Consider the following 279,843-nt stretch of genomic DNA (forward strand, 5'->3'; position numbering starts at 1 on the left):
GGAACGAAGCTGGTAAAAACGACAAAGGGATCATGAAGATTCCCATATAGCGCGATATAGTTCAAACGGGGGCAACAATGATATCATGATACCGTACGATATCGGGCGATATTTTTCCAATGGACTAAAAATCACGGTCGTGTGGTGATAATTTTTCCAACTCTAAAAATCGCGATATTACAATACAATACGAACAAGAGATGTTGATTTCACTACAATCGGTTGCGATAGATCGCTCCGCAGTGTAATCCGTTTCCAGTCGTATCATGATACAACGTTAAAGGGCAAAAACGCTTTTCCGAGGATTTTTGAACGTTTTTGCACTCCGGAAAATCTGGACCGCCATTTGTGTGTCCCCTCGGCAGTGGTGCTTTGGTTGAACGTGCATCATGATCATTTGGGGGACAAAGCACTTATTATTTCCGTTAGGAAGAGCAAAAGAATACCAGCCGCCATTTTTTTTTTCTAACCAGCCATCTTAATGCTCTTCTTTTTTTCCTCTCTTCTCTCTGCCTCATCTCCTTCTGTGACCCCCCAAATCAATCCCCCTCGTATTGCCATCTCTTATTGCCCCGGCCCAACCCCGCCACCCCCCTCCATAGACCAGGAACGTCTTTCATATCGGTGCTAGCAAACGGCTTGGACGGCTAACATGCTAACTGCTAACGTCACTTGAATCCATTTGGGTTTTGGTGTATTTTTCCGAATGATTGGATTCCTACACGAATGTCACAATGCGGGAACGATGCTAAAAACTCAACCGCGGTCTCGGTTGGGTAACAACGAACTTTTCGAGCCGTAAAATCCGACATCATGAGCAGTGAAGCCACGATTTGCTCTGCCATGCTGTGTTCCACTTCAGTGTTATGCTCATTGAGGCTTGCTTGCGTCTATCTGCGGGTGTGAAGCAGAACTCGGGATTGTTGTTTTTGTGTGAGCTGGATTTTAGTATCGGGTCCGGTACCTCTTGAAGAGTCCAATGTGAGCACCCATATAGCGCGTTTGCTTGGCTTCTGAGCAGCTTGGGGCTGCGTACGCTTTTAAAAAGAGTGCGCTCACAAAGCAAGTACAATTAAACCCAGACGGGCGCATATGTTTTCTCCATTAAAGTGTGCGTGTGCCTGTGTGTGTGTGTGTGTGTGGGTGGACTGCAGATAGGGAACTTCATTAATACTAGTCGTTAATAAGCCTCGAGGACGAACACACACACACACACACATGCTCATGCGCGCGCAGGCACAGCGAAATGAGACAGCGAATGGCTGCAATGTCTCCTCTCTGCCCCGTTCGGGTGCGTTCATCCACGCGCTTTGCATCGGCGTGCTTTTGTTGCATTTAAGCTACCGCAATGGAAAGAGGAGATTTGGACGGACAAGGACAAGTGGAAAAAAAATAAATAAATTAAAAAAAAATTAAAAATTGGTCACTTTTTAAAAATTGTTAATTTAGCAGTAACGCAGCCAAATTATGATGAGGTCGAGATTTTTTCTCCTAATAAAATATTTTAAAAAAATCTTTACATTGTATTTTCAAAATGGGAAGAAAACAATATCTTTTTTTCCCCCCCTTTTAATTTTTTGCATTTTTTTTGTATTTAAGTATTTGTCTTTTCAACATGCAACAGGTATGCACCACAAAGTAAGTTTTTACATTTTCAAAATGGAAAAAAAAACATTTAATGCTCTCTCTCTCTCTCTCTAAAAAAAAATTGTATATATATATATTCATTCATTCATTCATTCATCTTCGGAGCCGCTTGATCCTCACTAGGGTCGCGGGGGGTGCTGGAGCCTATCCCAGCCGTCTCCGGGCAGTAGGCGGGGGACACCCTGAACCGGTTGCTAGCCAATCGCAGGGCACACAGAGACGAACAACCATTCGCACTCACACTCACACCTAGGGACAATTTAGAGTGTTCAATCAGCCTGCCACGCATGTTTTTTGGAATGTGGGAGGAAACCGGAGCACCCGGAGAAAAGCCACGCAAGCCCGGGGAGAACATGCAAACTCCACACAGGGAGGCCAGAGCTGGAATCGAACCTGGTACCTCTGCACTGTGAAGCCCACGTGCTAACCACTGGACTACCGGGCCGCGTATATATATATATATATATATATATATATATACATACAATTTTTATTGTTATATAATTGTATATAATATATAAACAATAACAATTGTTATTAATATATACACACACACACATTCAAAAAACAAGATATCTTTTAAGATATTTTCTTGTTGTCTTTTTTCCCTTTTTTTAAAACGACTGCTCACTTTGTCATGACAAAAACACGGAGCAACGTCATCGCCATGTCGATGATGTTCCAAGTGAACCATTTCTAAATTTGAAAAATGCGAGAAAAGAGTAAAATAATGAATTTCATATCGGTATTGATAAAGCTCATTTCCAAAATGTCATTTTCATCCACGTGCGCAAACGACGTGACCGACTGGACATTTGCCAATAACTTGGGTGTTGAAAATGCCATTTTGCTACCCAGTCGGGAGAAAGACAAAATGGTCGCGTCTTTGTCTTTGTGTGTCATTTTCGTCACACGCATGCCCACGCGCAGCACACACACACACACACACTCTGCTCTTGATTTAAACGGCCATCCGAGGGGGTCACGCCGGGTTTTTCGTGTTGTCATGGCGACAGATGCTACGCAAGATGCCGGTTTCCATGACGCCCAGCGACGGCCTGCTTTCCTTCGAGTGTGCTTTGACGCCGGCGGTCCAATTGTCCAAACGCGTGTCCGCCGAGAGTGTGAAAAACAACGTGACGCATTTGGGCCTAAAGTAGCGTGAAAACACGCCGGCGTTTCTGGACGGTATTTCAAATTCGGGTTTCGAGACATGATTAGGGTTTCAATTTGGGGGTTTCGAAGGACATTGTCGAGAAGGGGTTAGGGGTTCGCGACACAGTTTTAATTGTTTCATAATTGAAACTTGGGTTTCAATTCAGGATTTCCATTTTGGTTTTCAAGACAAGAGTGCGGGTGTGAAGTTGGGGTTTCAAGATAGAGTTACGGTTTCAAGTTTGGGTGTCAAATTAGGATTAGGAAGTTTGAGATTCCATTTCGGGGGTTTCGAAGGACATTGTCGAGAACGTTTTAGGGGTTCGCGACACAGTTTTAATTGTTTCATAATTGAAACTTGGGTTTCAATTCAGGATTTCCATTTTGGTTTTCAAGACAGAGTGCGGGTGTGAAGTGGGGTTTCAAGATAGAGTTACGGTTTCAAAGTTTGGGTGTCAAATTAGGATTAGGAAGTTTGAGATTCCATTTCGGGGGTTTTCATTGTTAAGGTTTTCAAGATAAGGTTCTCGTTTTGAGGTCAGGTTTCAAATGCGGTTGAAAAGTCAAAGTTCGGTTTCAAATGGGAGATAACTCGAGAGGTTTAAAAGGAGCGTTTGAAGGCAAAGTTAAGGTTTTTATTCAAATTTGTGTTGAACACTGGGTTAGACTTTCAATTTAGGGTTGGTTCGGGTTTCTGTCTGACTGATTTGGGTTTGAAGCCAATGTCAGGGTTTCAAGACAGGGTTAGAGTTTCTTGGATGGGTCTAAAATTAGGGTGCTAAGTCAACGTTAGGGTTTCAATTCAGGATTGCGGTTAGGATTTTGTGACGGGGTTAGGTTTGGAGACTTGGATTAGGGTAGCAAATGATGTTTGTATCGTTGGTGAGCGTTCTGATGAAGGGTTGAATCTATAAAATTGCCTTTCAAGCTTTGAATTAAGGTTTGGAGTGAGGTGTCGCTTTTGGTGTGCACTTGAACCTGGAACTTCAATTATTTAAAACCCGAACCCAAGTTTGAAAGCCAAAGACTTTGAAACCTTTTATCGGCAACACTTTCAAACGGTTGGGTCAACAATTATCCAAATTGGGACTGACATAAGTTTTTGGGTTATTCACGATCCCCAAATTGCATACTCACAAAACAAGAAAACCACCCCAAATGATGTCGTTTTGTGGTTTATTTTGTGGTCACATCAATTGTTGAGTCAGCCAATTTGGGTTATTTTTCACCCAACTGTTTTTTTGAGTCAATGCTTGATTCTGTAAATCAGGCTTCAAATCCGAACAGGAAACCATACGGCACACCTTTAAAACGGCTGGGCCAAGGGGGGAAAATGGGTCAAAAAATGGACCGACCCACAAAAATTCTTTGACTTCTTTTGACAAAAAAAAATAAAGACCAGAATGTTGGGTCATATTAGCCTAATTAGCAGGTGGCTCCATTAAAAAAAACAAAAAAAACCCGACCCCCCCTCAAATTGTGTTATTTTTGATGCAGCGTTTTTTTCAGCCCCCCCCCCCCCCGGTCTGGTGTCTGCTTAATCCCAGTCATTATTCACGCATTCCCACATATTGTGCTGCCCCCCCCTCCCATGCGCACACACACACACACACACCACGCCCCCCCACCCCCTCCTTCATCGGCACAACCTCCTTTCCCCACGAGGCCAGCGCGTCGGGATGGGGTCGCCGCTTTCGGGCCAACTAATTGGCCGCTTGGCATGGCAGAAGACTTTTCATTTATTAGGACGGGGCGCTAATTGGAAGTCTTCGGGACGCGCCGAGGGGGGGGTGGCGGGGGGAAGATGATTAAAAAAGAAAGAGAGGAAAAGAAGAACCAAGGCGAGATTTGACTCTCCAAAGGCCAGCGGCTTGTTATTCCGGCCAATTAGTTAAGCGTCACCTGTTGAATACGCCAGACTACAAGCGCGCAACTTTTGACCAAATCGCCTAACTTAGTCGTTGCCTCGAGTTCAAAATAGGATTCCAAGCCCGGGTTCTGGTTTCAAAATAGGGTTGCGGATTGGGAGTATCTTAAAATAACCTCGAGAATGTCCCGGAAAGCAGTGAAGGGAAGCCAGAAGTGGGCTTACGTGCTCCCCTCTTACAAAAAGGCGAGCAGCAGCGTTTTGGAGCAACTGGAGACGCTTAGTGGAGGTCACACGATTTGGTGAGAATTTGAAAAAAGAAGAACCGAAACGAGGGATTATTTGAGCTTGGCTGTGTGTTTGTTGAAAATGTTCATCCCGCTCTTGACGCCCGCTTCTTGCAGCAAAGCCAATCAAGAATTTGATTGGCTTTGATTTTTTTTGTTGTTTTTTTTTGTTGTTTTTATGTTCAAAGATAGAGATTTTGAGCCTTGAGTGAATCTAACGTTTGTGTACTTGGACTAAGGGTTGCGTACGCGCCTCTGTGTTGTCAAGGTCCATCGTTGCGGATGTCACTCCCGGATGCTCCTCATGCGCTCGCCATCAAAAAAAAAAAAATTTTTTTTTTCTTTTTCTTTTTCTTTTTCTTTTTTTCTCCCCTCCAAGCCGCTTTTTGCATTTTTCATGTCCGTCTCCGATTGGCCGTCGTTTAAGCGAAGCTCCCGTCGTCTCTGCTGACTGGAAGTGACCTGATTGTGGAAATCCGGTTCGTCTACTGTCGCTGGCTATTTGTTGCACATCACTAAAGCGCTCAGAGCATTCATTAAAGAGGCCCCCGCCCCCCCCCCCCCCCCCGCATTTTTCTTGCTCTTATTTCTTTTGGTTTTTTTTGTGGTTTTTTTTTTTTGGGTGGATCCAAGCGCAAGCAGACAGATGGTCGCGGGTGAAAGTGTCGATCCGCATCTCAGGGTAGCTAACTTGCAGCTTTTAGTTCATGTTTTTTTTTTAAGGACCAGGGTGGGGGAGGGCGTGGGGGGGCTTTTCTTTTCCATCTGCTCCAACAAAGTAACACATCACGTTGTCGTCCAGATGTGGGCAAGAAGAAAGAAAATCTTCATCCTGACTTTGCCTCCACCATCCGTGTGGGGGGGGAGTCTCGCTTTTTTATTTGTATTTTGGCTTTCTATTCCGTGATGTCATACCTGAATAAACGGGAGCAGACATCTTGAAAGTTTGAAGTCTTCAGAACGTTCCGTGCAAGGCGACGCTTAAGTTTGTCTTGTTTTTGATCAAAGATGCAACAATCTAAGGCAGTGGTGTCAAACCCAAGGCCCGGGGGCTCTTATCCGGCCCCCACGTCATTTTATGCGGCCCATGGAAGCATATCATATGCGCTCAACTTTTATGATCATTGCTAAAATCTGTGCCCAAATGTCAAATTGTCATGGAGAAGAATGCAAGGAAAGACGCAACTCCGAAGTGACCCGCGACAAAAAATGAATTTGACACCCCGAATCTCAGCAATGTTCGTTTTTTACATTTTTTTTAAAAAATGCGTGATTCTAAAACAAAGTTATTTGTGGTTGAACAAGAACCAAATTGTCATTGTTTCCCTTTTATGGATCGTCCATTGGCTGACCCCGCCCATCTCTGACATATTGACCCTTTTCCGATCAAGCTCCCATGAACGATCTGCGCCGATTGTTGGCTAGCCGTCCGCGTTGACGTAACAAGCGCTCGCGTGATTGTACAGAAGGAAAGCGCTCATGAAAAAAAATACCGTTTCTTCTCATTTGAATTTGAACAAAACAAACAAATCCGCCGTTGGTTTGGTTCTCTCTCTCTCTCTTATCGCCTTCCTATTTTTATATTTCTCAGCCAACGATCTCGCCTTTTCACACGAAGGCTCCTTTGATCCGCCGGGTCGCTGACAAGCAGCCAGCTGCGCCCCCTGCGCGCTTTCTCTTTCAGGCCTCCCACAGGTTAGCTTTTAATGAAGTGACCGTTTGATGCCGGCTGCCGCGGAATCAAACCAAATAAGGGACATCACGAACTGCCGTCGTAACGCCCCCCACCCCCCCCCCCCCACCCCCGCGCGCGCGCGTGTTTGCTGGATGTCCTTTAACGCCGTCAAACGTCGTTAAAATCGGCACGACCTCCCCCCCAGGCAAGTTTTTCTTGAACATCACAGTTGTCAATCAGGATTTTTGGATGTCATCGTTGCACATCGGGCCGTTTCCTTTCGTACGCGCGAGTCCGTTTCGTCTGCCACAGCCGTGCGTCCTCATCTGGACTCGGACTGGACTTTTTTGTTGTCTCGGACTCGCACGTGATTTTTTTTTTTTCCCCCCCTGAAAAATAACATCCTCCTTTAAAAAGAAATGTGACCTCAACTTTTGTTTTTCAGATGACCAAAATAGCCACCTGATCGGTTAATTTGACTAATTAATTAGATTAACTCATCGATTAATCGGGGACACAAAAACGTGCCGCGGCGAGGCGTTTGGCGTTCGTTCGTGAGATTTCAGCGTTTCATCGCCGCTGTCGTTTCGTCGCCGCTGTCGTGTTGCTGTTCTTGGCCTGGCCAGCAGGTGGCAGCCTGAGCGGACTTTCTGGCCGCACACCTGCTGCCAATCTTTCAATGATGGAAATGTGTATTTAAGGACCCCCAATGCGTCCGCTGGTTGTCGGCGTCTTGTTCGTTATTGTTTATGTCTTGTTGCTTCCGTGCTCACGGACGCTTTGCGATAGATCTCGTCGTTTTCGCTTTTGAACTCTCTCGTTGTGTAAGGATGGCTTTGTTTTGTGATTTTTGGCTTTTTTTGCGCGTAGTTGATACGTTGTTTTTCCTTTGTTGTTTTCTTGTTGTTCTTGTTTTCCTCCCTTGCGTTTTGTGCAAGCGCTTTTTGTTCTTTGTTTTTGTCCTCCCTGGTCCTTGTTTTGACCGGCGCTCTTTGAATTTTTGTACATGAAAACTTTTTTTTTTGCTTGTCTGGAGTCGACCCATATGGGATCCAAAATTTGATTTGGCGAGTCCGAATCGTGACGGCTGCTCTTTGCTGTTTTTTTCTCAGGCTGATACCGATTCTGACAAAATTCCTAAAACCGAGGAGTCGGCCGATTATTTAAAAATGTAGAATTAAAGGAAAAGTTTTTGGACAATTTTACAACACAATTTATCACTAGATCACTAGACCCACGAAAACTCTCAAGACATCATGCCTGAAAAACAAAAAACGGCAAGTCGGCCATTTTGCTTTAAATTTCAGAATCATTTTGGCCATTTTTTATTTTCCAAACTCAGAGATTTTGTCCAATCGCTACCAAATTTGAACCACGTGTAACAGATTCCGAATGCTGTATCGCAAACATTTTCAGTTGTCGTCCTTGTGTTTTGGCGCAACATGGCAGTCAGGCTTTGATGTTTTACCGTAAAAATCCTGTTCCGTCTGCATGGAACCAAGCGACCAATCCGCGCTAACACGCGACCCCCATCGGTTCTTTTTTTTTTTTTTTTTGTGATGAATCATCACGACGTGACTCTTTCTCAGCCCGTCACCTCAGCTTACCCTCGGCTAGCGTGTGAAACGCTCAGCTAACGAGTCCGTGTTGGAGCACCAGTTGAAGGAGAAAAAAACTCGTGAGTCACCGCGTTTTATTGGACGGGCCTTTGTTAAACTGTCATCGTTGACATTCGGGCCACCAAAAAAAAATCGAATCCAATCGGATCGGCTGTCTTGTTAACTCCTCAATGAGTTTGACGTACGACTCCCCGCAGTGTTCAATTGGCGCCGCACGCGGGAGGGAGCCGAGTTTGAGCGTCGGGTGGCAGCCCGGTTTTGTCATGATTCTCTTTCTGTTTGGATTAGATTTGATTTTGTGTCATAGTTTAGGGTTGCGGTTGTTCTGTTTGTGACCAACAGGTGGCACTGGAGGGCTTCTCCTCCGGCCTCGCACCTGTTGGTCATTAGCTTTCTCCTTGGCGTCGGATCGTTGCGCTGCTCTTGTGGGTTTTTCGTTTGTTTATTACTTTTGAGTCATTTGGGCTTTTCAGGACTTTTGTGTTTTTGATTTAGTTTTTGATTTAGTTTTGCCCGTGCAAGTGTTTGTGTTCATACGTTTTGTTCGGTAGCGGTGGCTTTTTAGTAAAGGTCCTCTACCATCACGCTGCATTGTCATGCTGGGCTGGATTTTGCGCAAAATGATAATCAAGGAGCTCAGTGGGCTGGTTTCCATCTGTAAATCACACACACACACACACACACACACACACACACCAGTAAAAAGTAAGTTTAAAAAAAAAAATATTGTCAACAATTGTATCTTCGTTCCAATGTGGTGCCGCCCTCAAATTTTGTGAGTTTGACAGTTACCAAGCCAGTTGGAAAACCTCGACCACCTTTCCTTGTCAGTTTGGACGCGTCCAACCCCTAAATTTGACCGAACGTCGTGTGATCGGCGGCCATCTTGGGGAATGGCTGGGGAAGTGTTTAAAATTTTTTTTTTATATTTGTGACGGCGATTTTGAAGTGCGATGATGTCGTCAGCGCCCCACATTGTCCACCAGCAGTGAAAAATATTTCGTAATCGTTGCGACTTATCCTGTTAATACCATCGTAATGATTTTTTTCTGTCACTCCCTCAAAGTAATGGAACCGAGTACGATTGATTACATTTTGATTACTTTTCAAAAAAAAAAAAATTTGGAATCAGTGCTCGCAAGTGCCGATTGACCATTTGCCGACGGTGTGGCTTTTTAAAAAACGTTTTAAATTGGACAACAACGCGCCGATAGGTGGCGCAATAACGTCTATCTTCTTAGAGTTGAAATAGGTTCAAGTTTTGTTTTTTTTTCTTTTTTTTATATCAGACGATGGTCTTTTTTTTTTCTTCTGACATATTTCGGCTGTCACTTCAGCCTTCGCGCGTCGGGAAACTTTCAAAATAAGGCTCGAAGGAGCATGCCGCTCGGTGCCCCGAGGTTATTTTTTTTTCAAATGCCCCCCTTCCCCAAGCACCTGGCAAACAACTCTTGATTTTTTTTTTCTTTTTTTTTTTTTTTTTTTTTGGAATCACCCGAGAGGTCAGACAGTAGTCGTTAGACTACTTGATTGTCCAAGGTCGCTTCCGGCGCCCGCTTCCAAGTCAACAATTGCAAGTTTGTGATCAAGACTTTGAAAAGGGGACAAAAGGGGAGGGAGGCGGGGGGAGGGCGGGGGGGGGGGGGGGGTTAATTGGGGATCTCGTCGGAACACCAAAGTTGGTCTGAGGACAAAGCCCATATTTGGACGCTCCGAGCACGGCTTAATTAGGGGAATGTATACAAGGCGCCGTCCGTCATTAGCTTAACGGCGTTCTGGAAGGGAGGACGACTCGCAGGCCGGGCGGCGGGCCAGGGGGGGGGGGGGGGCCGTCGTAAAGATGCTGGCGCTAACAAGCCGGGATAAATAAACCCATCGAGCGCCGGCTTGACATCACGGGGCGATATGGCGCTGCAAAAAAAAGAAAAAAAAAAGCGAGCAAAATGTGTCCTGATTTTTATTCGATTTTTTTTTTTTTTTTCTGCTTTGTGCCGCAGCCGTCGCTGACATCCTGGCCGGCGTGGACGCGAGCTTCTGTTATCGTCCGCCAGGTAGGATCCCGCTTTTTGTCACTTCACAGTGTTCCGAGTTTTTGATGTTTTGTCGCCTCAAATGTCGCGTTTTTGCTGACTTTTTTTTCTTCCCCATTTTCCTTGATGTTCCATGTTTTTTCTCTTTTCGGCTAGTCGAGCTGCTCCGCTTTTTGATAAGTGCAATTGAATGCGTTGCACTGAGCCAGATCAAATCCTCCAAAGAGGAACTTGAATATTCTTCCGATGAGCAAAATAAATGTCTCTGAGTTTGTCTGCCATAGAAGGTCGAGTGAGCTAAATTCATTGTCATTTTACCTTTTTATGGATTTTTATTTTTATTTTTTTCCCCCCGACGTATATGCTAGCAATCCGAGCGGGCCCGCGGAGGACTAGCGCGCAATTCATTTCCCTCCCGCCGAAACGCACGAGCAAAGCGAGCCTTCGTTAGCGCAATTAAGCGGCGGCGAGCTAAGGCGGGTAAACATTGACTGCTGCTATTCAAGCGCAAAGCTATCAAACTCCCACAAGAGGCTCGCTAAACACTCGCTGGGTATTGTGTGTGTGTGTGTGTGTGTGTTGCTAATATCCGCTGAATGTTGAATCCGGGCACTCACCCGGATAATTACGGCGATGCAAAATGGATGACATTAGCAATCATCGTCATCCTCTTAGATGATGGGGGGGGGAGGGGATGGGGGGGGGGGTGCCTGTTTGACAGATGTGTCAGGTATCGTCTTTGTGGAAATGATCCCTCGCAGCGGTTAAAAATAAATACAAACAAAAATAAAGTTTGTCATTTGACAAGCAATTTCGACGTTAATCCAACGCAAGCCCAGTTTTACATTTTGCAGTTTGTGTCCTGAGTCCGAGTTTGTGTTGCTCTTCACCTTGAATGGTTTTATGCTGCGTTCATTTTGCCTTTTGTGGTTCTTGCATGTTTTTTTTGTTTTTTGTTTTTTAATACCGTATTTTCAGCACTAAAAGGCGCCTTCCAATTTCTTCCAAGCTCACAGCGCGCCTTAAAATCCGATGCGCCTTGTAGATGGTCATTACGGTAATATTTCAACCCCCAAAATGCTGACAGCGCAGAGTTCAAACTTCAGGCGTTCGGTTTCGCGGTTGAACACGGAAATAGAGCAGCAATAGAGTTCAACGTTAGAACTTGCTGTGTCGCTGCTTTATTAAAACACGTTTTACCGATATCTGAGCGGCCATCTAGTGGTGGCATTGTGCATTGCGTCTTATAATGCCCAATGTATTAAAAAAAAAAGTCTAATAATAATCATAATACATTTTATTTATAAGCGCCTTTCAAGACACCCAAGGACACTTTACAATAACAAAAAAAACACAAAAATGGATGTATTTCATGTTTCTGTGGATTTCTGTTCACATTGTGCCGTTTATTTGCACTGTTTCGCACTTTTTAATGTTTTGCTGCTTCAAGTTATTCGTCTTTCGCGATTTGATTTTCGGGCATTTTTTGTTAGTTTTCAGTCACCTTTTATGTTTTTTAATTATTATTATTTTTTTAATTTCTCTATTTTATTTTCTTTACACGGTTCCAGCTGGGTTTCATGTTACAAACTGCCGTTATTCTTTTGTCATGAGGTTTCTCATTTTGTGCGCTCCCATTTTTGTGGGTTCACTCTTGAACCGCTGTAGAGGTTTTTTTTTTTTTAGTGAAGCGCTTTCGCTGGTTTGTGGCGCCATTCAACGTCTTTTTCAGGAGCTCAGCTCAATGGGGCGTCTTCGCTAAGTGGCTTCAACTTTTCACACGAGCAGATGTAGCTTGTCTTTCCCTGTCGAAGCGCCCCCCCCCCCTCCTCCCCCGTGTTGGTCAAATTCAAGATGTTTGAAGCGCGCTTGACTACAGCCGTTGCCGCGTGCAACAAATTGGCAGGAAAAACGGCCGAGTTGGTTTCGAGCGCGGTCGAGTGACGGCTGAGCTAACGGCGGGGATAGATGGCGCTAAAGCGGGAGATTAGCGAGACGGAGACGGCGGGAGGGGGCAGCAAAGGCGAGAGATCGCAGAGCCGTGAAAGATACGATACACTGAGGACGACTTGAAAGCCAGCCCAGAATAAACATGAGAGATTTCCAGAGGCGGAGTGGGACACGTTTGAAATAAAAAATACAATCCCCGGAAAAAGCTGCTAGAAAGTGACGTTTTGTCGTTTCCTCCGTTTGCATTTTTTCCCTTTTTTTTTTTGGTCTTTGAACATCTCATCATTTCAAAATGATAGTTTGATAACGATAATAATGCTTTTAGCGAGGTAACATTGCATCACTCAATCGAAGAAGAAAAAAATTGGAGGATTAATTTTTATTTTATTTTATTTTTAGCCAAACAACCGGTTGTGTCGAAAGAGCGAAAATGCAAACTTGGATTAGCCATATTCGATGTCTGCTTCCTCATGGATGTTTCCTCTTTGAAAAGTGAAGCTGGATAGCATGCTAACGTGCTCTCATTTACGACTCTCTCATATCAGATTTAATTTGTTCGTTTCAAGCTCGACAAAGTGATGAAAAGCTAACGTGCTAGTGGAAAAATCCCGATAAAGCGCATGAAAATGCTAACGCGCCAGGCAAAAAGCCCAACAAGTGCATCATCAAATGCTAACATTTCAGAAATTGGTTCCAACAGTCGCGCTGACATCTCGGGTGATGCGATTCCCTCTTTTGAAAGCCAAACAAAGGGACGCAAAAATGCCACCAAATTGTTGCGGAAGCACAACGCGAAATGCTAACATTGTAAACGCGCAAATAAGGCTAAGGACTCGTACGCTCGTAAGTCGATAACGAGGCTAAATAAAATGAGTGAATAAAATGCTAACACGTTGTCGTATGAGATGCACTGTGTCTCGGGGGCGGGGGGCGCGGGGAGGGGGGTCTCGGGGGGATTACCGCGTCCAGGGGAGTGGCGCGTCGCTTCCTCGGCGAGCCGCGGCGCTCTAATGGGATCCCGCAAGGAGCGCTGCCGACTGCTCCATTTTTTTTTAATGACTCGCCCACATCAAAGATGGCCACTGCCCCAAAACTGCCTCTTTTCATCCTCTTCTTCCTCAACAGGAGGAAAAGTCCTTTTGAGTAACGCCTCACTTCATCGCTCACGTCCGCCTGTAAGTTTTGAAAAGTGGATTTTATTTGATTTTATTTTTTAAACTCACTCCAGGTATGCGCACGGCATTTGGGCTGGCGAACGCTTCTAATTAAAGTCGTCAATTGGTCGGTGAATAGTTGCAACATTCCATAGAAAGAGTTGTCGTTTGGAAAAACAAAACAAAACGCTGTTTTATTCTGAAAATATTTTTTTTTGTGGCCTTTTGGCTCGCCGACAGCCCCTCTCTGCCGTTCTAAGCCAATTAGCGCGCCGTTAACGACGCTATTGAGCACGGAAGACGCACGAGGTTCCGATCCGGCGGCATGTCGCGCTCGCCGGTGATGAGTCAGATGCCGGGGGAAAAGGAAAGGTCGCGACGCTTTTGGGCCATCGGCGCTTGATGGATTGAAGTCGTTTTCGTTCGACGCATCGCCGCTTCGGCTTTGAACGCCAGGCGGCCTTCAAGAAAAAAAAAATGAAACCACTCAAAGCTGTTTTCACCTAGCAACCTGAAATTTGGCGGACTCTGGCAAAAAGTCGGCCATTTTGGCGGCCTTTCAAAAGAGACACTTTTCTCAGGAAGACGCCTCCAGGCGAGTTTATTGTCCGTCCGCCAAATTTGAACCACCTAGCCAAATGGGAACGTCGCTAAAATCACTTCAGATCTGGTCTTGGCGTGCGTGTGGGTGACAAAATGTGACCACTCGCAATATAACCACAAGGTCAGAGCTCAACAAAACGATTTTCCGTTTTCATCCTTCATATAATGCATCGTGGCGCTTCATCTTTTCGCGGCGTCGTCGTTGCGGAGCGAGACGGAGAGAGAGCTCCTTCGGAGTAGAACGTCTTTGCTGCGTATCTTTTCTTGACTTGACTGTACCATTAGCGCTTGAGAAAATGGATAAAAACCAGTTGAGAGAGAGAGAGAGTTCCGTAGCGCTCCGGGATAATTGCCACCGCGGGCTGTCTCTCTCTGCGGACCGAAACAAACTGTTAGTCCGTCGATTGATTTTTCTGGGGGGGGGGGGGAACAAAGCCTTCTGTCCAACCTTGCGGCACGAAAGAAGGTTCTCGAGCCAGAGTGGGACATTTTGGATTGCGCAATCGTTCAAATAAAACACACGTGCTCGTTATGGACTATAATGTTGGATTATATGTGATGAAAAATGTTTTTTTTTTTTCATTATGAAAAGTAAACGATTAAACAAGAATATTTATCCAATATATATACATATGACAAATATGACAACTATTAGGAAAAACAAAATGTACGTTTTTTTTTTTTTTTAATCAGGCATAACAGGTATATTAGGTGTCAGGGAATTGATATGACATCAATAAAAAGGGGAAAATATTTTGTGAAAAATATTAAATATTCATTAAATATTATATTAATATTAAATATTAATTATTAATTAAATATCATTTGGAAATGATATTTAAAACGGCTAAAAAAAAGGAAAAAAGAGAGAATCACCATAAAACTAATTACGAGCCCCAAAAGAACGAAAGATATCAGGGTGGGCGGGGGAGGAATAACATTCTGACAATAAAAATAATAATAAATAATAATAATAATAATAAATAATAATAATAATAGTAATAAATAATAATTTTTAAAAAAGAAAAAAATCTCAGTCAAAAAAAAAAAAAACCCACAAATATGATCCGACAAATCTTAAATATTAGGGAGGTGAAAAGTAGGGCCTCTGGATTTGAAGACGCGACTTCATTTCAAGATGTCAACTTTGACCCGTCGTCCTCATTTTGGACGCAATCTGGTCTTTTGCACAGAGGGGGGGTCGTCAATCTCCTGCCAGTCAATTGTGAATCAATGGCCGCTCATTTCCTGGTCATTTCTGGGCTTCGATAGTCTCCACTTGTTGCGACGGGTCACTATGTGGCCGCTGATTACTGCCGTGGCGGGGAACAATTATCGGTTAGAAACAAACAAACAAACCCAACAAAATCGGCAGAAGCATAATTACAGAGAGCCGAAATAAAGCCCCGCAGGGGGGTGCGCTCTTGGAGTCGGTAACCAAATCGATACATTCCATTTCGGGGATCGATGTGCGTTGACGACGCGTCTCTTGAGGCTGACGGAGGCGTGGCGGCGCGCTTCCGCAAAGCGCAACGTTGAAGAGCCTCGCTTCAGCCTGACAAAGTAATTACATTGAGAGTGGTATGGGAGGGGGCGGGGGGCGGGGGGGGGGAGAAATATGGTAGGATTAAAAAAAAAAATTGTACTACACAAGAGTATCGACAAAATAAAAATACTAAATAAAAATAAAATAAATAAAATTCTGAATGGAAATGGGCAATGATACAAAATGCTACACATAAAGAAATAAAACACAAAAATGGGAAATGATTAAAAATGTAAATACTTTTTCGATTTATTGTTTTCATCTATTTTTCGGTTTTGTCCAATATTTTAAGTGTCATAGTTTTTTTTTTTTTTTTAGTTTTTGTCACAATATGTTTTACCACCTTTTGCATGAAGAAAATGATTTTTTTTGCCAATGTTTGTGTGTTTTCCTCACCATTTATTTTGTTCGATCGTTGAGTTGTAATCGTTGTAGATTTTTGTTAAACGCTCATGTTTTGGTCATTTTTTTTTTAAACGCCAAAATAACTATTTCTATTAAATCTCGGTTCGTGGATTCGATTTCACAATTTTCTTTTTTTTGTGTGTGTAGAAAATGCACAAATTTGAATATAAAATAAAAAAATAAAATAAAATAACAATTATTTTAAATTATTATTATAAAAAAATTAATATATATATATATATATATACATATATATATATATATATATATATATAAACAAATTTGTTTATTTTATTTTTTAAAGTTAAAAAATGGTCACAGATGGTTTCCACCAATTTCCCTTCCATTTTTTTTTGAACAGTTGAAAACTCATGTTGAATCTTGATCAGCATTTTTTTAAGCTTTATTGGGAGGAGTGGGTTTTGGGCGGGTATGGGTGGCGGGGGGGTGATTGCTCCCTACCCATTGCTAATAACATTTTTTTTTGTGTTTTGTTTTCCATGCTTGTCATGGAATATTTTTGAATTTGTGAAATATTTGCTGCATGCTTTGCACGAGGCAAATGAAGAAATAATACTTTCTAAAAATCCGGTCGAGATACAAGCGACATCCTCCTGCGAATCGCTTTGATTCACGGGAGGTTGATTGGGCGCAGGCAATCAACGGTGAGCTTTGACAGACGACGTGCAAACGAGCCGTTGACGGCAAAGTGCAAGGTGAGGAGACTATTTTTAGCCCGCCGCTGTTGTTTATCCAGCTGCTAGCGGAAGCGCCAAACCTGCCGCCCGCATTCTCGGGGTTGGCCGGCCGTGACCGGACGAGCCGTCTCGTGGCTTCTCCGACACTCCGAGGTTTTATCTCGACTGCGAGGCGAAGAAAGACGTGCTCAGCCAGCTAACAGCCCAGGAAAGGGGCTGTTAGCTGGCTAGCGGTTAGCGACGTGACCTTGCGTGTCAGGGTCGCGCGTGTGTGTGTGCGCTAACAGACGCTACCCGCCGTGACCAGAGTTGACTTGCTGTCATTTTTCTTTTTCTCATCAGCAAGGTTAATGAAGCTCAACCTCAACGAAGTAACGACGCAGTCACGCGACAAGACGGCTTTATTCAAAGAGCGCATTTCATACGCGGGGTAACTCAATGTGCTTCGCATAATTAAACTAGGTCACGTTAAAAGTATCCACGAACAAAATGATTTCCAGTGAAATAAAAAGTAGCTTCCAAAAATGACTAAAATGTAGCGTGCGGCCTAACAGCTAAATGCTGCGTTACCGTGTTTGCTTGGAACTCTGTGCTCCAAGAACCGACTCAAATCGCAAGAGCTCAGAGCCCGTCACGTTCTGTTAGCGTCAAAAACAGGATTAGAGGATACGGCGATGAGTCTTGAACTAAAACTAGGCCCAATCTGCGAAATAGCGGGACCGTAAATCCACGCTGGAGAGAGATTTACCTGACGAATGAATATGTCGATGTGACACGCCCCTTCTAAGATGGCCGCCTACGACGCGGCTAAGCTAGCGTTTGTGCGTCCCGTCGCATTTGTCTCTCACGTCCGCACGGCTACCGCGTCGACGCGTCAGTTCACTGTCCCCCCCCCACACCCCCCCCCCCCAACGCTTTTTCATCTGAATGCTCCATTGTCACGCCGCGCGTCATAAATCATAAGCGACAACCAAAATGTCAGCGACAAAAAGCAATAGAGTCGCGAGCGGCCATCCGATCCCGACGTCCGATTGAAATGTTCTTAAACGCGGCGGGCCGGATCCCGAATTATGACGGCGTTGACCGACGTCCCATGGCTTAAAAAGAAGGAACGTTTTGATGATGTGAAGAAAAATATGATTTATGACCGGACGCCTCCTGCCGTGAAATACGACGCAGGTTTCCTGGAGGGGATTTCGCAATAAAAGGAAAATAACAAAACAGTTGGATGACAAACACCAAAAGCTCAAGTCCAATTTTGTGGCAACATTTTTTTTTCATGCCACGCCTATTAGATGTCATTTGTGTGTTTTCCTGCAAAAAAACCCCACAAAATTTTAAATGTCGATCATGCTCAAGGTCAAGATGAAGCTCTTGGGATTGACTTTTCCATAAGGACCCCTGTCAAATTTTCCAAAGGACCAAACTCCATCATGTAGCCCCACCTGAACTGACCCCCCCCCCCCCCCCCCGCGCCCCCACCCCTGCCTTTTATTTGCTTGACTTCTGATAAATTTCCTCATTGCAGAGCGACGGGTCGTTCTTCACGGCGCCCGCCGCCGGCGTAAAATGACACTTTTTTTTATTTTTCGGCTTGTCCTTTTATAATGAGAAAGATAACGACTAAAAGGCGGCGAAATTGCCTTGAAAACGGCCTCGGGGGCCCTCACGACTGAAGCCCCTCTGACTGCTAATGCCGTTATAGCCTCTCGGAAGTGAACCACATGCTGCTTCATCGATTGACCGAACATTTGCGGAGGGATCCGATTCATTGATGGAGACCTCAAAATGTTCTTGCAATTTGGCATCGCATTTGTTTGCTCGTCGGTGACTTCCTGGTTCATGGAGACGGCGGAAGGTGTCGTCTTTGTTTTTTATTTAGCTGGATGGAACGTACCATTTTTATTTCAGGCCTTTATGTAGCTCCGGAGAAATTTGTTTTGCCATCGGTGTAAAAGCGAAGCCACCTACCAAAAGTGGGGGAGGGGGGGTGGTGGGAAACACTTTTCTCTATTTGGTTGTTTGCTTGACGTTTACTACCTGGTTCATCGCGAAGACAAATAGTTGGAAGATTCCGGAGCAGGGGTTAGCAACGGCTACTGTCCTTGATTGTGTGAAGGGCTACCAAATTGATACACATCTGAAATAACATTTGGACAACTTACATTGAATAATAATATTAGATTAGATTAGATTAGATTAGAGAGCTACGATAGCTAGCTAGCTAGCTAGCTAAATGGCTAGCGATAGAATGTATAATACTGCCCGTGTTTACATTTTTAAATCAGAATTTCTACCAGCAAATCACAACCCTAGCACTAGCGGGCGACTGGTGTGGTCCTCACGGGCTACCTGTTGCCCACGGGCTCTACGTTGGAGACCCCTGCTTTAGAGGTTTTTGACGGCGGACTGTACCGTTCTTATTTCTGGCTTCAACTCACCCGCCCCTCCACCAATTTATGACTATTACCAACACTGTTAACCACTACTACAGCGGCGTGAAAACGTATTTGCTGTATGTTTGCGATCCAGAGGCCGCTGGTGTTGTTCGTACTCGTGCGAAGGCAAACGGCGTGTTCGTCCGCCGGCCGTCGTTCGCCACGTTGCCTGCGCCAATGCAAAGATTTTGCCGCAGGATTGTTTTTATTTTTTATTTTTTGCTTTCTATATGCGAGTGATAGAGCAGGAGGTGAAAACGACACAGTCTATTTTTAGCTCTCACGCAGATGTGATCAAAACGGCGTGGTCAGTGCGCAGACACACACACACACACACACACACACACACACACACACACACACACACGTATAGAGCAGCTGGTAGTTGACAGGTCTGAAGTGGTTGCGGCTCATTAGGTAAGGTTGCAGATTGGTTGCTATTTTTGGACCCGGCAACACGGTTGCGTTTGAAGCGTCTCCAGCGAGCCGCGCTAACGAGATGCTCGGCGGAAGTGGGGGGGGGGGGGTGCGTTGCCCGACGCGCACTGTCCGTTTGTTCCGCAGGTTGGGAACGTTGCGTCGGAACGTTGACGTCGACAACGGTACGAAACCTGGACTGTTTTCCGACACCGCTGCCCCCGTGACGAGTCCTCGTTGACGACTTCTACTGACGACGAGCTAGCGCGACTCCTACTACTGCGCTACGACTACCAGATTTACTTTCGTAGTTTGTGAAAATTAATCAAACAACTAAAACTGAAGAATAAAAAACGAAAATAGAAAAGTAAAAATGAAAACGTTTTTTTAGAAAAAAAACAAACTCAACCTGCGTCTTAGCTAGCCGCGCTATAATGCGCTAACTTGTCTTTTGTTTTGCTCATATGCTAGCTTCAGGGTTCATTTCAAATGTCGTCATTTCGCTACTTCATTTCTGGCGCTACAGAAGGAAAGTAGGTCAGTCGTTCGACAAATTCTTTACGTATTGGGGGGGGGGGGCAACCGAAATCCAATACTAAAAATGGTCCAGAGACAATATTTTTATGAACAAGTTTGAGTATCAATTATTGACACGGCCGAAATGGGCGACAAATGAACGAAAATTTAAATTAAAATGGTCAAGCTAACAGCTGCTCGCATTAATGGGGGGCGGAGGAGGGGGGGGGGCAAACATTTTTGTTGTGATGACTTTTGCAAGTGGAAATTTTGCTCGCTCTCTTCGAGTGTTGCCGCTCTGATTTCGCAAGCGCTTGAGTCAGCGGGCCGCCGGAGCGAAGTCTGTCCCCCCCCCCCCCCTCCTTCAGTGACTCACTTTGGCGCTCGAGTGCTCTTAACGCCGCACCGCCATTGTTGGACGTGTCACTTTGCCGTCTCGCGGGCTTTTGTTCCTCCTCCGGCTCGGGGCGGGGGATTTTCTGTCAAATCTGTCCAGCGCTTGAATGTCGACGGCGTCAATCACGCCGCTCACTCGTTCACTTCAAGCCTGCCTGCCTGCCCGTCTGTCTTCTTTTTGTTGGCCGCAACAAAATAAATAAAAATGGTGTCCGACGTGTCGGATGCGCTGAACGTAAATCGTCCGCTGATGAAAAATAGTCCGACAAGAGTGATTTGAGCAGCTTCATTTGGACAAAAACTATGCAATGCTGCCCTCTTGTGGCATCTTGGTTTTAAGGAACTATGTTGGAGTGAGTTTAATTTCCACAAAACTAGTGCTTTGCCGCCAGCTTGATGTCAGTTGTTTGAAATGGTGCTTTGACGCAATCTGATGGCATGGCGTCGTCAAGGATCTTTGATTTTCATTTAAATGAAAATCCACCATCTTGTTGCGTCTTGGTTTGAAGGAACAATGTAGGCGTGGTTTGAGGAGTTTGATTTAGACCAAAATAGTGCTTTGCCACCAACTCGGGGCCTCTTGATGTCAAGGGACTACATTGAAGTAAATTGAGGAGCTTTATTAGACAAAGTTTTACGTATGCTTTACTGCCATGTTGTGGAATTTAGTTGTGAGGGAATTTTTAGACAACGAGAGTGATTTGACGCCACCTTGTGGCATCTTGGCATCAAGGCACCATGATGAAGTAAATAGAGGATTTTTATTTTGACAAAAAAATAAAAATATTTTTTTTTTTTGGTGGGAAAGGAGCTTTGATGAAGTGAGTTGCACTTTTTGTATGTATAGGTGTGTCAAATGTATTCATTCATTTTTTTTGGGGGGGGGGGGAGATTCCAAAATATGTACATCTCGCGCACCTGCGCTGGCATGTACCAAATACTTTATTTTTGGGTTGAATGTTATTTTTTTGTAAAGGGAATTCTCTGAACCGTTTGAATTTTGTGGAAATATCACAAAACGATTTCATTTTCAATGTCACGCACCCACCTGGGAGTGCACCAAAATTACATTTTGGGGGGTTATTAATTTACTTTTACAGAGAAAATGGTGAGCTCCCACCTTATTTTGCCAAAATACCAGATAACCAATACGTTTTTTTTTATGCTGTCCACCCCACCAAATTTGTCATTTTTTTTGCGGTTAAAAATGCGTAAATAAAATAATTAAAAAAAAATTTTATGCTGTGTAAAAATACTGTGTAAAATAAACATTTTACACAGGACATTGTTAGCCGTAACCTTACTTTGTGCGCCACGCCATTTTTCCTGTTGCACCCCCCCGGGGTTCACCAATTTCTGTGTGTCTTGTTTATAGATTTGATTGTACACACAACATTGTGAGCTGTAAACATAATTTGTGAACATTCCGGGAAAACCGTGACATTTTTACTGTTCTGTTGCGCACCCCTCGGGGGCCCACCAAATACGAAATTTTTGGGTCGACAGAGTATATCGTGACCCGTAACTTTATTGAGTGAAAACATCAGATGACCAATAATTTTTTGTTGTTGCCAACTCCTGCTGGTGCAGCAAATTTCTGCCATGTGGACCGAAAACTCTCCTTTGCCGCCTCCGCTATTTGCCTTGCTGGATGTGTTTGCATGAAAATTGGCAGACGAGAACAGTTCGGCCAGCCAGCTTTGCGACCGGGCAGCCGTCCTTTCGTTCCATCTTGGCACGTGCGAGTGGCCCCCGCGGCCATGCGTCGGCCTACTTAGCCAACGGACGCCGCCGCGCTCCGGCGCATACCCCCCCACCCCACCACCCCCCCGCGGTATTTCGACTTTGCATTGTTTAGACAAGGAGTCAGGCGGAAAAAGGACCACCGTTGACTTTGTGAACGCGCCTCTGGTCTTCTTGTAGGGTGAGCAGATGCTTCTCAGGGTGCATGACAGCTGCGCTTCGGCAAGTGAGCCGCACGTCGCGCTCCTGCGGGAATTCCGAAGATTTGCTCCTTTGCCGTCCTTGGCGCCGCTTGGCTACCTCGAGGTTGAGGCGTTGCGATCGGTGTGTTAGCAGCGCGATCCCGCTGCGATACTTGCTAAATATATATTTTTTGCAAATAAGCCAAAATGAAAATGGGACTTTTTAATGGTTTTATTCAAGACGGAGGAAGATATCGGCGTTTGATTGGCAAAATTCTCGCCGACAGATATGGATTAAGATTATTTTTTTGGAGTTCGGTGCATTTCTGAAATTTGGCTGTCAATCATTTTGAAAGCAGATTAATCCGATTAATCAGATTAATCAGCCGAGTTATAATTAAGTAAATCAATTATTCCGTAATTTTTTCAGGATTTAACTTCAACTCTTTTATATCACTTCTCTGAATTGTTCGGTTATTTTTTGTTATTTTTCTTTCAATTAATATTTGCCTTTGCGTTCATATTTTAATTGAGCCATTTTACATTTCTGTTCACTTGCTCGTATTTTTTTTTTTTTTTTGGTGGTGTTTTTTTTTTCACATGCGGCATAACAGAGAGCAATTAAAATGATAATTAAAAAAAAAAATTCTGACGTCAGCAAGGATGTTCACAAAACTCAAGACACCTTGCAAAAGCAAATTCCCGCTAATGCTGCGGCCATTTTAACTCCTTTTGCCGCTCGATAGCCGCAGGTGTCAGCCAGTCGACGACTCGCAGAAAACGGACGACTCCACTCGGCAGATCAGATCAGATCCTCATCGGTCTAATTGCCGACAATAAAAGCGGCGGCTTTTTCGATGGGGGGGGGGGCCGCAGGGAACGACCCCATTGCGCCTGCTGCTCGTGATACGCGTGCTTCGTAGCAATCCCGCTTCACTTTTTTAAAAATTAAATATATCTATCTATGAACTCCTCCAGGGAAATTAAAAGCAAAGGGAACATACGACTCCGTCTCGCCTCTTTGCGAGGACCGGAATCGGCGAAAGATGTTGCCACGGCAACCGTGCTCGATAGCATCGCGGGGACCGCCAATGAGCGTGGCGCAACGAATAGCTTTGGATGTTGACATTCAAACCGCGTCATCTGCCGCGCGATCCAATCGGCCGCTTACTCAATCCAACAAGTCGGACGACCGGCAGGTGGCTGAGATGAAATGAGCCCGAGCGAATTGTGTCAAGAGTGCAAAAAAAATTAAAATCGGAGCTGGCGAGCAGATTTCCGACAAAGGAATCGGCATCGGACGTGTTTTTGGTCAAGCAATCTTAAGATGAAAGATTTTGACTTGAAAATTTGCGCCGATGTGAATTCTTGGATAAATGTGACTTTTTAAAAATGATCAATTGCCTTCTCGTGTTCTCGCCTGCACATTGAGTACACAATCGCACGTTCTAAAACTAACCAAAATGCGTTCAAATTTTGGGGGTTTATTTACTTCACCCCAAAACTTGGGTCAAATGTATCAATCTTAGCACAACCCCCAAAATTTGGTTGTTTCGTCGTGTATTTGTTCAATGAAGAACCCAAAAGGTTATTGCATACGGCAAAAGGGAGAGGATCACCCCCCCCCCCCCCCAACGCCCCCACTTTGGAATTCATCCATTTATTTATTGATTCATTCGTGGCCAATAACTCCAAAAGTTTTGGACGCGATCCGGGTTATTTTTGAGAGTGCATCTCAGCCGTCACGTACCGCAACAGTTTTGGGTCCTTCAAAATCACGCGTATTCTTCAAAATGAGCAATGGACACAGGAAGTGCCGCTGATGCGTATTTTGGCACACCTGCCGGCACCTAATTGGTCCCACTCAAGTTTTGCTGTTTTTTTTTACTTTTTTGAAGACAGTGTCCGAAATTATTATTTATTTGTAATTATATATTTATAATTTATTATTAGGCGGCCCGGTAGTCCAGTGGTTAGCACGTGGGCTTCACAGTGCAGAGGTACCGGGTTCGATTCCAGCTCCGGCCTCCCTGTGTGGAGTTTGCATGTTCTCCCCGGGCCTGCGTGGGTTTTCTCCGGGTGCTCTGGTTTCCTCCCACATTCCCAAAACATGCGTGGCAGGCTGATTGGACGCTCTAAATTGTCCCTAGGTGTGAGTGTGAGTGCGAATGGTTGTTTGTCTCTGTGTGCCCTGCGATTGGCCAGCAAGCGGTTCAGGGTGTCCCCCGCCTACTGCCCGAAGATAGCTGGGATAGGGGCCAGCACCCCCCGCGACCCTAGTGAGGATCAAGCGGTTAGGAAGATGAATGAATGAATGAATGAATAATTTATTATTATTATTATTTAAATTATTTTTATTGAAAGTGTAAGTCAGCCTCATTTGGATTTTTTGTTATTTTTTGGGTGTACTCTACCTGTTGCCTTGGGCGTCATGTTCACCATCACTCCGCAGCAAGATGAAACGTTTCACAGGAACAACTCGGCCCTTCATTCACGTGTGTGTGTGCGCTTACGTATGTTTGTGCGTGAGAAACTCTGCGCGTGTGTGTGTGTGTGAAGGGAAACGGGCAAAACAAACTGTTTCTTTCAGATAAAAAAAATGTTGCATTGCGGCGCGTCAACTTGCAAGTCTGTCACTTTTTTTGTTGGAGTGACCATTGCCAAATGGTCAAAGTAAACATCAAATTAAGTGAATTAACCTTGCAAAACGGGCATATTTCAATCAAAGAAACTGTAGCATAGCCCACTTTGAGGTCCTAGTACCACTTTAACACCCCCCTCGGACCCCCCCCCCCCGCCCCCCCCCCCCACCGCCACCACCACGCAAGCGTCTTTGATCTTCTTTTCTATATTCTGCTTGATTTGACAGCAAAGTATTCGGACTTTGCGTTTCCTCCTATTGGGAGATAAAAAAATGGGTCTCGTTGAGCTAATGAGCGTTCGGGATGGCTATCGAGACTCTTGAGAAGGGATCGAACGCGGCCCCACTTGAAAGCCCTCGGCCTTCTGTTCCGGAGGAGGCGAGCGCTACTTTGATGTCGTCCGATGGGAGATGACGACACGACGCGCAAACAAAAGACGGAAATCGTCTTGCTTCCCTCGCCGGTGAAGGTTGAGCGCGGCTCGCCGACGGGAGGAAGCTTCGGTCGGCGAGTAGGCCTCGCTCAACGAATCCGATCGAAAATAATAGATCGAAAATAATAATAATAAAAATTATAAAAGTCTAATATACATTTTATTAGTTAAAAAAAAATTCATACATGTTCTTTTTTTTAGTTACAGTGTGATTAATTGATTTTTATTTCAATATTTCCAAACCAAAATTTTGTGGTACAGTATATTTCCATGTTTATTGAATATATGTATATTTTTTTTAATCAAACCAATTTTCACATGTTTTCAATTGTCCCACACTGAAATATGAAAATGTTTTCGTTTTCTTTTTGCGCGTTTATCTACTCTATTTAGAGCTCAGATTTATTTGAAATTTTATTTTCCGTCGTTGCAAATCTTCATCCCCTCACACGTGTTAAGCCGAGTCGTCTTGAGCGACGTCCATTTTCTTCATGTGACCATTTTGTTTTGGAACAACAACAAAAAATTCAATTAAAAAAAAAAAATGAGCGTTCATATTCTGATCTGGTACGGATGAAATTTGGATTCTCCTCCTTCCTTCTTCCGCCGGCCTTGTTTAAAGATTAAAGCCGAGTTCATTCCTCGGCTCCTCGTCATCATCCCCCCTTCGTTCTCATTTCCATGCAAAGGTCAACCTCAAAAAGGAATTCAAAGCCCGCCGGTGGTGCGCGGCGTAATTAAAACCGATAAATTAAGGCTGTGACCCCGCCCGGCTCCTCCGCATCGCCTTTGCGCTCCTTCTCGCTCGTTTGATCGCCGCCGCGATCGGCGTCCTACGGAGAGAGATGTCTCCGCCCCCCCTGCGAGGGCCCCGCTACCTACCACTTGCTTACACCCCACCCCCCACGACTCCCCCTCACCCCCACCCCACCCCAGCTTTTTGGTGGCATTTTTTTGTTCATCAATTTTTTTTTTGTGGCCAAATCTTGACCTGAGTCAAAAATTCAATCCAGATCTTTCCGGACAACGCAACCTCTCGGGAGAGGGAACAATATTTGCAGACTTGACGTTGCGAAACGTTGATTTTGTTTGTTTTGTCAGCGTGAACACAAACGGACGCACGGTATGATGACCCGTTTGATCCGCTCACGTCGGCTGGTGACAACAGCGGGAAGCCGTTTGAGTCGTAGCCCGTTTGTGCGAGTTGCGCGCCGTCCTCTCCTTCAAAAAGCCGCCACGCTGCACCTCCAAATCCAATTTCGTGCTGCTTTCTTGCCTCTTTTTCTTTTTTTTTTTCTGCTTTCAAGCCTCCCCGGAGTGTTCCTCGCGCTCGCTTACAGCTTGTGTCTGCTTTGCTTCCAGCAGAGCGGTTGGAAGGAAGTGGGAACGCGGCGGAGTTCTTATATGGGATCTCCTGGGATTGGCTACCTGATCAATTGAAGAGATTCTCGGTCTCGGTAATAAAGAGAAAACAAAAAGTAGTTGGTGAAAGGAAAAAGAAAAAATCCCACACAAGTTGTGTCAATGTGATTTGATGTTTCAAAAGCACTAATCACAAGTTTGCCCGGAAATCACGGCATGATGCTGATCGGACGTTCAGTAAATGTATTGTCGCGCGCATTTTGTCTTTTGGATTTGCTTGAAAGAGGCTCGTAGGGGACGATGGGGCCGTTCTGTTTGTGTTGCTGGAAAAAAACAAAAAATGGTGATGTGGACCAAACACAACGATGGGGACGTTGTATCGGTCTGTCGTGGTGAAGGAGGAGCTGGGCCAAAGGGCGAAGCTCTCAATTTACCGGTCGATCTACGTCCCAACCCTCACCTATGGTCACGAGCTACGGGTCGTGACCGAAAGAACGAGATCCCGGATACAAGCGGCCGAAATGAGTTTTCTCCGCAGGGTGTCCGGGCTCTCCCTTAGAGATAAGGTGAGAAGCTCGGTCATCCGGGAGGGGCTCCGAGTCGAGCCGCTTCTCCTCCACATCGAGAGGAGCCAGATGAGGTGGCTTGGGCATCTGATTCGGATGCCTCCTGAGCGCCTCCCCGGTGAGGTGTTCCGGGCATGTCCCACCGGGAGGAGACCCCGAGGAAGACCCAGGACACGCTGGAGAGACTATGTCACCCAGCTTGCCTGGGAACGCCTCGGGATCCCCCGGGGAGAGCTGGAAGAAGTAGCTAGGGAGAGGGAAGTCTGGGCTTCCCTACCTAAAGCTGTTGCCCCCGCGACCCGGCCCCGGATAAGCGGTAGATGATGGATGGATGGATGGACCAAACACAAACAAGCACTTTGAAACTGTCTTTTGTCACATCTCGGCTGGATTACCGTCATGCTCTCAGTCAGCCAATCCTCCATCAAGGCTCTCCAGTTGGTCCATAACGCCGCCGCTCGCCTCTTGACTGGTGCTCGTAAGAGGGAGCACATCACCCCCGACTCTGTCCTCCCTTCACTGGCTCCACCTTACCTCTCGGACGTGATTTAAAATTTTTTTTTTTAGTTTGACTGTTTTTGTACTTTCGACTGTCTTCGTTATAAATCGATTGTTTTATTGTTTCGCGCTATACGAATTGTTTTTGCTCCATGGATAGCACTTTGAATACAGCGCTGGTTGTTTTCAAGTGCTCTCGAAATACACTTGAGCTGAGGAAACCCAAGTATATTAATTCCCTCCCTCGATCTGAATCTCTCCATCTATCGACTTTCATCTTTACCTTCGTATCATGCGGCCGTCTAGCGAATGAAGTGACGAGCACGTCTCAACAAAGGCCAAACACGTTTTTCTTTTGTCGGCGGACCAGGGTCAGCCACTTTGGGGAACTTGTCATTTGCTTGAGCGAGAGGGAGACAGCCAAAAACCCTGACAACTTTTAATTAAAGCACTGCCGTGACAGACGGTAATTAAACACAAAGAGAGAGGCTCATTTCCAGAAGAAATAAGATTGCTGTCAAAATAAAAGCGCTGATAATAAAAGACCGGCGGAGGGGGGGAGCGACGCAAAAGGTGTCAGGTTGCGATTTGGCGACAAGCCGTCTCATAAGTTGGATTCAATCGATGCCAGAGGGATGCCAAGGCGAGCATCCGCGATAAAAAACAAAAAACAAAAAACAAACGTGGAACAGGACAGTCGGCATCATTAGGACAGAACGGATCTGATGTCAAAAGGAAACTAATGAGCGTCATGTCGAGCCAGTCAGTCAACAAGGGAGCGCTTAATGGACTCATCGTTCACGGCGGCCAGGCGGAATAAATGTCATTGTTGGCATATCGGGGAGGGCGAGGGGGGGGGGGGCGAAAATAACAACTCCAGACGTCACTCGCACACCCATCGCCGCCGCCCCCCCCCCCCCCCCCCCCCCGCACGCTTGACAGTCGATTGTTCCATTCTGTCATCGCGACATGCGACTGATCCACTGATGACGAGGTGCAACCAGGGTTGCGCTCAAATGTTTGATTTGATTCTTGGCAAGCCTGTCGCATTTGTAGATGAGGGACCCCCCCCCCACCCCTCCCAACCCCTCCCTGGAAAAAAAATGAAGCTGATCTCTACACTGAATCATCTGTTGTGTCTGATGCCTCCTCCAAATCGATTCGCTAGCTGTTGAATCGTCTGAGTCCGCCAGGGTCCTTGTTGTCTATCGCCTACTCGATTCAGTGAACCCAGTCATCGGAACCTGCCAGGTTTCGATTCCGAGTCTTCACCGTTTCCGTTGTATCCGTGGCCTCGAGTCGCTCTCCCGATTGAGCCGAACCGCCCGAGCTTCCTCGCGAGTCTGCTAACTCAAGTCCGTCACCCAGCTGGTTGTGTTTACGGTGCGATTGCTGATTTGAGTGTCTCCAGTCAGTTCAATTTGAATCAATCGCTCGCTTCAAAAGGAATAATCCAAAATCTGAAGTGAGTCGGACATACTCGAGCCAGTCACACGATTCAGCTTTACTGTGACTCTGAGGATGTGGTGACTGGAGTTGCGAGGGTCCATTGATTCATTTGAACTGGCGAACTGATTTAAAGATTTACCGGAAAGGCTACAGATTGACATGATCGTTCCCTGACTCCAGCGAGGGGAGTCTGCCATATTTCTAATCATTCAGCCCAACTGAGTCATTTACTAAGTTAAGTCCGAGGTGAGCCCAGGAACTCAAGTCACCTGACCGATTTCACTGAATCATGAGTCGGATTATTTGATTCACTGACTTGATTAGCAGACCGATTGCCGCGTCGGGGAACTGACTCCGATATGCTAACTCACTGCAGACACTGCTGATTTGGCTCCTCAGGCGAACCCTTCGTTCAATTAAAAAATATGAAAATTGAATTCTGCCAGCGAGTCACAAAAGCAAATCGTCTGAGCCAGCTTTGTTTTCACTTTCACTCGAGTCTGATATTTGGAGTGCAACCGTTGATTTGAGTCACTCTCCCAAATCAAGGGACTTTGGGTTTTCCAAGGAGAATGAACATTTGAATCCTGAACTTGGGTCCGACCAGTTCAAGTGGACATTCGGTCCTTATTTTACGGCAAAGTCCCAGTTTTGGGGAGGCCGTCGTCCTGGACCACCTGTGTCGGAGGATTGCGGGGGGTGGGGGTTGGATAGAAACATCCACAGAAGGTATCAATAAATATGAGAGAAGATCGAGTGTCTGTCATTCTGTTTCTGGAGTGTTTGTAAGAGCTCCGCCTTCATCTCGTCCTGCCGTCGTTCAACTTGGCTGCGGGAGGCAATCTAAACGAGTAAAAGAGTCTCATCATATTTTTACGGCGGATTAGCAGCTAATCTGCGGCTAATCCCCGCGAGGAAGGTAAACAGCTGAATGTCAACAAGCGTCCTGTTAAAACATGCAAATTACAAGGAGCTTCCTCTGTTTGCCATTTAGCCTCTCCTCCCCGTTTGAGAATATGGGGGGCGGGGGGGGGGGGGGGGGGGGGTTGAGGTTTGAGTTTTACCTCAAGGGTTCTTGGCTCACCAGGATACCCCCCACCACCCCCACACACTCCCTCCCCCCCACTCCACTTGTCGCTTGAGACGGTTCCAGAACTCAAAAGACTTCTCAGGTCTCTCGAAGGCTCTCTGGCAACCTCGGATCAAAATCCACCACGGACAAACGGTTTACAGCACCCTTCAGGTTTTTTTATTGTCTGGTTGAAATTGATCTGTTTTGTGAGTGGCGGGCACAAGCGGAGGAATGTGTGGTGTGCGGTACCGCCAAGCGCCGGCTCTTTTGCATAAAATGTCCGATTTGAATGTCATGTTTTCTGTGTTGCTGTAGACTGGCTGCCGATTCTCTGGGTTGGTCGGAACACGGCCCGCTCCGGGGCCATGAGTAGCAGCTGGTGGGAGCGTCTTCAGAACCTTTGCATGTGGAACACCTAAAATGGGAACGATGCTGGAAGCTTAAATCGTTGCAGAGACCAGCCCGTCCTTTTCTCGCGCCTCATCTCGGCCCTTTTGAGATCCTCCAACCTCCGTCTTTTTTTTTTCTTCCATCCCAACAATGGCTCTCCTTTATCTCCTGCTCCTCCCCGCGTTACTGTTCCTGCGACTGCCTACGGTGGTCAGCGGAGACTGCTGGCTCATCGAGGGGGACAAAGGCTACGTTTGGCTAGCGATCTGCAGTCAGAACCAGCCCCCGTACGAAACCATTCCCCAGCACATCAACAGTACGGTCAGTGGCGCTTTCTACTTTTACGACCGCTTCCAATCTGATTTTCTTTGAGTTTGTTACTATTCTTTGGGTAAGAGTTCTGTCGGAACGCCGCCAAGTAGTAATAGAATTTAATGATGGGTCACTGCAAAATCTCCTTCTTTTGTTGAAATGGGGACCTATGTGTGTACTCGGCCGAGGTCTTGCCTGATCGAGGTTCGAGGCTACTCGCTACTGGGATCTTTTTCTTGACTGACGAACAAATTCGGGACTACCCGTGCGCTTGGCCCAAATCACCTGGAAGAGGCTCCAACGCAAGCATGATTTGACCAAATTAAATATTGACTCACTCGAGCTTGTAAAAACTCTGAACGTTAGATCCCGTTCAGTGTATCAAGTCGAATTTGTGGTCCGGGCTGGGTTCAAGGGATTAAGTCTTAAGTTAAACCCTTGAAAGATACTCAAGCCCCATAAAGAGGTTCATGGACCCCCCTGATTTCAAAGTCACTGTAGGTCATTGGTTCCTGAAAATGTTCTCAAACATATTTGGCTCACAAATGATTTGATGGGATGTGCCGTCCAGGTTCACGACCTGAGACTGAACGAGAACAAGCTGAAGGCTGTGCTCCTCACCTCCATGTACCGCTTCACCAACCTGACCGACCTCAACCTCACCAAAAACGAGATCAGCTACATCGAGGACGGGGCCTTTGCCGGACAGGCGAACCTTCAGGTGTTGTCCTTAGTGCTCGTCTCTCTTGTGCGGTTGTCGTAAAGAGTGTGTGAGACTTGGGTCTCGTGTTTCTCTCAGGTTCTGCAGCTGGGTTACAACAAGCTGACCAACCTGACGGAGGGCATGCTGCGAGGTCTGGGTCGGATGCAGTGCCTCTTCCTTCAGCACAACCTCATTGAGGTCATCGCCACCAATGCCTTCTGGGAGAGCCCCAGCCTCAGTAGCCTGGATCTGTCATCCAACAAGCTGGCCCGCCTGGACCCGTCCACCTTCACCGTCCTCAACCGGCTGCAGGTGTGCGAGCTGGCCGGGAATCCTTTCCACTGCGGCTGCGAGCTCTACAGCTTCCTTACCTGGCTGGAAGCCTTCAACAATGTCACGCACACTTACGACCGCCTGCAGTGCGAGACCCCCCGCGAGCTCAACGGTTACCCACTCCTGGGCCCCTCGCCCGGACACGGGAGGAATGCCAGGGTCCTCCTTTCCACCAGGTGTCAAGACGGCGTGATCATTCCGGGAATCTCATCGACCGGGTCGGAACTGGACGGCTCCGGCATGGGTTTGGACAACCCGGACCCTGGCCCGTATCACCGGCCCAGCTTTTCGTCCACGCCCGATCCGACCTACAACCATCAGATTTCCATGAAGCTCCAGACCGTGTCGCTCTTCGGCGCCTCCGTGGCGGTGCAAATCCCACGGCCCTACAGCAAGATGTACGTCCTGTCGCAGTACAACCGCACCTTCGTGGCGGACATCATGCCCCTGAAGAACAAAAGGGAGGTGGTGACGCTGGATAAACTGCGACCGCACACCAACTACACCTACTGCGTCGCCTCGGTTGGAAAATCCCAGCGCTACAACCACACTTGCTTGTCCTTCACCACGCGGGCTGTGGGACCGGCGGACCCCCGCAGCAACCCATCCACCACCACGCACTATATCATGACCATACTGGGCTGTCTCTTCGGTATGGTCATCGTACTGGGCTGTGTCTACTATTGCCTCCGACGGCGACGCATCCAGGAGGAGAAGGAGAAAGCTTTGAGCGTGACCAAAACCATTCTGGAGATGAGGTATGGGAGCTCTCTGTTCGAAGCTTAGGGTCCGAGCCCGAAAGTGGCTCGCGGTTTGGTTATCGGCACCATCGTCACTTTTCGTCGTTTAAATTGGCCGCGTACGTTTGTGTAAGACGAGTTACTGAGTGAAGACATTTCACGATCAGTTTTCCAAATTCCAAATCCAAACCATCATTAATGTAGGCGAGAAGGCCTGAAGACCCAAAATCGGGTGCTCCAAAAACGTTTGAGTTGACATTGTCATGAAGGTCATTCACTTTCACTTGATTGGTGTACCGGCAATCCATCATCTTGAAATGGGACATTGTCTCCCCTTCCCTCAGGTACGGCCCAGAAGCGGCAGCGGCAGTGGCCAACGACCCAGCCGCCATGCAGCGCCTCCAGGACCAGGCCCACCACCAGCATCACCACGGAGGGGCGGCGGGCAGCAAGCTGCCCCCGTCGGCCTCCTCCAGCACCGGCATGCTCCACGGCTCGGCCAACACCACTTCCTCCCGCCTCTCCAGTTTACCGCAGGTGGAGAAGATGGCCAGCGCCTTTTCCGAGGCCATGGGCACCAAGGGGAGCTACATGGACGTGAGGACTGCCGGAGGGACCGGGGAGGCCCGAGACGGGGAGACGGTAGCGCTGGGCGCGGGCGGGGAGCTGGTTTTGGATATGCGAGGCGCTGGAGCCGAACACGGCGCGGACGTTGCGGAGGATTCGGATGATGACGGCCGTGGCTCGGCCTCCGAGATCTCCACCATCGCCAAGGAGGTGGACAAGGTCAACCAGATCATCAACAACTGCATTGACGCCCTCAAACTGGATGCCTCCGTTAACGCCGCGGAGAACGCAAATGCCCCACAGCAACCTCCGGTTTGCATGGCGCCCCACGCGCGCAATCTCCTGCCCATCGCTTCAGGAGATCAAGTCCTGGCCTCTTCCCCGAAGGTGCACCCCAAGTCCCATCCTCAAGCTCAAGCCACTCCACACCCTCAAGCTCATCCTCCGCTACAGCAGAAGCCTCTTCCTCCCTCCATGGCCCCAGTGCCCCTGGTGGTGCCCCTGTCGGAACGACCGGGTATAAGCGGCGGGGGGTTTCTCTCCCCTCCCTACCGCGACCCGCCCCCGGCCAATGCGGTGCGACCCCTTCAGAGGCAGTTGAGCGCCGACACCGCCGTCTCCAAGAACCGTTGCGGAGTCCCCGCCGCCAGCGGAGCGGTCAAGGGCGGCCGGTTGTTCGGCGTGGATGTTCCCGAGAAGCGCGGCGAGCCTCCAAAATACCCGTCGGAAAAAAGCAGCCCGGTGCATGGCGGGGTAGGGGGCTGCAACGGAATGGGGAGCGTCAACGGGGGCGGCGGTGTGAACATGAATGGCGGTGGCGTGGCATGTAGTAATGGTAGTGGAAGTCGAGGTGGGGCATCTGGTCTTGGTCCTGGTCTGCAGCAGCAGCAGCAGCAGCAGCACCACCACCACCACCTGGAGGTTCAGCCGGATTACCACAGCTCGGAACACCGCCATTCCTTCCCCGCGCTGTACTACGAGGGTGGCAGCGAGTCGCCTTCGCCGGCCCAGAAGGCTACCTTCCTCAAACCGCGAGGGCGCTCCAAGAGGGGGGATGCTACGGCCGCCTACTCGCAGCTGTCACCCGCCCGCCACCACCACCACCACCACTACAACTCGGGCTACTCCTCCAGTCCCGAGTATTCGTCGGAGAGCACACTGCGGATCTGGGAGCGATTTCGCCCGTATAAGAAGAACCCCCGCGAGGAGGCGTCCTACATCGCGGCGGGCCACGCCCTGCGCAAGAAGGTGCAGTTCGCCAAGGACGAGGACCTTCATGACATTTTAGACTACTGGAAGGGCGTTTCCGCGCAGCAGAAGCTGTAAGCAGACTCGAACGGTATCAAAGGAAGGTCCCGACGGCCGACTCGTGTGGGTGATCATGTAGCAGGACGCGTTTCCTCTCAGTCCCCCCTTTGGAGGGAAGGTTCGGAGTGTACATTTTCCCTCGAGAATGTTTTGATGTGAATTCCACTGCCTCCCGCTTGGCACTTTGGTCCTCGCAGGTGCCCAACGCTGATGAGCTAAGTCAGGGGTCCGTTTCGGGGCCGCTAGGACTGTGAAAACCATCTAAAATGTCGACACACCTTATCATATGCCAATGATCCCCCGCATATTCGGCCTTGGACTTTTTTCAGCTTTTGGGGCGGGGACGGGACCTGTTCTCCGTTACGCCCCAAAGCACCCGCCGAGCCGCAATTTTTAGCCCAAAAGAAAAGGCCAACCTGAGACAACGTTATTCAACCCACATTATTGGAGCACCTCGAGTCCTGCAGCGGATCTGGTTCTCGTGTTTGACACCTTGCGGCTCAACAAATGTGTTTAAGAAAATGCTTCATTTCTTTCTTTCGAACCAACTACCTCATTACCAGGCGGGACGGCTATCGCTAGGACAGCGGCCGCCCTCCGCTCGGCTTAAGGCGGCGTTCTCGTTCTCGCTTCCCCCTCTTAATTCCATCAAACCGCCCAAGAATCGTTCCGCTGCGCCGCCAAAACCCGCTCCTCCTACACGGGCGCCATTTAACCAGATAATGAGCGAGTGGGATGAGGAATTAGCCGTGTTTGTTCGGAGAAGACTCGCTCGCTCTTGTGCGGCGGCAAAGGCGGCAAAAGAACAGCAGGCGAGCTTTATCGGGCTAATTGTTCTCGCTAAGCAATTAGGGCGCGTATCGATCTGCGAAACCGACCCGACTGCATGTGTTGGTCATGTCGGCACCACGGACGTTTGCGTGTTTGCGTGTGTGTGTGTGAGCTGCTCTGCATACTGCCGGCAAGCCGTCATCAAAATGATTCATTCGTGAGGTCAAGCCCCGCCCACCAAAATGGATTTTCCCAATCATATGGCCGACTCCCAATTCAGGGTCAACGAGGAGTTCTTGGGGCTTTTTCTTCGATCCTGCTTTGATAGAATTTTTTTTGTGGCTTCTTTATGTCAGGTTTTTGTTCATTAATTTGGAAAACCCTCTGAAAGATCGTCAACCATTGCGCCCACATTAGGTGGCGCAGGCCTCAAAAACCCCCAAAATCTGTCTTGAGTCAACCTTTTTCTAATTGGGACTCCTTCTTGGGTATTCGCCAAAATAAAAGCCCTCCAAGTGGGCCGTGCGCTCTTCAGATTTCGTCATTCGTCCTTTGACGATTGGTATCTTTGCCCAAGTTAGCTCTACTTACGGTTAAATCAGAATTTATTTATTTTTATTTATTTTTTAATCCTCAAAATTGTTACAGCACGCTTGACCTGCACGTTGGGCAAAATCTTAATTCTCGAAGACACAAATCTGAGCTTTGCTTCAATCCTGCCACTTTGGGCAAATTTCCTACCGAGTAGGAGTTGGATCAAGCTTTGGCGTTTGCCCCAAAATGGCCGACTCCAGGTTCAGTTTTGGAGATTTGAGACTTTTTCGAGCCTTCTGTCATAATAGTAGCGGCCACCAAATTTTGGGTCGATTGGTGAAACTCAAAATTCACAAACAACGCAAAAACCTGCTGCGGACCAAAGTGCTCCCAGGGATGCTTTGATTGTCATTTTGGCTTTCGGGGGGATGGTCACGTTTATTTATTTATTCAAAATAAAATCTTATTCGATAAATGTGTGAAGCACGAGCTGCTGATGATAGGTTGCGTTCAGAAAGTAACACAAGCGGAGCGCGCTCCGCCTCCCGCACTACACGAGGACGACAAAACGTCCCGCTTGGGTCTAACCCTATTTTTCTTTTTACTTGAAAATGACTTACCTTTAGCAGGAAATGCTGGAAATTGGTGAATGTTTTGTACCCGATGGTTGGCCGGCGAGTCCTCGCTGGTGTTGACACGGCAGCCCTCCCCCCCCCTAGCCCCTGACACCACCTCTTATCTAGAGCCCCCCCCCCCAGCCCTCCCGACCCCCCGTTATGCCTCCCGATAGCCACGGCCAAAGTCGGCCTCACCTTCCAGCAAACGCGGCCGCTCGTTTATCAAGCCGTGACAGACGACGTGTAGCGTCGCCATCCGATCGGAGGCAGACCTCCTCCGAGGCCGACCACCCGGGGGGGCGGGTGGGGGGGTTGTCGTAAATGTGATTATCTGGGAAATGCCCACCATTTTGGAATATGCCGGAAAAATGCCTTATCTCGGGTGTGATGGGTAAATTCCCCGGCCTTTTTTGACCGAATGCAACCCAAATCAGCCTGCCACCCCATTGATTTTCAAACACGGGTCAGTATGACCCACCACCTAATCAGTGTTAATCGCGGAAAGAGAAGAAAAAAAACAAACGGTGAAGACTCTGGTTGACGTTGCTGATTTATGCCCGTTACTTTATTGTAATGTCAAATTAATCCTTGAAATGTTTGTACATTTCACCCGCCGTTGTAATTAGCGTGCGCGGCCGACGTCGTCATTAGCGCGCGAGGTTAGACGTGATTAACTGGGATTGAAATTAACGATGCCGCTTTCTCTCGCCCGAGCCCATTAGATGTCCTTGCCGCTCCGGGCCAGTGGACCTCCAAGGCCTTCTTTTGACTTGATGATGACACGCTTTCAGGCACCCGGAGTGGGCGTGGGGGGGGTGCGGGGGGGGGACCTTGATGCGTTAACCCTCAATTCTGCTCGACGCCACGCGTCAAATGAAAATAGATGAGTGTGACCGGACGCGGCTGTTTGCGCCACTGGTGCCGAGGAATGGACTCGCTGTGTTCGTTGTCCCTTAATCTGTCACCCACTCCCTAGCATTGATCTTTCCACGCTAATCTAGCGAGCCCGCTAGCATTTTCCCGGCTCCCGTCAAAGGCATCGTCACAAGGCCGTCGGATCGATTCCCAGATGGGGGTGGGACTTTTGTCAAGAGAGGCGGAATATTCTCCCGCTCCCGCTTTTGGCCTTTTGCGCCATAACGGCAATCAAATTAGCATTGAGATTAGCAACCGCAGGCTACACATAAATGGAGCCTCCTTCACGAGGGAGGACGCGGCGGTGCGTTTTACCTGCGCGCGCCGCCCCGCCAAGGCATTTTTATGGATTCATTTTTTTGGTCTCGACGTAAGATTAGCGCGGTGACTTCCTAAAGCGCCGTGTCGCGACACTCTGAACGGCGGGGAGGAAGTCGTTTTTATTTAAAGCGATCCTCTTCACGTTTAACGGCGTCGCTCTATAACATTTCACGGCGTGCTGAAACAAAACACTGTTCGATTTTTATTTCGTGGCCGCGATAAAGATCACAGTCGTATTTTAGGATTCGGTGGAGGTGCACCAGAATGGCCCCCCGCCCCCCCAAAATAAAATAAAACCCTTGCTGATGGTGAAGTGAAACTTTGATGTTGGCAGGAACAATTACGGACGTTTAAAAGAAAACAAACTGTTAGCAACTGGCTATTCTGTAGCTGATGACCGATCGGTGAGTTTAGAAAACCCGCCAAGCGATCGCTCGTCTGATCAAAATCTGTGAAAAATGACTTGTTTGTTTGCCGTATTGGGACAAGCCGCTCCCACGAATAGCCCAAATTTTTGGTGTAATTTACGGCCATTGAAATGGGAAGAAATCATTAACCCCCCCTAGCACCCCCCCCCCAAAAAAAAACAACAAGAGTGGCATTTTGTCTCAAATTGAAGAGCAAATGCAGATTTAGTCAGAAAAGTCTTTTCAGTTTTTTTTTCCCAGGAAAGTGCAGTATCGATAGCTCGTCTCTTTTTTCGGGCGTGAAGTGCAACGGCAACTGAACGGCGGGAAGAATCGCGCGCTCTTCATTCTTTGCGCCAATTTGCCGCATTGGCTTCATTTCGCATTCGAAGAAAATTCAAAATGGAGGCTTGACGGCATTTCAGTTGAAAGCGAACCCGCTTGCGGTGATGAAGGATGATCACAGGACAGCGCTGGTGAAAAGATGCTCGCTTTCAATCTTTTCCTCGCGGCACAGTGCAAACGTTTGAGAACGTTTGTGGGCGTTTAGGAAAGGCGGCGTGTAGACGAGTCTTTTGCTCGTCTGCATGCCAACTTGAATCTTTTCTTTTTAGGAAAGCAAAACTTCAAGAGGTCGTCTTCTTTTCGGGGAACCTCGAGTCCTTATTATTTTCATTGAAAACTTTTTCTGAGGTGTCCCCTGGGCCCAGGAAAAAATGTATATAATTTAAAACACCGATTAGCGCAAATGGAATCACACTGATTGAAAATATAAATCACCACGAGTGCCGCGGCCGCGACCAATGCCCCCCCAACCCCCCAACCGCACCCGCCCCCACCACCCCATCCCGGGAGTGCTGTTGTGGCGGACCCTCCGCGGCTCCTCCGGAACCATCGGCGAGGACTCGTGGCCGCGTCGTTTTAATTGAAGCGCCGGCCGGCTCTACTGTGAAACGCTGACTTGATTTTTTGTTGTTGTTGTTGTTGTTTTGCGGCCGTAAAATATTGACGCAAGATGGCTGACGGCCCGGAAAGATGAACCCTTCCTCTTTTTTTTTTTTCTTCAACTTGACCCTTTTCAGGTTTTAACGGATCGCGAGAAACCCCGACGACTGAGAGACGATGGGACTGAGGCGATCTGATTGGTATCGCCATGACAACGGGGGTCACTTTCTGTTGTAAACATGTAAATTATCACGTGCCCTGCGGCGTTAATGGGGGGGGGGGGGGCGAGAGTCCCACTTTGAAAAGGAGGCTTTGGGAAAATCGACTTTGAGCTTTGGCCGACAAGAGTCTGTCCCGGCTTTTTTGGAGGGGGTGGGCATGGGGGGGGGGGTGTCTGTTGGAAGATTTGATGGGGATTTTATTTTATTTTTTTTCCAGGCCCAATTCCGATTCCAAAATCATATCGCTAATGTTCCCGGTCCATACTTTCGTATTTGTAGTGGACCAAAGTTGGCGCAAAATTGAATATTTTGAAGCCTTGATTGTGCCACGTGGATTTTTTTGAAGGGCCTCCTCTGATCTGGACCGGCAGACTCCATCATCAAGAAGCACAGATTTTGTGTCACCCCCCCAAAAAAAATGTTCGTCGACACCACGTTGCTCTCTGATCTTGAACCGGTCGATGGTTTGTTGATTAGCTTCATTTCCGACTCACGACAAAAAAATAAATCCAAGCTAGGCTAATTTGGGGGCATATTTGCGGGAAAAAACCCAATTTTTTTGTTGTTTTTTTAATCGTTATTAGTTAACGACATCGGAAATAAGATTAAGACTAATATTTAGTTACTGACTTCAAAAGTAGCTCCTTCTGACTGGTCATCGGTTCGAGACCAAAGAAGCCAACGAGCTCCTCAATGTGCCATCCGATGAAGTCTGCCTGTCCGGAAAGATCTTAAGCGAGATGCTCTTCGCCTGACGCTGGCCCGTAGCCCCGCCCTCTCCAAAGGAGACGATCGCTATTTGGTTCGTCTGCTGCCGAGAACGATTGACCGAGGATTCAATTTTGTGCCGAAATGACGGTAAAATCCGCAAACGACACCGGACGAGTTTGCACCGGAGTTCAACTGTGATTAAAAACAAGCGTTTGTGCTGGACTCGATTCCAGTTGCGCTGTAATAACGCGACGGCGACGGCGAGGTGTGACATCACACGCGAGTGCGGCGCATTCACACCTGCCGACGTCAAACACGGACTGCGTATTTCTATTCACGTTTACAGACACTTAGGGTCCGAAAAGTGCCAAAACGGGGGAGTTTAGCCGAGGCGGCGTGGAGCCAAACGTCTGTAGAAATCAATTTAGGAAAGAATTTATTTGTTTGACCCCATTGTTTATTATTTTAATTTTTTTTACCTTCAACTCGTGGCCCCTCTCTGACAGACGCCCAACGCTGACAAATGATTTTTGTCCGTCTGTTACCTCCGGATGCTTGTTGGTTTATGACTTTCAAAACGCGCTCCGAGATGCTCGGTCTTGAGTTCAGGACCTTAATGTCGCTTGTACGTCAAGAGTCCGTTTTCAGGTCGCTGTCCGTCAATGTTCTTTGGCTTTTTAACTCAAAGTAGCTTCTAACAATCCCTGCGATTGGTTTGAGACCTTAGAAAGGAGCATCTCACGCACGGACTTGGGTTTCGGACGATGAGAACTCGCTCGTTGTTCGAAGACCACCCAAAACTTGCTTCTCCGGCCGTGGCCATCGGTTTTCAGGTCTTAGAAACTAGCCCCAGAACCGACGGGCTTTGGTTTATGACCCTCACAACGATCTTCCTCCGACAAAGCTCAACCAGCTCCTGTTCTCCAAGACCTTTGGTTTTAAAACCTGGTAAATGAGCTTTTTGTGGATGGTCTTTTACATCCGACGCTCATTGGTTGAAAACCCGGTCCGGTTTTTTTATGGCAGACGATATCGATGGTCTGATGAGTCGAGAACCCGGCTTGTCATCGCTAGCCTTTGGTTTTATGACAAGAGAAAGTAGCTCGGACCTCACTGGTCCATCTTTCACGACGGTCGACTTTGGTCTTTGCCACGAACGGGGCCCAGAGGATCAAGATCTCTCAGCCGCCATTGTTGCAGAAACTGTGACTTGTTGACACGCGGGCTCTTTTGCTTTGAAGTCGATGTCGTCGGACCGATGCGAGACGCGTGGCAATTGATAGCGCACGCGTTGCGCATCTCGAGGGGTTGAAAATTGCCGACTTGGGCTGCGCAATTTGGCTGGGGCGGCGCGACGACTGAAGGGGAGCCGATTAATTAATCTGTCCTTCAGTATGGAGGGCTTTTCAATCCCGCTACACACACACGCACACACACACACACTTAGACGCACACAAACGAAGATGTAATTGCACGTTGACACTTTTGAACGCAAACGCAATCATCCCAGTGACGGCGATGCCCACGTCGTGTTTCACGAGACCGTGTCGCGACACACGTACGCCCATCGAAGATCCTCCGCTCTGATCTGGTGGAGCACGTGAAGCTGCCTTGTGTAATTCCGTCACAGGTTGGATGGTCCTCAGTTCTTTGTTTTCAAGACATGGAGGTTTTGGATGTTGGTCTTTGGTTTATGATTCTGCAGCAACGGTCAGGGTTCTAAGACTTTGGAAAGTAGCTTCTTGTTCATGGTCCGTGGTTTAAAACCACCGAGACTGGCTCTGGTGAGCTCAGTGGTTCATCATTGGTTGAGGCTACCGCAGAAACTTGCCGCTGTAACCTCACAAACGAGGTTTTGATCGCCGCTCTTGTTTATCATGATGAAAAAATATTTCTCTTCGGACACCGGTCTTTGGTTTCAAGACATTAGAAACCACGAGCTGTGGTCGAGTACCAGCGGCCGAAACGGGTTCCCTCCGCAGATCTCCCTTTGAGATAGGGTGAGAAGCTCAATCATCCGGGAGGGACTCGGTGTCGAGCCATTTCTCCTCCACGTCGAGAGCGGCCGGATGAGGTGGCTCGGGTATCTGATTAGCATGCCTCCCTGGTGAGGTGTTCCGGGCGTGTCCCAACGGCAAGAGGCCCCGGGACCACCAAGGAACCACCGGCGAGACCACGTCTCCCAGCTCGGCTGGGAATGCCTTGGGATTCCCTGGGACCAGCTGGAAGAAGTGGCTGGGGAGAGGAAAGCCTGGGCTTTCCTGCTAAAGCTGCTGCCTCCGCCACCCAATCCTGGATAATTTCTCGCCGTTTCTTATTTTCGTTGTCATTTCACAGACTTGATGGAAGACACTTTTGGAATGCCTCGATGCAATCGCACGCGCGCACTCCCGCCGCGGCGGCAGCAGATCGATTGATTCCAGGCAGTGGCAGTTTCGATTGATAACAGGCAGTGACAGCAGTCGCCCGAGGCGACGGTGATGAAGAGTCAAGGTTGGTAGATAAGCAGATAAGAACGTAAGATCTCATTAATTGCCTCTTGCGCTGGGCCCAGAAGAGTCCAGCATGGCGGATATTGCTGCAGGAGGTTTTGGGGCTTCAGTGGTATAACTATCATCAAAGTCCCCCCACCTCTCGAGCCCTGCCCCATAGCCTGCTCTGGTCCCTCCATGCCACACTGACACTGACTTACTTGAAGTGAGTCGGGTGCGGGTTTCTGGGACGGCGTCGAATGCTTGCTAGCTCAAATAAACCTCCATCAAGGCGGGAGGGGTCGGTCCTTGAGGAAAGTCACGTCCACTCAAGTGGTTTACGAGTTGACAAGCTACCTTGATGAAAATTCAGCCCCCAAAGCGAGTTTTCCCCGAGCAATATGAAATTTCGTTTGACATGTCTGTCGTGAGTAAGACCCCACCAAAAAAAAAATGGCTGAAAACACACAGAAAGTCTGCCATTTGGCTTTGGAACAGTCGTTGAGGGGCCGTTTTGTCAAAACTTTGCCAGACTCTTACCAAAACAAAACACCCCAGACAGGTCGGCAACTCTAAATTGTGAATATTATACTGTCGATATATCTTTTTCGACATCTTTATCCATCACGATGAGGTGCCCCAAAAAGTCTCAAGAAGGCTCGCCTTAAAAACGACCCAGAAAGAACGTCGGCCATTTTGGGTTCCAAGTCGCCATTTGAAGGGCTTTTCAGCTGAGGGTCCTTCAAAGACCGACTCCTCATCCAAATTCTGCTGAAGTTGCTCCCAAATTCAAACGACATCTTCACTTAGCCCAAACGCTAACCCCCCACCACCCCGAAGAGCCACCCTTTCATCTCAAAACGATTCACTCTCAAAGTCATCCCGCTGGCTTTGAGATTCCGGCTGTCCGGTCGGGGCGAGCTCGTCGCATCGCCGCCATCTTAATAAGCGAGCTTTATTACTAATGACTACCGCAATCTCTCTATGAATTGCTAATCCACTTATCTGCTCATCGACCAGGCGCCCGCACGTTCCACGCCTAAGCCTAATGAGTTGGTTTTCGACGCGCGTGAAACGCGCAGCTGTCGCCAAGACGACGCTCCCCGGCGGCCTATTTTCTCACGCCGGCTCGAGCGATCGCCGTCGTCCTAATGAACCGCGGATTCATGTTTGGAAATGTCATTTCTAGAATATAGCAGCTTGTTTCCTGTTTTAAGAAATATATTTTTCCCTCCAAAAATGAGATTCTAACAAGGGTTAGGGTTAGAAAATGGCGGATTTTGTTTTGCCCTCTAAAAATGTTAGCATTTTTCCTAATACGGTATTCTTGTAAGAATTTTTCTTCTTCCAGTCGCTATTTTTTTTTCTTTTCCGACTCAAATTATGAAGTCATTCTCACAAAAATTTGGGAGTAATTTTTGGAAGTCGACTGGACTTTTTAAAAGCCAATATGGGCAAAACGCGGTCAATTCCTGAACTGTACGTCGTCTGCTAGCTTGAGCCGTGTTAGCTCGGACGCTAACGGTCGGTGATTTTATGGCCTTTGTGTCAGCACAAGCACAACAGGCTTGAGTTTGGGATTTTTTTCTTTTCTTTTTTCCTTCATGAGGATGAATGGTTGTTACATACGGTGGCATTACATTAACGACACGTGTGTTTGCTTTAATGGCCTCTAATTCAGATAAATTGTATGTATAGTCGTTATGTGGATGCCATTAATGGATTATATTGTCACGTGCACGACTAATCTACTAATGTGCACATTAAAACGACGCGCCGGGGCAGGAGAGAAAAGCGCCACCCGAGCAAAGCGTTGCTGTTTGTCTTCACTTGAATCCTTATCACGCACAGGACTAAAAAAATAATAATAATTCACAACGATATCATGTTGACAAGTTAATGTTGTCAATACGATTATACGCATTTTTCCGAATTGACATTATTTTTGTCATTTCATTTTACACCTTCATCAACCCTACAAAATTCCCGAGAGCACGCGGCACACTTCGTACGCTAACGTTAGCCGCGCGCGACGTGACCAGGTGCCATCTTTAGTTTTGTTGAGCGTAGAGCCGCAACAATTGGCTTTAATGAAAGACTCTTTTGACTTGACTTGTTGTTAGCGGCATGAGTTTCGCTAGCTATCGTTGCGAGCTTCGGTCGCTAGCTTCGGTCGCTAGCTTCGGTCGCTAGGCGTAATTTATAAGCTACCATCGCTAGCTACCATCGCTAACGTCCGTTGCCGGCTCTCCTCCGTCAGATCAGAGTGGGGCCACGACGACATGCTCATGGGCGGCTAACTTAGCTTGGTTTTCTACAGAAGTTTGGCTAGCCGCCTCCACTTGAAATCTGTGAATTTTGTACAAAAAGGAAATGTAGGAAGATATTTGTTGTTGTGGTTGTTTTTTTTTTTACCTGAGCCTGATGTGTAGCTCTCTGTGTTTGTTGGGCAGAGGGTGGCGGGAAATGTGGCGTTCATTTTTCTGTACGCAGCCGGGGATTGTGCAATGGCCAATTGTAATTATTATTATTATTATTATTATTATTATTATGCAGCGAATTAGCGCTGGAGACCTGAAATAAAGTGTTATATTTGCATGATTTCCTGTATTTTCACCAAACAAATCTAAATATATCTATATTCAGTAAATATATCTCTAAATACATACAGTATATAGAGTACTGTATATGGTTGTGTATTCTGAGTGGTAATGTACCTCACATCAATAACATACTGTGACTTTCTTCTGTCGATAAAAAGATGCCATTTTTTTCTAAAGTCTTTTTGTAAACATCTGGAGTGCCGTGTGCAATGTTTCTCCGCCGCCGCCGGCACAATCGAGTCGAGAGCCCGCATCGGACTCCCGCCCACTGGCTTTTTGGATGCACGCCGGTGGAGCTCGGAATTCTGAAATTCAATAACAAGTCGGTAAGAACCGCGCATCAAAACTAAAATCGGACTTTTCAGTCCTGAAAAGAATTCGGGGGGGGGGGGGGGGGGATTTTTGTTTTGTTTGTTTTTCTCCAAATGGATTTTTGTGATCTGGGCCACCCACACACACACACACACACACATTTTTCTTTGAGGGGGGGGCACATTTTTGCATTGGGTGCTCTGTGGGTTGCCAATGGGGGTTGAGCCCGCAGCATCCATCTGCAACGCAATCATTTGACTCCCCGTGACCTTTCCATTTCCCCGGTCGCGGCCCTCTCACTCGGCATCCCCCGCTAGTGCCTCGCAGTCGGCGTTTTGTTTAATGAGTCTGCCTCCTGTTTTAGCCTCTCACTGTCTCTCTCTGACGTATTTTTTATTTTATTTTAAGCCGCAGCTTGTTTCGGGCAGTTGTTTTATCAGAGTGAGGGTCTGACAATGAGTATGCAGGCCGTGCACTGCCCCCCCCCCCACCACCACCACCACAACAGCAGCTGCCGCTCACCCCTTGTGTGAACAACTTATGCCAACGTCCTCCTCCCCTGAGAATATTGGATATATCTCACAGGTTTTTATGAAATATTGATGGAGGAATATTTTTTTTCCAAGGAGGGGTCCTGCTCTCACTTGCCACAATTGGCGTGGAATGAAAGGCCATTACATAAGGCGTTCGTTCATTAATTATGCCATTCAATAAATCATTTTTTAAAAAATCAGTATGCAGTACTAAATAATTTAAAGTCCACTCCAAGACAAATTCCTTGAATTCCATGAGATGATGATGTTAAATTGCTGGAAATAACTAAAATAGATTTAATCCTAATTAATACTGAAATTAAATCATATTCTTTAAAAAAATTGAAAATCAAGTCAATGAATTAGTAATTGAATTAACCCCCCCGCAATCCATTGCTCATTTGAAACCCAAATTCTGTCATTTGAAAAACTACAGTATCTTGGGTTTAAAAAAAAAAAATCCAAACTTCAAACCCGAGTTTCGGCCGTGACGAGAACGCCTTCTCAGTCTCTTCCGAATTCCGATTTTCCGTATGTTCAACATTTGCTTACCAATCAAGAAGTTGCTTTTGGTTTTTAAGTAAAAAAGTTTTGCATTCGGCTTTTCAAACAGAGTCAGGGTTTCCAATTGGGGTTTTGAGTCCGGATTAGGGTTTCAAGGTCAGGCTACCAGGTCAGGCTAATTACCACAGACAAACTCCTTGTGTGTGTGTGTGTGTGTGTGTTCATGTGTCTTTTTCATTTCTTTGTCAAGCAGAAAGGGTGGTCCTCGCTATGTTGGCCTTTTTACTCGGTCCTCACTGTGCCACAAGTGCAGGAATGTGTGTGTGTGTGTGTGTGTGTGTGTGTGTGTGTGAACGTTGTTGGGCAGTAAAACTGATTGTGTAGTTTGATGAATGAATGCCGGGACCGAAGGAGGGCCAGCATTATGACTGCTGCCGCTAGCGCACAAGCCCGTTAGCCAAGGCGCTAACCCACACATACAGGCGACGCGTCCCGTGCGTGATTAAAAAAAAAAATTTTTAAAAAAAGAAGGAAACAACGGCGCTGGGAATCGACAAGGACAACAACACGGAGGTGAAATGTTTCTTAGGTGCCTCAAAAAAGTGTCCGGCTATCGCTTTAAGGATTAACGGCAGCGACTTTTGTCTCTTGTCTCGACGTAAGCCTCTTAAGGAAAACCCCCTGCGGGCCGCCGGGCGCTGAGAACGTCGCTTTAGCCGCATTCTCTGCCCGCTAATTAGAGGCCATTAAGGAAAGGGAGACGGCACCAAGTCCGAACGGTTCAAAGATTCCGGAGGACCTTCAAGATTGGAAAAAAAAATAAAATCCAAATCATAATCTCCTCTGCGACATGTTCTTCATGTTTGCTTTCATCTGCCAAAAGCGAATCCGAATGATACATACAAGAAGTATCATTCATCGAGGTCAAGTCGATCTGAGACAATTTTACCGGGAGGCATCTTCAACCAATCCACATCGACACCCACAAAAATACGGAGGCCAAGTACCCGCTGAAACTCACGCTGAGAAGGCACCCCACCGAGCGATGCCACAAACATCAACTATTCCATAACATGTCACCTCGATTAGTAGTTCGCAGGGCACCGAGCTCCTCACACGGAGAGGTGATCCTGATCCACAACAATTACGGGAGGCAACAGGGCACAGTTAAAGCCCCGCACGGTTTTATAAACGAGGCACTCAGCGCGTTCTCGTGTTGTCGAGCCCGCGGCTCTGTGCAGAGCTCATCCATTTTTCAGGCTTGAACAACCCAAGTTGTGTCTCGTAAATATTTCACGGCTCTCTTGGTGGCGTAATAATAATAATACATTTTATTTATGAGCGTCTTTCAAGACACTCTAGGAAACTTTATAACCAAAACTAAACGAGGTGTGACGGTGTGGGGCGCAATATTTGCCACCAAAAACTAAACGTGAATAACTTTTAAATAGTTTCCACTGAATTTGGTTTACCTGAATTGAAGGTCAGTGGCTCGGATAAGGGATGGATTTGTATATTTTTCTCTGAATCATATTAAATAACTCAATCTGAATTGTCCAATCTGAATTTGAAACGATAGACTTTTTTTCTATGAAAATGTATTTGATCCTCACTGAAAAAGGCATTTTTAGCCGAAAAAAAACCTACGATGTATAGTAAGCCGTTTTTAGCTGAAAAAAAACGACCATGTATAGTAAGGCATTTTTAGCCGAAAAAAAACGACCATGTATAGTAAGGCATTTTTTCCCGAAAAAAAGACCATGTATAGTAAGGCATTTTTGGCCCCAAAATAACGACCAAATATAGTAAGGCGTTTTTAGCCGAAAAAAAACCAGACGATATATAGTATGGCGTTTTTAGCCGGAAAAAACGACCATGTATAGTAAGGCGTTTTTGACCGAAAAAAACTACCATATACAGTAAGGCGTTTTTAGCCGAAAAAAACGACCATGTATAGTAAGGCATTTTTGGCCGAAAAAAAAAACGACCACGTATAGTAAGGCGTTTTTGACCGAAAAAAACGACCATATACAGTAAGGCGTTTTTAGCCGAAAAAAACGACCATGTGTATAGTAAGGCGTGTACATTGTCGTTTCTTTCGGCCAAAAATGCCTTACTATACATAGTCGTTTTTTTCGGCTAAAAATGCCTTACTATACATTATCGTTTTTTTCGGCCAAAAATGCCTTACTTTACATGGTCTTTTTTTTCGGCCAAAAACGCCTTACTATACATTATCGTTTTTTTCGGCCAAAAATGCCTTACTTTACATGGTCTTTTTTTTCGGCCAAAAACGCCTTAATATACATGGTCATTATTTTGGGGCCAAAAGGCCTTACTATACATGGTCGTTTTTTGGGGCTAAAACGTCTTACTATACATGGTCGTTTTTTTTCCGGCCAAAAACGCCTTACTATACATGGTCGTTTTTTTCGCCTAAAAATGCCTTACTATACATGGTCGTTTTTTTCGGCCAAAAACACCTTACTATACATCGTCGGTTTTTTTCCGCTAAAAATGCCTTTCTATACATGGTTGTTTTTTTCGGCTAAAAACGCCTTACGATACTAAAAACTACTTCAATAAGCCTTACTTATCATGTTGGTCAAACAAAGAAGTGATATGGTTGCAACCTCTGGGGATTGAACACCCAACTGCTAGTTTGGGAAATCTTTTCTCCACCCCTCAGCCACACCACGACATAAGCTCTTGCATGTTTTGTGTTTTCTTCAATAAAGCTGCAACTTAAAGAAAAATGTGACCCTGTTGCAAATACTGGGAATCGAACACCCAACCACTGGATTTGGGACTTCAGCTTTCTACCACTGAGCTAAGCCACCATAATGACCCTTTGGGTTGTTTTGTGTTTTTCCTCAAATAAGTTGTATATGGTGGTTAAAGAGAAGACAGTGTTGCAACAAACAAGGATTGATCACTCAACCTCTGGTGTGGCACGCCATCATTCTACCACTGAGCCAAAGAACCACATTGAGCAGTCGAGTACTGTTTTTTTATTAGTCATGGTTGTGTCTTTTGGCTATAAATGGTCGGGGTTTTTGGGGCTAAAAACGCCTTACTCCACATGGTCGTTTTTTTTCAGCCAAAAACGCCTTACTATACATGGCCGTTTTTTTTTCGGCTAAAAATGCCTTACTATACATGGCCGTTTTTTTCGGCTAAAAATGCCTTACTATACATGGTCGTTTTTTTCCCGGCTAAAAACGCCTTACTATACATGGTCGTTTTTTCCGGCTAAAAACGCCTTACTATACATGGTCGTTTTTTTCAGCTAAAAACGCCTTACTATACTAAAAACGTTAGAAATTGTCGTCGCGGGCGCCCGACTAGCAGCTACATGAGCTGTGCTAATTGGAGCTAACTTAGCATAACCGCCGTGCCTCCGTAAAATGTTGGTAAAATGCGCCCGGCTAGCACACTCGCGGCCGGCCTGGTGATCATCGACAACGTGATTCTATGGGTGAGCATGTCGCCCTGGATGGGGGGGATGGTTGTCTATCTATCTGGAAGCGTTTGCTGTAAAAGTGCCCAACAAACGGACTCCAGAACGCCCCCTGTTGACTAATCGGCGCTACGACCCACCGCCGTGACACGCGTTGGCGGGCTTGCTAACGCGCTAATGCCGTGATTAGCTCTCTGTGAGTTCATTAACTTTACGAGCGGATGGCACGGCGACAGGAAATAAACGTGGCTTACGAGTCAATTGTGGGTGCAAGCTGCCGCTTTATTTTTATTTTTTTTCTGTTCCAACAATGAGCCACCTGCTCCTCTTTAAGTCGGATGCTAGCAAGACACATGAGTACATGTGTGTGTGTGTATACCGCTCGCAATCAAAAGCTAATTGACAACACGGTGAAAGAACGTCGCCTTTGGATGTTGGCTCGGGCGCTAATGCTAATGCTAACGCTGCGTCATTGCGACCCAATCCTCAAAATCCCTTCGGTATATTTGAGAAGCGGGTTGCCCCCTGGTGGCCATTCCCAACCACGCAGGCAGGAAAAAAAAAACAGGCAAAAGCTAACCAACACGAACAAGCTCGTTTTTTGTCTTCTTTTGTGCTAAAGCCCATTTGGCCTCGTCGTCGTTCGCGTTTGAACGAGTCCCCGGAGCCACATTTGTTTGAAGCGTTAATTTGTGAGCCGGCAAAAAAATGCCTTTCAGGAGCAACGACGGGCGACTTCAAAACAGCCGTCCTCCACTGCGCGGGGAGCAATTGTTCCAATTACGCCACCTTTTGTCTTTTGCCGCGAGGATGTCAGGCTGTCGCCAGGGAGACGCTCGCACCGTTGGTGATGGGGTGGGATGAGAAAAAAATGACATCATCCTCAAATAAATGACCATTTTGAAGGCTTTCAAAAATTTTTCACATTTTTGCTTGGGAGTGCGAAGACGGAAAAGTTGAAAAATTCATCCCCTTAAACCAATTTTAGCGAGCCACATCAAATTTGGGAGGCGTGCCGATCATGACTAGACCCACCAAAAAATGTACAAAAAAATAGGAGCTCATTTTGACCAATTTTCCAGGGGTCCTTTTCAGACTTCAGATTTTGATGATTACAAAACTCAAATATTTAAAGTGTTTTGTTTTGTTCTTTGTGTGTTCACTATTTGATTGGTTTTTTTTTTTTGTCTTTGTCGAACACTGCATTCGTGGCCAAAATGAAGCGATTAAATCGAACTCATTTGGTTGTCCGCTCAACTTGACATCTCGCCATTAGACAAAAAAGTGAGAGGATGCGACGGTCGGATTGTTTCGATGCCGACAAGCTGCCGTGGCGAGTGGCTGAGATTTCCATTTCGATGTGCCGCGAGTCGTCTCAGCGCGTCGCCTGTAAACGCGTGCGACCCCGCTGGCGGCTGGCGTGTGGTCAGCGCCGCTTTAATGACCTCGCCGCGCGGAGGCAAAGCATCGCCGCGGTGTGTGCTTGTGTGTTGATGGACCACAACGCGCCTAACATTCGCTCAAGGACCCGAGCATCCAAACGCGCCCAAGGTTTGGCAGTTGAGTGCTTATAGCTCAGAAATTGTCATTCGATGCTTAGCCACTGTCGCTTGGATTTTTAATCGCGATCATGTTTTTCATGTTATCCTACGATTACTTTTTGGCAGTGAAAAATGAGACCGTATTGTTTTACACGGTGACACTTTTTGCTGTTTTGCTTATTTTTAGTCAACCTTTATTAACGCTGACCTACATTTATAGATGTATAGCATCTCTTTCTGGTTTCACATTATAACACTGTACTATAATTACAAGTAATTACATATTGTGTAATTACTGTGTAATATACTGTAATTACTATATAACTGTATAATTACAGTTACGATGATACAGTATATAAGTGTTGTAAGACGCACTTTGAAGATGACACCGTAATGCCATAAGTGCATACGTATTGTACGGCGCCCGCTGCCGAACATTTGGCGCTCAAGTTACTAGACTGAAACGACAGCCCGTCACAGTTGCCGTTCCGAGAGATCATTTTTTTGAATAAATCAGGCTCACTCAAGTGTGTTGTTTTATCTGACAAAATCACAACGGTGTGGTTCTGATGTCACTTTTTTCTCTTGAAACCAAAATCTAGAGAGGAAAATAGCGTCCGGTAGAATAAGTATAAAATGTTGATATTTTTTGTTGTTGTTACCGTAACCCTCGTAGTCCACCGTTTGCGATAAATGCAAAATTATGTCTTTGAATCAAAGGCAAAGTCGGAAAAACACGAGAGAGCTGAAACGTATGGGGGGGTTCTAAAATGGCCTAAATTTCATGACGTCACCAGCTGATAATTCTCAGGCATTGCAGCAATAATAAAAAAGGTTTTGATACCTTAATCTTCACAATTTACATATTTTGCACCATAGAGACCCATTATAATTCATATTTTTGAATACATCGTAAACCGAATGTGTAAACATGCATTTCACGCGATTTTTACGTCAATCGCTTTGTTTTCGCTTGGACAGACGTTTGTGCATGCCACATTGTTGGGTTGAGGTCATTCCAATTTTGCAACTTTAGGTGGCGCCAGAGGATCGCAAATGAGTTTGCCTTTTTGCAGGAGGCTTCAAACCAATGCATTTTTTTTCCCTTTTGCAAAAAATAAAATAAAAAATCCCAAAGAACTAATAAAAACTATATATGTATGGATAGCACAGATGCCTCTGAACATTTTGAGTGTTTGAAAAAAAAAAGGAATGTTTGTATAACACAAAATACATCATTACAAAAATTGTAAAACGCGTAACTTAGAGGTTAAAAATGTCTTTGACCACATTATCTCGATCGCTGCGGCCCTAAATTTAATGCTCATTTGTTGCAGTTTAAAACGTTAACGTCAAGTTCACAGTTGCGCGTCGTAATTCCAACAAGACAATCTTGAAGGTGTTGACAAGAGAGTTGACTTTCTTGTTTACTTTTGCCCGATTGATAACCGTTATTATTTTTCCACGGTGTTCAGCGGCGGACTAATGAGGCTGGAAATTGCTTCTACCTTTTAATGAGACACCCTCGCTGCGGCGCGTCGAACCTGGAGGTGGGGTGGAGGTCCAGCGGGTGGGTGGGGTTGGGGGGGGGGGGAATAAAAACTAATCGCTTCATTTAAAACGGACCAAACAGGCAGCAGCTTCAGCAGCATATGTAGCCAGAAGTGAGTTGTCGTCAAACGGCAACTCATTACCGGTCCAAATTTAGCGGCTAAGCGACACGACGCTGAAATAAGCGGATGAGATCGAGCGCCTCGCTTCGTCGCAGTAAGTTGAGTAAAGTAAATACTCAATAATAAGTTGAGTAAAGCATCCCAAACATTAAGTTCGATTCTCGTCCGTTTACATTTGGTCGACTGAACGTTCAATACAATAGAATACATGTTGATTTATATAGCGCTTTTGCTATAGCGCCAGCTGCGTGTAGCTGTTGGGAAAACTTTTTTTGGCCAACCCCCCCCCCCCCCCCCTTACGTTCTTTGATTTTTACGACAGGACTTTAAAAGCTCAAATTATACCCAAAGAGCACGTTTTCATTGACGATTCCGATGCGTCTTGGATGTATTTACAGAATGCGCACGGCCTTGAACGCTCAAAACGATCTTTGATGCTTCTGAAAACACATACGTTGGGGGGGGGGGGGGGCACTGAACCAACGTGCGTCTTTGATGCTAAAAAAAAAAAACATCCAGTGGCTTCATTTCACAGTCTGACGGTCGTCTCCCGTTTTCGACAAACTGCTTTTTTGGCCCTTCAATCATTTTCCCCCCCCCCCAATGGTTCCTTCTCGTTTCTCTAATTGGTCTTCAGCGTCCACCCACCAGCTGTCAGGAGGGGGCCACGTCGCGCCGCTCCGAGCCAGCCAATTACCGTCCGAGCGCGGCCCTCCGTGCCCCCCACCCCTCCTCAGACAGCCGGCGCATCCGCGGGGAGCGCCCCTCGGCCCCCGCCCGCTGACGGACCAGGTCAAACGCTGCCCCCACCATTTGACCTCCCCTTAACGGATTTGACAAACAGGCGGAGACCAGGAGGGTCTTCAGGGGGAGGCCGGAGGAAGATGTAGTGGGGGGTGGGGGGGGGCGGCTTCGCCTGACTGAAACAAACAACAAAAGTGTGAGTGGCGACTAATGAAAAACATTAAAGGTCGGGCACGGCGCGGACGCCCAAATTTGAGGCTGGGGAAACGAGACGTGCCACTAAAGAGGCCTCGCAAATATGATCGGCATCGGCTTCAGGGGGGGGGGGGCCTTACCTCATCGCCATCAAAAACACCCGCAAGGGGAATCTCGACTCACAAGCTGAATTCATTCTACACATTCGCTTGATTGAGGAACACAAAATATTCCACAAATTGTTTTTGATGTTTAAAAAAAACAACAACAACAATTTTGTTGGTTCTTTGATGAAGTTATTTAGCTTAGTTGAAGTCACCAAATTTCTCCTGATGTTTTGAGGAATACTGTATATCCATCTAGTTCATTAAGGTGTCGAAAATGTTTTGGAAATAAAATTAGGGGTTATGAAAAAAAAACAACAACAAAAAAAACAAGGCGATTTTTTGTTCGGTTTATTGATTGTGCCTGTTTTTTTGCATTTTTTTTTAAACAAAACAGCATGAGGTTCGATAAAAAAAAAAAAATTGAATAAAATTTTTTTGTGGTTAGAAAAATGCATGTTAAATCCGATCACGACTCCAAATAAGCCTTTTTATGTTTTTGAAATCGATAAATCTTCTCACTGAGAGCATTTGGATTTGTTCGACACGAGGCGGCGGGCGTCCGATCGCACGCAGGAAGTCGTTCCGTTGCCGTGGAGAGAGAGGAAGGAAATTCCTGCGAGCGGGAATCCGTCCGGTTCAACAAAAACGCAATTAGGATATGAAACTCGCAACCCGCCGACACAATCATATTTGAGGTGCCCCCCGCGGACGCACGCCGGCCTCGGCCTCGCTCGTCATAATTAACATTTCAATGAGGTTTGCTTCCCCGAATTATTCCGGAAAGGTGGTCTCTCTCTTCTAATATGTTTCTCCAAAGAATTGCCAAATGACTTCCAAAATGATCTTTGTAGCCTGGCTGACCTTTGCAACTCAAAATTAGCATCAAACTTTATGTCATTATGACATCGGAACGGCGTCGCTAAGGAAACACACTTTGCCCGACTGTCTGCTACACCCGATTCCGACTGGACGAATTTCACACGGCGGGGGGGGGGGGGGGCTAATAAAAGAATTTGGGGGATCTTTGACTTTTTCAAAACTGCACACGTGCACATCGGGCTCATTCAAGTCTTCCGGACTCAAAACTGATGACGAAAAACTTTTCGGCTCCTTTATTTCGCAAAGTTCTCTTTCAGGTTGACGAAAAATGTTCGGTGTGCTCAAGTCTCGAGAATGTCGATTAAAAATGTCAATCGTTCAATTCTTTGATGCGGTCATTGAAGAATCCAAAACTGTTCGTAGAACTGTTTGCGAAAGGCCAACGTTTTTGATGTCCGGTGTTTAAGTGTTGGCTGCTCTGAGTCACGCACTGCTCCCCTGTCATGTGGTGTTCCACAGGGCTCAATTCTGGGGCCCCTGCTGTTCTCGCTCTATCTGCTCTGACTTAAGAAAACGTACTGTAGGTTCTTTGAAGTTTGATGTTGATGAAAACGTAAGCGAAGATCGTGACCGATTGTTCCGTTTTTACTTTGTACTTTCCGTCCGTTGAGGAATCAAAATTGTTGACGAAAAACAGTTCGGGATGAAAATGGGACGATTCGTCAGCGTTTACGAAAAGACACTTTGGGTTTCGAAAGTGTTTACAAAAGAGCATTCGTTCCCTTTGTTGACTACGCAACCGCGTCTTTGCGGTTTAAAATCATGCAAGTTTACGCTAGGGCGGCCCGGTAGTCCAGTGGTTAGCACGTGGGCTTCACAGTGCAGAGGTACCGGGTTCGATTCCAGCTCCGGCCTCCCGGTGTGGAGTTTGCATGTTCTCCCTGGGCCTGCGTGGGTTTTCTCCGGGTGCTCCGGTTTCCTCCCACATTCCAAAAAAAACATGCGTGGCAGGCTGATTGAACACTCCAAATTGTCCCTAGGTGTGAGTGTGAGTGCGAATGGTTGGTCGTTTCTGTGTGCCCTGCGATTGGCTGCCAACCGATTCAGGGTGTCCCCCGCCTACTGCCCGAAGACAGCTGGGATAGGCTCCAGCACCCCCCGCGACCCTAGTGAGGATCAAGCGGCTCGGAAGATGAATGAATGAATGAAAGTTTACGCTATGCAATTTGGCCTTCGCTAGCTACCGTAATTTTTTTATTTTTTTAAATTCCGAGTCAATCCTGCCTTAAATTACGGCATGACAGGAAAAAAAAGGGTGAACGATGTTTCTCGTGGGTGGCTGTAAAAGGGCCCCAAAGTCAAAAAATCCATCGAAGAAAAACCCATTCCGTGTGATCTCGACCGTCACTTTTACTCAGCGACTTCATTTTAATGAGGACCGTCGAGGCTTTTTCCACGCAAGAACCAAAGAATCGACGAGCTTGAATTCAAAGAGGCCGATGAAATACGTATCGACGTACGCAACCAGACGATGCTATGAGAAGCGACACGCTAACGAGAAGTGTTGAGGCCTGAGAGGGAATATTTGCAGCTTTCATCTGCGAAGACTAACGACGCCGTGTTTGCGCTAAAGATCGAACGAAGCACGAGCTCACGCTAAAATAATAATAGATCGCCTGCCGTTCGGTTCATTTTTGGATTCACGTTCACGTTATGCTACACGTCATTTCTCTCCAAAATAAGTGACCAAGAGATTATGTTATTTTTTCTTTTTTTTTCTTCAACGTCCGTGACTCCCAAGCTTTTCGAGTGCGTCTTGGTTCACATGGAAGAAGAACAAGCAGCTGCCTTCAAGGTGTGCTTATTTATTGATCTGGAATCTACCTCTGGCAAAATGGCTGCCAGAGTATCCTTTTGTCAGCAAACTATTTATTTATTTTGGGAGGGGGCGTGGGGGGGGGGAGGTACCAACATGATGAATCCAAAGCGCCCCGTCAGCACTTTCTTGCCAGCTACACTAAAGAACCGGCGTGTGTCTGCACTTTCAGACACACAAACATCTTTGATTACTTGCCAATAACTGAACAAGTCCAGCAATTTATGGACCGATTCAATTTGACTCAATGCAATCATGATCATCATAATGCAAATAAGACCCCCCCCCACCACCACATTAGCTAAAAGGTCACAATCCTATTAGGTCTTTAGCAACACAAAATACATGTGCTTTTCATACTAACATATATATGTATATAGCACTTTTTAATATTTTTTTAAATATATTTTTAAATATATTTTTTAATATATATTTTTTTATATAGCCGCTTTTTTCCTGCACAATTTGTGGAAATCAAATCAGGCCCACGTGTGGCTTCTTGCTCTTCTCCAACGGCGCTGAATGCCTTACGCTGCAATGCCACCTGCTGGCCGAAAGAGACAACTGACCCATCCCTTCCCTCTCCAATTAAAAAAAAAAAATTTTTTTTAACACTTTGGCAATTGCTCATGCGCCACACTCTTCGCTCATCAGGGGAAATCAAAGTATTTTAAACTGTGAATATTTCAAATAATGCAAACAAGCGAGGACAAAAATCAAGTCTTCTAATTGGAGCGGCTATTATTACCATCGAGCCTATTTTGATTTGGAATTTTTTTTGCCGAGAGCCAAATTCAATTATGCATGAGAATCTTTATTTATTAAGACATTCATTTTGTGCTCCGCCAGGTTTCATCTGCCCTTTTTTTTTTTCCCTGTTTACCTTCGAGGCGGCTGATTAATTGTCGCATAATTTTGGCTCGGCTCGTTAAGAACGTGGAGCGAGTTTGTGCGGGACTTTGGCGGCGGGGACAAACTTTTTCGATGAGATGGGGTGGGGGAATTGCAATTATTGTCTTGGAACAGTGCGCAAATGGGGGAGTGCTGGGGAGTAACTAATTACATTTTATAAAATGTAATCTGATTACAAAAGTCGATGTAATTGGAGTCCACGTGTAATGCGTGATGTGAAAATTTTGAAGACGCACTGCATTAAGTCACTCGGTGTTTTTCCACATCTTGTTCACAGAATTCAACAAACGTTTTTTTTTTTTTTTTGAATGATTTTTCATATTTTTTCATGATTAAAAAAGTAAAAAGCGGCGGTGGGTTTAGTTGGGCAATAAAAGACTTTTTTTCGACATGAAACATCCAAAGGGGCCTGTTGCTGAATTCATCCTGGAGCAACAAATCTCATCTGTCATAATTGTGTTTTTGTTTGCGAGCGTACGGGGGGGGCCGCAAAATCCACCCGAAAATCAACTTGGAAGATGATTACGTGACACGGCCTCAATATGATCAACGCCCTAAAAACAAATGACAAACAGCGACCAGTGAGTCACGGCTTCCGTTGTTTCTATCCGCAGTTTCGTTTATTCAAGAAGGGTTTCGACAACACCAACTGCGGCCATTTTGTTTAAATGCGACCATTTGTACATTAAAAACGCAGTTTGAAAAATGGAACAACAACCCTTTTCTTTCTATTTTTTTGCAACTTTATCAGGGACGAACAAAGAACACAAGACAGATTGCGCAATCTTTGAGAGGGAAAAAAACTGCTCAGCTTATTTAAAAAAAAAAAAGTGTGGACCGGCGCGCTGGGGACCGATAAGTACATCACGATAAAAGGATTTCATCCCGCTCAATTTCCTGATTGTTAGCAAAAGCATTTTCTATTGATATCGATCACTACGGGAAAGAAAAAAAATCCCATTTGTGGACTGTTAATGGTTGTGAAAAACTTTGTCCAAAACTAGCGATTGGGTGCATGCTTCCAAGTAGCATAAGTGGCCAGCAGAAACAACTTTGCCGGCGATTTCTCGCATCGTGTTGCATTTACTTTCCGCGTCTTGCTACGCTGTTGGTGTGCGCCTGCGTGTCGAACGTGCAGAAGAACCTGAGCGCTGGCGTCTACACGAGGCCCGCCGCCGTTGTCGAGGGGCCCGCCGGTGACGCCGCCGCCCCCGCCGCCGCCACGTTGGCGCCTCCTTTCGCTTGGTGCCGCTGGCCGCCTCGCCGCCGCCCTCCGCCTCCTGATTTGAGCTGCCGACAGTAAAAGAAACGCACTCGTGACATCATCCGGGGGTCGGGGGGAGGGCGATTAATTGACAAATAACTCATCGATTAATTGACAAATAACTGATCGATTAATTGACAAATAACCCATCGATTAATTGACAAATAACCAATCGATTAATTGCCAAATAACTCATCGATTAATTGACAAATAACTCATCGATTAATTGACAAATAACTCATCGATTAATTGACAAATAACCCATCGATTAATTGACAAATAACCAACCGATTAATTGCCAAATAACCAATCAATTAATTGACAAATAACTCATCGATTAATTGACAAATAACTCATCGATTAATTGACAAATAACTGATCGATTAATTGACAAGTAACTCATCGATTAATTGACAAATAACCAATCGATTAATTGACAAATAACTAATCGATTAATTGACAAATAACTCATCGATTAATTGACAAATAACTCATCGATTAATTGACAAATAACTAATCGATTAATTGACAAATAACTCATCGATTAATTGACAAATAACTCATCGATTAATTGACAAATAACTAATTGATTAATTGACAAATAACTCATCGATTAATTGACAAATAACCAATCGATTAACTGACAAATAACTAATCGATTAATTGACAAATAACTCATCGATTAATTGACAAATAACTAATTGATTAATTGACAAATAACTCATCGATTAATTGACAAATAACTAATCGATCAATTGACAAATAACTCATCGATTAATTGACAAATAACTAATCGATTAATTAAACAAGCACATTTTCGACAACTTTTAGGGACCTCGCTAAACTAAAAATATAATAAGAATAATAATATTCCTAACAATAATTGCTGATGGATAGCGAACGTACACTTACAGGAAGCGAGGCGGCATTGGGACTGGGCGGTGGCATTTCCTCTGAGCCATCCTTGAACATTTTTTTGCCGGCTAGCATCTTGGCCTGCTGCGCCTTGGCCGCCTGCGTGTTGACCGACTGCACCAGCTGTAAACAGCATTTTTTTTTTCCCCTTTTTTTTTTCTCGTCAGCGTTATCGAGCGCGACCGCCGCGCCGGCTAACCTTGGTGATGGTGCCCACGGCTTTGGTGCGGCCCTCGCGGAATACCAGCTTGTGGTCGCGGCGCAAGTACTCGGGCGTCTTGATGAAGCGGAAGTGGACGGCCGCCTTGTCGCCCGTCCGCAGGCAGTCCTTGCTCATGGTCAGGATGGTCGCCGTCTGACGGATGCTGCCGCAGTGGACTGACGGCCGGCGGGGTAAGCGAGAAAAAAAAAATTGGAGTGTGATTCCAGAAGCGGCGGCTTGGCAGTGGCGACAAAAGATGGAGAACGTTTTCAGCGGGGAGTCCTGAAGCGATGGCAAAGGACGTTTGATTTAAGAGGCGGCGGTAAAACGGCAGTGGCAAAGACGGAGAAAATTGACATTGTGCTTCCGTAAATGCTGGCAAAATGGCGGCATGCAAAGAATAATTGGTGCAGTGCTGAAATAACTTCGGGATTTCTTTTTTTTTCTTTTTTTCGGAGTTTAGTTTAATTAGTATATATCTTTTTTTTTTTTTATACAAGTTATTAAAATAACGACACCTCAAACAAATCCCGCAATGTATGAAACTAATTGAAAGAGACCAAAACAAACTTCTCATATAATCGCAGTTTGTTTTGGTCAATTCTTTTTCACATTTAGTTTCAAGTGAGTCCTCATTTTTAAACGCACTCAGTTTTATTTTTAGTTTTGCTTGTTTTCATCAACTCTAATAACCTTGGTGTGATTCCAGAAGCGTCAGCAAAAACGGAAGACGATTTTGGCGTGAGAAAGATGAGCGGCGTTTTTAGCCCGATTCCGGAAGCAGCAAAAAAAAAAAAAAAAAAGGTGAAGAAAAAAAAAAACATTCACCGCGAAATTTTGAACGAAATTTCAAAAAGCGACGGCGTCCGAGTCGATGGGGGCTCACCCATGGCCTGGTATCGCGGCGATATGGTGGTGGGGTGGTGCAGCACCAGGATCTCCGCCTCAAACTCCCAAGCGGCCTGCGGCATCAGCTTGGGGGAGACCAACACCATGCCTTTCCGTATCGACGAGCGCTTGATCTAAATGGCGACCGAGAGGCGTGAAAGTGGAACGAGAAAGGGCTGGCCTTGCCCCCCCCCCTAACTCCCCCACCCCCTCCCCGGTCACCTTTTTGAGCGAAAAGGACGCAGTCTGGCCGCCGCGCACCTCCTTGACGGGCATCCTCTTGCGGTGGATGGACTTGACGGCGATGGGGATGAAGGCGCCAAGCGGGTCGGGACCCAGGAGGAGCGTGTCGTTGAGGCGGATCACGCCGCGTAACGTGGTGCCCGACACCACCGTGCCCACACCCTGCCGACAGAAATGTAAAAATTGTATGGTTTGTTGGGGGGGGGGGGTGTTCGGGCACCCACCGGTACGGAATACGTGTCATCGATTTGGAACTCGGCGGGCTCGTCGTCGTTGAAGGCGGTCCTGGACGAGAGCAGGTTGAGGAACATCTTCAGGAGGTCCATGTTCTGGCCCGTCACGTTGGAGATCTGGAAGATGGGACACATCCTGCCAAGGTGGGGGGGAGGGGGGGCAAGTTCAAGACAACAGCGGCCCGGGTGAAACCAAAATGGCGGCGCCGGCTCACCGCTCCGAGCTGAAGTTGGACGCCGTGACGATGACGTCGTCCTTGTTCTGGACCAAGACGGGAATCTTCCTGCAGCCGGGGGACTTCAAAAGCCGCTGGAGCAGTTTGAGGGTTTCTGGAGGCAAGACGCAAAAAAATGATTCAAAAACGGGGGGAAAAAAAAAACTGCACGGCAAGACGTACCTTGCAGGATGTTGGCGGGACACATGTCTATCTTGGTGACCACCACAAAGACGGGCACGTTTAACGCCAGCGCCAGGCCAAGGTGCTCTTTGGTCATGCCGACGATGCCGGCGTTGCTGCCCACCTGCGGGAAAATCCACGAGTGCTTTCTTTGAATAGTTTCAGCTTCAAGGGGCCACATTTGCCCAAAACCAAAATGGACAAATGACTCACGGATGAGCTTGCGTACTTGTTTTTTTTTTTTTTTTTAAAGAAAGGAAAATTAATTCAGAGAAAAAAAACATTAAAATGGTTGAAAAGCTTACCTAAAATATTCACTAGAAAAAAACGCAGTAACTTATTCCATACATTTACTTTCAAAAAATCACCCAATTTTTCCATTTAAAAAAAAGACATATTTTATTGTAAAAAGTGTCGATTTTTGTGCCAATATTTTTCGATTTTATTGACTACAATGAATCCATTTCCAAATGATTTCATACGTTAGTTCAGTGAATGGTTGGATGGAAATACATTAGAGCTGTCAAACGATTAAAATTCATTCATTCATTCATCTTCCGAGCCGCTTGATCCTCACTTGGGTCGCGGGGGGGTGCTGGAGCCTATCCCAGCTGTCTCCGGGCAGTAGGCGGGGGACACCCTGAACCGGTTGGCAGCCAATCGCAGGGCACACAGAAGCGAACAACCATTCGCACTCACACTCACACCTCGGGACAATTTAGAGTGTTCAATCAGCCTGCCACGCATGTTTTTGGAATGTGGGAGGAAACCGGAGCACCCGGAGAAAACCCACGCAGGCCCGGGGAGAACATGCAAACTCCACACAGGGAGGCCGGAGCTGGAATCGAACCCGGTACCTCTGCACTGTGAAGCCCACGTGCTAACCACTGGACTACCGGGCCGCCTAACGATTAAAATATTTAATCTAATTAAAAATGCAACTGTCATAATTAACTCAAATGAACTAAAAAAATTAATCGTGATTACTCACACATTTTTTTTATCGTTTCTGAATTTCCTTTTACATTTGTTGTCCGATTTTTCCCCCATTTTAATGCTCTCATCCACTTGGAATCATGAATCAGTTTTCTATGTGCCAAATGAACATTTTCAACTTTCTCAACATTTAAAAAATATTTGGCTTTGTTTTTTTTTCCTGCCCCATTTTCATGGAAATAATGTGTTGAATGTTTCAATGCAATTTAAACGATTCTACGTGGAAAAAAGGCAAAATCAGTGCAAGAAATAAACGTAAAATCCCAATTCCAGACTCGTAAATTCTCAGCGGGCCGGATTACGGAAGCAAGTGGGCCCGCCGGGCCGTACTGGGGGTGGGGGGGCACGAGCGCAGCCTCACCATGAGCATGCAAAAGTCGGGTAGGTGTCCGGTCATGCCGAACACCGTGGTCTTCAGGTACTTCTCGTGGCCCGCCAAGTCGATGAAGGTGATCACCTTGGAGGACTTCTCGCAGATCTTGGTCCAGTCCAGGCTTCCGCCGTGGCTGTCGGGCTTGTTGACCACCTGGGGGGAAAGGAGACGGCGCGCGGTGACTTTGTGCGGGGCCCGGAACGTTACCAGGGCGCTGCGTGGACCGCACCTGGCCCTCGTGGTCGAAACCCAGGATGTCGTTGCCCACGCTGCTGGTGCGGCCGCTCTCCATCTCGTGCTTGTGCCTGAAGAGCTTTTGGCGCGCGAATCCACGGCCGTTGTCCAGCTCGCCGTGGGTCAGGACGCCCAGCAGCGTGCTCTTGCCGGCATCCACGTTGCCCACCACCGCCACCCTGCGACCCCAGGAAGCGCAAATCAAGTCGATTGCGCACAAAAGAGGGAAAGGCCAACTTCCACCCGACGGCATGGCGTCAGGCTAAAGCCCACCTGACTTCCAGGAAGTCCTGCTCACCCACGCGGCGGCGGATGAGGTAGTCGAAGATCTTGCCGCCCACCTCTGTGCGCTCCCTCAGCGGGATGAGGTCGGCCTCCACCTGCTCGCACAGCGATTGCACCGTGGCCACCGACGCTTCCATGTCCCTGTCGCTCAGGCCGTGGTCGCCGCCATCTGAAAATAAATCAAATCAAATTTAAAAAAATCATCAATCAAGTCACATTTGATCCTGTACGACATTCTTACCCGAGCCCATTCCAACCACAAAGATGGTCTCGCCGCAGCCCTCGTCAAGCCGCGCCCGGAGATGTCGCTGCAGCGCGTCGTATTGTTCACCCGTCGGACTCACCAAGACCATCTGGAAAGTACAAATAGGGGAAAACGATGCAGATACGTCGGCTGCAAAAAAAAAAAAAAATAGATAAAAATTCAAACGTACTTGGAATCAACTAGTAGTGTTGGAGAAGAAAAGTTGTACTATTATAAAAATCTATATAATTTTTTGAAGACAATGTTCAAATGAATCCATTTCACAGAGAGTTCAAGATCGATCTAGATCACATTTATACATAAATACAGCATCAGATTAAAAAATATGAAGATGCCCGTCTTTCTGTTGCAGGCGTCTCACTTTATATTGTACTTATTTAAGTCATTCAATACATTTTTTGTGAGTAATATCGTACGCGGCAGGTCAGGATGACCAAAAATAATAATAATAATAAATAGTAAAAATGCATGAAACGTGTATGTATATAAGAATGCATTTTACAAATCAATTCATAACTTTTTTTTAAAAAAGTAGATGGTATCAAGGGAGGCGGACCTTGTTGCTTAAATCCAAAACTTCGGCGGATTCACCATCGGTGCCCTCGCCGTCCTCCAAGCTTTCTCCCTCGCATGCGTCGTCGTCGTCGGCAGCGGCGCAGAAGCCCCGATCCGGGGCGAACATACAAGCGGGCACAGTGCATTCGGCGGCGGCTATCGTTGCTGCTCCCGTCGTCACGGACGACGCCATGATATGTCTGTCACAAAAAAAAATAATTATAATGCTAATAAGAACCTTTAGCCTTTAGCCGGTACTCGGCTAAATACTTGGTCAAGTTCAGTTCAGGTTAGCCAGCGAGCTAACGTTACACACAAACATATAGACACATTCTTTCAACAAGTTCAACCTTTTTTAAATGGCCTCAGAACATGTCAGCTGCCTAAATCACACTGATCGGTGTCCAAACAGTTGATGAATCGACTTTTAAGTTACATTAAGCGACTCTCTTATTGAACAGAGGAATATTAATTTAAAAAAACAACACTGGTCGCTACCTGTTTTAGCTCTAACTTGTTGCTTGTTTATTAGCTTGAGGTGATATTCTGTGAGTTGGCTCGAAGGCACGCCTATAGTAAAATACGCGCACATTATTGGCTGAAATATCTTTACGGGACGCCCACTGCACTGAGGTCCAACCAATGAGATGAGCCAACTGGTACGTGACGAAAAAGGAAACTGATGACAGACTTTCACTCTCGCAAGTGTGCTTGACAGAAGACAAATATATTCATCTAGCGATAATATTATTGTTAGTAGTAATAATAATAATAAGAAGAAGAATGAAATGAAACTAAAAAACTAAACGCCAATCACAAAATGCACATGGGAAACGGGACATTGGGTGACGCCCACCATATTTGAGGTTCGGCCAATGAAGTGTCTGGCTTTGTCCGTGACGTCAGCGACAGATTCATTTTTCATGACAAAAAAGGACAATCCGAAATAAAATATTTTGTAATCTTTATATATATATATTTTAAAGTAATTAATAACAGCTCATTTTGCCTGATCTTGAAACGGTTATTCTTGCTGACATATTTAGCCTGCCGATGTATTTCATTGACTCAAACCCAATAGTGTATGTATTGTAAGCATATTTTTACTGACATTTTTTTCCCCCCATAGTAGGTGTCGTTGGCATGGAAATGTTTTACTATCCTGCCCCTTCCTGTCCCCATCACCTCCCCCACCTCCTCTTCCCGCTTCACCTGTGTTATATAAAGGTCAGGACCAGTCATTGGAGTCTCTTGTCACTCGAGGCACGACCCGCTCAAGACCCAAGCCAAGATGGTAAGTAGTCCACTAATATTCATTTCTCATTGTTATTTCCTCCAAAAGTTCATCTTGATTTTAAAGTCAAAACAAATTACTTTTCCATTTCAGCGGCTCTGGTTAAGGTAGTAAATGTTAATTTGTCACTGCTGGCGCTAATCTGAACGGTTCTTTAATCGTGTAAATCGTTTTTCATACTGTGGATAGTCTCAAGTATTGAAATGACAAGAAACAGGAAAAGCTCATTGGAATGAATTGTAATTACTCTCAAGCAGACGACTGCTCTTATGTAGTAAATGATAAACTGGCGCCTCTTTATACGGTACAGTATAGCAAATCGTATGTGTGGGTGTGGGGCAGGATGTGCGCGAGATAGCATTTGACTTTTATTAATGATGTAAAAAGCACAACTTAAGCAATCAATCTATCACGTATATAAATAAATCATTTTTACTTTTCATAAGCATGGAAAGATTCTGTAAGTAATTTGCATAATATCGACAAATATGTACGTGGAGTACGGATGGTTTATGGTGAGGTGTGGTGAGGTGTGTCTTTATGGTGTTCAAACAGACGCTTCCTGTTGCCAGAGATGATTATGCTGTGTGTCACCTGGTTGATCATCAACACTGACGATAAGAACGTCTGGCGTAATCATTAGCGGATGGTAGAGTCGTATTGTTTCACCGAACAGGCAGCCATTTTGTCAACTCATAAGAATACCGTATATGTCTATGATGTATGATACCATATGAAAAAATACACACCATCAATCCATCCGTTTGTCTTTGTCCATCGCAGAAAGTCCAGAACATGACCTTCAAGGAGGGGCAGGAGTTCAAGATCCGTATCAAGCCCAAAGATGACTGCAGCAGGTCAGTCGCTCACCAATGTACCCTCTCGATTTTGTTTTTCACGGTGACGACACGTCAACCGATCGCAGATTCTCCATCAATATTGGCCACGACTCGGAGAACATCGCGCTGCACTTCAACCCTCGCTTTGACGACAGCGTCGTCGTCTGCAACTCCATGTCTGGAGGCTGCTGGGGCGAAGAGCACCGCGACGGAAACTTCTGCTTCTCTCGTGGCGAGGAGAGCAAGGTATGACCCCCCCCCCCCCCCACCACCACCACCTTCTCCCCCCCAGCAGTTCTTCAACTCTCAAAATATGTCGAAATGTAAACACCGGCAGATATTTCTAGAAATAAAGTGTTTCATATTGATACGTATACACCATAGGTATTGTCAGTGTCTTAACGGTGATCATTAATTATTCATAAAAACATGGTATGTAACAAAAAGTTCATTTCAGCAAAACGTTTCTTTCAAGTGTGTGTCAAAGGGGAGCCCTTCGTACTGGTCACTGGCCAAGAAGTAGCTCTCTGTTACGAAAAGCTTGGCGACCTCGCCTTAGACTGAACGAATTAGCATGGTGCGAATGCTAACAGTTAGCGACTAGCGTCTCATCTTATTTTAATCATAAGTGAAGGAAGGAAGCAAAATCTGAGCTCTTTAAGATAAGATATCCTTTATTCGTCCCACAATGGGGAAATTTACAGCCTCCAGCGGCAAGAATGTATGTAGAAAGAAGAAAGGAGAAAGAGAAAAAAAAAACAACAAACTTGTCGGAGGCTTGCTTCGCTAACATGGCATTAGCTAACAGCAACGACGGCGGCGCACACTTTTCATTTTAGTTGCTGGGCAGAAAGAAGTCAAATGTTCTCATATTTTTTACTCGAGCAACTTTTTTTGGTTTTGTTTCACAAGCATTAAGCTGCTGAACTGCGCTTGTAATGAAGGGTTTAAAGACACTCTGTGTAATTGTTTTATTTGTCTTAAAAGCCATTCCCAAGACGAGGCCTGTGAGTGGATCAGGTCTTCGGTACCGCCGCTATGCTAGGTCATCAGCTACATAATCACGCGGCGCTTTATTGGGCCATAAAAAAAAGCCTTTTTAAAAGATACAGGGGCTCTGGCTTAACATTTCAAAGTCCAGTAACCGCTCCCCCCCCCCCCGTCTTCCAGTTCTACATCAACTTCAACCACGAGGAGTTCTTCATCAAGCTGCCCGACGGCTCCATGATGAGCTTCCCCAACCGACTGGGCGACGTCAAGTACCAATACTTCCACGTGGGCGGCGACGCCAAGATCGTCGGCATCAAGATCAAGTAGAGATCGGCCTCATCTGTCGAGCGACGGTCGCTTCAACGTTAGCAAACCTGTTCGTGACTCCTCATCATCCATCCGGGCTCTCCTAGAAGCGCTTGGAATGATCTTTTTTCACCTTGGAGTGATCTTGTCATGACAAAAAAAAAAAAAAGAAGCCTCGAGAAGGAGCTGGAAAACAGCCTGCTTCGATGGTCAACGGGTTTGCGAATAAATAGGATGAAAATGTGAAATGTCTCGTTTTGTGCGCACACACACACACACACACAATTTTCCACAGTTATCATTCCAGGAGATAACACACATACAAACAAAAAAGGGAAAAAGTTGGAAAAATTAGCTGAATGTTTTAAATGGGGGTGGGGGGGAACTTTGGAATGTCTTGAGGGGTCCACACTACAGTATACACACACACACACACACACACACACACACATGAAATAACTGCAACTTAAAAATTTAAACATAAAGGTTTACATTACCTTCTATTACATTCCAAATGGGATTAATATTATATATACCCGGTAGTCCAGTGGTTAGCACGTCGGCTTCACAGTGCAGAGGTACCGGGTTCGATTCCAGCTCCGGCCTCCCTGTGTGGAGTTTGCATGTTCTCCCCGGGGTCTGCGTGGGTTTTCTCCGGGTGCTCCGGTTTCCTCCCACGTTCCAAAAACATGCGTGGCAGGCTGATTGAACACTCGAAATTGTCCCTAGGTGTGAGTGTGAGCGTGAATGGTTGTTCGTCTCTGTGTGCCCTGCGATTGGCTGGCAACCGATTCAGGGTGTCCCCCGCCTACTGCCCGGAGACAGCTGGGATCGGCTCCAGCACCCACCGCGACCCTAGTGAGGATCAAGCGGTTCGGAAGATGAATGAATGAATGAATATATATATAATGTTCAATATGTAGCTAAGTGTCGGTTTTGTGCCTGGTTTGGCCATTTTGGGCTAATTTTAGGGGGGGGGGGTATTTGGTTTCAGAAGTCAATTGCGTGTATGTGACATAAAACCAAGACCAAACCACAAAAAAAATCCAATGGGCCTGTGAGATAATTAGCAGCAGGACTCTGAAGAGTGGGAAGAGGCCGAGGAATGTAACATTGCGTGACTACATTTTCAAAAAGAAGAACGTGTGCCTTGGCCATGTGTGAAAGCTAAAAATAAGAGCAAATATACATGATCATAAAAAGTACCCAAGTATCAATAAATGATCACTGGGTACCACTTTGCGTTGATCGTAAGAGGTCTATCCCTGGTTTCGGAAAGGTCTTTAATGTGATGACGGGCAAATGAATGGATGATGTTTTGATATAAAATGATTCCTAAGTGGGTCAGAAAGATTTTAAAATATTCACGTTCAGGTAAAAATCCACCGTTTTCCCCCCTGACCCCTGAATAAGGGAAGGGAAATCACTTTCACCTTAAGCCGAAGCCTTCGGTCAAGACTTGCCGGTCTATGAGAGCCGAGAGGGCGAGCTTCCCGTCGTCTCCATTCTGCTTGCCAAGGTGGACTGGCCTTTCTGGGCCAGGTAGTCCTTGTAGTTGTTGGTCAGCAGAGTGTAGAGGAAAGGATTGATGCAGCTGTTGCCGTACGTCAGACAGGTGACAAAAAAGTTGACGTAATTGTGAGTGGCCGCGGACAGAGCCTTGAGGGACTCCGGTGTGAAGAGCTGGGTCAGCTGCCACCCCCAGAAGGGCAGGAAACAGGCCCAGTAGGCCACCACGATGCTAAAGATCATAACCGCCACACGCTGTTTGAGTCCTCGCCGTCGGGCCGAGCGGGGCCGTCCTCCCGCACGGGCCTGGCTGGCCCAGTAGCGTCGAGCGAGGCCCGCATAGAGCGACACCATGATCAGACCCGGGATCAGAACGCCGGTCAGGAACAGGATCCCCACGTAGGCCTTGAAAGCCTCCGGGGTCCACGTCGGGAAGCACATGCGCTTCACCACGCCGGCCGGAGACGGTTTGTTGTACCTGAGTTGGATCATGACCATCATGGGCAGAGTCAGCACAAAGGCGGTGGCCCAGATGGCGGCCGCCGCCATCTTGCGGCGGCGCGGGGACGAGTTGCGGGCGCTCGCGGGCCGCGCCACGGCGCGGTAGCGCTCCGAGCTCATGGCCACCAGGATGAAGACGCTGGCGTGCATGGTGAGCAGGTCCAGACTGAGTAGCACCCGACAGCCGGCGTCCCCGAAGAGCCAGTCGTGGGCCAAGTAGGTGCACACCACGAAGGGGATGGTGGACAGGTAGAGCAGGTCCGCCAGGGCCAGGTTGGCTACGTAGATGTAGACGGAGCCCTTGCGGCGCGGCGCCGCCGCGCGCGTGACGGCTAGCGTGTACGCGTTGCCCGCCGTGCCCAGGAGCCACATGGCCGTCAGGGTGGCGCCCAGCACGCACGTCAGCCACAGGCCGCCCGCGTCATCCGAGGAGCCTCCCGTGGTGTTAGAGGCATTGGAGTCCATGTAGTTCATTGAGGGGGGGGGGGGGTCACTGTCGGCAATCCGACGGCATCTTCCGAGACTCCCAATTATTTTGACAGCAATGCCGTGAAGAAATTGTGAAGCTCCTGTACATGAAGGAAAAACTGGTTAATACTTTCTGGGGAAAAAAAGCCGCAAAAAAATGGTCATGCTGTCAACCATCGTTTTTTTTTAATACTTTGGCAAGAAAAAAAAAAATCTGGAATCTTAGCTTTACATTCTGACAGAAACACAGTCAAAAGCTGGAAAGAAGAGAGCGAAATTTGACCCCCCCCCCCAAAAAAAAGACAAACCTTGTCCGGCGGGTCCCGAGAGAAGCAAGAGGAGTCACGTCAGGTCGGTGGCTTCCATCCGTGCCGATATTCCGAATGGATGCCGACTTCCCGGAGGACTTGTCAGTTCATTGGAGGCGTTGCAGCTCTCCCTTCTGTTGTCTTTTTTGTCAGTCAAGTGTTAAAGCGCCACCCCCCCTCCCAAACCGCCCACCCGAAAACCTCCGCCTCACAAGCGCCGGTGGGAACTTTTGGACGCTCTCAATCCCTGTTTGAACATCCGATTGAGTTGAGTATTCGAGGAATGTTGGATGTATTGTTTGAAAAGGATGGGACACAGAAGGACAGCGACTAAAAAAAAAATAATAATAATAAAAAAAAAATGAAGGCGACAAACTTTTTATTCAGTAAAAATCATTTTGCGTGTTAAAAAAAAAAGAGTAAGAGGTAGGGAAGCAGATTGCATTTATTTGGATACATTTGTCTGAGTAATTTACTTGGAACTTTATTTTTTTTAATAGTTTTTTAAGTTCCTGTGTTTCTTTCAGTTATATGGATTTTTTTTCGCATGTTTGATTTGAGGGGGTTCTGTCATTGACAAAAAAAAATGGAGAAAAATACCCCCTAAAAGAGAAACAAAAATCTGTCAAAAGAAAACGATTCCAGAAAATAGAAAATAAATCGGAAAAACATATTTGTAAACCTGAAAAAAAATGTACTCTGAAAAACATTTTTTAAAAACAAAGCCCCGGCAAATTACTCTGACAGAAACATTTTCTTAAATGCAATGGAAGTGTAAGCCTCCCAAAATATATTAAAGAAAAGAAAATACAATCGGAGAGACTTATCATGATTTAGGATATAAAAAGAGCCACTGAGTGGCGCTGTTGGATTGTTGAACGCTTGAGAAGATGGCCCACTCGTTGCCTGTTATTTTCAGTCCTGGTTTTTTGAACGCTTGATTGGGGGCCAAACCCCCCCCCCCCCCCCCCCCCCCAAAAAAAAAATCCTGTTGGCAATCTGTTGCTGGGTCAATGTCTGTGCTTGAACAAAGCCTCCACTGGAAACAAAAAACACACAAGTTGCATGAATAGACTTCTAGTTGTTGCATTTGACATTTTGACAGAAAATGTTTTTCTTGATTTTTCCATTTTACTTTTTTTTTTTGTGGTCAATTTTAGAGAATTAATTTTTTTAAAAATCTGAATATTGCTTGAATACTACAAAAACTGAAAATGGTGGAATTTCCTAAGTAAAAAAAAAAACGTTAGAAATGTGTCTGAATTTTGTAATTTTGAGTGAACTCTACCTATAATTTCAGGAGACAGTTTCAGTGTGAAGATAGATAGATAGATAGATAGATAGATAGATAGATAGATAGATAGATAGATAGATAGATAGATAGATAGATAGATAGATAGATAGATCTGTTATTGTCATAGTAACAAACTGTACTTATTATTAGCTTAGCATAGATAGATCGCTAGATAGCTAGCGAGTTAGCTAGCGAGTTAGCTAGCGAGCTAGCTAGCGAGCTAGATAGCTAGATAGCTAGATAGATAGATAGATTAAAAAAAGGTAGATGGAAAGAAATTTGTTGCAGTTTCGCCCTGTCGACAAATTGTATGCGAGCGACGTTTGTCTTGCGTTGCGAAGATTCAAGCGAGTGAGCCCACTGAGCCTCTCACTTAAGCTCCGCTCGTCGCTTTTAGTTTCTGTCTGGAGCAAACTGCTTCTTCCTTGACTTAATCGAACAAAAACGATACCAGGGTGGATGTGCAACCCCGAAAGACGGCACAGGCTTCTTTTGATCAAATGGCTTCAGGTAGCGGTGTGGGTAGCCAGACGTTATTTTATTTTATTTTAATAAGTTTGAGTTAGGCTGTGCTGCTGTTGGGGTAAAAAAAATAAAATAAAATAAATAAAAAATACCACGCCGAGGTCTTACTGGTGTACTCCTGCGGTGACATCTGCGCGTTCATGACGTCGTTGAAAAGCTTGAGCCAGTCGAGCTGCTCGGCCTCCGTCTCGCACGTGAACAGGAAGCAGCGGTCGGGCGTGACAATGGTGATGCCGTGCTGCCACGCGCCGTTGCAGTAGGTGCCGGCGGGCAGGCCGGCCGAGGCGCTGTAGTGCTCCTTGCTGCCCAGGAACACCTCGCCCTTGGCGAAGGCGTCCTGCAAAAGGAGAAAAAAAAATGGTTCGGAGACAAATGGCCTTGCTTAAGAGAGAGAGAGAGGAAAAAGGGGCATTTTCACCAAGCATTTTGAGTCGAAAATGTTGTTTTAAAATGGCCATCGAGTTGGAGTTCATTCGATTGTGTCATTTTGTCAACTTTTTTTGTTTTTGTGAATATTTGTTTTTTGGGAGACTGTTTAATTTTTGTATTAAAAAATATTTGTGTAATTATTTTGTCTGAGTTTAAGATTAAATATTTTTTTTTTTCCGGAAATAATTTGTGAGAAAATTGCATGTTGACTAGAATTAGTTTACAACAAACTTGCAACAAAAAATTGACCATTGTGCCAGAATTCTTTTTAATTACGAGTAAAATGAACAAATGATGCAACATTGTTTGTTCTTTTTTTCTCAAATATTTGCACATTTATTAAAATCTGAGAATTTATGACCAAAAAATGAAATTTGTTAGAACTGTGCCATATGGTGATAACTGGCACCAAAAAAAACCCCAAAATCACATTTTGTTGGATGTGTGTGTGACACATTTTGAAATCGCAATTTTTTTTTGTTGTGAAATGTGAAATTTTGTTGAAAGAACGATCATATTACACCAATAAAGCTATAAACAAAGAAAAAAGAATCCCTACCAGCGGGTCCTTGTAGTACATGAGTCGTCTCTGGTCCAAAGTGAACCAACGTTTCTTGAAGCCTTCTGTTTGCTAGCAAAAACACAACCAAAAACAAAACAGTAAATTGTTACCAGTGCTGCAGTCACGTGAGCGAGATTTTTGCCCAAACTTGAATGACTGACGTCTTTCAGATGGAAAGACGGACGGGGGGGAAATCCGAGTCCGAGTTAAGTGGCGGTTCGGGTTTCCGAAAAGGCTCAATGTTGTGAAAAGAGGCATTGTTAGCATTCGTGTCTCGGGTTGGCGTTGTTTGTTCCGGTACGAGACTCAATCATTTCGTATGGAAATTGTGAACGGCAATTTGGTGGACTATGGACGTGGCTTTTGGTTCATTTGACTGGAATAAAACGCAACGTCAACAAAATAATCTCAAGGTAAGCTAATTCCAATAGAACCTTTCAAAATAATAGACGTCAGGGGTGTCCAAACTTTTTCATTTGAGGGCCCGATACGTGAAAAAAACTGGAAGGATGAAAGGGCCCCTTTAAAATCCCGTTTCAGCATTCAGACCCCCCCCCCCAAAAAAAGAACAAACTGCACTAAGGCGATGATCATTCATGCGACGTCTACATAAATCAGCCAGCGAGCACAAAGCGGGCCTGTGACATATTTTGCGTTATGCTTATTTTACATTCTTTATTCCAGTTTTTATTTTTGATGATTATTTTTTTTTTAATTTGTGTGTTGTGTCATATGTTGTTGAATTGCATTGTTCTTGCGTCTTTTCGCCGGACCTACCCGGGGACCCGTCTTCTCCATGTAGCCCTCTTTCAGGAAGTTACGGGTGAGTTTCGGAACCAGCTGAGACCAACAAACAAACACGCAACAGTCAACAGTTAATTAAAAAAAAAAAAAAAAACAAGAAAATAACGTTTTTTAAATCCCCAAACTTAGACATTGTCCCACGCCCGTGTTGAGATTTCACGGTCAATTTTAAGTCAACTATCTGTCCAATTGCGTGACAATTGGCGGAAGCTTCCAGTGGGGGGCGCTATGGAGCGTACTGACCTCTGCATCGGTGGCTCCGGGAAAGGCCACCTTCATGTAGTGAAGCTGGACGGCTCGGATGGAATTAAACCAGTCGACGATCTCCTGCGGGGGGACAAGGCAAAGAATCGGGCCGGGACCAAGGTACGGACCCCTCGGCGACCCGCGCGTTTGCGGTAGCGTCACTCCGAGGCGGACCTTGCCGCTGTCGTGGTAAAGGAAGATGTTGCGGGTGCTGTAATCTTTGAGGTACGTAATCTGCAGGCCGTTGGGATGTCCGATTTTGTCGGGCTGGAAGGTGGCGTTGATGCTGTCCACCTTGATCAGCGCTTTGGGCTCCTTGGCCTGCAGGGGGCGGAAAATACAAAATCTTGGGAAGTTTATGTGCATCTCTTTTCTAAGCCGCGCCCTACCAAAAAAAAAAATATTATTGGGAAAATGGATAGTCTTGAACGTTTCTTGGATACTGTTGACTTTGTCCTGGAGAAAATTTGGCAAGCTGTCCAGCAATGAGGCATGGAGACTGTTGACATGGTCGACAGTCCCTGAGCCAATCAGGATGCAGAACACAAATGGTTAAAAAAAAAAAAAGACAAAAAATGCACGGAAAAAAAAAGGTGTGAAAAATGAACTGTTATAGTGAGGGATTACTGTATTAAATAAATCTTGTGGCCATTCTGCAGGAATTAAAAAAAAAATTTGTAGAATAAAAATACTAAAGAACGTGGAAAATTGCAGATTTTTTTTTCATTAAAAAAACTGAGTGTAACAGTCAAATATTATCTATTATTAATCCTTTTGGAGAAAAAAATGAAGGATTTTATTTTCAGTTGAAGGATTTTTTTAAAATCATGGGAAATAATTAATTTAACAGCAATGTCGCATTTTTTGTGTGTGTGTGTGTGTGTGTGTGTGTGTGTGTGTGTGTGTGTGTGTGTGTGTGTGTGTGTGTGTGTGTGTGTGTGTGTGTGTGTGTGTGTGTGTGTGTGTGTGTGTGTGTGTGTGTGTGTGTGTGTGTGTGTGTGTGTGTGTGTGTGTGTGTGTGTGTGTGTGTGTGTGTGTGTGTGTGTGTGTGTGTGTGTGTGTGTGTGTGTGTGTGTGTGTGTGTGTGTGTGTGTGTGTGTGTGTGTGTGTGTGTGTGTGTGTGTGTGTGTGTGTGTGTGTGTGTGTGTGTGTGTGTGTGTGTGTGTGTGTGTGTGTGTGTGTGTGTGTGTGTGTGTGTGTGTGTGTGTGTGTGTGTGTGTGTGTGTGTGTGTGTGTGTGTGTGTGTGTGTGTGTGTGTGTGTGTGTGTGTGTGTGTGTGTGTGTGTGTGTGTGTGTGTGTGTGTGTGTGTGTGTGTGTGTGTGTGTGTGTGTGTGTGTGTGTGTGTGTGTGTGTGTGTGTGTGTGTGTGTGTGTGTGTGTGTGTGTGTGTGTGTGTGTGTGTGTGTGTGTGTGTGTGTGTGTGTGTGTGTGTGTGTGTGTGTGTGTGTGTGTGTGTGGCAAGGGCGTTTTGCTCACATCATGTTTGGTGAAGTACTTGAGCGTGCCCTCCCGCTCAGAGAGGACGAATCGCCTGCTGAGGAAGAGGCCGTTGTCGCGGCCCCTTTTCATCAAAGTGCCGTCCCTGATGGCTGCGGGGCAAAGGTCAAGTTTAGCGTTGGTGACGTTTGCAGATTTTCAGAATGAAGGCTACATGATGAAAAATTAAAAGTAGTTTAAAAAAGAGAGAGAAATTATCCATAAAATCACTACTTAAAAAAAACATGATTAAAAAAGTCCTTAAAAAAAAATTCTTGTTCAAAAAATAAATTCCAACAAAATCGTTCTCCTTTCAAAATAAATGCAACACTACCCCCAAAAGGTTTTTCAACAATTACAAAGTAGTACTGTTTGGAAAAAAAAAAACATTTATCAACAACAACAAAACAATCAGAAGATGTGCTGCATTGAGAAAACAAACATTACATAATTCTTAACCCGTTTTTATTACAGGATATAATCAAAGCGCTACTTAAAAAAAAATTAAAAAACCCTAAAGTGCCAACATTTTTCTTTACTCTGGCTTTGAATCAGAATGCGTGTGTCTCCACTTGCCTTGCTCGTACGTAAACTTGTTGGCCGATTCGGTGAATTCCTTGCGCTCGTACTTTGCTCGAATCCACTGCTCCTTCAGCACCCTAACAAACAACACAAAGGATTGAACAATCTGCGTGAGAGCAGCAGGCTGCTACGCTAGCTCCTTCGAAATCGCCCTTGTCACTGACAACATTTGCGACGCGTAATATTGGCCACCTAGCCAAGACACATAAACTCGATCGAACGTTCGGATTCTTAGTCATGATCAATAGACATGAAAGGCCTTGAACAAGTTTAAATGTTGAATTAGCATGCTAGCTTCCAAGCTAACTTTGGCTTCCGACTCAACAATTGTTGAAAACCTTTGGTTCTCACTGGCAGTCTTTGTGTGACGGCTTGTAATAGTAGACGGGAACGGCGGCCTCGTATTTGTTCTTCATCCACTCGTTTCCGTTCTCCGCCATGAACTGACAACAAAAAAAAAAAAAAAATAATAATTAAAAATTTAAAATAGAACACAAAAAAGAAAAAAAGAAATGGCGAAAACTCAGTGGTGCTACCTGGACCTCGTGGTCCTCCCAATGGGAAAGACTCAGCGACTTGACCTTGCTGATGTCGGGAATGTTCCGGTGAATGCCGGAACAGGCCAAGCAGATGAACACCCCCAATGAGGTCGAACCCCAGTCGGGATCTGTGCTACCACAACAGGAAGTTCACTCACAGAAGAGGCAACTTTTCAAGACGGCAAATGGCGGGGAAATCCAACAGCTTCGTACAATTTGTATATTAAGACAAACTAATGGCCGATTATGTAAAAATAATTTGAAAAAGGTGTGGTGGGAGGGTGGAGGGGTGGCGTGGGGGGGAATTAATGTTCCAACCTTTAGCCTTCATTGAATTGATTTGCCTTTTTCTTATCTGGCAAACATTCTTATCTCGGAAGAAGATGCAGGCCGCATTCCTTAAAGGAGACGGAACCAGACGACAAGAACACAAAAATGAAAGACTTTCAAAATAAAAAGAAAAGCCAAAGCATAGAGTCATTTTGTTCATATGTTTACATGACAGTGGTGCAAAAACATTGTTTTTTGGGGGGGGTGTTTTCGTTTTTTTGTTATTTTTCGTTAACTCAAATGCTTCGCTGGCGCCTTTTGCAAATAAAACCTTTTAATAAGGTGGTTGTAAAAAAGTACATTGCTTATTTTTGGGGTGTCTTGCTCCTAAAATCGTCTACATTGGCCAAGCGATCATCGTCATAGGGCATGCTTCTGGGTAAATTTCGGGTAAAAAAAAAACCCAAACTTTTTTTTTTGTATTTAGTATTTGACTGTCTCCCTTTCGATACCTCCTTGAAGACACATTTGAAGGAAAAGCGCAGCTTCCTTGGCATGCCAGCACAGACGAGCGGAGCGGGCCGAGGGCGTGTGCAGCATGTCACGACTTGCACTACATTTCAAATCCTTCCACGTCGCATAAGCCCAAAAATCTTTTCACTCCCGATGACATTCCCCGCGAAAAAAAAATAAAATTTAAAAAGTCACGCGCGCACACACCCATTGACAGAAAACTAACGTAAATGCCCTTCTCACCTGCTGCTCCACAGTCCGCACAGGTGTCATTTCCAGCCCTCTGCAGCATTTCCCGGAGTGCACGAGTGGACATGGACATGGTGGACAGATCCAATTCTCTTCTTCTAACGAGCAGATGCAGAGGAATAAATTATAATGGTCGGTGTTGGGGGTCTTCCAAGGTCTATCTCCTCCTGGCACGCCAGAAGTGCGCCTCAGACTGGATAAACACAGGGGTGAAGTCCTCATAAGGGGAGCGCGTCCATCCTGGAGAGACACAGTGCGTAAATTCCACCAGTGACTCAGTGTGCGTGTGTGTGTGTGTGTAACCCGATACTGTACAAGGAAGTCCATTGCAAAGGGCGGCGCGGACTGTTTTTTTTTCCCCTTCTGCATGATTGCGCAAAAAGCCACTGCGCATCTCGCACCTGAGGACCTTAAAAAAAAGGGGGGGAAGGGAGGGCGGGCCACACTTTGGTTTGAGGAGCGGCTTAGGTGAGTAGAAGTGTTCGAGCTCATGGCGGAGAACAACCCGAGTTGGACTCGACGAGTGGCGGGGCAAGGAGTGCCTATTGAAAGAAAAAAAAAACAATAAGACAAAGAAATGAAATGTATGAGGTGCACAAGTAAAGGGCATAGTTCTGAGGTCTCCCCAAACCACCTAAAAAATAAAATACAAAATCCAGATTGGGGAGGTGCGGCGTCCTAATTAAGATCCGGACCAAAGTCCCCCTTAGGAGGGCAACAGTCTGAGCAGGCATCGGTATTTTTCTCTGTTGCTGTAAAAAAAAAAATCCATGCATTAAAATCATCCAATAGAAAAACGAATTAATCATATATGATATCATGATTAACCCAACACCCTCTTGGGCGGGCAATAATGTGATCTATCTATCACAAAATAAATTTATATTATTATTATATATATTTAACTTTATTAAATACCAAATGATTCTGATTGTTGGCTTATATAAAGTATAAAAATCGACAGCATAAAACTATCCTCAAAAGTACCCTAAAAATGAAGTCAGGCTAAGCTAAGCCACTCACAATTATGTAATATCCACTTTGGCCAAAAGGAGGAAACAGTGTATCACGTTTGGAATTCGAGCGTGTTGCCGTGGCGGGTTTCAAGAAAAGAATTCATCACCGTCGTCCCATTATTAATGAAGAGACATTGGAATAAGGAGGAAAGTTTTACATCATCAACAACAAGAACAACACGCCATTGCGACTCCAGAATGAAAGACGCACAGAAAGAAGCAAGACACCTCGTCGAAAATTGCCAAAACAAACGAACCCTTGTAAGAAGACCAAAATTAAAAGAGACAACGCAGGGAAGACAGCGTGTATTGTAAAAACAGAAAACAAATGACAAATGACAAACACGCATTTACATCTAAAACGGGAACCAACAATTTGAGAAAAAACAAACAAACCTGAAAAAGTACCCGGCGCACAAAGATGACGTCGAAAGACCAATCTCTCATGGTCTCCTCAGGGTTTTAAAAAGACTAAAAGACATAAAAAGTATTATTTTCCTATTGTTTTGATTTAAAATACATTTTTTAATTTATGGAGTTATTATTTTTATTTCTTTCCATTAATGTTTTTTTAAAAAATATATTTCCCATCAACGAAATCTAAATACTGTAACTGCAATTTATCATTAGATTGAGGCAGCAGGCAGTTGGATCAAAGACTAAAACCAAACCTGTCATTCCTTTCTCAGATCAGAGTTTTTCAAAACATAATTATGAATTCAATTAAGAAAAAAAATGTTTTTAATGAGCTGTCACAGCGTCTCTCCACACTAAGGAAACGACATGATTATTGCCCCCCCCCCCCCCCCCGTCCCCCCAGCCCTCCCCTCTCTCGTTCGGTTGTCAGCGAAGGCTGGTGAAAAACTTCTGATGTCAGCCGTTATTAAATGAAGAGTGTGAATAAATTGGTGCCGCCGAGATATCCTTCCCTCTAGATTATCCACCTTCACCCTGAGAGGCGGAACGATTATCTGTTTTTTTTTAAATTTATTTATTCCCCCCCCCCCCCCTCCACACACACACACACACACTGTTTATGTAACGTGGAGGGCAAACGACTGGTTGTTACCCTTGGTGGAGGGGGTGATGAGTGGGTGAGTTTGAAAGCCGATAGCATACTTTTGTACTTATAAATATGGATACAGTCAATTGCATGTATGGCTAACATGTAGTAGGCATATAGTGTGGGTGTTTCTCTCTGTCTCTCATATCTATCTATCTATCTATCTATCTATCTATCTATCTATCTATCTATCTATCTATCTATCTATCTATCTATCTATCTATCTATCTATCTATAAAGAGATGGATTACTGTCATGCGCTTTACTTTGGAGTCAGTCACTCCTCCATGAAGCGTCTCCAGTTGGTCCAGAATGCTGCTGCTCAATTCTTTACTGGTGCTCGTAAGAGGGAGCACATCACCCCTTCTCTGGCATCCCCTCACTGGCTCATTTGAGACTTCTTTGCGGAGTCGACGCACGGTCAAAAGAGGGGGGGGGGGGGGCAAAACCCTCCAAGGTGGAAGGAAAGGCATTGGGATTCGGGGAGGAAAATGACCTTATGACCACTTTACCCAATTTGAAGAGAGCTTGACACATGGTCAATGCGGCCGGATGGGCATATGAAGTTTTTTGTTGGGGGGGGTATAAGCATTGGAGATGGATGGCAGTCATGATTTGATCAAAGGCGTTGAGGGAGGAGATCATCATTCAGAGTGATTGACTTTGACGGGCAATTGTCAGCAAGCTTTGGGCCTGCCTCACCGTGACAAACACGATGTGATGTGGAGCAGGCGGGGGGGCGTTGTCAAAACAATCGGCGTTGGGGGCATGAAGGCAGCTGAGCGAGGGGATGATACTCCAGGCAGTCATGCAGTTACCGCAGCAGCATGTGACTTGATGTTCAGCGTGACGAGAGGAGGTCAAAAGTTAGAGAGCGAACTGATAGTTTTTTCAACGTATGATCTCACAATATACATCAATAACCACGCCCAAAGTTATACCACAAAAAAAAAGATAATATCAATAGGAATGACACCCCCCCCCCCCAAAAAAAATCTACTTCTGCAATTGGCTACTGCTCAAAGACAGCTGGTAGAGGCTCCAGCACACTCGTGACCCTCGCAAGGACAAGCGGCTCTGACAATGGACGGATGGACAAGATCAACCGACAGGCATCACTTTGTGTCGGCGTAAAAATCAGGATTGAAGAGGCTTGACATTCATTCATCTTCTAGAAACCTTTTCTTCTGCGGTCCATATTTGTCGTCCGGTGTCAAACAAAACCGCGTGCCACCATGAGGCGGTTGCCAACGGAATTGCACCCGAAAATAAACATGAAGCAGACCGAAAGAGAATGCAAATGCATGTTGGTGACGTGACTTATTTAGAAACATGAAACAAATGTCATTGGATGCTTGAAGCCAAGGGTGGCTGTATCGATGTGGCCATTTTTGGGGGGAAAAACTCCAAATGACACCAAGTCCCACACGTTCGCTTGAGTGGGAATGAAGGACACGGAAGCAGAGCTCACATATGGAGAGGCGTGCGCCGGCATCATCAAGCAGGCTTTAAAGAGAACGCGGGCGTGTCGGAAAGGCGGCTTGTCGTTCCTTCCAGTCCGCTGGCCAACAACGTCAATTCGATTGTGTTGGAGAGCGTTGAAATTCAAACCGATACTCGCTTGCACAGAGAAAAATGCCAAAAAAAAAAAAAAGAAGGAAAACAATGTCCATGTTGTCGGGCCATCACGTGTGTGATTATATTATTGAAGTGTTACTGAGTAGCTAAAATTCCAGAAACTGAAAAAGTAACACGTGCCGGAGAGCGACGTTATAGTTGGTTATCGAAAACTTATGAGGAAAAAAAAAAAAGCACACTGAAGAAACCGTTTTTGTTCACGAAATTAAATGAAAAAGAAGGAAAAAAAGGAAGTTTAACAAACGAAAAAAATTGACTTTTTTAAAACTTTTTTTAAAAAACTATCAATAACAACTGATCGAGACTGGGCTGGCCTGCGAATAGCAAAAATAGGCTTGGAATTGAAATTTGACGTCCATTTAAATGTATTTCTAAAAAATGAAGTCATTTTTCTTCTCCACAGTATAGGTTTGAATATAGGAATTTTATATATATATATATACAAATAAATAAATATAAATATATAAATAATATTAATTAATTAACATTAATTAATATAAATATATAAATAAACAAATAATATATATATAAATATATATAAAAATATATATACAAATATATAAAATCTTTTTAAATAATTTTAATTTACAGATCCTTGCGTTCACTAAGTACTCCATATATTATAGAAAAAAAAAACTAATACTAAAACTAAGAAATGAACAAATCAGATCTAAAAACTAAATGAAACTAAGTGAATGTTATATACAAAAAAGAAGAAAAAAAGTCATAACGTTTAAAAAAAAATGACGGTCACGCCGATTCAGCAAATTTCTGGACATTTAAGCGGCGATGATGATGATGTCACGGCACGGACGCGGTCTGACGCGGACAAACGCTAATTGGCGGCCGAGGTCTTTCCCGTCTGTTTCTTCTCGCCACGTCGCCTTTCCCCTTCGACCCGTCGAGCATCTGCTTCGTTAGCGGTCGACATCTGCCGCCAGCGGCTGGCCAGCGAGTCGGGACTGCTGCCCGATTTTCATGCCATTCCTCCATCGCATCGTTAAAATTGAATCGGGCTGACTTTGCGTTTTGGGGACTTGATAAATTGTGAGAAAGTGCGGGCCTTGATTTGAGCCTCCTTGCACCTCGTCGTGCCTCGTTGTTCCACATCAGCGCTCGAGCGTTACGACGCACTTGACGGGGGAGGCTGGGACGCTAATTACACGGCCCCGCCCCTTTAGATTGCACCGTGCATATTAAGCGGCTTTCTCTGCGGCACACCACTCAACTGTGTTGGCTTGTAAACACACACTGATTAATCATAATTTTAAAATTAATCATGATTAATCGGCTTCACTCGGTTTCTTGGACCGATGAAGAAGTTTGAAGAGTAGGAGTGGGACGACTTCTTTTCGAAAGCCGTACTGAGTTTGCACGACCTCGACAAGAACTGCTTGAGCGGCGGCCGCCCAGAACTACGAGACCGATTGCCGATGTGGGGGTGGAGGGAGGGGGGGGGGGGTGGAAGTACGGCTCGGAGACAGTCGGCTGCTGAAAAGCTGGTTTTATATAACACCAGAGTGACATTCAGGAAAATGGAAACAGAAGCGTCACATGCAATTTGGAGGGGGGGCGGGGGGTGGAGGCGAGGAGGTCTGCTGAGACTGGCGGATACACGGCACATGGAACACAACAGCATCCTTTCTGCGACCTTTCGATCCCGCGGGGATTTGTATTCTACGACATAAATATAGTCTGCTCAATTCTCACACGTCTATCTGTACAGCTACTAAAACATATTGCATATCTCCAAGGGTGTGTGTGTGGGGGGGGCAGGACGATAAGTGTATTTAATACTCACGACCTCTACGAGGGAGGCCGATGATCAAGTCTCGGCTGGTCATGCATACGCGGGCGTGTGTTCCCCCCCCCCCCCCGGCCGAGTTCTACACAAACGGCTCCTCGCAAGAAACGTTCGGCCGGAAGGCAAAACAACCAGTGAGACAAATCGAAAATCGTTCATTTTTGCTTTCTTGCTACATTGTCGCCAGACCTGAGTCAGATCAGGGATTGTAAAACCAAAACCGAGAGGTCCGTTTCAGCATGGGAGTGGATAGCTTTCACGTAAAGGTCTTTATCCCCGCTAATATGTACCTTTTAGAACGCAAAAGAGACTTTGCAGAAGGTCCGCCATTGTGGCGTGGAACCAGTCAAACGACGGCCGACAGGGGGCGCCACAGTCAACGAGGAAGGATGCTCTACCCGCAGTTCGAAAAGCCACGTTGGGGCGTCAACAGTATTTGGCGCACGCCGGCACTCTCTTCATCGCGTATTTTTAGCCCTTTTCGTTGGGGGGTTCGTGCACAGCCAAGGAGCCCGCATGGATCTTTTATCTAGTCGTCCATGTTCAGGCCCTACCAGATCCAAAGTCCCGGTCCCACTGAGCAGCAGCGTGGTACGGTTGCAAATGCAGTCATTTGGGTTTTTGTGGTCCAGAGTCTCAATTTAACCCCGGCGACAAAAAATCATTGACACGCCGTGGTCCAAAATCGGGCTACTGAACCGAGAACTGACAGGCACTTGCCTATTGCTGATCCCAAAGCACTTTTCCTGGTTCATTTCAGACGAGGCGACGACACGGAAGACCTGTTTCGACCAAGCAGCAATACAGATATTTCGGTTTGCGTTTATTTTGGTTTTCAATTTTCAGATTCCGAACCCAACCGTGAAGGTTGTGAAAGGCGCTGAGTGGGGGGACTAGGGGGGGTCACTTTCAGACCCCACAAAAACACAGAAAATCAGTTTTTGCACAAAGCAGCAAGAAGGATTTTGGTTCATTTGGATTCATTTTGGGGATCCGTTTGCTAAAGTCTCCACCAAGCCGCGTAGGAAAACAAAAGTTCGGACATGATTGATACGTACCACTTTTCGTGGTTCATTTTCAGACCGGACAAACTCCAAATTCCAGTTTCCACTAAGCGGCGGCACGGTTGGGTTGGGTACGGTATGCGTGGATTTTGGGGTTTGCGTGACCCAAAGTCTCTACACTGTCCACAGTCTCTACCTAACCACGAAGCGAGTCACACACACTGACAGATTACTGGTCTGGACAACCTTTAGGGCTTCAGTTTCAACCCGACTGAAAACGTGTTTCCACCAAGCAGTCGGTCCAAAAGTCGGAGACTCTAAACCGCGAAGGAAGTCAAACGGGCCTTCTGTCGTCCACGGTCAAGGGGGTCTTGTTTACCCTCCGAAACTACCAATCGGACCACTCCGCTTGGTGGAAATGCGTCTTCGGAGGACAGACGGCAGACAAGATCACGGAAAACTACCTGGCAATGTCCCGTACCCGACAGAACCCATCTGGCGCGATAATCCGAGCCGGCCGGCGCCGGTTCCAGCTACTCCGGTCAATGGCAGATTCCAAAGCATCGCCTTCCGGAGTCCAAATCCCCTTAGTCCCGAACTCCTTACCTGTCATCCCAGAATCGTGAAAAGCGGGATGCTCTCGAGACGACCGATCCCGAGCAGCCGCGCCACAGAGAACAGACGGTTCAAAGACGAGAGGGGGCAGGACATCGCAGAACGAGTCGGAAGAGTTCTCGGCGCGGTGAAAAAGTTTCATCTGTTCTTCCGGGAGTTTGCGTCTCTTTCCCGGCCGCTCTTTGCGTTGCTTTGCTGACAGGTCAGCGAGAGGCCGTTCAGAGTGTCGGAAAGACTCTTCTCTCCCAGGTCTTCGTCGGGGGGCTCGCCGGAGTCCTGGCGGGAGAGGCCGGGGCTCCTCTGGAGGTGGGAAGTACAGTCGTGGGTCTTTGGGCTCGGGGGCTCGTACCAGACCGGAGTGAGGTTTGACGGGTGACGCTGGGGATCCAGATGGCGAGGTGGCGAGATGCTGAAGCTGAGGCTTGCTTCTGGCGCCACCTGCGGGCTACCATCGGGGGTGCCAGCGGCCGACGACGCCGACGAGCCACTCTGCGGCATACGGAGAAAGAGTTTACTTTGGAATCCGGACCTCTGTTTTATAATTAAAGATCCATCAACGGATTTGTTCCATTCCGTTCTGGATCTTGGTCTACCCCGGCAGAGAGTTTTATTTCTTAACGTTTTTCAGATCATTGGTCACGTGGCGTGATGTATTCCGCCGTTGACGTGAATCAGATGTCCGCCACACGCGGACATCGATGCAAACAGCGGGTGACTTATCAAGCTGTGATCGTTTCAACGCTTATACGATCTTGAGGTTACGAGTACTTTCAGAGAAGTTCTGCCATCGCAAAGGGGCTCTGCGAAGACGCCGCCATTACAAAGCGCACGCGGACGTCACTACGCGTCGAAATCATCCCGTCTGCTCGGCCAACTTTCATGGAAATTCTCAAATTTCTAAAATTTCTTTAAATTCAAAAATTTAAAGAAAGTGGTATTTTTCATCTGATCTTCATTTGTTCGGTACCTTACGCAATTTTCGCTTCACGAACTACTTTCAATTGAAGATTGTGGTGTCAGCGGTGTGGGGATCGGTGCAAAAAACAAACAAAAGCCGACAGCCAGGGGGTGGGGAGAAAGGAGCTTTCGACAACAAAGAAGAAAGCCCGCGAGAGACGAAACGAGATTAAGGAAAATAAATAAATAAATAAATAAATAAAAAACAAGTTAACCGCAGAGGAGAATGCGAACACGAGTGGCAGCCGAGAACGACGGCAGCCGACAAAGCTGAGCGGCAGCCATGCTAATTAGCTCGGCGCCGCCGAGCGCCGCCGGATCACAGAGGCACTGAGCTTTACAAAGCCGCCAGGTAGGGAGAGGGAAGGATGGGTCGCCATGGATACACAAGAAGTAAAAAAAAAAAAAAAAAAAAGACTCTTTGTTCTTGTTTCACGCACACGCCAACGGAGGGAAGCCAGGCAATGTGGATACAGCTAGCTTGGATCAAGTCTGGCAAATGTTAATCAAAATTTAAGCTAAGATAGGATCGGAGGTGCGCTACGCGGAAATAACGGCTCTAAACCACCACGGCAGACTTCCTGCGTCTATTTAGAAATGGCTTCTGGAGACATTTTTGGTGGGTCTACCGAGCCAATTTCACGCTGATGAGGGAAAATGGCTTCGGGGGCAGACCTATTTCAGAAGTGGCCACCGGGGGCAAACTTTCACTTTGTCACCTTAGTCCTCACTGCATACTAATAACCAACACAATTTCGAGTCAGATGTTTAGGTAGGATATTGGGTTTAAAATTTAGTGGCACTCACACAAAATAGCTAGGAGGAGCTCGTCTTTGACGTGCCCCTAAAAAAAAAAATATACGATATTTCTCAAAAATTCAAATAGCGGTAGCAGACTTCGTTAAGGAACTTTTTGGTGTGCCTCCCAATGATAGAAATGAACACCAAATTTCAAATTGCAGAGGGAACTTGGTCTAAGCAGCAGATATTTTTTTAACAATGGGGCAGGGTGGGGGGGGGGGCATATAAAATGGCAGACTTCTGTGTCCTTTATGGCACAGCTTCTTGAGACTTTGCTTTGTCGCTTTCCTAATGAAGACATGACCACCAAATTTGGTGTTTTTGGAGGCAGAGCTTTTCTCAAAACATGGGCGGTAAAAATCACACCAAAATGGCAGCCGTCTTTTATGGCACGGCTTCTTGTGTCCTAATGAAGACATGACCACCAAATTTGGTGTCTTTGGAGGCAGAACTTTTCTCAAAATCACACCAAAATGGCCGCCGTCTTTTTGAGACTTTTTTGCGGCTCTCCTACATCCGGTACCGCTCCTTTTTTTGGTGGTTGCTGACTGAAACTTTGGGGGCTGAATTGAAACCCAAAAAAGCCAGCAGGCATGAACGAGTCAGTTCCACCCGGGACTCCGGCCAAGTGTAAATTCTCACCTGGATAAACACGTGCTGCAAAACTTTGTGAAATTTTGACCCCGGAAAATGCCTCTTAAGCATCCATGTTGTCTCCAAATAGTTTGACAAATTGATGCAGATGGCAGCTCCTCATCCATCCATCCATCCATCCATCCGTGAACACTCTGGTCAATCCATTCATCCGGTCTTAATACCCGCGAGTGCGGCGCCCCGTTGTTGGCTCCGGGTGAGCGGAGGGTCGCCCAGGAGGCCGGCCGGGACGGAGGCCCGTCTGCGGGGTTGGCGGCGGGATGAAAGAAGTCAGCTGGGAGGTGGAAGAGCGGCGAAGACCTCGGGCCTCCATCCAGGCGCTCATCTGCGAAACACAATCGATCGCATTTTTCCCTTTAGCGGTTTTAACGTTTGCCGTTCCGAATTTTGTTCCGTTTCTCAATTTTGGTGGTCGACGTTTGGCCGTTTCAGGTTTTTCCATTTCGCGTTTGGTGGGTTCACTTTTTTTTGCAATTTGGTGGTTTTGGCGTTGCACATTTTTTGGGTAGTTTTATCATTTTGGCATTTGACAGATACCTGCGCAACGCGTCGGGCTTTGAGGACGCACGCCGGCCTCAAAGAGCTGGCGGAGCGCCTCCTGGTTTTCTTCTCCTCTGGAAGCAGCTGAACGAGGGAGCCCCTCGTATTGCCCCTCGGTGGGCAACTCACCTGAACTGTGGGAGTCGCCGCTGCTGCCGCCCTGCAGGAGAGAAAAGCACATGACGATGGAGACCACCGCTTCATGCCTGCGTGGCGCATGGTGTCTACTTGGTTTCCTCCGATCAGCATCTGCTCGCCGGCGTGTTCGTCCAGGCTCAGATCATCGGGCAGCGCCGGCGACGACGATTTGTCCGACAGCTGCTCCGACATCAGCGAGGTCCGCTCCACCTCCGCCAGACGGACCTGAGACCCCCCGACGGAGTCAGTCCCCAAAACCCCTCAATACGTGCGTGTGTGTGTGTGTGTGTGTGTGTGTGTGTACCTCCCGCGCGTGTCCGTCACAGTCCTTACAAACGGGGGAGTAATGATGGAAGACTGAGCCGGACAGGTTGTCAATCATGTCACCTTCCATTGAGTCTTTGATAAGCAGAGACACGCTATCCAGCCACTGGCTCTCCTGGAACACAGAAAAAACAAAATTTTCTTTGGTGGCCCTGGATTGGGTGTGTGGGGGGGGTCAGAGCAGGAACTCAAATCGGTTAAACTCGTGTGATGGATCCACAAATCGAACATTTTCACCTGAGCAGGAGAATAAAGTCGACATCTGTGGTTGGCGCGTGCCTCCTGAGGAACCTCAACAGCGCCCTCTTTTGGCGGAGCCATCAAAGCGCCGCTCCGAACCCCGACGGCGCCCGCCGCCGCCGCCCCCGCGGCCACACCCACGCCGGTCGCCATGGCCCCGACGCCTCCCATCACGCAGCACAGGCCGCTCTGGGCCAACTCCAGCTCAATCTCGGCATCCATCTCGGCGTCCTCCTGCGCTTCCTTGTTGGAGTCGTCCAGGTGCTTCATGAGAACGGCGACCACCACGTTAATGAGGACAAACTGAGCCGTCAACACGAAGGACACAAAGTACAACGGCGAGATGAACTGGAGGCCCGCGTGGCAGCCGTAGTCGCCGCCCGCGCGCCCCGGAGGGCACTCGCGGAGGGTGTCCTGGGGACGCAGAAAAGAGCGCGGCGGCAATTAATTCAGCGAAAGAGTCGACCGCGTCGGCTTTCGTAGGATAATGCTGACCTTCATGATTCCGTTCCAGTTGTCGCCCGTGGAGACCTGGAAGAGCGTGAGGAACGCCATTCCAAAATTCTCAAAGGTGGCGTGACGGCTCATGCCCTCGCATGGATAGTCAAAGTTGCACACTGATGAATTTTGGCGGAGTCGGGGGGGGGGGGGGGGGGGGGGGGGCGGCGGGGGGGGGGGGTACACACAAAAAAAAACATTCTTTGACTATTGCAGAGCCACCGCGAAGAAGAGCGGGCTAGCTCTAATGACCAAAAAAAAACGGAATTAGCCCACTCTGGCTCAATTTGTATTGAAGTATTCGCAACACCAGCAGGGGGCGTGGCAACTTCTTACCCAGCTCTCCAAAGAGCTCCACACCAAGAGCGGCGTAGATGAAGAAGAGCAGCATGAAGAGCAGGCCGAGATTTCCCACCTGACGCATAAAAATCAGATTTGGTGTTGAAAATTGTAATTTCCCTTTAACCCCCCCCCCCCCCCCAAAAAAAACTCCACATTTTGAGAACAAAAGTTGTTTTTTTCCCAGGAAAAGTTTCAACATCCAATTTTCTGTCTTACCAGCCAGGAGAAAAGTAAGATTTGTGTACTTGCGCATATGACAAATGGACATCTTGAATCTACTTCCCTAGCTAGACCCTGGTGAGAATATTTCTTGAGAGCCAACAATTTTGCCGGGGTTTGTCGCCTTCAAAAGTGTAATAAAATAATAATAATAAAATAAAACAATGTGTGTGATGTGTGTGTGTGTGTGTGTGTCCTGACCTGAGGCAGAGCTTGAACGACAGTGTCCAGTAAAGCTCTCATCCCAGTTGCCATTTTAAGCAACTTCAAGACTGCAAAGAAAGAACACACACACACACACACACACACACACAGAAAAACTAAGTGGAAGATCAAAGACAGGAGTGATAAAGAGCAACCGGGAAAGGAGCGAGAGATTACAAGTGATCAATAGATGGACACTCTCCAATTCCCGCAGGTCCAATTTCCAAAAGCTACCGATGGTTGGCGGGAAGGAAAACATTCAAAGCCTCCTGGGAGACGGGCCAGAGTTGAAAAGTATCTGGTGAAAACATTGTTGTTTTTTTTTTTTTTTTTTTTTACAACTCCAAAGATGTTATTTCATCTCTGTTTGTGGAAAAAAAAATTAGCTTTGCGCGCTAATCAGCTCTGTTTGCCTGCTTGACGTGGTTGTTTACATTTGACTGAATTTCAATCATAAAGAACAGCAATTGAATAAATTACTTTCATAATATTAACAACTCCTCGAAAAAATATACGATTGACATTTTCTACTCATCCAATGTTCCTCTAATACTCGTTCCGGGTAAGCGGGACATTTAGCATCACCTAACTTTTCTTTTTAATATAAACAACAAAAAAAAAAACAGGATCGGTTGTTCGGCGAAGGAGCTAACGTGCTAACACGATCCCCCGCAGACCCAAACAGACGCTAAACATTAGCGCGGGTGATAAAACCGCGAGCTGGTGCAACTAGCCATCAGACCGCCACCGAGGCTCGCTGGTTAATTACCGCCAGCTGCCACTGGATGAGCTCGTGGCGGCCGCGGGCCCGGTTCTGCGCTCATTGCCAAAGGTCGCGGGGGGGGGGGGGGGGGATGGGTCGATAAAGCGCGATTGCCGTAATTAGCTTTTATCTCGGTGCCACTTACACAGCTAGCTAGCAACGAGCTTTGGCGGACTGCTAGTGCAGCTAAATATGATAAAAGGCTCCCTCCTAAGTCACTAATCACAACGGCGAATAAGACACACTTCGGACAAGTATCGCTCTCATGAAGGGGATGATGAGGAAAGATGGAGAAGCCATGCTGATTGCTAAGCTAAGCTAAGCGTTGTAGCTCTGCGACAAAAAGTGCTACAGTGTTGTTGTTGTTGTTGTTGTTTGTTTTTTTACATGTACACTTTATTCATTCTTTAAAACTCTCAGACAACGTGCCTCCTTGCTCTTCCGCGTTCGGCTGGAGAGGCGTTCAAAGACAGCCTCCAAAATAAGCCATATTTGGAAAGTGTCCCCGGGATCAAGGAGAGATCCGGCTCTCCGTTTAGCAGCAATTTAGAGTCAGCCAATTTGAAATCGGTGGCACCGTTTTCGTTTCAATATCGCTGCGCCGTAAACAATTACGGGCAACGTATCTCTTCCGTCCCCGTGAAGGTCGGTCAGGAGTATGCTAGGCTAAAGCTAGGTTACAACTTGCACTGAGACGTCCTTCTGAGGCAATTTGGGATTTGCATAGACCTTTTCTTTGCATACTTCCAGGTCCCTTTGCTCAGATGCCGTGAAAAAAGCAAGAAAAAAGGAGAATTTGAAGAGGTTCGGCTCAGTTTTCGTGGGTCGGGGGGGGGCAGGGTTCATTTGGACCCTGACACCACGAGTGAAGTGCGCGTACCTCTGGCTATCCTGAGCACCCTCATGATCCTGATGATGGTCGGGTTGATGGGTAGCGAGGCGTTGATCTCAATCTCCTCCAAGGTGATGCCCATCACAGACAGCAACACAATGGCCAGGTCCAACTGGTTCCACCTGCGTACACGCGCACGCCCGTCATCGTCGGCAGAAGTCGCAGCGAGTGAATTGCGATTGTCATCAAGGTTGGAGGCTGAGGAGCGCTCTCTATTATGTTCATTCCCAATGAATATTAATGCTAACTTCAGGAATCATTTGCATGATTCTCCCACCGCAGGCATCGCACCTGCGGGCCGATCCCCCCCCCCCCCCCCCCCCCATCTCATGAATATTTTACGTCGGAGGCCGTCGTTTCCGTTCAGGACCTCGGACCTTTTACCGACTTGTCAATTTACTTCTTCCTCCAAAGAGATTACGTTTAAAAGGGGTTCGGGGGAAGTTATCCAAAATATGGCCCCAGGGCCATTTGCGGCCCGTCATCCATGTTTCAGTGGCCAGCAGCGTATATTAAAACTGACATTTGACACGGCCCGCAAGGCTAGTTACCATAAATAAATACCAAAGTAGCACATTTTCTCTGACGAATAAGGATAATTCAATAAATAATTTTCGAAGCGGAAATTGTTTCCGAATTGTTTTCAAAAATGGTCTGCTGACTCCAGTTTGCTCTTGTTTTGCTTCTCAAGGTGGAGATGGGATTCAGCGACTGTTCAATGCGGGGGGGGGGGGGGGGGTGGATCTAGTCTAGTGAGATTCAGGGCCGTTGGCCACCCTCAAATCTTGGAAAATCGGAGACAATTTGCCTTATCGGCTTTCACTGAAAGCTGCTGTGACACCGTTTTCCAACGCGACTAGAAAATGTCGACAATTTAGCGTCGCTTTCTTGACTGATTTTATAGCGTGTTTCATGATTTCAAGTTGAAGACTTTTCAAGTGGCTCTTGCATCCTTGCATTTTCATGAATGCGGCCTTCATACGAAAAAGTAGTCTACTTAATCCTTCTTTTGCGATTAAAAAAAAATTATTTCCTGCTTGGGAAATAATGGTCGTGCCCTCTGTTATTGGGACTCCTGTGTAAAATGTCATAATTGAATTACCTATGGATTTTTTTTTCTGGTCTTATAATATGTAAAAAAAAAACCTATATACTGTATATATATATTCTAAGCTAATAAACACATCATCTCCAGGGGTGCCAAAAATTCTGGAAGGCACCGTATAGAGAAAGATGCCATTAACAGGCAGCGTGAAAGGGCCTGCGTGAGCAAAGCACGCCCCAATCAGCCAGAGATGAGGTGTAGCATCGAGCGAGAAGTGAAAAAGCAATAAAAAAAAAAAACGGCCTTTCTTTCGGAGAAACGCAATTCCCTGCTAAATCATGAAATGGAGTAAAGGTTTCCTCTGACAAGATGTTATCCCCGGCGAGGAGCAAAAGTAGTGCAGACACGTGATGTAAACACCCTCAAATCCAGAAAACTCACATACACCAGTAGAAAACAGGACACGAATGCCCCCCCCTCAAAAAATTTTTTTTTTGTCACAGATGGATACAAAGGGGAGCAGACAAGGAAGTAAAAAAGCTTCCCTGGGTGCGTCCACCTTTCTAAAAATGGAGCAGCAGATGGAATAATAAATATTTCCTCAGTGGGAACTGCCGAAGTAATATACAGCGGCAGCTGCTCCTCGCGGCGGCTGCGCTGGACGTAAGGAGACTCTGCTGATATTGATATCTATTCAATTGTATTTTTATTTTATTTTTTTGGACCTGCACAGCTTTAGCGTGGGTGTCAAAATATATATTATTCCTGGACAAAAAAAAAAAAAAAAAATCAGTTCCCTGGACTGAAGAAGACATTTTTGGCTCAAATAGATTCTTCACACAAGGACAAACGTGGCCTTTAACCATCCATCTCTGAATATGAAAAACAAATGCAAAATTATGAAAGCAGCGAGCACCCCCTCAAAAGTCAGGGGGGGTGGGGGGGTGAGGATTAGAGGTTTTTTTTTTGCTTTTCATCAGCGTGTTCTGCCCACACTCAATGACGAAGGCAAAAAAATCGACGCAATCTTGTGGTGCCAGGTTCAAATTTTATAAAAGAAAATGGTGGGCATTTTGTTTCTTTTCCGGAATGAGTTTCTGAGACTTTTTTTGGAGTATGAAAACATAACATGACAACTGTCTTTCAATTTTGATGGTCATTTTTGTTTTCTTCATTATTTTATGGCAAGTCGTCAAACTTCTGCCCACACTCGCACTGACTGAATCTCAAATTCTTCCGCATTTAGCATCCTCCATCTGTTTAGTATAATCGTGATGAAAATTTGATCGCAGTCAAAAAATATTTGAGGACCCTGGCAATATTTCGGAAATGGCTGCCCCAAACAAAAACTGTATTCCAGGGGGTATTTTTGGTTGGTTTTTTTTTGGTGGGGGGAGGTGCGGTGGGGGTCTGCCCATAACAGACAATATTTAAATTCAAATCTCAAATTTGTGAAACCAGCTTTGTCAGATGAATTTTTCTCAAACAATCTAGGACAAGTTTGTCATTGAACTCCCTCTGAAAAAGAGCATTTCCTGTGTTTTTTTTCTACTTCTTGAAACTATTTTTGTGGGACTGCCTATGATAAACTAGCCAATCAAATTTCATGACGCTCTGCGAAACTGGCTTTGCGCGCAGAATTTTTCTTCAGACGATTTAGGACAAGTTTGTCTCTGAAAGACGTCTCCAAACGAGCAAGAAATTTTCTTTGGTTTTTTTCCAGATTTTTAAATTTTTTTTGTGGGTCTACTCAAGTGAGTTTTCCCAACATTCTGGCCCTCTTCTCATACCTGTCCTTGAAGAAACGGCTGCCCCAAACAAAAATTGTATTCTGGTGTTTGTTTGTTTTTTTTTTGGGGGGGGGGGGGTTAGGGGGGGCTGCCCATAACAGACAATATTTAAATTCAAATCTCAAATTTGTGAAACCAGCTTTGTCGGATGAATTTTTCTCAAACAATCTAGGACAAGTTTGTCTATTGAACTACCTCTGAAAAAGAGCATTTCCTGTGTTTTTTTTCTACTTCTTGAAACTATTTTTGTGGGACTGCCTATGATAAACTAGCCAATCAAATTTCATGACGCTCTGTGAAACTGGCTTTGTGCGCAGAATTTTTCTTCAGACGATTTAGGACAAGTTTGTCTCCGAAAGACGTCTGCAAACGAGCAAGCAATTTCCTTTGGTTTTTTTCCAGATTTTTAATTTTTTTTTGTGGGTCTACTCAAGTGAGTTTCCCCAACATTCTGGCCCTCTTCTCATACCTGTCCTTGAAGAAACGGCTGCCCCAAACAAAAATTGTATTCTGGTGTTTGTTTGTTTGTTTTTGGGGGGGGGGGGGTGATGGGGGGCTGCCCATAACAGACAATATTTAAATTAAAATATCAAATTTGTGAAACCAGCTTTGTCGGATGAATTTTTCTCAAACAATCTAGGACAAGTTTGTCTTTGAACTCCCTCTGAAAAAGAGCATTTCCTGTGTTTTTTTTCTACTTCTTGAAACTATTTTTGTGGGACCGCTTATGATAAACTAGCCAATCAAATTTCATGAAACTGGCTTTGTGCGCAGAATTTTACTTCAGACGATTTGGGACAAGTTTGTCTCCGAAAGACGTCTCCAAACGAGCAAGAAATTTTCTTTGATTTTTTTCTTTTGATTTTTTTTAATTTTTTTTGTGGGTCTACTCAAGTGAGTTTTCCCAACATTCTGGCCCTCTTCTCATACCTGTCCTTGAAGAAACGGCGAAACCCAAAGGCCACCATCTTCAGAGTCGCTTCGATGACAAAGGTGGACGTAAAGAAGTAGTTGCAATACTTTAGCGCCGTCTCTAGAGACTAAAACATAACAATCCAAATAACGAAAAGGATATAACATCATTTGAAAATGCGTGACATCGTGCGTATGTGATCTCTCACCGGAGGCTGGCTGTAATGCTCGAGTGACATGGTGATAACGTTGATGCAGATGATGAAGGTGATGACCAAGTCCAGGTAGTGGCTGGTGCACAAGGTGTGGATGGCCAGTCGCGCCGGGCCGTAGGAGGCGTAGTAAGGAAGCTTCTGGGCCTCTTAGCAATCAGACCACAAAAATCCTCATATTTGTGTGTGTTTGTTGACTTTAAAACCACGGGAAAATGGGCACGCTAGTCGCGTAGCATTTAGCTTTTTTTTTTGCCCCCCGCCCCCTGTGATTTCTTACTTCGCCTCTTCTTCTCCATGCGTCGCTGGCGCTTCTCCTCGCGCCGCCGGGCCTCCTCCACCTCCTGGTGTTGCCGACACTTGTGGAAGTTCTCCACCACCACGCCCACAAACATGTTGAGCACAAAGAAGCTGACGATGAGCAGGAACGAGATGAAGTAGAGAAGCATCCACGGGTTGTTGTTGATCGCCGGCTGGAAGTAGGGGGACAATCACGAGTGGGTGAACATGGTTAAGCTACGTATGCTAGCCTCGGCTAGGCTAGCTATCAGCCAACTTCTGTTTACAGTCGTTTGACAGTTTAGAATGTTCATGACTGTTATGAAACTCGAACCCGAAACCTTAACGCGAGCGCTAATCGTAGCTGCCAATGTTATCCCACACAATAGTTAGTCAATAGTTGGCACTAATATAAACCGCTAAACATGAGCAAGCACTAACACACTGTAACATTAGCGCAGCTATTAGCATCGATTGCTAACTCCCTCCCTTCCCCCACATTAAAAAACCTTTTTAAAATCCCAAACATTTTTTAATGATGTAATAAATCATATCAGGTGTTCCTCCTAATGTGTGAGTTTTCTTTTAAGTATGCTGTATAATAACCTATCCCACATTTCCTCTTTTTAAAAGTCAGATCACTGTCTGGCTTCTACAGAAGTGTCGGCCAATTATTTAAAGCCAAGCAGCCAGCTCAGCACCCCCCCCCCCCCAAAAAAAAATCTGTATAAATATAGAAATTACGAGTATATAATACATCCAGAAAATTGGAAAAGGAGCAGGTCCAAATTATTCCTCGCCGCCATTACCAAAAAACAATTGCGGCTCAAGTGTCACAAAAAAAGCAGCGGCTGTGGGAATTGTGTGAGAAATAGCTGAAAGCTAAATTAGGATTAGTCTCTCTTCTTTTTTTTTTTTTTTTTTCCCCCCCTTCCCTGTGGCAGCCTGATGGAATCATCCGGAAGACAGGAGAAAATCTCCCTGTAGTCGATTGCTTAATGGCCTTGAAATGAAAGCAAGTGCCAGGGAAAAATCTGTTCACATCAGCTGACTTTTTACACATCGAGCGTATGCGCCTGCGGGCAAAAAAAAACGAAACAAACAAACAAACAAAACAAAAAACAGTCGACACTTGAGTTGAGGACACAAAAAATAAAAAAATAAATAAAGTTGCATGTTATACTCTCGAGCCTGAACAAACTGAAAGAGCTTTATAAACATTGACTTGTTTACAGGGTTCATTCAATCCCTTTTCTGACACCAAACGATGTGAGTCTGGTTACGATTGTCTTCTTGATTTCATTCAATGTTTAATTTGTCGTTCTTTCTTGTTATTTTCATTGTCTTCCTTTTGAAGTGCTCTACAGATCAAATGGATTATTATGATAATCTTCTAAATCGGACTTCTGACATCACACAGGGCATATACGGATCCCGTCCTATTTTGCTATGTTTGGATGGTTAAGACTTTCGGATCCCACTTCTGATGCTAAATGTGCTAGCTGGTATTACAAACACCCGGGAGTGTCAAAATCCCACTTCTGACACCAACTCATTCCATTGACTGAAATTCTCATATCGCTCAATAAAATAATTGTGAAATTTCCCGCCAAGTCCCACAAAACTGACGTCCTGATTGTCAATCCTCTGAATCCCGCTTCGTCCTCCAAATAATGGAGAAAAAATGGTTGCATAGTGGGGGGGTGGAAAAAATATATACGTGCAGCCAAGTGCCTGGTTGGTCACATCGAGCGTGCGCTACCTGCTGGTCGATGCCCACCGCATCCAGTCCGTGATACATGATGTTCACCCAGCCGTCTTTGGAGGCCAGCACAAACAAGGACATCAGAGCCTTTGGGAGGTTCCGTAAAAAAACAAAAAAAAACATATTAGGCTGAAGAAGTACTCAAGAAATGTCTTCCGGGGGGCGCTTGGTTACCTGACCGAGATTGTCAAAGTTATATTTGTGATGCACCCATCGGTAGTTGGCGGCCAAGCAGTCGGACTTGTTGGTGACGTTCTTCACGTCCAGCCCGGCGCAGTAGTAGAACTTGCCTTTGAACAGCTGCGGCGCGCACACCAAAGTACAGTATCGATATTTTTTTCTGAAGGGCTTCCATAATTAGCACGCGATGCTAATTAGCCGCGCACATGAAACGAGTGTTGACAGGGAGAGTTTGTTGACAGCCTGCTTTTCCCTCGTGAAGAAAATTGCCATTCACGAGTGGAGCTTGATGGCAACGCTGAGAATAATCGGAGGCTTTTGGCAGATGCCGCAGAAAACACTGACCCCAACTCCATCTCCAAAGCCTACCACCAAATTTTTAACTTTACCTGAACGCCGAGGATACCAAAGATGATGAAGAAGGCACAGCAGATGAGGACAATATTGCCGATGGGCTTGAGGGAGGTGATGAGGGTCTCCACCACCAGTTTCAGACCCGGAGCTCTGCTGATGACCCTGCCAGAACAAGAAAACCTTTGGTGAAAGACAGACACCCGGGAGGTTGTAGTCCCCCCCAGGACGCCCGGAACTAACCTGAGGGGTCGTAATGTCCGCAAGAGCCTGAGAACGCGGAGAACGCCGAGGATTTTGGCGCCACCCGCCATGGACACCACGATGTCGATGAGCGAGACAAAGACCAGGAAGCCGTCCAGAATGTTCCAGCTGCTCCGCAGGTAGGCCGTCTCGCCCAGGTACAGGCCCATGGACACCACCTGCAGAGATGAAGACCACGCAGTGAGCACGGGGGTTTAGCCGCTCCGATGTTTTGGGGGTTTTTGGGGTTTTTTTTTGTTGCTCCTCGATGATGGATGGATGCGGAGCAGCTCACCAGCTTACCTCCTTCATGTGCAACACGTTTGGGTAAGGTGGTTTGTGGAGACGGGTTGTAAGATTCCAAATCTTCACAGATTGCCTAGCCTTCAAGTATAGCAAATTCAGATTTTTTTGTGGGAATTTATTTCGCCTCCATCTGTGAAAATCCAGGAGGAATCGAAAGGGCAGACGTTTGGTGTCTTGAACTTGTTCGACTGCCGCATGCTAATTTACATACTCGTTTACGTTCGTTCATCACCTATTTTTTCCTCGCCATTTTGATTCGGAGACATTCATTCATTCATTCATCTTCCGAGCCGCTTGATCCTCACTAGGGTCGCGGGGGATGCCGGAGCCCATCCCAGCTGTCTCCGGGCAGTAGGCGGGGGACACCCTGAATCGGTTGCCAGCCAATCGCAGGGCACACAGAGACAAACAACCAACCATGCTCACACTCACACCGAGGGACAATTTAGAGTGTTCAATCAGCCTGCATATTTTTGGAATGTGGGAGGAAACCGGAGCACCCGGAGAAAACCCACGCAGGCCCGGGAAGAACATGCAAACTCCACACAGGGAGGCCGGAGCTGGAATCGAACCCGGTACCTCTGCACTGTGAAGCCGACGTGCTAACCACTGGACTACCGGGCCGCCTATTTTTATTTATTTTTTTTGTATTCTCCTGGGTGGGCCAAAATCAGTTTTTCCACATCTGACTTCCTAACCTGGAGCAAACCGGCGGAAAGTGTCGCCACCGCAACTAAAGAAAAACTCAGAAAAGGCCAAACCATGACTTGGAACACAAGCGCACGCATCTGAAAATATGCCCAGTAGTGCTGAACAGAAAACAAGTTTTTTTATTTTTATCCATCCATCCATCGTCTACCGCTTATCCGGGGCCGGGTCGCGGGGGCAACAGCTTTAGCAGGGAAGCCCAGTCCTCCCTCTCCCTAGCTACTTCGTCCAGCTCTCCCCGGGGTGGGTGACATAGTCTCTCCAGCGTGTCCTGGGTCTTCCTCGGGGTCTCCTCCCGGTGGGACATGCCCGGAACACCTCACCGGGGAGGCGTTCAGGAGGCATCCGAATCAGATGCCCAAGCCACCTCATCTGGCTCTTCTCGATGTGGAGGAGAAGCGGCTCGACTCTGAGCCCCTCCCGGATGACTGAGCTTCTCACCTTATCTCTAAGGGAGAGCCCGGACACCCTCCGGAGAAAACTCATTTCAGCCGCTTGTATCCGGGATCTCGTTCTTTCGGTCACGACCCATAGCTCGTGACCATAGGTGAGGGTTGGGACGTAGATCGACCGGTAAATTGAGAGCTTCGCCCTTAATAGGAATAGCAATCAAGTTGGCTAAATTAGCTGCTGTGCCCTGAAATCTTAGTGACAACTTTTCCACAGCGCTAACTTTGCTAAACAAAAACTCAAGTAGTTGTGCCTCGTAGTATTCCATCTATTTATCGGGGCGTCGTATTCATTTGGCTAATCACCAACTGAGTTTTTTTTTGTTTTGTTTTTGGGGCTGAGCCTCCAACCCTGTCGCCGGTGCTCTATTATGGCGCACCTGGAGAATGGGATGTGGTGGCAACTTGTTGGCTGTGAAGCCTGCTCTCTACAGCACAGGTACGCTGCATGTTGTTCCGGAGGCAGCGACAAAAAAGCGCAAAGTCTTCTTTTCAAGCTGGCTTTCTTCCCGAGCTCATTCAGGTCTTGTGACAAATCCATCAACATTTAGCTCACGCGACAAAAGGGGGAGGAATAAGAATATCCTGGGAGAGGAATGCGGGCTTCCCGGCGGGCGGGATGAAGACTGACAGGGGAAAACGTTCAGGGGAGGTGGAGGGGGCGGGGGGGCAGGTTGGAAGATAAAGGCGCTTGTGAGATATTTCGGAGGGGCGTGCGCCACTTGACACCTGCCAACGTTTGCTTGCTAAAAAAAATTGCCACGCGGGAACACGACGGCGCTGCCTACTTTCTCCAGGGGAAACAAAGGGAATTGCGGAAAAGGACGAGTCATTCTGTCAGGAGGCGTTTCAAGGAAATGGCAGCCAAACTTTTATTTATTTAAAAAAAAAAAAAATTATGTGATTTCCATGTTGGATGGCAGGCGCAGCAACCACATGCTCTCAAACACCGAATGTGTATCGTGACAAGAGCTCGGTCCACGGACACATTTTTGTCTTGTAGACGTGTGAAAACTTTTCACACTTCCCTCCAGCAGCTTTTTTTTTTGTTTTTTCCTCCGAGTGACGCGCAAAGAAAACGGCAGGAGACCTTCCTTGAATTCATCTCGAGGAATTTCTCTCTTCTAAGGGGAGGTGAACGCGGTCCCGCCGTTTCTAATTAGAAGTCCGCGTACAAGGTCGCACACATCAGTTGGCAGTTGGTGTGTGTGTGTGTGTTTGTACAAACATGAGCTTAGCTTAGCTGGACCAGATGTTGAAGCCGATGCGGTGGACCCAAGCTTGACTAAATAGGTAGGAAAAAAAATGGATAGATAGGTCTGAAGACGGCAGAATGGTAAAAAAGCTGGTTGGTAGGTAGAATGAATAAAAAAAAAAACGCAAAGTCAGATCGGCTGGTAGGAACACAGGAAATATAAATAAGTAGAATGCACGAATAGGTTCCATAGCCCAGAAACGTGCCCGGTAGGTTTATTGAAGACTTGAAACCGTCCCCTGACGTGAATGTGAGTCATTTATTGATTGATTGATTTTTTTGTCAATTTGTGCCGGTGATTGACAGGCCACCAGGTGAGGGGTGGGTCTACCCAGCCTCTCGTCCAATGACACGTTGGGATAGGCGCCAGTATGCCCGCGGCCCTCGTCAGATGCCGTTAAGAGACCGGATGGACAGGCATCTTGTAAAAAAATATATTTAAAAAAATATATGATATAAATTTTAAAAAATCTGAAAAAAAATAAAATAAATACTTGAGCAAACCTCGACCTCTCTTGTAAGCTAACAACAGCGTCTCGCCTCCTTGCCTTGCAAAAATGGCGGCGGCGTTGAAACAGAGCAACCTCAATGGGGAAAATCTGAGATGCGAAAAATCACGCGCAGGGAAATATTAATCAAAAACAAATTTTTAAGAACCTGGTAGAAACATGTTGAAGTCATCTCCCACGATGATGAACATCTTACTGCTAGCATCTTTGCTAATTGGATGAAAAATGGATAATGGGCGTCGGCTTGGGAGATGAAAAGATTGGTTGCATAGATGGGAGGCCAACCCGTACCGGGAGGAGCTTAAGTCCTCTGCTGAACTTGATTATCTCGCTCACTAATGGCCGGGCGTCGAGGAGAAAGGAGGAAAAAGACAGGAGACGGACCAGGAGGGGGGTTCTTCCTTACCTTGAGGGTCATCTCGGCCACAAAGATGGCAGTAAAGACATAGTTGGAAATGGTGAGGAGAAGCCTTTCCTGGAACACAGGATGGAAAAATAGGGATGTGGGTAGCTAGGTAGGAAAGATAAGTAGCGAGGACAGAGACACACGGAAAGGAAACGTAGGGTCGCGTGTGATTGGACTAGCTAGGGTACTGTTTAGCTAGCTAGGTCCATACAGTCATTTTAAAGATTTTTTTTCATCCAGCCACGGCTAAAAACAGAAGCATAGTGATGAGTGCATATGTTGAGAGAAATTAAAAACTTATTGAGGATTTCAGTGGATAGCCACGTATGTCATGCCTTTTAACTTCATGAGGGCACCCGTGAGTGGTATCGGCATCATTTGGGAATACTCGATAGCTTGGAACAAGGCCAGTATCGGTCGGATGCACTCGCCAAAACCAGCATTTCTTTCAATGCGGTGTAGATCACAACAGATCGACGTCCAGCTTGTGAGCGCATAACATTGCCTCGACCCCCCACGCCCCCCTCCCTCGCACCCCCAAACCTGCTACAGGCGTCATAAAGTAACAGCCGATAGTAGCAAATCATGTTACCAGGCTGCCTTGGAGAATCCTGGGCCTCTCCAGAGCCACCGTGATGCAATTGAGGAAGATGAAAACCAGGACCACGTAGTCAAAGAGCTTGTGAGCAATGATGGACTGGCAGAGGGCCCGGAACCTGGCGGGGGGGGGGGGGGGGGGGAAACACAGGAGACCGTGTAAGATTTGTTCTTTTAATAACGTCAAAGAAGGCATCCGGGGCAACATTCGAATTGTGCGATCTACTGGAATGCGAGGACGGGGGCAGTATGCTGGGCATATTTTTTTTTTTTGCATCGCCCGTCAGCAGCTGCGTCTCAAAAGATGCTTTCATTTGCTTTCAAACTTGTCCGCGGGAGGTCTTCCATTTCATGTTCCCAAGCAAAAGAGTTAATTAGGCTGAAAAAAAAGACAATTAACGCCTCACAACTGACATTCAATGGTCTGAAAAAGGCCACAGATACCTGCCCCCCCCCCACAAAAATATTTTTTTCAACACTGCCAAATTTTCTTGGCAAAGTATTTGTATTGCTTGACATCAGAATTGCGTTGCTGGTAAATGTGCAGTGATGTCATTTAGCGCTAGGTATCAAATTAGCATGGCACGTCATAAATGGAGGAAATGATATGGCGGCTCGCATATTCTCGCATCAAAATTGGATGTTGTTGGGTTGCATGAATAACGCAAAAACGATACAGTGCCATCCGGTCCAAACCGTGGCTGCTCCGGCAAGAGGCAAGAACCACAAAAAGCACTTTTGGTCTCATGGCGGATTCCTTCCCGAGGGCGAACCGCAGTGCAGGTGTGTTGCGAGATAGCAAGAGAGAGAGAGCGAGAGCGCCCACGCCTGTCAGGCCAGCCCTGGGTGACTTGGAAGCACTTTGAATAAAGTCAATCCCACATTGTGGTGCTGCCCCCCCCCCTTTCCCCCCACCCGTGACAATTTACATCTGTCTAATATGCATGTTAAGCAGCTTGCCTGGGCTACGGCAATCGTAATGTCGTCGAATGGGAATTCTCAAAGGCTGCAATTCGGAGCAGTGAATAATACGTACTTTTTCTCCCCCCCCCCAAATTGGGGGGTAGTATTATAAACGTGCAGCGCAGTGGTCGACTGGGTAGCACGTCAACCTCAAAACAGCGCAGAGGTCTCGGGTTCGATTCCGGCTCCTGTGTGGGCTGTTTCCATGTTCTGCCTGTGGCTGCGTGGCTTTTCTCCGGGTACTCCGGTTTCCTCCCACATTCCGAAAACACGCATGGCAGGTTGAATTGCGAGTGCCAAAGGTTGTTTGTCTACGCTAACGCTTTTTTTCTTTCTACGGCGCCCGCTGCCAGCGTTGCGCGTGAGCCACCCACGCTGTCGGACGTTTCCGATGCAGTTCATTAAGACGTCAATGAAATTCTCAAAACGTGCCGTTTTAGACGACAAAATCACTGCTTGTGACGTCACTTCAGTACTTCGCTTGGTAGGTTGATGACAAGCCTTCCACGGCAACACTCTGACAGCCTGAGCTGACGTCCCCCCCCCCCCCCGAAGTCGCTTCATGTGTTTGCTGTAACGCTTCTCATGTAAGCACGACAACTGACAGACATGCTGAAAAACGCTGCAAATATTACAAACACACACGGCTTGACAGATGGCACCTGCCAGCAAGCCAAAACACAGCTCAGTTCCCCCCCCCCCCCCAGCTTTGCTTAAGTGGCCATCACGCCATTCCTTCGGGGGTGGGGAGGGGCGGGGTGGGGCGTTCAAAACAACAAAAATGCAGACTGTGGAGGCGAACAAATTCTTCAGACGGCGCACCGGAGGGCTTTCGACGAGCCGTTTGCGCGGGCGGGAGAGAGCGCCACCTTGCTTATTGTCGAGATCAAGTCGCTTTTCAAAGGCCTGCGTTCCTCCGTTCAGTTTCAACACGTCTGAAAAAAGTGTATTCACTATTTTTTCCCCCAAAATTAATTATTAATGTAATTAATTAATCGATTGATTAATTAATCAATTAATTAATTAACTGATTAATTAATTACTTTCCAACGAATGATCCAATGATCATTCATGTGCTTTAACGGCTTACAAATTGCATTTTATTTTCAAGTCGATGGCCAAAAGTACTCGATCAACAGCGCACCCACGTGCCGATTTGTACGTACTAGAGAGACCAAAAAAATACATAAAAACACCCCAAAAAAAGAGCTCAACGATCACAGAAAGTAAGAGCCAAAGGCTCACTGACTTGTTGTGCGGGGAGAAGAGGTAGACGGACCAGTCCTCTCGGCTCTCGCACCAGTCGGGCTTGTACACCTCAATCATTTTCTGCACGCGGAAACAAACGCTCTGCGTAGAAGAGAAAGAAGAACAAGAATGGTAGAGTGCTTCCAGTTAAAAAAAAAGACTTTGTGAAGAGATGTGGAGAGTACTAGAGGTGGATTAATGATCTAATACACTCGAAGTGGCCTGAGGAGGTTTACAGTATTTTCACCATGACGGGGCCGACTTCCTTGTGCTGTACGAAAGTAGGGGTAAACTACTTTAGTTTACCCCTACTACTGTAGTAGGGGTAAACCCTAGTAGTAGGGTTTCAAGCCCGGACGGATCAAGGTTTCAAGTCGCAGGTTCAAACAAGTGTTACGGATTGAAAATTGGGTTTTTGAGAATTGGGTAGAGTTGTAAACAAGGTGAAGGGTTTCAAACAACGCATACATTTCAATGATGGGCTCAGGTTTCAAAGAAATATTCGGGTTTCGAGCATAGATTGAAAATTCATATTCGGGTTTCAAATCAGGTTTGAAGTTTCAAGGTGGTGGGGTTACATTTTGAATTAGGGTTCACGTTCCTTCTTTGAGTTTTGGTTTCAAGACTTGTTTAGGGTTTGAAACAAGGGGGTTGGGGGGTTAAAAGTAGGACTCAAGACTTGGTTAGGGTTTTGAATGAATATTAGGGTTCCAAGCCTGACTGAGGGTTTCATGCCAAGGTTCCATGGCAGTAAGAAATTCAGTTTAGGATTTTGAAATAGGGTTGAAAGCCAGCGATTGGGATTTAAGTTTTTAGTCTGGGTTGTGGTACCTACATAGTCCGACTCTTCATCCAGGTCTGCCCGCTCCTTGCGAGCGTTAACTTGCGGAAAAACATCAACCATCAGTCGGCCGTGGAGTCCCGGGGCCTTGCCATTGCAGTCCCGGTGGTCCGTCCCGACGCCGCTCCCCGAGCCGGAAGCCCCCGCGACCGACCCCCTGCTCCTCTTCCCAGAGTCCACTTTGGCGCCGACGGGGGGCCCCGCTGCCCGGAAAAGCTCCGGGAGCTCCAGCGATAGGGCCCGGCGGTCCCTCCCGGAGAGCAGGAGCCCGGCTGCGGGAGGACCGTGAGGGTTTGGAGGACGGTGGGGCTGCGGGGGCCGGGAGAGGAGGGACTCCTGCTCGGCAGGTTGAGGGGTGCGGCTGCTGTGTACGCGGAGGCTACCGCCCACCGGAGGGGCCCCGCCGAAGCCGTAGTTCCTGCGGCCCAGGCTGTTGGAGCTGGACCTTGAAATGAAGTGAGAATCAACGGGGAGGGGGGGGGCTATTGACGGCATGATCTTTTACTAAGCTTTTCATTTGCGCTGGCAATCATGAGGTAGTTCTCACATGAATCATGGAAAACGGTCCAGCTAATTGTTGTTTCTTACCTGCGGCCCCAAGCGGAATGAGGGTGGAACGGGCGCCCCCAGTTGTGGTAGTTGGAACTGCGGCCATGTCGCTAAAAGAGGACACAGCATCGCGTTGAAATTCCACACTGGTCGAGATAAGTCAAGATTTTACCATGCCGCGTTTACACTGCTACCGAATGCGCAATCCAGATCAGATCCGGATCAGATCCGGATCAAGTTTTTCTTAGACGTTAAACGGTGATGAAAGTTCACACTGGTCTAGATTTTAAAATACGGCCTTCACACTGCTTCCGAATGTGCAACTTTTCTTCGACATGAAAGCCTTATAGACATGATTTCTAATCGGATCGGAAATCATTTCAACCACAGGAAAAGGAACGTTGCACGTTTTTCTCTTTCTTTGGCTTTGGACTCGACAGTTTCTATTCTTTTCCTGAGCAAGGGCTCTTCAGCAGGCTTGTGTCGATGTTATGTGCCTACGGTCATGCTACCGCATGGCCACGCTTTGCTGTGCCTGTGCCTGCTGGGACCCGGGTCCTCCGAAAGGAACCTCAGATCAGACACCACTGCTGACATGGGCGCTTTCAAGTTCTGGAATCTTTTGAATATTTTTTTTTTTCCTTCCCAGGTGAAGTGTGTCACTCCGTGGTCATCAGAGAAGATTTCCAATACTCAGCAGGTAATTTGCCAGGAAATGAGGCCTGCTATCGCGGGTCAATTATTTCCGAATAAAGAAGGAAAATACCAAGTTGCCGTTTTAAATGAGGTTGCCCTCGGCGCTGCGCCTTTGAAAATGCAAAAAGCCCTGCAAGTGGCATCCCCCTATTTTATGTTTTTCTTCGGAAGACACGGCAGGCCGTGTTTGTCTCGGCGTGTCTAATCCTCTCAGCATGATGGACCTAATTATACGTTTTAGCCTTCGCCAAGACGCGATCCTGAGCCGCCACCGTACGGCGGAAGGAGCAAATAATGCCGTGTCGCTGTCGCTATGGAAACATTAACCAAGTGTGCCACAAGGGAAGTTAAGTCCCGTGCGTGTCAAAGTGCGCTTTAGGCCCCGGCAAATTGCTGTCAGGATAATTTGTTCCACACTCTACGCCACGGGCCACAGGCGACGGACTCATACGACGACGAAAACTCGGATGGTTTGCTTTGTAATTTCTCGCTGGAAAAGTTTCATATTTTTAGTCATCGGCAAACGTTTCTTTGTTTTTTATGCGCGGAAATGTCATGACGTCATCTTTCAGAGACGTTTCCATGAAATGAGGAGATCGAGGAGTGTTGCCTCATATCCAGCAAAATATTTCTACCTCCTCCCGCATCACTACTCTGTCAATATGAGATGATGACGTGAGCCGCTACATGCGGGACCATATTTATTTTTGTTATTTTTTATTTTTATTTTTTTTGGTGCACCTCAGTCGACATCGTGTTTTGTGCGGGGGGGGCGTGGCACATTTTTTTTGTAGTGTTTGTTTCTATCGATGAGACTTAGTCATTGTTTTTCTCCGTCTCTTGGAGGGGTTGTGTCTGCTTTGTTGCACCCTCTTCTAGTTGTATTATTTTCTGTTCTATTCCGCACACATAATTGCACCCCCCCCCCACCCCCCGCCCCCACCACCACAAGACTCGACATTTTGCCTTGCATTCATCCGTTAGAGCTAATGACAACTGTGTCAAATTCCCAATTACATATTTGTTGTGATTATCCCGCGACCCCCCCGAGTGGATGTCAACAGCATCGGGAGCGTTTCAGCCTAATTAGCATCACGTGCGATCCAATCTTACTCGACTTTACGTGACGGGCGTGGCCTCACGCATCACCAATCAGTGTCTGACCTTCAGGCGGGCACAGAACCGAAGCTAAACGAGGTTGCGCCGCGTGTGTCGCGACGCGGCTGCGTTCCCACCAGTCCCAGTCGAGTGTCAGGTGAAGTTTAATTAACGACGAGCGGCTGCTTCTCTCCAAACTGACTCTCGGATTTTAATCGTCCATAATTCACCGGCAAAGTCCGGGCTTTCGGTGGATTTGGTGGCCTATGTTTTAGTTGAACTGGAAATCACTTTGGGACAAAAGGCAGTAGAGAGGTCATTTTAACTTGTCCCTTTGTGTTTTTAGAATTTATCTTGGCACCACCCCTTCGGTGATTGTGGATTTTGTGCCCCCCCCCTCCCCCCCGATTGAGGACTTTCCATTCAAATGTGATTAAAAACCAAACACAACTTTTTTGGAACAGAAGCAGTACCTTAGGAATCAACTCGAGCATCCCAAAAAGTATCATGAGAACTGATGTAAACGACTGTGCTAGCTTAAACGCGCTCCATGTTGTGTCACGTAATGGCCGGATGAATTTACCAGCGAGAGGGAACGTCTCTCCCAGCTCCCCCTGCCCCCGCCGCTAATCACGCTGCTGTTTCGGGACTCGCCGGTGAAGCTCCGCCTCTTGGAAGAGTTCGAACCCCCTCGGGAACCTGCGAGGGCGCCCAGCTCCAGGTGGCCATTGGGCGTCAAGGTGCAGATCCTGGGATCTGGAGGGGGGGGGGCGAAAAAAAAAACGTTCTTGGACGTTCTGAGTATTTCGTTTTGTTTTACGGTGACGAAGGCGTAAAAACAAAGGGTGTCGAATTCTGTGTGAATGCTTTTTGCCATTCACACCAAGAACGAAAACCTCACCTGACAACCGTATGGAGTCGTGCTTCTCGCTCTCGTCAAAGTTGGAGGAGGAGCGGTCGTCGTCGGAGTACGAGCGATTGGCGTCGCCCTGGTCAACACATGAGGAAGCCAAGAGAGGAGAGTTGCTGGCTACGCGGGGGGGTTTCTGACCATCAGGGCGCACTAACCGTGAAGCCGCCTCACCTCTGCCTGAAAGCCTTCCACCAAGATGGCCACCAGCAGGTTGAAGAGGACGTAATTCCCGAAGGTCATCAGGGCCACAAAGTAGAGGGCGGCCAGCGGCGACGTGGCCGCCATGCCGTTGTACAAGACCACATTCCAGTCCTCCTGAGTCAGGATCTACAACAAGTGTCTGCTAACTCGCTCGCTAACTCGCATGGATTTTGGATGCTAGCTTACACGCACTCACAAACACGTTTACTCGACAACAAAGTCACGGTCATCCATTCGCTCGCCCGCTGACCCACTTAGGAAATCACTCATTGGCTCATTCATGAAATCACTCACTGGGTAAGTTCCAGTCCTCCTGAGTCAGGATCTACAACAAGTGTCTGCTAACTCGCTCGCTAACTCGCATGGATTTTGGATGCTAGCTTACACGCACTCACAAACACGTTTACTCAACAACAAAATCACGGTCATCCATTCGCTCATCCGCTGACCCACTTAGGAACTCACTCGTTGGCTCATTCATGTAATCACTCACTGGGTAAGTTCCAGTCCTCCTGAGTCAGGATCTACAAAAAGTGTCTGCTAACTCGCTCGCTAACTCGCATGGATTTTGGATGCTAGCTTACACGCACTCACAAACACGTTTACTCGACAACAAAGTCACGGTCATCCATTCGCTCACCCGCTGACCCACTTAGGAACTCACTCGTTGGCTCATTCATGAAATCACTCACTGGGTAAGTCATTCATTCATTCATTCACTCATTCAGTTATTCCCACAGTCGCTAACCAGCTGACTCATTCACTCACTCATTATGTGTCAACCAACCAACCAAAAGACAAAATCATTCTATCACTCACTCACTCACTCACTCACTCACTCACTCACTCACTCACTCACTCACTCACTCACTCACTCACTCACTCATTGCCTAACCAAGTCTTGCATTCAGCCACTCATGGCCCCGATTGTTTCACACTGAGGCGTGTTTGCTGTTGGTGTCGCTAACGAAGCGACCCCCCCAGCGAACAGCCGGGGGCGACCGTCGTACCTGGAAGACGGTGACGATGGCCCACAGCAGTGAGTCAAAGTTCTTCCTGTCCGGCACCGTGTCCCCGGTCTCCGTCTTCAGGCTAAACTTGCAGCCAAAGATGTGCATTCCCAGAATACTAAAGCACAAAAAGAGCGGCGTTCATCAAGACACCGTCCTCTCCCCTGTGCGGTTTCTCGTCGGGCCCTCGGGCCGCCGCCGCCGCCGCCGCCCGGCTGCTCTCCCCTTGTCGCCCTTGGAGTGTCTGCTCGATAAAGCGCGACGCACGGCCTCCAGTGTCTGCTGCCGCTTTGGTTGCATCCGACGCTAATTGTCGGCCACGGTGATCCCGCAGGGCCGCCTTGGCGGCGAGTTAAAAACAGAAACACTCCACACATAATAGCGGCTGGCAGAAAACACTTGAAATGGTGAGGGGGGGAGCGCGTCTGTTGGTGTTTGGCGGGCGAGAGACGAACATGCACTTGAACGACCAAAGTATTGACGAGCCCATTTCACACAATTGGAGCAACTTAACAATCGAAGGCCCCGAAACCAAAACGGAAGGCCGCTTCATAACCAACCAACTCACCAACTAACCTCCATTAATCCATCCATCCATCCTCTAATCGGCTTTATCATTTATTTAAGGGTCACGGGTGTGGTGAAGCCTCTCCCAACTATCTTTGGGCGGTAGGTGGGGGACACCCTGAACCGGTTGCCAGACGATCTTCCATGAGTCTTCCATGAACTGACGTACGGACTGACTGACTTACCAAATCATGTGTTTTTATGATAACCATGTGAGCTCACTCACTCACTCACTCACTCACTCACTCACTCACTCACTCACTCGCTCGCTCGCTCGCTCACTCACTCACTCACTCAGCGGCTGACTCGTTGCGTAAATACAGTCGAGTATAGACTACATGTTGCATCCGGAGCCCTCTGACTTCTGCCTAGCAACAAGTGATCCACGTTCAGGGCTCCCCCCCCCCCAAACTCAGAGAATGCAATTGAAGTGCCGTACCTGAAGATGAAAATGAAGAGCATGAGCAACATGCAGAAGGTGGCCACGTTGTCCATGGTCTTCATGAGGACCACCAGCTGTCTCCTCAGGGCCGGCATGAACCTGACAAGCTTGAGGACGCGCAGGAGACGGAAGGTCCGCAGCACCGACAGCCCGCCGTCGGACTGGCCCACGATCTCGCATACGCTGAGGGTGCAAAGCGGAGGACGGAGAAAAAATTTAAAAAAAGTCTAGACATCATCTCGATTGCAATTCTTGCGACGAGCAGACAATTGAAGGTGGAGTAATTTTTGCGGTATTTTTTGAGGGAAGGATTTCAGATGGGGCACCGACTGAGGCGGGCCGGGCAAAATGTGGAGACAGGCCGTATCTGGCCCGCAGGCCGTAGGTTGTGCCAAAAAGTGAGCGCGTTTAGTGTCCCTGAAACCGGGGATGGGGGGTGGGGGGGCGGGGGGTATCCCGAACCTTTGAAATCCGCAAAGCAAAGGCGCTTCGCATGGACATTCGAGGCAGGTGCTGCTCTTCTTCTTCCCCGTTTATCCGGTGGTCATCAAAGGCTCCGCCTCCTTCATTGTGAGAGAATAGCGCGGCCACAATGGCGCTTACGTACGCATTAGCGAGCACACTGAGGATGGGTAGGGGGGGGGGCAAATTGAAGAGAAAGCGGCCATACAGAAGCACCGAAGGGTGTGCGGCGGCACGGCGGCCTCATTTGATCTCGCCGAGCTTTTGCGGGGGGGGCTTTCATGTCTTTGATGGCGGCCGCCCACCGAATGAATGGCGGCAAACAGTAAATGCATGAGAAGCACCTGAAGCCTGACAAAAGACCAAAAGGGGTGTTTTGACGCTCTGGCATTCAAACAGTTGACAAGCAGGTGGAGCTCAGGCAGCCCAAAAAAAAACAAAAAAACGAAAACAGATGCAAGCCTTTTACCGCTTCCCGCGTCGGCGCTTCAGAATGTTTGTCTTGGTCTGATTTCAAATGAAGGTTTCAAGCAAAGATGAGCGTTTGGTCATCTAAGATCTTGATACACCAAAAAAGATTTGGTCATTTGGCTTCAAACCCTAATTTGAAAAGCAAAGGCCTATTCATTCGTTCAAAACCATAACCCCGAGTCGACACGCTGAAGCCATAAAGAAATCAATCATCAATCAATCAATCAATCAATCAATAAAACTCATAAAACTGAAAGCCTCACTCTAGTTTCAGTCCATAAGTCTGGCTTGAAAGCTTAACTAGAAATCCGAAACTCCAAGCCCTAATTTTCAACCTCACCCTGACTCGAAACCTCAATTTGATATCGTAACACTGGCGTCAAACCACAATTTGAAATTTTACCGCTGCTTTGAAAGCCTGATTTGAATGTAAAATCCGGGCTTGAAATGCTCGTTTGAAGCCCTAACCACGTCTCAACCCCAACTCCATTTTTTTTTCAAACCCTAACCCGGCCTTGAAACCTCAAAACTTTTCAGCCACAAACATTTTCTTAGAACCTTGACTTTGCCTTGTCCCGCTGACCAGAAACCCAAACCTTGGTTTTAAAACCCTAATTTGACACTCGTTTCAAACTCCGATGCAAAGCGGCAACTGTTGTTTCACACCCTAACGTGAAATCGTCAAGCTCGTTTCAAACCTTACGTCTTGCGATCTTCATTCGAAGCCTCGTTTGAAACCCAATGATTGACTCCAAGCCTTACCGACACCCAAACCATCATTTCAAACCCTAACCCGGCCTTGAAAACTCAAAACTAGTCTTTTCAGCCACAAAAATTTTCTTAGAACCTTGACTTTGCCTTGTCAGACCAGAAACCCAAACCTTGGTTTAAAACCCTAATTTGACACTCGTTTCAAAACTCCGATGCAAAGCGGCAACTGTTGTTTCACATCCTAACATGAAATCGTCAAGCTCGTTTCAAACCTTACGGCTTGCGATCTTCATTCGAAGCCTCGTTTGAAACCCGATGATTGACTCCAAGCCTTACCCGACACCCCAACCCATCATTTCAAAACCCTAACCCTGTCTTACTGCGAAGACCTTACCTGATGATGACGATGACGCCGTCAAAGACGTTGTAGGGGTTCCTCAGGTAGTCGAAGGAGCCGAAGGCGGTGAGCTTGAGGATCATCTCCAGGGAGAACATGCTGGTGAACACGATGTTGCAGATCTCCAGAACGTTGGTCAGCTCCTCGGGCTGAGCGGGACAAACAAAAGAAAATCCGTTTCATGGCGGATTTCAAAAGTCGCGACGGGTGTACGTTTTCGATTTGATGTGGCGGGGGGCGGGGCTATGGTGCTTGAAACTCGAACCGCTTTTCAAACCCTAACCTGAAAACCTCATCTGGACTTTTAAACCTGATCGGAGACCATCACCCTACCTTGATGCCTTATAATTGGGAATAAAAACAAAATCAAAATTAGCATTTCAGGTTATTTTGGGATGTGGCGACTTTCTCGCGATGCGCATCAATGTGTGTTTGCTGACATTTGCCCACACGCAAATTCCACCACGGCCATCGGTGAGGTTTCATCGCAAGCGCCGCCGCATTTGCATTGCCGCCCGCGACGGCGCTAATAAGAGCTTCTAGCGACGCTAGCCCACCCGGTTTGGCCATCGGATTTGCGTGACGGACTCATTAGGGGCAGACCTGGGCATCGGATCTCAAGACCTGGCTGGTGCTGAACGATAACGAGCACAGTGACGTGAGGGGGGGAACGAGGGAGAGGTTGGACACGGCAAAGGGGGGGGGGGTTCATTGATTTTTCTTTGTTACAGCTGCCGCTGTTGTGAAAGCACTATATAAATCAGCTTGTATTGTATTGTATTGTATTCTTTTTGGAGACGTAGGCTTTGGCCACAAAAACAGCAAATAGCTGAGTTTTTTTTCAGGATGGCGGATTTCTTCCCCATGACAATAAAACAGCAAATAGGTGAGTTTGTCCGCCGTTATTCGATCAGACCTCGAGCCACATGTCGCTTCGCTGACTTCAAAGGCAAATGCGCAGTCGAAGCGCGCCGCGAGCTCGTCACGCCGCCTTGTCCGTTCTTCGGCTCGGCTGAAGAAGACGAAACGCGACTCGGAGGACGCAACGGTTACGACAGGCAAGCGAATCGCAGGTTCGGAGCGCAGAAAAAAAAAAATTGCGAGGGCGGGAGGCAAATCCCGGGGGGGAGCGCTTGGCACACATAAGCGTGACAGTTACACCGACTTCTTCCAGAATGTCATCACTGTTTTTAATATTGAGCCCAAAAAAGACAGGTCGCATATTTTAACTCGGCCATTTTGGGGGGGGGGGGGGGTGCTTGGGGGGGGTTCAGAAAATTCATGGCTCACCCTGGAAATATGAGTCTGAGAACAATCTCATGTGAAACGTACAGCTTTGTTATGTCCCCCCACCATACGGTGTTGTATGAGGCGGTCATACATGTAACAACAAAAAAACGTCAATTATGATGCGGCCTATGACCAAAAAAACAAAACAAAAAAAAAACAAAAGAGTTTGCCGCCCCTGCTCTGAATTGTCCCGAGGTGTGTTTTGGAGCGCGAATGCTCGTTTGTTTCTGCTCGGCCTACAATTTGCTAGCAACGAAATTTGAAATTTGAATTTTAAATTTGAGTGAGTGAATTGCGTCATCAATGAAGTGCACGATTGCATCCAAAGTGAATTTGCAAGCCAATCTGACAAGCGACGAGACGGTGCTTCGGTCTCCACGGCGACGCAGATCGAGACTGCGATTCCTCCAGTTCAAAAGGCGCCCGATGCCAAGTTTGGGAGCGACAGCAGCCCACTCGATGTCTTCCCCATTAGACGGCGGGGTGGGGGGGTGGGGGGGGCGCTGCTGCGCGATCGTCGCACTATTTTTAGCCGCCTCAGAGATGAGAGACGGGAGCGAGGCGGGGGGGGGGGGGGGGCACCAACCGGCGTGGATCGAGCGCGGCAGATGTCGATGGAAAGACAAAAGCGGGCAAAAGGAAATGGGGGGGGGGGGGAGAAATCACAAAAGTCACAGCGGCGGAAGCAATTGAAAGGGTGAGCCGCGTGAGGACGGTGAACACAAGTCCGATTGGCGTGCATCATTTCTATTGTGGTGTTTATTGTGCGAGGTGACGGCGATTCTGGAAAAAGTGTCCAAGGAGTGCGACGGGACAGAAATAAACACAACCGGGACACGCAAGAGAGGATGGTCAGCTTGTGATAAAAAATTTTTTTTAAAAAAAAGTTGCTGTTGGCTGATGCTAATTTCAATTTTTTAGCTACCGGTAGTTATCTTGTGGGTGAAGCAAGGCAGCATATTTCATACACGTCAGAGTTCCAAAAATGCGGGATTTGTACTTTGATTTTGTACGCAAGCGGATCACCGCCGCACCAAGATCAGAACGAGTTTTTGCCAAATATCAAAATCCGCATTCAAAAAAAAAAATCATAATATTAATATAATGTATAATGTATATAAAATAATATAATTCATAATATCTATATGTGGCGGCCCGGTAGTCCAGTGGTTAGCACGCCGGCTTCACAGTGCAGAGGTACCGGGTTCGATTCCAGTTCCGGCCTCCCTGTGTGGAGTTTGCATGTTTTCCCCGGGCCTGCGTGGGTTTTCTCCGGGTGCTCCGGTTTCCTCCCACATTCCAAAAACATGCGTGGCAGGCTGATTGGACGCTCTAAATTGTCCCTAGGTGTGAGTGTGAGCGTGGATGGTTGTTCGTCTCTGTGTGCCCTGCGATTGGCTGGCAACCGATTCAGGGTGTCCCCCGCCTACTGCCCGAAGACAGCTGGGATAGGCTCCAGCACCCCCCGCGACCCTAGTGAGGATCGAGCGGCTCGGAAGATGAATGAATGAATGAATATCTATATGTGGCCCAATCATAACCCCAAAAACTAACCCCAAAACCGACCCCAACCTGACCACAAAACCGAAAACCCTGTCCCTCACCTCAAACTTAACCCGAGCTAAGACTAAAATCCAAGCGTTAGCCCGACTGTTACTCCTCGTAACGTGCCAATCAAAAAGTCAACGTTGCGTCTCGGACAAAATGTCCCGTAAAAGCGTTCGTATCCGAAAAACCGACTCCAGCGAGCGTACTTAAAGTGTGTCAGTAGGCCAGGAGGATGGAAGAAGACGGCGAGGTAGTGAAAAAGAAAAGTGTGGCACACGCTTCGGAAATCAAAGAGAATTCATGAATGGGGAAACGGATGCCGGCGAGCGCTGCAATAAGCGGCAACGGGGGGAAAGCCAAGGTGTGTTGCGGCTCCATCGCGAAGGCCCCGGCAGCGGAATCGTCCCCATTTTATAGTTTTTGGTGGCCACACACGCGCAAAAAAGTCACGTCCAAAAATAGACAGAAAACACAATTCTGATGTTGAGATGTGCGGCAGACTTTCACCTTTGCTTTGAGAATATTTATAAAAATCACGGGGGGGTGGTGGGGGGGGAAGTAGCTTTAAAAAGATCAAAGTTCTGCATTTTTACAGATTTTTTTGCTGTAAAAAAAGTTTTTTTTTTTGTTTTAAATGAAGCAGAGATGTCTCTTACCTGCTGGTGATGCTCGATGCCCATACTGATGGTGTTGATGAGGATGGCCATCATGATGCCTCTGTTGAAGTATTTGCTCTCCACGATGGCCCACAGCTTCATCCGGGTGTCGTGCCACAGGCCCCCGCAGCGCTCGCCGCAGTCCTCCAAGCCCCGCCGCCGCCGCCGCCGTCCCGCCACTTCCGCCTTGTCCGAGTCGCCGCCCCCGCCGCCGTCTGCGGCGTCCCCCTCGTCGCGGAGCGCCGGAGGAGCTCGCTCGGCTTTGTTATGATGGCGGCGGGGTGGGCCTGACGATTGACGCGATGCGTCAGAAATGACATTTTAAGAAAAATAAAAAAATTGAAATCCTCCCCCCAGTACGCCCCCCAAAAAATTCCCCAAATGCATAAGCAATCAGAAATGGAACCATTTTCATTGAATTGTATCACATTTGATCTAAAAAAAAAATTTTCCTCATAATACAGGTATGTGACTTTTTCTCCCCGCCCTCCACAAAAATACTTAATAAAATAATATACTGGATATATTCGACTTATTTCCTTTTTTTTTTTAAATCTCAATTTTCCCTCAAAATGTATGAAAATTTCCCAAATATATATGCTGTATAAATACAGTATATGTAGGGTATTATTTTAAATAGATTATTTCTAGGAAATGTAAAAAAATTAATGTCTTAAAATGAAACCCTGTACGAAAAGCGAAACCAGGCTCTTTTAAAAAAATATATTATTTTTTATTTTTATTATATTTTATATATTATTATTATTGATTGAACACGTCTGTTCACAACGCTACCTGAGGAAGCGTCACTTCCTCGTGTAAGGAAGGCGAGAGGAGTCAAGTGGTGCATTCAAGTGCGCTCAGTTTTTTCGAGAACGGAAATTCGGTCGTCATCCGAGGCATTAAAAAAAAAAATTGACATTTTGGGTGGAAAACCGAATTGGTTGAGAACCGAAACGTTCAAAAACCGAGGTTTGACTGTATATGAAAATCGAAAATCCCATGTTGCGGCACTGACCGGGTGGCAAAGGGGCGGGGCCGTCCCGCCCTCCCCGGCCGTTGGCCTTGCGCTCCCCGGCGTCGGCCGCTCGCCGGCCCCTGCCGACGCCGCGGAATCCCCGTGGCTTGCCGCGCAGGGCGTTGAAGAGGGCCAGGCTCTGCCGGCGAGCCTTGCGGATGACGTGGCACAGGAGCTGGAAGAGTTCCTCGTAGCAGTCGCCGGGCTCGCTGGCCAGCGTGGACGAGGACGAGCGGCGCGCCCGCTGCTCCTGCATCAGTTGGTGCTCGCGCTGCTTGGTCTCCGAGAACTGCGTGGCGATCACCACCAGGCACAGGTTGATCATGAAGAACGAGCCCACCTTGGAGAGTGACGCAGGACAGACTAAAAGTCCGCACGCCCTGAAAGTTACGACTTTTTGTATTTTTTCTATCTAGGCACGTGCACACGTAAAAATAGAAAATAGAAAATAGAAAATAGAGAAAATAGAGAAAATAGAAAAAATAGAAACATTGAAAAAATTGAAAAAATTGAACAAAATAGAAAAAATTTGAAAAAATTGAACAAAATAGAAAAAATTGAAAAAATTGAAAAAATAGAAAAATAGAAAAAATTGAAAAAAATTGAACAAAAATAGAAAATTCGAAAAAATTGAAAAATAGAAAAATTGAAAAAATTGAAAAAATAGGAAAAAAATAGAAAAAATAGAAAAAATTGAACAAAATTGGACAAAAATAGAAAATTCGAAAAAATAGAGAAATAGAAAAAAATGAAAAAATTGAACAAAATAGAAAAATTTGAAAAAATTGAAAAATAGAAAAAATAGAAAAATAGAAAAAAATGAAAAACATTGAACAAAAATAGAAAATTCGAAAAAATAGAAAAATAGAAAAAATAGAAATAATAGAAAAAAACACATTTTTTTCCCTGCTGCCCTTCTTCTTTGACTACATCATAAACGTGTCTCATTTTAACAGAAAAGTCTCCCAATAATAGGTGTTGATCGTGATGAAAATAAAAAGGCTTCCCTGAGAAATCAATACAAATCCCCAAATGCAATCAAGCTTATGATGCGGGCGCGCTAAGCTAATGCTAAAAATCGCATTTATTGTCTTCCGGTGCTCGCCTGGCCCCCTGGAGAGCGATGTCATGCATATGATGCGTCACGGTGACGGGCCGCTGGGACCCGCCGACCGGCTTTGGCGAGTCAATGGAGACAAAGGGAAAGCCGCGTAAGGAAGTGGCCGTCGTTTGAACTCACGATAATGAGCAGGATGAAGTAGATGAAGTTGTAGAAGGAATGCGCATCCATCACGTAGTACATAATCTCCACCCAGCCCTCCAGCGTGATCACCTGCACACACACACACACACACACACACATGTCAACACACCTGAGCGCTCGACACGCCAATCCCCCCCCCCCAGCGCGCCGCTACCTGGAAGATGACGATCCAGGCGTAGGCGATGTTGTCAAAGTTGATGGCTCCCTTGTGCGGGTTGCTGAATCCGGTGTGACATCTGGTGTAGTACTGGTTCCAGTTGACGCACAGGCCCGAGGTGGCGGCGGCGACGCTGCCGTTGGGCGGGGGCTCGGCGCCGAGGCCCAGCGAGCGGCGGTAGAGCACGTCGGCCTTGTCCAGGCAGCACGCGCGACCCCCCTCGCGCCTGGACGGCACGTCCCCACACGACATGATGCCGTTGTCCATGGGCAGGGAACAGATGAACGGACGCTCGTCGTCCTCGTCGGCCATGTAGTAGGGACGCGGCAGGCGGATGCCCGTCGTCCTGAGAGAAAGTGGCCCCCCCCCCATTTCAACCTCTCATAATATTAAAACGAGCGCACCCATATTTGCTGCATGATGAAATAGTTTGCATCCCTTCTGACTGACGAGATTCTGACACAAACTACACACACACACACACACTCACAGCGTGAAGTTCTCCTCAGGGTAGCAACGGTTCCTCAGAAGCCCCGCCCACAACTGCACGCCGATGATGCCGAAGATGAAGAAGACAAAAAAGCAGAGCAGCAGCACGTTCCCCAGCATCGGCAGTGTGTCCAACAGCAAATTGACCAGGATGCGCATGCCTACAAAACATGAATATCCTCATTAGACCCACCCCAAAAAATTTTTTTTTAAACACTCAAGAAGCCAAAGGACGCTGGAGATCTGCCATTTCGGTGAACGAAAACCAATCTTCGGTCATTTTGGCCTTTTGTGTTGATATCCTAGGGAGAGTTTTGCGCTCGCTTTCATGAATTCAGACCACCCAAAGCCAGTTTCACTTAATAATATGAAATTTGGTGGTCATGAGTTTGACCAGCAAAAAAGACACAGGAAGTCTGCTATTTGGCCATTTTAGGCCGACTCGCCAACCTCCAAAAATGTTTGCCTTGTTGTTTGGTAGGCTTATTCGTCATGAATGCAACCAAAAAAAGCTCTCAAGAAAGCAAACATGGAAAGACAGCAGGGAAAATCTGCCATTTTTTTTAAATGTGAACATTTTGGGCTTACTTGCCAGCATTACCACCAAAATGTAGGCTTGGTAGCACCCCCCTCACCCCCCTAGACATTTAGAAAATTCAGCCTCTGAAGCCTGTTTCACTTATCACCATAAACCTTGGTAGACTTGTCCATCATGAACAGACCCACAAAAAACAGTCTCAAGAAACAGATGGAGAAAATCTGCCATTTTGGTTGAAAGCCATCAGTCTAATTTCATTTTGGACAATTTTCCAGAGATCAAAGACAAACCCATCATAGAGGGTTTTGTTTTTTTGTTGTTGTTTTTTTTTGTCCAATCGCATTTGAATTGGCACCACGTGGAATAAATAGACAGATTGACACCGAAATTGTGAAACATGAGCGTTTGTCACTTGCGTGCGGATGGCGCACAAAGGCAAAGATTAGCCGAATCTTTTGCTCTGACCTTTTCATACAAGTGCTGTTATCATAATGATTTGATCAATCTCTAATCTCCCGGCTAACTGTGATCCCGCGGTCCATTACTTTGTGTCTGAGATCCTCCAGAGAACCAAAGCGGCTTCCGTGCGCACGCTAATCGGCTACAGTTAGCATTTCGCTGACTAATCGCAGCGCTAATGGACGCAGAGCGGCTACTCGGAGATAAATGATGAAAGAGCGTTTGGTCATGAAGAGGCAAAAGAGCCCTTGAATGCAATATTTCAATCATTTACGTTTGAAAAATGGCTGAGGGACGTAGCCGCCTTCTCGCCGCGATTTCAAATGACTACGCAACAAGCGATACGGTACAATTTATGAATGTGGGTTCAAATTTTATCCGTCGTTTCATCCAAACAAAAAAAAATCAAAATAAGATCATCGTTCAGAAATGAATCAAACAAACGTGTTGAAGCCCTCGTGTGAAATGAGATGAAACCTATTACAAACCCGAGTGTTATTCAAATCAACTCATTTGAATAAACCAAAGGGGCAAAGTAGCTCAGAAGCGGGAAAAACGACAACGGGACGCTCATATGCTTCCTCCCCGGGGGCGATTATGGCTAACGTAGTAAACGGGTCCAACTGCATTTAAACCGCAGCCGCTGGGAACCGACTTCCATTAGGGTCCCCGCGAGGCACGTTATTCTTAATCCCGGAGTGTTAGGTGTTTATTGCGACTCTGCCAGTGGTCCGGCCGCCGCGGAAAAAAACGCTGACACTGAATTATCCCCGAGACAAGAATCCGTGCTAAATTGCCCAAAATAAATGAGAGCATCATTTTTGCTGCCAGATAAAACAAAGTTAGTTAGGATTTTTTGCAGATGAAAGCACTATTGCCTATGTTAAATTTTAGCTAGCATGCTAATGCTAGCTAAGATAGCCTGTCCAAAGGTGAATATTCAGATAAGCTCATTACAGGGAATACCAGGTCAGGAAAAACGTGGTCCGAAACGTGAAAATGTCAACGTTGAACCAAGGTGGCACATGATTCTTAGCAATTGCCAACCAAATTTTTATCTTGATACCAAGGTTTCTCATCGTCCCCTTTCTCTACTAGGTCACGGTCACAAATTAGATAAAGGAAGTCATTTTGGAAGACTTTGAGGTCGTTGATCAGACAGAAAACTGCAATTTAAAAAAAAAACAGCGTCACTACGTCTCACTTAAACTCAGCGCGAGTGAGACGCACGCAGAATAAAAGCAATCTAATTATTGCCATCCATGAAGAATAACAGCAATGTGATTGGGAGCTTTCCGTGTCACCGTCGGGCCAACGAAAAACGCTTCAGCCGCGCTTGGAATGGTGAGCAGATTTGGTGTGGATTAGATGAACTCCACGCGCACGCTTTGAATTGGAAATTCAGTGCGCCCAAAGCCCAGTTTTGCTCACAACCTGAAATTTAGCCGGCATTTCAGTCATGACTAAACCTACCCCACCAAAAAAATCTGGTGAAGAAAAGATACAGGAAGTTGTCCATTTTGGTTTGAAGTGACCATTTTAGGCTCGCTTTGGTCATCATTCTTGGAGTCTTCACAAGACAAACTGCCCCTGACCTTTTTGGAACGACTTAAATTGTGAAACATTGGATTTTTCGTCGTTGTGTTTGGATGAGTTGAGATGACACCCGCCCCCTCGCCCCCCCCCAAAAAATCGAATTTGTTTGGTGGTTGAGAAAATTCAGCCCAAAATCCAGTTTCAGTGAGCTACTTCCCCAGTGTGGGACGAATAAAGGATATCTTATCTTATCTTATCTGAAATTTGGGAGGCACGCCGATCAAGGATAAACCAACAAAAAAGTGTGAAACATCCATTGGCAAAAAACTCAATGAGTCAGATTCAAAGCAACTGCCTTACAAGCGCCATTTGATGAGACTTATTTTGTTTTTGTCCCGATTGACACATCCTGTTTACTCGAATGGCTCCTATTCGGCTCACTCCAGACACTCGTAGCGTTTTCATTTCCAGCTGTTCACCACTGCTCCCTCCAGCTACTTGTGTCCCGTCCAGGTGCGCCTCGTTGTCTCAACCGCTTTCACGCAGTCTCGTTTTTTTAAATCAAAATGGCCGACTGTCTGCGTGTTTGCGACTTATTTTTTTTTCTTTTTAAATGAGTCAACTCACGATAGACAAGCCTAGCGAGTTACATACCGCAATCTCTCATCTTAGGCGGAATTTTTCCAAACATCCTTGGCATGCGAGGCGGCCGAGGACGAGAACATGGCGCATCGACAAGCCGTTCGACTCCCAAATGATTTCCGTCCAAACGACTGTTGCGCACAAGTGTTCTCCTCGAGGTTCATCGTGGCTTGACGCCGCGGTGGAATAATTAAGCGCAACGAGGAACGAATGAGGCAAGAAACAAGTCTCGACACCACATCGTCCTTGTTCCGTTTTGGGGATTGGCCCAGGCGGGTGAAATCCCCAAAAAATGCCGAAGACAACTGCATTCCAAAAGTGAAGACTGCAATAACGGGTCCGGCGGCTTCCTTGCGACTCACTTGGCACTCTGTTGATGGCTTTGAGCGGCCGCAGGACTCGCACGGTCCTGATGGCCGTGAAGTTGATGTTCTGCAGGTCCAGCGAGTACTCCACCATGCTGAAAGAAGATCACAGGCGAGCATGTGCACACGGTCAATTTTTTCGTGGCGTGCTGTCAGAAGAAATTTTCATCGGGTAAGTGGAAATAGTGTATGCAAAATAGATGCGGCAAAAAAAATTAAAAAACTGGAACGTTTCGGTATTTTAATGTGAATCCGATTTTTTTTTTTTTTTGTAAATTGCCTCAAATTTTGGTCTCATTGCATACGGATCTTTTTTTTTTTTTTTGCGAAAAATATGCAAAGGTTGACATTGGCTATTCTCGTCTTTGAAGAGTCCGTCTTATCGGTCTTTTCAAGCACGGCCAAACAGTCGTCATTTGTGTTGCGATATCGTCAAAGACGGCAAAAAACTCCACTCAACTTTATTTCTGGAGCACTTTCAAACAGCCATCGCTGCATACAATGCGTTGTACGTGGAGCAACTAGCTTGTACAATCGTAAAGCAACAAAATCGGTAACTAAAACAAAGAAAAGAGAGCTTTCGATTTCGTTTTTCATGTGAAAATCAATCCCCAAAACCAAACGAATACTTATTCATTTATTTTGTTGCACTTGGAAAATTCGCAAAGTTTGTGAAACGCAAAAAGAGGTGGCGTCAAAGCGCAAACGATCACAATACATTTTGTAAACGGTCAAAGCACACGAAAAAGCAATTTGTTCATTGTCCAAAATAGAATATCTCATAAATTGAAAGAAACGGATGTCGTTTTAGGACTCAATAGCCCAAAATGATCAAGAAAGCATTAAAAATATTTTTGGCAGCACTCAAGCATTTTGTTTTTTTGGCCAATGTTTTTTTTTTTTTTTTTTTTTTACATTTCCAGAATTCTTTGTTTTGCCCCGACTTCCTGCCCCATTTTGGACCCTCTTATCGGGCACAAATTCCATTTTAACACACCTCAAACACCAGAGAGGACAATCTTAGACGCCATATAAGAGCGACCTACACCTGCACCACCAAAACATATTGTCTGCATTTTTAAAAAAAATTTTTTGCACAATTGTAATTTTTTTTCATTTTTTTCTTAGTTTGTTGACGACACTCTTCCCCGTGGCGCGTCAAATATACAATCGCTATTTCCCCATTTCTGTCCGTTTGCGACCACCAGAAAAGATCGCGGAAGGATACGGGCGTCATCTCAACTTCCAAATGAAAAGGGGAAGAACCCGGCGAGATGATCGAGTGCAATAAAATGGCGGCAATGAAGTCAGCCGGAGCGAATTTGGGGGAGATAATTACCGGGCTGGAGACAAGAGCGGGAGAATCAAGACGAGAATCCTGAGCTCACGTGGAGGTTGGGTGTCAAGATGTCAGAAACCCACACAAGCGTATTGAAATTAGAAAGCGGGCAAAATCGGCCTTGCGCGGCCAATTTCCAATCAAGTGGAAAAGAAAAGAAGACGTTTCCAGAAAAGAAAACGTCAAAGCATTCTTGGAGTTTGAACTTGTGATCGAGAACTCACGGTTGAAGCTCCTCGCAACCTGTGAGGTGACGCTAGCCCGGATTAGGACAAAGCCAAGTTGGGCAAGCGTCAAAAATCCAGGTTGGAGTTCACCGAGTTCTAAAGAGGCGACGTTGCCGCCGTGAGCGGTCGTGCGAGTGAGAAAAGGAGAGGCATGGCAGCTTTATTTCATATACGAGATAACTCGACGTGCTTCGCAAAGAGCAGAGAAAACTAAAGTGGCTCACCAAATCGTATCCTGCCACCATGTAACATATCAAGAGAAAACTTGAAAAACAAATCATGTCAAAGTGAAGAAAAGTGGGCTTTCCAAAATAAAAGATCAAAATGATTTGGGCATTTTTTTTGAAGGGCATTAAATCAAAGGCGGGGAAATAAATTAAATTAATTATATTTAAATTTAATTAATCGAAAATTGAAAATCAATTAATTTAAAATTTAAAATTAATTAATTACGAATTTAAAATTAATTAAATGTAAAAAATTGTAAATTAAATAATTAAATTTGAAATTAATTAATTGATTAATTAATTTTAAATTTGTAATTAATTACATTTAAAAAATAAATTAAGTTAAAAAAATAAATCATCGTTTTTTTTTTTTAACGTGCATTTAAAAGCGTTTGAACTCGGGGCTTGCCTTCACTTCTGTTGGCAGCTTATGAAATTTGTGCGCAGCAGAACAACTACGTGCGACTTCGCCATGTTTACTTGCAACTCTGGGCTCCAAATCGGCGGAAATCTAGTCTCAAAATGTTTAAATCTATTCTACAGCCACAATCGGGAGCCACCTTTAGCTTTTTCGGGGCGGACTAATATGGTTTGATCTCTTTGTTGTGGTCAGAACCCGAGCTGCGGCTGTTTGATGCTCTTTTGAGGGAGTCCGGTAAGAACTCCGTAACAATCATCAAGCCTACTGGCGATAAAAGCGCGGTCTGCCGAATTTTACATTGATCCCCCCCGCAGTGTGCCAACACTTTGAAAATATTCAATGAAGCATTGATCTAACCCGACCCCCCAAACCCCCCTGACATAATTTGAGGCTGAAAGTGGAGATTTTATAAACATTGCGTTGACAATAAGTGACGCCAGCCTAGAAACAACAATCGGGTGCAGAGAAAATGGAACGATTGAAATTTGCAATGTTTTAGATGTGTGGTGGGGGGGCGGTGGGTGGGGGGGGGGGGGTTGTACAAATTGTATTCAGCATAAAAATGGATGTTTGTTTTTCGGCTGCCCTGCCCCACCCAAGCATCAAAGTCTAGCTCCGCCACTGCACATGGCGTCTTTCGCATCAGCGTGATTTTAGCATCAGCCGAAAACGAGAACACCCCCCCCCACCACCACCACCCCTCCCCACCTCCTTTCAGCAATTAGAAAAACACGTGGCTTCTTTCTTCCATGTGGATTCGGCCTCTCGAGGGGGCCGCTCTTCCTTCCGTGTTTACTTTTCTCGTCGCCGCAAGTCGGCCCCGCGGATGATTCCCCACGGGGTGGGGGGGGGGCGCTCTGGAGCGGAACGGCGGCGCTCGCGGCGCACGCTGACGATGTTTGTATAACAGGAAGTAGAGATTTGGAAAGTGAAAGTGAAAAGATAGCTCGCGGATGGGAGATAGTTGAAGTCGAGTGCAAGTTGGAAAGCGTTCGACTGACTGACACTTAGTAAGTCATAAATCAAACGACAACAAAAAAATTTGCGGACACACACGCGGACGCGCGGACTGCGCTTAACCCTCGTAGTGCACCGCTTGCGATAAATGTAAAATGATGTCTTTGAATCAAAGGCAAAGGCATTCAGAAAAACACGAGAGAGATGAAACTTATGGAGGGGTTCTAAAATGGCCTAGATTTCATGACGTCACCGGATGATAATTCTCAGGCATTGCAGCAATAATAAAAAAACGTTGTGATACCTTAATCTTCACCATTTACATATTTTGCACCATAGAGACCCATTATAATTCATATTTTTGAATGCATCGTAAACCGAATGTGCAAACATGCATTTCACGCGATTTTTACGTCAACCGCTTTGTTTTCGCTTGGACAGACGTGAGCATGCCACATTGTTGGGTTGAGGTCGTTCCAATTTTGCAACTTTAGGTGGCGTCAGAGGATGGCAAATGAGTTTGCCTTTTTGCAGGAGGCTTCAAACCAATGCATTTTTTTTCCCCTTTTGCAAAAAATAAAGAATAAAAAATCCCAAAGAACTCATAAAAACTATATATGTATGGATAGCACAGATGCCTCTGAACATTTTGAGTGTTTGAAAAAAAAAAAGGAATGTTTGTATAACACAAAATACATCATTACAAAAATTGTAAAATGCGTAACTTAAGGCCTTTTTAATTTGGAGCACACAAGGGTTACGCGCGATGTATTAGCTCGCCATGATGCGCCTTGCTCACATCGACAAACAAACATTCATTTTTACCATTAGCGTCAAATGTCTTTGCATTTGACATCAGGCAAACTGCGTTAAAGGCTGCAGACGCCCCAACGCAGCCGGCCATGTAAATACATATCGCTCGCTTATCATCGAGCCCATCGCTGGCCGCCTAATTGCGGCAAATCGCCCGAAACGTCGATTAGCGGCCTCATTTTGTGCCAACGCAAACCATTTCCGTGAATTCTTAAAACAAGATGAATGGACGCTGCCGTCCATCGCTGTCCCACGAGCGGAAGTCGAGTGTGCTCCCTTTTGCCGTTCTTTAGTCATCAGCAGTAGAATTTGACCACGTTTGATCAAAACACACCACGGGGGGGGGGGGAGAAAATGAACTTTTCTGAATGAGTGAGGAGATTTGTGTGATGTTGTTTTGTATACCGTTTACAATTTTGGAAGCTCTCCTGGGTCTTAATTACCTCACCGCGCCAGCAACACAGGAAATGTAGATGCTCCTTTTGCCTTGTTGTTGCTCTTGTTGTTTACTTTCCGGTCGCGAACTGCCACTCATCGCGTGGCATGCCAGTCGCTATGAAGTGAGACGGCCAATCACTTTCTTTGTATTTTATAATCGTCATAACGATATACTCACGCGCACTGATTTTTTAATTTATTCTTTTTGATTTCTAGGGCTCATTTTTCATCACATGGTCTATTTGTATTTTCCACGCCGACAGCAACGGCAAATATATGCCGTGAGCGATCACTTTGTGGATTCTTTCAAATTCCCTTTTTTCTATTTTGCGTGGTAAGAACCGGTGACGGAGGCCATCGCATTCATTAGCCGTACCCTTCCCCGTCTGCATGTGACCCCAGACGTTTGACTTTTGTTTTACTTTTGTTTTTACTTTTATGTGGATTCTTTCCATTCCTTCTGCTCACAGGGCACCTCGCGCGCTAAAACATCAACAAGGAAACTAACGAGGGTTCAAGACGCTTGACGCCAAACGACCGGCGCGCAGATGCTAAGCAGATTTTAATCACCAGACAGTGGCGATTAACTCGGTGGACCTCACGCATCATTCAACCATTACGCCCATTAATTTGAATGGCCGCACACTCAAACCCGCACACACACACAAATTCAAGGTGGTGATGTTGCACTGAAGAACACCGATCATTGTCACATCTGAGATAGTTTTTTTGAGTTTTGCGTTTCTGAGTTAAAAAAATATATATATATATATATATATATATATATATTTATTTATTTATTTTGAAAAAACTGGCAAAGCACCGGAATGTCGAGGAATTACAGTACAGTGGTACCTCAACTTACAAAAATCTTGCCTCTTGTTACGTTACGAAAGGTAAAAATACAGCGTGGGTTGCGAATCGCAGGTCCTGAACGCATCATACTTCGAGCTGCTCTGCCATTGGCTACTACCGAGCATCCTCCTGGCATCTCATTGGCTAAGAGGGACCTCTACCAAATGCGTGTAGATGGATAAATAGATTGAGATGTGTCGATGCGGCGTCCTCGTCATTTGCCCCTCGGGCCGTGAGGTGTTCGGATAGTTTGACATCAAGGTGAATGACCCAGAAAAAAAGTCCTAAAAGTTACGCGATTCCGTTTATTTTTTTTACATGATGCGCAATTCTCATTTATTGTGCAATCATCGAATTCTAACATGTAGTTGTTAGATATTTTGATGCATTTTTATGCTTCATAAAACATTTAGGTCTGAATTTTGGAAGGGCTTGGAACGAATTAGGCCATTTACATGGAAAACGCGTCTCGACTTACAAACTCTAATTTCCTATTAAACGTATTCATTTCAGAATTAGAGGTACCGCTGTCCTGTGTTTAGCCTAATCGGGCCGCACGCAGCTGCCTTTTAACCACGAAGCCAACATTTAAAAGAATACATTGCAATTTTATTATTTTGTGTCCGGAACTTGAGAAAAACCGCAGACGCACACCGCAATTAAACACGCGTCCACGGAAGACGATGCTACTTGGCCGGGGAGTCACGCTTGGCGGCATCCAAGATTCGTTTCGCGGCGGCCCGGGCGTTCTCTCGCGTTCTCAACACACCGAGTTGAACGTGCGCACACTTGCCGCTTCGGCTAATCCCTTTCCCGCAGCTCGCCGAGTTCCCGGGGGGGCTTTTTATTGCGCCGCAGCCGTCCTCGCCGTGCCGCTACGCCGGTCGCATGCGGCCGACTCGGGTGTAATTGGTAAATCAAAATCAAAATGGTAAAAATCAGACAGAACTTCCTTGGGAGGTGCTACAGCAGTTAGCGCGTGGACTCATAGTGCAGCGGTAGCGGGTTCGATTCCTGTGTGCCGTTTGCCTGCGTGGGTTTTCCCCGGGTACTCCGGTTTCCTCCCACATTCCAAAAACATGCACGGCAGGCTGATTGAAAACTCTATAATTGTCCCGCGGTGTGAGGCTAAAGCGGATTAGAAAATGGATGAATGGATTATTCCTCCTGAATGGAAATAGCTAAAATCAGCCAATGATGTGTGGTCACTCTGAGCCCAAATGTTCGGCTTAATCTGATTTTGAAGACGTGGCTTCTTGAGACTTTCTTAGGGAGGAGGGGGCGGCGACTTGTGCTAAATACAGTATGCCTAGCACATTTCATGCTAAGCTAACTTCTGGAGCCTGAATTTCCAACGATTCAGCGGGTCACGTTTGGCTAGCGGTGGATCTCATGCGTTGCTAATGAAGTGGCGGGTGAGCGGATCTCGACGTGGATGTCGCGGCGCTTTCGACGCTGAATTCCCGCCGCGTCCTAAAGGTCCAAAGAGAAATGATGCTCGCGCGCTAATCTACTTCATCAAGGTCCTTTGCCATAAAACAAGCCTGAATTTAAAGGCTCATAAAACCATGGCGACGTTGCTTCAACTTTGCATTTTATGAGGCCGTTGAACTAAACGTGAACTTTTGAATTCGTTTAAAAGGCAGCCACGCGCACGGTACACTGTTACGACCGGTTGTCACGGTTGAGCGGTCGGCTCAAGCTGTTCCGCCGCACCTGGCGCCGGATTCATTAAGTCGGCGGCACAAAGCATGCTGGGTAATCAACGCTACTGTTAGGGCGTCATTGTCGGGCAAGCAGTGAGTGTCAAGCCGATCACGCTAATATGGCGCTAATATTGCGCTAATATGGCGCTAATATTGAATACCTAATTAAGTGAAAGCACAAATTCAATTCAACGGATGAATCATCAAATTGAACCGGCGTGCTCTACACACACACACACACACACACACACACACACACACACACACACACACACGCGCGACGATTGAAAACTCACAACAGTTAGCAACGAAGAGCCCCCCGTCTGCCTCGCAGATGCCGATCAAAAATTGGTATGAAGAGGGCAGATTCCCTCAGGCAATTTTATCAAAGACAAAAATAAATCAGTAATCATCAAAAATGATCATTCAAAGCAACATGGCAGATTTGCCGCGTCTTTGCTGCTGTGGCTTCTTGAGACTTTTTTGTGGGTCTACTCATGGCTAGCTAGCTACTCATAGCTCGCAAATTTCATGCTGCCAAGTGAAACTGGAGACCGGGGCTCGTTTTTGACAACCGAAGCCTCTTATTCGTTTAATTTTTATCGCAGATCGTCAATACGCTGCCCCGCCTCGGCTCAAATGACGCAAATTTAGCAATTTAGCATCGTCTAGTTGTCCACATTGCTAACACAAGCTAGAATTGGAGGCAAAATCATGTCGGTTCTTAATATTTCGGCCTTGCTTACCCTGCCATGACAATGAAGAAGTCCAGGCGGTTCCAGGTGTCGCCGAGGTAACTACGCCGGCCGAAGATTCCCAGCGCCACCATCTTGATCACCATCTCCAAGGCGAAGAAAATGTAGATGAAGGCGTCAAAAGCCTGCCCGGGTCACAAAAACAAAACATCTCGCGCTCGTCATCACAACCAGAACTAACAAAATTCATTCAAGCTAACTTCATGAAATATCCATTAGCATCGCATGCTAATGGATATCAAGTCAAGTTGGTTCCTTGTAATTTTTTACTTTGCCTCGTGTCAATCAAATCAGGCCCCCCCTCCCCACTCCAACTCTAAATGGAGCAGAAAATCATTTGCTAGCGTGCTAATCAGATAAGCTCCCCGCCTGGGCCCCGGCCGCACTCCCCCCAGTCTCGGGCTTCAATCAAGCATCTCATTAAAAGCAGAACAAATCCAAAGCAAATCAAACACAAACTCGGGTTCAAGCGTGTTGTGGCTGCTGACAGCACAAAACCGAAGATGAGCTGTCGCTGTTGTTGTTGTTGTTGTTGTTGTTGGGTGACGGCCTCGCCGCGGCTTTCGGATTCTCGCAAGTCGCATTTGTGTTGCGCTAGCGCTCGCGTGGCGGAGGGAAAAGGCAAAAAAAAGGTCAGAGTCGCCGTTTGCCTTCTGGAGATGTCAGGCGCTTGTTGCTAATGCTAACGTGCGCACATTTGACCTTTTACTTAACTACACTTTTTAACAATTTACATGTTCTTGGTTTTACTGTTTGTTGCTTTCTACCGCCTTTATTACCGATTTGTCTTACTGTTTATTGTGCATGTTGAATTGCTCCGTGTACAGCACTTTGTATGCAGCGATGGCTGTTTGAAAGTGCTCGAGAAATATTGTTGACTTGACTTGACTTGACTTGATGTGGGTAAACATCAAAGGCAATTAGCGGTCGTGGGTGTTCAGGAAGATCAAACACACCCTGTTGTTGTTTTGAACCAAGTAAATTGGACTCGCTTTGGCAAAAAAAAAACAAAATTTCAATGTTATACTCTTCATAGAAACGGTGAAGCTCAAAGACAATTTCTCATCTCGAACCTAGCAAGTGTTTTCGGCAACATCAAAAGCAAACTAGCAAACATTCACCTTCTGCCAACGTCAGCAGCACAAAGACAATTTCGGCATCCTTTCATACATATTTGGAATGAACCTGGGGTTGATTTTCAGAAATACCAAAGACATAACCCCCCCCCCCCCCAAAAAAAAACATTGCCACTTTTGTGAGCTTTTACGCACGTGGCGGCATCGGCAATCGAGCCGACACTATTCATCGTGGACTTTTTCCAAGAGGAGTCCATCGATCTCGTTCGGCGCTGCCCACTAAAGCCACGCGGATATCGAACGTGGTATTTGTGTGTGTGTGTGGGGGGGGGGGGGGGGCTCAACGCTAGCGATTCTTGCAGGATGAACTCTATTAGCTCCGACTGCACAACCACCCTCCCATAGAGAGACCAATCAATTGCTTGCATGTGTGTGCCGTGCAAGTGTGTGTGCTGGCGCCAAGCGGCTTGCACGCAACACACACTCGTCCACCTTTGACACGGGTGAGAGGGGGGTGTGGAGGGGGGGCCCTGCCAAGCGAGATGCTCGCAACAGCACGAAGCCCACATGCTAAGCTGATGAGTCACAGCCGGGAGCTTCTCGTGGGCGTCCATCCCAGCCGAGAGCTGCGCTGAGAAAAAGAAGCCAAGGCTGCTTGTTGGCGCCTAATGGACCCCCGGCTTTCGGACCCCCTTTTTGTTTGCCTGGAAACTCACTCATCAGGGAATTTGGGGTTTTAAAAAGAAGCCCCCCTATCAATTTGTGGTGGTCACGCGGTGGGTGGAACACCGTGTGTGTTTTCCAAAACATAAAAAAGGCAAGTTTAGTGTCGACGGTGACATTTTTGTTTTCATCCGAATCCAAAGACAGTCTTGAAAAAAGACGCGTTTGCATAAATATTAACATCAATTTGCTACATACAGTACAGTGAAACCCCGCTATGCGACCACCTCATTTAAACGACCACCTTAAAAATACGACCGGTTTTGTACAGTCCCAAATAGAACGCCTATGTATTGTATCGTATTGAAACCCCAGAAATGAGACCACCCCGGAATTCAGAATTGTGACCGCGATATCCGGTCCCGAGGAAGCTATCGCCTCGTAATTACGAGCAGGAGTGAAAATGGCAGCAAGCAAGAAGAGAGTTGATTTGACGCTACAACAGAAAATAGAAGTTATTCGAGCCAGTGAGCAGCCAGGATCGAGCCAGCGAACATTAGCTGAGCGGTTTGGAGTTGGAAAAACTCAAATCCAAACCATTTTGAAAAAGAAACGGGAGCTCCTCGATGCATACTTTTGTGAATTGTATGTGCGTTTTTAGGCCGATATTTGGCAGGGCTTTTGTTTTTTGTTTTTTGCGTGGGTGGGGTGTTTGAATGTCATTCGATTTGTCTGATGTTGTAATAGGGCTTCGTGTATGCAAAACAAAAGGCACACAAATCAGCAAACCATGCACTAATATTGGTCCATAAAAATCCGACCAATCAGTCAGGACTTACATATAGAGTCATCAAAACATTTCCATCAAAACAAGTCAACTGAGTCTTTCATCAGTTGATTTGGTTAAAAACTGTCAATTTATCTTAAACATCAAGCAAATTTGGAGTTCAAAAATATGTTTACAGAAACATCCAAGACAAGTTTCTTTAAAAAAAAAGGCAATTTGTATTGAAAAAAAAAAGGATTAAACATTTCAGTAAAACAGATTCTTGTAAAAATGCGAGACAATTTGGTTTTCAAAATCGAAACATCAAAAAGAAGAAAGTTTGAAATGCATGTTTTTGGAAACATCAGACAGACACTTTAGATTGCACAAAAATTTTTGGGGGGTCGGGGCAAATTCCTCAAAGTCCTCAACAAACAGAAAACTTTTGAGGTAATTTTGTCTTTCCATAACTTTTTTTGTAAGACATCATGGAAAACTTTCTAGTATACTTTATTTTTACAAACAAAGATAATTTGGAGAATGATAAAGAAGATGTCAATGAATATCAAAAACACGTTTGAGTATTCCAAACATTTTCTGTAAACATCAAAGACAGTTTCGTCCTCAAAAGATGCCCCCTCCCCCACCCCCACCAAAAAAAAAGTTTTCTACAGTCAACCAATAATGTGCCCGATCTTTGAGACAAGGTTTCAAGGCGAGTGAAATGAAATTAAAATTGAGACAAGGTGTCAAGGTGAGTGAAATGGAAGTCAAAGGAGAATCTTACCGACAAGATCTGGCATCGTTCGGAGGAGCAGTCGATGTTCTGGCAGGGTTGGTACATTCCCAGCGTGACGCAGTTCAACAGGATGACCATCATGCTCACTCGCTCAAACCACGTGAAATCAAACAGCTGGTTAAGGGCAACCACAAATGACTCTCAGGCACCGATGCGAGCATTACAACAAACACAAGTGGAGTTCCCCAGGGCTCTGCACCGGGGCTCCTATTGTTTTTTGACAGGATGCATGTATTTGGCAGAAATTGTTGGAAGGTGAGGATTAAGCGGATCAGAAAATGGATGGATGGATGCTGCATTAATCAAAATAGCGTGTTTGGATTGGTGGGGGCACCTGGAACATATAAGAAAATAAAAGAAATGACCTCCACTTCTTTGCCTCCCAACCACTTTGAAAAGATGCCTGAAAAATAGAAATCCAAATCACTTTACATTTGAAGCCCGTCGCAAAGGCGCCCTTTCCGCCGCCGCTCGTTGTGACCCAACACAGTTACTACTTCAATTTTCCGCGTTCCATCCCGACTTTACCGTGCGTCTCCCACTCAGCTGCCACGGGATTCCTTGAGACGCGTGTTCCCATGGCAACCAGCACACAAAAAAAAAACCCTCCCTAAATATTCTATATAAAAAGCTGCTCCGCGGTGTGTTTGTGTGTGTGTGTGAGTTTTAATAAGTCACCAGTTGGCCAATGAAATCAGCGCTTTATCATTTCCAAATCTATGAAAGCACAGGCTGTACATTTGATGACTTTCTGCTTGCTCACGCGCACACTTGGCGGTTCGTTCTGGGTGAGATTATGGGCGCCGAACGAGCTCATTTAGCAGTCCATCACCTCCTCAGCTTGCCTGAGGGAGGAGACGTCAAAGCTCAGCAAGCTGACAAAGTGGCAAGCCTTGTGCGTCGCACGCCGGGACCACTTCGGGGAACGGGGACGCAACTAACTACAACCTGACTAATACTGTAGTTGCTTCATTTGTTTGTCTTCATGAATGGGGTGGGGGGTTGCAATCCCAAGAATATACTCGTGATTTCTGAACAATGTTGAACATTTTGAGAAATTGTGAATTTTCCATGAACGGGGTCGTATTTTGGAGGGCTTGATTTTGCAAAGCCAAAGAATAAAATAGTTTGGAAACAAAAATGCTCACTTCATTGTTATTTTTTGGTGGTATTTTGTTTTGTCAATCTATATATATACAGTATATTTTCAACAAAAACTACCATTCCAAACACAGACATATAAAAACACAAATAATTGAGGGCCAACCCCCCCACCCCCACCCCAAAAAAATCATAAAAACACTCACAAGCAAATCCAAAAAATATCAGTCTGAAACCTTCAACTATCGCACACAAAATAAAGTCGAACTGTATTTGGACAATTATTTCCGGCAGTATTTTCGTGGGAACCCCACAATCTTTACAAGCGTCATTTTTTTCATCATGTAACAACTGCTCTGAACAGAGTTTTTTTTTTAGCAATACGTCTGCAAAAAAAAAGATGATTTTTTTCCCCCCAAGAATGACAATATTTCACCAATTTGAAAGCCTTTGCCCGTCCTTTGCCCCATATTTCTGATCCCACTAAGTGCTGAACCACAAAAATAAAAAAATTGCACAAACTTTGATTATAATCAGTACTGGTAGAGATATTAAAATTAAACACACACACACACACCATCCAGTCCTGATTGGACCATCTGCTCGGTTCTTTTCCCTTTCGTGTGCGTGATGCAGCACCATGCCAACTTTGAGTGTGTAGGTTTGCTTGTTGTGCCCACTAGCAGCAGAAACGGGGACACACACACACACACACACACACACAATCAGAATCGCAAACAATTGTTGATACCTTCACCAAGGTTGCAAAGTTGGGAACCAAAACTTGAAAACCTACCCTTGGCTGCAAATCATTATTTTAAACTCTGACATTAGTTTGAAACTCCAACTCAGATTTGAAAGGCAAACTTGAAAGACTTTTGACGACACTTTTTCAGCCTCTTGGGTAACAACTGTGGGATTTCGACAGTGTCGTGGTATTGAAGAATCCGAACCCTTCCCTTGTTGGGCACAAATAATCAGGAGCTATGGACAGCTTCTTTTATGCTGCACAGTTCTCTTCAAAAAATGTTTAGGAATTCAGGAATCCATTTTTTTTCTTGCGTCCAGGCCCTGTGTCAGCAAAGCGTGAATTCAGGAATCCATTTTTTTCTTGCGTCCAGGCCCTGTGTTAGCAAAGCGTTCTCAAACCACAACGTGCCCTTTGCCACATATGACAGATGAGAAGAAGTTTTGATGGCAGTGGGCTGTACAGGACAATATTTGTTGAGATAAATTAATTTAAGTAGAAGTAATTTTGCTTCGGCGATAGCCATGTATCCAAGGCCTGAGGAAGCAAAGCGACCTCAAAGCACCACTCACCATAATTCACAGATGGGATGAGGTTTTGATGCACAATTTGTGTTTGGGAAGTCACCAAGATCAAAAGGCTCGCTCGATTTCTGTGTTTTGGACTGTGTGGTGGTTGAACTTTCAAGATCCACCAGTTATCTCACACTTTATTTTACAGAGTGACAAACTTAAGAGTTTATTTCACCCAAATTTGGACCTGATTTATTTTGAGCTTTCGTGCATTTTCTGCCACTTTTCAAAAAAATGGCGTTCAAAAAGGGGATCGTGAAGATCTGTTAGCCAGCTAAGAGTAGTTCTGCTAATAATCTAGCTGCAAAATCACTCCGCGTTAGCCATCCACTTCCACAGATGTGGCAGGGAGGCAATTATCTCCTCGGCACAAGTGTTTTAAGAAAAACATTAAAAATGACAAATAGGCCATGAGGCCGTAGAGCAGACATTTTAATAGCTTGCACACGTACCATAAAATGGCCTGTTTGTCATCGTCAGAAACGAATTTTTTCACAGCCCCGGAAGGCCTCAAGGTCAGAGATGGGATTTTTTTTTTTCCAGTCAGTCGCAAGTAAATACCAGTTTGGAACGATCAAGGACACTTGCTGCCCTCGTTCGAGATGATTAGCTAACAAGTCAGAAATTGAAAGAGTCAACACAACGAGGTTGGTTGATAAACAGTGCGAAATTTCTCAAATAAAATCCAAAAGTACGCACAAACCAAGAACGCGTGGAAAACCCGAATGTTGTCGTCGTTATGCTAGCTTGAACCAAAGACTCACCAGTTGGTGAATGGTGAAGACTTTGCCAGGAAAAGATCACATGACGCATTTTGCGATGCTATCAAAATGGCTAATCCAACAGCGTAGGAGAAGACACAAATTTGTGAGTCAAAGTACACGGCTGTTCCAATGACAACGACATCAGCGTTCTGAAGGAAGTACGTCTTATCAAGATCGTACTCACCAAATTCATGAGACTGTCCGTAAGTCCCGCGTTCTCGATAATGAGAAACGCCGTCTGTGTCTGCTAGCTAGCAAGAATGTCTCTTCTGCGTTTGTTTTTAAAAGTACTCAAAATGAGAGCCCAGATCATGAGTTGGGCGTTGGTTACAATTACTTGAGGTCTCACTTTTTGTTTATTTGTTTTGTTTGAAATTCAAGAGGAGGCGCTGTCGCTCGTTTAGAGAGTGACCGGCACAATTGCTATGTCTGCTATCTTAAATTTGATTTTTTTAGTCCATTCGATTACAAATTCTGCCCAGCAACACGTGTTTTTTTTTTTGTCCGTCCAGATTTTGAGTAGAATCCTTCATTTTGTTGCACTGGCAAAATGATTTTGATTCATTTTATGATTTCTTGGGCTTTGGGTGACTGACTGTGATCTATGAATTCTGCCTAGCAACAAGAAGGGTGCGCACCGCGTGTGGCAATTCTGTCGATCCAAGTTGCCGGCGAGTAAAACGGTTGACGTTTGTTTAGTCACCAGTTCAAACTTGAAGCCGACTTCTGAGTTGGTCGTTCGCAAAAAGAACCCGATAAATACATCAATAAATCAATAAAATACGGAATGAGAGTCAACTGAAATGGAGAATCGTTTTCCCGCTGCCTCTCGCTGACCTTTTTTTTCTGCCGTGTGGCACGTCTGAATCAGTCCGCGGATTGTTTGGCCCGCACTCCCGCCCACACGCATGCATTAGTGTGACTCACACAGTATCAATTTGAACGAGTTGACATTAGTGGAAGGCACAAAAAAAATGTATTTGCTTTCAAATTTCACCTCCAACAGATGCATTACTTTTTCAATTGTGTTTTTTTACATGTTACAATAACGTTATTTCATCATCATCATTCAATTTCTTCTCAGTTATGTCCCAGAGGTGACGCGCGAATATTCTTCTTGCTAACAACGGGCTGTGTGTGTTCAATTACCATGCCCATGTTCGTATACGATGGCGATGCGCGCCGCAAAAAATAAATCAATCAATCAATAAAACGAAATGAAGTGAAATAAAACGCCGTGTGAACATGGCAGCCGACCGCTGCGGCGACATCACATCTCCAAATAAGAGCCGCTCATCGTTCCGGTGAATAATTGATGCGGGAGACAACCTGCTGCTTTTATTGAGGGCGAGGAGGCCCGAAGCGGCAAATACGAGAGAACAAATGAGTGCTTTCCCCACCGTAAAAAAAAATATAAATAAAAAAATTAAAAGCTCATGACAGGAAATCAGCAATTAAAGCAGCGTGATGATATTTCAGCCTGTTGCATGATTCTCTGACACAACAAAGCCCCCCCCCCCCCCACAACCCCCTCCCCATCCCCACCCCTCCCGAAATGCCTCATTAAAGAAATTTCATATTAAAGTCTCATCAAAGTGAGATCAGCGGTCTCGCGACCAGATTCCATCTCAAACTTTGACGCATTCTTTTGACCGCAAATGAAGTTTCCTTAGATCACAAACTCGACACGAAGCCGAGAATCCTCTGTCGTCTCGTTAGCGCCTTGAAAATTGAAGCAGACAGGGTGGATTTAGCTAAAGATAGCCTTTTAAAGCGCATCTAACGGGCGTGCACCCTGACAAGGGCCCGGTGATTAATCGGGGCATTAGCTTTGAGACTGATAGCAGCATTAGCATATAGCTGGAGGAGCTCAGACAGGAGTCAAAAGTTCTGTAAGTTAAAAAAAAAAAAGACTTTAGGACAAAAACATGGACTGAGTTGACTTGCTCGATATGATTAGCAAACTTTGATGCTAGGCTCCAGCCACCTCGTGGATTAGCCAAATAAGGTTGGAAAAAACTTAATCTAAAATGAATTAATCTTTTTTTGTTTGGTCATTTATTCTCCTTGCTTGTTAGTTTGACTCCTAAGATTTGTTAGAAACAAAAAAAAAATGTAGCTAAGTAATCAATGTTGTCTAATTGTTGGATTTGTAGTTAGCTTGTTGTGTTTTTCTCATTATTTGCTCTTGGTCATTCTTTCGTTGGTCTCATTTGTGAGGTAGTTAGCTATAGCACAGCTCGTTTTTTTTAGCTAGCTCATCCAATTCCATTGTAAATGGCTTTTCCTTTGTTTCATAGTTAGTCTGTCATTCGTTCCATTGGCGAGTCTTTATTTTTGTTTTGGGGAGGAGGGGGGGGGTTCTTTGTGATTTACTTCATTCGCGTTGTCCGTTAGCTTTGTTTGGTTTGTCATCTACTCTCATTATTTGGCCTCGTTTGTTTGTGAGGTCGACTTTGTTTACCCCCACTGTTAGCTGTTAGCGCACGTCGCTAACTGCGGCACAACGCGGTTGCGCAAGCCTCAAACCAAATTAAAAGTCACCGAGAGCCCACCGAGAAGTTGACTTTTTTTTATGACGAGCTTGCGGCGGAGGAGGCTGTCATCATCTCGCCCGGGATGAAATTGATTTTTGGGGGAGGGGGGGGGGGATCCCAGTTCAGGGACAGCATGAAAACGGAACAAGCCATTTGCGAACGACCAATGTGGGGGCAATGTGAGCTTTGCAAATGTCAACGTGATTTATATTTGACAAGACTGCCAGCCGATATGAAAACACCCCAAGTGCAGCTTCAGCTTTCACTCACCAATAAAAAGACTCGGAATATCGATTTGAGTGGAAATCGTTCCATTTTACACACTTCTGGAGTGGTCGCAGAAGATTTCCATCCGCCTTATTGGTTGAAAATGTAACGCGCGTGTGTTTTGGTGGGTCTTTGCCAATTTTGGTTACAACGAACACCTTTCGATAGAACGACCAGATTTCCCCCCCCCCAAAAAATAGTGAAAAGGCAGCGTTATTCAATGTGATTGGCTGCGAGGGAACGTCCGGCGGAATGAATGCAACGTAGTCGCGTTTTGAATGTGGCTAATGCTCATCGGACCGTGCCTATTTCATTCCCGGCGTATTGAGTCCAGTTCTGGACGTTTGGAACGACGTTTGACTCGTCATCTGAGCAGGATTTGCCATTTCATGCGAGAAGGGCTCGATGACTAGAGAGTGGTTGAAAGCTAAATGATGTTAAGTCAGTGGAAAAGGCAAATTTAATGGTTGCAAAAAAAATAAAAAATAACTCTGGGAAATGTGAGAAAACGGAAGAAAAGGGAAGACTTGTGATGGCGACAATCGAGTGACTCAGTGAGCCCACGCAACCGAGCCAAAGTGAGAGCCCGGTGCTTCGGTCCATATCCTGTATGAGCAAATCAGCCGATCTGATAGCAATGACATGGTCGTATCCTCAAATAAAAATACCGGCGGCTTCGATTTGGCAAAAAAAAAATAATAATAATAAATTCAAGGATATGGACTGGAGACCATGCGGATACACCAGCTGCGAGGGCAGGTGGTTTGCTTGAGGCAGAAGAAGACCACCGGGGCCAGTTCGGGATACGGGACCACCAGTACGCTTGTGGAACTGCTAGCATCGTCATCGTCATCATCGCGCTCCACTTCCTCTTCCTCGATAGCTTCCTTTTCCTCCTCCTCCTCCTCTTCTTCCTCCTCTTCCTCATCCAGGTGGTATGGGGAGGAGGGGTCAATGACCTCATCACCCCTGGTCACCCGGGTGATGCTCGCCCCCCCCGTCGAGGGGCCCTCCTCCCCCTCCACCTCGCTCGTCATGGCAACGCCAAGGTCTGCTCGAAAAAGAAAGAAAAGAAAAGCGAGATTTTTTTTTGGGTGGAAAATTGTACTACTATTGACCTGGTGCAGAAATCGATGCTGCGAGCGGCGGGGTCGCTCGTGCGCCATTATGGGTCGAAAATGGCAAAGGGCTAAAAATACTTGCGTGCGTGAGCTTTTGGCGAGTGCTTTCGGGTGCTCTGAGGGACATGAAATGAATGAGAGGATGAGTGAAGGGAAAGGTGGAAGCGGAGCCGGATGGTTCGTGCCAAGAGGCCCGATTGGTCCTCACTAGGGTCGCGGGGGTTGCTGGAGCCTATCCCAGCTGTCTTCGGGCAGTGGGCGGGGGACACCCTGAATCGGTTGCCAGCCAATCACAGGGCACACAGAGACGAACAACCATCCACGCTCACATTCACACCTAGGGACAATTTAGAGCGTCCAATCAGCCTGCCATGCATGTTTTTGGAATGTGGGAGGAAACCGGAGCAGCCGGAGAAAACCCACGCAGGCCCGGGGAGAACATGCAAACTCCACACAGGGAGGCCGGAGCTGGAATCGAACCCGGTACCTCTGCACTGTGAAGCCCACGTGCTAACCACTGGACTAACGGGCCGCACTTTTTTATCTATCTTATTTTCAGTCAAATTATTACTGTATATGTTTTATGTTCAATAAACAAACAAACAAACAAACATCTTCCACGATGGCCTCGACTTCAGCAGCCGCCGAAATCCGCTCCAAAAGTTTCCGCTCCAAATCTTAAAGCCAACGTTGAATGCAAGTCGGCCATTCGAGTCTCTGCTCGTCATCATTAGTTGCCTTATTAGGGCCTTGCGACAAGACGGCTTCCTCTTCCTCTTTATTTATTTTTTTTGTGGTGGGGTTGGGGGGGGCGGGGGGGTGACTTTGGCACCGATTTAATAGGCCCGTCGTGTTTTCAGCGGGACCGCAGTGCGAAACGGGCAGAAGCGATGCGGCCGCCTTTGAATTATGCATCGTGTGGAGAGCAAAAGGACGCGCAGAAAAAAAGTTGTGTTTAAAAAAAAATTTTTTTTTTACATTACAGTCTTGCTGCTCGCTGGCGGTCCGACGACGTGTCGGAATATGACACGGCGACCTGCGGACGCGCGCACACTTGCTTTCTTCCTTCGAAGTGCTTCACTTTTATGTTTTTTTTTTTTTGCACCAGACAACATTTGGTCTCGACTTTTTTTTTGTTTGGGTTTTCTTTCCCCCGCTCTTTTCGCATCGCTGCTCTGTCACTTGTTTCGGTGCAGATTACTCGCCGCACTCGCCGCAATCATCAGGGCGGCGGCACAATGTCGCTGGCTTTGTTAGGCGGCAGAGTTGCACTGCTAACGACTTTGCAAATGTCATGACATTTTGTGGGAGAATGCCAAATGTGACCTTTTTATTGAAAAACCGACGCACTTGTTTATGGAAAAGCGGCTTATTTGAAAAGATGACAAAAACGCAATAACAATAAAATCACATTTTAGTTGGTTTTCGCCTTTTTTTTTTTAAACTACAGGAGTCCACAAGTCAAAAAGTCAACGTGAAAATGTGACTATAAAAAAAATGCAAAGAAATTTTAAAATGAAGTAAAAAATAAATGTGAAAAAGTTACGCATAAAACACAAAGTTAAAATACACAAAGTAATATAGCAAGCGGAGGAAAAGTGCAATCACGGAAAAATGACACAAATGTAAACTAAATCAAAATCCGTTCGGTGAATAGAAAGTCAACATGAAAAAGTAAAAAAAAAAAATGAGGGAAAAATGGGGGGAAAAACAGCCTAGAAAAATACAAATTAAAAATTCAAAAATGTTTCATGAAATTAATGAATAATCAAACTCAGTGTGATTAAAAGTAAAAGTAAAGATCCCCCCAAAAAATCTAAATTAACGAGTACATTACAAAAATCAAAAATAAAGAAAAAATATGATTAAACTCAATATAAAAACACAATTAAAAGTAAAAATAAAGATCCCCAAAAAATCTAAATTAACAAGTACATTACAAAAATAAAAAAAAATAAAAAATATATGATTAACCTCAATATAAAAACACAATCAATTAAAAGTACAAATAAAGATCCCCCCAAAAAATCTAAATTAACCAGTACATTACAAAAATCAAAAATAACCAAAAAATATGATTAAACTCAATATAAAAACACAATCAATTAAAAGTAAAAATAAAGATCCCCAAAAAATCTAAATTAACAAGTACGTTACAAAAATCAAAAATTAACTAAAAATATGATTAAACTCAATATAAAAACACAATCAATTATCAATAAGTTTCAAAATGTAAACTAAAGTAAAAATCGACGTGATAAATGACAGCATTAAAAAGGCATGGGGGGGGCGACGAGTAGATTTCTATTTTCATTCAATGCTCCTTTTTTTTTTACTGGCATTTCCTTTTGCCGAGGAGCTCAACACCACACACGATGATGTGTCGATTCATTCGAGAAATGATATAAAAGTCGTAATAAATAACGCGTCCATTCCAAAAGAATTGATTTGATTCTCTGACGTCCTTTTCAGCTTCTCGGTGCGGGCGGGCGTCACTACCGCAGGCCATAAAAGCTTCAAGAGAGCGCAAGTGACGACACGTCGACTGCACTTTGACCTTTACTGATTACGAGTGTGCGTGGAGCATGTAGATCACTTGGCCGGGCAACGCGCGCTCGCTCGCTCACGTCATTATCGGAAATGTGCACGTATTGGATTTGCCGTCGTGCTCTCGTGATGAATTGAAGCCGAGGCAAAGAAGGTGCACACGTTTGCATGTTTTTTTAGCCTGCAAGCAAATTCACGTTGTGCCTTTTAGGGTCCCTCACAAATGCACTTACTCTACGTCACACTGGACAATATGCGTGGCGTATATGTAAAAATAAATAAATACATACATTTTAGAAAACATGTAAAGAGTAAAAATGAAACAAAATGGATAAAAAAGATATCGCCAAAAAAATTGCGATATTTATTTATATATAAATAATATATAATTATATTTATATAATTTATATTTATTTTTATATATAAAAATAAATAAATAAATACATTTTAAAAACATGTAAAGAGTAAAAATGAAACAATATGGATAAAAAAAATATCGCCAAAAAAATTGCGATATTTATTTATATATAAATAATATATAATTATATTTATATAATATAATTTATATTTATTTTTATATATAAAAATAAATAAATACATACATTTTAAAAACATGTAAAGAGTAAAAATGAAACAATATGGATAAAAAAGATAATATCGCCAAAAAAAAAACCTGACAATAAAATGACAACAACAACGTAAAATAAAATGCTGAAGTTGAACTGAAAAAAAAAACTAATCTTGAAATCCTGAAGACGTATGTATGAAAAAAAAAGTCATTGAACAGTTTCAATGATAAAAAAAAATCATTTTAAAAATTAAAGACAAATTTAAAAATAAACAATAGATAAAAACAACAACAACAACAATTTGAAAGCCCAATTTGAAATCTATCCTGAAAACCGAAGCATGCTGTGGAATGTTAGCTTTGGTTTGAATTTTAATTTCACATTTTTAATTTAAAAAATAAATAAATAAATATTTACCTGCCTTGAAACGCGAAAGTGTTTCAAAAATTAAAACCAGATTTTCAACCAAATTCTGTCTTCAAACCTCATTTCTGGGGGGAAAAAAGTCTCTCTCTCTTCATATACTGTATATATATAGTATATATACATAATAAAAGCATACTTTCCAATTTTGTATTCAAATTCAACCACTGAAGTCAGTTTCACTTAGCAGCTGAAAATTTGGTGGGCACCTCTATCAGGAGTAGACTCAAAAATAAACGCAAAAGCTTTACTCGGAACTGTAAAATAAGTATGTCATTGCGATTGAAATTCCCCAGCCGCATTTGAGAGATTTTGTCCGATTATGAGCAAATATGAAATTTGAAAACTTGCACAAAACCCAAGCTACACCCACAAAAAAATCAAGGATTGAGCTTGACTAAGGAAACTCTTCGGCGCTACCTATTGGCCGCCGCAGAGTTCCACTAACCCTACACGGTTTAATTCATGTGAGACTTGACTGTCCTCAAATGGCCGCCATGAAAAAAAAAACCCACAAAAAAAACCCCGCAGCACACTTTCGCCAGCGTATGACAAAGACGCATCGTGTATACGCTTGTCTTAAATAGGTTGCGTATATTTATACTCTGCCTGTGGAAGTTTCAAGCCGGGGAGTCAACGAGGTGATTTGTCGCCACACACAGCCGGAGCGAGGCTACTTTGACAAATGGCGCTAATGCTAATGCCGCTACGGCCGCTCCGTGCGTCTATTTTTACCAGGCATCCATCCATCCGTCCTCCCGCTCTGCTACTGCCATGCAGAGAGTCATGCTAACGATATGATGTCTCTCAGCTAATGTGCTAACCTGAGCTAACACGTTAGCACGCTGTAGGCAACGCGATTAGTTTGTTAGTATCAAAATGATGCTTGGGCCATCACAGCGGACAGCTTTTTAAAAGGTCGCCAAGCGCCGTGACAATCAGCGATTGTCAGTGATGAGAAGAAAGGCTGTCACATCATGTTCACGCCCACAACTGCGCATACCATCATTTGTAATTTTCCAACACTCGTCTCACCCGCCTCAATGCGGCTTCGGACGAAAGTCGAGCCCCGTCACGTGGTGTAAATCATGTCTTGTTCTTTGCTTTTATTTTGTGGGCATGTGTTTTTTACTTTTTCGCGTGTGACAAAATGTTTCTTGTCGCAGAAGTTAGCAGGGTGACATTGAGCGCAAGAAAAGGTCTCGGAAGCAGAAGTAGTTCTTGGCGGCGGTGGACGGCAGCCGTGGGTGGACGCGGCAGCAGCTCGGATTAAAAATAGAGCTCGCCGCAACTTGGTACGACCTGATTATTGAACGTCAGTGCTCTTCAATCCTGCTTTTTATGCCTACAGAGAGCGCCGGCGCGAGGTTCGTGTTCTATTGTACATTTTTGACCTTGACAATTGATGTCTTTTTATGAGATGACAAATTTATTCGAGATCAGTCACTACCGTGGAGGCTGGTATGTCTTTCCAATCTCTGCCCCCCCCCCCCCCCCACCGTTCAGCCATTTTCCTGATAAGTGACAAGCGCTTGTTATCGGTTGGATGCCGTGCACGCACAATAGAAAAACAGAACACACGCGAACGGCCTGATTCTCGTGGAATAGTAATAATTTGACAAATATGCTGATGCGTCTTATTCCATAGGATCCAATTAAAAATTAAAAAAAAATTATTTTTATTTTTAATTTTTTTTTTTTTAATTTTAATTTAAATTTAAAAAATAATATATGCGGATGTGCATAATCGGTGACGGCACTGGGGACAAACCTCAACGGGGATTACAATTATTTGAAGGAAGTGAATCTTGGAGTGAGGACTTTATTTTTTTTTTTTAACTAATATTGACGCCAGTGTGTCGATATTTGATGTCAAGTGCAACTGGAAACTCGAGAGCCATGTTGCTCCCTCGAAGGTCATCGGGCAAAGGCGTCTATTTGAGGGAGGCGTTGACTTCGATGCTATCGATTTTAGGAACATTATTCATCATATGATTACAATTCTCGTCAACTCAAATTGAAGGTGAATCACTTGCGGAGCTCCCGGAGACATAAACGGGGAGCGCAGCTATTTGCCGGAGGCCTTGTAAATTTCCCCAGTGTGGGACAAATGAAGGATATCTTATCTTATCTTGTTTCATTTCACGCAACCAGAGGGACCATTTGCTAACGTGCTAGCGTGCGTGTGCGTGTTGTTGCGGAGGATGCGAGTCAAATTCTATTTCCGTATCGTATCGTTGGCCTCGCTCCATCGACGTGTCTAAATTTAAACTGGTGGGTCAAGCCAATCGACCCTTCCAGTGCTTGCGGTCACGTGCTACTCGGGAACATTTCCAGTAACAATTATTAGCGCACGTTAGCATTGTTGTTCCAAAACCTTTTTGTTTCCCCCTCATGGTAACTCGCAAGGAACATAAAAAAAAAATCTTAATTAGGGTTCCGCCCCATTAAGCTTTAGGAGAGTCGGCCATGGCGAAATACGTTCAGCTGACCGTACACCAGCTGATTTTTTTTCCCGATACTTTTTCTGTTTTGAGCAAAACTCTCGGACCCTCATCTGGGAAATCAAAACAATAAATATAGTGCGCTAATTTTTTTTTTCGTGCTTCAGATGTTTGAAAACAGTGCAGGTTGGATTTTCAGATTTTAAGGACTCCACAAATCACTGCTCCAAAAGGGAAGCCTTCGCGCACCGAGCGCCAAATGCTAACGCTAACCCTTAACCTAAACGAATGCTAACGCTAACCCTTAACCTAAACGGTGCTATCATCGCTGTCCAACAACAACCGTGTGTGCCACATTGACGAACCTCCAGCTCATTTGTGGGGCGCTATGAAAATATCCCCCCCGCCCCCCCCCCCCCCCCGGCCCCCATTTCGTCCCAGTGTCCACCGAGAGTTCACAAATTCGCTAGCAAACCTAAACTGAGCCCAGCTCCTGACCGAATTTTCATAGCCCAACCCCCCTACAAAGTCAAAGGGAAATTGTTCTCTTCGTTCTTCATCCAGCGACGTGCACGCGACCCGCTATTAACGGCTTTACGGGTGTCCATAAACCAAAATGAGCCCACGCGTGCACAGTCGATACGGCGCGCACGCGTGTGCGGCGCGCAAGTGTTTAGTGTTCATTTTGCCGAAAGGGATTAGAGGACGCGTCAGTCATTCCGGAGGGCGTGTCCTTGACTTGCATCCATTTCACGACAATAGAATTAATCAACAGAATCGACTCGGGCCTCCGCATGTACCTGTGGGGCACGCACACACACACACACAAACACACACACACAAACACACACACACACACACACATTGTTGACTCATAATTTACAGTTTTATGACATCTTCCGTGCATGATTTCTATTTGCCATTTTTTTTCCCATCACGCCACGACCTTTTGACCTCCACTTGCCCTTATCCTGTGGCATTCGAACAAAACCCAAACTTAAATATTTTTTTTAATTGCAAAATTACTTTTTGGAATTAAGTCAGTAAACAGTGTTTATTCTTCATTGCATGGCTGCAGCGTACGATGTCCATTCGGGTTATTCGGCGCAATAATGCCAGCTCAAGTATTATGGGCAAATGCTAAGTTTGTAGCATTTAGCTCGCGAGTTCACTCCAATATATTTTGCGAGTACTTTCAAACGTATTTAACGACTATTTGCCAGTCAAACCATTCCTCTCCCACATCGGCAGTCACATGCTTCCCTACGTTCTGATTACACCGCCCTTTTATGAAAATTTCTTCGAGTCGTGCGCCGCCGGTCCATCCGAGTCCTCGTCTTTGAAACAATCGTCGTGGTTTGTCTGCATCTTTATTTCCCACTACGCTGGCCCACTTCCCCGTCGCTCTCCTTCCAGTTCTTACCTAATTAATCCTGGGTCGCCCGCTTCTCATTTCCAACCCGCCTGGCAATTCCGCCGGCATTGTTTGTGGTCCCCACTTGTGCGCGAGAACGTGCGCGCGTGTGCTTATTTTATTTTATTTTTTTGCTATACGAGTCCTATTGTCCATATCGGCTGCTGTTTCCCATTGTTTGTGTTTGTGGAGGCGTGTGATTGCGCATTGCTAAGATATGAATGCGTGATCCAGTCCGTGTGTGTGTGTGTGTGTGTATGTGTGTGTGTGTGTGTGTGTGTGCGGAAGCGAGGAGCCATGAAGTTGAGCGTCACGTGTCAATTCCTGTCTACAAATAACGTTTATCCTCCTGCATCTTTTTTCTTACCCCCCCCCCCCCCCCCACCCCCATATCTTCCTTCCATTGTGGTGCAAAGTCTTCCCGCCAGCACGGCCAAAAGCGAATCCCGCCCACTTGCGCTGGAAGGGATCGGGGATGCTATTTTCTGCCTCGGCGTTTTTCGTCGTTACTTCAACAAGTCGGCGTGCTCGGCCGCGCTAATGTTCCAAATCAATCGGGTTCTTGTTCTGACGGTAATTCCGGGAACGCTCGGAGAAGGCTTGGGTGCTACTTTGGACGTGACGCGCCGATCTTGGCCAGCCACCTCCGGGACGCGGAATTCAAAATCAATCCGAGCCATTGTGACGTGAAGCCATGAAAAGTTGGGAGACGACCAAAACATTCATGAACAAATTCTGCTCCACCAAAAAAGAATTTCGGTACGCTCGAAGAACTGTTTCGGCATAAATAACCCAAATTGGGACCGACCCGCTCGTTGGATGAAAGTGACCCAACTTTCTGGGTTGTGTTCACCCACCAAATTTTGAACCATCAGAAAGTTGTGTCAAAGTACAGGTTAGTCAATTTTTGTTCAAATTTATTTATTATTTGGGGGGGGGGGGCGCAACTGCTTTCAGAATGTGTTTATCTGATGATTCACACTAAAATCAAAATAGACCCGATAGGGTTACAAAGTGTCTGATCAAACCTTTTGGGTACAATCAAACTTATTTTTTCTGTTTTGCTTCATTGGGATTTTCAGGACATTGGTTGTGTTTTAGATTTAGTTTTTTTGTTTGTTTGTTTTCCACTGAGCCCTTCTCAGTGTTTTCATTCATATATTTGGGTCAGTACACTCGGCTTCTCCTGCCTCCCTGCTTTTTGGGGGTTTTCAATTGATACTTTGGCTGAACGCAGGGCTCACACGATGCCCCCCCCCCCTCCCACCCCCCCACACACACTCATTTAAAAAGTCCAAATAAAATCCAGCTGTAGACAACTAGATCATTTTTTGGGGAGTCTGTGCTGTGGCAAATGTACTTGCGCTTCAGAGAAATCTACAATGAACTCGCACACCTTATTGCGCTCGGGAGCAATTCATCAAAGGTTTGCCTTCATTTTATTTCCACCAACGGCGCCCGACTCATCCGATTCTCAGAATGGCGATTGAGCGATCACGATTGAATGGTCGCGCGGCCTTAAAACGCACCGCCGGAAAATGTCTACCGGCAAGCAAAGCGCCGAATTGAGAGCGGCGGCGGATATTGGAGACATTCGTCTTGGGAGTCCATCAAGATGCGCTCGAGATGGAAATGAGGCGAAGAAAAACGAGCGAGGTCTCGGATGACGTGGCAAGCTGGCACAGCAGGCTGCCTGCGCGGTGAAGCAGCATGTGGCTCGTCGCCCAAAGTTACTCGCGAAGTGGCTCGGCAAATGCTGAAAATTGTACGTTTCTCCTCGGGAAGCGGCTCGGTAACAGAATACGATTGCGCGTCATCGTGAAGCAACACACGTCCTGATGAATCGGCTCGGTAGCTGTAAATTAATGTCTGTCTGTTATGATGTAGTAACTCGGTAACTGCTAAAAGGTGTCTCTCATCACAAAACATTTGTTTCTTTGTCATTTCGAAGTGGCTTGGGCAGCTGTCCGGTTTGAAGACTGCATTCCATGGAGCCTTCTGTACAATTTCCCCACATTCTTGACGGCACCCGTCAAGGATTTGGCGCTTGCCACTTAAGAGATCTCAAACGTTGGTGCTTCTTTTGTCGTTAGCATCGGCGCTAACGCTAATGTTCAGAGCTACACGTGGCGCTTGTGGGAAAAAAAGATGAGAAGAATCCATTTTGGCTTATTTTACCATTTAAATTCCGCGGGGCTTCCCCAAATTGTTTATTGATTCTTTAAGAAGAATGAGGCGGTGTATTAGCAGTCGTCGCGTTAATTCAATTTCGTCATGGAGAACAGACGAGATAAAGTGAAGCATTTAGGGGAGAAAATAAAAAGTGTGGAGCAATTACGACAGAGCGGCGGAGGTCAGCGGGAACCAATCGGACGGCAAATTGGAAGGAAAGTGCAATGAAGGGAGCAGGTGTGTCATTGACGCTGTGCTTGATGCCTCACAAAACGATTTCGTGTCACATATTCATGATTCTCCGATTCATGACGTCCTTTTTCCAGTGACATTCTGCGGTGCCGTCGCATCTTTTTCCTCACTTTTCCAAATCCGCAAAAAGCGTCATTGAGAAAAAAAAACCCAAAAAGGCAGAGCTCGTGCTTTGAGGCCGACTGAACTGAAGTTATCCTTCAAGGAAACGGGATGAATGAATGAATGAACGCGCGAGCAATCCGTCGTGCGTTTGCCAGCAAGCGGGTCGTCGCTTCAGCTTCCATCTGCTCGCCGCCTTTGCCGCCATCTATCAGCCCGGATTCTCATTTGGCTGTTTGCTGGAGCCGCGCCGCTAAGACGTGGCGAGGTGACGCCACACATGTGTCAACAACTACCAGAAGTTTCGCTCGCTTCTCAGATGCACTGATTAGCGGGTGTTCAAATTGGCTTTAAAATTTTTTTTTTGCAGGCAATACAAGTACTGGCCCAGCCTGCAAAATAGCAAAATGGAGGGGGTCGATGTCATGATTTTAAAATGTAACAGTTTGATCTCGGCCGCACTTTACTGGGGAGTCGGCCAATCCTCCATCCAAAATTGTAAATTTACCCAATGTGGGACAAATAAATGATATCTTAATCAAACGTCTCCAGTTGCTCCATAATGCCGCTGCCCACCTCGTGACTGGTGCTGGTAAGAGGGAAGCACATCACGCCTTCCAAAGTCCAAAGTATGCAAGTTCATTCATTCATTCATTCATTCATCTTCCGAACCGCTTGATCCTCACTAGGGTCGCGGGGGGTGCTGGAGCCTATCCCAGCTGTCTCTGGGCAGTAGGCGGGGGACACCCTGAATCGGTTGCCAGCCAATCACAGGGCACACAGAAACGAACAACCATTCGCACTCACACTCGCACCTAGGGACAATTTAGAGTGTTCAATCAGCCTGCCACGCATGTTTTTGGAATGTGGGAGGAAACCGGAGCACCCGGAGAAAACCCACGCAGGCCCGGGGAGAACATGCAAACTCCACACAGGGAGGCCGGAGCTGGAATCGAACCCGGTACCTCTGCACTGCGAAGCCCACGTGCTAACCACTGGACTACCGGGCCGCCCGCAAGTTCATTCAATTCAAAGAAAAAAAACCGACCACAACAAAACCGATTTTATATCTGATGTACGTCTCTCATGAAAGACCATTCAGGGCATCGAGAGCTGAGCGCCGTCGCTAACCAAAGCAGCAGCACCTACCACAGCACATCACCGGCCCAATTTGCAACTGAACAAATAAACGTCTGCCCCTCCACGACAAACGCACCATCCGCCGTCGCTCCCTGGAGTCGACGCCCACACCCCGCCCGACCGCCCGCCCCCATCTGCAGTTAAGTAAATCAAATGCCCCTGAATGCTATTTGAGGAAATATGCTAGCTTTTGACATTTATAAAAATAGATGGCGCGCGCGTGTGTGTGTGTGTGTGTGTGTCAGAAGAGAAACGCCTGGAGTTATGGGGTGGTATCGATCGAGGCGAGGTGTGCAGTGATTGGGGCTTGCTCGGGGGCAGGAGGCAGCAGGAGAACGATGGGTCACTCGATCGGTCGCAACAGGGAATAACATCAGGACGAAGGGTGAGGAGGGGCGGTACTGCGGGTTGGCACTTGATGATGTCATATATAAATATAGATATAAGCGAGTGTATGGAACCATATGGAATCCAATCGCTCCACACGAGCTCTCGATAAAAGATAACGAAACCCCCCCCACCCTTGCACTTGGGGCTTCATATGGTATGCGCGACTTCATTTGCATTTATATCAATTTGATGCATCCAAGCTCATTCGTGAAATCTCTGAAATCTCAACTCGGCCTTTTATAGTCTCTGATGGATGTTCGAAATGGATCGACTTGCTCCAACATGAGCAGCGACGCGAAAGCGGACACTTGTTACGCACGATCAATGGAACGTGTTGGATTTGGCGCCGCCCGGTGGCAGCTTCAGGCATGACTTTCACACTTGTCGGGCTTTGGTGGAAAAAAAATAAAATATTTGTGATCATTCATATTGTTTCGAGTTTGGGAAAAAGAGAAAAGCATCATTTTGGGGTTGGGGGGGGTTATGGAAAAAAAATGTCCAAAAATTCAGTCGAACAAGAATACATTCCGATTTTTCTAAATGAAGCCATATTTGACAAAACAGCCAAATGGGGGCAAAACTGTTACAATTGTAATTTTTTCACACAAAAAATTCAGACGTCAGTTTTGCACTGTTTGAACACACACACCACACACGCCACTCAACCTCTCAAGACCACCACTTGGCTCATGGCCAAATGGGGTCTGACCTTTGACCTCGTGGGAATATAAATTCTCATTTCCGTGCCAAAACGGGAAAATCATGATGACATCATCGTCTTAGCAAACGAATGAGTGATCTGGAACGTTGTTGCTTATCGCTTTTGATCGGAAGCGCGACATGATAGAATCGACTACTGGGAAACTCGATGGCTCGAAGATCGCGTTGATATCGAAAGCGATCGCCGGCAACAAAAATAAAAATGCAAACAATTTGAGTGACTTCACACTGACGAGTCGCCACAGAAATTTGGACAGTCGCAGAAAATATTTTGCATTTTTTTAATCTTCTTGTGACGTTGCACTATGAACTGGCCTTTGATGTGCTGTCTTGTGGCGACCTCTGACCCCACCCCCTCACCCTTAAAAAAAAAAACAATTTGGACACCTAAAATCTCATTCGGCTTCCAATATTTTTTTTTTTAAACAGCACTGTGCACATCCATTCCCAACTCCAAATTAAGATTTTATTTTGTTTCCTTCGCTCTCGGATGCGCTTGCAGCCGTTCCTAATCAAGTGGCCACGAGCGAGAGCGCCTTGATCCGAAAGCGCTCCCCCCCCCCCCCCTGTCGTACTCACCAAGTCAGTCCGCGCTTTTGCGAGGCACACACATCCAATCAAGTCACGTGACCGAAAACCAGAAAAGAACGCGTGAATTTTGATGATGCAAAAAAAAAAAAAAAAAAAAAGAATATGGTTACTTACCCTCTCCTTCGACATGAAACCTCCACGGCCGTGCTCCGACAAATAAAACAATGATCAGAATCAATCCTGGTAATCCAGAATGGGAGGAAGATCCGGATCCACTCTGAAAGTCCGCCTGGGATTCTGAAGGCAATCCAAACCGGGTTCCCCTGTCAGGTATTCCACGTGCACGAGTGTCCAAACATTCCCGCTTGCTTGGAAATCCTGTTGCACGTGTCACATACTTTTTTGCGAAGCGCACGTCCGGTTGCGCGTCCACGCAGGGATGCCGCCGCCACCGCGCCGCGCGGTTCTTCTTGAGCGCAGAGTCGACGCGATGTCACCGTGGCCGTGGAGAACCTGAGCAGGCGCAGGGAGTGTCTCTTCTTCCTCCTCCTCCTCCTCCTCCTCCCCCTCTCTCCCCCTGCGATCCGCATGCGCTCGGCTGCGTCATCGGCGGAGCCGCGGGTTCGAGTCCACCGCCGCCGCAGATTCGTGCGTTCGTCCTCGTGCCCGGTTCGCCTCCTCCTGCTCCTTCTCGCTTCCAAACTCTGGGAATTCCTGAAGTGAGGCGCCAAAAGGGATTCATCCTCCTCCGCCTCCTACACACACAAACACACACACACACACACGCACACACACACACACACAAAATCATGTGGTTTGCTTCCCATTCATCCAATTTTTGTACAAACAACAACAAAAAAAACACATTTGGGCCGCACCGAAAGGAAAAACTGAATTTCTAAGCCCTTGAAACACAAAAGTTGGTTTGAAGCCCGAATCTGAAACTGAAACTTCTGCTTGAAACCCGAACCCGACCTTCGAACACGAACTTGAAATCCTAGCCCTGGTTTGAAAACTTAACCTGGGCTTGAAAGCAAAATTTCAAAGTTCCGCCTCGGTTTCCGACCCCAATTTTTGAAATTTTGGTTGAAACTAGAATCTTACCTTGAAACCATAACCTTGACTTCAAACTCAGATTCCAAAGCTACAGTTGCCGTCGGTACATTTGAAAATCAGCGAGCGCCTCTCTACGTTTTTTGTCCGGGTCTGCCCTTTGAAGCGTCACACCTTGACAGTTAGCGCTGTGACGCTAATTAAATGTGACGCTCTCCGCTCGTCAGCTCGAGTGGCCGGCGCTCGGCCCGTTTTGCCATCTGCCCGTCTGGTCTGGACGTCCTTCTGAAAGCCACCCGCCGAGCGGGCAGCCAAGATGTTCGCAGTCCCCCCGCAAACCTCACCATACTAAAGAGCGTTTACCGGAAACGTCGGTCGAGAGTTACCCGTCAGCTCTCTACCAGTCACACTTAGCAGTTGACAGGGGACCTGTCAGGGGTGATAAGGAAAAATCAGAGCTAGAGCCCTGGCCATCCGGATCGCTCCGGATGCATGCGGTCGCTGTGATCCAAGTCGTGTCCGTAGGTACTGGAAAGTAGATGAGAGAGACGGAAGAGAGGTGGCTTGGTAGCTAGCTTTGAGAGGAGCTAAAAACAGTGGGCAGAAGGAAGGCGGGCAGATAGTTCACAAAAAGTGAAGAAAGACGGTGGGGAAAAGGCGTGATGGAGAACTGGGAGGGAAACGACGTCCAGTTAAATGTTAAGGAAGTGGCCAGGGCAGAAGGGAGGTAGTTAGGGTCGGTAGCTCGGCAGGATGAAAATGTGGAGGGAGAGTAGGTAGGTACGTGTGATTAAGTAGAATCAAAGAATGTCGCGGGGGCAGCAGCTTTAGCGGGGAAGCCCAGACTTCCCTCTCCCCAGCCACTTCTTCTAGCTCTTTCCCGGGGGATCCCGAGGCGTTCCCAGGCCAGGTGGGTGACATAGTCTCTCCAGCGTGACCTGGGTGGTCCCCCAGGGGACTCTCGCCGGTGGGACATGCCCAGAACACCTCACCGTTGAGGCATTCTAATCAGATGCCCGAGCCACTTCATCTGGCCTCCTCTCGATATGGAGGACAAACGGCTCGACTTTTTGAATGAAAGAATATCTTAATATTCCTGCCAGGGCTGGCTCATCAAGACCTTCATACTTGGCATACGTGACGCACGCCTGCACACGCATGGTTCAATGGAGCTTTGCAGCCGAGACTTCAGTCCGAGGGTTGTGCCTTTCCCTGACGCGTGGCCACCAACTCCGCACTGGCGTGTGGTCGTGCACGTGTGGGCTTGTATGTTTCACTGAACATCTGTCACGCCGCCGTTATCCGGCTGCGCTCACATACATTATTCATGACTGCGCATGTACAGCAAGAAAGAGGCCCGCCTCGGGCCAGCTGCTCTCACATCACGGCTCCTTTCTCGGATGCGAAGCCCAGATTTGACACCCCCTACCTGGGCAGCCGCGGCGGACGTAGCTGCCTCATCCTCAAGGAGCTCCAGGGAAGCAACGCACAAACACAAAAACACACAATTTTGTCACAGATGAGGTGGCTCGGGAATCACATTTTGGATGCCTCCTGGGCGAGGCTGAGGTGTTCCGGGCATGGCCCACCGGCAGGAGGCCCCTGGGACAACCCAGGACATGCCTGAGAGGCTTCGTCTCCTGGCTGGCCCTCGGGATTCCCTGGGACGAGCTGGAAGAAGTGGCTGGGGAGATACTTGAGAGGGGAAAAGATGCGAAAGCTGTTCTTTAAAAATCTTTTTTTTTAAGTTCCTGTCATTCCGCATCGTCCAGTTGCTGAAAGGAGGCCGATCAGCGGGCATCTGTCATTTCCCGAGCCAAATGTCAGCCAGTGGAGCTGGCTCCTCCCCCTCCTCCTCCTCGACGGGTCCCTTTTGTCTTATCTACTCGGTGCGCCACGTCCCTCTTCGTCTTCCCGACGTTCCCCCGTTTTTTTTTCCCCTCACGCCTCCTATCACCGCCCCCTGCTGACATTTAACGCCGTACGCCGTAATTTATTGCCGAAAGCGCCGCCGGTCGGGCCGTCTAACAGTGGGTTAAGCGCGACAGCTAAACGAGACGGATCGGCGTCTGGCAGCTCCTGGGAGAGTTTATCGCAAAAGTTGCTGTGTTCTGATCCCAGCTACAAATGCTTTTATATAGCAGATGAGTGAAAGGGGGAGAGGAAGAAAGTTTTGTTCCCGGGTGAGCTCGTTCGGGACATTTGGAGATCAAAAATGGTGCGGTAGAAGAATATACATCCGTTATCCGAACCTCCGACGTAAGGATAAATCTTACAAGAAAATCTTATGAGACTTTGACAAGATTTTTGCCGTTACGTGACGCTAGCTCGAGTGTCCCGGCGTGCGGGTATGCAAGCTAGGTAGCTATGATTCATTTTTAAGGTGAACGTTGCGTCGCTCAGGTTAAAATAAAGTCCTGGTGCATCAGAGTGTTGGTGGCGGTGGGGGTTGGGTAGGTTGGGATGGCTCCCGCGGACCCACCATCTGGTTTCCCTGGCAACAACATGCCACCGCATGACCTGGACGGTGTCGGACCCGCTCTGCAACAAGGCAGCAGCAGTGAAGCTCATTAATGGACAAGATGTTCTAATGACGTTCAATGAGCAGTCCAAAAACAAAAGCTTCTTTTTATTTATTTTTTTTGTATTCTCCTCGTGGGTCAAAATCAGTTTTTCCACATCTGACTTCCTAACCTGGAGGAAACCGGCAGAAAGTGTCGCCACCGCAACTAAAGAAAAACTCCAAAAAGGCCAAACCATAACTTCGAACACAAGCGCACGCATCCGAAAATATGCCCAGTAGTGCGGAACAGAAAAAGTTTTTTTATTTTTATCCATCCATCCATCATCTACCGCTTATCCGGGGCCGGGTCGCGGGGGCAACAGCTTTAGCAGGGAAGCCCAGACCTCCCTCTCCCTAGCTACTTCGTCCAGCTCTCCCCGGGGGATCCCGAGTCGTTCCCAGACAAGCTGGGTGACATAGTCTCTCCGGCGTGTCCTGGGTCTTCCTCGGGGTCTCCTCCCGGTGGGGCATGACCGGAACACCTCACCGGGGAGGCGCTCAGGAGGCATCCGAATAAGATGCCCAAGCCACCTCATCTGGCTCCTCTCGATGTGGAGGAGAAGCGGCTCGACTCGGAGCCCCTCCCGGATGACCGAGCTTCTCACCTTATCTCTAAGGGAGAGCCCGGACACCCTGTGGAGAAAACTCATTTCGGCCGCTTGTATCCGGGATCTCGTTCTTTCGGTCACGACCCATAGCTCGTGACCATAGATGAGGGTTGGGACGTAGATCGACCGGTAAATTGAGAGCTTCGCCCTTTGGCTCAGCTCCTTCTTCACCACGACAGACCGATACAACGTCCGCATCACAGCAGACGCTGCACCGATCCGCCTGTCGATCTCCCGCTCCCTCCTACCCCCACTCGTGAACAAGACCCCAAGATACTTGAACTCCTCCACTTGGGGCAAGATCTCCTCCCCGACCCGCAGGGGGCACTCCACCCTTTTTCGACTGAGGACCATGGTTTCAGATTTGGAGGATTTTTTATTTTTATTTTAGCAAAATTAGTCGACCAGAGAGACAATCGCGTCCTTGTCTCTCGCACGAGTGATCGTGAGCTTATGTGGCTCAGTGAAAGTCGCAGAGAAACTAATTTGGCGGCTGGCCATTTCGTATCAACTGGACTGCGGCTGCTGTGTCAATCTACTGCATTGTGCGCACCTCGTCATGCAATTTCTCATTTTTCTTGCTCATTTCTTTCTCATTTAACCATCAGAATATGGAAGCATTCCTATATTTAGCCATGACAGCTAACTAATTGTTCAACACATGAGCTAATGCATCATATGAGCGATACACGCACGCGCACACACACACACACACACACAGACTTAAAAAAAATCTTCTGCCCCGGTGAATTATTCAACACTCCTGCTGCTACTGTGCACGTGTGTGTGTGAGTGTGTGTGTGTGTCCAGCATTTCTTCATCCTGCCATCCTTGGCCCATGCTGACCTGGTCTTTACCCATGATGAATCGCCTTTGTATTCAAATGAGGGTCATTGTGCTGCATTAATGCGGGTGTCGCGCGTATGAAACGCACCGCCATGGTGACACCATGTGTCTCAAAATACACCCCCCCAAAAAAAAAAGATCAATAAATCAAATCATCATCGTAGGTTAAATCAGGAAATGTTGTGAGACTGCAGCTCAGTGAACTCGACAAGAGTATAAGGTTAGCGGTTGGGGTCGGGGTGATGGCTTCTCACAAGAATGAGGCTTTTCAAGTCGGGGTTCAAGTCAGGATTAGTGTTTTAAAATGTGGGTTTCAAGTCTGGATTAAGGTTTTGAAGTCACATTTTGCAGTCGTTTTTAACTATAAATCAGCATGTATTGTATTATATAAAGATGTCTATTGTTGAACATTTGTGTTGAGTTTAGTGCCATCTGCTGGCGAGAAGATGGAATGCAACAACCTAAACTCGAAGCGGGCCTCAGAAAGACGGTATTTTGAAAGCCTCTCACCTTTTTTTTTTTTCCCAACGGAGGTGCAAGCAAAACGTCGTCCCAAACAACTTGTAGTGACAACGTAAAGGTGTGGACTTTGAGACACATCATGCGGAATAACTGCGTTCCTTAAGTTTGTCTGCTTTGGGTATCGTTAGCATAAAATGGCGGTGAAAATAGGAGTATGAAATAGAAACGGCAATTAATTCACCTATAATCGCATTTCAAAAAAGACGATGTGATAGAACGTATTTGTTTTTTTTCCCATAGTACCAAAAGTAGGGGTTGAAACTTTCGTGATGGTTTCAAAGTAAGGTTTTGAGCCTGGGTTAGGGTTTTGAGTAGAAGTAGTGATGTTTCCTCACCTGTCTAACGGCGTCCCCAAAATATGCGCGTTTCTTTAGGCTTTGCAATGGCACTGACAAAATGGACTTGAGGCCAAAATGTGCATCCCAGGTTATGTGATAACTTGCAAGCAATCAATCCAAGTCTTTCACCTGCTGCACACCTTTTCTTGTTTTCATCAAACATGGGAGCTTTATGGCCACATCGGTCCTCGTTTCCGTTTAGATTGCCGGCTGTCGCATTAAAAGTGATGCTTTTGTTTTAATGGCAGTGCTCAATGAGAGCTCAGTCAAGCAGGCGGGTGCTTGGGAAGGGGGTGGGGGGGGCCGCGTCTGTGAACGATGATGGCTGGCAGTTGAATGCCAACGAGAGCTAACACGCCGTTGGCTGAAGGCAAACATGTCAGCTTTGGATGGGAAGAAGGCGGCGACAGGTTGGAAACTCGAGCCAAAGGGAAAAGGCGATTAAATTACAGGGGGGGTGAGGGGGGGGTTGAAAATCTTACTGGTAAAGGTGTCAATCCATAGTAGGGTTTTGAGATAGGGTATTTTAAAGAAAGGTTGCTAAGGGTTAAAAAGATTGATGGTCTAGAGTAGTGGTCCCCAACCCAAGTAGTCGTTTTTGTAAACATTCAACAATTTCGAGTCTTCAATCTACATTTTTGTAAACACAAAAGAGCATATAAGGGCTGTCCATTTCATCTCCAATGATGAGATTTTGTAAAACGTCCAAGGCACTTAAGCCTTCAGTTAGCCTGAAGTTTGTCCTTGTGTTGTTGTGCTCTTTAAGGGGCGAAATCAATTACCTTCGCTTGCTTACAGAACCTCATCTAGGTCTCGGACGCGAATAATTACATCCTACCAATTGAGTAAACGCGACCCCCGCTTTTTAATTTGCTGTTTGGCACCAGATGACAATGCCACCAAATTAAAATAATGGCTGCAGTTGTTGTGTTTGGGCTGCGAGAGAGCGAGGTGAGGGTAATGACACGCTCTTGAATAAATACTGGCCACGCGTCTGAGGGCGTAATGAGATTGTTGCTGCTCTCCGTCACCAATCCAAGTCAATTAATGAACGTTTGCTCTCGTCACCTCTACATGGCGAGACCAAACAAAACCACTTTTGTGTAGATACGCTCATTGGACACTTCATTAGGTATTATTTTAGCAAAAGATTCAGATTTCGCCGCTCAATTTATTTAGCGCTCCACAAATCAATACAACGTATCAAAAATGCAAGTACTGTATTCAGTTTTAAGGTCCGCACATAGCAAGATAAGCGGTTTCGCCAGTTAAAATGGGCTCTTTTGCAATACGATAGTCATAATACGGAACCATGGTTTATACTTCTCCGGACAAATCAACGCTGTGGTCCATCAGACACCGTAAAAGGATGAGAGCGACAAAGTGTTGCAGCTCCGAAACAAAGAGAGCTGTCGTGTTGGTTCTTTTTCAAACGTACACTTTGTTAATTTGTTGAACTCAAGCAACAACGGACACATCCTTCTCCGTCTGAGTGCCTGCCTTCTGCTCGAGAGCTGTTCAACGACCGCCCCTGAAAACGTAAATCAACAATGACACCCCGAAAAGCAAACATAATGCACCTAGCAGAAAATCAAGAGAGGAAATCACAAAATGGGGAATTCTATGGGGGTGAACACACAACAAAGGAACAAACTACACAAACAACTCCGAGACAGTCCAGTCTCCTCCACTCAACTCAACTCAACTATTTTCCCGAACCCCAAAGAGTGGCCCAAAAGCATCGCGGTGTTGGACTTGGACTGGACTTATGGAAAGCACTCACGTCATCTCACGGGAGTTTCAATTTCAAGACCAGTTTAGCGCCAGGCCAGCTAGCGAGCAACAGTCTTTGTACTAGTACAACCAAACATGTTAAGGAGTCGCTCCCAAGCTGAGAATCATCGCCAACATCGCGGCCAAAAAGATCCACCTCTGACAAGCATTGTTCTCACGAAGGGACGACGAGGAAAGACGGGAAGCCATGCTAACTGCGAAGCTAACCTAAGGTTCACACGTAACCATGAAACAAAAGAATTAATTGCTTGGGTGATTGTGTTCGCTTTTCACCGAAGTCTGGCCGGAACCGGGTTACAGCTGGGCGTATGCAACGCTGAACGACAAAATGGCAGACAATTCATACGTGGTATCTTTAAAAATGTTTTGCTTTGTTACAGGGCCATAAAACGTATTCAGAAATATTCAAATTGTTTTATGGTCGTGTAAAATTTAGTAGTTTAAAGAAGCCATTCTTTAATTTTGATATGCTGTAAAATAATGTTATTTTCCCGCCGAGTACCCCTGAATCGTTACGTTCTCTTTTCTTGTGTTCTGCTACCATCTTGTGGCGGCTGAAGTAATTACATCACTGGTAGATTTTTCTTTTTAACGGCGACATTGAACGGAGGATGGTAAACGTATATTTTGGACAACTACAGGGAGAAAAAAATGTGTAACACGCTTATATTGTGCTGTTGACGAATGAGAAGGCGATAAATCGGGTCCACAAAGTCCGTAAGCAGATCGAGTAGCTAAAACCGTGCAGGTAGAGATGATTATTTACACAGTCATAAATAATGTTACTATTGCAAATTTAACAACAGAAATGCCCTCCAATTTTGGAATGACCCAAAGAGTGACAACCTTCCACAATCGCATTCATAACGATACGAAACACGTGGTCACCGTGCTGACCATTTTAAATATGTTCCATTGAAATATTTGAGCCTGACAAAATATTGTTTTACTGTAATATTATGACAAATTAGACTAGGTTTGGAACACGCTTAAAAAAAGGAAAGCTTCTGAATAAACATAATGGGATCCATATGGCAATATTGGCACGACTACGGAATAAGATAAATGACTTCTAGCCACGTGCTCTAAGGTAAAAATAGAGTTATCGTCACAAACCTGAAGTAAATTGACACCAACATCAGCTGAAGCATAAACCACAAATTGTCAACGAACAATGAAGCCTAACTCGACACTAACCTAACACACAATGTCAACTCTCATACAAACGCAGTCGCACATAGAGAGATAGATTGATAGCCATCAATTATAATCATTTCAACCGTATCCATGAAAGCATGTGACATCTGTCAGGGCGTTCCCATATAAACGCGAACTTTGCTCAGTTTTAATAACGCGCTGTATATATACACAACAGCGTGTAAAAAAAAAAAAGTCCAGCGTGTCAACAGAAACAAAACTCCCCATCGGAAGTGGTGCGTTTGAGTATTATTTGAAAAACTGTAAAATCGGTTTTTAAAACTAAGGAGTAAAGTGGGTGTGTTGAATGCTAGTAAAAAAATAATTATATAGTAATAAAAGTATTGAAGAGCCATATCCACGTGTTAAAGGGTGTTTAAATGGTTCGCGTGTACAAATAATGACCTTGGCGGCGAGTGAAGCTACCTGAATTCCGTTTGTCTTTGAAGGCAGCAAGCGTCGGCCGCGCCCCTCCTCCACTCCCCGGCTTCAGGTAACTTTGTCCCGGGTTTCTGAGTTCCGTACGTTGTCGGCCGCCACTCTCCTTCCAGCCAGGTTAGGCCAACGGGGCAGACAGCAAGCCATGGCCGACTCCCAGCTCGTGTGCATGGAGGACGGCCGAATCGGCGTCCAGGTGCCGGAGACGCGGCCGGAGTTCTACTACAGCGAGGAGCAGCGCGCCGCCATCGAGGAGCTCCTCAAGAACGGCGACGGTGCCTTCAAAATGCGTCTCAAGGACGACAACATGAAAGACTTTTTATCCGCCAGAGAGGTGAAAATGTTGAACAACAACTTCAGACACTACGACGGAGCCGGGGAGGGGGACGGACATGCGGCCGCGGGGTCGTCTCCGTCCTCGGACTCGGGGGTCCACTCCACCTACTGGCCGCAGATGTCCGACACCGAGGTGCCGCCGCTGGACATCGGCTGGCCCAGCTGGGGCTTCTTCAAGGGGGTGACCCGAGTGGCGGTCCACACGCACCCGCCCAAGGACAACGGACCCCATATCAAGGAGGTGGTGCGCAGGCTCATCCAGGGGGCCAGCAAGGTGAGCATAACACAATAATATTAATAATAATAATAGCGGTCTCCCTTTAGCCTTCAGCGTCACGTCAGTGCTAAGTGTGAGTACATGTACGTCAATGTGTACTTCAAATTAGATCAACCGAGACTGCAACCGTGGTCAGGGAATGGTGTGGTGTCCTGTTTTTTGATTAAACATCCAATTTGTCTCAGGAATCTTAATTAAGAGGCAGCACAGTGGTCGACTGGTTAGCACGTCCGGGTCCTGGCCTTTTTGTGTGGAGTTTCCCCCCGCCCCCGTGCCAATGTGGCTTTTCTCCGGGTAACGCACCTGATTCAGATGATCAGCTCATCAGCCAGCTCTGAAGCAGCGTTAGAACATTCCTGATGATTTGAATCACCTGGGTTAGCCCTTTGTAAATGTCAAGTTCTTGGATACTTATTATTTAATCATTTTATTTTTTAACGTTTTGTTTCGCACCGAAAGCAGCTGTTTGTTGAAAAGTATTGAATTATCGCGATTGAAATTTCGTCCGTGCATCCCTTCGTTTCATTCTTTCTTCTGCCAAGGAGCTGCCATATGTTTGCAAAGGGTGTTTTTGCAAATGGCTAGTATTCGGTAAAGAAAACATGTCAGACTCACGGAGGAGCAAGTAGGAGCTTGTTAAACCATGACTCGGAAGTGCATCCTGGAAAGTTTTTGTGACACACATTTGGTCTTTGTCACCTGTTACTAAGGCTAATTGATTTTAATTAATTCTTGTTAATGACTCAGGATGAATACAAATATGGAAGAATTGTTTATTGTTTTTTGCTTTAGGGGTGAATGAAGTTTTTGTAAACGCATCTTATTTTCTGAAATCTTGTTTTTTGAAAACAGTCCCAAAAATGTTTTTTGCAGGTTACATAATTCAAAGATTTTTTATTTCAGTCCGATGCTGATTTTAATGCTGGGCCGAAACAAATTTTTGCTCAAAATCTTTTTTACAGTCATGAGAATCCCAGAAGGGGTGTGGGGACGTCACTGTCGTTAAGCTTTTTCTACAGAAATGGTTTGAAAAGAGAGATTTTATTTTCTGAACACAGTAGCTTCCTTGGCAGAGGTAGTCCTCATCCTGGCAACACACTGGAGGGGAAAACCCCGTTATTTACACAAACCTGATTCGTTTGGGGACATATGCGACATGCTGGCTTGATCTTGTGCCAACGACATGACTTCCGAGAAAGGCGTTGATTTCCTTAATCGGACCGATGAGGTCACAGTGTTGCTATCCTGGTGGTGCCTTTTCAAAGTTCTAATTTTGTACCTCAACAACTGACTCGGAAAGTGGCCCAAATAGTGACTTGAAATGTGAAATCACATTTCCGCCAACCTGGACAATTTGGATCACTTGACACGTAAACGTGCAAGGATGGGTAAAAGCGTCAAAGGGAAAGAGTATCATCGAGTTCATAATTCTAGAGAATTAACAAGAAACAAGAAAAGGCTGAGCTGTGCTAACAGGAAATAGACACGGCTGTTTAATCACCCAACTTTCAAAATCAAAAGTATGATCTGAAGGCTTGTTTTTGTTTTCCTTTCGATTCATTTGTCATCAAAGGTAGGAGACAATGTTTTGTTTGCCCCCCCCCCCCCCCCTTCGCCGGGTTCATCAACAGACATCAGGCCGAACTATTAATCAAACCCCATTTTCAAATTGTAAAGTTTTCAACTTGAAAAGTAAGCTTCATATATGATATGTATTCAATTTATATTCAGAGGAGCCAGATGAGGTGGTTCGGGCATCTGTTCAGAATGCCTCCTGGACAGGTGTCCGAAATGAGTTTCCTCCGCAGGGTTTCCGGGCCCTCCCTTAAAGATAATGTGAGAAGCTGGCTCTTTTTTTTTTTTGGTGGGGGTGGGGGGGCTTGTAGAAGTGGCTGGGGAGAGGGAAGTCTGGGCTTCCCGGCTAAAGCTACTGCCTCCGCGACCCGACCCCAGAAGATAAGCGCTAGAGAATGAATGGACGGATGGATCATTTTGTGACGTTGGCGTCTTGGATGTTTCCGACATCTGATATTTGCGCACTGTCACACAAATTGATTTTTTGCTTGCGTTTGTTCAAAACCAAAAATGAATTGGACGAAAAAAATAATCGGGTATTGAATTGCAACTTTGAAAGGGAAAGAAATTGCATGAAATAATTCAACGGCTGCTCTCTCCAGGTTTTTCCGCAAGAACTGCTGCCCCGTTGCGCAAGAATAATTAAAAAAATAAAAAACACCCCCGCGAGAAGTAACCGTCACGGGCGAGTCCCACTTCCAATTCAATCACTGAATCGTGTAATCGATAATGGTCTAATTTTCGTGCAGCGGGCAGCCCGAAACGCGTCGTGACGCGCAGACCAAATATTTGTTCGAGTCAGGCAGGCATCAACTTGGGAAGTGCACGCCGGCTCAAACTTGTCAACTCGGCGTCTCGGTAAAAAAAGACCCCAAAGATGCCGGCGATGGGTCGCGTAAAAGTAAATCTGCACGGATAGCGTGCGGCGTCCAATTGCTGTTCGACTGGTTGATCGACATGTGGCGTCTGTTGTTTCATTCGAGCGCGGCTTTGTTGAACGACAAGACGGAAAACACGTCTTTATTATTCCGTGTGTGCCACTACTGTATCGGATTGTTTGTCGTCCAGCGGAAAGGTCCGTGATGTCATGAAATGCGGAAGCCGGCCACAATTTCTCTCAAATTTAGAGGAAAAAAAAATTAGGGGTAGTCGGAGTTTATTTGTTGTTTTTTTTAAATCTCAGAATTCATTTTTTTAAAAATGCTGAAAAACGGCTCGTTTTCCGAAATGTCTGACAGCGGAGGCTCTCTGAAGTAGCTTTTTCTCCCCCCCCCCCCCCCCCACACCCCCCCAATTGTGCGGCCCGTATCGAATGCGGTGGCGGGTTTTGAACCTTCTTTTCTGAGGAAAGCCAGAAGCTGTCAGCAACGAGTTCAATGGAAGAGCAAACGTTTGCAGTCGTAACTCTTCTGTGGGGGGGCGGGGGGGCTGGCAGGACACAGGCGGATAAAAGCCAGTCGCGCCTTTTGCCCACTTAAAATTCAAGTGCCTGGTGAGGGGAAGTCAAAGAAGTTTCCGACAGTTAATTAAGTTGCGCAATAACGGCGGTCAGCGAAACAAGACTGCGGGCTGACCAATTTCTCGGCCGAGTGTGTCAGCCCCAGGAAGGAATGACTCGCTCAGCTTGGTCCAAAAAAAACCCAAAAACAATTATTTATATATAATAACTATATAACTATATAATAATAACAATATAACTATTTTTAAAAGGAGGCTAAAAAAAAATGGTGAAAAGTGGGGACCTCCACAGAGATGTGTGTGTGTCTTAAGCCACGCCCACCCTTCACCTGTCACTCAAATACACTCGTACGGACAGAATGTACGCAAATGGCTGTCGATGTCATCTGCAAGCCAATTCACGTGAACGGCTGCACCCTTCTTCACGAAATGGCGCGGACTCACCCCCCCCCCCCCACCCCCCACCCCCACGGCGACACAACACGAAGCGGTTGGTTTGTTGCCGGCCGCGTGAGCTAGCAAAGCGCAGTTAATTTCCCCCCCGTTGTGTTCTATAGCGGTAGAAACGGGTCCAATTCTAATGATGACGTAACTTGCAATTGCATGAGATGGCCACTGGTGTCAGCGCTGTGGCAAAAATTGGTATCGAACGTACCTAATCCGCAACGCGCGTCCTCGGCCATTTTTCACGTGCCGTCTTGACGGACAAAGTGAATTCACCTGATGGGGTCTTCGGTTGTTACTATCGTTTGTAACGTCTTTTGACGGGAGTGTGGTTTCTGTGCTCCTAATAAGGTGATCGCCATCGTGATGGACCTGCTCACCGACCTCCAGATCCTGCAGGACCTGATGGACGCCGCCTGGCGCCGCTCGGTGCCCATCTACATCCTGCTGGACAACCACGGCGTGCCGCACTTCCTGGACATGTGCTCCCGGCTGCACATCGGCGCCCAGCACCTGCGGGTGAGACACTTTTTTTACCCACACAAAAATTGAGTGACGGCTTTTGAATCTCATACCGAGAAGCCTCGTTGACTTGACCGAACCGGGACGTTGATTTGCATATTTGATTTGCATATTTGTTGGTTGTTTACCGTGAAGAACTGCCGCTCTTGTTTATTTTTAATTTCCCGGTCTCTCGAAAGCAAAAGGTGCGCTGCCTTGGCTCACCGCAGAAATGCGGGAGGCCGAGCCAACCGCAAGGCTGACATTTGAAACTATTTGAACTTGTGACACGTGTAGCTCTCAGGAAGGAACTTTGTCCTTCAAAACACCTTCATTGTTTCCGCGTTGTCTTCACGATGTTCTTTCCGATCCCCAAACTCTTGATTTGCAGAACATCCGTGCCAGAACCCTCACGGGGGTGGGCTTCAACTTGTCCTTCGGCAGACTCCCCGGCTCCATGTGCTCCAAGTATATGCTGGTGGATGGAGAGAAGGTGGTCTTTGGATCCTACAGGTGAGAAGAGAAATTAAGCGCCCCAACCCCCCCCCAAAAAAAACTATTTCCCGATGGGTCAGTTATGTGTTCTACCCGGCAACAAGTGAGAAGCACATTTTCCCTCTCACCATTTTTTTTCCCGCTTGTCAATATGAAATTTGGCACGCTTGTCTGTCATGATGAGACCCACCAAAAATTCTCCCCAAAAAAAATCATGCTTGAAAATCCACACACAGTCTGCCATTTTGTTTTGAAGCTGACAACGAAGGCTCCATTTGCAGCAATTGTCACAACACAGTCAAAGTGACAATTTGACAATTTGGGGGCGGGGGGGCAATTTGACTTAGAAACGTGAAATTTGGTTGGCAAATCTATCAGAAGGAGACACAAAAAAGCCTGATGTGTCCATGTGTGAAAATACTCAACAAGTCTGCCATGTAAGTGGTTGGTGGGAAATTTTCACTCCTCCATCTGAAATTTAGCAAGAGCCAACGACCCCCCTAGCCCCCCTCGTCCCCTCCAAAAAAGGGGAAAAAAAGCCTTGCTAGAAAATACACTTGCAAGTCTGCCGTTTTGTTTTCAAGCCAACACAATTTTAGGAATCAAAAAAAGTGCCACGCCCACTTGAAATTCCACAGCCGTAATAACAACAACAAAAACATCCCTGAAATCGTGCCGCCAATAAACGGCAAAGCTTCACATAAACAATCAAGCCGATTCAACCCAAACTACATAAAAGACTTCAAGTTGGAGCAGTCCTTTTCATTTTTCATTTCACTGCGCTGCCACGCCCAGCAACCCGCCCCAAGACTGGATGTTCCAGTTTTTGTTGTTTTGGGGTTGTTTTTTTTTTTTTTTTTTTAATGCTAACGCGCTCCGCTTGAGCGCGTCATTAGCGCCCCAGTGATTGACGCGAGTGATTAGAGCAGGGATCAGTTGCACCTGCGCTGCCAAAGTGACAGCTGGGGCCAAACTCATTAAGCTCAAGGAAGAAAGTCGAGGCCACGTGCAAAAGTCGCTCATGAAGTGGCGCTTCGGCGCAATCATCCCACCGATCTGACCTGCTCCGACGACTTAGTCCTCGCCACGGGAGCGATTTTGCCGATTTTCACCGCTAACGCGCCTTTTGTCAGCGAAAAATGACAACTCAATGGACCGCTAATGATGCGACTGTCAAAACGTGCCTTGTAACTTAATTTCTAAGCATTTAAAGTGTGTGTAATTTAATATGATATTGTTTATTGTGCGGCATCTTAATTTATTGCTTATTTTTGTTTAAAACCCTTGTGTGCTCCAAATTAAAAAGGCCTTAAGTTACGCATTTTACAATTTTTGTAATGATGTATTTTGTGTTATAAAAACACTTTTTTTTTTCAAACACTCAAAATGTTCAGAGGCATCTGTGCTATCCATACATAGTTTTTATTAGTTCTTTGGGATTTTTTATTCTTTATTTTTTGCAAAAGGGAAAAAAAATGCATTGGTTTGAAGCCTCCTGCAAAAAGGCAAACTCATTTGCGATCCTCTGACGCCACCTAAAGTTGCAAAATTGGAATGACCTCATCCCAACAATGTGGCATGCTTACGTCTGTCCAAGCGAAAACAAAGCGATTGACGTAAAAATCGCGTGAAATGCATGTATACACATTAGGTTTACGATGCATTCAAAAATATGAATTATAATGGGTCTCTATGGTGCAAAATATGTAAATTGTGAAGATTAAGGTATCAAAACTTTTTTTATTATTGCTGCAATGCCTGAGAATTATCAGCCGGTGACGTCATGAAATTTAGGCCATTTTAGACCTATTGCGATGTCCCGACGAGGTGACGGCAAACTTACCCGTTCTTTCCCGCGCGGCAGCTTCTCGTGGTCCACGTCGCGCATGGACCGCAACACCATCACGGTGATGACGGGCCAAGTGGTGGAGTTCTTCGACCAGGACTTCCGCGAGCTCTACGCCGTGTCGGAGAAGCTGGACCTCTTCCGCGAGTTCCACGTCAGCCCGCCGGCCAACGTCAGCGCCGCCGCGCGCGCCAAGGCGGGCCCCAAGCGGCCCCCGCTTCCCGCCACCACGTCCCGCTTCCAAGTCAGCCTGGGCGACGCCCGCAAAGTCAACAACATCGAGGTCCCCGCTCACAAGTACTACAACCCCAAGTACTTCCTGCTGTTCCCGGACGTGCCGCATCCGGCCAGGTCCCTCCAAGGGCCCACCAAACCGTCGGAGCTCTTGCGGCTCACCGTGCCCCAGGACCCGGTCACCAGTAGCGAGAAGCTGGACCGGCTCAGCCCGCTCCCGTCGGAAGCCCCCGTGGAGTTCTTCAAGAAACCCAACGGGGTCCCGCAGGAGAAGAAGAGACTGACGCTGAAGCAGAAGATCACCAAGAGGTTGTCGTCCAGCAAGCTGTCCATCAACAGCGGCAGGTCCAGCCCCGCCCCCGCCGGATCCGCGGAATACCTGGGGAGCCAGGACCCCCTGGAGGTCAAGGTCAAGTCGCCCGCCAACAGGCTCAGGCTCCTCAAGAGGCCGTCCACGCTCGGGCCCAGGAGCGACTCGGTGCAGACGGTCGACACCACGCAAGACAACTTGAGTGAGTGACGTGAAGTCGGATGGCGGAAGGAAAGTCGAGCTCTTGCTCGAAAAAGTGAGCACACGCCTGTTCAAGTGCCCCGCTTGTTATGTTATGGGGTTTTTTCTCCCCCCCCCAAAAAAAAAAATGAAGATCAGCCATCTTGGGGCATGACAACTCAATTGAAGAAGGAAAAACCAAATCCTTTTGAGAGCCCAAGTTTTAAAAAAAACAAAACGGTAAGCTAATGAGCCTGCACAAATTAACTTAGTTGGTCGGTCAGCTGGAACAGCTGAACTTTATTTGGGTTCCTCAAAATGGTGGCAGGCGTTTGCTGACTCCCTTTCAGCATGTTGGGATTCTTGTTCATGTTCCACGTTTCGATAATTCTGCGACCGTATTTCAGTCGTGATTTTTTTTTTTCCTTTTCTTTCCCCCCACCCACACAGGCATGAAGAGTCACCATCGATCTAAGCAAGTCTGCAAAGTGTCCTGAGCTCTCGTCTTGGACAAAGATTTTTTTTTTCTCCCCTCAAGTATATTTGAAACGGTTTACAAGCACTAAATTCACTTTTGTTCGCATGCGTCTTGGACATCCTGCGGCTAACAGGAAGTAGCGCGCTCGCGGAACAGCTGACCAATAGTGGCCATAAAAACAAGAGTGCCTTCTTCATTGTTGTAGAAAAATAAAATAACTTGGACAGTATTGATTTCATGTTTGTTCGTCATGAGGATCTTGGAGGTGTTTTGTCCACGTTTGTTTGGTGAATGAAGTGCAATTTCCAGGAAGGTCGTAGTCCCTTTTATGTTGCGGGGTTTAAATGAATTAAAATGTCATTTTGCTATTGGAGAATTGCAAAATATTGCCGTATTTTTGCCTTTTGTTAGTACTTTCAGAAAAAAAAATGAAAAAACAAAGTAGTTATATATTTTTCCTATTTTTTTCTCTTGCATGAAAATACATATTTGTTTTTATATATTTTTTTCTCAAATGTTGAATAAAAATACTGGTAATTTTTTATTATAGGAAGAAACGCAAGCAAAAAAATATAATAATAAATTTAATTGTGAATCAATTGTTTAAAAAATTAAAATATATTTTACGATTTTTACTCGGGCCACTTGAGGGCAGCAGAAACACTTAAAACATTTGCATTCCCCTGACAGGACCTTTTATGCTCAGTTGTGATTGACACCGTCTCTGGCCACTTGAGGGCAGCAAAAACACTTTAAACATTTGCATTCCCCTGACAGGATCTTTTATGCTCAGTTGTGATTGACGCTGTCAGAGATACCGTTGTGTAAACACAACACACAAGACATAACATAAAACACGGACAGTCGTGCAGTCCTAACCACTTTTTCGTCACACGCTTTGTTGTTTGTGAGTGATGAATAGTTCAAACACCTCAAAGAGGGCCCTTATAGATGCACTTTCATTTGTCACAAAAAACACTAAACCTTTATATTGATAAATACATACACATATAAACACACACACACACAATCACCTGGTACACAAGCGCAAGCGGTTCGATCCAAAATGTCCGCCAGTGCGCACGTTCCATTGACTCGAGTCCAGTTCAGTCCTGCGGTTCCTGGTTCTGTTTGATGAGCTTCTTCTTGCGCTGGGAGACCAGGTCGTAGAAGGGGTCCTTGGTGATGCTCGCCCTTTCAAAATCCACAGCGATATCACTCGTTTGAAAACGATCGCGGCCGTTTCCGTTCCACAATTCAACATTTTAAAGGGAGTTGGTTGACACGCTGGATGGATGGCATGTGAGTTAAATGGCAAAATCCACTCTGGTTTTTCGCCGTTTTGTCACTTTATGCGGACTGAAAATGACATCAAAGTTGCTGCGTAATAATAAAAAGTCCGGCGTTTAGCTCAAAAGGTTTGTGGGGTACCTGATGGCGTCGATCCAGGAGTCTCTCTCGCCGGCGCTGGCGGCGCAGATGGCGTACGACTGATGCTTGCCCTGCACCACGCGGCCGTCCGTCTCCGTCTTGCACGCTTTGATCTTCTGACCCCGACTGTTGGGGTTGTACAGCTCCAGGCAGTACTAGTGCCACACGGCACATAAAGAAGAAAAAATTTTGATTTGAGGATTTTGATTTTGAGGAGCCAACCCCGTGTTTTTTTTTGTGGAAAATGCTTATTGGCAATTCATTCTAGTTTTTCTCGAGAGTTTTTATTATTATTATTGTTTTTAATGCGTTTTGTAATGTCCATCATGATTGGCAGATTTTTGCAATTGTAATTTTAAAACGTTCCGAATTCATGAACCGCTCTTTTGTAAATATGTGAAAAAACACAATTTAAAAATAGGTATAAAATAGACAAACAAAAATAAGTGACATTAATTATTAAAAAATATGAAAGTAATATTTAGATAAATAAATAAGGGAGTATATATTATGCGAGACAGTACAAAAAAAAAAAAAAGAGCTCAAATAAAAAGCTCCATTCGGACAGTCGTGCGTGTTTCATGTGACGTGTGCTGGATGCTCACAGGCTTGCGGGGGAAAGGGACGTCTCGGACGCACAAGTTCTCCAGCGGGATGATGCCTCTGGGCTCCTTGTCCTGCCGGGAAATGCCAAGGATCAGGAGCGTGCCAAACAGATACCCTGGGTGGAGAAAGTCTACACACCCCTCCTGAACCACTTCGCAGTGGACGACTCGCCTTCAAACTCACATAAACTAAATTGCAGGATTTAGTGGGACCACAGGGACCACCCATCCATTTTCTGATCCTCACAAGGGTCACAGGGCGTGCCGGAGCCTATCCCAGCCGTCTGCGGGCAGTGGGCGGGGGACACCCTGAACCGGTTGCCAGCCAATCACACGGCACATAGAGACGAACGACCATCCGCGCTCACACTCGCATCTAGGGAGAATTTCGGGTGCCCAATCAGCCTGCCATGCATGTTTTCGGAATGTGGGAGGAATCCGGAGTACCCGGAAAAAACCCACGCAGGCCCGGGAAGAATAAAAACAGTTTGTTTCACCACCTAATTTGTTTCCGTTTCGACAGCCTGTTGTACAAATAATCAAATAACATCTTAGTTGACTCAAAAATGAGCTTACATTATTATACACGGCCCCCCCCCCCACATTTTTTGTAGGTTGATTTTGGGGAGGCATATTGTCCACAGGATACTGGGGGATCTTAGTAAAAAAGGAGGTGTGCGACGACTCCCGTTTAATACAAGTTTGAACGCAGCCACGCCCCAGAGGGTGTGTACACTTATGCTCTTTTTTTGTATTCGAGAGTCGCTTGCTCGCCGACAGGAAGTGTCTGAAGAGAGGCCTTACGGTGGTGTACTCAAAGTAGTAGAGACAGTTGTCGGTCAGAATGAACCATCGCCTCTTCCACGTCTTCACTCGGCCGCCTTCAAAACGAAAGACAAAAATACAAAAAAAAAAAAAAAGGGATTCTCGTTAGAAACGAAGCGAAGGAAGCGCACGTTTGGGGGCGTACGTATACCCAGCTTAAGGAGCCATCCTTCCCGGTCGGGGTTGAAGAACGTGTGCGTCAGGTCGTTGCCGTCGTCCTCGGGAATCTTGAACGGCTCCTTGCGGATGCTCTCGTACAGTTTCTAAGGAAAGAAAAAAAAATTTAAAAAGACCATCATTGAAATCACAAACGGAACTATGACAAAACAAGTCACAACAAGTTACAGCACCGCAAGTTAAATAAAACAGCCAAATGGTGAGGAAAGACAAGCAAAATACAAATAATGATCAAGTAATAATTTTACCAAATCATCAAGAGGATGCCATGTAAAATTGTGATCCAAAGAGTAAATAAAATTATAATTCATGCAAAGAACACTGCTCCCCCCCAAAAAATACAGAATCATTTCCAATGTGTGTGTGTATATATGAGGTAAATTTTTTTAAATGACTGAAAGGATTTTCAAAATAAAGCTGAGTTATTTGGAGGACCAATATCAAAAGTATTTAAAATATCCTCTTCACATGAATACAGTAATATAAAAATGGAAATATGAACGCAATATAATCAACTTCTAAAACCAATCGAAATCGATCACAAAGTAAAGGAAATAATCCATACTACAAAAAACAATATTCTAAAATAAATACAATTAAATGTCAATGTTCAAATTTAAAAAAAAAATATTTAAAAATGATCAATAATAATAAAAAAAATACTGAAAAAAAATATTTTTTCAGACAGTAGTGATTTAAAATGGAAGAAAATGTTCACGTAATCTTAGGCAGTCCTCCATTGCATGAATATTTTTTTTTACCCTGGGGTTCCTAATGATGTGGCCCACCAGTCCTAACAAAGCCACGGGTCACTCCATTAGGTACACACTGTGACGAGACGCGAGGTTTTCACGAATATTTCTGCTGGGTGACCGGCGCATTTACCGAAAGCAGCTCCGCGGGGAGGTCGCGCCCGTTGTTGATGCCTCTGTTCATGCACACAAATCGCTCCAGCGTGGTCTTGTCCTTCACGTTGGGGTTGTGCAGGCTGGTGTTCAGCATGATGATGGCGAACGACAGGATGTAGCACGTGTCTGTGCAGCCGCAGAGGAAGAGACCCAGACGGGCAGAAGTGAAAATCCCAAAGAAAAACGCTTTCGTGCACAAAAAAAGACCGTCGGTCGTCACTGACAGCTGATCACTCCGATGGGCTGTTAACGAGTCAGTCGCGACATGACCTAAATTCATGTGACATCATGGCACAAAAGCAAAGAAATTGACTACAATCTGGTATGACCTTTTGACATTTTAAATCTGATCAAATGGGGTCCCTCAGGGGTCAATCTTCGGACCCCTTTTTTTTCTTTCTTTCTTCTTTCTACCTACATTCTTGCTGCTGGAGGCTGTAAATTTCCCCAGTGTGGGACAAATAAAGGATATCTTATCTTATCTTATCTTATCTTATCTTATCTTATCTTATCAGCCTGTATAAGCAACCCTTGAGTCAAATTCTTCAAAAGGTTAATGTAGGCTGTCATAGCTATGCCGATGATGTGCGGCTACTGCATGTTTCTCACTGTCCCAAAGTGAACAAACTTCACTGACTAAAAGGAATGGACAAGTGGATGAACTAAAACTTGCTTCAACTAAAACCAAACCAAAACCGAGGTAGCTGCTTTTTTGTTATGAATAAAAGAGGATTGCTGTTTGTAAACACTTGAAGGCGCCATCTTAAAAAGCTAAAATATGAAACTTTGGTGTGCAGACTGATTCAGATCTGACCAATTTTGAGCGATCGCATCCGATCGATCGATCGATCTCACAGCCAACTCAACAACATCTGCCCTTGGTGAGTCAATGTGTCACCTTGGCCGCACACTCAAGTAGTAGACCCGCCCCTGAACACAACAACTTGAAATAATAAAGTTGAAAAAAAAATGTGAGTTTACCAGTTGACTGGAAGACATTTACGTTGCATTCGCAGTATCTCGCGGCGAATGCCTCCATCATGCGGTCAATCTTCTGGGCCTCGCCGGGCAGCCGGAAACTCCACAGAAACTGCCTGCCAGGTTTGCAAGAGGGGGCAGTTAAAGATGATGTCATAGTGCGATGTCATGCGCAGACGTGATGTCATAGCCTGATGTCAAAACCCAACATCAACGACGGCCACATCGGAGCTTGTCGAAACGGACCTGAGCGCCTGGACTAAGTTGAGGTCGGAGAACTCGTGAAGTTCCACAAAGGCCTTCAAGGTCTGCAGGTGCAGCTCGTCTCTGATTTTCAAAGAAAGATGACAATGGAACACTGCTAAGCTAACTGCTAAGCCAAACCTGTGTGGAATGTGCATGTTCGCCACCCCAATTTTCAGGGTTCGGCATCAAAAGTTGGCAGGCAAGTTGGAGCCACGCGACTTGACCAAACGCTTTGGCACCAACAATTTGGTGTTGTCCATCTGTCCAGTAGACACGGTTCAAGTTTTTCACCTTTCTCCCAGGAACTCCCCGATGGCTGTCTTGTTGAGGCCCTCCTCCTTGAAGAGGAAGTCGGCAATGCATCCGGCGCTTCTCTCCAGTAGCTTGTTCTCCACCAGGTAATTGATGCCCTGAACCACACACGCAGGAATAAAATGACAAATCAAGCTCAATCCAGATCTGATCCAGATTGCGCATTTAGCCGCAATGTGAACGCAATAATCATTGATTTTACAAATGCTGAAGAATCGGCGCAGGCCCTGGAGGACTACACGTGCGCACGGGCATGTAATAACAAAATCAAGTTGAATCCAGATCTAATCCAGATTGCACCTTCGGCCCCAGTGTAAACACAACGAGTTCATACGATGAAATCTGGGAATGTCAATTGTGTTGACGTCGCATCGCGGTCCATTAAGCGTTGATTTGACAAATCTTGGGGCCTTGGTGGAGATCTCTGAATCTTTTTTGTTTGGCCATGATCTCATCTCCGGCTCATTTGTGCGCAGGGATCAAGTTCTGTTATTCTGATTCCCTAAAATGGCATCCTGTTCTGCTTTCACATGTTCACGAAGCGCAACCGAAGCTACTTTGCGATGCTAAAAAAGGGACGCGGTGTGGACAAAAACACTGAGACGCATGCGGGGGATTGAAAAATGACCCCAAAATGGGCCATTCTTCTCATCCCTCGACATGTTCGAGTGGCCTACTTGAGTCCAAGTAACTGGTATGCAAAGAGCGCCGTGATGCGTTCAGCGTGGAGGAAATCACACGCGCGGCATCGTTGTACTAAACAGGAAGTCCCCGCTTTGCCGAGACGGAGGCAAAAACGCGCAGACGAGCACTCGCTGCACCACAAGTGACATTTCGATGCTCACCTTCTTGGGGTCCATGTTGAATTTCTTCTTGCCATTGGAAAACTGTCTCCTTCCCATGTTTCTGCTGCAAGAAAGAAAAGGAAATGAGTTTGTCGTTGAAGCACCCCGAGAAAATGGCTCGAGAATGTTTGCGTCGAACCAAAGTGACTGGCAAACAAACAACACAAAATTCAGCTCAATGTATCTGAACCCAACTGTCTTCCATATGAGGTTAAAATTTGGTAGCTAGCTAAAAAAAATAAAATCTGTCTGACAAACTCTTGCAGACAATTGTGGACCTCTAATAAAATTGCCGAATCAAGCTTAAAATGGCCGCTTTTAAGCAAAACGGCAGACTTACTTTCTGTTTTCATGCATGGCTTCTTGAGATTTTGATTTCATTTTTTTTGTCGACTCGTGATAAACGTGTCTACCAAATTTTGCTAAAGTCAACAAGCTTAAGGAGCTGAATTGTGGGGCAGGGAGGACTGCGGGTTATGCAGCCGAACAAATTTAGGGGAAGTACATGATGAAGACCTTTAGTGTTTTCAGGCATGGCTTGTGAATTTTTTTTTTTTTGTGGGTCTTCTAATGACAGGCGTGTTTTGGGAGCCTAATTTAAAATAAATTGCAGTGTATGCATATGGACTCATTTCGGGCAATTAAAATGATGTGGCTTCCTGTCTGTTTTTAGGCATGCCATCGGGAGGGTTTTTTGGGGGGGGGCTGAATCACCGCTCCAAGCCACCAAAAAAGGGATTTTTTTTTTTTTGTCGCTCTCTTTGTGACAGACTGGCCTACCTTTCCTCCGTCTCAGCCAACTCAAAGTCGAGAATCTCGGCCATGACGCTGTCAATCTCCTCCTTCAGCTTCTGCGCACACGAAAAGTCGTGACGAAATGGATTTTGTCATGCCAAACGTGTGACGTTTTTACCTGTATGTCCTCCAGAAGTCCTTCCTTGTGCATCTTGATGTTCTCCAGCTCCAACTTCTCGGCCGCCGTGAAGTCTGACAGAACTGCAACACAACACGTCACGTCACTTGTTCGTTCCGTTGACGTCATGAAGTCATCCGTGACTTCATGGCGATGCTTACTGATGCAGTGGCAGTAATTTTTTAGATAGAGGAGAAGAAGAAGAAAAAAGTCACCACAGTGCATCTTTCAAAAAGTAGGGGATCGTTATTGTTTAGATTACTATTTGGTGATTGAATATGATATTTATATAAGATATGATATGATACAAGATATTTTTATGGCTTTGTGTAATAAAAAAAAACATTTTCTACAAGACAAAGGCAACAAAAATGTGATCACAATTCAAACAAACGAAGGATCTTTCTTTAGCATTACACACCAAAAAAAAAAAATTGAAAAAAAAAAACAGCAATCGGGGTCATTGTCATGATTGAAAAGCTCCCCGAGAACAAAAAATGCATTTCAAAAACATTTATTGAGGGACCACGCCACATCTTGCCAATAGTCGTGCAACTTTCTGCATCAGGAACTTTCCTTCTGATCATAACCTAAGCCAAACATCTCCCTCAGTCGGTCTGGGACTGGTTTGGATGAACCAAAACCTCTTCACGTGGAGTTGCGTGTGCGTGTGTGTGTGTGTGTGTGTGTGTGTGTGTGTGTGTGTGTGTGTGTGTGTGTGTGTGTGTGTGTGTGTGTGTGTGTGTGTGAGAGATCATGGGATCATCACTGTACTTCCTCTTGACAGATGCTCGCTTCTTGTGAACAAGACAACGAGTCAAAACGCCCTTCCTGTGTGCTGCTTGTGCAACACACACACACACAAGTCACCGAAGATGTTGCTCACATCAGGTGAAAAAAATAAAAAGCAATTTTCAAATGGTGGCCATATGGAGGAAATGACAGCACACTTTACTTCGTTCCACTTTAGCCAATAGTTTTGAGACACTTTCTCATTTAGCAGCATTAGAAAGTGTCTCTAAACCTTTCACTGGTTTTGTACCGAGCGTAGAAGGTATGCCAATTTTAGATTCGATTTACACCAGAGACAGCTGGGTATTTTTTTTAAATTAATTTCAATTTTTCAAAAATAATTTTTGTTTTTTACTGCCTCCGTCTGTTTTTAAAGAATTATCCCCAAAATGATGCATGCCCCTTTTAATTGGTATTACATTTATGTCATTATAATTTATACTTTATTATAATTTTTCATTCTAAATATTAGGGTGTAAAAAATATAACAAAAAACAAATATTGAGACAAAGCAGTACAAATAAATCTATTAAATCCCGGCAAATATCCATTATAAATGTATTCTTTTAAATAAATTTCAAAGAAAACCAAATTTTCACACAAAAACAATAAAACCTTTCATTGAAAAGTTTCAACAAAATAACCATCGCGAATGTTCAATATCAAATGTAAAAAATAAATTTTAAACAAAACCTGGAATGGTAATGTAAACGATTCTGATATTTTCAAAAAATGTCATTACTTAACAATGGCAGCAACAAACAAAATTTTAAAAAATGATATTTCATAATTTTCAAGCCAGCAAAAGCACTACAAATCTATGATAACATTCATCATTTCGATCCCCCCCAAAAAAAATTTTAAAAAGCGAAAAGAAAAATAGAAAACATCTCATGATAAAGTTAGGAAAAATTAGCAACAACAAAAAAAACAAGCGCATTCTTTTTGAAATGCTGAATTATTATTTTTTTTACCCATTTGGCCGTCAGTCATGAGCTCCGGCAAAATAAAAACGCAACGTGACCAAATCCAAAAGCAAAGCCAGCTGATGTAGATGCTGCATTAGCACCAAGCGTCCAAAGTGACACTTGAAAGACTGACACGCTCGGCGAGGCCGCCACTTCCTCTCCCCCTAGCAGGAAGTCCCCCTTTCAAAATAAAACCACCGATCCGACGTCAGAGTCAAACATGACGTGCTACCACTATTGTGAAAGGTTTGTAGCTTTTTCTTTTTCTTTTTAAAACCATTTGACATCATGTACCAGCGGCGGTCAGCTACTTCCTCTCGTCTGCGTACCGTTGACAAAGTCATACAGTGGCGATAAATGTCGACACACGTCTCTCCAAATGCCTCTTTTTTGTGTGTGATTTGAAGCCATAAAAAAACAATTACAAACTTTTTACACCTTTCACGTGACCGATAACCTAAACAACATTTGCGGTTGCGAAAGTGTGCACACCCTCGTCATAATTTGGATGCGGCCGTGTTGAAGTGGCGGGCGGAAGTGTCAAGATGTCACCACACGGTGGTGCGTGTGCTCCGGTGGCGGCAGAAGATGCCGGTCCGACCTGGCAGACCCCAAACGTTGCACGTCAGCCAAAGGGGGAAGTAGAACAAAAGCAACTCCAACAGCTCAGCTCCACCACACACACACGCACACACACGCACACACACGCACACAGTCGAAGTGCGCTCGTGTGTGTGTGTTCTAACTTCCTGTGGTGTCACACGTTAGCTCGTCTTTTAGTGTGAGGGTGTGTGGGTGTGCGTGTGTGTGAACGTGCGTGCGTTCGTGCGCGTTGAACGTCAAGTGGAGTCAAGTGGAGCAGCATGCAGGCCATCAAGTGCGTGGTGGTGGGAGACGGGTACGAATTTCATTTTTATTCCGCTTGATCAATTCGGATCAATTTGAATGACAGTATAATTGCGTGATCATCTTTCAATTTGTCGAAAGTGTGCACTACGCGCGTGCGCGCGGGCGCAGCCGTTACGCGTCGATTGACGAGTCGATTGGCGAGAACTGACCTTGACTTGGGACACGCCGGTCAAAAGTATTGGGGCGCTCCATCTCGGGATCAACTCAGAATGGTGACTTTTTTTTTTACAATCCTGCGCTGGTAGTAGCGGAAAAATTTGAGCGACTTCCTTTTCTCCACACCCAAGTCGTCTTTTGGGCAAAAAAAAAAAAAACCGCGCTCGGATGAGGTCGGTGCGGAAGAACCGTCAGTAGAAGGCGCATCCGTGAGCATCGATGTGATTTTAAAAAAATGGAGCAAAAAGTCTCCTGAGACGTAAGGCTTCCCGGTCTCAAAGCTAACCGGTCACTTCCCGTGGGCGTCCGTCCCAATACTTTTGTCCACATGGTTGAATTCTTCCATCACGTTATCTTGTCAAATGTATGCGTAACTTGGGCGGCATTTCTTTACAAATGTGTTGAACTGGTTAACGAACTAACTCCAAAGTCAATGAGGGACTTGCCGAGTGAGCGAGCGAGAGGGTCGTTTCGCCCGACTAACTGCCTCGCTACCTGCCTAACCAGCTAACTGGCTCATTAACGGTCAAATTGACTAGCTAAGCAACTAATTGGGAATGTCTCCATTGCGAGACTAATAAAGGTTAATTTGTTCAATAAATAAGCGACTGACTAAAGATCTGACTGACCAACCAAATCCAGAACTAGCTAGCTAGCTACTTTGCTAACTAACTAACAGACTGCCAAACTAACCTGTCGATTGGCTGACCGGGGGTCCTGCGCCCCCCCCCCCCCAATCAGTGACTAGTTAAGGATCGAAAAGACTAACTAGTAGGCCACACTTGTTGTACATCGACGTCACTCTGACATCCTGTGTGGTTGTGGACATTTTTTTTTTAAACAAACCAAAAAAAAAAAAACGTTGATATGAGCATGTGTGTCAGGTGTGACGGCCTCGCGTCAATCTCACCACTTCCTGTTTTCACACAATTCCGCTTCCTCTTTGCGCTGACATGCACGCACACTTTACTTTTTTTCTGTCAAAAAAGCGTGTGTGTGTGTGTGTGTTCCAGGGCTGTGGGGAAAACATGTCTGCTCATCAGCTACACAACCAACGCCTTCCCAGGGGAATACATCCCCACTGTGTGAGTACACCCCCCCCCCCCCCCCCGCCACACACACACACACGAAGGCAAGCAGGCATCAAAAGTGGGCACGGCTCCACTCCTTTCAGAATAAATGTTCGAATCTAAAACTCCAAGGCCGGAGGGATTTTTCTGATGGGCGGGGCCATTAAAAAGCCCCCGTCGGGTATTCTTGCCTCGAGCGTCGTCCGCTTTACTTGTGTGTGTGTGTGTGTGTGTGTGTGTGTGTTCTTGAGCTTCGACAACTACTCGGCCAACGTGATGGTGGACAGCAAGCCGGTCAACTTGGGCCTGTGGGACACGGCCGGCCAGGAGGACTACGACCGACTGCGCCCGCTGTCCTACCCGCAGACGGTACGCGCGCACGCGAGCGCACGTGAGCACGCGCACACTCATCGTCGTCGCGCGCGCGTGTGTGTGTGTGTGTGTGTGTGTGTGTCCAGGACGTGTTTCTGATTTGCTTCTCCCTGGTGAGTCCCGCGTCGCACGAGAACGTCAGAGCGAAGGTAAGGCTCGCTCGCGCGCTGCATGATTGCTACAATATTGACCGAGCGCCCCGAACGTGCCTCGAAAGCCAATCTTGAGACTCTGATCCAGGCGCCTTGAAACCTTCATTCGAAAAACCCTCTTCCGAGCTTGAAACCGCAAATTCTAAAACCGCAAATTCTAATTCCCCTAAAACCTGCCCTGTAACTCCAAATTGAAGGCCTACTTTGAAATACTAGTCAGGTATTAAGTCCTCACCTTATCTTGATACCCTACTTCTCAATCACAACCCTTGGTTGAAACCCGACAGCAAAAGCCTCATCCTGTCTTGAAACCCTCAATTAAAAACCCCAACCCTTCCTTGAAACCTTACTTTAAAACCCCAACCCTGCCTTGAAACCTTACTTTAAAACCCCAATCCTGGCTTGGAAACCCAAATTGAGATTCTAACCCTGGTATGATTTTTTTCTTCTAAAACCCTAATTCTGCCTTGAAGGCCTAATTTGATACCCTACCCCTTTTTTGAAAAAAAACCTAATCCTGCCTTTGAAACCCCACCTGTAACACTGGCTTGGAACCCTAAATTTGAAACCTTAGTCTGAGCTTGAAACCTGCATCCTCGTTTGAAAACTTTGAGCCCTCTTATTTTTATTTATTTATTTATATTCTTTTTTGCGAGCCACCAAAATCCTCATTCATTTTTTTGCGGCAGTGGTACCCTGAGGTGCGCCACCACTGCCCGTCCACGCCCATCATCCTGGTGGGCACCAAGCTGGACCTGCGGGACGAGAAGGACACGGTGGACAAGCTCAAGGACAAGAAACTGGCGCCCATCACGTACCCGCAAGGACTGGCGCTGGCCAAGGAGATAGGTAGGGCAACTTCAAACCCTATTCCTCGGTTCACCCCTTCATCAGCCGCCCCTGACCATGGATTGAAACAACAATTTGAAACACTAACTGACATTTTTAACTTGTCATTTGAAACCCTACCACTGGCTCCAAACTGTCATTTGAAAGCCTTCCTCATAGTTGAAACCCTAATTCTGTCTTGAAACCGTAATTTGAATCTCTCACGCGGATTTGAAACCCTAATCTTGGCTTCAAACCCAAATTTGAACACGACTATGAGAACGCACCCCCATCTTGAAACCCCATCAATAACTCGACGCCCCAATTGGAAAGTCTACCCTTTGTGTTTCCCACCCTAACTTGGAACCCTATTCTTTGCTTGAAACCCCACCGCTGACTTAAATCCCTAGTTTGAAGCCCATCAATTGCAAGATGGAGTTTCTTCACTTGAAACACGAACCTCTGCTTGCAACCCCAACACGGACTCAAAACCCTAACTTAAACCACCGATGCCGCCCGAGACCCTCACGTGGAAACCCGCGTTTGAAACTCAAATTAGGGACCCCAACTTGAAGGCCCCAACCCGCCTGAATTGACTTCAGTCGGACTTGAAACCCTACCCCTAGAAACCCAAAATCTCAAGCCGGTCCCAATGTTTTGCTGCAGACGCCATCAAGTACTTGGAGTGCTCGGCGCTGAGTCAGCGAGGTCTGAAGACCGTATTCGACGAAGCGATCCGAGCCGTTCTTTGTCCTCAGCCCACCAAAGTCAAGAAAAAGACCTGCGTGCTCATCTGACCTCAGGTGACCTTTCACAAGTTCTTTGTTCACCGTTTTGTGTTCATTGAAATTGGATGTTTCAAACATACGAATGGTATCGGTACTTGGTATCGGCCCTAATTCAAGAGTGAATCCTCATCCTGGCCGCCCTGAGAAAAAAAAATGCTCATTTTTGTTTTTTTCCCAGGATTAGGCCACAAAACAAAGTGACGTACGCCTTCTTCAAGAACTCGACGGACACGCGACGGAATTCTTGAATGCCCGCCAAAAAAGAAAAAAAAAATCAACGTCAGCAAACCGGAAAAGGAGCCGTGTCAAACCCTTGTGTGGATGCTCTGTCAAAAATAAATAAATGCCAGTTGTGATTAAAAATAAAAAAAGAAGAAGAAAGAAAACAAATGAAAGCCTGAAGTTATTCAAAATTATTTGTCATCATCATTTTATGATGAGGAGTGAGATGAATGGTCGCCGTGCCGCCTCTCGTTCATCTCACTTTGGCTTTGCCATCTGCCGCCAGCGCGAGTCACCCGCAAAGAGATTTATAGCGTCGTTAGCGCTAGAAAGTCAATTAGCGGAGCTTAATTGGAAGTTGCAGTCAAAAATTAGGATTGTTTTTGAGATTTTTTTTAAAAATCAAAATGTTAACATTTTTGTACGTTTTCAACAAGAGGCTCCCGAGGTGCAATGCAAGGCGCAATCAGCGATGCCGTTTTTCTCAAATTTGTTGAACTTTTTTTTTTCATATTTTCCCACAAAATAGTAAAAGAAAAATTTTCTCCCAAAAAAATATCGATTTTTTTTTTTTTGCTTGGGATGTCGAATTTTATTCAGATGAAACCTTTTTACTCGAAAACATGCAACTGTTTATCTTAACATAAAAACCGAAAGCAACTTTTTACTTGAAAATGTGTTTTTCCTTCAAATATTTTATTCAGAAAAATCTTTGAAAATGTGACTTTTTCATCTTGAAAATGTACATGATTTCTTTTTCCTCAAGAAAATCAACATTTTTTTGTCTAAAAAATGTGTAACTGATTATTTGGTTCAACTTTTTTGTTACTTTTCCTCCAAAGATTGCAAAAAAAAATATTTGAATTTTGTTTTGAAACCATGACATCTAAATCTCGAAAAATTCACATCATTTTTTTTCTTACGCTCCAAAAAACATTGGATTTTTTTTTTTGGTCCCATTTTTTTCCTTCCTCACCTCCCCCCCACCCGATCCTTCCTCAACAAGATGCAACTTTGTAAGATTTGCGATCAAGCCCTTTCCACGCTGCCACGATTGATTTGGGGCGCGCCATTGTCATTTGTACACCACCAGCGGCGGCTTGGTGGACACGCCACAAGCACGTCACAAGTGCGTGTTTGTGTAAAGGGAGGTTGGGAGGTGGCACGGGAGCGAAAGGAATATTGGCGGAGGCTCGCCGCATCTTCACACCGAACGTGACGCTCGGCCCCACGAGTCATCTTTCCTGACAGGGACTCGCATTAAGAATCCCAGGTAGGTCTTCATCTCCATTTCTTTGGTCTTGCCGCCCCAATTTACTAATTTTTCTCTCATTGTTATGATTTTAGAAAAAAATGTAGACATTTTTTTTGTTAAATTGTTTGTTTATTGAACATAAAACATATACAGTAATAATTTGACAGAAAATAAGGTAGATAAAAAAGTAAAAAGAAAGAAATCAGTCTTCATTCAACACAGTTATTAAAAAATAAATTGTTGTTTTATAGTATTTGTGTTTTCATTTTACGCTTGATGTCTCGTTCATTTTTGTGCTTGGAAGAGAGATTTTTTTTATTCAGTGACGTTGGAGTTATGATCCATACGCCTAAAAGATCATTCGGGGTTTTGGTTTCTTGAAACATTTATTTCTAATGTCGTGGCTCTTGATAATTTAATAACTAATGATGTACATTGTAGTGAGATATATATATATATATATATATATATATGTACATACTTGATGTAATATTTTATTCTTATCTTTCAAACAGACACGTATCAGTCCATTTCGATTTGTAAAATCATTTCTGACGTATTTTTTGGGATATGCGTTTCTATGTTGCAATATTATTACGATGATGATTATGATTGACACTGTCCGGCACGCGCTGGCGTTTTTATTGAATGAAGACAAACACCCGATGAATGATCCGTCCGGGCGGGACAGAAATTGATCGTTTGTAGATTTATGGCCTTTCAGCTATTGGCTGTCGTCATTCCTGCCCTGAGGGACGCCGCCCGGTTCAGGCCGGATGGACAATTGGTTGATTGCGTATGTGAGCTCCACTTGTCACGTCTGCGGCAGGTGACCTAGCCGTTCGGGCGGGCGGGCCGTTGGCCGTCAATATCAAAAAGGGCTGGTCAATTTCAGAAATGTCAATTTGACAGCGCGCTTGAGGTCGCGCACACGAGGGACTGGAACAAAATCGACATCGTACATCTTGTGTTTATACAACTAACTCAAAACTATAATTAGAGTGAAAATGACTTTTTGAATGAATAATATCCAAAGAGCTTTGGAGATTATTGATTTCATTACGGCTGTACGGTCATGAATACACAATACGAAGTGACTCAAGCTAATACTCAAGCTAATACGCAAACAAATCAAGTGCGAGAGAATGAACTAGCTAAAATCCCAAATTCATTCTGAGCGCGGTTGCACGTCCAACTTGCGCCAGCCTCCTTTGGGTCAGGTTTTACCAAGGTTGTTTTTCTTCCGTACGTCGGTACATTTTGTGCCGAGCGACCAATTATCGGCCATTACGAGCAAAGGCCGCGGGTGTGCCTGCGCGTAGCGTAGCCGCCATTAGCGAGCCTTGTTTGGGTTGCGATGGCGGCGGTGCGGGAAGGTAATTAACATTCACATACATAATGGACGCCAAAGCCCTATTCATAAACTGCTTTGGGGGGGGGGGGGGGGTAGGGGGGGTTGTTTGGTGGGTGATTCATCCAACCCACCTTCTTGAGTCATAGGAAGAACTCAAGCAGTTGGGCGGGTCCCCATTTGGGTTGCTTTTGACAAAAGTGTTTTCAGAGGGGAACGTCGGCTTTTGAAAAGCGAAGTTCGGGTTGTCCGATGCCGGCCGACGGTCGCCATGGAGCTCCTTCCGATTAGCCGGGACGCCGTCCCCTCGTCCGGCCGCTACCTCCGCCCCACCTCCGCCGCGTCCCCGTTCAACAGCAGCCAGAACTACACCGGGGAGGAAGGCGAAGAAGAGCCGTCGGAGTCCGGGGGACCCCTCGGCGGCCCGGTGGGGGTCCTGATCCCGCTCATCTACGCGGCGGTGTGCGCCGTAGGCCTGGCGGGCAACACCCTGGTGATCCACGTGGCGGTCAACCACAGCCGAGGACCGTCGGCCACCAACATCTACATCCTCAACCTGGCCGTGGCCGACGAGCTGTTCATGCTGGGCCTCCCGTTCCTGGCGGCCCAGAACGCGCTCCTCTCCTGGCCCTTCGGCTCGCTCCTCTGCCGGGTGGTGATGACGGTGGACGCCATCAACCAGTTCACCAGCATCTTCTGCCTGGCCGTCATGTCGGCGGACCGCTACCTGGCCGTGGCGCAGCCGGCGCGGGCCGGGCGCTGGCGGCGCCCCCCGGTGGCCAAGGCCGTGAGCGCCGCCCTGTGGCTGGGTTCCTTCGTGGTGGTGCTTCCGGTGGTTGCGTTCGCCGACGTGAGGCCGGGCGACGGGGACTGCGGCATCGTGTGGCCGGAGCCGGCCGACCTGTGGAAGACGGTCTTCATCGTGTACACCTTCGCGGTGGGATTCTGCGGACCCTTGACGGTCATCTGCATGTGCTACCTGCTCATCGTCATCAAGGTAGGAAAAACCGGTCGCCGCGGCCGCAAACTTCTCTCGCGTCCTCCTCGTCTCGCTCGTCAGGTCCGCAGCGTCGGCAAACGGGCCCGAGCCACGTCATCACGCCGCCGCCGTCGTTCCGAGCGCAAGGTGACCCGCATGGTGGTGGTGGTGGTGGCCGTGTTCGTCCTGTGCTGGCTCCCCTTCTACGCCCTCAACATCGTCAACCTCCTGGTGGTTCTGCCCGGCGACCTGCGCGGCCTCTACTTCTTCGTGGTGGCGCTTTCCTACGCCAACAGCTGCGCCAACCCCATCCTCTACGCCTTCCTGTCCGACAACTTCAAGCGGGGGTTCCGCAGGGCTCTGTGCCGGGCCTCCCGCCGTGTGCGCGGCCATCAGAGGGGTGACTCCGACGAACGCCGCGCCACCGAGGAGTGGGGCGGCGTGGCCGTGCGCGGCCGCGGGGAAGCCGGCCCGCCAAACGAGAGAGAAGGTGCGGAAGGTTCCGCTAGGGAGAGGACTCCGCAAGAGGAGGAGCGAGGAGGAGGACGAGACGAGGAAGAGCCAAAGTCTCAAGATGGAAAGTCAGCGCTGGAAATCAGCTGCTTGTGACTGGCGTGTCCTGAGCATGTTTTCAACGTGATCTTAACATGTCCAACCTCCTCCATGACGTCTTATTTTTGGAGCCTTCACAACATTGGAAACTCTGCCGTCAAGCCCAAAGTCCAGGCTACTTTCAAAGCCGTACTCCCAAAAGCCCAAAGCTGTTGTCCCCCCTCCCAAATTGTAGCCTTTGCCATTTGAAACCTGCGTTGTGCATCATCGCAATTTGAACTGCATCCATTTTCCCGTCCTCAAATTCAATTTTGTCATTGGTATTCTGATTTGAAACCCTAATTCGAAGCCTTCTGTTGAAAACCAAACCGTCTCAAAACCCGATTTCAATACCCTATTCCCATCTTGAAACCGTGTCGCCCTGTCTTTAAATCCTACTTCGCCACCATTTAAATCCCGTCACCTTTCAACACAACGAACTGCACGTTGGTGCTCAAGTGCTCAAGCCGAGCGGGTCGTAATGTGGCTCTTGTCAATATTTTGAATCTAAATGTATATGCATGTTTCATGTGTTAAAAAAAAAATGCACGGGTGTTTTAAGGAATGAACGACAAGAAAACAGGGATTGAAGATGAAAAGTAGTGTATTGTGCTCGTTTCTGTGTTTTTATGGCTGTGATGTGATTGCCAGAACCGCGCCAAGCATTCATCAATCAGCCTGCCACGCATGTTTTTGGAACGTGGGAGGAAACCGGAGCACCCGGAGAAAACCCACGCAGGCCCGGGGAGAACGTGCAAACTCCACACAGGGAGGCCGGAGCTGGAATCGAACCCGGTACCTCTACACTGGACTACCGGGCCACAGGACTGTATGTCATGTTGGTCAAATGTGTTTCAGTTTATTTGTTTGTTTATGTAAAAATCATATCCGGCCGCCATTTTATAAGACCGTTTTTGATTTGTACAAAATAAAATCAGGATGGCCCTTCAGTGGCTCCAGGAACTCAATTGAAAACGAAGGAGCGACAACGCCCCCTACAGACCAACATGTAAACTCCACACACAATGCCAGTTCATTATGGCTGTTATGTCGATTTTTTTTTTCTTTTTTTCAACGACGAGTAACCGGCATGCTAATCACCCGTCCGTGATGAAAGCAATCCTCATTCCGGCACGACGTCGGCGATCCACTTGAGGTAGGGCGGGTTGCCTTGGTGGATGGGCAGGCTGATGACTTCGGCCACCTCGTAGGGGTGGTTGGCACTGCAAAGGCCGTCAAATCACTCAAACGTTTCAATGTGGAGAGCCTGATGGACGCCGGCGTACAAATTGCGGACTTACCGCACGTAATCGGTGAGGGCGGAGACCTTGGAGCTTCTGGTCTTGATCATCTAAATGAGGGGCAAAGCAGGCGTCAAAATGCCTCAAGGTCCATTTTCCTCCCACCATCCCCCCGATTCCGCCATTTTGAAAGCGACACTCACCAGCAGAACCTCGTTGTCCTCCTGGATGGCCCCCTGCCATTCGTACCTGAGCATAAAAACGTCAGCAAAATGATGGCCTCGGATAAGAGCATCCTTACAATAATTGTGAGAGAGACACCTACACCGATGTGATGGCGGGTACAATGTTGACACAGGCAGCCAGCTTCCGCTGCACGATGCCTCTGTGGGACGTACACAAAAAAACAAAAACAAATGAACACCGTCGCAAAAGTTGAGAGCATTATAGTTACTCGAATTCTGAATAGAATACTCGACTATACTATTAGAATACTCGAATGTTTTGTATACAATGAGCTTGATATCTAATCAACTTGACATAGGAGTATATCCATTATATATCTAGTGTATATTTGGTCCTTGTTGGAAATGTAAAAAACAAATTATTTTATTCTCGCATTTATATAGCGCTGTCAGCACCAATTATTTTTTTTAACACTCAGACTTACAACGAAAAAAAAAACAAAATAATAATAATAATAATAAATTGTAATGGAAAAACTCTCCTACGCTGCTGAAATATTTTAATTGTAAGTTGTATCTAAAAAATAATAATAAAAGCAAATGTTTTTTAAAAATCTAGCAAAACACTTTTTTTGTAACTTAAAATTTATAACTATGAAAAATATTTGACAATTTTTTTTAATGCGTCTAACATCCAAAAAGTCAAATGCACAAAGGTTTTTAATAAACCAGTCTAAAAATATATTTTTGGGGTAAATTCAAATAAATCTACAGCACAGAACATCAACAAAAAAAAAGTTATTTTTTGGGGGGGGCGGTGGGTGTGAAAATCAATTTGTGTAGATTTTTTTTTTTTTTGACCGTTTGAAAGTGACAGCAAGCGTCCCTGCTGCTCCCCCCACATACTCAGACGATAATAAGACAACCTGGCCAAGTCTTTGGCCACCGTGTCGTTGGGGCAGGTGACGAAGGCGGCCGAGTGCGCGCCCGACGTGTACGTCTCGGAAGCCATGGAGAACACCCTGGATCCTGCGCTCCTCAGCAGCTGGAACATAAACGCACTCAGCAGGAGCGTCTAACCGGGAAGAGGAGGAAATGAGGTCACAGGATCCAACAGTTTTTCCAGACAGACATTGGGGAAAGGAACAAAGAGCACGGCCTTCTAGTCCTAACTAAATTCAAGTGGAAGATGCTGGATTTCTCCAATTACACACAATGATAGAGGTGGCATGCATGATAAAGCTAGTGCGTACTAACCAGAAGCCAACCTCGGCAAGATCCAGCTAGCAGTGACTCGAGGCGGGGAAGCCCAATACGCATGCCACAAATATATCTAGTTGGGAAAGGACACAAGCACATTCGTTCCCATGACAACTTGAAATTAAAATGCTACGCCAACAACAACAAAAAAATGTTTGCTTGTTCCCCCCCCCCCCCCCCCCCCCCCGCCACCCCACAAACACAACATTCAATTCCTGCGAGGTCATTTAATTAATCGTCGCTTTGAATTTAAGTTCGACACAATCACTATCCGGATGGCGACGAATCTGCGGGTGAGAAGCTGGCAAGGATTTACCCAACTTTTATTTCATATTGGGCAGTCGCGATCCCAAATGCGGCGAATCTGCCTATGCGAAATACGAGGTGATTTACTGAAACGGCAAAAAACACAACCAGGAACGTAATGTTATTTTATCGGGACTTGTCGCGGTTACGTTGATCTTGCACATTCGTTTTCATAATTTAAATTCACAACGGAAATAAACAGTTCAATACTTTCCAAAATGTGGCGCACTAAATTTAGCTTGAACGTCTGTCACTCCCCCGCCGTCTTTGTCTAAATGACAGCTGAGCAAATATTAACCGCGAGGACTACTTACGAGCTTCAATAAAGCGTAATTTAACAATATATACATATCATAACCCAAGATGAAATGTTTATAATTGATGTGTGGAGGTTTTTTTTCCCCAATATGCGTGTCCACTTACTTGCTGTGGACAACTACCTGCGAGCGTCGCCGCTACCGTAAAGTGTGGCAACTGTCGTCGATCGGACGGAAATCGCCAGCGTCAGACTTTTAAAAAGTAACTGCGTCCTCATAGACGTGGTTTTTATTTGAAGTATTTGTGAAGTAAAGGACATCGGCCAATAAAACTTGATTTCGAATGACAAACCGCTCCCACCTGCACATAATGGTTAGAAAACAAATATAAATGAATCATTCGAGACTGCATAGTTTATGACAGCGGGTTTACATTGACGACACTTTCGCCATCCTTTAGCTGGATGAAATAAAATTTATTTAATGTGGACAACGTGCCACAAATTTACAACATTTAGCTTAATTGATAACTACGTGTGAAAATACATCAAATTATGATATCTGACGAGTTTTTCTGTCATAAAAATGGCAATACATCTATGACAGCACTGTAATTCTAAATGAACATTTTTTTTAAATGATCCAAGAAAATACTGTCTTGTTTTTTTTTTTGCTTTTGTTTTTTGTTTGTTTTTTGCTTTGTTTTGGTTGGTTTTGTTTTGTTTTGTTTTTAAACGAACTAAGAGTTTTAACATGCAACGACATTAATGACCACTAGATGACGCTTTTCGGGAACTTAGTGACCGTTTGACACACACACATACACACACTGCACACTGATTTACGGCACGTGTGCAGCCACTCTGTTTGATCACATTGGCTTTACCTCCTTCACACTCCTCCTCCCCATTCCCTCCATGTTGAATTAAGCAGCATGAGTGTGCCACGCACATGCAAAAAGAATGCACAGTACTTCGCATAAAGCGGCTGCTTTTTGCAATGATGGCCGCGGTGGTGAGTGGAGCAGGCGGGCGTGGGGTCCATGTGGGGGGGTGGGATGCTTGTTCCCATGGAAACTGTGCAGTCAGCACATCTGTACGTCGTCCCTGGTCGGCATCCCGCGGCCTCTCACCACCACAGCTGGACGTGACACGCGGCACAGGCACTGACCGCGTTGCCATGGTGACCACAAGGCACTCCACCCATTGCGTTGTGTGTGCAAACTCTTGATTGTTTTATGAGCAGATTTCTCTTCCCTCCCTCTGCCTGTCCATCAGCTCTTCCTCCTCCCTCCGAGCATGAGTAGAATCGGTATGTTTTCAATTTGCAGCAGAGCCGTCCTCCTCTGCATTTTAATCAGCCCGTGCCGCCGGCCCTTTAAGTGCAGGCGGCGTGGCATAGGACATTGAATCCGACTGCGGCGTCCCCACTTTCGCCCCCCCCCGCCCCCCCTCCCTTCCTCAATTGTAGAATGTGGCGCTCGGCAGTGTGGTTTCATCCTGAAGCGTTGGAGGGTTCTGCCGGGGAACTTGTTGCTTTTGCATCTCATTCGCAGCCAAATTTATTCCTTGGTCTCATTCATAAAATGTTTTTTTTTTAATGGGTGTGATGGGTGTATTTGTTTATGTAGGCAAAACCTGGGAGTGAGAATTCAGTGGACCAATATTCCAAAAGCTGATCATCAGTCATTAGAGTGGACCTGACTATTTTTTTTAAAAAAAACTCTTGGATGTCATATTTTCACATCAGTTACTACAGTGGGCATCAACACAGTCACTACAGTTGACGGTGATTGTTTTCTTCTCATGTGTCTTTAGTGTCAAAGTCAGCATCAGTCACTACAGTGGCCAAGGTTTTCACTGTTGAAGTCGTGTTATCAGTTACTACAGTTACCAAGTCTTGAATGTAAAAGTTCAATCGTTCCTCAGTCACTACAGGGGCCACATTTTTCACGTCACAAGGTGAAACGTGACTACAGCCCACTCATTCGTGCAAATCATGTCATTGTATTTTTGACGATTCATCCGTCATCATCCATCGATTTCATGTTATTTGCGTGCGCTACTTCCTGTTTTTGACCTTCGGAAGCGAATGCGACCGTGAGGCGTTTTGACGCAGCGGCGGCTGCCATGATGGAAGGTTTTTTCCGAGGCCCCTGTGTCCACGGGAGGAAAAAAATGGCGGGATGCGCAGGAGGAGGATCAGGAGGAGAATGTTAAACATGTCCTTTAGACCCCGCAGGAGGAAGAGGAGGGAGCCGTTTCTTCGTGGCCGCTTGGACCGCCACCTTCCATGTTCATCATCCTATCAAACGTCAGCTCAGCGGACGGCAGAGAGAGCCGGCGCCAATCGGGATCAACCGCACTGGAATTATTGATGTCGCAATATCATAACAAGTGGGCGTAACCTTTGCAGAGAGATCCCAAAGCGCGGCCGCCGCATACTGTAGGCCGTTGTCTTTACCCCGAATCCCTACGACGCAAGTCAATACGAACTCCGCGTTTGGACAAATCAAACCGGAGCCCATCTGCTAATGCTAATTAGCATTAATTAATCAATTAATTAATTAATCAACGAACTAATTAATTAATCCTAATTAATTAAGTCCTAATTAATCCTAATCCTAATCCCAGGTCGAATACTAAAACAAACTCTTAACACGAACCCAGCCCCCCCCACCCCCCATCCAAAACTTTAAGGGGGAGTTTGGAATTTGTGAAAAACTGCTCGCATGATTTCACTAACCCTTCCTTGCGGCTCTCTGACCAGAACGGCGCCCCCTTCTCAAACATGGCCGTTCTTCATGGTTTTCTCTAACTATAGCGTCATTTAATTGACATTTCCCCATTTTTCAAATATGAAACGTAAAACATTATTTCATCAAAATGCCAAATGACATTTGGGACACAGAGACGTTGCATTTCCAAATTCATAAATGCTTTTAGGACTTTTTAAGATCCTTTAAAGAACTCTGGTACGCACGTCCGGCTTCACAAAAACAACAGCGATTGCAATACCAGGCTAGCATCCACACTGTTCTGACGTTAGCCTCGGCTGCTATGTTTTGCTAGCATGATGTGTCCAGAGTGGAGTGTTACTATCCTCTGAAATCTGTCATTTTTTTGGAATGTACCGAAAAGAAAAAAAAAAGAAGTGGTACTCTTAACTGTTGAGCAAAAACCATGCTACTTTTTCCATCGCTTCTGAATCTTCTCACTTCCTTCAGCTGCCTTCCCTCTGCTTTTGTTGCGCGTGATGAGGCTACATTCGAACGGCCTGGGCGGGCGTGTGGGACGTCAACTGCTGGAGTTTAAACGCTGCCTCTCCAGGCTAAAAGTGGAGAGTGGAGCTATTGAAGCACAAAAAGCTTTCAAATGCTGTGTAGGATGCGCGTTGGTCTTTGTAGCGCGCCGCGTAGCCCACAGCTAACGGCTATGGCTAACGCTGCATGTGTGTGTGTGTGTGTGTGTGTGCGTGAGTGTGTGTGGGAGGTCAACTCGCAGCCTCGTCACAGTGCATCCAGTCAGAGAATTCACTCTCACTGGAGTGCAGATAACAGAGTAGCTTCAAAGACACTCATGCTAAAATACTTTATTTTCTCATTCATTTGAATAGTCAGCCAATGTTCAATAAAGACCTTGAATTCAATATGATGTTAATAAAAATGTGCACAGCACAAAACACTAAGACAGTCATCTAAAATGAGTGACGAATGAATAAGTTCCCATTGATGTTACAAAAGCACAAGGTTGGATCTTTGATGTTTACTTTGATGTTTTAATTTTTAAAAACTCTCTTAACGTATTTTTTAAAATTTTATATATATATATATATATATATATATATATATATATATACACACACACATTATATATATATATATATATATATATATATATATATATATATATATATATATATATATATATATATATATATATATATATATATATATAATTTGTTTATTTATATTATTTATTTTATTTTATTTTTAAATTATTCTTCGTTTACCGGGTAAGGCAATTGCAAAACAGTTTTTCATTTCCTTTTTTTCAGGCTCAAAGACTAAATTCTCGAGTATTAGCAACCATTTTTTCCCCGTTTATTGATGTTGACTTTTACTAAATCAACTTACCTTTACTTCATAATTAAGATTAAGATTAAGATATCCTTTATTTGTCCCACACTGGGGAAATTTACAGAAATTACATAATGAGAATCACTCACCATTGTCTTTGATGTTTGTAAAAACTTGTACCATAAAGACTTCAAATTGTCTTTGACGTTTGCCAAATCCGCCTTCACTGAAGACTAAAGCGTCTTGGCATGTTTGCAAAAGCATTTTTATTTGCAGGCTAAACGATCACGCACTCTAAAATCACATCTTATGCACGTGTGTTGAGTTTAACAATGGCTAAACCGTCTCGAACGTTTGCCTGAAGCTGTTGACGTGTTCATTTGAGGCTGTAAATTTTCTTTTGACTTCATGCTCGCTGACAGCGAAATGATTCCTTTTTGTTTTTGTACAATTTATCTTTGATTGTATAGTAGCTGGGCTAGCTATTAGCACATACGTTGGATGGATAGCTAGCTAGCTTCATTTTCTACTTGACACTATGTATCTAGCTAGCTAGCTAGCTTGACTAACTTGATACTATCTAGCTAGCTAGCTAGCTAGCTAGCTAGCTTGACTACCGGTAACTTGATACTATCTAGCTAGCTAGCTAGCTTGACTAACTTGACACTATCTATCTAGCTAGCTAGCTAGCTAGTGTCAAGTAGAAACTGAACCCTGAGTTGCATGCAGGCCTGTGAGATGACACAAAGCAACACAAAGATGAGGAAAACGACAACAAGCGCCCGCCAGCCACTAGCATGCGCCTTCATGTGTATCACAATGTGAGCAGAGAACATACAAAGTGTGTGCAGTTGTGCAGTGCGGTGTAATGGAGCGTCGCTGCGGGCCAGCCAGCCACAGTTCGCCACACTGCGCCGCGCTGCCCCGCTTGATGTGTGTGTGTGTGTGTGTGTGTGTGCATCTGTGTCATGCGACCACACGATCGCAACCAATCCCCAAGGCAAGACACGAAGGAAGCTGTCCCGTTTCAGCACCGCGAGGAGGCAGCAGGGAACACGCGACACACGACTTGGGCGAGTTGGGCTCCAAGAAGTGGCCACCGTGTCGATCTGGTTTCTGGGACTTGGAATTACAGCAGAGAAGCAGCATAAAGTTGGTTTCCTAATACGCTAGCAAGCCACGATCATGTGTCGAAATAGCGGCTTGCCAAAAAGTGCTCCAGTGCGGAGCTGTTACTTTCTTCCTGTTCACAACAATAAAATGACTGCACCAAATGGCACACCGACGACCATTGTGCTCGGGAACGCCAACTAAAAAGGTGCTTAGATGTGACACAGAATGGACGCGTGATTTCAGCACCCCTCACAACAAAAATAAGTGTTGCCAAAAAGTGGCAAAGAAGGGCTGCATGGCATCAATCGTGCGAATCTTGAGGTAGCCAATGAATGCGCGTCGGCCAACATTTCGGGATGCCGAAACGCACACTTACCACTTTTTGGACAAGAAAAAAAACGGAACTTTTTTTTTTTTTTTTAGTTTTTTAGATAACATTTATTACTTAATGTGAAGATGCCGGTAAAAGTGGCGAAATGTTATTTTACAGTTCCTGACTTGTTAAAAAGGGGACATTTTAATTTATGAAGCGCCAGCCTCCTCCTGCTCCTCCTCCTCTTTGCTTGTGTGGAATTTTTATTTTATTTTATCATCCTCAGCTTCTAAGCATCCTCCTCCTCCTCCTCCTCCCCCTCCTCTGCTTCTTCTTCTTCTTCTCTCGGCTCCGGCAAGAAGACGAGCGAGAAACCCGCGGATTGACGTGTCGCTGGAGCAAGATTAAAAAAATAATAATAAAAATAATAATAATGAAATAAATCGCCAGGGTGGAGGAGAAAAAAAGCCGCCGGATGATTTGGAGCGGGACGCGCCATCGTGCGGTGACGGACTGACGATCTTCTGGATGCGGCAAGGCTCGCGCGTCGTCCCGCTCACCCTCCGCCGTCTCCGCCTCCTCCTCCACCGCCGCCTCCGCGCTCCGTCGGCCGGCCGCATGAGCGCCGATGCCCGGCCTGCTTTCCGGCTGGATGCGCCCCTCCAGGAGCCCGCATGGAAACCGGGGACCGGAATTTTAGGAGGAAGGCCGAGCAACTAAGCGGGCTGTGTGCTTTGATCCGCATCTTCTCCAGCGTGCCCTTTTCTCGGATGGATTATTTGGACATGTGGTGAGGGGCGTCAATGGTGGGCTTCCTTTTCAAAATGGCAGTTTCACACCCATAGAGTTCAATAGCATTTATGTTTTAAGGGGTTGGGTGGGGGGGCACTTTTTTTTGAGGGGGGGGTGGTCGCAGGTTGTTTGTTGAGGTGGCCCATTTTTCAGACCCGCATGTGGGTCCATGTGCAAGCTTGTAAAGTTTCAACAGCGTGTATGAGTGCGCGTGTGTGTGCATGTGTGAGCGCGCTTGATTAGTGTCGCGAGGCCCCAATCCCTTTTTTTTGGGGGGGGGGGGGGTGTTTCGGCGCCTTCACGGGGCTTCCAAAGTAGGCCTCCCTCCTGTGGGATCGATTTTTCTTTTTTTTTTTTTGGAGGTCGCTCACTTGTTCCACTTTGGCATCTCCTTGAGCGGCCTCCCTCAAATCAGCCTTCGCCCCCCCTTTTTAAAGGGTTCCCTCTTATTTCTCACCTGGTCGACGACCCCCCGCCCAAAACCAACCATACGATTTCCCCCGAGCTCCCCTAATTCCCCCGCCCCCCCCGCGGCCCCCCGCTACCGCCGCCCGCCCGCCGCCGCCGCCCACCCCCCCTTTTCCGAGCTGGCGTGGCGACGCAAACTCACAAATATTTACTTCCTGTACGTGAAGAGGAAAGGGGGCCCCCCCTTCGTGGAATGCGGCAACATGGGCGTGTTTGACCGCGGGGTTCAGATGCTGCTGACCACGGTGGGGGCCTTCGCCGCCTTCAGCCTCATGACCATCGCCGTGGGGACGGACTACTGGCTGTACTCGCGCGGCGTCTGCAAGATCAAGAGCAACAACGAGAACGAGACCAGCAAGAAGAACGAGGAGGTGATGACGCACTCGGGCCTCTGGAGGACCTGCTGCCTGGAAGGTGAGACCAACAAAAACCAAGCGCTCCTTCCGGCCCGGGCCCCGGTCGCGGGGGCCGACGTACCCTAAGTCCAAAACATCAAAGAAGCTTCGGTAAGCTTGACGACGGGTGTTTGTGGGCAACGACGTCACATCAAAGACGCTTCGGGGGTTTGCGACGTGCCCAACGTGAATTTGTGTAAAGGTCAAAAACAAGCAAAGGGCTTCCATGGACGCAGTTTGCATAACATCAAAGACACTGGATGGGATTTGATGTTTTTTCTCAACATCAAAACCAGTTGAGGAGCTTCCGCAGGCCTAACGATAGAATCGGACTTTTCGCGAACATCAAAGACAATTTGCTCCTCGGCCGAGACAATTGAGAGTCTTGGTTGCGCCTGAAAATTGAGCCTGAAACCAAATTTCGGCTCAAAACTCACTTGTATTCTTTGGCGTTCGACTCAGCATGATTTGTTCTTGATTTTACTGCTTGGTGCTTTCTACCGCCTTTATTACCGATTTGTCTTACTGTTTATTGTGCTCCATGTCCAGCACTTTGTATGCAGCGATGGCTGTTTGAAAGTGCTCCACAAATTCTCTTGACTTGACTTGACTCGCCAGGGAGCCTGACATAAATGAAAACATCAAAGACAGTTTAGAAGATTTAATGGGTCTGAACGATACGCTGGCCGTCTGCGCGCGTCGGACAGAAATTATCAAAGCCAACTGGGACTTCGGCGTTCAAGTTTTCGCCTCGGATGCCATTACACTGTGTACTGTCTTATGTGAATCCAAACGAAGACGCGAATTGTTATTTCGACGTGATTTGGTTTTGATTTCCACTCCCGCCAGTCAACAGTTAGCCGCTATCACAACGTCGTCCGTCTTCTGATTGGCTGTGTGAGGTCATGTGATGAAAAGGACAGGAAACCTGCTGGCACAGCTTTTTCTCCCCTGCATGTTGTCTCCCCCCCCCCGCATGTTTCTGGAATGTTTTAAAAGTGACATCCTCGCCAGGAACTCTGCGGAGGGATGAGAGGGAAGAACCCGGGTGGGCTCTTTGAGGAAGAGAGAAACGAGAGGAACACCCCCCCACTCCCCACCCCACCCCCACACCCCCCTGCGCACCGTCCTCCAGGCAGGCTGCGCTATCTTTCAACACGCAGGCAAAATTTCTGACCAACTTTAAAGTCCTCAGAGTGGCTGACAGACACGTTTTCTGGAAACATCAAAAGCAAATGTATAATCGTCAATACCACGCCTGTATAGGTTTGTAAACGTTACAGAAATTCGACCCCCCCCTTTTGGTGACAGGTGCGTGAAGTGCGTTTGGCCCAAAGTAGGCAATTTGGCAGACAAAAGCAGGCTGGGGGATCTGCAGGTGTGAAGGCAGCGCCACTGTGGGAGTGGTCACAGGCGACTTCAATCATGGCCATTGAAAGATCATCTTTCGAAGATCAAAAACAATTTAGTCTTCAAAACACGAATGAACACGTAAAATGTTCCACAAACATTGACGACAGTTGTCTAAATACTTTGGACATTCTTCGTAATCATCAAAGACAGCGTAGCCTTCAGGACATATATACGTTTTCCAACATAAAAGACAACATCGTATCTGACGGAAAGTTAACGTTCACGTTTTTGCAAACCTGAAAGACCATTTAGTCCTCCAGGTTTTTGTACACAACCAAGACAATCTAGTCATCCACACACCTAGGACTTAAAATGGACAATGTACTCACTAGTGCTCCGTTTTGATGTCAAAATCAAAGACAAAATGGTCTTCAATCCACCTCACATAAACATCAAAGACAATTTCATCCTCAACGCACCTTCGGGCTTGTAAATATTCGATTGAGTCATGAGTGGCTATGCAAAAGGATTTTCAATGACCTAGAGCTGCCACAAGATGTCAGCAAAGCCCTTTTCTGTATTAGACAAGGCTACGGCCTGAGCAAATGAATCAATAAGTCAATAAAACATCACAGAGTCGAGTTTTTCCAGGACGAGTTAACGACAAAAATAATTAGCAAACAGGCAAATTTTAGATTGTCGACCGCCACCTCTGTTCACACACAGATGTTCGCGATTGACATTGCAGCCCGTCCCGCGTGACGGATTTGTCCATGACGGATCCGTCCCGGGGCCGCGGTCTGGTTCCAAAGGCGCCCGGAGGGCTGGCGGGCCGTGACAGGTGGAGCTCAGCGGGCTCTAAGTGCCGCTATTAATCTCCATCACGCCGCCGCCGAGTGTGTGACAGCAGATATGTTTCTGGGAATGAGACGGGAGCACATGTGTGTGTGTGTGCGTGTGTGTGTGTGTTCATCATTTTTCTTACGGAGGACATCTGACGCCAGTGAACCTCACAAGGTTAAACTCTTTGGAAGCTGTGCAGACACACCAAAACGTATTTGAAGCAGACTTTTTTGTTGTTTTCGTTTTTAGCAGCTTTTTAACGCGGCGGCAAATAGACCAGCTCCAATCAGAAATAGCCGGCGGCCATTCACACGAATAGGAAAATCCGGGAAGACCACAAACGATGACTGTACCACGTTTGACGCCCCCCCCCCCCCTTAAAAACACACATTTGTCAGTAGTCTACTTCCTGATTTATGAATAATGACAGACCAGACGGTACCATTTTCAACCTAATGACAGCTGATTGGTTAGCTAGCTACGTCAATGATTGATGAGGATTTACAGACTGGACTGTACCATTTTGAATCATGAGGGGAGAGGGAGGAAACAATCAGAATTGCGCAAAAAAACTTTTCAACGTTTCTAGGAGAGGATGCTACTCCCTGGTTTTTAGGGCCATGGGCATTTTGAACAAGGTTCGCATAAGACAACTGCGCTGTATACCAAGATTGGTTCTTGGGAAGATTCTGGAAATGCCGGTGTTGTTATTTGCGTGAAAAAAAATTCTGAAGGTTAATTTGATTTTTTTTTTAATACACGCATGTTGACATTTAATGTAGAGGTAGTCCTGCAAGTGAAAAAAATAGATGAGGCACCCTAAATTAAACCACTAATTTCTCTTGTGACATTCATTCATTCATCTTCCGAGCCGCTTGATCCTCATTAGGGTCGCGGGGGTGCTGGAGCCTATCCCAGCTGTCTTCGGGCAGTAGGCGGGGGACACCCTGAATCGGTTGCCAGCCAATCGCAGGGCACACAGAGACGAACAACCATCCGCACTCACACTCACACCTAGGGACAATTTAGAGTGTTCAATCAGCCTGCCATGCATATTTTTGGAATGTGGGAGGAAACCGGAGCACCCGGAGAAAACCCACGCAGGCCCGGGGAGAACATGCAAACTCCACACAGGGAGGCCGGAGCTGGAATCGAACCCGGTACCACTGCACTGTGAAGCCGACGTGCTAACCACTGGACTACCGGGCCGCCCTGCACCCTAAATTAAACCACTAATTTCTCTTGTGACATGGAAAAAAAAAATTTGCAACTACAAATCTTACAGAAATGCTGAAGTAGAAACATGAGATTTTCCCGGGAAAAAAAAAAACCCAAAACACATGACGAAATAGAAGTGTGACGCATAAACATAAAACGGAACAGGTAATGACTCACTAAAGACGTGTATGAATGTAAATGTACGGTTCGTCCCGACCAGGTGAATTCCGCACCACAAATAAAACCCTCGTGAGGTGGAAAAAAACAAAACAAACCCCAACCAAAAACAGCTACTACTACAAAAATACAGGCGTGAAATACAAACACCAAGTTTGTCATCTACTCGAACCTAAAAACGCCGGACCGCAAACAAACACCTCAAAATGGACGCATTATTCGGCGCAAACAAAGCCAGGTAAGCACATGAATGTGCCGTCACAGTGATGTCACCTGATGCGTGTTGTTGCTTCACGTGGCAGTTTTGTGTGTGTGTGTGTGTGTGTGTGTGTGTTCTGCTGGCACCTCCACGTGCCCTCTTTAACGCTTGGCGGGAAGGTGCTGACAGGCTGCCTGGGCCGTCATCCCGCAGCCAATGGGCGTGTCTTGTGTGTGTGTGTGTGTTTTTGCGCGTGCATGCGTGCGTATATCGACCCAGTCGCACTCACTGTTGTCGGTAATGAGATATAAACACACGACACCGCTGTCATCAACAGGACTGGGACAAACTAGCGATACGGTGATATCATTATCGATATGGTATTAATCCACCCGCGTCAAATTTCAAGATGGCTTCTCTTTCTCGCTCAAGTCAAGATATCGTGATGCGTCAGACATGATTGGGATGAGCAAGTACCAAGTATCACCAAGTATCGCCGATACAGGCCTCATTTCAGGGTATCGGGTATCAAGTAGCCTGCCAATACCAGCCAGCGATACTTGTTGCGCTACACTGCGGCGGTCGGACACATTGGCGAATCATCGCAAGCGTCAGAAAAGAAGGATCGCTCTTTGTTCAAATAATATCCGCCGCTGTGTTATTTGAAATTCCAAGTATCGTGAGTATGAACCGTATCAGGACTCGGCATCAGTGAATCCGCAAAGGTAAATACTCGGACTGGTATCATTCTAAAAAAAAAAAAAAGTGGTATCAACTCTCCAAAGTGCACAGTTACCTCCCGATATGTCAATTGTCAAAATTGAAGCAGGTATCGTGATACTGGCGATATCATCGCAAAAATATCACAATATCATCATATTGTAAGTTGCTGTGCTGTTCCCACGCCTTCCACTACAGATGTAGTACATAAGTAGTTGCACGCCCTTCTACTGACGAGGGAACAATGTAAGCTATATGAGGTACAAGTGTGTGTGTGTGTGTGTGTGTGTGTGTGCGCGTTATCGGAGACATTAGCTCATTGATTGCCAATGATGTGTTCAGTAGGGAGGACAAAACACACACACACACACACACACACTAGTTTTGTCATTGACTCGTGTTACTATTTTACGTCAGGTTCGCTGTTGTCTGAGTGAACAAATAAACAACACACCTGAAGTAAAAGTTTTTTTTCCCCTTTATATAAAAAAAATGACCGATGGTTAATTTTAACAATTGATCGCTGGGTCCATCATAAATGTCAACGCACAACACTTTTCAAATAAACACCATCTGTTTTGAGTTTTTTTTTTTAAAGAAAAAAAGTCACAGCTTGTGATGATTTTCAAAAAAAATAAACATTTGAATTTTTTTTTAGGACTTCTGAGTGGAAGAAAGGGGTTAATCATGAGCCAATCCAGCGCTTCCTGGTGTCATGGTTGCCATAGTTACTACATTAACAGCGGCCAAATGAGTTTCCGATTGAGACAAACACAACAGTTCATAATAATACTCACACGACGACTGATAGTGATAATGATAACAATTCGTCGTCTTCATTATTGAATGGTGATACCGGGAGGGACCAGCGGGGGCGCCATCACAATCACCATGACAACAGTACAGTTCCACAAACAAGAGCGCTAACAGTGACTAACGTCTTGTGAAGGTGTCATCATGGCATCTCTTTCTCTCTCTCGCATGGCTCTACTTGAGACTTTTTTTGCAGGTCTGCTCATGATAAACGTAATCTTAACCCTTAAATATCATTTGACGGGATGAATTTAATTTTAAAAAATGCTGTTGCTGTAAGGTTGCCCTAAAATAGTCTCTTAAAACAAAAATGACTGATTTAACTGTTTTTTTCAGGCACAGGGTCTTGGGGCTGTTTTGTGTGTGTGTGTGTGTGTGTGTGGGGGGGGGGGGGGTCTTAGTCTACCAAATTTAATGTCGCTTCATCAATTGTCTCCTAAACTGCCACGGCCACGCTAGCAAAGCTGCAAAATTTGGTTATGCGACTAACTCAAGTCCCACAAAATGGCTACACGGTCACATGATGTTGGCGTCACATCCCCGGCGTCATCAGAGTAACCTAACGGTGCATTGAAGTCACTGATGTTGCCCCCCCCCCCTCCCCATAGTAGCAGAAAGACCATTTTTTACGTGTGCGGCACTCTCGCCGTGTTTATAGGCCACGACGCTATCAGAGCCGGTTGCTATGGACCTATATGAGCCTTTGAACAACCGTTGCTATGGAGCGAACAAGTGAGGCAGCGCAATGAGCCAGAGGCCCATGCAGTGGATGACTCATAGCCGCCCCCCCCCCCCTCCACCCTTCCAGCTCCCTCCCCCGCTCCAACCCAGACCTCCCTTCACTCACACTTGTACCCCCCCGACTGCGTTCCTTACACACACACGAACAAGGACGAACCTCCTGGCGTTCTCGTGGCGGCCGAACCTGTCAAACATGGCTGACGGCGCACACGCAAGGACACACACACCTGGATGGGGGTGGGGGGGGGGCGGTATTGCAGAGGCCCGCGCGCACACACACACACACTCATTGTAACCTGTTGTGATGTGTGCAGTGTCGTTTGACACGCCCTCCACTACTACAGAGGAGAGCTCAGCATGGTCATGTGACTCTCATTGCAGCTTGAACCGTAAGAACCTCGCGGGGACATTTTGTATCTTCAAATTTTTTTTTTTTCTTTTTTCAGTCCGCAGGCTTAGACGCTAAGTTCCACGATCTGAGGTTAAAATCTCTCAAATAATTCATATTTCAGGTACAAGTATTTTTGAAAAGTGTGACTTTTTTGAAGTAGGAAAATGATTCAGTTATTTTTACAGCAACTGAGGGGGCGGACGACCATTTTTGTCCTTGACTGTGAATTTTTATTTTCCAACTTGAGGAAGTCACTAGGACGCAAAATTGAACCGCCGAGTCAGCGTTACACCGTTTTTTTCCCCTGCGCCGGGGCTCGACAGACAATAAAATTAGCCCTCCGCTTAATTCCCATCCATCAATTCAAGCTCAAGTATGTCAATGGACCAATGAAGCCCGTCAAAATCACGTTAAGATGACTTTGGATTCACTGTGTCATAATGTTGTACTTTTGGAAAAACTACATTGAAGCAACTTCACTGCATTCTGACCATTCAACTGCGCCGTCTGACTTCACTGGCGTTCCCCAGGGCTCTGTCGTGAGGCCCCGTTCTTTCCATCATTCGTCTACTTCTCTGTGGCCAGATCGACAATGAACATATAGCATGATTTTAATATTCATGGCTACGCATTTGACATGAAGTTCTACTTCTCTATCAAAATAAGGGCATGGGGTTAAGGTTGCAGTTAGGATTTACGGTTAGGGGGGCGAGTTTGGGTTGGAGTTCAAGTTCAAGGCGATTTAGATTTTCGGGATAGTGGTTAGCTTCAGGGTTAGGATTTGTGGTTATGTTGCTGTTTGGGTTTGAAGTTGTGATTGAGGTTGGAGTTTTGGGGTCAGATTAAAAATTTGGATTTAATATTTGGGGTTATGATCTCCGGCCGTACTTGTATTTCATTCTTAACCCTGATGGCAATTTCAACGAAATGATTTTCATTGCCAACCATTTCCATTCTTGTACGTTTCTTGCCTTTTATCATCTAGTTCATCTCCACATTTATTTTGCTCACTCATCTGAGCTCAGCAGCGGTCTCTTACCACCATTAAATTCACTTTCAATGTCCCGCGGCCGCTTCACCTTCCCCCGTTTCGAGAGCCAATGTCAAAGCTTTTTGTCGGCCGGAGGCTTGGAAAAAGGCATAAAAACAGCAGAGAACCATTAAAGCAACGTACACATCGAGTGTGATGCGATGTCATGCATTGACGAGTGCGATAAAAGCCATCGTCTGCCGACCACCATTTGAGAAATTTGGACTAAACCAAGCGAAGGTGAAGCAGGCTGACCTAGTCGGACACGAGAAATGATGCGCTAGCGCCGCCCAAGCGATAAAATTCTTTAACACCCGGCCCATAAAGTGTCATTCTCCGTTAATCTGTGCTTCTATCTTCCGTGGAAATGCACCCGTGCCAGGAAATTACAGTCTCTTGTGGTAGTTGACACCATTTGGTGCTATTTATGAAAGAGCAAGCCTGCTTTCATGATAGTTGAGTGAGATTTTGTGCAAAAAAAAAAAAGTGACCTGACCGTATTTGTAGTTTTGAGGCATTTATTTTCCAATCCATGTTCATATTTGTGATTTGGAAAAGTACCCCTTCGGAAAAAAAAAAAAAACATCAAAATCACTTGCGGCAAGGTTGCCGTGGCTGGCAGAGGGAAATGGAGAAAAAAAAAAAGCATTGCTGTGTTTTCCCAACCGCGGCGAGCCACGCCACATTGAATAAAGAATTCAGAGGCGACACGAGGCGTTCATGTGGGCGACATGTCCGACGCGGGACGGGAACGTAGCGACAACTTAGCCGCCTCCCGAGGTGTGAAATGCATACACAGAGCATGCCGTGCTTTTTATGGAAACAAGCGCTCCCGGCTCGTGTATTATTCAGGAATGTGGATATCTTCACTTATCGGCATTTGGGCAACGTATCGTTTCGTCTCAAGCTTTCGCAAACGGTGTTTTCATACCTTTACCTATTGTCATTCATGGGAAATGATACGGTGGTGAAATGATGATACGGGATGATATTTTGCCAAAAAGTCAAATTAAGTCATTCAAATGAACACATCGGAAAATGTGGTAAAAATAATGGGGGGAGAGGGGGGGAAAGTCCTGCTTAAATGATGAAATGTGAAAATAGGTTGCTAAAATGACGGCAAGAGTGACAGATATTGTGAAAAATTTTATTTATTTATTTATTTTTGTGGTATTTATTTTTTCCTATTTGATGTTGTTTTTAACATTGTACTCGTGATTTTAACTGCTTGTTGTAAGGTGTCCTTGAGTTTCTAGAAAGGCGCCCACAAATAAAATGTATTATTATTATTATTATTATCAAAAAGACATTTTGTAAAAATGGCGATAAGGGAGATGCTATGTGAAGATACGTAGCAAAAACATCAGCGTTATATCCGTAAACTAACAAAGGAATTTGGTTAAAATGATGATACGGTAAGATAAAATCAGGTGCCATGCATGAATACATTGGAAGTCATTGGAACAAGGATACAAAAAACGTACAGCCACGTTGGTCAAATGATGATACCGGACGATACTTTGATTCAATGATGATGTTAAGATAACAAAAGAAGAAAATATGATGATACGGAAAGATGTTGGTCAAATGACGATACCTAACGATGTATGCGAAGCGCTCGGCGGTGCGGCGCATCGACGCGCGCGGCCACCCCTCTACCTTCGCTGTAAGCGCAGAATCGTATGACGGTCATCGCCGCATGGGTGCGCCGTTAAATAATGCACATTCCATTAAACCTGGAGCACGTGCTATTATCGCGAGGCCCATCAGGACGTCTCCATCTTCTTCCACTTAATCCTTTGAGCCTCCCCCACCGCACCCCCTCAATGATTCATACCAATGCAATGAAACCTGGGTGACCCGGGCCAATGGAGGGGCAGCGAGTTGGCTGACCCCCGGCGCGCTGTTAAAGATGCATTAATGTCGCACGGCGGCGGGCGGGCGTCCTCCTTGAACAATTATCGCAGCCGAGAGGGCAACGTGCATCGGCATTTTTCACGATACTGCTTTTCACGTGTTGTTGTACTCGGGCGCTATCTTCCAAGCGTTGGCATTAAAATAGCCTAGCATATCGTAGCGTGTTGTTATATTAGCATTATACCGTAGCATACAATTTCGGAACGTGGTGTATTGTCATTTTTACAACCTAAATTTGACATTTAAGCAATGCGTGTCCCGGTATTGTCAGTTCCCGTTTCGTCCTTTTCGCAAATAACGCATCTTCATTTGAACACGTCTTCACGTTTACGTGGTATCGTGGTGACCATGTTTGTCGCGCAGCGGAGAGGTACACGGTTCAATTCCGGCGCCCGGCCGTCCTGTGTGGATTTTGTTCATGTCCGTGCCCGCCTGAGTTTTCTGCGGGTACTTTTGGTTTCGTCTCACATCGCAAAAAAATACGCATGGCACGGAGGCTAATGGAACACTCTGGATTGTCCCGAGGTGGGAGTGTGTGCGTGAATGGGGGTTTGTCTCTGTGTGGCCTGCGATTGGCTGGAAACCGGTTGAGGGTGTGAACCGCCTACTGCCCGAAGACGGCTGGGATAGGATCCGGCAACCCCCCCCCCCCCCCCCGCCCCCGCGAAACACAACTTTTCATATTTTCTGAACCTAAATATTAACGTTCAAGCGCACGTACACTATTGTGTCGAATTCTCTTAATTCACATCGACATCACATCAAGAGCTCAGCAGGAGATTTCTGTCTTCATAATAAAAACCCACCCATAAAAACGATATGATGTCATGCTTGAAAATAGATGACTCAGCTTTGCGGCTCCGTCATCCTCAGCCGTGAAAGACGTCTCTTGATCTCATGTTATTTCTGGACTTCCTTTGTAGTATTGGTGACAAAACAAGACAGGAAGTGTAGTCCGGACACCCTTTCACAGGACACAATATTAGGTACTCACCGACTACCAGTTAAGGGTCCTTTTCCCAAACATGGAGATTTATTGCCATTTTAGCGACATATCCATATGTCATATTGTCATTTCAGGTAAGGATGTGCGATACCACTTTTTTTACAGAACGATACCGGCAAAAGACTATTTGACTCTTTGAATACATGCCCAGATTTTTTTTATTGTGTCTCAAGTATCGGGGACTGGTATCGATGGGCAGCCTCCATGAGCACCTTGTAGTTTAGAATAAGGCCGGTATCTCGCCATGGTATCATTTCAAGACAATAAATTTCAGCACGATTCCGTATCATCATTTTCCTCATTTTGTATCTTCCCATACATTGAACGTATATTTGCATTTTGTTTCATTTTAGTTATGTATCGGCATTTGAGTAACCTATCTTTTATCTTTTTATCTATTAGCAAACTATCCTCACGCATTGAAACAACGTTATGGTACAAGTCGACCGCCAATCAAGGCTAGTTATGGGCTCTGTTTGGGAAGGAATTCTAAAATTGCTGGCTACTTCATTTCACACTCTTGCTCTGCTCCGATGGTATGTCGTGTTTGTCCTAATTCTTATTTAATAATGAATTGCGTCTATCGAAGCGCCTGCGGGATTAGCGCGAAAATGAAAACGCGTCTGTCGGCTCATGGTTGAAGAGCAATGTGGCGAACTTTTATACCCACACCTTGAAGCGATGATATCAATGATACCAAGATACGGCGTCTGTTTACACGCTGTTTCCTTGATTCTTTATTTGAAAGGCTCAATCATAATTCCTTTTTGTGTCTGCTAGGTTCCTTCAAAGGCATGTGCAAACAGATAGATCACTTCCCGGAGGATGCCGACTATGAGGCCGACGCTTCGGAGTACTTCCTACGTAAGTCCAATAGTTAACAGCACGGCTCTACCTTCATACATTTTCAGACAAAATGATTATTTTTTTTTTTTACGTGTGCCTACTGGTCCGAAAAATACGGTACAGTATAGATTTTTACGTATCATCATTTTACAACAACACGATATCATCCGGTATCGTCATGATCCAATCATCACTGTATAAAAGATGACAAACTGAACAAAAATTTGCCCAATGTTACCTTACCACTTTTTTGAGATTTTTTTTTTCTTCTCAACTTTTAAGCAACTGGAAGGTGAGTTGAAATCCCTCAACGATCTCAGGCAGTGCTTGGCCACAAAAGGGCATCAAGGAGGAGGACCGCGTGACAGCAGGCTAATGTTTGGGGAGGTGAAGGGCAAGGAGAAGGGTAGCGAGGCCGTCGCCGTCTCCCAGCGGCCCGCCAATTAGGACACTTTGGTCTATAAATACTGCCGAGCGGCTGCGTTATGTGGGTCAAACCTCATCTCGTCCTCCCTGGTGTCCTCCCTGCCCATCTGTTTGTACATCCCCGTCGAGGCCCCGACAGCTGGTCCTCGGCGGGCGGGCGAGCGGGTGAACGGAGTGACGGGCACGAGCGCGCGGGTGTTCCCCCCTCGTTTGCTAGAAATCAGAAATGACAGTGTGAGATCCGAATTTGACGAAGCCTATCTTTGGATCTACAGCCACTTTACGTAGCTCACCCGCATTTTAGAACATATATTCCCAGAGCCTGCTTTGGCAACACACATTGTCACTATGGCAACCCGTCTTCCGTTATTGTTATTTTGAGCAAACATAACTTCCGATCTGATCAGTTTAGGTACATATCTGAATCCGTGGTCATCTATCGGTCAGTTTCAGGAGATAGCTTCATGTATGGTCAGTTTAGCAACGAATCGAAAGTAGCCGGCATTCGAGGTATCACGTCTTTGGTCACCTCGCGTGTCAAGCGAGTTGCATTTGGTGTCCGCTGACCTACATTGAGCAGAAGCAGATGCGCTGGAAATGCCGCAGGGAAACGGCGAGGAGAGTGCGACGGCCGTCCTGACCGCTACATAGCCGGAGCGTCACCCTAAAAGTGAACACAAAAGTCTACATTATTATCTTTCCTTTGCCGTTTTCATGCTAGCCCAGTGCTAGCATGAAAAATGGGCTCATTGACACCAAATCAGTCCGGCCGTGACTCGCAAGCCAGGCCGGATGGAAGATCCGCAACTTTCCCGCGCGCGGAACCGCGATCGAATCGGAGACGAAAGCTAAGCAGAGCTGCAATGTCGGCGCAGATTTTAGCGCCAGCGCAGAGCCTTAGCGACGTTAGCTTCCGATGCGCAGCACGTTCCAATGTATGGAAAAGCCGACCACACGTACGAGGCGTGTACCACCTGAAAAAAAAAATACTCTCCGTCTGTTACGGACAACATTTAAATACAGTAGCGAGCCTCGCGAGGAGAAACGTACAGACGGCCGTCTCCCTTTAAACGTCATATCGCTGCAAATCGGTGATCGAATGGTCTTGAGAAAAGAATGCCGGATGAGCACTGGTATCATGTGCTCATCCTTTCATTTGGATTCCTCCCTTCCCGCAGCGTTGTCATCACATCATCTCCATCATCATAATCATCATCCTTCAGCCGCTCCAAGTGGCTAACAAAACACACACACACACACACACACATTCCTGCACTTGTGGCACAGTGAGGACCGAGTTACACACACACACACACACATTCCTGGCCTGCTCGGATGTGTACATGTGGATATTATGTAAGCGAGAGAAGCCTGCCTTTCTATGAGCACTGAGGGAGAAACATAGCTCACCCCCTCCGGCAGCTCCAACGCCCCCCCCCCACCTCCCCCCGCTCTGCTCCCACCCCCACCATCCACACCACCACCCCCCTACCTTTTAAATACGCCGCAAAAGAGCCTTCCAGCGTGGTCTTTGATTTTGGCTTAACGTTCAATCTGCTCTGACGAGAATGTAGACAAGCGAGCGTCCGACGTAGTTTTCATCTCCAATTGACATATTTATCGAAATGTTGGAATTTGTCCTGACAAGTTTTTTTTTTTTAAATCTAAATTTGCAATATCAATTCAAGATAAAAAAAATTGTCTATATATTTTCCTTTACAAGTTTTGCCTGAGTCTGCGATCACATGTTTTGGTGATTTAAATTCATTCGGTATGTGTTCTAAATTTTTTGCTATAAAGGTTTTGTTGTCTACATTCGGGCTCACAACATTTGTGTGTTTTGTTTGTCCAAAGTTCTGCTCATATTTTTGGTTGTCTGAATTCATGCTCAAGGGCAAAGGAACGTTTTGATTGTATACATTTGATTTTGAAGTTTTGACTATATTCGTGCTACTTCGTCAAAATCGTCAGTTTTGGGACATGAATTCATGTCAAATTTTGTTTTTTAATTATTCAAAATTGGCATTCAAAAGTTTAGATCTCCATTTAAAAAAAATTGATTACTTTTCATTGTGCATTTGCGTGGTTTTTGTTTTCTCGATTGCCACCATTCCGAAAAATCCATTCAGACACAAAGTAGTAGTGCAAGTTTCAAACGAGTTAGCCCTTTTCTCTTTGTTTTGGTTGCTGATTATCAACCTTGCTTGACTTAACGGTGATTTCTTAGGAGCCCCGTCCCATTACTTTTGCCCACTTATCTTCTCCGGTCTTTTGCTCGCAACCGTAAAACTGGGTAATCCGCGACGTCTTTCACATTAGTTCCAAATCAGCCTACTTTACCGACATAAATCCTATCTTGACCTTCAAAGCACATTTTAGACGCTAATCTGTCCAAACTGACGTCAGGGGGGGGGTAAAAAAAAATTGTTCTGATCTAAAGTTTGCCTGATTTTGCTCTGACGTGCACTCGCTTGCTAAAATTAGACGGCCGGATCCTGGTAACATAATGCGACGACGATGGCGCTGGGGAGCTTATGAGGGGGGCGTGGGGGGGTCGTGACATCAGATGGCGATGACGTCATCGGTCCGGCTGATGTCACGGCAGGCTATTTTTGTGGACACGGAGGCATATCACCATTAAAGCAGTAATGTGGCTTGAAAACCACTGGAACACACACATGCACATTGTGACACACACACAGTCACGCCTGCTCGTGTGTGTTTACATGTTTGCTGTGCGCAGGATTCCATCGGTGACTGCGCTGCATAATGTCACTGTCACTTCCGACTGACTGACTTGAGGCCTCAAGGGCTAAAATTCTCACTGCGGGTCTAAAACTGCTAACGCGGAGCAACACGGCAAACAGAGGACCAGAAAGGGCTTTGGCGGTCCCCACAAGGTTTTACATCCTGTAGTCAGGGGCTGGTTCTAAGAAAGCGTCAAAGACCGTGTCGCTGAAAAGTCAATCAAGGACATCTCTGTCCTGAAATGTCTTCCCTTACCCCTCATCGTGATCCAGGACCACATGAGGAGTTGTCAGTTGACAACATACAGCTAGCGAGCAGCAACCCCGAGTATGAAAATGGCCACCGCAGCTCCAAAAGACGAAATCTGAAATCGGCATTCTTGAAACGTTGACATGTTAACAGTTGCCATGCCAACGGAGAGCAACCCGAGTATAGAAAGCGCGACTTACTCCGTTACAAGTATGCAAGTAAAACGTACGGTTTTCAAATGAGAATTAATCAGGCGTTAACATGCTAGCCAATGCTACACGCTAATAGCAATCTCCCTCGTCCGTGTTTTGCCGCATTTTTAACAACCACATGTTCCTCTTTGCTGCTGGGCTCTCCCACGTGGGTGGACGGAGTGTGTGTCACGGTGTATTGGTGTGCGAGTGTGTGTGTGTGTGTGTGTTAGCATGCGTAGGTAGTATACACAGTGTGTATGGGAAACACCTCACTTCGGCAGGACCAAGCGAGGATGTGGGTGGGCGGATGATCGATGTGTGTGTGTTTTTGTATAAAGAGCACACAAGAGGGAGCTCCCATGGCGCCCCCCCCCCCACCCCACTCCCTCTATAATTCAGCCGCAATTAAAAGGCTCTCCTCCAGCGTAGCAAATGAAAGCGTAAATCAAGACCGCACGCGCGCACACACACAATGCAGCATATGCGAAGGGAATGAAACAGACAAGCTGTCGAGAGTGGGAGGTGTTGTGCAACGTGTACGTTATTCTAATTTCGTGTACGCACAAAACACATTCACGTTGAGCGCGGGGACAAAAAGAAGTGGACCACTGTGTCGTCAAGTGAACGGAAGGAAAAACCAAGCGCGCGCACATTTTTTTTCTTTTAAATGTAAGGATTTTTTTCCTTCACGCTCAAAAATGTTCATGTTCTGAATCCGCATCATTCTAGTCTAAATTTGCACTTCAGATGTGCAATATGAATTCACACCTGGTCTAAATGTCATCCTCTTTAAGTGATCCTGAAGATAAAAGTTTTTGTTAACCAATGTAAGACGAGTTTTTGTCACTCTTCAATTAAAAAAAAAAAATCTAAATTACCGTTCAAATTATTTTAGGTTCCCTAAATTGTAAATCGCAAAATTATCTCAATTTGCATGAACGCGTTTTAATGTCATTTTTAAACAATCAAGTTGTTTTCTAATTTGGAGTTACATTTTTGTTGTTGTTGTTGAGATCCATCCCTTTAAATTTGGTACAAGCATCCACGCTCACAAAAAATAAATAAATCACATTTTTAAAAATGTAGCGGCGAGCTACGTTGCCAAAAAATGAAATGTCACCGGTTCGATGTTGTATTTTGGGGGGGAATTTACGATTCAATTAAACTCACGAGAAGTCCCTCGGTCACGCCCTTTGCTGCAATAAATTGGGGATTTCTTCATTGTGAGCCGAGTAAAAGTTTTCTGATTCTTTTTGGTTCGTTTTACTCGCGGCATGAGAAACGAAAAAAAAAAAATAATCCTGAAAAAGTGCACGTGACCATTTTTAAAAATGAAGACTGCAAATTGGCAGCTGCGACATTCGGGGTCCTACAAAAATGGACTGTAAGTAACTAACAAGATCAAGACCCCTCCCGAGTGTGCGCGCGTTCAAATCGAATCCAAATGTGAGGTGTCAAAAAGGCCTTTGATGTTATTGTGTGGTGTCAATTGAATCGAAGCGTACGGACCCTCGGTATCGTACGCCGCGTGTGTTGTGCGGCCCCTCGTCCACCTTGAAGACAATCTGCCGCGACAGCACGTCGATAAAGCAGAGGAGATGGGGTGAAAACAAATAGGATAAAGGCGAGCGTGCGTTTGGTGCGTTTGGTGCGCCGCCAAGTGTGAGGTCACCTTAAAATGTGATCAGGGAAAGCGGCCGTTCGCCGAGCAAACAGTCGCTGCGGGGAACAAATAGGCGACGCCTTGAGTTTTTTTTTGCCCATTCAAAATACCCCAAAATCATCGTTGACTTTGAGGTGTTTTGGTGGCTTTTTACTTGCTCTGACTATTCGTTTTGATGCAACTTGAGTGACGTTTTTCCCCAGTTCCCCATATGGATCGTATTTTGTATTTGTATTCATGTGATGAAACAAATCCGATGACTGGCGTCATCATGAATGAATACCGTGTGTGTTTTTGCCGTTTTTTTTTGTCATCAGGACAATGGCGATGGCATGGTGGTTGCTTGCCAAAACGATTTTTGGAGTTATGAGTATTTTTTTTTTGTTTGTTTGTTTTTTTACGTTGCAATACAAGCCCTAGTTTGAGTTACAATCGGATTTTACAGAGCAAGCCTACACCAGAAATCATTTTTCAACCTTTGGAAAAATGGTCAGGATCATTCAAAAAAACAACAAAAAAACCCTCCAACAGCCCCATTTTTTTGTGTTTTGTATTCGTCCAACTACGCAATGACACCTCCCATCGCAAGGCACTTTTTTTGGGGGTAATTTTTGAGAGAACCGAACAGAACCCAGATTTGTCCAACCGAAAGATCCTAACGATGAGGATTTTGCGACGAAAACGATCGATGCTAACGAGCGGCGGGGCTTTCTGTGTTTTTGAAGGTGCGGTGCGAGCCTCCAGCATCTTCCCCATCATGAGCGTCATCCTGCTATTCATGGGGGGGCTCTGCATCGCTGCCAGCGAGTTCTACAAGTCGCGACACAACATCATCCTCAGCGCCGGCATCCTCTTTGTCTCAGCAGGTGAGAACCGGATTGTTTTTTTAGGAATACGACAATTGCAGGACGGCAATTCAACGACATGATGAATCGGTGTACCTTTCACAATTTGGGAAGATATAATATATACTCGGCGACTGTAATAATTTACTATTTAAAAAATGATCATCGTCAATCAAGCAGCTGCAGACCATTTAAAATGCTGCCGCCAGAGTCCTTATATTCCCTCGGGAAACTGGACCGCATCACACCGGTCCTCAAAAATTGATTTGAAAATCTGGCTGCTGCTCTATAGATCTCAAAATGGGCTTGGACCAAAGTACTTGCAAGAGGCACCCTCCGAAGCACCCGGACCCTCACGTCGGCCCCTACGGGTCAATCGTGTGTTCTCAGAACCAGAACCAAACCAAATGAAGCAGCATTTACGGATTACGGATCAGTCGTTGAAATTAATGGAAATGAAAGGAGAGGCAAACTGCAAATAAAGCCCCCCCCCCCCCAAAAAAAGTGGGGTAAAGTCTGACAAGTGTGATTGAGACGTATCTGAGAAGAGGAAAAAAAAGGAAGAGGATCAGGGCCACCTTATTTTTAGCGTGTAATCCCAGTGGCTCCTCTTAGCCTAGCAACAGGGGCGAGAGAGGCAGACATTGAGGGCGAGGAAGAGAGAGAGAGAGCGAGAGAGAGCAAAAAGCCTGACTTAGAAGGGGGGAGCGCGATTTATCTGGTGCGGCCCACTGGGCCGCGGCCTAGAACCAAAGCGCAGAAAAAGCTCACAACACGGCCGGCCTCGGGTGCGCCCCCTGTCTTTCGGAATTAACGTTGGGGGCGACGTACCGCCGAGCTCTGATCGCAATTGCAGACTGCTGACTGCAAACAATTCCGGGGAGGCAGCTCATGCGCCACCGTCGGTTCAAGGTGACCTGCTTTTGCATTCAACCAACCAATGTTCCTCTTGGTGGAACGGGGTTTTCCAGTCCAGTATTTGGGTCCAGTTTTTCTCAAGGTTAACGAAATCAAGTGGAAGGGTTCCAAACATTTGCGCTGAAATTCCAGCGGGCCTTTCAGGGTCAGACCTAGATAGCGGCGTAGCTAGCCATCCATCTTCTACCGCTTATCCGGGGCCGGGTCGCGGGGGCAACAGCTTTAGCAGGGAAGCCCAGACTTCCCTCTCCCTAGCTACTTCGTCCAGCTCTCCCCGGGGGATCCCGAGGTGTTCCCAGGCCAGCTGGGTGACATAGTCTCTCCAGCGTGTCCTGGGTCTTCCTCGGGGTCTCCTCCCGGTGGGACATGCCCGGAACACCTCACCGGGGAGGCGTTCAGGAGGCATCCGAATCAGATGCCCAAGCCACCTCATCTGGCTCCTCTGTGGATGGATGTGGAGGATTAGCGGCTCGACTCGGAGCCCCTCCCGGATGACCGAGCTTCTCACCTTATCTCTAAGGGAGAGCCCGGACACCCTGCGGAGAAAACTCATTTCGGCCGCTTGTATCCGGGATCTCGTTCTTTCGGTCACGACCCACAGCTCGTGACCATAGGCGTAGCTAGCAAGCCGGCTAATTGTAAAAGAGCCATCCAAGGTCTTTGACTCGTTATCTCAATGCGCGCTCATCAAACGTCATCAAGGAGACGGACGGGGGGGGGCGCCTAAGCTCTTTTCCATCGGCCTCATCTGATCTCCTCTCCCCCAGGCTTAAGCAACATCATCGGCATCATCGTGTACATATCAGCCAACGCCGGCGACCCTTCCAAGAGCGACTCCAAGAAGAACAGCTACTCCTACGGCTGGTCCTTCTACTTCGGCGCGCTCTCCTTCATCATGGCCGAGATGGTGGGCGTGCTGGCCGTGCACATGTTCATCGACCGCCACCGGGAGCTCCGCGTGGGCGTGCGGGCCGCCGACTACCTCCAGGGCGCCGCCATCACGCGCATCCCCAGCTACCGCTACCGCTACCGCCGCCGCTCGCGCTCCTCGTCCCGCTCCACCGACCCGTCGCACTCGCGCGAGGCCTCGCCGGTGGGCCTCAAGGCCTTCGGGACGCTGCCCTCCACCGAGCTGTCCATGTACACGCTGCCCAAGGGCCAGACGGCCACGCCCACGGCCAACTATAACTCCACGGAGAGGGACCACAACTTCCTGCAGGTCCACAACTGCATCCAGAAAGACCTGAAAGACTCCAGCAACGCCGCCAATCGGCGTACCACGCCTGTATGAGACTCTGGGACACTTCCAAAGGGGCGCTTCGGGGAGGGGGTGAGGTGGGGGGGGGATGTCAAGGTCTAACGGAGGGTCTGGCACTTTGCTTTCTGTTTGACAGGGGGGGGGGGGAATGCACAGAAGCAAAAGAAACATGCATGATTTTCGTCCCCCCCCCCCCCCCATCTACCCTCGTTTAGCAATTTGATGTTTGTAAAGATTTAAAGGGGTGGGTGTGGGCTGGGTGGAAAAAGGCGATCTGGGCGTGATCTGTCCAATCCCAAAGGCCACTTTATATTTTTTACTCTTCCTTTGGTCTGGTCTGGTGAAAAACGGGGTTTGCCCCCCCCCCCCTGCTACCCACCCCCCTCCCCCAACTGACAACTTCCGGTTTGTCTCCTTAGTTTCGATATCTTCCTGATTTTCTTCTTGCTTTGCATAAATACTGTGAACCACTGCGGTGTACGATTTGAGCGGAGAGCACTGCAGGGGCCGCAAAAAAAAAAAAAAAAGATTCTATATTCAACATATGAACATACGAGTATACTAGTTAATACGTCATGACCACTTTCCTGGCGCAACGAGAAAAAAACAGAATAAAGTAGCGATGCTGAGAAAAATGCTAACGGAAGCTAATTCGGATTTGTCCGAGAAAAAGGCTTTGTGTGCGCGTTACGGATACCGCATTTTTTTTTTTTTTACACTAAAAATCGAATAAATAAATAAATCTCTCGGCCTTCCGCCAAAAGTCCGGCCGCCATTTTGGTTCTGGGACAATGAACTGCCGGAGGGGCGGGGTTTGGGGTGAACTTCTGAGCCGATGAATGAAGACGACTGTGGACAATGCGACAGACAAAATGGAGTCCTTAAAAACACTTTAACAAAACAAAAAAAAATACAATCAAAGAAAAAGAAAAAAAGAACAAAAAAAAAAGATGATTTTTACATGCATGCAACTCCAAATCATCCCATTTGCGTTTCACGAACATCTTGTTTTTGAACAAAGATGTCATGTAAAAGGCAGCAGGCGAAACAAAAGTAGAACTTAATGTGACAGTACCGTGTCGTTATTTTTCCGTTTTATGTTTTTAGTTTGTTTGGGAGGGACTTTTACGGGGCCGCAGGCCCCCCCCCCCGACGCTTCGGACAAAAAGAGCAAGAGCTTTTCATGCCATCCTTTCTTATTTTCCATCTCACACAGCCTTATGATGATTATGAATATGATTAGTCTTATTTTGTCTCATTTTGGGGGGGTTTTCTTGTCCTTTGGTTCTTGCATTGTATTGTTGTAAATGACGATTTCAAAGAAACAGAAAACAAAACAAAACGGAACAAGCGTAATGTCTTTCAAGGTGCCAAAACTGAATGATTCTGAACTTGGATGCATCAAGTCCTGACGATGAATAAACACTGAACCCCCTTGTAGGGAACACAAGGTGTCTGTCTCTGCGTGGTCTTAAAAAAAAAACATCAAGAGAAGACTAAAACAACTGCGGCCCGGGGGCCATCTGCGGCCCGCCATCCATTTTTCTGCGGCCCGCGACATGGCCAAAAATAAATAAGTAAACACTAACAATGACCTAGGGCGGCCCGGTAGTCCAGTGGTTAGCACGTCGGCTTCACATTGCAGAGGTACCGGGTTCGATTCCAGCTCTGGCCTCCCTGTGTGGAGTTTGCATGTTCTCCCCGGGCCTGTGTGGGTTTTCTCCGGGTGCTCCGGTTTCCTCCCACATTCCAAAAAATATGCATGGCAGGCTGATTGAACACTCTAAATTGTCCCGATGCGTGTGAGTGTGAGTGCGAATGGTTGTTCGTCTCTGTGTGCCCTGCGATTGGCTGGCAACCGATTCAGGGTGTCCCCCGCCTACTGCCCGGAGACGGCTGGGATAGGCTCCAGCACCACCCGCGACCCTAATGAGGATCAAGCGGTAAGGAAGATGAATGAATGAATGAATAACAATGACCTTTGACATGGACCACGAGCTGAGTTTAAAAACCATTTATGATTTAAAAAAACAAAAACACGGTAGTAAATAAAGGTCGTTCGGTTTTAGGGGGCAAAAATACGGTCATTTCTTCCACTTTTTGCTCCGTGGCTTATTTTTGTAGTCATCACATAGGAATGATCTTCAAGTAACTGTTTGAAAAGTGGTCACCTAACTAGTTTTTTTTTTGGTACTGAATATAGAGATGGGATTTTCCTTGTTAAGAGCACTTGGGGCAAATTGAAGACCTCACATTTAAAACACCTTCGGGGGTCATTTAGGCTTTCATGGTGGAAGGGAGACCCCCGCAAGACTGTGCTTGTCCCAAAAAGTCCCAGGTTCATTTCTGTTTTGACCGCAGAAAGCATCGCACTGCGGTTTGTGTGGAGGGAACGGGAGGTTTGGAGCTAATCGCTTTCTAGCGGCCTCTGCGACTCCCCGCCTCTAAGCGGCAGGCGCCCTCAGCTGCGGAATAAATGTCAGCGCGGTCTTCCTCCGTGCGGCCTGCTGCATTGCATCGTACGCCTCCCGTCTTGCCCTCGGCTCGCTCGCCCCCCACCCCCCCACCCTCCGATGTAATGATCACAGCGCCGGCATGTCTCCCTGCAGTGCTGCTATGATCCGAGCAGGGGGGGGGGGTTTAAGCTACAGCCCGGAGAGGATGACTCAAAAAGCCCCACACTGCCCCCCACTGGAGCGGAGGCTCCCGGAATGTCATCATCAAGCTGTATTTTCAACCCACGCATCGTTCGGTCTTTGCATTTTAAGATGGAAATTGACATTTGAAAAAAAAGAAAGAAATAAAAATAAGAGTGTCAGTCCTGTGAGAACGCAAAGCATACTGTGTCACTTGAAACACTTTATTTTTAAGAACAGCAAAAATACCACAAGTGTTTTGTTTGTTTTTTTAAAATTGAGCCTCTTTTGTTTTTCTAAGGTGGAAGGTCGAAGGGGTTAGTTACCAGATTTTTTGCATCTAGCGCAGGAACACAAACAAACACAAACACTAACATGTACAACAGTAACACAACAAATCAATAACAAATCAGACTACATCGAAGAAAACTAGAAGCAGCAGACTTTGAAACACATCTCTTCCCCCCCTCCCCCATTAAATAAGCATTTATTGAAACCCTGCTTTCGTTGATTGTACTGTACTTGTTTTAAAACATGCAAATGTCCGCTTTCAAACCCTAATCTCAAACCATAATTTGAAATCCTAACACATAGTGGAAAAAAAACAAACGTAATTGATTTTGCGTGGGTGTGTGCGTGTGTGTGTGTGTGTCTAGCCTGAACTCAGGTTCTGTATGGCCTCTCTGCGTTCCTGGTAGAGCGCGTGAAAGGCCCGGGCTAAGCTGAGGAGAGGGGCGTCACATTTCTCCATCTCCTTCTGCAACACGCATAATAACCAAGTCAACCAATGCTGCCACAACATTAGGAACACCTCCACATTCTGATCCGACTCCAACGCAAAAATGGTCTCCTCGTGAATGGAGGGACTATTTGGAAAATGTTTTTGACTCGGGAGTAAATGGTATTGGTGTGCCTAATGATGCGGATTTGAAGGTTGGTGTGCACTACTCACGGCAGAGGTTTCGTGGTACTCCAGCCCCTGGCTTTCGGCCCACTCCTGGGCCACAGATGTTGGCACCTCCCTCCTGGCCGACAGGTCGCATTTGTTGCCCACCAGAACCCCTGACAAAAACACACACGTCATGCTACTTCAAAGCATTGTTACCTTGACTTGAAACTAGGCAAAAGGTTAAAGACCTACTCGGAAGGTAGAGAACACAGTGTTAAGATGAGAGACGTTCCGCGTTCAAATAACCCAGGAGTGCACCAAGGCTCCATTTTAGGTCTCTTATTGTTTACAATGTATGTCCAAAAACAACCTAAAGGCGGTGGAAAGCACCAAGGAGACAGGGGGCCCAAGTCTACAGGATGGCACTGGGACCAAACAATATCACCTCTGTCATCTTTTCGTTGAATTTCAAGAAATTTTGTGCCATCCAGGTTTTGATTTCTTCCAGACAGGATGGGAGTGGCCTTAATGAGAAGGCGTCTTTCTTGCTCAGTGGGACATAGATCTGGCAGTCATCTGCATAGCAGTGGAAGGGAATACCATGTTTCCTTAAGATGGAACCCAATGGGAGCAGATACAGCGAGAACAGCAAAGGCCCCAGAATTGAGCCCTGTGGAACACCGCATGACAGGGGAGCAGTGCGTGACTCAGAGCAGCCAAGGCTGACACAAAAGGTCCTGTCAGCTAGATAGGACCTAAACCACTCAAGAGCACTGCCGCCAATGCCCACCAAGTGCTGCAAGGGTACAAGCAAGTGTACAACAACGGATGTCATCGCTATACTGTTCACAGCTACCGCGGTCGCCCGTTGGCCAAGGTCGGCCGACCGACATTACCGGGAACCTGAAGATCCTTGCAGTGAGTGCGGACCTTCTCCATCCATCGAGCGCAGCTGCCGAAGGTGCGCTCACTGGTCAGGTCAAACACCAGGCACAGCAGAGACGGCACGCCCCACTGCACAAAGAGGACGGACAATCGCATTATCGCCATGGGAAGACCTCAAATCACATTCGGCTGCAGTCTGCGTTGGTGTCTCACCATTTTCTCGACGGCTTCCACCAAGGATTCCTTCCCCGCAGAGTCGATGATGTAAAGCTCCTGTAAGTCAAACAATGTTTGGTTCACGTTTTGCAGCATTTTTGAACTCCAGAGAGTTTATTTTCAAAGCCTATTTAGAAGTCCCGTTCATGGCTGAAAACAGTCATTTGAAAACATGAACTAAAACCCCTAATTCTGCTTTCAAACCGTGATTCTGGAGGCCTAACCTAAATTAGGAACCCTAATTTAAAGTCGAGAGCCTACTTTTACACCAAGTGTGGCATGGAACACCAGAAACCCTAATTTGAAACCCAAAATGTGACTTGAAACCCTCATTTAAAAAGCCTAACCCCGACTACAAAGCGTAATTTGAAACCATAACTTGACACCTTAACGCTCTCTTGAAATCTTACTTAAAAACACTAATCCTAATTGAAAAACCATAAACCTGTCTTGAAACCCTGATTGCAATGTACATTTGAAGACCTAGTTCGGGCTTGAACCCGCAATTTACAACCCTAACTCTGGCTTGAAAGTCTCATTCTAAACCCAAAGTTGCCACCCTAACGCTATCTTGAAACCCTACTAACCAACAACCCTGTCATAAAACTCACATTTGAAAATTCTACCCTTGTCCTGAGACCCTAACCGGAGAGCCTGTTTGGAAACCTTACTTTAAAACACTCAGGCTGGATTGCACCAGTCAGGTTTAACTTTTAAAACCCAATGAAAACCCGCCCTAACCCTGGCCTAAACCCTAAACCCCAATTGTGAAACCTTACCACGAGCTACATTTAAAAACTGTAATACCGGCAATTTTTTTTTCTCCCCTCACTTGAGGCCCCTTGTTTGAAATCCTCAGCAAATCTCGCTTTCTATACGGGTATCTGTTTGTCAACGAGTGATAATGTGGATTTGTAAAAGGCTCCCGAAGACAACGTCAGCAGTTCGTGGCGACGAGCCAGCCGAGTACGAGGCTTTGTCCCATCGACGCGGCAGCAGGTGTTTATTAGCGAGACAATGAGCGGGCTCACCACGCTGTCGCCGCTCTCGGGGATGTTGACACTTTTGATAAGCAGCTCCACTCCGGTCGTCTGTCAAACAAACCAACACAATCACCTTCATAATTAAGACGCTAAGTCAACACTCCCCCCCCCCCTGTGTGTCTGCGCGCTTGTTGGCGGAAAACATGAGAGAGTGTGTTCGGAAACCCAACATGACGTGACTCAATGATTAATCGACAGCTAATTGACTGTCAAATGAATCGATCAATATTTTTGATGAGCGATGAATCACTTCGATAGCTCTTTTGGATTTAAAACGATGCTCAGTCGGCATTTCAGTCGTCCTCCACGAAAGCCGACTGACTCTCTTTGGTCGAGTTGAAAACCAAAATAAAAACGTTGGCGTCACTTTTTCTGACATGTTACGGACCAGAGCAGAAGCCAAATCAGAGCTAGCTTAAGTCAATTTGACCCGATATCCCGTTTTTGAGTAAAGGTAGGGAAATTAAAACATTTATACGATTCATCGGCAAAATAATCGACAGACTCATGGATAATTAACATCATCGTTTTACTGTGGGATCAGATTTGATGGTATATTTAATGGCTGACACTGTGAATGCAGGCAATTTCAGACACATTAAGGTGGGCGTCAACTACTTGCGGCAAGAATTACTCGAAGCTGCGGCGAACAACCTTTGCCTGACCTTCAAAAACTTGTGTAATTTACCACATCCAACTTTAGCTTTTTCCACAGTCTCACACACACACACACGTGCGTGCAAACACATGGACACACACACTATAGCGGCGCTCTAATGAGCTACCGTGAGGTGCAGCAAGCCTCTCTCCAGAATGCCAATGAAGGCCCCGTTGCCGGCAAATAACACTGCGAATCTCGCTAACGGCCCGCCTGACATTTTCAACAAAAAGGAGGACGTGAGCGGAATGGCCGCTGGCCTGCGCTGGGGGGTTCATGGCGAAGCAACGAAGAAGACAGACGGGAGAGGGGATTTCATGAAGCCAGTGGTTGCTTCTGACATCTCCAAAGCAGAGGCAAAACAAGCGTCTTTGCAAGGGTTCGGGGGGTTGATTTAAGATCTGGGTTAGGGGAAGGTTGTATGTAAGTATGTAATGAGATTAGAGTTGGAACATATGTGGTTTAAAAAAGGTCTTGAGGATCTGAGGGTCTAGTGACGGATATCTTGTCCCAAGGTGCGATGGTAAGCGCAAATGGTTTGTCGATGTGTGCCTTGCGATTGGCTGGAAACCAGTTGAGGGTGAACCCCGTTTACTGCCCGAAGACAGCTGGGATAGGCTCCAGCACAGTCAAAACGGTTCAGATTATGGATGGATGGATTTAACGTACGGTGGTGCGGTGTGTTTGAATTATTCCACGACCAAGCTCAGGAATCAATACCATTGGATATCACATCAATTTTAAACATTGAAATGAGTTGAAATGCCACCTATTGTAGCCCCTTATATCAAGGTTGACTTGTATTTCATCCAGTGACATCTTCTCACCATGCTGTAGTTCTTCTGGAAGAGAGTTCCATCGCTGTGGAACATCTGCGCGAGGGCACTTTTGCCTACTGCTGGATCTCCTATACACACACACACACACACACCAAGACATACCGGGATCAATAAATTAAAATTATCACACTAAACGGCTGACGACACAAACAGCACCTCACTACCTGGTTAATCGCTCTGAAAATTAAAAATCCCACACGATCGATCGATCGATCGATCGATTTCATCCGGTGATGAGCCGTGCCGTTTCAATTTTAAAACGTGCGCCTCGATAAAGCTTGGGGAACTCTGCGGTAGTCGGCAACTAACATTAGCGAGAGCACGTTGAAAGATAACTTGTAAAAATGGTGAATAAAAACACTACGACAAATCACAACTTCAGACAAATTACTGGCAGGCTAGCGAGCAAGCTAGCTTCTGCTTCGCTAACACAAACTACTGTACCGTAACTTCAGTTTTGCTGACACTCAAAATAACGAAAGGCAAGTTCAACTCCACGTACCGACCATCAGACATCTTGCCCTTAACCTCACCATGACAAATGGGAATTAACAATGTGTTTAGTTATTCCAAATTATTGTTTTTTTAGAAATTCTCTTCAATGGCATTCTCTTCCAAACGCCTCAGCGACATGTCTCCTAGCAACTGCTAACGAAGACGCTCATTGGTTACGTTAGAACCTGCGTGGCGCGCAGGCGCGTCGTTATTGGTTAAAGTCGAAACGAAAAAGTTATTTTTCCCGAAGCTTTTCCCGCAAGGCTACAAATCACCCTTTCACACGCCCTCTCTAGTCTTGATCTTCTGGACATTAATGTTACAATTATGGCGTTTACTATTAGTCACTGACGGTTTATGCACACAGAGGGATAACTCCCTTTGGACGATGTTACCGGGGGACCACTAGAGAGCGCTAAAACAGCCTACCGACACAAGCGTTACCTGTGCTAAAAATACATTAAAAATAGCTGACCTCTTCCCAAGAAAAGGCTAATTTAGAGTAATTGGGAATAATTTATCCATGTTCTCTTAGTATATGTTGATATATGTGGTAAACCTTCTAAAACGTTTTCTTTGTTAATTATAATAATAACAATAATAACCTTGAGGCAATTACAAGCAGTGACGTGCGTAAGCGAGCGCGTGACTTCATGTGAGGACGTGCGCGTGTCCGATTTGCGCGTCCCGGGCGTGACACCATCTAGCGCGTTCACGCGATTTGTGAAGAGGAAGACGTCCATCACGCACACCTCTCGTCCAACGCAGGGATTTTTGGAGGCGAAATCTACTTCACGTCATCATAGTAATAAATAATTTTAACAATAACAAGGAAAAAAAAGCGCGAGGACACAAGTTCGCGGGATTTTTCCGGGGCTTGATCCAGCAACGAGCCCGAGGAGGAAAGGACCAAACCAGGCGGCGGGGGCGGGGGGCGCCATGGAGGGGATGCAGGCGTACGGAGCCGGGAAAGCCGGAGGAGCCTTCGACCCGGTCACCTTCTTCCAGCAGCCTCAGACGATACTCCGCATTGTGTCGTGGGTGAGTTCCGTTCCAAACCAACAGATACAATACAATACATGCTGATTTATGTAGCGCTTTCACAACAGCGACAGCTGTAACAAAGCGCTTCACAAAACGGTTAACATAAAGTAAAATAATCAACACAACACATAACATAAAAAACGGACAGTCGTGCAGTCCTAACCACTTTTCCGTCACACGCTTTGTTGTCTGAAGCAGTTTGAGATGAAAGAGAGAATCAAAGTGTCCTTTTAACCAGTGCATTAGAGACGCCATGCTCAAAATGTACACACGTCGGCTACAAGCTAAGTTTCAAAGTCAACAAGAAGCTGTAGCGTCCATTGACCAAAAAAGAGATTGGTTCACTTCTCCTGCCCCAAGGAAATCCATTTCAATTCCAAGCGGCGACTCTCGGTTCCAAATACGCATCGGCGCTCTGCGTCAACGCACCTCCTTCCTCATCCTCAACTTCAGCAGCCATCCATCCAGCCGCACCAACGCCGAATGTCCCAACAGCGCCGACATCTCCACTGAACAAAACGGGGTTGTGAAAAACGCTGCCCATTACAGGCGCAAAAATCACAAGCGCCCCATGTCTATCCAGCACCGACAGTCAATGGCGCCGACATTTCCTCCCAATCAAAATCTGAGCTGGTACAGGCGTGCTGGCGAGAAGGCGCGACCACCACGCACAGATACTTCTCCTTTGACGAATGTCGTGGCCAAAAAACGCCGAAAACAGTCCATATCAGGTCCACACGATAACGAAAACAATACAGTGGTACTTCTACTTACGAACGTCTCTTCATACCAAAATTTCAATTTTTGAAACGTCTCAACAAGGAAAATATTGCCTCTAAATTGTCGTTTCTCCCCAGAAGTGGTCAAGGGCAGCGGTAAACAAACATGGCAGAATAGGAGAGTCCAGGTGAAGCCTCCACGGGGCTTAGTCATAAATATTTTATCGGTTGTAGTTTTTACATAAATGCAGGACTTAAACTTTGGTGGACTATGTGCCTACAGATGCCACAAGGTGGCAGTAAAGTACTCTTTTCTGTTAGACAGCGCTGTGGCCTCATGAAATGAAACTCCTCCCCTTACTTTGACATAGTTCGCTGACTCCAGGATGTCACGAGGTGGTGCCGAAAGAATATATTGACGATCAGCGATAACGGTGAGGTTTTGCAAGGAAAAACAGATCATAAATTTGGGGATTGTGAATGTCGCCTTGTCTAGTGAGAAAAATTGCACGTCCCGATGTTTTGGCATTCTGTGAACCAGCAACCCTCTCTCCTCATTCTTAACTTCAGCAGCACTCTAAACATGAAGTAGCTAGCTAGCTAGCTAATTGTTGGACGGACAAAACATAAATATATAGCTTTTCAATTAATTACGGAACTATTCCTGTCACCACACAAAATGGTTCATCCCATTTCATGAACCAGGAAGTTGCTTGTGAATGAACAAATACATTTATTTTTTTTAACGTTTAGCATCATGATAGAATTGTTTCCCCATTCCAGGGTTCAAAATTGCACTCTGCCTTTTTAATTTTACAAAATTTTCCACAAAGCGGGAGGCAGGCTGCTTGCTGACAATAAAAAAAAAAGATGTCACTTCATTAATTTCTCCTATCCCCAGAATTTAAAAAAAATGGCTTTTCCGCTTGTTGTACGTCATGTAAGCATGTTCATTCCATGAACCAGGAAGTCCCTGCCAATGAACACAAATAGGTAGTTACTTTTATGCCTTGAGAGTCACAATGAAACTGTCCCCCCCCCCCCGGCCTCGAACACGAATAAAGAATAGTATGTCCTGCCACGGTTACATGATTGGATGAGCCGCGACGTAGCCTGCTAGCTAACCTTTGGATGGAAAAATGAACACAAATATGTCCTTCCGTGATTTAGTTTTCTTTTTTTTTTTTTTTTTTTTACTCACAACAGAAGCATTCTCACATCCCCGGAATAAAAAATGTGACGTCCCCGTGGTGTGTCACGTCTCCCCCCCCCCCCCCCCCCCCCCCCCCATGAACAAAGAATTGGTGTGCTATTTTTATAAAGACAAGACTTGTCATGCATGCGACTTTTAATATTGGATAAAATACAGCACGCCGATTTTATTATGACATAGAAAACGTAGATTTGTTCTTCCTTGTTGCCATTGAAGTCACGATGAAATTTCTTCCCCCTGTCCCGGAAGAAAATGTGGTACGGTCCCTGCAGTCTTGGATCTCATGTGATCATGTCGATAATGTATTTGACGAAATAAATCAAAATTTGTGATTTTATCCTTAGATCATCACAGGATGTAGTCGAGCGATATGACCAGTATTCTTGACACAAATTTGTGGCAACTTTTCTTCTCTCCACGTCAGGTTCTGTGTGATTTCTGAGTCAACACTGGGAGGAAAAAAAAAAAAAGCTGAGTTGTGAGGAGTCATGTGACTGTTCGGTGAAGTGTGAAGGATTATGAGTGTGATGTGGATTTGTGTTGTGTTTCTGAGTTCTGTGCTTTTAGATTGCCCTTGTCCCTTTCAGTCGAAAATTGATTATTTCTATTATTTTTAGCGGCACACTCATTGCAAGCCAAAACAGCAGCGCCTAGCAGAGGACGTAAACAGTTTTCTTTGGGCCTGATTATTTTTACATATGAAATATGTGTGGGGTTTTTTTGGTGTAATATTTATTTTATATAATTATTTGGGGATGTATCATGTTATGGCTAATGTTCTATTGTTGATAATATTTCCCTCCACAGTTTAAAAAAAAATATTTGTGTATTTTCATTTACAATTTTTGTACTTTTGTTTGTTTTTGTCACATTTTTTTGTCGACTTTTCGGTGACGTCAACTAATACAATTTGTATTTAATAGTTGTGTATCTTTCGTCTGGCATTCTGATATTTTCTCATTTAATAATTTGTATTATTTTAAAATATTTGGTGAAAAGGATTTGAATCGTTTTTCCTAATATTTCTGTATTTTTTTTTTGTGGTACATTTTCTTGTCATTTTTGTCTAATATCGTAGCATTTTTCACAATATTTGTATTTTTCCAGTAGTATTGTGTACAATTTTTATTTTTATTTAATATTTTTTATATTGAAAAATATATCATGTTTTTCTCCAATATTGTCTTTTTTTTTTTTTTTTGCTATGCTAACTTTTTTGGTGCTCATCCTAGCTTGAAAAGGTTTCGCATTAAGCCAAGCGACTGTTTGCACGCTTAGCAACACAAAAGCAAACAGTGCAACATTCTGTGAGCTGCGTGCTAACGTTTGTTCGCGCTCGTACGTCAGAATTTAGCCACGCGATGCCATTTGTATGTTTGCAGCGAGCACGAGTGTGTTTTGTCGCTCGCTGGGTCATGTGGACTGTTGAAACTCGGAATTTGCTTTTTTGAGCTTCAAGTCAAGTCAAGAGTATTTCTGGAGCACTTTCAAACAGCCATCGCTGCATACAAAGTGCTGTACATGGAGCCATTTAACATACATAATAAACAGTAAGACGAATCGGTAATAAAGGCGGTAGAAAGCACCAAGCAGTAAAATCAAGAACAAATCAAAATTTGTTTATTTTTAACTCCAAAGAAGCAGGTACAGAAGCAAGCCTTTACATCGAGTTGGGGTTTCAAGACGGTGTTCGGACTTCAAGTTGAGGTTCCCGTTCTGCTATGTTACATTTTCCACAACGGTTAATGTTTCAAATTAGGGTTTCAAGCTAGAGTTGGCGTTTCAAACCATTGTTGTGGTTTCAACATAGATTAGGGTTTCAAATTAGTATCAGCAAGGGTTAGCATCTCAAATTAAGGTTGCAAGACAGTTCAGGTTTTAAATTTAGATTTCAGCAAGGGCTAGGGTTTCAAATTAGGGTTGCAAGACAGTGTTTGAGGTTCAAATTAAGGGATCAAGCCCCAGGGTTGGAGTCTCAAATTCGGGCTAGGGTTTCAAATTAGGGCTGCAAGACAGTGTTTGAGGTTCAAATTAAGGGATCAAGCCAGGGTTGGAGTCTCAAATTCGGGTTTCAAGACGGGATCAGAGTTTAAAGTTGCAGTTTCCAGCCTACATTCTGATTTTTCGGAGTTTAAAATTTAAGACAGGGTTAGGGTTTTCAATGTACCCGTAGTTTCGGTTCATTTCATACCGTTGAGTTACTCGTGGTGTTGACAATTTGAGCCCGATCAGGATTCTTCCAGGCATTGTGTGTAATCTCGCATTGTGTGGCCACGGCAGCTCTGCTCGGCGCCGTCCTGTTTTTTTTTTTTTTTTTGTCAGGTCGCCACATTCTCACACCAAAGCTGTCACGGCATATCCGTGCGTGTCCGTTGTGTGCGCACGTCGGAACACACCACTCGAATGTGAAGTGCGGCACGAGCGCAGGCGTCGCCGTTGGCGGATAAATCCCACGCCGGCAGACATGGATGTAAACCTCAAGTAGGGTTCCGGGATGGGGTTCGGGTTGCAAATTAGCGTTTGAATGATTTGAAAATCGGGTTTCGATTGGCGTCGGAAATGAGGGTTTCAAGCCGGATTAGGGTTTCGAATTTGGATATTGAAGACAAGGGTTAGCAATCTGGGTGAGGGTTTCAAATCGGTATTAGGGTGTCAATCAAAGTTTGGGTATTCAATTTGAGGTTGGAATTGGGGTTTCAATACAGGATTAGGTTTCAAAATTAAGGCTTCAAATCAAAGTTTAGACCTTGGAGTTCGAGCCTTGGTTGTTTGGTTTCACGACGAGCTCAGACATCAGGGCACTTGAATTAAATTAAGGTTTCCATCCTTGATCAGGGTTTCAAGTGATCTTTTCAAACCGAACCTTGGCTTTATGGCCGAGTTAGGCCATTAAAGGAGCTCGTCAAGTCTTAAGGTTTCAAGCAGAAGTTAGGGTTTCATGTTGGGGCTTCAAAATAGGCTTTCAAGACAAGGGTAGGGTTTCAAATTACACATACAGTGTATATGCAGGTCCATCTCTCCTGATGATCACAAGACTGAAGGCCCTCATGTGGTCCTACACAGGACTTCCTTTCATCCCTGCTTGGAGTCTTGTGATTGTTTTTTTGTTTTTTTTTGGTACAGCACGAAGGAAGGGAAGGCCCAACATGAGCTTCGCCGGCATCGACTAACACATCACATGCTCGGCTTAGCGCAAACCAGGAATGTGTCGGCTTGCTTTAGTTCCAACGCTCAGTGATGAGGTTGGGTTTTGATTTGCCGTCATGTTTATCGTGTACATTTCCACGTAGGTTGTTAGCGTTAGTGTATCAAGTCTGCGTTAGGGTTTCAAACAACACGCAAGACTCCCAACAGCAGTTTTGGAGTTCAGGATTCACATTAGGGTTTCAAGCAGTGGTACGGTTTTTAATCAAATGAGTTTTACGGTTTTGTGTTTCAAAGTTTGGTTAGGGTTCCAAATTAAGGTTTTCAGCCTGGTTTCAAAATGAGAGTTGTGGTTTTCAAACGGGGGTGAGACAACCATGTTGAAATGACAGTTTCAGACACTTAGGGTTTCAAATTAGGGTTTGATGCCAAGGTAAGGTTTTCGAGGGAGATGATGTGCGCGGATGATGCCGGCGGCGCTCTATAAATAGCGCCGCCGCCCTTCTGCCAATCGCCTTCATCGCCTCGTTTTCATCACCCCTTAATGAAAAAGGTTGCAGGTAAATGTCAGTGAGTGAGAAAGGCAGACGGGGGAAACCTCACGGTTCTCTTTCGCCCTCCCTAACCCAAACCCTGTTTTGGAACCCTACTTTGAAACCCTAACCACTGCTTTTGAAACTTTCAAACAACTGTTTGAAACTGTAATCCTGGCTTGAAATCTTAATTTGACTCCCTAAATATTTTGAGTAGTGGAGGGAAACTGACACTGGTTTGAAACATTAATTTGGAACCCTAACCTTGTCTGGAAACCCTTTTGAAGCCCTAACGCTGTATTGACTCCTTGTTTTGAAACAGGCATTGTTTAAGACCTTAACTCGGTATCAGTTAATACTGAGAGTGCACACTCGTACAGGTTAAAAAAAATAAAAACAAGTGGAATCGACATCCCTATTTGAGGCCCTAACCTTAGTTTGAACCTAGGCGCTATCTTGAAACACCAAACCTAGTTTGGAGGCCTAAAAACCTTATTTGAAAACCTTGACCTACTTTGGAACCCAAACATCCCTCAAAATCCAAAATTTGAAATTCTGAACACCAATGCAAATCCCTCTTTTGAACATTGAATTAAGCCTGGCTTCGAACCTTCATCGGAAACCCTAATCCTGTCTTAGAGCCCTACTTTGAATCCGTTTTTGCCAGCCATGTGACTTGCCTCCATAGTTTTAGCACCAAAGCTAATTAGCACAACCACCCAACCAGTACTGTATTCTTGCCCTTGAGGGCGTTACCATAATAATAATCCCCCCCCCACCCCCACCCTCTCACTGCAGCTCTTCTCCATCGTCATCTTCGGCTGCATCGCCAACGAGGGCTACATAAACAGACCCAACGAGGTGCAGGAGTACTGCATTTTCAACCAGAACCAGAACGCTTGCAACTACGGCGTCTTCATGGGCTCCATGGCCTTCCTGTGCTGCGTGGCCTTCCTGGCCCTGGACGTCTACTTCCCGCAGATTAGCAGCGTCAAAGACCGCAAGAAGGCGGTGCTGGCCGACATCGGCGTGTCAGGTACGCGGCCCCTTTAGGCAGCGCAGGCGCCGAGAACACCCTTTGTTAGCCTCGCTGTGGCCTTTTGCACTGTTTGTTAGCGTAAAGCTAACCGGACTTTCAAGGCTAATGTGGTTGTTTGAAATGCACAAAAAAAAAAACATATTTTTACTCCACTTCATATGTTTCCTTTTGATTTCGATTTCGACTGCAGCCCATCTAGGCAACCTACTGACAATTATGATCAGGCCGATGTCTCAAAACAGTCTTGTGACAGTCTTGCCGACGAAAACCTTTTATTTCATTTGAGTTTTTTCCTTTTGAGTTTGTACCGCAGCCCGTTTTGGCATAGACTACTTCGGGTGGCCAACCGACTAATATGAGCTCGTCGACGTGGGACAACAGCCCGATGTGCAGTCAGTCTTTCAATTGAAAAGGCATTTTTAAAACCTCTTCATGTCTTTGGCCCACCGACGCATGCTGTGATAGCATGTCTTTACCGCAGCCCGTTTATGCAGCAAATACACCGGGCAGCCTACTGACCAAAATTTGAGTTATTCGCCAAAATGTTAAAGCAGCCTTGTGACAGTCGACCTGCAGGTGGAAACATGTTTTATTTTTTTGCTTTCAAGCCTTCATGTTTCCTTTCAATTTTTACTGCAGCCCGTCTAGGCAGCCTACTGACTATTCTGACCAGGCCGACGTCTCAAAACAGTCTTGTGACAGTCTTACCGACGAAAACCTTTTATTTCATTTGAGTTTTTTCCTTTTGAGTTTGTACCGCAGCCCGTTTTGGCATAGACTACTTCGGGTGGCCAACCGACTAATATGAGCTCGTCGACGTGGGGAGAACAGCCTGATGTGCAGTCAGTCTTTCAGTTGAAAAGGCATTTTTAAAACCTCTTCATGTCTTTGGCCCACCGACGCATGCTGTAATAGCATGTCTTTACCGCAGCCCATTTATGCAGCAAATACCAAAATTTGAATTATTCGCCAAAATGTTAAAGCAGCCTTGTGACAGTCGACCTGCAGATGGAGACATTTTTATTTATTTTTTTGGGCTTTCAAGCCTTCATGTTTCCTTTCAATTTTCACTGCAGCCCGTTCAGGCGGCAAACACACGCTGCTCATGCGCATATTTGTGACACTTTCTGATCACTGGCCCATGTCGCTTCCTGTTTGCAGCCTTCTGGTCCTTCATGTGGTTCGTTGGCTTCTGCTTCCTGGCCAATCAGTGGCAGGCAACCGACCAGCAGGACGACCCGCTGAGGGAGCGCGGGGACGCCGCCCGAGCCGCCATCACCTTCTCTTTCTTCTCCATCTTCACTTGGGTACACTCCCATGCTTCGATTTGCGGTTTTTATTTGTCTATTTAATTTTTTTATACCCGTCGTGGCACGTTAAAACAATATTTCCGACCATAAAGCTCCATATGTGTAGGGGAAATCTTGACGTCTCCCACAGTCATTGAGCCACAGTGCTCGATGTCGGTCAGCGTGTGACGTGCGTGTTGTTCCGACAGGGCGCCCAGGCTCTGTTCTCCATGGAGAAGTTTAAGAACGTGTCCTTTGAAGAGGAATACACCAAGCTGTTCCCACCTCAGCCTCCCCAGCCGCTTGTCTGACCGCTGCTCTTTTTGGGAATCCGCGATCATTTCCTGCCATTTCCCAAAGTTGATCAAACGTCAGATTTTGCCTCGCAATAAAACCCACCGTGTGACGCTTGGAACGATTTCCCTTACGTGATTTTATTGCGTTGAAATGTTGAATGGGAATGACACTTTTTTTTTTTCCTTCTTCTTCCAAAAGACGAGCTTCTATTTTGTCTTTTGGAATAGCATTGAATGGACAAAAGTTATATAATAACATCAATATACTTTAAAAAAAGGTTTAGGTACTGGAATAATGGGATAATCTGGATCCAGATGATTCCCCCCCCCCCCTTTTTTTTCACTTGCCAAAATAAAATTGAGAAAATTCAACCAAAACGTTTTTGGCAGTGTATTTGATTGATTGACAGAGCTGTGCTTTGCGTCTCCTGTGGACTAAAAGAAGCAGAAGAATTTTATGCACCGAAGTGCCGCAGCTGTTCAATAATGCATCACGCGTTCCTGCGCCGGCTGCAGGCTGGCGATGCTGAGCTGGTCAAAAAAAGCTTTTGTTGGAGTAACTTAACCTGCTGTCGCTGACTAACAAACTACTGTGATCAACTTTGCGTGCTTTTCCAGCCAACTAATCAATGTTTGCCATCTTCTCTCTTTCTAACACACCTCCATCTTCTTCCCTCGCTTCTGCTTTGCATCGGCTCTTCCATCAAACTTCCCCCGATCAACACTCGGCTTCCCCCAAGGCGGCGCAGGCCTTCCTGGGCTTCCGACGATACAAGCTGGGGTCCGACTCGGCCCTATTCTCGCAGGAGTACACGGACCCCAGCCAGGATGCGACGGCCGGCAGTGGACCCTACACCTCCTTCGGTGGAGACGACCTGGAGAGCCCGCCGGGCGGAGGAGGAGGAGGAGGCGGAGAAAGGCAGGCCGGAGACAACGTTTTTGACGGCACCGCCGGCTACCAGCGTCAGGACTACTGAGGGATTGCAGAGGTAGACGGGGTAATAGGATCACTTTGGTGGAGAGAGCAGGAGGTCTTCTCTTACTCACTTCCAGTTTAAATCAAGTACAGTAGGAACTTTGAAGTCCAAAGCAATCACTGGTAGGTTTTCATTTGATTGGGATTTAGAAAGTAAAGAGTATCCGGATCAGTTTGTGTTCACATTGCGAATCGGTTCAAAAGATTTCTGGGTTTTTTTTTTTTGTTTTTTTTTTTTTGTGAGTCATTTAAGGTCTGATGGGGCATCAGTTCAGTCCAGTAGACGTACATGGTAAAGTTAATCCGGGTTTAGTTTGTGTTCACATTGCAAACTGGTTTTAACTGATCCATTTCAGGTGTAAGCACGCCTTAAATCAATCCTGGTTAGGAGGATCTTACGTTTTCTCCCCCTGGTCCATTTCAGTTCTGACTGGGCTTCAAGTCAATCCAATGAAGACATTTTCAACTTGGCATATTTCAACCAGCTTGTGTTCACACATCAGTTTGATTCGAAATTGAATCCAGTTCTTTTTCAAATCATATGGGGCTTTGAATAAATGCAATGAAAAAATGTCTTTGCATGGCAAATTAGTTTGAAAGACAATTGAGTCCTTTTTTGCTCGTCATTTAAGGTCCGATGGAGTCTCAAGCGGTCCAGATTCAAATGGACAATGATTGCCATTGGATTGACTTGATCGATTACCTTTTCTGCTGTTTCACCTTTTATTTCACTGCAAGCTCGGTCATTTTACACCTTACTTAACTCACTCAACACCCACTGACTTAAACGTAAACAGCCTAAGTATGAAACTGCATTGCTGCATTTTAAACTAAATATATAAATAGTGTACATAAACGGTTCAGTAGATGAGTGTTTCAAATGATTGAAGCTTGAGGGCGTTCCGGTACCAGGAAAATAAAAAGACAAAAGAAGGAATATTAACTATGTTTTTTGGTTCTCTGTATGCCTCAACCTTTTCTGTTGCGCGAGGAGATATTTTTATTTTGGGATAATAATAATAATGAGAGTAAAAATACGTGACCGAGCTTTCAAAGTACAGTATATGCACATATCCTATGTTTACTTTATACCGTGCAAGTGTGTAGACGTAGACATGCGTGATGTTGCCTGTCGAATATGTTAAAACAAGAGTTCTCTATTTGAATAGGTATACATGTATGTTTTGGATGTTGTTGCTTCCAGCCGACGAGAATAAAAGCAAAAGAAAAGCTGGTGTGTGATATCTTTTTGTTATTATTATTGTCGTATGTGTTACATGGAGCTTCAACACTACTGCGCATCAGTTGCCGACTCAAACCAGAAGTGCCGTTTATTTTTGTGTATTTGTTAAAATTATTTTTTTTTAATTGCCTTATTTCAAATGCAAATTTCGTGACACTACAGTAAAATAATGAATAAATACGAGAATTAGCGTCTGCGCGTGAAATCGCATTTTATATATAAAACACCCAACTTGCTCTGCTGGTTTAAGAGCTATCGGAAATTACAAATTCTCATCGCCGATTGTTCATGCATCGTAGTAAAACATAACGAGACGAATTCGAAAACACTCATCAATATGTTTAAACAGTTTTTAAAAAAAATACTCATCTTAGTGCTGACCCAATGTTAAATATTATTTGAAAAATCCCGGTGGTAACTCTGCAAACAGGCATCGTGAGCTGTACCTGAACGCAACCGGCCCACTTCCAACATGGCGGCTCAACGGAGGAATTTGATGCAGAGTGTAAGTACAAACTTCGTCCCTCCTCCACGTCTTTGGCGTATAAAACTCAAAGGTTACAGCCTTGGATTGAAATATACTTTTAATACCCGTCTTGGTTGGTTTTATTTTTCTTTTGCACATTTCAGTGTGTTTGTGTGTACTTCTGTGACGTTAGCTTGCGCTAGCTAGCTGTGTGGCTAACATACATGCTCCACTCCCAGACGATTAAAGGTGAAAAAAAACATGATAAAATACTTTATACGGCATTGTTCGAAAGCTACAAAGCGTCTGACTTGATATACAAAATAACTGAGAAGATGAGAACGTAAATACAAGTTTAGGTTCCTTATTTAGGCTACACAAGAGAGTCTTAATAGGAGGATATCTCAATGGGATGCTGACTTCTTTTGTAGCATCAGAGTTGGACCGACGACCTTCCTCTGTGCCAACTCTGCGGCGTTGGCACCGCACCCAACTGCGTGTATGGCCCCGATGGGAAAGGCACGCAGAGCCACCCCAATGAGGACACACACCTTCGCTTCAGGTAAGAGAATCAGGATTGTATCGTAGATCCAGGTGGGCGGGAAATTGTGCTGAAAGTAAACTGAAGCCTCTTTCAAGCAACACTGTCAGCCCAAAGTGCTCCAAATACACCTTGCGCTCTTCTTTCCAGGAGTGAGGATGGCTGCTCCCTCTACGGCGTCTTCAACGGCTACGACGGCAGCCGAGTGGCCAGCTTCGCTTCGCAGTGTCTTACGGCCGAACTCCTGCTGGAGCAGCTCAGTGCCGACCACACGGACACCGATATCCGCAGGATCCTCACGCAGGTCGGTGTGATACCACATACATGTGTAGGAAATGTATAACCCGGATACGAAATAAAACAGCAGCACCGACGCGGGCGGGAGCACGGCAATTTCAGTGTGGAATTGTGCAGCTGCTTTTTCCCTGCCGCGTCGACTCGGTCTGAAGCTTTTAAAGTGCGACTGAGAAAATAAAATCACGCTAAAACGTTGAATTGTGTGCAAACATACTTTTATTTAGCTGATGCAAATAGTCGATGGCCATCCCTCATCGATTGTCCATTGCTAAAACAATGTGTGTTGTTTGTGCAGGCATTTGAAGCGGTGGAGAAAAGCTACTTGCACACCATCGACGACGCTCTGGCAGAGAAAGCTAACCTGTCTGGCTACATGCTACCGCATAGCGAGGTGTGTGCACCAAGGTTATTATCGTTCATGAAAGCTAACAAAAATCGCGACAACTATAAACTTAAAAAAAGAAAACAAACTGAAACTACATCTTGGATTAATTTTCAAAATGATAGAATGATTAATTGTCTTTTGTTTTCATTTTTTTGTCAATCAATATCTTGCATGAGCTTAAGATGTTCATTTTAAATCAATATCGCTCGACAGTACGTCTGTGCAGAAGGAAGGTTGGGCAGTTATTTGACAATCATAGTTCACTTTATTACACAATATATAGTGACTTTGGGTTTTTTTTTTCGTGTATGTTTGTTTATCTTGCACCCTGCAAATATTCCACACAATAAAATCAAATGAAGCATTTTCTCCCAAATAAAAAAGTGGCTCCAAAAACTATTTAAACCTGAATGGGGTGGAAAAAACCCCTCCAAATGAGATTAAAACTATTTAAAGAACAATTTTCACATTTTCCCCCAAATTAACAAAACGGCTACAAAAACTATTTAAAACGAACTGAATGGGAAAAATCACCCTCCCCGACATAAAACTATTGCTTTGGCTTTCCTCCCTTCACTTCATCCAAAAGAATAAGGTTGAAGTGAAGGGAGGAGCTTCATTTCAACAGGCCGTTTGCCCTGTCCGATAAAAGCGTTGACAATCAAGGAACTAGTCATCCCTTTCTATATCGCAGCTTACTTATTGTGGGTTGAGTGCATCGCACAATTTATTTTTGGTGTATGTTTTTTTTCTCCCTTTTCAATCGGGCCTCCAGAAGGTGCAGGAGCGCTTGAAGGAGTTGGAGCAGGAGGTGTCGGGAGGAGCCATGGCTATCGTGGCGCTCATCCTCAACAACAAACTCTACATCGCCAACGTTGGTACGTAACGAGCGCGAAAAACATGCGAGTTTGATGCCGTTTGATTTTTTCCACCAGCAGGTGTCGTGCTTTCACCACGTTTGCCATCAGCTCAATGACCTGCAAATGAACAGCCTTGCTCCTTACCCGAGCATGAAATGAGCATTATTCTTTTAAACAATTATTTTAATTATCCGTAAAGATGGCCCCGGTCATACTGATATCAATGTTATATTGACGCTGCATCTAATATGACGGTTACACTTGTACATGTCCCGACATGCTTTAAATATATTTGCGTGTATTAACGCACTGCTATTTCTAAAAAGGCACTTTAAAAAAGCCAAAAGACTCCTGAGCCTCTGTTCTCCCTCTCACTGTCAAGAAACGGGAGATTATAACATCACCTCGAGGAAAGGAAAAGAAGTTGTTTGCACAGTTGTCCAAATAAGAGGAACAATGTTCTTGCTTCTAGCTGTTTATTTGTCACCGACACAAGAAACAAAAGACAATTCAATGGAGGGTGGCTTCACTGGACATTTGCGTGTCTGATTTGCCGGCTCATGCTTAAGTTTGGACCTAAAATAGCCAAGTCAATCTTTCGTTCACTGCCTATTTCTGAAAATGTTTATTGGTGTGTCCTAGTGGCGTAGAATTCTCTGGAATTCAATTTACGTTTCTCAGGGACCAACCGGGCTCTGCTGTGCAAAACCACCAGCGATGGCCAGAACCAGTTTTTCCAGCTTGGCCGACCTCACAGCACCGATAATGACGACGAGCTGCAGAGACTTGCTGGGCTGGGTGAGGTTATCTTTTAACGTTGCTGTTGTTTGCATTTTTGCAATTTTTGAGATTTTCCCAACATTGAAGTGTAGAGTTCATGTCCGAGCCGTGCCGGCTTCTGCAGCCGTGCGACGACGACGGCGAGCATTTATTTACTTATTAAAAGCCGACTAAAAAAAAAGCATTACGATCCGTTTGGAATGTCATCGCAGTGAACCGTCTCAGACGCTTATTTTCAAGTGATCTATCAAAGTGATTTACATTGATCAGCAATCATTCCATGCCTGCCCCTTTTTTTCCCCAGGATTGGATTCGGCCCGCGTGAGGCAGGCGTGTCAGATTGCTGGGCAGAGCAGCACCAGGAGGCTTGGAGACTACCGGGTCAAAATCAACTACAATGATATCGACCTGCTCAGGTAGATGCAAGATCCATCCGGGTCGTGCTTGATTTCCTCTAGATGTGCAGATACGTTGAGAGCAGCAGAGGACCCGAAATTGAGCCCTGCGGAACTCCACACGAGAGTGGGGCAGAAAAGAATAATTGTCCTCTATTCATCTGAGTTTAAGTGAGATTAAAGTGGCCAAATTGTCATCTCACTTCCTTAAATTAACTTCAATTGTCAAAGCTAAATACAGAAAATATTTACTCCTTGGGGGAGAGTCTTTGAGTATTGAAAATCATTTCTTGTCATTTTTAATGCCATAATTTCTCTTCATCACAATTTTTTTTTTTTTTTTTTTTGCGGTACTCCAGCGCAGCCAAAACGAGGCCCATCATAGCCGAGCCAGAGATACTGGGTAGCCAGTCGCTGGATAGCGTTACGGGCTTTCTGCTGCTCATGTCGGAAGGACTCATCGACGCCCTGGAGTGCGCGCACGGGCCCGAACACGTCAATAAGGTTCGATGCACGCACCTCTCAAAATGATTCTCTTGCTTCCTTATGACACGAAAAATTGCACGCTTGACGCCGTTGTTTTCTAACTTCAGCCCGCTAAACCAGTTTTGCATAGCGACATGAAGTTGGGTACATACAGTACGTCTATCATGAAAACGACCGCGCAAAAAATCTCAAGACATCATGCGTAGGGGAGGAGCAAAAAAAAAACAACACCACAAAATTCTGCTGTTTTGGTTATTAGTCTTCTACTGCAGCTTTCACTGCACGCCCATATCCTGTTTTCCTAACACTATTGACACGAAATAATAATGCAATCACATATGGATGCGCCGGTTTTAGAAAGGGCAGCTGATTGATAACCCCCGTAGCTTCTTAATCTCACTGGGTGGTCGCCTGACTTCCTGATCCCACAGGAGATGGCGTTACGACCCAGCGCTGATGTTTGTCCTCCGATGAAGTATTTACGCTTTCTACTTGTTATAGTCCAAACTACAAGGCAAGTTTACTGTATCAGAATTCCATTTGGACGCATCACCTATAAACATGACAAGAACTGAGAAGAAGCAATTCCATTGCGGCTCCTTTTTTCCCGATGAGGCTGCAAACCTCAAATTGGAGTGGACCCACAAAAAAAATGTCTCCTCAAGACAGCGAGAGTGCTCCTTTGGGCTCACCTTGCTATGAGTAGAGAATGGCCAACACAGTAAAAAGGTTGCGAGCGCCCGTTGGAATTTCTTTCAAATTAAGCCCTCAAAGCAATAAAGATGACTCTTGAGTCTGAAAGGTTCCTTCTAACAACCTCACATTTGGTAGACGTGCCCATCATGAGTAGATGCAAAACGGCCATCGGCAGTTTTGCTTAGGAATAGCCGTTTTCCGGTCAGTTTTGCCATTCCCAGAGGCGCCAGAGTGCCAAATGCCCGACATGCCGAGGTGACCCGCGCTCCTGTTGCCGCCCTAGGAACTCGTTGCCATGGTGGCAGCCGAGCTGGCGCAGCAGAGCACGCTGGAGGCGGCCGCCCAGTCGGTGGTGGACCGCGTCAAACGGCTGCACCACGACGTCTACACGTCGGGCCGCCAGAGGGCCACCTTCTGCTCCCGTCACGAGGACATGACCCTGCTCATCCGCACGCTCAACTACCCGCTGGCGGACGGCGCCCAAACGCCCACGCAAGGTGCTTTGCTTCTTTGAGAGACTCGAGTTGAGATGGAGTCCTCATCGCCAGCGTTCTTTTAACGAGGAGAAGAAAGAAAAAAAAAATCCTGTCGCTGAAATTCAGCTTTTGTGCAGCACTGCGCTGCCTGCAACACGCCTGTAGAGGGCGGTGTTGCTATGGATTAGAGATCAGAACTGCTTTTGTGTAGAAGATAAAGATTTGTCCCGTCGAGTATCAGGGAGACAAATGGCGACACTTTGAACGCGAAATGTGTTGTTCTTTTGGACGTCCCTTCTAACCATGTTCCTCTTGGTTTGGGGCTTGCAGGCGGCCGCATCTACCCGGTGTCGGTGCCCTACTCCAACAGCCAGAGCACCAGTAAAACCAGCGTCACCCTCTCGCTGGTTATGCCCTCGCAGAGCACCCTGACCAACGGGACCGCCGCCGCCTCCACCCTGGAGGAGGGCACCCCCACGCCTGGGTAAGCTCGCTCGATTTTCCAAAATGCTTTAGCCCTAGCGTTAGCGGTACCTTGACTTTGAAATAGGGTTGAACAATTCGAATCATTGCTCATGGCAGTATTGAGCAAGCGGGGGAAAAGCATTTTGGTTCAGCTTTTTTTTTTTCTCTCCAGCTATCACGCTAGGCAACGTTCCATTTCATCGGTATTTTTTGAGACGTTTCCTTAATAGAGTCCAAAAATAGTCCGTCCACTGCTTTTCTCCTGATGCGAGTCGATTTGACGTCCAAGCGCGGCCACGGGAGAACTCGAACTGGCAGTGAAGGCAGCAGCGCTGTATTTTGCTGCTTTTATTCCCGCCTGTGTTTGTTTTGACTGGAGCAGCAACATTTTTCCGGGCTTCCTGTGTGAGAGCCCCCCCCCCGCTGCTCATTTAGATAAGTGATATCGCACCCCCCCCCTGCCCCCCCCCCCTTTACTCTATTTATTTTGGGTCAGCCATTTGCTTCCCGGTGTTCCTCCGCCGCTTTGCTTGTTTTTACGCGGCGAGCTTTCATTTCCTATTCTTTGGTTTGACAGGCGGAGAAAGACTCGAGTCGAGCTGCCGATACAACTTTGCGTCAAACAAAACGTAAATAAACGGCGGCGACGACTTCCGGGCAGCTCAAGCCGGAATGTTTTCAGGAGTCTTGAGAAAATTCTTGACAAGTGTAGCAGTTATAAAAGGCATGAAATCGGGTCAGGCGGGTCATTTCCTTCCTGCTTGTGTGCTTTACTCCGACAATATTACAACATTCATTTTCGTTTGTGAAGTTTTGTAATCAAAAACTAATTAATTAATTAGTTAATTAACTAAATAATTAACTAATTAATTTTATCTTTATTTGAATGAGTGTTTTGCATTTCTCACTGCTAAATTTCAACTTTAATTTCATTTTCTCAAAAAAAAAAGAAAATATGAAAAATGTTCTTGTAATATGACAAAATTCCTTGCTAAATGTAAAAAAAAAAATTAATTAAAAATATTGACTCCTCGAAAGGCATCTTGAAATCTTACTGATCCAAAGCCTGAAAATGCAAAAAAAACCCAACAAATTCTGACAAAATAATGTAGTGTCGTGAATGAGATTTGTTGTTTAAAGACAATACAACTTTATCTGCTTGGAAATAAACATTTTCGCTTCTACCTTGTTTATTTTTTTGGGGGGGAAAAAATCATATTACTCTGCTTAATAACTCCAATTATTTTTTCTCCAAACAGGTTCTAATGTATTACTTAAACATTAGGATTATCTTCCCTCAAAAAAACATCTTTAAAAAAACCTTTCCTTTCATGACATCCTGACTTTTTTCGCGTATCTGCGTTTTTGGGTTTTTTTTTTTTACCCCCCCCCCCCCCAAAAAAAAATATGGCTATTTTTAAAAAAAGCATAAAAATGGAACACACATCAAAATAAAATCATTTTTACTGAACTTTAGGATAATAATAGACCAGAAAAGATCATTTGAAATGCAACGCGCCTTGGTCCTACTTTTGGAAATCAAGGTGGAGGCAATCACTCCCTCATCCTCACCCTAATTTTTCCTCCTCCTCCTCCACGCCGGCCCTGCCGCGTCCTCCACCGCGCCGCCTCCTTCTCACGGAACCCCGACCTGCACCCCCGCCCTTCCCACCGTCATCTCCTGTCCAGTAGCCAGAGCCCCACGGCCACCCTGCAGTCCACCAACACGCAGACGCAGAGCTCCAGCTCCAGCTCGGGCGACGGCAGCCTCTTCCGCCAGCGGGGGAGCCAGGCGGCGCAGCCCGACGAGACGGGACGCGTCCCGCCCTACGTGGACTTCACGCAGTTCTACCGCCTGTGGGGCGGCGAACACGGCGACGGACAGATCGCTCGGGGCGGCCTGGGACCTGAGTGAGACCGACGTGGCGGAGTCCGAAGTCGGACATCGGGACCAAATGACCGGGGAAGCCTTTTGGACTTTGGGTTCCTCGTCGCTCGGAATTTGGCTGCCCCGTGCTCGGATGCCGTCGTGAACACGTCCAAACACTTTGCTCTCCCGTGCTCGCCAGAACCTAAAAATGTCGAAGGACTCGCCCTGCCGGCCAAGGGTTCCGAAAGGATACAACTTGTGATTAGGTGCACCCCCGAAAGAACTTCAACTGCATTATCAGGAACATATTTTTATTCACCTAAATTACAACTTTTTTTAAAAAAGCGCTTTTATTTTCTCCTTTAAAAACTGACTTCACATGCGACTTTCAAATCGCTTAGAACATAACAGCCGAACTTCATTTGGGGAGGGGGCTGGGGGGGGCAAAGTCAGATTTTTGCAAGAAATTACAGAAATGGGGAATTGTCACTGCAGAGTCAACATTTTTGTTCCAAAATATTTGTAAGCTAAAAATGCAAACAACTCGGCCTTTTTACTCATCAATTTTACCCATAATGCAACAGTGTTTGACTTGCCCAAGTTAAAAAAAAAACTCAGTCAAATGTGCGTTTTTTTTCTTTTAATTTATTGCTTATTCTTGGCAACCAAAAACTGGTCGGCAGCCCATCGCAGAGCTCACAGAGACAAACAACCACCCGCGCTCACACTCACACCTCGGGACAATCCAGAGTGTTCCGTTAACCTGCCGTGAATGTTTTTGGAATGTGGGTGGGAATCCGAGTACCCGGAAAAAACCCACCTCCGAGCAGTTTTTGGTGCTCGTGTCAAAATGAGAGCTTTAAAATAAATCCATATGTGAACGAAACAGAACTTTTGCCAGACGGGCGGAACAATCCCGCCGGCTTGGTTTGGCCCGCCTGAGGGCCCGGTTCTGACCCGTGTGCCTCATGTTGTCTCAAGTGCGTCATCTTTGAATTCAGACCTGCTGGACTTGTTTTGAAATCTCATGAATGTGCTCAATGTACTGTTTTTATTTTTTTTTAATTCAACAATAAAGATGCGTATGTCGAGTACATTCCATCTACTTTTGGTTCTGAAACGGACAATTTTGCGAGGATTCCTTGCCAGAGTCGCTCCTCTGAGATTTTGTCCACTCGCTCCAAAATTTGGATCGCGTGTGCTTGACACGGTCTCCGCTGAATTCCGAACCACCTGCGTGGTTTCGTCTTCGCCCTGCTGTGTGGGCGGAGCTTCGTGGCCAAACTTGATCCGTTGTTTTTTTCCACCGTGATGAAAAAATTTACACATTTTTGCGTGTAAATTCAGACCCCGCGGCCAGTTTTGCCTTCTTGAGGTCAACTTTGGTCGGCTTGTCTATCAAGAGTAGACCCACAAAAAAACTCTGCCGTTTTGGTAAGCAGTGGGGATTTTAGCAACATTTGCTTAGCGTGACCCGCAAAAAAGAAGCCGCAGGAAGTCTCTCATTTTAGTTCTCAAGTGCTCATTTGGGACACCCCCCCCCCCCAAGATTTTCTCCTTCTTGTTCACCGATTATTGCTCTTAATGGAAGTGCAGGATCTCCTGACAACTTGGTTCGAAGCGTCAGCTATTCTTGCTGTCCGGCTTCCTGTTTTCCAGCGGCACAGTCAGGAAGTGGGTGGGGGGGGGAGGGGGGGTTGGGAGTTGCGACAATCTGGATAAGAAAAAGGACATTGCGCAAGCTGGCTGTTTGAAACTCAACTGCTTCTTTATCCCCAGCGAGAAATACTTCTCCAGATTTTTTTATTTTTTTTACTTCAGCAATAATGGTTTAAAAAAAAAACATGAAATATCTTGTCACCATTATGACCGACTAGCTTATGTGATTAGGGAAAAAAAAAGGCAACATTAGTAATAATAATAATAATAATCATCATGTTACACAACAGTCGCTATTCAGCGGCCGCGGCCGCTGTTGTGCTCGGAGGCCACGCGTGTTGCTAATTGCTCCGCTTGGATGTAATTGCCCTTTTCTTTCCACTCGGGCCATAACCCAATTCTCCAAAAGTGGCTTTAATTGGCGTAATTGCCGCCGGAGGGGGTTTGTGGGGGGGGGGGGGGGGCATGGAGAGATGTTTAAAAAGTCCGAGGGGGATTTGGTAAAGAGGAGGTCAAGTTGCCGTTACGGCCTTCGGTCGGGCTTCCCGCTTTTCAAGTTTGATTGCGCTCGTTAGTTTGGAACTGCCGTTGGCTCGTGGATTGATGTAAGACGGAATCCATCATCGGGGGCGGTGCACCTTTCCACAGCAAAGGATTTTGCCCGATGAGCTCGAAAAACGCTTGGGTGCCTGTTTTGGGCAAATTTGAACCAAGTTTTGGAAGTGCGGGTTGATTGATTCAGCATTCACACGCAAAACTGACAACTGCACTAGGGCACCTCAAAAATGGAGCCCCCCCCCCTGAAGTCTGTTTCACTCCAATTTGACAGACGTGTCTCTCATGAGTGGACACCACAAAAAAAAAAAAAAAAAAGCCTTTATGAAACGGTTCCTGAAGAGACGCGTGAGGCCTGCCGTTTTGGTGCAAAGCACATTTTGGGGTTCCTTTTTGGCCATTCAATGACAAACTTGGCCAACCAAGATTGACCAAAAAAGCCCTTTACTTTTTGCAAGCTACATTTTGGTCTTTTTTGTTGGCCAACAAAAAGTCTCAAGAAGCCCTGCTCAAAATCCACAGGAAGTTTGCCTCTGGTTATTTTTTGTTGTTGTTTTTTTTTTTAAATTCTGGCCCCAAAGGTCGCTTCCCTGAGCAATATGAAAAATCTATCCTGAGCAGAACCACCAAAAAAGGTCCACAAAACTGCACCGGAAAGTGCACAAGATGTCTTTCCTCTCGCTCTCAAGCCCACCAAAATCTGACTCCGTTAAGTCTCTGTGACTTTTTTTTGTTTTTTTTTTTAATTGTATTTTTCTTTATAGAGCCAATTTCACCTGAGAACATAAGATTTGCTAGGCAAAACCTTTTTTTTGGGGGGGCGGGGGGGCTTTGCGGTCGAGTATTTCTTTTCCAACTGGTGCAGCATTTAAAAGATCAACAATAATTTGAATCTTTGCCATTTTTAAAGGATTAACATCAACTCAAATGGATCACCAAATCCAAAATGTACCAATGGAAAGTGCATATTGGTTTTGGTGGCACATAATCACCGTGAAAACAACCCTTAAAATCACTGCAGATTCTTTTTTTGGGGGGGGGGGCTGAATTTCTGTGCTGGGTTGCAGCCCACTCGAGTGTTCCTTTAGTCATTGCGTTTTTTTCACCTGACAATCACTCTTCAACTTGACGGACAGGTGACCCAACGCGTGGGACACGGCACGCCTTCTCGGTTACAATTCAACAGAAGTTGGCGCACCCACCCGCTGCGCAGGTGCGTTATCTATTCATTTTGGCTACACGCTCCCGTTTAGGGAGTGTTCCAGAGTGCAAACAAATCTCACGCACGTCTCTTCCTGTCTTTCACAGCACCGCGAATTGGAGTCACGCGGGAGCCGCGGCAAGTCGAGAAGAAGGTGACGAGGCGTCGAGCTCGGAGAGGTAAACCTTTTTGGAGGATTTACTCGTTTTGTCGGCCGGAAGCGGTGGTGGGCAACCTGCGGATCGGGGGCCATGTACGGGCCCCACCGTGACGTTTTAAGGACAGGTTTCCCCACAAATGCCTACAGGATACAAAAAATAAGGTTGCTTGTGAAAGTTCAAGCAGAGCTTTTGGGAGGAGGGGGGGGGCGCCTCATGATTTTGTCGGATTGCCCTTGCGCTTCAAATGATGATTGTCGTGTTGTGGTTTTTGACGTATTTTTACGTATTTGGGACGTGCGCGCGTTCACGATGACTCTTTTCGGCCGCCTGGAAGTCGAATGGCGCCGTTGTCCGTTGCCGGCGGCGTTGCTGTTTGTCTTTACGTTTTTTTTGTCCTGTTGCCTTTGTGGATTTTGTGTGTGTGTGTGTGTGTGTGTAGTGTGTGTGTGTAAGACGGAACTACTTTTCTCGTATATGTCAGGGGCGATTCGAGGATGAGCAGTTCAAGGGCGCTGACAGTTTCCAGAGCACATTCGAGAAGGAGGCATTCGGTCAGCGCGGTGGGCGGGGCTTCACACGGCCCAAAAAAAAAAAAAGCAATGGAATTTTTTTTTTTTTTTAATTCAAAATGTACTTTTGAACTGCTTTGACGTGACAACGTGAGCAACGCGCACTCAACAATGCACGACAGGTGTTATGCGTTTGAGCTGTTTTGCTTCAGCGGTCAAGAGGTCAAAGGTTATCTTGTGTATATTGCCGGCTGTGTTATTGCCGTTTTATTGTCACGGCAACAATTGGTTCCAACGTACGTGCGTGCCTTTGCATCACATGAGTGAGCACGGGCAAAGTGTCGGGCGCTTTTGTTGGGGTGGGGGGGGGTGGCACGGGGGGGGCGTTTTATAGTTGCTTTTTGATCAGTTTTCATGGTCACTGGCCCTTTGACAATATGTTCGCTTGTCCTGAAAAATGCTATAAAGTGGGGGGCGGGTGCAGGGGGGGGGGCAAACTAGATGGCGCCGCAAAAATGGCCTCTGAAAGGGAGACAGAAATGTTGTCAAATCTCTTTGATCATATGATTGGACAATTCAAGAAAGCAAGAGAAGGGACGCCTTTTTTTTTTTGTTGTTGCAAGGAAAATAGAAAGGAGGCTGCTCACAATTCTCTCTAAAACAGCCCCTCCCTTTTTATCTGCTCTTGATGTCCCTGAGTTGAAGGTGAGGCCACTCAGGGGAGGTTGGAGGTATCAGCAACTCCAAAGTACACCATCTTAGGGGGTGTTCACACGGCAAGATTTGGTGCGGTGCTACGCCGGGGCTGCCCCATTGACATTTTCATTTGTTCTTGATTTTACTGCTTGGTGCTTTCTACCGCCTTTATTACCGATTTGTCTTACTGTTTATTGTGCATGTTAAATCGCTCCGTGTACAGCACTTTGGATGCAGCCATGGCTGTTTGAAAGTGCTCGAGAAATACTCTTGACTTGACTAGATTTGTTCTTGATTTTACTGTTTGGTGCTTTCTACCGCCTTTATTACCCATTTGTCTTACTGTTTATTGTGCATGTTAAATCGCTCCATGTACAGCACTTTGTATGCAGCGATGGCTGTTTGAAAGTGCTCCAGAAATACTCTTGACTTGACTAGATTTGTTCTTGATTTTACTGTTTGGTGCTTTCTACCGCCTTTATTACCGATTCGTCTTACTGTTTATTGTGCATGTTAAATTGCTCCGTGTACAGCACTTTGGATGCAGCCATGGCTGTTTTGAAAGTGCTCCAGAAATACTCTTGACTTGACGTGCATAAGCCTGATCATCATCACGTATGCGTCAAAGCACTTTTAATACGTGAATTGAGCGTATGTTGGTCTACTCCCGTTGATTTCCTCTTCTGCGCTCATCTCCTGGGCCCATGTTGAGTTGAGCATCTTTCAGTTCTCCCGTTTCATAAGCCTTACCACACGTCAACACTTGCCAAGCAAACGATTTTTTTTGGGGGGGGGGGTCACTTCAATGGTCAAAGTTGCTTTGCGAAACAGCAAGGTCACGTCGCAAATCAACGCGCTAATCTGTCGACGGCGCTGCATTGCACCTTCTTCCTTGGTAGTGGGGGGGGGGGTCATAGACTCCGTCACTTTAACCCCCAGCAGTGGAAGTTCAACGTTCTCAAAATAGCACCGGGGTGCTCATATTGCTCATATTATAGGCGGCACACGGGTGTCAATCTGGGGAGGGGGAGACTTTGCCCCCCCCCCCCCGCCAATATCATTGCATAATGCCCCCCCCCCCCCCCACACACACACACTTTGTTTTGCGTTTGGGGTCGGCACTCCTCTTCCCACCAGCTCCATGAAGGCGAGGGTGGAGGGGGGGTGGGTGGTAGGGGAGGTCCTTCCTAAGGGGCAGATTTTGCTGGGACACCCCCCTGATCACAGAACAAATCAAATGAGACGTTCTTTTCCAAACCTCCTCCTCCTCCTGTTTTTCATCAGCCAACCCCCTCTCAAATTTCTGTACCCCCTCCGTCACCTCCCGCTCCCCCCCCCCCACCTCCATCCACGCAGCCCCCTCCACCCCTCGCCGCGGCGGCGTGACTGGGGAAGGCGGAGCTCTTCCCCTCGCTGAGCCGCTGCTGCTGCTGCTGCTGCTGCTGCCGCCGCTGCCGACGCCGCCGCCTTCGTTCGCCCTCCTTCCAACCCCCAAGATGGTCCCTTGCCGCTGAAGAACAAGACGAGCCGGAGACTATGTTGCTGCTTTTGGCTACGGCGTGAGAAGGAAAGCCGGCGGGGCAAGGGGGACAAGCGTAGGCCGGGAAACACCCACCCGAATCGGGCCAAGAAGGACGGTCGACATCGGCGATCGACACCCCCGCGAAGGCGCCCCCCCCCCAACCCCCCTCCTCCGCCGCCACCGCCACGTCCCGCCACATCACTCCATCCTCGCGAATTAGGAAGAGAAAAGGATTATCGCCGCCGCCGCCATCGACTCGAGAACAATCGGAGGCCCCGGATTTGGCGGCGCTCCTCCCCGGCCGCTGCAGGGTCCTCCCAGCCGGGGATGCGGCGCCTTGTGCCGGATCGAGTCGGACGGACAGCCGGGCTCTCTGCCGCAGTGGACCCATGAAAGACATCTGACACAGGCACAGATGGGTAAGAGGAGAAGGCGTGTGAGTGTGTGTGTGTGTGTGTGTGTGTGTGTGTGTGTGCGCGCGTGCGCGTGCGCGCTCTGGATGAAGTTGATCATAACAAGAAGCGCAGATGGCCTGCGCCGCTTTTCCATCGACGATGACGCTCTTTTGACTGGAATGCGTTTCAGAGATGCAGTACAGTCGACCCCCGCATACTCGCGGTTTGGCACCCCCGCTTTCACCTTTTCACGGTTTCATTTGATTATTTTTTTTTTGTCGTTGTAGGGGGTTGGAGGTTTTTCCTTTTCCGAGAATTTCAGTACCACCTTTTCACGGTTTCATTTTTTTTGTCGTCGTGGGGGGGGGGGGGGGTTCCTTTTCCCAGAATTTCAGTATTGAACATGGGCATCAGTTCGATGCAGATTTTTCCCATTCGCAGTCCATCCCGGTCGGGATCCCAATGTCGGGAAAAGGCACCTGAATCGTGGCCAGTGGCAGAGCTAGACTGTTCACCTTGGGGGGTGTGGGGTGGCCAAGGCCATCTCAGAGGGGGGGGGGCAAAACAACCACTTGAAAGCACGTCAACAATCAATATCCATTTTTATTTTATTTATTCATTCATTATTCATTTAAATTTGTGCTCACACGTACACTTTGGCAGCACCGGATAGCCGTTAACCGACAAAACATTTTCCAATCGCTACAATGTAAATAATAATCATTTGCAGTCACATGGTGTTGTCAAATCTCTACTTTCACCCACCCCCCAAAAAAAAAATGTCAGGGAAAATAGGCCAATGTAGATGATTAATTTAATCATATTTTTTTTTCAGTCATTTCAAATTCTCAAACATGCACTTCAGAAAGACAAATAGTTTGTTGACCGTAGTAAATTGTAAAAACTATTTCAAGTCTTTCGTGGCAAAGCTGCCGGAGCAAAGCATGAAAAGTGGGGGCAAAATGGCGGACCTTTCTTTTCTGGCACACGTATGTAAAAAGATGCTAAATATGTTTCATGTTTTTTTTTAAAAACCTTTTTTTCCCTCCTTTTGTTAAATGTTGTTTTCTGTCTTAACTCGTCATCAATCCAAATTGAAAACGACATTTTACATGAATGATATAACCATTTCTAAAAAGTTGTCATTGTTTTAGCATCCTGTACTGGCATGCACGTCTGCGTTTCAGTTAATCACTTCAGTAAAAACAAATGAAATTGTTGTACTCTTTTTTTTTTTCATAATTTCCTAACAGTCTTATAAGTGTAACAACAAGTTAATTACCGATAATAGGTCAAATGTCTTGTTTAGTTTTTTTTTCCTCATTGTCTGAATGCCAAAGTCATTCAGGCTGATTCTACGCCTAAAACGTTTGTAATTATCCTCCACTTTTTTTTTTCAAGCCATTCTGACTTCAACACATTCCAAAAAATGTACGCCGCATTTTGCGTAAACATCGAGATAAGCTGCTGCGCTAATGTTGCCACGTTTGCAAAATTACGACTTGGATGTCATGCCCGCATAACTTCCCGCGCTTACCAACACATCACGGCAAAAACAGGGAATCATCTTTCATCCGTGCAACGCGATAACCAATTGCTTTAAAAAAGAAAAAATAAATCCTTCCGAGAGGGCAGATAAAACATTTTTTAAAAATAAATAAATAAAAATAAAAACAATAAATAAATAAATAAAAATAAATAATAAAATAATAAAATAAATAATAATAAAAATAATAATAAAAAAATGTTGGGCTGCTGCGTGAAAAGAGAATAAATCATTCCAAATCAATGCGGTTGTTGCACCGAAGAACAAAAAGATTGAAAAAGCAATCAAGCTGTTGTACTGACTTGAAACCAAAAAAAATGCTTCAAAACCCAAAATCACAGCAAAACCAATACGGCTCTTGCACAAAAAAGTGCCATAAGCCTTCAACGTCGATTGAACGGTTGCAACAACAACAAAAAATAGATTCGGAAGAAAATCAATGAGATTGTTTGTCAAAAAGAACCCCCCAAAAATCTCAAATAAACGAGTCAAAGAATAATGAATGCCACTGTGTAAACCCGCCCCAAAAATTAATTCAAGTAAAAGGAATAATTGCCCCCGCCCCCCCCCAAAAAAAGGATGTTGAAAATACTTTCAAAGCGTCTTCCTCGCTATGGCCTGGATTGGACGCCAGCCGACCAATCATTTTGACAACGCTATGCTAACAGCCCGAAGCTAACCCGGCTCATCGCTTTGCATTGCTTTCTGCTTTTGCGGCTGTTGCCATGGCGATTAAGATGCGTTCCACCTCTGTTTCCAGCAGCTACACACACACACCAGGATGCTGTTCCTGGAGAGAATAAAAGACACGGCTTTCCAATTTTTTTTTGGGGGGGGGGAGTATTTTCGAAGCGTTTCCCAAGCCGTTTGGACTTGAGCGCGCACCTCCGTTCTTAGGAAGCCGTGCGTGCCGCTAGCATGTCCTTCCTGTTGTTTTGCCCTCCCGCTCACCCCTCGGCACTCAGCTGGAAGGCTCCAAACACGTGAAAGTCGGCTCGTCGCCGCGTTTCCGGAACGTGGCGGAGAAGAAGCCGGTCGGCCGTGTCCGTGTGTCAATAGAACCCACAAAAAAAAAAAAGTGTCATGAAAGACGCAGGAAGTCTGACATTTTGGTTTGAAATGGCGGTTTTGGGGTTCATTTTGGAGGCCCGCAGTAAAAAAAAATAAAAAATAACGTCCCAAAAAAGGGCTTGAAATGAGATTTGGTAGGCATGAAGTTGCAAGAAGCCGTGTCCAAACAGAAATTGCATCCTCGAAAGCAGAGCCGCCAAAAAGTCTCAACGAGTCATGCCAGAAAAGACCCGGCATGTCTGCCATTTTGGCTCAACGCGGCTAGCGAGCCGCAGCAAGTTCACCCGAACCAAACTCGGTCCCGGCATTTTCACCGACCTTTTCATACGCGTCGGCCCTCAAAGTGCTGCAAGAAAGGTTGGCGCGGGCAGGCGCCGTTTAAGTGCGCACGCCGCTGCTCTTTATCAAGGTCACGCAGTGCGACCTTTTCCCTTCCACCGTCATTGGGCCTCCTCCTCGCCGCACTCAGCCCGCCTCCTTCCTCACCCCCCCCCCCCCTCCCAGCCACCTCGTTTTCTTTTCTCCCGAGCTCCACTTTTCTAAATAAGGCTTCCTTGACCCCTCCAACCCCTCCCCCCCCACAAGCCCCACCCCTCACTCAACGCTGCCTCCTGTCAGACAGCTCGCCCCACTTTAACCACCGAGCGAGGCCAAAATAGAAAAGCCTTGACGACGTCTTGGCTCTTGTTTTGAAAAACGTTTCAAGATAAGGTAGAAATACAGCGCGGGTTGCGAATCGCAGCTCCGAGTTTCCTGAATGCATCAAACGCTTGAACTGCTCTGCGATTGGCCGCTACCGAGCATCATCCTGGCATCCCATTGGCTGAGAGGGTCCTCTACCAAATGCGTGTAGATGGAGAAATAGATCGAGATGTGCCTATTCCGATTTGACGTCAATGCAAATCAGCCCAAAAAAGTCGGGCGATCGCTCACGATGCTGATGTTTGCCTCGGACATTTTCGAAAGGATTGTTAAAAGCCGACAAAAGCAAACGCCCTCGGATCGGTTTGTGACAAAACGCTAGGCAAAAAAAAACATTTCTGAGAGAGATTGCGAACTAAACGGCAAAAACCAATGAGGACAGCGTTCAAAGTTAAATGAGCATCATTTTTATTCTTTATTCTTTGTTTTTCGCATGATGCGCGACTCTCGTTTATTGAGCGATCGTCGAATTTGGCACATGCATTTGTCAAGTCAAGTCAAGAGTATTTCTGGAGCACTTTCAAACAGCCATCGCTGCATACAAAGTGCTGTACATGGAGCCATTTAAAATGCATAATAAACAGTAAGACAAATTGGTAATAAAGGCGGTAGAAAGCACCAAACAGTAAAATCAAGAACAAAAAAAATTTGTGGCATATTTTAATGCATTTTTATGCTTTAGAAAACATTTAGGTCTGAATTTTATTTTTTTTTTGGAACGGATTAGGCCATTTACATGGAAAACGCGTCTTGACTTCCAACATTTTCTCATTAAGAAATTTCTTCCAAATTCCTTTTGGAAGTCGAGTCGATGACTTGAGTTTCATTTTCACCCTCGACTGCAGGATTTGTTACAATTTTGCACGGCAGCATACCAGGCGTCGTCTTGAGCGGGACCTTTTATTAGTTTCCATGAATATTCCCGACGTTCCGTGACACTTTATTTTTTTTTTTTTCATGACCTTCCATGACAAATTTTTGCAACTTCCTGAGTTTCGAGAGGCTCGGCAACAAGCAGCCCGTTTCAATGACAAGGAAACGGCATTTGGATGGAACGTGACGTGATGGCAGTCCGCCCGGCTTTCATTTTCTGAGATTTCATGCAGCGGCAGCAGCACGTCGCGCGCTGCCATGGTAGAAACTTTCAATGGGTTTCTGAATTGGCTTCTTCCTGAGCGACGTAGCGACGAGCGGCGTACGGTTGGAAAGGACAACATGCGGATGTCATTTGACGTCCGGGCTGCCGCACTGACTTGTTTTTGCCAGATGACTCCCCCCCCCCCACCTACTTTCCACGATGATTTTATTGACAACAGCAGTTTTGCTCGCTGACCTTCTGTGACCTTGTATAGCCTCTTTTTTTTCTTTCTATCTTTCTTGATGAGGTTCGCGAGGCGTTGCAGCAAAAAGCACGTGCTGCACTTTCCTGGCTTTTCATGAGGTTTTCATCAGATGACGGCTGTGCAAATTGGGGGATTTGGCTCCTTTTCAGCTTTTTCTTATGTTTTTTTTTTTTTTTGGTTTCTTCTTACGCATTTGATGTCTGATCCGACACAAAATAGGCGACGGCAGGTGTGTGACATTATAGCCCCGCCGCCCCCAACCCTTTGCGCAGTTTACCCCCCATTAAATGTTCAGTCATTGTAAGCTTGAAGGTCACTTATACACACACACACACACACACACAATTAATCAAACGCGATAAGTTGGCTCTCCTCCTGTGAGCCTGCAGCGCCATTTTTGAGTGAAAAATAGCAGATGATGCTTTCTCTCACACACTCACACACACACACACGCTCACACACACACACTTGTTCCTGCCTCATCCAGCTCGTATTATTCACGCATCAACTTCCAAGAACTTTGGCAATTTTGCCATCCTACGACATGTTCAAGGCTAACTGCTAACTGCTAGCTCGCCCCAAAGTGGGCTTTTTTTTGGTTTGTTTTTTGTTTTTTAAATGCTTGCTGGGACGATGTGAAGGAAGTAGAAATAAGATCAGTGGGTATAATTTTGGTTGGGTCAACCGATCACGAAGAATTCCGCAGCAAGTTGAAATGGGGTGGCAGGAAGTGGAAGCTAAGCCACAAATGAAGACCTTTAGGCATGGATGAAGAGAGGCCGCCGAGGGATGAGTTTGCAATGCCATTATCCGGCAGTACACTATCTCATCTGGGAGAGTGCTCCAGTGCGCACACACACCCACGCACACACACACACACATACCGGTTTATTTGTTTTGTGGGGACCACATTTTAGTTCATCACTTTCGGGGACCACCCTTTCTAAATGACATACCACACACACACACATTCATGTAGGGACTCCTCAAATGGCCACAAAAGCTTGGCTTCACCTCATTTTGCTGTGGAAAGCCCCCAAATTCTGCCGCTTTTCACCCCCATGTTTTCCATCCAAGTGTCAGCATTTGGGGTACGGGCGCTCGTGCCTACTCGCTGTACCAAGCTCCTCCCACCTGTTTGTATTCTTTCCTCCACTTGTTTTGCCCACCCACCAGCCTGCAGGGAAGCCGAGATGCGCTTTCTGATTCTTGTTTGAACTCGACATCAATTCCAGGAGAGTGACTCATTCAAATAAATGTCTGTGTGCATTTGTGTAAAAGCCAATTTGGCTCAGTAGCTGGAAGTTTTGGGAAAATTCAACCCCCGAAAGTGTTTTCCTTTAGCTGCATGAAATTTGTCTGGCATGTCTTTCACGAGGAGACCCACAAAAATGTCTCCAGATGCCGCGCTCGAAAAGCCACAGGAAGTCTGCTATGTTTGTTGTAAACGGCTATTTTAGGGTCACTTCCGAGGGATCTTTGATTTATCATCCAGTCCACAAAACCGGTTTCCCTTAGCAACATGATATTTGGTAAGCATGCGCAACGTGAGTAAAGCCACAAAAAAGTCTCAAGACGCCATATCCGAAGAGACTCAACAATCAGAATCAGAATCAGAATCACAATCATCTTTATTGGCCAAGTATGTAGAACACACAAGGAATTTGTCTCCGGTATAACACGCTGCACTAGTATCATCGTAAACAACAAAATCATTGAACCATTTTAGAGTAACCAGTAGTTTTGTAGTACCATTTTGTGGTGCAAGAATAGTGACTATGTCAGTGACTGTTTAAGGAGTTAATGGCTAGAGGGAAGAAGCTGTTTAAGTGTCTGCTGGATTTGGTGCGCATGGATCTGTAGCGTCTGCCTGAGGGGAGTGGCTGAAAAAGGTGGTGGGCAGGGTGCGGGGGATCTGCCGTGCTGGTTCAAAGTGGCCATTATAGTGATTTTCAACTTATTTTGTGGGGGTGGGGTCCCAGGCGTCCTGCCCAAATTGAATTTCGTACTGTGCACTAGACAGACGGGCGATGCCAAATTGTGAACTTTTTCAGTTTTTCAGTTTTTGCATGTAGGCAAAGCGTGGCAGCCAAGAGTGATGACTCCGCCAAATTTGTTTTGGTATCACCACCAGATTCTGTAAATTTATCCCCCCCACCCCCCACTCAGCAACATCAAATTTAGACCGCGATCCCAAAAATAATCTGATGATCTTGTCACAGAAGACAGCGGAAGTAAGCAGCCATTTCCTGGGGTGGCTGTGCAGCTTGTCCTAGAGATTGTGTCAGATCGACCCCCCAACCCCCCCCAAAAAAATCAATTTGACAGGTTGTCAGCATAAAATTAAAAAGACATTGCGTTAGGTTTAGCGTCCCATTTTTTTCCCCTCAAATTCATCTCTGTATTATGATTATTATTTATAAAGACAGTTTTCACAAGGCGACATGAAATCCACTCAGAGCAGACCTACCAAAAAAAAAAGATGTCTGCCGTTTCGTTTGCGGCGGCCATTTCGTGGTCCGTTAGTCCACTCGCCTCCAGCCACGCGATGCTCATCGATAAGCGTGAACGGTCGTGAGACCGAGGAAGCTTTTTGATTGCGCTCATTGTTGTGATTGTTTATCGATCGACGGCGGCCCCGACGATCGATGAACGTTTTCCAATTTGCTCCCATTGATTGTTTGGCGGGCAGCGCGGCGGGGCAGAACCTGCGTTCTGAGGATCAGTCCGGCTTCTTTCCACGTTAGCCGGCCGTTTTGGTCAAATATGCGGCGCGGGGCTTCTGATCTTTGCTGCAGAAAAGCTTTGACAACAACTTGAGATTCTTGTGAAATGAGAAGCATGTGTCGGACATTTTTCCAAGGGCGAGGCCCGCGCGCTCGCTTCTGTTATATCGCAAACATTCCAAGAATTCAAATCCTTCGGGTCGTGATTCTTCTCGGAGACTACGATCAATAAATACCTTTTGCCTTAGTCGTTGTTTTGCGCAGGCCTCGCGTGTCGACGCCGTCGTCATGGTCCTTCGGCGGTGTGACGTTTGATTTTAGCAGCTGCTTAGGGCTACCGAAGTTAGCCCGGGAATGTCCCGTACCCTTTGAATTTTGCAGGGGGGGGGGTCGGCCCCTGAAAGCAGTCTCGCTTAGGAGAATGAGATTTTGTTGACTTGTCTATCACGGTCTCAAGAAGCCGTTTTGGTTTTGAAGCAGCCGTTTGTGCCGCATTTTGCAGTCGCGATGGATTTTGCTGTCGTTCTTGTTGAAAATTGAGGCACCAAGGCCAGTTTCACTGAGCACCGTGAAATTTGGTGGGAATGTCGATCATGAGGAGCCCCTCCAAAAAAGTCTCTTTCGTGCCTGAGAATACAGACGAAGCCTGGCGCTTTCTTTGATGTGAAGTGAAGGTCACGTTGGGCAAAATTGCCGTTTGTTTGGTTTTTGATTCTCAGGCCACTCAAATCTTTTCAATCTTGAGAAATGCACCAAATCAGGCAAGCATGTTCAGTTCAGTTCTGGTCACCACCTCTATAAATTGACTCGGGATAAACCCGAGCAATGTCATTGAAAATTCTGCCCCAAAGCCATTTTCTCTTTGCGACCTGAAATGAACTCATGTCCTCATGTCTCATCATGAGGAGACCCACCAAAAACTACGTCTCAAGAAGCAATGAACCGAACAAACAGAGAACGTCGGCCATTGCGCTCGCGAGTTACCATTTTCACGTTGGCCATTTCAACGCATTCTTTTCCTTGAGCTTTGGTGCTAATGCTAACCGCTAAAGCCAGCGAGCGTCTTCGTCGATCCACGTCTGAAAGTGCACCAAATTTCTGCTCATCTCTGTGGGTATTTGATGTCACGGGTCGTGTAAAAATTGTTCGAAGAGCGTCGAGGCCTCGCCTCCAAATGACTTTATCACCGATTGTGTGTGTGTGTGTGTGCTTGTGTGTGTGACACACACAAGGACACAGGAATGATTCAGCACTATATGCGAAAATGCCAAGTGAATGGACGCCATTATGTCTCTTAACGAGACGGCTCGGCTGCTAATCACGCACGCACATGCACAGCCCAAAAAATAAATGAACGAAATAAACGCCAGAGCATGAATCCAAACAGACGGAGGAGTCATGGCCAGAACATTTGGGGGCTGCCTTGTTGAGGGCAACCAGCTTCCGAGAAGGCAGCCCCCGGCCGGGCTTCCGAGCGGGTGGCGGACGAGTAGCTGACTGACAAAATCGATTTGGTCAAGAGTCAAGAGTCAATTGTTGCTTCAAGCGCTCTGCCAGTCGCAATTCATATTTTTCTGCCTTTTTTTGGGGGGTGGGGGGGTTATTGTTGACCGTGTATCATGTGGCCCCGGTGTGCCGTCAGCTCATTCAGACAACCCGAAAAGCGCTGGCTTTACTTTCTTCCCTTGAGGACATTTGGAAAAACAAATCTTTGATTCCCTGAAGGCAGCGTCTCGATGGTACAAAGCTAGCTGGCTAGCTAGCTAGCTAGCTAGGAACAACTTGTTGTGAAAGTTTTTTTAAGCCACACACACACACCGGTTTAAGTGTTTTGTGGGGACCACTTTTTAGTTCATCACTTTCGGGGACCACCCTTTCTAAATGACGTACCACACACACACACACACACACGCACGCGCGCACACACACACACACACACACACACGCGCACACACACCATGTTGAGTGACTGGGCCGAGGTTTGACCTAAGACACTCATACAATGAGGGCCACTGTACTGGAATCAACAGCAGTCTTGTTTCTCCGTCTCTTTCACTCTCTCACTCTCTCTCTCTCTCTCTCTCTCTCACACACACACACACACACACACACACACGGCTCTCTCGCAGGTCTCCGAACATTGTCAACACAGCAAACAGAAATTAGGTCCAGCAGTGCTGTTGAATCTTTTGTTTGCCTCATTCTTGACAAAAGTGGACGTCTGCATGGGAAAATTTCGACGTGTCTGTAAAAACGTGTGCGCCCGTCGTCAGCAAAGCTACATCATCGCTGGCCACCCCCGAGGTCCATGTGAAAATATGCCCCCCCCCCCTCCCAAGAGGCTGCGCTCATGGTCATCAGCGATTTGATCTTCCTTCCTGCTGATCATTTGAAGCAGGCGTGTTGTAGCAAAGCGGCCCCGTTTGAGAGCCTTGGATTAAAAGGGCTACGGGCTACGAGAAGGGTGACCACAGAGAAATCGGATTGGTCGGTCGAGGCGATCCCAGGATGTCCGAGACCAGTCCCCCACTTCTGCAGTTGAGTAAGGGAAGGCTCCCCCTTTTGGCAGAATTATTTGGGAGGCTTGTTCATGAGTTGAAGAAGAAGAAGGCCACTTTTGTCCCGAGACGCTCTCGGCAGGCTTCGGTGGTCCCGTCACACAATGCGGCATTTTATAAGGGAGGGGGAAGGGGCTAGGGGCCGGGGGGGGGGGTGTAATTCGACTCAGTTCTTCGTCGCCTGTTGTGTGGCCACCAATTTTCGGAGCACTCGTATTAGTCTTGTTGAAGGTTGTTGATGGGAGGAAAACATTTTGGGATATCCAATTCCACATATCGTTGGCATACGGTTTACATTTCGTTACAATCTAAACTCGAAGGAAAATAATTTTTGGTCATCCGTCCCTTTTTTGTTTTGCGTTTTTAAGCGTACCATTTAGTTATCAAGCCAAATTCTGCCGATGCTTTTGTAACCAAAAAATGGGGTTGTTTTGCTTTTGCTGCATAACTTGTCCACTGTCGTGACCCCGAAGCACGACTTTGACCTTGAGATGTTGACTCGTCGACGCCTCGGTCGTCGGCGTTTGACGACTCTGGCGGACGGCTTTCAATTCCGCCGCGCTAATGAGTCCCGGTGGACGGACAGCAGATGTTACTTTGAACGTTTCGCTTCAGATTCTTCTTTTTACACATCACTCGCCCCCCCCCCAGCCCCCCCTTGTTTGCGTGTTTTGCCTCACTGCTTGCCTTCTGTGTGTGTGTGACTTCTTTTTATGTTAATGAGGACACAGTTTCACACGCAGCGGTGCTTGGTGTGGTTTGCATCACAAAGCCCGTCGAGCCACTTTTGCGCCGACTCGGCAGATCCAAACACGCGTGCATGCCCGGAATGCCCGGAAAAAAGTTCCTGTCGGTCTTCTTCCAGCTTTCCTGTTTGTCGTTTGCGCAGAATTGCTGTTGTTGTCGCACAGTTGTTGTCCCCCCCCCTCCCCCCCAGCACAGTAAAACTATTGGCGCAACAGTCACTCAATTAATTGTTTGCAACTAACAACGACAACAACAACAAAAATATCTGAAAATTGGGAAATATTAGCAGGAAACAAATGCAAAAAAAAAAAATTATCTTTGTTTTGGGAACAACCAAAGTACATTTTGTCAAAACCATCAAAGCACATTGATTCTCAATCAATTCATGGTCAAAAATATTGATAACATAATAATATAATAATAATAATATTGATTTTCAATAAAAAGACGGAATTTGAAAATCAATTTTTTTTTCATTCGATTCATCAATTCACTTGTGCAAAAAAAAAGAGGAATTGTTTTTCTTGTCAATTTGAAATAATTTTCTGATTTTCGAGAAAAGGACGGAATTTGAAAAAACGATTTCTTTTCATTTGATTCATCAATTAATTTGTGCAAAAAAAAAAGAATTGTTTTTCTTATCTTACCAATATGAAATAATTTTCTGATTTTCGAGAAAAGGACGGAATTTGAAAAACATTTTTTTTTCATTCCATTTATCAATTAATTTGTGCAAAAATAAAACGAGGAATTGTTTTTCTTATCTTGTCAATTTGAAATAATTTTCTGATTTTCGAGAAAAGGACGGAATTGGAAAAAACGATTTCTTTTCATTCGATTCATCAATTAATTTGTGCAAAAAAAAAGAGGAATTGTTTTTCTTATCTTGTCAATATGAAATAATTTTCTGATTTTCAAGAAAAGGACGGAATTTGAAAACCGATTTTTTTTTCATTTGATTCATTCAGGTGCCGTGCAAAAAATAAAAAATAAAAAAGAATTGTATTCTTATATTGAAAAGAAATACAACGTAATTCGGTATTCTTGTCAACATTTTACCGACGTGAAAGGCGTTTTTTGTTCACTTGACCAAAATAGCAATGAAAAATGCACGTGCTTTGTCATAACGGGATATAAGCCAAGCGCTGCCTTTTGATTGGCCGCCCAAAACACTGCGCAAAAGTGACCTTTTCAACCGAAAGATTGACCGCGGGCGTCCACGGCAGCGGCTCGAGTCACTTTGCCTTGCTCAATTTTCTGCTTCCTCCTTCTGCAAAAAGAAAACTATGGGGAAGTGAGAAGGAGGAAGTCGCCAGTTCCAAATACCTCCCGGCACTTGCAAACAGAGGCGGCACCTCGGTTGAAGGACAAACCAGGACGCCGAAAGGGGAAGACTAGTGCAACGCAGGTACTCTCTCGTCTCTGCCGATGACCCCCCCCAAAAATTTCCAGAGCGAGAGCGGTCAGGCCTCTTTGAATAGCAAAAGTGAAGGACATGATAGCCAACAGGGGGGGGGGGGGGGCAAAACAGAACCGCGACAGTGAACACTGAGGCGAAACTCAATCATCATCTCAACAAAAACTGAATCGTGACATATCGAGATCGTTTTTTTGAATTTTTATGAATCGCTAACAGATTCTCATTTGCCGGACTGAACTACAAACAAAAGCAAATGGAAGCAAGTGCAAAAAAAAAACGAATGCGACTCGGAATGCATGTTGCTTTAAAAGCGACGGCCCGGACCGGCGGGTGCCGTGGGTGCCGTGGCACCCGAGCTTTGGCGTCGGCCGTCGTGCGCGCCGGCGAGTGGCTCGCATGCTAACCGTTATCCCATCTCAATAGGCTCATTCCATATTTGGGCGCAACGGCTCTGTCCGGTTTGGGTTCTGTACTCACCCCCGCCATCCCCCCCCCCCACCCACACCCCATGGGTGCTCGTTAGCTGAGGTCAGCGAACGCGGTCGGATTCCGCCAGGGGGTTATGAATAGGCACTCGGATGCTTTGTCGTCTTGCTGTGGGTTTTTTTGGAAGATTTTCTTTGTGCTGGAAAAAGGAAGAAGGGGGATTGGGATGGGACACACACACACACACACACACACACACACACACACTGAGTTGAACCTTATTGAGCTGCCAGGCTGGAGAAGGACTCTGCATCATTCATCATTGCACCTCCCCAATTCTGCTGACGCGGCTCCTTTAACTCATTCAGTACCAACCAAGTCTGAAAAGACGTCTAAAAACGTCTTTGGGAGTGAATGAGTTAAGTGTGTGCGGATGTCCGTGTTTGGGCCACACAACAATCCGATTGGCCTCATACAATCAAACTCCATGAAAAACCATGAAAAACTCCATGAAAACCCCCCCTCCCCTCCCGCCCCCACCTTTGAATTTGCACCTAAAGACGCCAGCGCTTGGCCACTGGCGTCCGCGGTTGGCTTCGGCGTCCAAATCCTGCACCTGGCGTGACGCGATTCCATCGACCCGACTTTTTTGAGGACCTCTTGACCCAGTTTGTGTTTTTTTTGACCCGGTGCGGCAGAAGCGAAAATCCCGTTTGTGGTAGCTTCTGGTTCATATCTTGTTTGATTGACCTTTGTTGGGGCAAAAATCTGGGTCAAATCCTCAACGCAGTCGGTTGGATCGGTGGAGGTCTTTTTCCCGACTCGGGCGACTGGTCACGAGCGGTCTCTTGGCCTGTTGTTTTACAGGATGAAAATGCGGCGGCACCGGGTGTTCTTGCTGTGCACGGTGGGCCTGTGCGTCATCTCCTTCCTGCACTACTACAAGGCCCTCCACTACGTGTCGCTGCTGCGCGAGCTCTCCGCGCCGTACCCCAACATCAAGTCCTTCATCATGGTCACCGGATTCTTCTGGCAGGAGAAGGGAGCGCCGCTGGGACCCGCTTCCCCCGAGGAGGCCCCCCCGCCGCCGGTCCTCCGCCCTTCGGCACCCAAAGCCAGAGGGAGCGCGGCGGCGCAGGGGGAGCGGCCGGGGGCGCCGGCCGACTCGGAAGGGACCGGCGCGGCGGGACTGCCCGTGAGGATCGGGGAGGTGCCGGCGCCTCCTCACCCTTGGGAGAAACCCGGCGAGAACCCGAGGGGGGACCTTGCCAGCCCGGTACGGTGAAACGAACTGCGGCGGCGGCGTTGCGCTCTGAAAAAGGAAAAACAAAAAACTTGTTGGCAGAAATGAATAACCCACGAAAAGACCACAAAAAATGGGCACAAAAATATTTTGTGGGTCTTTTTAACCCCAGTGAGGTGATTTGGGCCCAACTGTTTTTCACAATTCGATTCAATTGTATTTCGAGAATCGCTGCATACAAAGTGCCGTACATGGAGCAATTTAACAGTAAACCAAATCGGGAACAAAGACGGTAGAAAGCACCGAACAGTAAAAGCAAGGACAAATCAACAAAATTGTTGTTGTTGTTTTTCCCGATACAGCAGCAAGAGAAAGAGCAAGATCGCCCACCCCCGCGCCAACCCACTCTGCCGCCCCGTCCGGCGGCCGTCCTCCAAGCCGGACCGACGACCGCCCGCTCGGAATCCATGGGTGACCTGCACACCCGTACTTACCGGCTGCAGGACGACAAGACGGCGTACTTTACTCGAAGCCGAGCCGGGGCGCTGTGCTTCCGGCAGGGCACAGAGATGGCCGGCCCCAAGGAGAACGCCGGCAGAGCGGGCGGCGCCGGCCAAGGCGGCTATCGAAAACCTCTGCAAGTCCGGCGGCAGCGGGCCTTCGTCACGCCCAAGTCCAAGACCAGGGTGACGAGGGGCGGGCGGCGGCTGGTGAAGTGCGCCTGCCGGCCCGGCTGGCACGGCCCCTACTGCGGGGTGCCCGCCATGGTCTACCACTCCAACCTGCCCACCAAGGAGCGGCTGACGCCCCGAGAGACTCCCCGCCGCGTCATCAACGCCATCAACGTCAACCACGAGTTTGACCTGCTGCACGTCCGCTTTCACGAGCTGGCGCGGGCCGTGGACCTCTTCCTGGTTTGCGAGTCCAACTTCACCGCCTACGGGGAAAAAAGACCTCTCAGGTGACCGGCGGGGTTCGGCGGACGCCGAAGCGGCTCGGGGGCAGTCCAAACGGGGTCTGAGCCGCGGTTGAAGTCTGATCTGCGGTTTTTGTTCGTTTTTTTCTGGGACCGTCGGAAGTTTGGGCCACGGAAGCGTTCGGTTCTGGGGCACGCAAAGTCAAGTCAAGTCAATAGTATTTGCACAATAAACAGTAAGACAAATCGGTAATAAAGGCGGTAGAAAGCACCAAACACTAAAATCAAGATCAAATCTAAGTCATGCTGAGTCAAATGCCAAAGTGAGTTTTGAAGAGGGCTTTGAAGTCTGGTCCACAGACCCGAGGCGCCGGGCAGGTGTGTAGGGGCGGCTCACGTTAGCATTTTTGGATGGGGGGGGGCAAGCAAGCGCTCGTAACTGCCCCGAAACGCGATCCGCACTTTACCGACCGGGGACTCGGGTCCGACCACTTTTGTGCGTGTGCATTGCAGTTTTCTGCGTCTGCTCCTGAACGGAACTTACGACTACGTGCGCCACAAGATCCTGTACGTGTTCCTGGACCATTTCCCCGAGGGCGGGCGGCAGGACGGCTGGATCGCCGACGACTACCTTCGCACCTTCCTGACGCGCGACGGCATGTCGCGGGTGGAGGGCGGCCGGCCGGACGACGTCTTTGTCATCAACGACGCCGACGAGATCCCGGCTCGCGAGGGCCTCCTCTTCCTCAAACTGTTTGACGGCTGGACCGAGCCCTTCGCCATTCACATGCGCAAGGTGAGCGTGTCTTTGATGCCGCGGCTTTGTCTTTGATTTTTTGTTGTTGTTGTTTGTTTTCTTGAAAAAGCTCAAAATGACACATTTTGCTTTTCAACCCGCCACATGGTTTCCTTCTGAGCTTCGTGCTAGCAAACAATGCTATAATGCTATATGCTAATGCTATATAGATGTGCGGGCTATCGTCAGCAGCGACACCCCCGCCCCCCGCCCCCAATTTTTTTTTTAATATTAAATACTCTCTTGATATTTTTCCGTGTTTGTGCCCGTGCGGCAGTCTCTGTACGGGTTCTGAGCTTCGTGCTAGCAAACAATGCTATAATGCTATATGCTAATGCTATATAGATGTGCGGGCTAGCCTCAGCAGCGACCCCCCCCACCCCCCGCCCCCAATTTTTTTTTATATATTAAATACTCTCTTGATATTTTTCCGTGTTTGTGCCCGTGCGGCAGTCTCTGTACGGGTTCTGAGCTTCGTGCTAGCAAACAATGCTATAATGCTATATGCTAATGCTATATAGATGTGCGGGCTATCCTCAGCAGCGACCCCCCCCCACCCCCCGCCCCCAATTTTTTTTTATATTAAATACTCTCTTGATATTTTTCCGTGTTTGTGCCCGTGCGGCAGTCTCTGTACGGGTTCTGAGCTTCGTGCTAACAAACAATGCTATAATGCTATATGCTAATGCTATATAGATGTGCGGGCTATCCTCAGCAGTGACCCCCCCCGCCCCCCGCCCCCAATTTTTTTTTATATTAAATACTCTCTTGATATTTTTCCGTGTTTGTGCCCGTGCGGCAGTCTCTGTACGGGTTCTGAGCTTCGTGCTAACAAACAATGCTATAATGCTATATGCTAATGCTATATAGATGTGCGGGCTATCCTCAGCAGCGACACCCCCCGCCCCCCGCCCCCAATTTTTTTTTTTATATTAAATATTCTCTTGATATTTTTCCGTGTTTGTGCCTTTGGGGCAGTCTCTGTACGGGTTCTTCTGGAAGCAGCTGGGCTCCCTGGAGGTGGTGTCGGGCTGCACGACGGGCATGCTGCGCGCCGTCTACGACGGCGACGGCATCAAGCTGCGGCGCCGCGAGTACTACACCATGCCGGCCTTCCGCAAGTACGAGAACGACACGGGCCACATCCTGGTGCAGTGGTCCCTGGGCAGCCCCTTCCACTTTGCCGGCTGGCACTGCTCCTGGTGCTTCCCGCCCGAGGGCATCCTCTTCAAGCTGGTGTCGGCCCAGAACGGCGACTTCCCGCGCTGGGGCGACTACGAGGACAAACGCGACCTGGGCTACATTCGCCAGCTCATCCGCACCGGCGGCTGGTTCGACGGCTCCTTGCAGGAGTACCCGCCCGTGGACCCCAAGGAGCACATGTACGCCCCCAAGTACATGCTGGACCACTACCAGCGATACCGCTACCTCCTGGAGAACCCGTACGCCGGACGCCGCTGACACCGGATCAAACCGCTGGATGTGCCGAGTATTTTCACGTTCCCGCGTGTGGCTTGTGTGTGTGTGTGTGTGGAGGGGGGGGCGGGGGTATTAATTGGCTGTGAGTCATGAGTGTGCGCATGCGTGCCTGTCTGTGTTCAACGCAGGTTTTGCGGTGATTTATTTTCGCCCCCCCCCCCACCCACCCTCTAAAAATTGCAGGTGTGTACGGCGTGTGCCAATCAGCTGTGAATCTTGAGAAGAAAAAAAAAAGAGAGTCCGAGAGTCCGGGCAAGGTCACTTTTGCCTCCTTGGAAACAAAAAGTAATGGCAATGCTTGGTTACCGTGGCGACAGAAGACAAGATGATGCTGGGTTACCATAGCGACAGGTGACAGGCCAGGGCTGCGGTGAGCGTTGCCGCAGAAGACAGGACAGCGGTTTATTGAGGAAGGAGTCCGTATCGTTCAGTGTTGGGGAAGAAAATCGGACGCGTCGGAGACGGCGAGCGCTTCGGGTTGCCGCGGAAACCCGTTCACAATAAATACATAAATTTATTGCAATAAATCAGAGCTCGGAGGCCGCGCGAGCGGCAATCACGCTTCGACAGCTGCGCGCACGTGGCGGTGACCCCGCTGACCGCCCGCCGTCGCCGCGGCAACCGTCCCCACCACCCCGACCCCCTCACGAATTCCCAGCATGCCGACGCCGTGTTGTCATCCACTTTTTAGCCTCTGAGGAAATGTTGGCAACGGCTTCCGTTTGGTTTTGAAGCATTTTTCGTGAAATTGCAGCAAACTGTCGCGGGTTGAGTTCACATTAAGACGAGGTTTACGAATGATGGAGTATTTTGAAACGTTTTCATTGAATGTCATTTTGATTCACGTTTACAGGTTAAAATTTGAATACAAATGCTAAAAAAAACAAACATTTTTTTAATTGGAATTCTTGTAAAAAAAACGTTTAGAAAAAGCATGAAACGAGTTTCATGCTTTTCGAAAAAACTTTTTTTTTTGGTTCAGACTTTCAAATTGAAGACCAAACTTGATTGATTTCATTCGATCAACATTTATCATTTAAAAATAACAGGCAGTCCGTTTTTTGGGGGAATGTCGATACAAATATTCAACCTAAAATTCAGTTCCAAAATGACAAATGAAATCTAAAAAAAAATCATAAAAAATAACGCTTTCTCTTTTTCAACACTAGACTGACATTTACTCGATGATGAAAAGGCAAATTGGAATAAAAATGAATCCCAGTGGTCAAAACAAAATGTCAACGAATATCGACATCTCGTTTGCCTCGCGGCATCGCGGCTTACGTCGTTTTTTTACGTTGTTTGTTTCGCTCCGCGCGTTCAAGCGTTTGCCAAAGTCGCTCTTGCCTCTTTTCCAACGTGTGGCTTTCTTCCGGCTTCTGATTGGCCCCAAACAAAAAGACTTCCGGTTGACCATTTCTTTGCTGAATTATTGCGTTGCACTGCCACCAAGTGGAGGAGCATTTTATTGCCCCGCCTGTCGGCAACAAAGAAGTCATTGTTTCTCGGAAATAAACGGTCCTTTTTAAGACAAAGTGAAATCGGATCATTTTGCGTGTGTGCGTGCGCGCGCACGAACGTCTAAATCGGCAATTCTCCGGCGCTCTCCCTCCAGTTCACCGTCAATAAAAACAATCCGATTTTCACCGCAAAACCAATTCACTCATCGACCGCATTGAGAGTCCTACCCTCGGAATGGGAAGCAAGAGTGCGTGCGTGTGTGCGTTTCTTTTTAAATTTTGTCGAAATCACATCGATTTGGCAGCTTGCTATTTAATTAATGTGTTTGAGGCGTGCTTGTGTGTGAGCCTACTGTTCAAACAGACGTGCCCCGGGCGTCTTTTACCTCCTCCAAGGCCATCAAGTTGGTGGAACCAATCACTGAGGCTTTCTGTCTGTGGTCGTTTTTTTTTCTTTGTTGTTGTTCTTGTTGTTGTTGTTGCTGTGTCCGGAGTGACTCCGCCTATTCCCGCGTCCCTTGCTGTGATTGGTCGTCTCCGAAGCACTGCGCAGCGCTCGTGTTGTTTTCTGATGCCTCTGAAAGCACCTTATTGGTTTGTGTTGTCATTGATCGCTTATTAATATTGGGTTGTTAACAGGGTTATTGGGTTTTATCTTTTTATCCTGCTTTTTCTTACAAAATGTTTTCCAATTATGTCATTTTTCTCCGCCATTTTTGTTGTTGTTGTGTGTTAAACAAAACGTGTTGAAGCCAAAGTGTGATAGCATTGACGCACACACACACACACAAACACACTCAGTAGCCCCTTTCGCCGTACTCGTTCAAGCCCGAGTGACAAATGGAATGGCTTCTGGAGCAGAATGCTTCTTCCTGGTTTGGTGTTTTGTGTGTGTGTGTGTGAAGCGTAACAGAATCAAATTCAATTCCCCGATTGCGTGACGTGGTATCATTGTGTGAAAGCGCACACAGTCACATCAAGATCCGCCTTCGCTGAGTGCTGCGTGAAAGGCATATGCAGACGTATTGTGGAAGCTTAGAGCCGTCAAGTGGTCACTTTGCGGTGTCTCTGGTTCAAATGTGCATCAAAAGCTCATTTCGCACTGACTGCACGTGAAATATTTTCTGACACGTTCAGTATTGCTTGGTTTTGTGTCAAAGTTTCCGCTGTGGGAGTTTTTGGTAAACTGTTTGAAAGGGGCTGCAGTTTGTTTCTGTCTAATGAAAAGCTCCACATGCTGACAGCTTTATTTTGAAAGCACATGCAGGAAGACTTTTGATTTTGTTTAACGACAATTGCGACTCCCTCCGCCCCTGCACTGATTCGTCAATCTCACATAGTTTTATTGATTTATATCTTTTTTTGTCTTGTTGATCTTGGTGGAACGTGCACGTGTGTGCGTGAGTGTGTGTGTGCGTGTGCGCGTGTGCGTGCGTGTGTGTGTGCGTGTGTGTGTGGTCCAGTGGCTCAGTGTTCCAAGAGGAGGAACCGTGGGAGGGAGAAGGCACCCCCCCAAGAACCTGGGGGTGATACTTTCAATCAAAATAATAAAAGACGCTTTTTTGATGATGGAAAACAAGAAGAAGAAAAAGAACATTTGGAAGTGAACTCTGGTGTTTATTCAAATGACTGGATGTATGTTAACCATCAACAACCACAAATGTTCTGTGGCAAAGATATAATAAATTAATTTCAAAATTTCAAGTTTGCTATGACGATGTGTGAAGGTTTTTTTTGTGGCGCGGGGTTAATATTTGGGACATTTTTTTCCATATTAAAAATTGGGCATTTTAGTGAGGTATACGAGAACGAAGAGAGGTACGATTTGTAATGCAAAACAGTCCCCAAAAATATCGAAAAATGCAACTTTGATAAAAATCGGACAAAACAGATTACTTACAGGATATTAACGAACGATAGAATAGAATAGAGAGAGAGAGAAATGTTGACGGCTTGTAAAAAGAGTCTCCCATTTTGTAATTATCGCACAAGGTGGTTTCTTACACCATCTAGCGGCCAGAGTATGAAAAGTCGTTTTGGAGTGATGCCACATTGACGGAATGCACGCGGAAGACCATTTGGGGGCGGGGCTTTCCCTGACGTTTCAAAATATGACGCCACGTGATCAAAACATTGGGACACTATTGAAGAAGTTTTACCATCAATCAATTTAAAAAATATATTTTTTGTGGTCTGGAAAAGAAGTTGAGTTGAATTGAGTATTTAAAATTGCAACCACACTTGAAAGTTACAAGATAGATCATTTTCTAACATCTTCCTGATGTTTTTCATGCCGTCAGTGGTGCTCACTGTTTTCTAATCCTTTGTTTACCTGTCAGGATCAATTAAATGCAATCCGCGACTTGTTCCCAGGACTAAAGACTCACCGACTCTTTGAAGTAGATCTAGAATTTTGAGTACTGCAAAGTTGTAAAATAAAAATTGCCATGCAGTGGAGACACACGTTGTATACTTATCGTAACATTACGACAAGAGCACACGGAACTATTTAGTAACATCTCGCTGCATCTTTAACTAATGTTTACGTTTCCTATATGGCCCGCCCACATTACAGTGTATACATTTATACAAGCGTCACCCTATTAAAATGCACACACGCATTCAAGTAATCAAAAACATGAAAAGCAGTGGTACGCGTGTTTTAACACGTGCATCGCCCGCCGGAGAAGTAAAGGCGGGTTTCAACACAAAGACAAATTGCCGCGCTCACCCACGCCGAAGTAGTAAAAAAAATTAACATTGCTGTTTGTTACAGTTTCTGTTTGTTGTATATTTTAAATTGCTCTATGTATAGCACTTTGTATGCAGCTGTTTGAAAGTGCTCTATAAATACAGTTGAGTTGAATTGCTTTGGCGGAGGGACACGCTTGGGAGTGCTTCGGCGTAATATAAGCTGCTGCGCCTGCGCACATTTGGGACATTCGTTTCTCGGTGTCGTCTTTAGTGTGGCCATTGTGGTGTTCGGTGTCGGCATATATCAACCATCAACATGGCAGTTTAACGGCGGGTGGCGGCAATCTGCGCAGCGGCATCAAACGGGCAGGGCATCGGCGAAGTGCACTGGCGATTTCGGGCAAAATGGCGTAAGTACACACTATTTAACTTCTTGTGGTGGCGTTTGGAAAGTTGGAATTTAAAAACATACTCCAAGTTCACCTTGTATAGGACCATTAAATGTTCCAGAAATTATGTTACACGTCGTGCTTTGTGAGTTGGCTTGCTTTAATGTGATAACATCGAGTTTAATGGAGTGGCGACCTGGACGAGCAACTTTTTGTGTCCTGAAAACTGCTGCGTTCGGCTCGCTAGTGCAGCTTAACGTTTTAAAAGTCGCTGTCAGATATGTTGGACAAACTAATGAATGTCTGTCGTCGAAGTCTGCGTGCTTTTCGTTGTCGGTTTTTGTTTGTGTACATGAAATAGTTGACAACGTGGCGTCCTCAAAATGGCGCGCCGATTCAGTCATCGAGCCACCTTGGCGCGTACTACTTGACAGGAAAATGGCGGGCCCACTTTTCCTGGCGGGCGTGGTCACCGGGCCGAGACATGACCAAATTAGGAAATGTACTTTGGGGGTGGGCGGTTCTTTCCTTCAGGTCACGTGACGCCACACTGCCGAAGGATTGGCTATAATTAGTCTCAGGTGAAAGTGACCGAGAAGTCGACATTAAAATGTATTTTTGAAATGCTTTAAAAATATTTTTTTTACAAGATAACTATATGCGCCTGTCATTGCGAGGGGAAATTAGAATATCACAGCAGCAATATTCATAATGTAACAACCAACACGGTTAAATGCCAAACATAACGTTACAGATGTGAAATTTAGCAAGAGAAAAGAACTTGTTCAGTTTTGGGTTATGGTAAGTAACAGATCCTGTTTAGCCTAATTACACACCAGTAATGTTTGTCGAAATGTTTGCACAATGGGAGGTTTAATGTTGACCAGTAATGATCCAGTGAGAAAGTGTAATAAGTCTACAATCAACCAAAAAAAAGACCTCTTTACTCAGATGGGATTTGCATCTTAAAAGGGATGTTAATTTATTATTATTTTCAATTTGGTCTCCAATCTTTTGACATGTACAAGACCCGGCTCGTCGTCAAAGCTCCATCCGGTTACTGTTCATGATATCAAATGTATTTTGGGACAAAGGTGATCAAGTTATTTCATTCAATACAAATTTGCCACAAACTTGTTTTGGTGTACGTGCTTGTCATGGCATTTTTTCCAAAAGTTTTTGTGTTTGAGGGCACAAATGGTTAATCTTTTTAAACTATGCGCATATTTTTACTCTGGTTTCCAAAAATTGTCTTGGCGAACAGTAACCCCACACATACACCCGCGTAATTTGGTCCTTGTGTATCAATTATGTCTCTGGCGTCTCAGACGGGAGACGTGATAGTCACGTTTGCCGCTTCTGGTTTTTGTCGTCCGCAGGTCTCTCTTGGCAATTCCCCTCAGCTTTGCTGCAGTCGACAGCAGTCCCGAACGTCTCGACTTGCGAACGTCCCCGCACTCGCTCGTACCTGCTTTATCGCTGACCGCACGCCGCAGCCACGATGCTCGCGTTGGAGGCCGTGGAGGCCCTGTGCTCAGGTGGGTGGCGGGCGCTTGCACGCGTTTCCACTCTGACCTTTTGATTGGCCCACCATCGGAAAAGGCATCGTTTATGTACAGGGCAACACTTGGTCCTTAAAAGTACTTAAACTTATGTTGAGCTCTTTATTTTAAAAGTACGCATGAAAATTAGTTGCACGTAAACATGTTCTTTATTTTGCCAATGCGCTACTAACCGATGAAACTGTTGCACAGGGCCCTCATTTCTGATGGCTGACCCAATGGGGGCCCTTCTGGACCAAGATGAAGAGGAAGCGCTTTCACCACCACCCTCCTCCTCCTCGCTCGGGGGTGAGGTCCCGGGTTCACCCCCCCTTTCCCTGTCCCTTTACCCCTACCATGCCTTGCTGTCGCCCCCGTCCCCCTCCTTCCTGGAAGCCAAGGCGGCTGTCGACGTGACCTCTCTGCCCTGGCTGGCCGACGACGACGATCTGCTCCGCGCCCACGTGGGAGCTCGCCATGGCCAAGGTGAGCTTGCGCTCTTGCGAAATGGCCGCCCGAGGGCGTAGCCACGTTTCGGGATGTAGACTGAAAAAAACTTTCATAGATTTCTTTTTTTGTAATTCTGGTTTTCGACTTCAAAAGCCAACAGAGGAGATTCATTTCAAAATGGCTTCCAAGAAAAATATGCTTAGATCACAGGAACTGCGTGTGTAAATATTGCGGTTTTGTGTCGGGGTTGGATTGAAACGGTCTGCAAGACTAACCGGGGCCGACATCCACGCCTCGTGTGTGCTGTTGGCAGGAGTGACGTCAACGGTTCTGCAGGACTCGCAAAACCGGTTTTTGTCGGCCCCCTTAGTTGAGCTTAAGGACCTTTGAAAATATTTTCGACGTGAATCGATTGTCTTCCCGGGGGCCAATGACGCTGCAAATTGTCACGCGCTTTTACTTTTATTGTCATGGCCTTTACCATGTGATTTATTAATAGCTACGAAGTCTCCGGGGGTGCCTTTAAGTCTGCTCGCTTCAAGGCAACATCATGTGAAAGCCACTTGATAGCTTAATGGAGGGCAGCGTGTTGCAGACGCTCCGAACACACACACACACACAAACGGAGCGGGGACGTAATGAAAACGCTGACCTGTTTGTAGACCACGGCGATGACTTCGCCGGCATGGACTGGATGACGGAGAAGATCGACCTGAGCGACTTGGACCTGGAGTCGCTCATCGGCTCCTGCTCGTCGGACGAGCCCCCCGCCAGCCCCGAGGACCTCTTGGCCTCCCTCCGCCCCCACGTGGATCTGGACCCGGAGCCCTTCCACGTCAGCCACCCCGAAGACCCCGTGGGGGTGATGATGAAGGCGGAGCCCTGCTCCCCGGGCCCACCTCCTTCCCCGGGATTCACCGAAGCGGACACCGAGTCGCCCATCGCCACCATCCGCCCGAATGCCGAGCCCGCGTCGGAGGAGGTCTTCGTCAAGACCTCGCCGTCCAGCGAATGCGACAGCGACTCGGGCATCGAATCTTCCGCCGGCTCGCCCCGCGCCAAACCCTACGCCAGACCCGAGCCCCTGTCCGGATCTTCCTCGCCCTCCCCGAAAGCCAAGGTGAAGTCGTCGTCGGGCGCTCCCAAGGTGGTGGAGAAGAAACTGAAGAAGATGGAGCAGAACAAGACGGCGGCCACGCGCTACCGCCAGAAGAAGCGCGTGGAGCAGGAGCAGCTCAACGTGGAGCGCGAGGCCCTGGAGACCAAGAACCGAGAGCTGGCCGAGCGCGCCGACGCCATCGGCCGAGAGATCCAGTACCTCAAGGACCTGATGGAGGAGGTCCGCAAACGCCACCGCGGGAAGGTGAGCGCGGCGGCCAAATAGGCGGACGACTTCGGTAATGCGCCCGCGTGCCTCCCGCCCAAATGTACTCCCCGCAAAATTGGCCTTTAGGAAGAAATGTCGGGGCGAACCGTTAGACGCGCGTCTTCAGAAAAGTCAACTAAAGGCGAAAATGAAGTCCACCTGTAAAGGGTCGAATCCATCGTCTCAAGGTGTGCATAATGTCAACGTTCCGCAATAGCGTTGGCTTGCGACTAAGGCCCTCCTTGAAATCCGAACTGAGGCTCAAATTCAAATCAGTTTTGGTTGTCACCGCATCCTGAAAATCCACTTTCATGAATTTGTATTTGACTTTGACCAACCTCGAGTGGAACCCACAAATCCCCACCGCCTAGTTGCCATAGCAACCTTCCTCTGGTCCAGATAAGGGCCTCTCAAGTGTATGAATTTCCTTCAGGCCCGCCTGCGTGCGCAGCGTTTGTGTGTGTACATATTTTGTAGCTTTCCAATGCAACTTCGTTAGCCGCCCAGGTTTTATTTAATTAATGCTAAACGCTCATGTCCCTCAATAGTTTGCCGTGCTGTTAGCTTGTACAAATGCGCTCGGATGCCTTTCTTTGTCGCAACTGTTTTTCTAATAAACTTTTCTTTAGTCTCAAGTAATGTCTTAGGGTTTTTTTGTGGGGAGTGGGGGGGGGGGGGGCTTTCAGACGAAATTCAACACGATATCGTGCGTGACCAAAACAAATGAGTGGCGGTGTGGCACGCAAAAAAAAAAAAAAGCATCTGACTTGCACATGCTCGCTTTTAAGGTCAACTCGTGGCAGTGCCGAGGTCTCGTGTTCTCCTCGAGGGCCTGCTTTAGGATTTAAGACAATTATCTTGTCCGACCGCAAATCCCTCATGACCCTCAGATGACATTGCGGCGCAGATTAGCGCCTTTGTCGTCCATAAGGATTTCTGGCTCCGACACTCGCGTCCCAGCAAGATTTACTGGTACTTGGTTTCTATGTGTTGTTCTATCTTCACGAGTCTTATGACAGGAAAATGTCTTTAAGTTCAGTTAAAAAAAAAAAAAAACGTGAAATATGGGCAAAATCTCAAGTCATTCAGTATTGGACAGGATAATTTTTTTAATAGTCAATTCAAATCAAATCTGAACAAAGTCTGGTTTCCGAGGTGTAGGTGTTGTTTTTTTCTTTCACGTCTTGCCAAAATATTCCTTCTGGAACTGCTGGAACTCCTCCTCGGTGAAGACGGGCGCTGTCTTTTTGGGCTTGTGAGCGGCGGGCCGATTGCGGGACAGTCTTCCTTTGTTGTAGTTCTGGATCTGAGCGAGAGACAACGGGCGCGGTCGTTTATTTTATGCGTTTTACATGAATGCCGACAAAACGGGAAGTCTCACTTTTAATGTGTCCGACGCGGTGGCCTCGAAGCTTGTTCTCGTGAAGTATTTCAGGTTGGCCGTCATCTGACTTGTCTTCTTTGTTTTCCTATACTTGTCTGAAATCGTCCACACGGAAGCCATATGCAAATTAGCTTTTTAATGACCCCTTGTGGAAATGATTCCGCTCGTGTCAGAGGCCATTACAGTCGCTAGTGACTTTACTGAAAAATAATCAGCGGAACTCTCCATTTGTGCTATTTGCACACTTTAAACGACGCAAGCTGCAAATAATAAAAATTGGCAAAAAAAATGAATTGACTGATTAAAAAACAATGAAAGTTTGGATTAAA

General features: G+C 46.1%; 18 protein-coding genes and 1 long non-coding RNA gene across 36 annotated transcripts in view; 10 read left to right on the forward strand and 9 right to left on the reverse strand.

Moving 5' to 3' along the window:
* The first annotated feature begins 381 nt into the window (after positions 1 to 381).
* Positions 382 to 185,701, forward strand: LOC127613565 (ras-related C3 botulinum toxin substrate 2). 4 transcript variants are annotated; one of them, XM_052084668.1, is made up of 8 exons: positions 382 to 385; positions 181,901 to 181,947; positions 183,128 to 183,199; positions 183,436 to 183,553; positions 183,643 to 183,705; positions 184,398 to 184,557; positions 185,203 to 185,339; positions 185,509 to 185,701. In XM_052084668.1, exons 2-7 carry the CDS (start codon positions 181,913 to 181,915, stop codon positions 185,331 to 185,333), a joined length of 579 nt encoding a protein of 192 aa, XP_051940628.1. In that variant the 5' UTR covers positions 382 to 385; positions 181,901 to 181,912; the 3' UTR covers positions 185,334 to 185,339; positions 185,509 to 185,701. The 4 variants fall into 4 exon arrangements, with proteins under 4 accessions (XP_051940628.1, XP_051940627.1, XP_051940629.1 ...); XM_052084667.1 differs by lacking the exon at positions 382 to 385 and adding an exon at positions 129,753 to 129,759; XM_052084669.1 differs by lacking the exons at positions 382 to 385; positions 181,901 to 181,947 and adding an exon at positions 181,255 to 181,295.
* Positions 10,225 to 36,457, forward strand: elfn2a (extracellular leucine-rich repeat and fibronectin type III domain containing 2a). Of its 2 annotated transcripts, XM_052084612.1 has the most exons (6): positions 10,225 to 10,301; positions 30,666 to 30,729; positions 30,805 to 31,061; positions 31,624 to 31,773; positions 31,852 to 32,846; positions 33,173 to 36,457. In XM_052084612.1, the coding sequence occupies exons 3-6, from the start codon at positions 30,891 to 30,893 to the stop codon at positions 34,719 to 34,721; spliced, it is 2,865 nt and encodes a 954-aa protein (XP_051940572.1). In that variant the 5' UTR covers positions 10,225 to 10,301; positions 30,666 to 30,729; positions 30,805 to 30,890; the 3' UTR covers positions 34,722 to 36,457. The 2 variants fall into 2 exon arrangements, with proteins under 2 accessions (XP_051940572.1, XP_051940571.1); XM_052084611.1 differs by having other exon boundaries at positions 30,666 to 31,061.
* gtpbp1l (GTP binding protein 1, like) lies at positions 57,053 to 65,328 on the reverse strand. 2 transcript variants are annotated; one of them, XM_052084614.1, is made up of 14 exons: positions 65,245 to 65,328; positions 64,748 to 64,946; positions 64,168 to 64,279; positions 63,915 to 64,095; positions 63,637 to 63,820; positions 63,396 to 63,560; positions 62,039 to 62,162; positions 61,856 to 61,970; positions 61,632 to 61,776; positions 61,387 to 61,569; positions 61,163 to 61,298; positions 60,274 to 60,452; positions 60,072 to 60,197; positions 57,053 to 59,185 (listed from the first exon to the last, which is right to left on the reverse strand). In XM_052084614.1, exons 2-14 carry the CDS (start codon positions 64,937 to 64,939, stop codon positions 59,054 to 59,056), a joined length of 1,974 nt encoding a protein of 657 aa, XP_051940574.1. In that variant the 5' UTR covers positions 64,940 to 64,946; positions 65,245 to 65,328; the 3' UTR covers positions 57,053 to 59,053. The 2 variants fall into 2 exon arrangements, with proteins under 2 accessions (XP_051940574.1, XP_051940573.1); XM_052084613.1 differs by having other exon boundaries at positions 64,748 to 64,947; positions 65,099 to 65,276.
* On the forward strand, positions 65,908 to 68,347 carry lgals2b (lectin, galactoside-binding, soluble, 2b). Its single transcript, XM_052084678.1, has 4 exons — positions 65,908 to 66,040; positions 66,824 to 66,897; positions 66,966 to 67,125; positions 68,050 to 68,347. Exons 1-4 carry the CDS (start codon positions 66,038 to 66,040, stop codon positions 68,194 to 68,196), a joined length of 384 nt encoding a protein of 127 aa, XP_051940638.1. The 5' UTR covers positions 65,908 to 66,037; the 3' UTR covers positions 68,197 to 68,347.
* On the reverse strand, positions 69,487 to 70,631 carry uts2r4 (urotensin-2 receptor 4). The gene has a single exon (XM_052084677.1). The coding sequence runs from the start codon at positions 70,555 to 70,557 to the stop codon at positions 69,643 to 69,645; it is 915 nt and encodes a 304-aa protein (XP_051940637.1). The 5' UTR covers positions 70,558 to 70,631; the 3' UTR covers positions 69,487 to 69,642.
* Positions 71,324 to 78,803, reverse strand: zgc:92360 (uncharacterized protein LOC436988 homolog). Of its 2 annotated transcripts, XM_052084647.1 has the most exons (11): positions 78,445 to 78,785; positions 77,416 to 77,546; positions 77,231 to 77,322; positions 76,874 to 76,956; positions 76,298 to 76,410; positions 74,996 to 75,142; positions 74,819 to 74,902; positions 74,549 to 74,611; positions 73,769 to 73,840; positions 72,889 to 73,117; positions 71,324 to 72,000 (listed from the first exon to the last, which is right to left on the reverse strand). In XM_052084647.1, exons 1-11 carry the CDS (start codon positions 78,521 to 78,523, stop codon positions 71,972 to 71,974), a joined length of 1,122 nt encoding a protein of 373 aa, XP_051940607.1. In that variant the 5' UTR covers positions 78,524 to 78,785; the 3' UTR covers positions 71,324 to 71,971. The 2 variants fall into 2 exon arrangements, with proteins under 2 accessions (XP_051940607.1, XP_051940606.1); XM_052084646.1 differs by having other exon boundaries at positions 74,819 to 75,142; positions 78,445 to 78,803.
* Positions 84,779 to 162,308, reverse strand: LOC127613528 (voltage-dependent T-type calcium channel subunit alpha-1I-like). The gene is made up of 39 exons (XM_052084608.1): positions 162,183 to 162,308; positions 154,731 to 155,302; positions 141,452 to 141,782; positions 134,731 to 134,842; positions 131,430 to 131,563; positions 123,698 to 123,795; positions 120,162 to 120,321; positions 119,669 to 120,017; positions 119,491 to 119,583; positions 118,251 to 118,590; positions 117,233 to 117,519; positions 113,736 to 113,887; positions 111,695 to 111,880; positions 110,689 to 110,806; positions 109,649 to 109,804; positions 109,466 to 109,553; positions 109,148 to 109,320; positions 106,810 to 106,880; positions 106,216 to 106,666; positions 105,382 to 105,482; positions 103,165 to 103,288; positions 102,573 to 102,641; positions 98,940 to 99,118; positions 98,735 to 98,861; positions 98,340 to 98,465; positions 98,163 to 98,252; positions 96,402 to 96,594; positions 96,119 to 96,270; positions 95,928 to 96,037; positions 92,151 to 92,284; positions 90,505 to 90,575; positions 90,079 to 90,157; positions 89,740 to 89,861; positions 89,242 to 89,658; positions 88,985 to 89,119; positions 88,771 to 88,905; positions 88,540 to 88,702; positions 88,167 to 88,327; positions 84,779 to 86,079 (listed from the first exon to the last, which is right to left on the reverse strand). Exons 3-39 carry the CDS (start codon positions 141,766 to 141,768, stop codon positions 85,729 to 85,731), a joined length of 6,324 nt encoding a protein of 2,107 aa, XP_051940568.1. The 5' UTR covers positions 141,769 to 141,782; positions 154,731 to 155,302; positions 162,183 to 162,308; the 3' UTR covers positions 84,779 to 85,728.
* Positions 162,344 to 172,278, forward strand: LOC127613544 (protein FAM83F-like). Of its 2 annotated transcripts, XM_052084636.1 has the most exons (6): positions 162,344 to 162,492; positions 163,927 to 164,525; positions 168,357 to 168,524; positions 168,898 to 169,019; positions 170,866 to 171,593; positions 172,022 to 172,278. In XM_052084636.1, the coding sequence occupies exons 2-6, from the start codon at positions 164,061 to 164,063 to the stop codon at positions 172,066 to 172,068; spliced, it is 1,530 nt and encodes a 509-aa protein (XP_051940596.1). In that variant the 5' UTR covers positions 162,344 to 162,492; positions 163,927 to 164,060; the 3' UTR covers positions 172,069 to 172,278. The 2 variants fall into 2 exon arrangements, with proteins under 2 accessions (XP_051940596.1, XP_051940595.1); XM_052084635.1 differs by lacking the exon at positions 162,344 to 162,492 and having other exon boundaries at positions 163,026 to 164,525.
* cyth4b (cytohesin 4b) lies at positions 171,706 to 182,666 on the reverse strand. 5 transcript variants are annotated; one of them, XM_052084643.1, is made up of 13 exons: positions 182,108 to 182,666; positions 179,290 to 179,372; positions 179,157 to 179,227; positions 178,377 to 178,437; positions 177,511 to 177,629; positions 177,220 to 177,300; positions 176,977 to 177,089; positions 175,973 to 176,121; positions 175,062 to 175,173; positions 174,890 to 174,966; positions 174,086 to 174,157; positions 173,481 to 173,635; positions 171,706 to 173,243 (listed from the first exon to the last, which is right to left on the reverse strand). In XM_052084643.1, the coding sequence occupies exons 1-13, from the start codon at positions 182,148 to 182,150 to the stop codon at positions 173,156 to 173,158; spliced, it is 1,224 nt and encodes a 407-aa protein (XP_051940603.1). In that variant the 5' UTR covers positions 182,151 to 182,666; the 3' UTR covers positions 171,706 to 173,155. The 5 variants fall into 5 exon arrangements, with proteins under 5 accessions (XP_051940603.1, XP_051940601.1, XP_051940602.1 ...); XM_052084641.1 differs by having other exon boundaries at positions 175,961 to 176,121; XM_052084642.1 differs by having other exon boundaries at positions 178,377 to 178,440.
* A 2,348-nt stretch (positions 185,702 to 188,049) lies between the features above and the next one.
* Positions 188,050 to 190,395, forward strand: si:zfos-169g10.2 (somatostatin receptor type 5). The gene is made up of 2 exons (XM_052084639.1): positions 188,050 to 189,149; positions 189,213 to 190,395. The coding sequence occupies exons 1-2, from the start codon at positions 188,424 to 188,426 to the stop codon at positions 189,738 to 189,740; spliced, it is 1,254 nt and encodes a 417-aa protein (XP_051940599.1). The 5' UTR covers positions 188,050 to 188,423; the 3' UTR covers positions 189,741 to 190,395.
* A 426-nt stretch (positions 190,396 to 190,821) lies between these two features.
* Positions 190,822 to 193,264, reverse strand: LOC127613569 (protein CutA homolog). Of its 3 annotated transcripts, none has more exons than XM_052084674.1 (7): positions 193,138 to 193,264; positions 192,406 to 192,481; positions 192,075 to 192,193; positions 191,289 to 191,348; positions 191,167 to 191,212; positions 191,024 to 191,073; positions 190,822 to 190,945 (listed from the first exon to the last, which is right to left on the reverse strand). In XM_052084674.1, the coding sequence occupies exons 2-7, from the start codon at positions 192,466 to 192,468 to the stop codon at positions 190,846 to 190,848; spliced, it is 438 nt and encodes a 145-aa protein (XP_051940634.1). In that variant the 5' UTR covers positions 192,469 to 192,481; positions 193,138 to 193,264; the 3' UTR covers positions 190,822 to 190,845. The 3 variants fall into 3 exon arrangements, with proteins under 3 accessions (XP_051940634.1, XP_051940633.1, XP_051940635.1); XM_052084673.1 differs by having other exon boundaries at positions 192,075 to 192,223; XM_052084675.1 differs by lacking the exon at positions 192,406 to 192,481 and having other exon boundaries at positions 192,075 to 192,223; positions 193,138 to 193,232.
* Positions 193,265 to 199,528: 6,264 nt separating this feature from the next.
* On the forward strand, positions 199,529 to 220,427 carry LOC127613560 (voltage-dependent calcium channel gamma-2 subunit-like). The gene is made up of 4 exons (XM_052084661.1): positions 199,529 to 200,149; positions 211,319 to 211,402; positions 217,390 to 217,530; positions 219,195 to 220,427. Exons 1-4 carry the CDS (start codon positions 199,939 to 199,941, stop codon positions 219,716 to 219,718), a joined length of 960 nt encoding a protein of 319 aa, XP_051940621.1. The 5' UTR covers positions 199,529 to 199,938; the 3' UTR covers positions 219,719 to 220,427.
* Positions 220,428 to 220,950: 523 nt separating this feature from the next.
* LOC127613581 (uncharacterized) lies at positions 220,951 to 222,646 on the reverse strand. Its single transcript, XR_007966238.1, has 2 exons — positions 221,665 to 222,646; positions 220,951 to 221,280 (listed from the first exon to the last, which is right to left on the reverse strand). It is a non-coding gene; the product is annotated as an uncharacterized LOC127613581 (long non-coding RNA).
* Positions 222,647 to 222,789: 143 nt separating this feature from the next.
* Positions 222,790 to 227,521, reverse strand: ift27 (intraflagellar transport 27 homolog (Chlamydomonas)). 2 transcript variants are annotated; one of them, XM_052084670.1, is made up of 7 exons: positions 227,354 to 227,521; positions 226,840 to 226,919; positions 225,343 to 225,402; positions 224,309 to 224,368; positions 224,107 to 224,224; positions 223,274 to 223,383; positions 222,790 to 223,078 (listed from the first exon to the last, which is right to left on the reverse strand). In XM_052084670.1, the coding sequence occupies exons 1-7, from the start codon at positions 227,385 to 227,387 to the stop codon at positions 222,974 to 222,976; spliced, it is 567 nt and encodes a 188-aa protein (XP_051940630.1). In that variant the 5' UTR covers positions 227,388 to 227,521; the 3' UTR covers positions 222,790 to 222,973. The 2 variants fall into 2 exon arrangements, with proteins under 2 accessions (XP_051940630.1, XP_051940631.1); XM_052084671.1 differs by lacking the exon at positions 227,354 to 227,521 and adding an exon at positions 227,016 to 227,271.
* A 496-nt stretch (positions 227,522 to 228,017) lies between these two features.
* On the forward strand, positions 228,018 to 238,834 carry LOC127613563 (synaptogyrin-1-like). 2 transcript variants are annotated; one of them, XM_052084664.1, is made up of 4 exons: positions 228,018 to 228,387; positions 234,798 to 235,035; positions 236,200 to 236,345; positions 237,364 to 238,834. In XM_052084664.1, the coding sequence occupies exons 1-4, from the start codon at positions 228,286 to 228,288 to the stop codon at positions 237,598 to 237,600; spliced, it is 723 nt and encodes a 240-aa protein (XP_051940624.1). In that variant the 5' UTR covers positions 228,018 to 228,285; the 3' UTR covers positions 237,601 to 238,834. The 2 variants fall into 2 exon arrangements, with proteins under 2 accessions (XP_051940624.1, XP_051940625.1); XM_052084665.1 differs by lacking the exon at positions 237,364 to 238,834 and adding an exon at positions 236,537 to 236,742.
* A 450-nt stretch (positions 238,835 to 239,284) lies between these two features.
* Positions 239,285 to 246,621, forward strand: tab1 (TGF-beta activated kinase 1/MAP3K7 binding protein 1). 2 transcript variants are annotated; one of them, XM_052084637.1, is made up of 11 exons: positions 239,285 to 239,347; positions 239,740 to 239,870; positions 240,000 to 240,153; positions 240,442 to 240,537; positions 241,307 to 241,409; positions 242,073 to 242,189; positions 242,476 to 242,587; positions 242,926 to 243,070; positions 244,032 to 244,245; positions 244,555 to 244,708; positions 246,379 to 246,621. In XM_052084637.1, the coding sequence occupies exons 1-11, from the start codon at positions 239,315 to 239,317 to the stop codon at positions 246,602 to 246,604; spliced, it is 1,485 nt and encodes a 494-aa protein (XP_051940597.1). In that variant the 5' UTR covers positions 239,285 to 239,314; the 3' UTR covers positions 246,605 to 246,621. The 2 variants fall into 2 exon arrangements, with proteins under 2 accessions (XP_051940597.1, XP_051940598.1); XM_052084638.1 differs by having other exon boundaries at positions 239,314 to 239,347; positions 246,382 to 246,621.
* A 5,931-nt stretch (positions 246,622 to 252,552) lies between these two features.
* On the forward strand, positions 252,553 to 273,394 carry mgat3b (beta-1,4-mannosyl-glycoprotein 4-beta-N-acetylglucosaminyltransferase b). Of its 2 annotated transcripts, none has more exons than XM_052084631.1 (5): positions 252,553 to 253,281; positions 266,664 to 267,072; positions 267,402 to 268,000; positions 268,469 to 268,751; positions 269,730 to 273,394. In XM_052084631.1, exons 2-5 carry the CDS (start codon positions 266,665 to 266,667, stop codon positions 270,210 to 270,212), a joined length of 1,773 nt encoding a protein of 590 aa, XP_051940591.1. In that variant the 5' UTR covers positions 252,553 to 253,281; position 266,664; the 3' UTR covers positions 270,213 to 273,394. The 2 variants fall into 2 exon arrangements, with proteins under 2 accessions (XP_051940591.1, XP_051940592.1); XM_052084632.1 differs by having other exon boundaries at positions 267,411 to 268,000.
* Positions 273,395 to 274,613: 1,219 nt separating this feature from the next.
* atf4a (activating transcription factor 4a) lies at positions 274,614 to 278,765 on the forward strand. The gene is made up of 4 exons (XM_052084652.1): positions 274,614 to 274,794; positions 276,153 to 276,311; positions 276,528 to 276,800; positions 277,427 to 278,765. The coding sequence occupies exons 2-4, from the start codon at positions 276,275 to 276,277 to the stop codon at positions 278,146 to 278,148; spliced, it is 1,032 nt and encodes a 343-aa protein (XP_051940612.1). The 5' UTR covers positions 274,614 to 274,794; positions 276,153 to 276,274; the 3' UTR covers positions 278,149 to 278,765.
* A 33-nt stretch (positions 278,766 to 278,798) lies between these two features.
* The window catches only part of rps19bp1 (ribosomal protein S19 binding protein 1), a 3,551-nt gene continuing 2,506 nt past the window's right edge, over positions 278,799 to 279,843 (reverse strand). The window contains exons 3-4 of the mRNA XM_052084676.1: positions 279,512 to 279,609; positions 278,799 to 279,436 (exon numbers count right to left, since the gene is read on the reverse strand). Of these exons, the coding sequence (XP_051940636.1) occupies positions 279,308 to 279,436; positions 279,512 to 279,609 (227 nt within the window). The 3' untranslated portion in view covers positions 278,799 to 279,307. The remainder of the gene's footprint in view (positions 279,437 to 279,511; positions 279,610 to 279,843) is intronic.

Source organism: Hippocampus zosterae, chromosome 13, assembly GCF_025434085.1.
Source record: "Hippocampus zosterae strain Florida chromosome 13, ASM2543408v3, whole genome shotgun sequence".
NCBI lineage: Eukaryota > Metazoa > Chordata > Actinopteri > Syngnathiformes > Syngnathidae > Hippocampus > Hippocampus zosterae.

Bases quoted from the DNA above. Each gene is read 5' to 3' on its own strand.
- elfn2a (XM_052084611.1), top strand. From the start codon at position 30,891: ATGGCTCTCCTTTATCTCCTGCTCCTCCCCGCGTTACTGTTCCTGCGA. The intron at 31,062-31,623 runs GTCAGTGGCGCT...TGTGCCGTCCAG, and splicing joins CCCAGCACATCAACAGTACG to GTTCACGACCTGAGACTGAA. The intron at 32,847-33,172 runs GTATGGGAGCTC...CCCTTCCCTCAG, and splicing joins AAAACCATTCTGGAGATGAG to GTACGGCCCAGAAGCGGCAG.
- gtpbp1l (XM_052084614.1), bottom strand. From the start codon at position 64,939: ATGGCGTCGTCCGTGACGACGGGAGCAGCAACGATAGCCGCCGCCGAA. The intron at 63,561-63,636 runs GTGCGGTCCACG...CTTTCCCCCCAG, and splicing joins GTTTCGACCACGAGGGCCAG to GTGGTCAACAAGCCCGACAG. The intron at 61,299-61,386 runs GTGACCGGGGAG...GTCGCCATTTAG, and splicing joins CGTCCTTTTCGCTCAAAAAG to ATCAAGCGCTCGTCGATACG.
- lgals2b (XM_052084678.1), top strand. The intron at 66,898-66,965 runs GTCAGTCGCTCA...AACCGATCGCAG, and splicing joins CCCAAAGATGACTGCAGCAG to ATTCTCCATCAATATTGGCC. The intron at 67,126-68,049 runs GTATGACCCCCC...CCCGTCTTCCAG, and splicing joins CTCGTGGCGAGGAGAGCAAG to TTCTACATCAACTTCAACCA.
- uts2r4 (XM_052084677.1), bottom strand. From the start codon at position 70,557: ATGTGGCTCCTGGGCACGGCGGGCAACGCGTACACGCTAGCCGTCACG.
- zgc:92360 (XM_052084646.1), bottom strand. From the start codon at position 78,523: ATGTCCATGTCCACTCGTGCACTCCGGGAAATGCTGCAGAGGGCTGGA. The intron at 77,547-78,444 runs GTGAGAAGGGCA...GTGGTAGCACAG, and splicing joins TGCGGACTGTGGAGCAGCAG to ATCCCGACTGGGGTTCGACC. The intron at 73,118-73,768 runs GTAGGGATTCTT...CTCCTTTTGCAG, and splicing joins TGTACTACAAGGACCCGCTG to GACGCCTTCGCCAAGGGCGA.
- LOC127613528 (XM_052084608.1), bottom strand. From the start codon at position 141,768: ATGACGAGCGAGGTGGAGGGGGAGGAGGGCCCCTCGACGGGGGGGGCG. The intron at 131,564-134,730 runs GTAAGATTCTCC...TGACCCGGGCAG, and splicing joins AACGATGCCAGATCTTGTCG to GCTTTTGACGCCTTCATCTA. The intron at 90,158-90,504 runs GTCAGGACACAC...TTTATGCGTCAG, and splicing joins TCGTTCAAGCTCTGCCTCAG to GTGGGAAATCTCGGCCTGCT.
- LOC127613544 (XM_052084636.1), top strand. From the start codon at position 164,061: ATGGCCGACTCCCAGCTCGTGTGCATGGAGGACGGCCGAATCGGCGTC. The intron at 164,526-168,356 runs GTGAGCATAACA...GCTCCTAATAAG, and splicing joins TCATCCAGGGGGCCAGCAAG to GTGATCGCCATCGTGATGGA. The intron at 169,020-170,865 runs GTGAGAAGAGAA...CCCGCGCGGCAG, and splicing joins GTGGTCTTTGGATCCTACAG to CTTCTCGTGGTCCACGTCGC.
- LOC127613565 (XM_052084668.1), top strand. From the start codon at position 181,913: ATGCAGGCCATCAAGTGCGTGGTGGTGGGAGACGG. The intron at 181,948-183,127 runs GTACGAATTTCA...TGTGTGTTCCAG, and splicing joins TGCGTGGTGGTGGGAGACGG to GGCTGTGGGGAAAACATGTC. The intron at 183,200-183,435 runs GTGAGTACACCC...TGTGTTCTTGAG, and splicing joins GGGGAATACATCCCCACTGT to CTTCGACAACTACTCGGCCA.
- cyth4b (XM_052084640.1), bottom strand. From the start codon at position 182,150: ATGGAGCGCCCCAATACTTTTGACCGGCGTGTCCCAAGTCAAG. The intron at 178,441-179,156 runs GTAGGCCAGTCT...TCTTTCTTGCAG, and splicing joins TTGGCTGAGACGGAGGAAAG to CAGAAACATGGGAAGGAGAC. The intron at 176,122-176,976 runs GTAAACTCACAT...GCGGCTGCACAG, and splicing joins AAATGTCTTCCAGTCAACTG to ACACGTGCTACATCCTGTCG.
- si:zfos-169g10.2 (XM_052084639.1), top strand. From the start codon at position 188,424: ATGGAGCTCCTTCCGATTAGCCGGGACGCCGTCCCCTCGTCCGGCCGC. The intron at 189,150-189,212 runs GTAGGAAAAACC...CTCGCTCGTCAG, and splicing joins ACCTGCTCATCGTCATCAAG to GTCCGCAGCGTCGGCAAACG.
- LOC127613569 (XM_052084673.1), bottom strand. From the start codon at position 192,468: ATGCGTATTGGGCTTCCCCGCCTCGAGTCACTGCTAGCTGGATCTTGC. The intron at 191,349-192,074 runs GTTGTCTTATTA...TACGTCCCACAG, and splicing joins GTGGCCAAAGACTTGGCCAG to AGGCATCGTGCAGCGGAAGC. The intron at 191,213-191,288 runs GTAGGTGTCTCT...TTTTATGCTCAG, and splicing joins GTACCCGCCATCACATCGGT to GTACGAATGGCAGGGGGCCA.
- LOC127613560 (XM_052084661.1), top strand. From the start codon at position 199,939: ATGGGCGTGTTTGACCGCGGGGTTCAGATGCTGCTGACCACGGTGGGG. The intron at 211,403-217,389 runs GTAAGTCCAATA...GTGTTTTTGAAG, and splicing joins CGCTTCGGAGTACTTCCTAC to GTGCGGTGCGAGCCTCCAGC. The intron at 217,531-219,194 runs GTGAGAACCGGA...CCTCTCCCCCAG, and splicing joins CATCCTCTTTGTCTCAGCAG to GCTTAAGCAACATCATCGGC.
- ift27 (XM_052084670.1), bottom strand. From the start codon at position 227,387: ATGGTGAGGTTAAGGGCAAGATGTCTGATGGTCG. The intron at 226,920-227,353 runs GTACGTGGAGTT...GTGTGTGTATAG, and splicing joins GGCAAGATGTCTGATGGTCG to GAGATCCAGCAGTAGGCAAA. The intron at 224,369-225,342 runs GTGAGCCCGCTC...TTTGACTTACAG, and splicing joins CCGAGAGCGGCGACAGCGTG to GAGCTTTACATCATCGACTC.
- LOC127613563 (XM_052084664.1), top strand. From the start codon at position 228,286: ATGGAGGGGATGCAGGCGTACGGAGCCGGGAAAGCCGGAGGAGCCTTC. The intron at 228,388-234,797 runs GTGAGTTCCGTT...CTCTCACTGCAG, and splicing joins TACTCCGCATTGTGTCGTGG to CTCTTCTCCATCGTCATCTT. The intron at 236,346-237,363 runs GTACACTCCCAT...GCTTCCCCCAAG, and splicing joins TCTTCTCCATCTTCACTTGG to GCGGCGCAGGCCTTCCTGGG.
- tab1 (XM_052084637.1), top strand. From the start codon at position 239,315: ATGGCGGCTCAACGGAGGAATTTGATGCAGAGT. The intron at 241,410-242,072 runs GTACGTAACGAG...TACGTTTCTCAG, and splicing joins ACTCTACATCGCCAACGTTG to GGACCAACCGGGCTCTGCTG. The intron at 243,071-244,031 runs GTTCGATGCACG...TTGCCGCCCTAG, and splicing joins GGCCCGAACACGTCAATAAG to GAACTCGTTGCCATGGTGGC.
- mgat3b (XM_052084631.1), top strand. From the start codon at position 266,665: ATGAAAATGCGGCGGCACCGGGTGTTCTTGCTGTGCACGGTGGGCCTG. The intron at 267,073-267,401 runs GTACGGTGAAAC...TTCCCGATACAG, and splicing joins GGGGGGACCTTGCCAGCCCG to CAGCAAGAGAAAGAGCAAGA. The intron at 268,001-268,468 runs GTGACCGGCGGG...TGTGCATTGCAG, and splicing joins GGGGAAAAAAGACCTCTCAG to TTTTCTGCGTCTGCTCCTGA.
- atf4a (XM_052084652.1), top strand. From the start codon at position 276,275: ATGCTCGCGTTGGAGGCCGTGGAGGCCCTGTGCTCAG. The intron at 276,312-276,527 runs GTGGGTGGCGGG...ACTGTTGCACAG, and splicing joins CGTGGAGGCCCTGTGCTCAG to GGCCCTCATTTCTGATGGCT. The intron at 276,801-277,426 runs GTGAGCTTGCGC...ACCTGTTTGTAG, and splicing joins GGGAGCTCGCCATGGCCAAG to ACCACGGCGATGACTTCGCC.